Raw genomic sequence first — 232500 nt, forward strand, 5'->3', positions numbered from 1 at the left:
GAAACACTAAACTCCTCTGAGTAGCAAATGAGCTCTGACTGTTTCTTTTTATTTGATCCTATTTAATTCAGTAGCATCCCTGTCTATCTGTCTGCGCCAATAACCTGGCATTTAAAGAGATATCTTTAAGGGCTGCAAAAGTCACTTCCAGAAATTCTTGCTCCACAGCCTAAGTTGAAGAGAATACTTAGAATGAAATCAGCTTTATAGTGGAGATCCAAAGCGGAAGGCACGCATCCGTTGAGGATATTTTCAGAGTTAGCTGCAAATTCTACAGTCGGTTCAGGTCTTGGTGGCGTCTCACTCGTCCCTCTCCCCCCGAGAGGAGCACAGACAGAGGTCATCACCCTCTCCCCAAACAGGAAGCCTCATCTAAGGCGGATCATGTTTCAGCACAAGCCAGGGAAGAAGAGTTCAGCCAAGCGGTTCCTGAGCATCACCGACCAACGTCCAGGAACATAAAGCCACAACTCATGTGGAGAAGTATTAAATACGGTGTTACATGTGAAGCAGATGAGGTTTCTATTGAAACCATGTAGTGTAACAGGTCCAGTGGTTGCAGAGAAGACTTTGAAAAAGCTCATTAAAGCTCTACTTATTTGATATTGAATCCTCACAGCCATTAACAATATATTTTAATGTAGAAATACTCAGAATTCTACGAGAAATGTATGATCATTCTATCACCCACCTGAAGTACAAAGTGAGACAAGAGTGTACAGAGCTCTACCACCAGGGAGTCCAATTAACTGCAACATATTTTTTTTGACCAACCGGGATATGACTTATCTTCTTTCTACTTCATTTTGTGTCATGTGATGAGTCAGGTCAGGTGATCACGATTACGTCACAGACGTGGAAATGTGTCAACATGAAAGATCATTTCCAGAATTGGACAAGTTATTCTGATCATAATATGAAACAGCCAAATGTCATCCGCGTTATAAAATGTAAATAGTTTATTGAAAATTCCACTGTGATCTCTGAGTTGTAAAGCCCACGGTGACCTGAGGCTTGGATTTGTTGAAACTGCAGTTCTTTCATTTAAATTTAAGGTTTGTCAAATGTTGTAAAGGGATAGTTAATTAAATGTGAACTACTTAACGACACATTGATACTTTGTTGCACTAAAACACAAACAGAACTTTTGTTATTTATAGTTATTGATCTAAACCCATCCAGCAAACCACACCTTGAAAACCAGAATAGAAACTCCTTTTAACACACATGAAAGTTACGTATTTGAATAGGATTTGCTTATTGTATATGATAAAAGCATTTACATGGATTACATTACTCTGATATTTCCTTTATTTATTGATGAGTGCATGTCATGTATGTGAGTGGGCTGTCAGAGCCTTTAAGGCAGGAGAACAGGAGTCGGCGGACCGCCTCCACCTCGGGATCAGGTGAGGAGACGCGTGATCCCGTGTTGGCTTCTGGGTGTCAGACAGTGTGGATGGAAATGATCTGTGTTAGCTTTATAATTAGGACCACTTGCTTTCTTTAGGCTGGTTTATAATAGCCCGGCATAAATATTTATTCTCGGCGGCTGGAGAGGATAAAAATGGTGGGAGTCATAGGTGGAGCCAACCAAACATCCACAATCAGACGCTCGCCCTGTGATGCTAATCCCCCCGAGGACTACTGTGCCAGACTGCGCCGCAGCAGAGATCAAATACGAGGGCCCTTTGCGTTGCATTTATTGTCTTCAGGTCTTCCATTTTTCCTAATAAATGAGTGACAGCTTGAGGTGGGTCTGGGTACTTTAGCAGACTCTTTGTATTTCTCCCTCAGGTCAGAGAGGAGAGGGCTTTAACAGCAATCCGAAAGACGTAAGGGAGAGCTGTGGAGCATATCTAATTGCTTTCATATGCCGTATTATTGGTTGATTTAAATAACCACAGACACCAGGGGGACTGGGGGGCATCGCCTTTAACCCCCGTGTGGCCCTGGCCAAGACTAACAGGCTGGCTGGCTGGCTCGATTACTGAGCGTCTCGGCGCCCAAGACGTTCCGAGCACCCAACATCAAAAGTGTTTCGGTTTATTGATCTCCAAATCGTCGTTCCTCCACGACGTGGAAATCTTTTCTCGGGGGATGCTGATGCTGCGCGACAGTGAAATGACGACGCTTCTAAAGCCTCAGACGTCGGTCCTGAAACAGGAGAGGCTGCGGTGTTATGATGACGCGGTTGTTAAGATACAAAAGTCTGGAAACTGGGAAAAGCTCCCTCGGGCCATTCCAGGTCCTGAACACACCCACAGAAATCTCCGCGCGGAGGGCAGGACGAGTCCACGGGATGTACGTTCACGTCCAAACTGCTCTGCTGAAAGACGGTAATGTACACAAATTACGCTGAGTGATTTACAATGAAACGAAGACGAGCTGAGCAGCGAGATTCCATGTGGTGCGATCACCGCAGTGAAGACAAATCGGTTTAACAGAGGAAACCCACCGGTCAGATCTCTCTTCAGTTTTCTGATGCCTTTGGCGAGGTCATCGAACTTGACCTGACCGGCCTGCAGGAAATCTTGTGGCTCCGGGAGAGGGAACACACTCTTTTCTGTGCCCGCATGCTGAAAAAGAGAAAGAAAGGTTACTTTAAATGGTTTCCCTCAGTTAGGATGCTGTAATAATGTGCACTCGGTTTACTGTGAGCGCACACATGTTATTTTGTTCTGTTTGAGTTCATCACTCATTATTTCAATCCAGTATATTTACAAATGTATACTTCTCCCTACGTCATCTAATCAGAGGGCCACATACGTTTTTGAGCAGTAGAGAAAAGCACATTTATTAGTCAAAAAATTTGTTTTTACTTGGAATATTGCATAATAATAGAAAATTGTTGATTTTATCTGCATTCCTTAAACATCTAATTGAAGCCATTCATTAAACCAGGGGTGTCAAATGTAGAGCCCGTGGGCCAGAACCAGTATATTTATTCAACCACCATTGTAGTTTGTATTATGTGCTCAATCAGTTCAGGTGATCAAGATTACTACACAGATGTAGACAGATGTGTCTACATTAAAGATAATTTCTAGTATTTGACAAGCTATTCTGCTCTTCATGTGACCAAATGTTGTATGGCTTTTAAGATGCAAGTAGTGTCATAAAACTCGATCTGTAACTTTAAAGCATATGGTGATATTGTTAAAATTGCAGTGCTTCAAGTGTTGTAAAAGCATGGTTCATTAAACCTGAACTTCTTAATGACATATGCATAATTTGTTGCACTCAAATAAAGACAGAGATTTAGAATTCTAGTTATTTATATATTCATAATGCTCTAATTTACTCATCCGGCTCACTAAAGATCCAATCGCTCCTCTACTTTAAAACTTGGAATATTCCAAAAGGGGGTATTATGCTACCATTTAATGGTTTGGCCTCCTCAAGATCAAATGAGGGACAATGTCAGGGGTGTCAAACATAAGGCCCGCAAGAGGCTCCAGTCTGGTCCTCCAAGACACCAAGCAAATTGTAAACATTTCAAAGAAAACAATGATTTTTAAACAAATTTCTCAAGAGGAGTAACACAATACAACATTGAAACCCGAGCGGAGACGTCAGTGACGCGGCCATGAAAGCTTGAAACTTTGACGTTTCCATCACATTTATTCTGCTCTACAACAAAGAAAAACTCTAAAGTTTAAACTTCAAGGTTTTTATCGTACTAATTTACAGGTCCAGCCCACTCAACATGAAATTAGGATGTATGTTGCCTGTCAAGTCAAATGTACTTGGCAGCCCCTGCATTAAACTTTAATTTAATTTAATTAATTGGAAATCTCTTCTGGTCGTATACAAGACAGCATGACTTTTCTTCATAATCAACCTCCCAAAAAGAGGGACGCACATCAGCTTTTGACCACATGGGTTTTAAAACATCTGCTTCTTCTTCCACGAAAACGACTTTCCTTTATTCTTCTGTTGATTGTTTTTGTGCAAAGATGACATTTTGAAAAACAATTGTCTTTCATTATTTGAATTACACACTCGGACACGTTTCATGTTACTATCAGGAGGGATGAGTTAGTTCAGCATGAGTCAGCACATGTGTGCAACGCTGTCAATATTTCAACAGATTGTAATCTGGTGCTGGTGTCACAGTGACAGGACACATTATAACAGGAGCAGATCTTTAAATCTGTTCACTCACCTCATCAAAATTACGCAAATAATACGAAACCACATAATCCATCAGGTTGATCCGATTGTCCTGAAAGATAAAAAACAATCAGGACGGAAACTAATGAAACATTCGCCAGAAGGCCTTTTTGGAACAGCTTATAATTTTTTTTCTGTGTTACCCTGCTCTTGACATCTTTCAGCTTGGGGAGGATCTCCAGTCCGAAGCCATCAGCCTGACCTCTTGTCCTGTTCCCTCCATTCATATAGTTCCCAAATGCCAGGATGACACCCATGAGGTCCTTCAGGCTGGTGCACTCCAGCAGATCCTGACACACACACACGCACACACACAGTTTCATGAGATGAGGAAGCCTTCATGAAGCCACCTGACGCTCCTGAGGCCGTGTTTGTTGCTGTTGTCATCTTACTTTGGACACATTGGAGATAATCTCCACCTTGCGATGTATGGAGGAGATGGTGTCGAGGAACACCGACTGGAAGATGATGCAGTGCGCCCGGTCGGCAAAGTTAGGAATCTGGGAAAGCTCATAGAGAAACCTGGGAAACAAAAAGAGGAGGAGGAGGAGGAGGGGGAAGGTGGAAGAGAATGAGGTGTTATGACAGAATTAAACAAAATGTCTAACAGGAAGAACTATTTTGGGTTGGCCTGAGTCGATGTTGCTGATAGTCATGAGCGGCGCTGCTCGACTGGGTTTGAGAGGTCCACGGGGTCGGGTGGAGGGAAGGCAGCGAGCGGCGCACGGACACTGATCAAAGGGAGCTCCGGCCTGATGCGGGACGACTTCTATAAACAGTGCCGTGTCGGAGGGGAGCGGAGCGGGAACATCCTGTGTGATTAGGCCGCGGTGATGGAGGCAGACTCTGAGTGGGGATGACTCAGGCGGTTATAGTGACAGCTCTGGTCAAACATGGAAATAGGAAGGCCAGGCTGAGCGGCACCGCTGGCTTCGAGACTCGTTAACTGGCCCGGACTACTTAACCCTGACAGGAACTACCCGGCAGGGTCCATGAACGCATATGTCTGCACACACAAAGTCTCAGAGGGCTGCAGGAAGAAACACTGACCCTGAATTAAGTCTACATGTTATAATGTCTTTATTTCATATTGGTAAAAAAACACACAAATTGCTGCATAGCAAATGGTTTCCTATAATTTAAACAAATTTACACATATGATTGATTAATTGCAAAAAAAGTAAAATATTTGAGCACTTTAGTTGTTTTTTTCCGTATAATTTTAGCTATTTAGCCATCTCAAAAAAGAATATTAAATTTAATTCTTTAACATTTGACTTTTTACATGTTTAAATCAATCATTTGTCATCTGAAAAGTCGTAGTCTTGGAAAAACACAATAAAGATCTATAATTCTAAGCTGTAACATTTGTCTTTATATTGAAAAGTGCTTAAAAAGAGGAAAGGTGAGGTAAAATCCTCTTACTGTTCCGGTTTGTCCAGGAGTTTGACTTCATCTTCTTTGGAGGTCTCGTAATGCTTTGTTATCCTCTCCATCTCATCACTGGTGGCTCTCTGAGCAGAGGCAAAACACACAGTCCATCAGAAAAAGACCCCAACATCGACATCGGTGCATTCACACTTTCACAAACCTGCATATTAGAGGAAATATGAAGTGCTATGATAGGAACTGTGGAAGAAATCTGTTCCCACTTGGATCAATAAAGTATTTGTATTCTATTCTAACTCACACCATTAATTCATATTAGTTCCTGCCTTCTCATAATTAGTATTCTTCTTCTTATTATTATTATTATTATCATTATAAATTCCAGAATGCTTTTTCCTTGGTACTTTTTAAGAAGTAATCATAAAAAATGGGGAATACGTGGGATTTTAAACCTTTTCTTTATGTCAAATTTTTTTCTCGTAAAAGTATATGTAATCTTTTTATGATATAAGCTCCCTGCAATCTTTTTCATGTTTAGAAAAACTTTTTTGAGTACAAAATACATTTAGCTAAATTATATTACTTAAACTAAAGCAAGTCTGTGCGTCTGTGTGTGTAGGATTAGAGCTAACCGCAGAACTTTTACGAGAAAAAGACTGCATGGCTTCGTGCAGCAGCTTTAATTCCCACACATTTTGGTCCCCCAAATGCTTAATAATCATCTAGCAGAAGATACTTGTTGATGTATCCCTCCTCATTCCGATCAGTAAATTGCACCTCGATTATCCTGCACAAACTACTACTTACGTTCTCATACAAAGCTTCAACGGTCTCCAAATCCACCACAGAGTTGTCCACATTAAGAACAGCTGGTAAAGACAAGAGGAAACATATTCAGTTAATAGATCCATTCAGTGTATCGGCATTGTGTCATTTAAAGGTAGAGTACGTAAATTGTGTTTAAGACTTGAAAAAAATCAATGAAAAACAATAAAACAGTTCACTGTGTCCTCATTTCAATCAGAAATGTAATAGATTGAATATTAGACACACAAAAAATGGAGCCCTTAGTAACAGTAAGCGAAAAAAACAACATTCAAAAGAAAACTTGACACTACAGTGACTCACTGCTGCCCCCAATGCACAAATTGGTATTGCCTACATTTACCGACTGCACCTTTAAATGCTGCCAGTGCTTATTGAGACATAAACTCATCGTCACCCTGGAAGTTTGAATAAACGCCACACATTTCCACCGAACAGCCAAAAGGCATAATCCAATTGCTACAAAGCTTCACTCCACTCCCTATTTCAAATATTAAGTTGATGCGGAGAGGCTGAGCGCGGGCCAGATTGACTCAGAGACTACAGATGATGGATCTGTATTGGAGCTCCTCAGCTAATTCTGTGGAGAGAAAAAAAAAAAAAAAGCCTGAAAGTGCTTAACCTCCGAACACAGAGCCAGAAACAACACGGCTAACTAACGATTTAACTGCGCAGCAGCAGAAGGTGATAAACAAGCCAGTGAAAAACTGAGGTGTAGACAAAGGGGTGTGGGAGGAGATCAAAATAAGAATAGAAACCATGTGAAAACGAAGGGTGCTGCACATTTTTCGCTTGGACTAAATAGAAACGTGTGCGCGGACAAAGGGACTTATTCAACGGCACAAAAAGAGAAAGTGACTCCTGTGTTGTGTCTGAGAGGTGTCGCAAGTTTATGGCTTGGTAATGTGGAGGAGGTTATTCGGGCGGCTCCACTGCTCCCGTGTCAGCTGACAGTTGTCTGGTTGGTGTCAGCCAAGGCGGTCCGCTAACCACTTACTGCTCTGAAGTCAGTTAGGTACCTTTCATTAACACGGATCACCGTTTTCAAATGCAACCATAAAACCGACTGGCACGGCTCCAGCAGGAAAATTTAACTTTAGACCACAATATAATCTACATTTGACTATGGTTGATGATAAAATGATCAGTCCTTTATAATACCAATAAATACTAATCGATCATGAAAAGGTTGGTAGATTGAAACCCTAAGAAAAGTAATTTCAATTTTATTAAAATTGCACTTTTGACTCCGAACTAGAAGGTCAAATGATTAGAGCTTTTTTTTTTTTTTTTTAAACTTTCAGCTTGCCAAACGTCAAGTATAAATCCTTTCCCCCCCTTTTCTATATGTCTATTGTTATTATCTTCACACAAAAAAAGTCCAAAACATTAAAAATCGAGATCAGTGACTTTCCATAACCCCATGAAATCACAAAAAGAAAATAATATATTATGTCCCTTATGTGAGCTACTGTTGTAATTTTTGGCCCCGGCAGATGTTTCATGTTTCACATTGGCAGAAGTTGATGTTAACAGCTCCTCCGACGCTGCCCCGACTTTCCAATCGCGCTCTGCCTCCAGCGAAAACGTCGCACTCTGGTTCCCAGCTGTTCTGTGGCAAGAGAACCTGTCAATGTGGTCCCAGCGTCTGGATCAGAGAAAACGCTGGAGGTCCACTTCCTACGTCTTATTAGAGTGGATTATTCAGTCCCTCAGCCATGCAGCCGTCAATCACACACCAAAGGGGGGCCTGCTCCAGTGTGCACAGGAGCACTCTGATCCGAGGGGAGCCGGATATCTCTCCACACTGACAGATCAAAGCCTGCCTGCCAACGGCCTCACACCCTCTCCTTCCACTTTTCACTCCAGTGTGTGTGTGTGTGTGTGTGTGTGTGTGTGTGCGTGCGTGCGGTGAGGTGGTGAGTGTGGGGTGGGGGGCGAGCCTCCCGTTGCCCTTGAACCATGGTGGCCTTACGCCCCCCCCCCCCCCCCTCCCTCCCCGTCGCTCCGACGGGTGCAGTTGACCCCTCTCCCCTAACCAGAGTGCTGCCGACTCCCCTCGTACCCTGCCGCTCCCTCCCCAGTGGATGTAATTACATTACATGTACCATGTCCTTTTAATTTGGCAACAAAGGGGAGGCAAGCAGGCGAGGCAAGGGACTCGAGTCCTTAGAAGTACTTATTAAGGTGCTGTCCTTCGTTGTCAGATTCAAATTGTCCATTTCACATACACCTCCCATTAAGGCTGAAGGAAGCAGCCTCACGCTGGGTGTGAGCAGGCCTCTTTGACCAAGCCACCTCTGCAAACTGACACTGGAGTGCGGCGAGAAAGGGCGAGAAGGAGAGAGAGAGGAAGAGAGAGAGAGAGAGAGTGAGAGAGCGAGAGAGAGAGAAGGGGAAAAAATCTAAACAAGATGGTCGTCCTGCTGCATGTGCTTTTTGGCTTGTGTTTGAGGTGGTTTTATGTGGTAGCACAGTGTCTGCTAACTTTGGAAGGTGGTTTTGTACATGCTTAGATCATTAGTGGGGTGTCAGTCCCATTAGGCTTGTGGAAACCGTCACTGGCTACAATAAACAGATCTGCTGGCCGCATGCTCAGACTAGCAGGCGGCAGGCACTCTCCGCCACAGTCCCAGGACAGGACTAATTCCTGGCCCATCTACGATGTCCCCAACACACATACTGTGTGTTTACACACACGCACATGCACACACATGTGCACGCACAGACGCACACACACACATGCTTGCATTTTCCACTGAATAACCAAGCATGCAATCAATCGTTGCAGCTCTTTAACTGAAATAGCTGTTAATTTGGTTTTTCACCAGTTCGAGAAAAAAGTGAAAGATTGTTTTTATCCAGCTGGTGCCATCTCGCTTTTTTTTTCTTTTTTGACAAATAGAGGCAACTTCTTTCCACAAAACTGACTGGAAAAATCACCCATGTTCCACTTGAAACGCAGATTAATCCCTCTGAAAAAAGAAAAGTGTCTCGAGTTACAAACTCGTGGCTGTCAAGAGGTAGGAAAGTATTCTGTGCTGCAGGGCGCCCTATCTCATCTTCTAAAATAAGTCCATATGCAATTCAGGAGGAGAGGTTTATCATGGCTGGATCCATACGAGGAAAACATACTGTAAGAATGCGAGCGTCTCAAAAGATCAGAGCGAGAGTCTCACCTTGCTGAATGTCCTTCATCTCGAGGTGGAGGCTGGACAGGAGGATGCCGACGGCCTGCGAACGCTTCCCATCCAGCAGCTTGATGATCTACAAGAACAGAAAATGATTCATACAGTTAGAGTTGGTGATAAATGGTGCAGGATACACAGTCCCCAGCATCTTGTGACCCTGAAAAGGATTGGGATGGATGGATGGATGGATGGATGGATGGATGGATGGATGGATTCAGCAGTAGCAGCTTGGGGGTAAATTTCTTAGGTGGGGCTCTCCGTTATTCTTGAATTTCAGCCAATGTTAAGTCATTTAAATACACTGCATTTACAAACCACATTGCAGCAATCTTTTTTTGATCGAGAGAGGCCCCCGGGAATTAAAAAAATCTGTTTTTTTTTTTAAAACAGCGAGTGCATAGAGAGCACTTATTCGGATTACTCTTTTATGAACATACTTGTAAACAAATATAAGCAGATGCTTAATTGGTTCCTTTTAGAAATTGAATGTGTTTTGGGTCTGGTTTACTTGAAACGACAGTTGGTCTGAGTTTAGAAAAAAACTAAAGTCAGCCTCAGGTATATTTTCACCAATACATTAATCCATCTTTGAAAGCATTTTAGAGTTGTGCCTCACACTTGCAATATAGTCTGTGCTTTTTTTAAGCTTTTAGACTTTCTGCCTAAATATTTATAAACCGGCAACAAACCTGTACACACTTGGAAAATTCTGAACACATTTCTGTTTGTGTGCGTTCAAAAATAACTATAATTGAGAAAGTTGAACCTGACGGCAGCTTTTCAGCCAAATTTGTCATTTGAAACGGGTAAATTAGAAAAGATTTAACAGAGTTAATAATCAGAGACTCACTGCCCATTGTCTCCATTGCCACATCTCAACATTTTGTAGAAACACGCCAGAACAAACCAGAACTGACTTTATCAAATTGACGAGCAAGACAGGCAATGGGCGATTTGAAAAGTGCCTCAAGTCTCGGACATCAAATAATGCTGATTGGTTTAACTTAAACTGCTGATCAGTAATTGGTGAAAATGCAATTAAACCCCGCCTCCTCAGGGTGATTTCTGAAGCACCCCAGGCTCCACATGCACACAAGGGAGAGAGAAATCAAGTAATCCTCTCTTTTATTGAAGATTATCTATCAAAAATGAAGCGTATACAGCTCAAGGCTCATTGTTAGTTTGCTAGCACAAACATATAGGACATTATCACAGTCTTCCAATTTAGTTATTCTTTTTTGGGGGTTTGGGTGGCACCCTAGCACCCTCTATTGGTCAGCTGCCACTGGCAGTCAGGTACTAAGACAAGACATTTAATATATAAATTGGTAATAACAAAATGCAGGGTGTGATCTGTGAAGGAAACAGACTGTTTTGGATGAACTGGGTCAAGGGGAATCACATAAAAATTTAAAAATCAATAGTGTCAGCTTCAGTAAAAAGTAAAAAAGGTACCACATCTGGTTGCATGTCTTAGGCAGAGAAATTCCTAAGATTTACGATTTAAATCAAACATGTCCAGCTCCCACCTGTCATTGAATGACATTTAAAGAATCTTTAAAAGGAAAGACGGCAAGGGACTTCCGCAAGATGGCGGCAGGAGTTTTTTCTATCGATACTTCGCTTAAAAGCTCTCCACAATCTATAAAAGAACACTCATCAGTCGGAGTAGGGAAGTTTAAAAAAACAACAAGAAGAAAAGTAACATTAAAGAAGGACCCAATCCAAACACAATGGATAAAAATGATGAGGACCGTGAGCATCTTGCTAATCCTAACTCGCTGAATGAGATGACGCGGTCGGGGCTGGATTCAATCAGTGAAGAGATGCACGACTTCAAAACCGAGATGAAGAAAAGAATAAGGGCGCCACACAGCATAAAATCCATTAATCCAAACAAAACTAACACTGAGCAAACGAATGACCAAATACTTGATGCGTGATTTCAAGATCCTCAGATTATGATCTAATCCTTTTTGATATACCTGTGATAACAAATAACCTTTAACATTAAAATGACCCCAATAATCTATACCTTTGAGTTCTTTGCAGCTTGTTATTATCAAAAAGGGCAACAGAGAGTGAATAATAGACAGAAAAGTTAATTTCATAGATAAATATGAGGGTAAAAAATTCCCCCTCCTGTCTGTGGATGCTGACGGATGCGGACAGAGACAGAATCAGTCTAAGAAGCCTCCGGATCAGCTTGATTGACCCAAATGACCGAACTAATCAACACTCATTGTGGTAACCCATCACCGTGACGCAGGGGACCTGTGACCGTGGAGCGCGCACGCATAGCTGAGACCCACTTTGTCAGGTTACATCAATGAGAGAGCAAAGTTAAACGGGAACAAAAAAAAAGAGAGAGAGAGAGAGAAAAAAAACACCTCCTCGAGTTTACCCAGGAACATGTGTGAGGTATAATCAAAAAATATCAAGTCGCAGTGAAAGTACAAAGGCAACAGTGGCGACATAAAAGGACAGTCTAGAAGAGCAAGGCGAAGAGAAGCAGGGCTTTTATAACAAACTATAAATTCACAGGATTTTTATTTGTACCTACACATGGTCACAATTACTTATGACTGAATTAGCCGTAAAGCTAGAGAAAGTTTTGGCAAGGTAAAGCCCCGCTCTAAAAGTTAATGTGTCAGGCTTCTTCATTAGGTATTATGGCGTTGTCGGCTACTGGGCTGTCCAGTGGGAGCTGGAGAGCAGAAGCCTTAGAAGTAGGTATTGCATTACAGGGCGTTAGTGGGTGCCATGCTGCTTCCAGCTCTATTACCTGGATCACTAGGGATCTCCCACTCTGGGGACTTGAGACGGCTGAGTACCAGGCTTTCCCAACACCTCTAATTAACCACTTTGGACGGGCCACACTAAAAGCAGCCCAGAAACCTTTCCCGCTCGCCGTGGCTGTAGAACTCGCCAATTAGCCTAAACAGTTAAGTTAATGAGAAAAGACAACTGATGCTGGATGCTTGTTTTCACACACAAACAGGCCGGGGGTTAATGGTGGAGGCTGGATGCTGATGCTGAGACAGGTAGACACCAATAGCTAATGGCGCCCTCCTGTGGATGCCAACCGAACTGGGGGGGATTTGTCACGGGAACTCGTAACAAAACGGAGAAGAGGGGAAGAAAGGGAGCGGGCAAAGAAAATAAAGTGAATGATGGAGGGAGTGGGGAGTGTCGGGGGCTTTGAGCTGAAGCAGGTGGCTGATGTGAGGCGATGCGGGCCGGCCGCATTCAGAGCCGGAGCCCAGCGGATAGTTTACACAGCCACGGCTGAGCAGCCGGCCTGCTCCGTGGTGACTCTCTGTCTGATTATCTGTCTGGAATCGCATATTAAAAATAACAGCTGGTTCAAGTCTTTCCATCAAGAGTAAAACCCCCGGGCTCCGGCAGCAGTGTCCGTCTCACGCCCACTCTTTTCACGTCATAGCTTCAAAAAAAATGTCTATAATAAACACATTCATGATTGCTCACAAGTTATTCCCATAAACATGCTTTTTGTTTGAGGGGATCCACTTTGTGTAAACTTGGTATAACTCTGTCCTCTGTGATGTCCTGCAGGATCTCTGCAGGAGCAGGACGCTTGTGAACCGTCAAGTCTTGCAGAGTGTTGATTTTCTTGTATCTGATATTTGTTGCTCTGTCCTTTCACTTGCTCTCGTCATAGCCCCAAGCCACAGGTGTCCTACTTCTACCCAACACCTCAGCATCCCTGCATATCCACACACCGGAACCCAACGTCACATACATGCTGAAATGACTTTTTCCACACCTTCGTCCATCTTTCTTTAACTTCCTCTTGGCCAACGTGCCCATCCTCCGCTCCCCTGCTTCTATAGGTGCCCTCTCTTCATCGCCTTCTCCAGTCCGGTGAAATGAAGCCACATGCATGCAATTACAGCCCCGGTCCAGCCTGGTCCGGTCAGCTCTGGTGGGAGAGCTCTCCTCCGTGTCATCTCCCCGAGCTTTGATATGCTAATCAGCCGAGGAGAGTCGGGGCTCCAGCGTAAACAAGAGCTTTGATTTTTTTTTCTATGGCAACACATGATAAAGATTAACTCACTCATGTAGGCATCGGCTGCATCCCCCGAGTTTTTAACTTCTCGGAGCGCGCAGTCGTTGGAAGAGCGGGGAAGTGGCTCATATGCATAATGTACACACACATTCCTTTCCCACACACTCATCTCCTCTTGCCACGCAGAGCCCCCCCCCCGCCATGCCGGGGGGGTCTGTGGCGTTTTGCATGATCTGGCAACACTTTCTGAGCAAGTGCATAATGACTCGTGAGGATGTGCTGTCATGGCACTCGTGCACGGGTGCACGCCAACAGACACATGCACGTGAAAGATCGGACACACACAACGGGAAACCGCGCTGCGCGATGACAGGCATCAGGCAGGTCGTCTGCATGTGTGCTGGCTGGTGGTGGAACACACACGGGGGGGGGGGGGGGGGGGGCTCACAACACCGCCTGGTTGGATTCTGCAGTTACACAGTCACATCAAGGCCATATTGTTTGGTTAGCTTGGGCCACGATCACAAATACACCAGGAAGCATTTCATGGAGAGAATAAGGAAGACTTTTTTTTTTATATATATACAGACGATTAAGATAAACAACAAAAGCTTTCTATGTGTCCATCTCCCAGGGTTTACTTATTTTATCAGTATAGGAAGTTAGAGGTGCACTTCCTGCTTCCATGACGGCACTCTTAACTATCTCGTACCTTCTCATTCTATTTCCATGAAGTCATGTATAATCATGTGTCCCTAATCATGGCATGATTAAAAAAAAAAAAAGAAAAAAAAAAGTAAATACAACTCAAATCTGAAAGTGATGTGAGCAGGACATATAGGATCACGCTTATATCCTTGATTTCTGCATATTTTTTCCCTTGTAGGACTGAAATAAATGTTACACTATGTGACACACTGGTGAAATTGGGTTTATTTTGTTTTGTACGTCTTATGGAGCTTAGAATATTGTTGAATAGCTCATTAACTGAAGAGGACATGTCCAAATTGACATTAATGTTCCCTTAATTTAGCCAAAAATGCAATATTAAGAAATAAATATTGTCGCTAAACAATTAAATTGCTTATTTCTCATAGGAATGTCAGTGGTCAGGTTTTTTTTCCCATTCAGTTTTGTCACTTTTGGCAACATACCCCTTATGCTTCCTGTCCTCCAATCTTAAAGTTTCACATGAATCTCCAGAATTGTCTTCAATTGCGTTCTGTGTCAAGTTTGTGATCAGATATAAGGCCTGGTTAACAATCCACTACTGTCTGAGCTGTTTATCTTCGACTCTTCAATCCCACTTGAATCTCCCCTCATCCTTTCCTCTAATGATTTTGTTAGTGTTCGCTCAGCTGAACTTCTTGGAAATCATCCCTAACCAATGATTCACTGAATTCTTCATCCTTTCACGACACAGCATAAACATTAAGGGATGAAAAATTATTCAATAAACACATTTCTATCATTTTGATAACCTTCAAACAATTCAAACAAGCTCCAAGTGACCATGCCTTCACATATTCTCTTCTTTTTTTTTATCTAGAAGTTGAAGTTCTCTGCCTGACTATAAAAGCAGACCTTTAAATTGAATTTGAATGATGACGATATAATGATAGTACTAGAAACAAATGGTCTAAACATCGATGAACGCCCTGTTCGCTGCAGAAAATGCTGCAGTGTTCAACCTGAAGGTTTTTTTGGGGGGATTGATATGAATTTCTTTCAGCAGCGTCGTTTCCACTGGTGGGGTCAAACCTCCAGCAGGCTGACGTCAGCAGAGCCAGGAGACAGTTGGCAAGATTTGTGTCTGGATGTGGCTGTCTGAGTTGGATCAAATGTTGGACAGTTTGAGTGACCAGACTGAATGGAGAGACGTGGGGATGGAAACACACACACACACACACACACACACACACACACACACACACACACACACACACACACACACACACACACACACACACACACACACACACACACACACACACACACACACACACACACACACACACACACACACACACACACACACACACACACACACACACACACACACACACACACACACACACACACACGGAGCGGCCCTCTGGAGCCTTAAATTGATCAGAATAGGGGATGTGTATAGATTTAGCGGGGAAAGTCTGGAGCAGTGGCCGGTCTCGAAGCGCTCGGACGCCACGGTGAGGACCGCGGGGCGGCCGGGGTGCTGACGCGGCACAAGAAGTGCAGAGTTGCATCATCTGACAGGACATCAACAAGTGAGTCTTCGGTGGGTAGAGGTAGAGGAGGATCAATCAGTGTTTCTATCACGAAGAACTTCTCGATCCCTATATACTCTACCACGCCGCACGGTTAGGGAAACTTCTCCAAACACTGGACAGCATGTGATGGACCAGTGAAGCACCACAAGGAGAAGATGTAGCTTTACACGTCCAATGAGAACGGCTAGTATCATAAGGGAAACTTGAGGATTTCTCACATGGTTGGCACAGAACTGTCAAGCTTTAATTCAGGGGCCACATACAGCCTTGGTCCGGCCTGGTAAAATAATGCCATAATAACCTTTAAATGTATACTTTAAAGATTTTGTTTGTTGTGGTGCAGAGTATACATGATGGAAATGTCTAACAGAAATAGAAAATGACTACCATCTCAACATAAAGCCAATTCTAATGAAATCTTTTGCAGCAAAATACAGAAAAATTTCTAAAAAAACTTATATAGCGGTCACCTTGACAGCGTGACTTTGAGGCGCCTAGTAGTTTGCTATCTTTTATGGCAGCATCACCAATATTTCAGTTTCTCAGTCTCAGTGTTGTATTTTGTCCACAAATAAAGAAATTTGATTAAAAAAAGGTTTTTTTAATTTTCACATTTTGCTTGGTGATTTCCTGAATTAGAGCCTCTTTCGGTCTGGTTTTGGCCCACAGGCCTTATGTTTGACACCCCTGACATTAGAGCCTAAGTTGATCTTGACTGAGCCAAAGCATTGAAATAACAGCACAATATCCACTTTGAACTGTTCCACATTTTAATGCAAAGAGTTATAAGTCCATTTGAACTATTTGTGTCAATTCGATCAGACATGGGATAATGTTTGCATTTATCCTTGCCACTTTCTAAAAAATATAACATTATGTAGTTTTACAGATAAGAAGAAGAGGAGTCATTTTAACCACATCTGAACATAATTTCAGATGCAAATACTCCATCCATCCATTGATACTGCTTAATCCCATTCAGGGTCACAGGGTGCTGGAGCCGAACCCAGCTGACTATAGGCAGGACAGGATCTACCCTGGACAGCTCACCGGTCCATCAGAGGACAAAGACACACGCTTGCATTCACACCCAGGGGCAATGTAGGGTCACTAATTAATCTCATATGGAAGGAAACTGACATAAGAAGAACATTGCAAACTCCACACACAAAGGCCCAGGGCGGTTTTTAACCCGGACATTCTCACTGTGAGGCGAGAGTGCGAACCGCTGTTCCACCTTTTGGCCTGATGTAAATACTCACAGTTCTAAAATAAAATAAAATAATAATAAAAGTATTGATATAATAAAATTAAACGAAAATCTTCATGAAGTAGCCATGAATAGAAATCAATACTTGTAGTGCTCAGCCATAATTTGGCCTCCTGGTACTGATTTCTGGTCCTCACAATCATGGAAGCTACTCATTCCCGGGTTAGATGGTCATCACTTTGCTGTACTTACAATAACAGGCTGATCCCCAGTGAATAAAGTTGGAACAGCAGTTATTTCCGATGAAAAAGAAGTAAAGTTCATGTTTTCCTTTGCAATCCTTTAGCCGCTCTAAATGTCAGCATTAACGGTGTGTTAATGTTGTCCTGAGAGCAGGTAGAAGATCTATTATGTTCAGATCTATTAATGTGATTTTTATTGTCCCGACTTGGAATTCAGGTAAGTTAAAAAGTAGCATTATCGGGGGTTCATGCTGGGAACTCACAAGACAACCAAACGGGAACGAGTTGTTCCCCAGTTGGTAGTGTTCCCATGACAACACAAAATGGCCAACAGGTTCACTCCATTAAAATCCTCAGATTAGAGACCATCACGGTCACCCGCTGAGAGCAACGCCAAGATGAAATCATGCGTCTTCTGGAGACGTCCCCTCTGAATGTGTGGAAATGCTGCCGTTTGATAGCCAGTTAAACTTTGCTCAGCAAAGTCTGGTTATTCTGACTTTATATGATGCCTCATTAGGAATTTATCATGTCGACACGCAGAAAGATGTCCCAGCTGGAAACACTTTAGATGAAACAAACTTTAAAACTCAACTATAAACTTACCTTCCCATTACAGAAAAAGTGGCAGACAGCCATTGACAAAAACAACATGCAAACATTATAAAGACGACAGTGCATCTACCTTCTTAGGTTTGGCTTTCTTCTCGAAGGTGTCCGACAGCGGCTTCTTCTTCGGCTGCAGCGTGGCTTTGGAGAAAAGGTCCTCAAACTCATTGGGGTCGACTATATTTGGCTCCTCCAGAGAACCCCACAGTGTGTTGTTGCTAGAATAAAGTGAAGTAAAATGTATAGTATTACACTTTTGATTGCACTGAATCCGAGGTGAGAGGGTGCAAAACATTTGATCACATTTACAGCAACAACCCCCCCCCCCCCCCCCCCGCAGAGCGGGTTACTGGATCAGACTGACGGCTCTATTTGTGGAAGCTTGTTTGATGTTTATTCAACCTTTTCTGACGGCACCTTGGCAGGAGCGCCTGCAATCTTGCCTTTAAAAAGCACTGTTTATGAGCTCGGCGAGGAAAATAACAAAAAGGTTAAGGCGTGCTTGTTTCTGTAATAAAGAACACGAGGAGGCGATGCTGTGTTGCAGAAGTTGCCGAGTAACGGTGGAAAACAAACAGGAGGCTGAACGTCAGGTGGATGCTCGGCACGAACATTGTTATACGGCCGCGCTCTCCCTCTCCATATCTCTTAGTCCCACTGACTTTTATAGCACCCTCAAGTAAATCCATTCAAAGTATAGACGCTATAACTATCATCAATGGATATGTTAGCGATTTAGCAGCTTTAACAAGCTAATCGGTCATGTTCACATCCTCATTGATAATGATGGCTGCTGAAATAGTAACTTGTTGATACTTCCACACATGGACTGGGCGAGATGGAGGATTGAACTGGAAACCAAGAAGAGCCAGTGTCCGCAAATCACTCCCCACTTACCAAACAAAACAAAGCTAAAACACAGGAGCACAAATGCTGTAAGGCTCATCGAGGCTTAAAGGTCCCATATTATGCAAATTCATGATGTCATGCAGAGAAATAACCACTCCGTCTGGTAGTGGAGCTCTGCCTTACTGATGTACTGAATAAATTCACTATAAATGGAAAGACTGTATCAGTTACCCTTATAGTTAACAAGAGCTAGTGTTAGCTACTCGGCAGTAACTGTGAGAGTACATACGAACAAACCGAGTAACGTTTTCAGACTCGCAATATTTTGAAATCGCCATTTTCAGGAGTCTCTCCTTCCAAGTCTGATTCTGGTTCAATCTTGTTGAATCACACAATTTATACGAGTCATCTCAATAAATCCATTGCAAACATTTGCCCATTGTACCTGTGTTTTGGATTAACTGGTTTCCCTGTTAAACAGTGACCGACTTCCTTGAGCATCCATCGCCGCTGCTAGTAACAGCATATATTAAAATAAGACTCACAAAAGGTACGGCACTTCCGTTATTAGCAGCAACAAGGGTCACGTCACCAGTTAACAGGGAAACCATTTAATCTGTATCACCGGGAAGCTCTTCTACCCAAGCGGAGTGTGGAGTAGGCGTGGACACAGACGCAGAAGCAGCCAGGGCTGGATTTGTTGAAATAAACTGTGAACACAATCTCGTTGGACCTCTAACACTTGGAATTGTTTAAACCTGTCTAATATGGGCTTTTTAAAATAGAATTAACATGCCGCTGTGATGTGATTAGCTGTGTGGAGTTTGCTCTTGGACATATAATGATACTGTCTGATGAAAATGATCTTTTTTCTTCAGCCAGAAGACTGTCCTACAACTGTGCAGGAAACCAGCTTGGAAAATAAAATTACACTCAAACCCAGTGACAAACTTTCCACCAAAGACAACTTCTTTCTTTAGGGACTGGATTACAACTATGAGTGATTAAAAAGAAAGAAGAAAAAAAACTAAACGGTCCTACTTTCTGCCAAACAGACATTGAGTTTCAGCTCACAATCAGATGCTTGGCGTCACTTCAAACCGTACGCAGCTCCAGTTTCACAACTTAGACACTCACAGCAAGACCAGCGAATAGCACAGCTGATCCAGCTTTAGTGAAACAACTGACCCATTTAATACACCTTTAACTGGGTCTTTTATAGTGAGATTTACAGCTGACATGAAACCGCAGCGGAGCGGTCTATATGTCCTCCACCGCTGGACAGGATCGGCAAGACAGCGCAAACCGCAACTTTGCTTCCATCTCACTAATCCATCCATGGAAATACGAGGCCATAAATCCGGAAAGCTGGCGCTCAAAGGAAACAACCACAGTTACTGTAAATGGTCTGGATAATCCACTTACTATTACAGAGCATCTGAATCGAGCCTTCAGACCGTGGAGTGTGGCTGGATCACCGATATCTGTCTGAGACTGAGACCCTGTTAGACCCGGGCCGGTGAGACAGGCATCTTCAGTTTGCTCTATTTCCACTGTGGTTTTAACTATTCCTCACTACAAATTGATATTAATGATGAAGATCAACCAGCTTGTATATAGAAAAAAAATCACAAGTAACGAGGTAAAAGTAAAGTAAAGAGTGCAGATGAAGAAACTAAAGATATTTGCTATATTACCTACTACTTATACTGTTATATACTGCAATTTACTATGTGGTGAGAATGTGTGTTAAAAGATTAAGTGGAGCAGTCTGTTGACTTTTTTGTTTTTGGTCGTCTTTCTTAGAATTCTATGCTTTGTTTCTTCTAACTTCTGCCCTGTTGCCACCAGGTATAGAACAATAGTCAGATTTTTCTCTGTAATAATGCCTTCAAAGTACCATGTCGTATTTGGTGCTATAAAGATAAAATTGAATTGATTTGAACAATTGGGGCCGTCAATCAATTCAAGTTTTTGGGATGGTTTATCATACATTACTTGTAATAAATTACCCTTTTCCATCATGTTTAAAAATCTGTTTGAATGTTGACAGTGCATGGAAACATAGTTTAATGCAGCTTAGACTTTTTTTGTGCAGCATTAGTATGTACATATTTCGATAACCATAAATGTGCAATATATTGTGCATCATTAATGGAAATATTTCAAAATCATCTACATAATTTTCACACGGAACCTGACCATGCCGTTGCATGTATTAACATTACTAATTCAGTAGGAGGAGGAATACATTCACAAAAGACGGCACATCCCTCCCATCCACCTAAGAATTCAGACCCTGATTATACTTTCCAAAGATCTCAACCATTATTTTTATACTTTTTTAAATGCATTTTCTGTTAAACTGTCAAAAACCTATTTTTTAGGCCAATACAAACCGACATTATCAAGTTATTAAGGTGACTTGGAAAAACTATAAACTATGTGGTTGTGACTAATTTCTGTTGTTTTTAATCAGTTTTACAAGGAGGAATAAAAACAAGTCTTTTTAGTACTCTGTAATTAATACACCAATACCAAATATTCACTTCATTAATTTCTAATGTCCTGCAGAACTACAATAAACAGCAATTATCCCGTGGCTAATTTCATCGTGTTGCTCTAATGAAGCCACATGTCAGCTTCAGATTGAATGATTAAAAAACTGTTCCAGTGCCTGTTCAGGTGAATCATAACTTAGTTTTGTTATTTCTGAGATTTCTAAGAAAACATCAGCACTTCAAGCTCTGGCAGGGCTGAAAGTGAAGTGGCGACACCAAACCACTCGCATAAATGTAAGATTCAAACTGCAATTCATGGAAACTGATGCTCCACTGCATGGAAACAAGAGTAACAACACCACAAAAGTAAATCATGCTGTGATGTTTTCATACAAGTTTGTACTGATCTATAGAAATGACTGACTATAAATGAAATTAAATAACTGTTTATGTGTTTAAGTATAAAACATGTAAGTAGACAAGGCTCCTATAGTCCTGCTTAATGATATGATATCAGGCTGCACGACATCAGACAAAGAAGATTTGTGATAAACATAAACACTGAACAAAACAGTGTTCTTTCTCTTGCCCCTCATTCACTGTGACTGGACTTGTTTTTCTTTGGAGGCTTTTCCATCACGTGAGCCTGCAGCGTTTTTAAGTTTCACTTCAGCAATGTGCTGATTGTTTTGTTTCTGGTTATTCATCCTTGATTTTTGTGCTTTTGTGCCTCTGCTTCCATCAGTTATGAAACAATGAAGACTGTCGGTCCAATATAATGAGTTAATCACGCGATTATCTTTTTATTTTTAGAAATTAATCGTGATTAATCACATTTACGTGCACAGAAATGTGATTTATCTCGAGTTCAGTCGGTCTTTGTCGTGTGTATTATGCAGGTGGCTCGATGTGCGATGCAGTGTGCAGCCTGAATGCATATTTTCACAGTTACTCAATGGAAAGCACCGTCTTTTTGGACGTTTCAGTGCCATACTCACTTATTATCTCCTATCTGTATCCTGCTCCAGTACAGGGGCTTCATGGGGCAGGCGGGCTCCACAGCAGGTTTCCGTGGGGCCTTCTCCACCGTCGAGAAAGAACTAAAGCCCCCCATCGGGGGAGGAGGTGGAGGGCCACAGCCGGGTGGAGGGGGAGGGGGAGGTGGACCACCTCCAGGTAGGCCAGGAGGAGGAGGAGGAGGCGGCGGGGGCGGTGGGCCGCCTCCAGGGAGGGGAGGAGGTGGTGGCGGAGGTGGAGGGCCTCCGGTGCTGCCTGGCAGTGGGGGAGGAGGAGGTGGGGGGGGAGGAGGAGGCGGCGGTCCTGAGAAGCCTGGTAGAGGAGGTGGAGGTGGAGGTGGAGGTGGCGGCGGCGGCGGTGGTCCAGGAGCCCCCGGGGCAGTTTGAGGTTTGAGGGCCAATCCCACAGAGTCCAAGTTGAGTTTTTTCGGTGCGGCCTGGCTCGGGCTCTGAGTAAGACCGCCTCCCTCGCCGTCCGGCGTCTTAACGAAGGTCTCCCTGTCCGTCTGGATGGCCACGGTGCGGGAGGTCTTCACCTCCATGTCGTCCGCAGTGGACACGGCCACGTTGCGCACTTCGCAGGGCTGCTGGCCCGGATTGTACGACCGGTCTCTCTGCAGCCGGGTGATTTCGTCCTGCAGCGTCGAGATGGAGACGGCGTGTTCACCGCGCAGCTGGAAGATCTGCAGCTCAAAGTCAGCCTGAACAGAAAGCAAAACAATCAGAGAAAAACTAGAACATTATGAAAAATGTAATTGTTTCATAGATTAGATATAGATATTTAGAGCATGGAACCAAATATTTTATGATAATTAGGCCTTCCATAAAAACTCCAAAACAAAGAAAAAAACAGTGACAAACAATATTTAATCTTATGCAACATTCTTTGTTTTTTTAATTTTCATAATTTAGAATGATGAGGAATATAACATAAAAAAACATATCTGTTCCACTGAACATTTACTTTTTGGTATTCTAATTGCTCAAGATGCACGAGAAGTCTATTAAAATGTGTACTTTATTTATTCCAGGAAATAACCGTGTATAATGATGATATTGTGGGAACAACACAAACATATCTAACTTCTAATTCCCAATACGTGCATCTCTAATCTGACTTTGATATCCAACATTTACTAAATCATCTGGCATTTCAAAACAACACAATCCAACAATCCAACCAAAGCAAAGTATTGATTCGAGCCTTGGAGGAAATTGTTTTTCAACAGATCGACACACATGTTCCTTGTTAAGTCGTGTCAGTTAAGAAACAGAATTAGGCACGTTCATGGCCTTTGTTGTGGGCCGACTGCCGTTACATGTTTCCCTGTGTCAGCATCAGTCCGCTGAAGGTTGACAATAATTTAAAGCCTTTCAGCGGACTGGCTGGGAAACAAATTCTGAGGTCAGACTTTTCAAAGAAGTGGTCCGTGAAGCAATTTATCGGTTGGTACAAATTATAAAAGAGGCCCGGGGACAGGGGAGCATTTCCTTTTTGGTTTTTCAAGGGTAAATTCTTTGATTAAGTTGGTAAACAACACCTGCGAATCACAAAAAAGACATCCATGAACAATGTGTGACTGTGGGAGGAAACCGGAGAAACATGCAAACTCCACTCAGAAAAGCCTGGATTGGAAATGGGAATATTTTCAGTGTGAGAGTGCAAACCAGTAACCATAGTGACAACGTTCTGGTGAAACCTCTCCATTAACATGTGTATTTAGACAAGTGAAGAAAAATATATCCCTAATGTGATTCCTGAGAATGTAAATGAAAACAAATGACGGAAATGGTACATTTGAAAAGAAGCTGTGAGTAAAAGTGACAATGAAACAGCTTCAGTGAACATATATGAAATCTAATCATGAAAAGAACATATAGAATTAATACAATATTAAGCTCTCACCCATCAAGTTCCTATAACCAAATAATAATGAGCATTATTGTGCCTGTCTGTCTACCCTCTTCTGGTTTTGTTTCTCTTGTTGATGATATGGCTATTACTGAAAAAAATCACATAAAACTTCCCAAGATGTTTCCCAGAAGTGATTCGGGGAGAATTACTAAAGTTCATCTTGACATTTGGCACCAGAATATAATCATGTCTGATCAACGCCTTAATGGAGACCAAGACGCCACCGTGTGGCAGAAATCCGAGAAACCGATACACATGTATGACCCACATAATAACATAACAGTTCAAACAAATCTTGGCTTTCACTTATGAATATGTTGAATATCAAGAGTGACATGCCATTATGTTTCATTATATTATATAGACCAGAATGCAACAGTTTGGCCCAATATGACCACTTCTCCTCAAAAGAAACATTTTTGTGCCTCATTCTTGCTCAATACAAATCTCACACGAGATTAATGGTACCCATGAAAAACTTCAACATTTGTAAGCGTTTTTTAACAGTTTACGCCTTCAACTGCAGCCGCTGCACAATTCCTATTTACTTGGCGCCATCTTGTGGTCATTACAGAAAACTGCAACTCTCAAAGGCACAAGACATACGGATATATTAATAATAATCAAGTCATTAATCAATAACTTGATATATAGCTCATGGTGGCATTTTTTTTGTTTACTTCTTGCTTCTATGGTGATCTCTGATCTCTTATATTAGGATCCGTGTAATAATTCAAGGTGATGAGAAAAATCCAATCTATTTCTGTAATTAATTTGCCCTTTCATTCATATTTGCTTTATGCATAGGTAAAGAATAACTGTTCTGCCAAGACTCTTGATCCAATATTCTCTGATGCTTTTCATTCAGTGTCTCTTGAGGTTATTATTACTTACATGCATCTTCTCCAGATCTTCTTTTCGCTCCCTCTTCAGCTGGAAGAGAGCCGCCTGGTGCTCTGAAAACAGGCACATCAAGGAAACAGAAACAGAAACTCAAATACACATTTAAAAACACACTGGCCTGTTGAATCAGAGTCCCCCCCCCCCCAACATGCCTTCTTTTCTAATCTGCATTTCGGGGAAGGATACTTCTCAATAAGGAAAAAAAAAAATTAGAAACTGAACAGGTCCAACAAAGGCCTCATGAATATTGTCATCAAATACTTGCACAAGGATCACAAAATTAAAGAAATTCAATCAGGAAAGCTCATATCGATGCTAACCGTGTCATGGAGCTACAACACTGAGCAGGGAGCGTCTCCGTGGCAACAGGCACTGATCAAGTTTGATCTCCTCGATGAGGCGCCTCTCCCATCTGCTTTGTATGGGACATTTTTTACACAGTTTTTAAAATGTATTTATTCGGAAACGATTAGCTGTTAACGTCGCAAAACCGAATCGATGGGTCCTTCATTCATGACAAATCATCAATGAAAGTTTCATGTAATTTGGGTGAGAAGTTGGTAAAATATATACATACAAACCAATAAATAAATAAATACACACCGAAGAACACAAAACATTCTTGCAACTTTCGTTGGTGAAAGTAAAAAGATAAAAGAAAATAAAGTAATATGCATTATAAATAAAGTAATAGGGATTTAAGGGAAATATATGCATTTCTATATTTGATGCATGTATTGCGATGTAAAGCAGATTTAGGAAATGTTCTATATTAATAAAATGTATTTTTGTTATTACTACTCTTATACCCGAAACTCTGAGGCTGAAATCACTCATTTACTTCCATAACTGCATTTGCGGTACTGATCTGGAGTCTTAAAGTCAATATTGGAGTGTGCATTCAATGAAATAGTAGGGGGGGTTTCTGTGCAAGGGAATTTATTCTAACCACTTTACACAATGTTGCTTTGCCAATGTTATAAATAAAACTACCATTTCACTCTGATGTGAAGCACGACTCCGAGCTTCATTCAGCTCTCTTTCTGGAACCCATAACTCAAGAGTTTCCCACATTACAGGGCCAACATGCCTCAAGTTTTCACAAAACCCACTTTCTGGAATATCCCCCAGGACACGTGCATTACCAACAACAACAAGAACAATACCAACAACAGCAATGTTGTCATTCTGGAGCAGGGTGGGTCGATCTAATAGAAAGGCACGTATTCATAACTCGACCAACCAGTTTTAAAAAGCAGCCATCAGCCGAACGAAAGCTCCAACCAAACAACACAACTTAAAAATCTGTTTCATTTACACAATATTTCCCAATAAATACGGTCCCCTTTGGAAGTAACTTCAAAATATAACAGAAACACAGTCCAGTACATTAATGCTGACGGAGATTTGGAATAGTTTTAGATTGATTTAAATAGTTTTACCTCAAAGATTCAAACTGTGAACTCGAGATCAAAGTCATTTTAAAATCAATTTCCACAAACCTGAAGTGAAGAAAGAGTGTTGAAAATGTGTGTAAAACTACTACAGTGCTTAAGCTTTACTCATAGAAAGCAGTTACATAAGTCAACCAGCACAGTCATTATATTTCCAAATAAATGCAACATAGTCCAGAGCAACTTATGTGTTGTTTTCATCTTCATGACACATTTTGTGATGCATTAGAGCATGTAACGTTGCTCTCTGCCCTGCAAACCCGGGGTGTCGGGTGTCCGACAGTTTAAGGAGCACCTGAACGCATCACTCAAAGCTGTCATTTTTTAAGCAGCGTTTTAACTTTACGGCTTTTTTTGCTTTCAGAAATACAACTGTTAATGTTTACCATTCATCCAAGGCCACTGAAATGTTACAAATCATTCACTTAACAACATGCCTTTATTTATTTATTTATTTTGCTTCCCTGCTGCATTTTTAAACCAAGATTAAAATGTAAAAGACCCACGGAATCAGTGCGTTGTGTGCACATTGGCTGTAGAAGACACGCACGTCACCTGTGCAGGAGGTGAATCCGTCGCCCGAACGCAGCGAAAGTTTCTCATGCACGAAAAGTGCTATGGCGTGTCTGCGTGCTCCAAATCCGTACGGCGGCGGTACTCGCCCTGTATTGATCCCCAAAGTTTGCTCACGTTTTTGCAGGGAGCCAGCGCCCACTTGCAAGTATGGTGGGTTGTGACCATCGCTTAAAGCAGCTATATTCAAAGCATATTTGTCATACATTTTTTTTTACTTCATACAGAAATATAGTATCTGCTGCAAACAGGGTTTGTTTTAACATTGCTACAAAGTAAAAATAAAGGACTATTCTATTCTACTCTACTAGTTTGTTTATGTGAAGACATACAACAAAGACTCTCTTTGCTAAAATGCATGAAATGGTTTGAAGTTGTATTAAAATTGCAGTTTTAAAAGTAAGGAATAAGATTTTATGATGTATAGCTTTTGTACAAGTAAATGTACAGATTCTATCTCACCCTAACTCCAACCTCACTTTGTCCAATATATCCATTAGCTCTCCTCAGCACAAGTTCAAACCCTTTCAACCATAAGTATGCTAAACTAAACTAAACTAAACTAATCTACTTCTATATTGCTCAATTGTAACTTTATGGCAAATGATAAATCAAAAAACTGTAAAAGTAACAAGAACCTTTGTGAAAACAATTCAAAAGATCAGTTACTGTTTAAACATAAGCAAGAGGGATTTGATTCAATAAAGTTGTGCAAACATCAAAGTTTATAGCACATTTTCCAGGAAATATATTTATACGTGTAACTTATTGACTACTAAAACGCAGATCAAAAGGTTTGAATCAAAATGTGGTATAACTCAGTGACTTATGATTTTAAAAATGGAGGTAATTGCACTAAAGTATAAAGAAAATTATATGTTTAAATAAACAGACAATGTCATCTTGAGTGGGCCGGACTGGAAATATACTGCCATAATACCCTTTAAATTTAAAGTTTTTCTTTGTTGTGACAGAGGATAAGTGATTAAAGTGTCAATATTATTGCAAAACCAAACAAATATCATGAAAGTGATTACAATCTCATCATAAAGCCAATTTTAATGAAACTATCCAATGCAAAATACGATGAAATGAAAAAAAAAACAACTTCTCCTATAGCTGTTGCATTATGGAGGTTTACAAGCTCACCCTAACAGCATGGCTTGAAGGCTCGTTTGACAGCAATGAGATCACTCTCTATCACTAATATCTCAGTCAATTTGTTTAAAAAAAAATTTTTTTTCTTTGAATTTCTTACAATTTTCAGTTTTTTGGGCAGATTGGAGCCTCTTTGGCCGGTTGTGGCCCACCAGCCTTATGTTTGACACCTCTGTACTGAGGTGACGTGCAATAATGAATAAGTTTTAGAGATAACACACTCTAGCACATGTTAGTTTATCTGCATGGCTCGCGCTCTGGACTTTAGCTCTGCTTCTCACATTCCACACTGCTCTTTGCAAATGTGAAACGCGGAGTACAGATCGGAGCAATAATCCACATTAACCTTTAATCTATTCTCATTTAGCAGCTGTTGCACCAGTGAAGCATGATCAGAGAGCAAAAGCTTCTCACTTTGTAATTCAATCAGCCCTGTTTTAACCCGTTTGTTGCTGTCGCTTAAAAAGGAGAACAGGAGCTCAAGGTGAACTCAAATCCATTAAATGCTTTACCCCGCTAACATATTTACATGCTACTGTTTGCTGTCTGGGACACCGCAACCGCAAAAACCCAGCATGGTTTAAGGTGGAGACGCAGCCTCTTAAGCCTGTGTTTTTAAATGGATGCAAATCTTGCCTCATCTGCTGACGATGACTTTGCATGATTTCCCTCTTTGAGCATTAAGTGTGTCTGTGCAAGGATATAACGAATAAATAAAATACAGTATGTCCAATCATAATTTATAACTGCAGGCCAGTCATATTGGACAAAACTTGCCAAATACCGTATTTTCTGCCCTATAAGGCGCACCGGGTTATAAGGCGCACCTACATTGATTGACATAATTTACAACTTCATTCATATATAAGGCGCACCGCCCTATAAGGCACATGAAATAGACCAGTGGTCAGCAACATTTATAGCTCAAAGCCATTAGGTTACATTTTCCACTGATTCTAACACCCAGAGAGGTGCACACGCTTTATTTTAATAGTCTACCTGCAGCCTATGCCAGGACGACACTACACACAAAACCTTCTTCACTACTGGTTGACAACTTACAACTACCGGTAATAATAATAATAATAATAAACTAAACTACATGAACTAAGCAACAAAAACACAACACAACACAATTATTACCGACACCACAAACCAAATATAACCCCCAATAATTGCATTTAAAACACCACAAACAGCTGCAATGAATTATGGGAGTTTCTATCGGCTGCACTGAGGAGCTCAGGTTGAATTTGTCGCTGCAAGGCATGATGTCCCATCATGCCTTGCAGCGACAAATTCATGTTTTGTGTTGTTGGAGGTTATTGTGGGTTTTTGTTGGGCTTGTGTGTGTGTTGATTGTGTTTATGTGTTTTTGTTCCCCAGTTTAGGGAGTAATTATTTCATCTAGTTTATTTTGGTTTGTTAGAATGTTGGTGTGCAACCATGAGTGATTAAGGTGTTGTGCGGAGTGTGGTCCGCTCTGAAGATCCGGTTGCGAAGTTAGAGTTGTCAAAATAAAAGCTTCTGGTTGTTCAGCTGTCAAATAGCAGTCTTGAGTAGAACAATCATCCATATATAAGGCGCACCGGGCTATAAGGCGCACTGGCAGCTTTTGAGAAAATTTGAGGTATTTAGGTGCGCCTTATAGGGCGGAAAATACGGTATATACATTTTTTTGAGATCCTTGTGAATCTACCTTCACAGAATTTGACCTCTAATGTGCCTAGCAAAGAAAAAAAGACATTTATTGAGAACCAACCACAAAGCTAATCAGCGTAAGCGATCCTCACTCAGCATACCTGGTGTCAGATGCAAGATGTGCGAACTGATGACGCCAAGCTTCTTACCTGCCTCGGTGTATTTGAGTCCCACCTTCTCTTCCTCATCTTTAGTTTTGGGCGGCGGCCAGACGGCGTGCAGACGCCCTGGAGTGCGGTCCTCGCTGTCTGCAGGGGATATGACCTCCGTCTGTGGGGAGAAAACACATCAGCATGAACCAACTTGGACGATCAAGTTGAAACAAGATCGGATGAAGTTGTGTTTACATACACAAGCCTCAGCGGGACTCTTGTGCTCCCTGACAGGAGATTTGGAGGATCTGTCAAAAATCAATCTCAGGCTTTCCTTGTCGCTCTTCATTTTCTTCTTCACTGCCTCCAGATCCACGTTGTCTGCCTTTGTGCCGACGTGCTTTGGGCCAAATGCGTTTCTGAAGGTTTCATAGGCGAGGTCTGAGGTCTTCTTCTGCTGAACGGGAGAATTGGGACATTGTGCGTTTGGACTTTTCTTCTCCACGACCCTTTCTCCACTCTTGGGCTCCTTCTTGCTTCGCGCATTGACCTCCTGCTCAGTGCTTGACTTCCTGGGGCTCTCGTTGTTGAGCAGGTGGCTGAGTTGTCCCATCACGATGCTTTTCGTGCCCGAGACCGATTTCGGCTCTGGGTGTCTCTTGACTGGAGAGGTGGTCTTCTGCTCAGGGAGCTGTTTGGCTTTGTTCACGGTCTTCTTGAGGCTGAGCAGGGCCAGGTCTGCATCCTTCTCTTTCTGCTTTATCTCTGAAACCACCTCTCTCTCGTCTCCCACCGCTCCTTTCTTCAACACCCGCAAGCCACTGAAGAGGGCCGGCATCTGGAAGGAGGGAGGGGAGGAGAGGGGCGAGCCTCTGGATGGAGAGGAGGTGGAGGAGGAAGCAGAGGAAGTTGCTGATGGTGTGCTTCTTTCCTTTGTCTTTGAGTTTGTGTGCTTTACGACGGGACTGCCTAAGCTCTGCTTGTCTCCCGGGGACTTCCCTGGTGAAGGAATTGGGGATGCAGGTTTTTGTGAGCCTGAACTTTTCAAGTTGTCTGGTTTCTCCTCTTCATTCGAGGAAGCCTTCACTGAGCTTTCTGGATTGAGAGTGTGAGGGCTGGAAGGAACCGAAGAGAAATGCTCATCTACGTTGTGCTCATCATCAGATTTGCACTCGCTTGTCTCATCCTTGGGTGTTTGCTTTGATGGAGAGGTGGCGTCACCTTTAGGTCCTGCATCTTCCAAAGAGGGCTGCTGCGAGATGATGGAGGGAACCGGCTGAGAGCAGTCTATCTCAGAATACTCATCTGTCACAACATCCTGCGTGCTTTTCTCTGCTGCTACAGACACCGCTGCAGGGCTCGGCTTGGTCGGGCTCAGCTTGGTCGGGCTCGGCTTGGTCGGGCTCGGCTTGGTCGGGCTCGGCTTGGTCGGGCTCGGCTTGGTCGGGCTCGGCTTGGTCGGGCTCGGCTTGGTCGGGCTCGGCTTGGTCGGGCTGTCAGCTTCCTGCTTGGAAACTGAAGACAGTTTAATCGTCTTTGACTTAGATTTGCTGGAAAACCTGTCAGAATACAACATGTCTTCTACGAGGGAACGTGTTGAGGCCACCGTGTGCGTTCTGAACATCGGCACTTGCTTTTCTCCGCTGGCCTCTTTTTTCTCATCCCCATTCCTGTGGTCGTCTTGGTCTTTCTCGTCGTCTGGTGGGGCAGACTTCATGATCTGGGCCAGCTTCTTAGACAGACTCATGCTGCTGTGGTCAGCCTCCTCATCCTCATTTTCTGTGTCACTGTGTGTTTCCACCCTTGTGACCTGCACCAGGTCAGAGTCTACCGAGACTCCGGCTCCAACGCCTCCTTGTTTGTCTGAGTCATTAATGGACGATTCGACACTTTGTCCTCCGCTCTCATCAAGCGTGTTCTGACTATCCGTGGTTTGATCTTCGCCTTCTTGAGTCTGTCCTTCTGACAGCTCCTTATAGCCAGTCAGCACGGGCGCCTTCACATCTGAAGACGCCGCTCGATCCCACGTGAAGAGGCTGCTGAAGACATTCATGAAGGAACCCGGAGGCTGCTTGTCCTGCTCATCGGGGTTTTTACTTGCATCCATTGTTGTTCAAAGCGTCGCTCGAGCTAAGTCCAAACAGGTAGGAGTCGACTGAAAGTGTCCTAATGCTGCATCTCCCAGCCTCCAGTTATCCAGTCTGCTATTCCACCTTCACCGTTGGTCAGGAACAAAAGGCCTTTTGTATGGACAAATCTCCACAGCTCCTCTTACCTTCTCCTGAAGGCTGCCAAATGTAACAAATCTGTCAAGTAATCCTGTTTGTGACACGCAAACCTGTTGCAAATCGTCGACTTTCATAATATCACATAACAACTACTTCTGACTGGACGTTGTCAGGCGCGCCGTTTCATCTCTGTCCAGCGAGCGAGATTCCCATGACACTGCCAGTTGAAGTCAAGCTGTTCAGTGGCTTGGAAGCATGCCTTGCTGTAATCTCCCTGAGACAGCAAGAGAACCGAGTTCACCTGTGTTTCACACACGCATTTCCAACTGCTGGGAGCAAGAAGCTTCTGCGAAGAGTCTGAAATCCATGACTGAACCTTGCTTTGGAGTCGGTCTCGGTTTACAGGAAAAGCCTTGTGTGTGGGAAAACCTTTCTCAGGTTCAAGAAGGGAAAAAAAAAAAAGAAAAAAAAAAGAAAAGCATTTCACTGGTTTGCCCAGTCTGGGGACGCCTCCCTCCAGGTCCCGCCTTTCCAAGGGAGGGAACCAGCAGAGCCAGGCACTACAGGTGTCTGATTACCTCTGCTCACTTCCGTATCATGGCTGTAAACACGGAGGAGGAGCCGAGGAGGGTAGTAAACCAGCACTGCAGCTTTAAGCTACTGCAATAGAGGGCTTAGGACGGGGTAATTAGTCAGCCTGGGTATTAGCAGCAGGTCAGACAGAAGAGGATTGAATACAGTGGGTGAGAAATGACACTCTGATTCATTCATTATGCATGTTGACATAGTCTAGAAAATTAACTAGTTAACTAGTTTTCTGGACAAAAAGTCAAGAAAACCTTCCAGGTTGCAATGACCTCATGTGAATGTAAAGATCAGCAAAAAGGTACAAATGAAAGTGAAAAGTCCGAAATCAGGAAAATTGAGATTTGGAACTACAGGTTATTCTTTACTCACTACAATTTAGGACAATTTTACAGCTATAAAATCAAAATCGGTCCTTTATATTATCCAGTACCAAAGAGCTCACTTTGTTTTGAATCCTGCTTTCTGCTATGCAAGAGAGTTTTAGGCACATGTGGCTTTATGACATTGGCTGAGGGTTTGGCTTCTTTGTCCTCCCTTGTAGCCTTCCTGATTGTCTTACTTAATTGCATAAGTTTAATTTACACTCCACATGTACGGTTTACAGTATTATATTCCCCATGCTGGTTATTGTGGGGCAATGCAGTGATTTAATAATGTATTTTGGATCAAAACTCCAAAATCAAGAATTACTTTCAATTGTGTATTACATAGAGAGCCACAAATAGAAAAAAAGGGGCTTCTATGAAGAGGAATTAGGTTATGTAAGAGCACTGCGATGTCATACACACGCAGGAAATCCCCCCTGACACTGTGCTAGAAAGAAGCACCATTGATGAAGAAGGCAGTGACATAAACTGATATTGACATATCAGCCTAGTTCACAGTTGTGAACATTACACATTTAAAAAATCTCACTGATACACAGTATTGGGCAAACGGTTTAGGCAAGTGGACCGTAATGCTGCTTATCCATCATGTAATACCAGCAAGGAAGTTCTGCAACAGAGGAAAACAATCCAAGATATTCAGCCAGTTTGTATGAAAGAGGAACAATGGAGCCCTGATCTTAACACAATTATGAAAAACAAAAAAAAGCAACAACTGAATTTACAGAAAATCTGTGCTTCCAAGATGGTCTTTCAAAAAGTGAGCTGAGGAGAAATTAAATTGCTGATAGTGACCCCCCCCTCCACCCCCCTGCTAATTCACTTTGCATTAGTTTATTTATAAAAAAAAAAAAACTATTTGCACATCAATTTTTGGAAGCAGTCTTGCAGCCTCCCCACACCAGCCTAAAACTTTTGCACAGTACTAAACTTGTATGGTGCGGCACTCCTCCCTCTAATGGTGGTGGCTCATCTGCAGAAAATACCAATAAAATATCAAAAGTATTCCTTTTTTTTGGCTTTGCATCTTTTTAATATTCCTGGCATGAAGGAGACCATTGAAACTATCTCACAGGTCACAATGGAATAACTCCCTCTCTTGTTTTAGTAAAGCTTTTATGCTAATGGTTCTCTTTAACTGAGCCTCTGACTTTCAGTTTGGCTTTATCATTAGAAAATGGCATCATATGTGAAGAAAAATAAAACATTTTGTTAAGGATTTTATCCCTTCCAATCACACTGAAATATTTGAAACAATCATTCATTTAACAATTTTCCAGATTCAGAAACGGCTTACAAATTGAGCCACTTTCCACAGACAAGCCACAGAAACGGCTTACAAATTGAGCCACTTTCTCTAAATTATGATGCATCAACATCATATCTGTACCTTTTATCATATCTTAGACGTTCCTGCTATTTTAGATATTATATTTGAAGTCATTCAAATGATCAATAACAATCTTCCTCTGTATAAAACATCCCTTCTTTGTTTTTTTTAGTTAAATATTGAGATGTCACTATGTGGAATAAACATATTAAGTTAATTCTGTTACTAATTATGTGGAAAAGAGACTCATTCATTCCTTTGTCTTTCAAGTTTTTATTTCAATTCAAAATTGCATGAACACTCTGACATTCACTTTACCAACTTAAATAAAACCTGTCGTGTCTTACATAAGTTTTGTGGGTGTGGTTTTTATTTACGTCATTTACATTCTGCTGCGTGCTTTTATATGAACATATGAGATTCTCTTTTAACTGGATTCAATGTGTAAATTGAGTAAATAAATATGAGCCAGCTGGTTGTGAAAACATAGTCCAGTTGCAGCCAAAACATTAGACATGGCCGTCAGAACCTATTTGTGTGCCAGCACACCCTTTGTACCGGTATGTCAAGTGATTATCCTCACAGTCATTGCAGGGTTAGTGCATTCGGGGAACAATGCATAACTTGCACTGCACACTACCCGCCTACATCCACACCCATGTAATCCACCTCGCTGGCCAAAAGAAGGAACGTCTGACAGCGTGAAGGAATCTGGATAGATGGGAGCATTTTTTTTTTATATCATCTGCAGTTTTTTGTTTTTTTTAATATCTTCCAGTTAAAGTTCCAATTAAAGCATAAATAGCCTGGAAACATCTGCATTGTTTTTACTTGAATAGCCACGTTTGGTAGAGCGGGGTTACATAAATAAATCACATGTGTGAAAGACCTTGCAACATCTGCTCAACAAGAAAAACAATGAAATGAATGTGAGTGGATTCTTCGAGTGCAATTCGCAGATTTAAATCCAAGACCTGCTAATCCATTTCAAAGAATTCATGATCAGGTGGTTAAATGGCTGAGTGGAGAGAAATCCCCATGAGTGCCACGAGGGGAGAAAAAAAAAGTCTGATGCCAACAGTTCTGGAGGCAAAAATAACTGCATTGATGGTGCTAGTGCTAACTCACCGTACACTCCAGTTTAGGGTAGTAGGGCGTGTCCCCGATGATGTCGTCCTCGGGTGGGGTGATCCGCAGGAAGTCCAGGTGATCTGGGCGTGCCACCCTCGACAGATGCTCCTGAGTGTCGTCGCCATCCAGCATCCAGATGTCATCCTGACGCAGGAGGGAGTCTTCTGCAGAAACACAAATACAGAGCAATTCAAGTGAGACAGTGGTTTTCCTGTGTCACCTGCACCGGGCACGATGACGGGGAGAGGTAGAAAGAGCACGCATCCGAACCTCTTAGCATCAAACGGGCATCGAGGGAGTTTAGCTGCAGGCTCGAGGATACACCACCATTTTTATCTGTACTTCGCAGGCCGTCGCTCCCATCCCAGCAGAACGCCACTGATCCAATGAGGAAACAGGCTCGTGAAACTACCGGACGTTTTAGGTTAATGAGGGTCTCCAAGAGTGCTTTCAAAAAGGATTTGTTCATGTTTTGTTTTAATCCAAGTTGCAAAGTGAATCAGCAGGAGAGAAATCCGCAATGGACACGTGGCTCATCATTGCACTGAAAGCAGCATCAGTTTCACTGCAAACTCAATGCGTAAGTTTGCAGTGAATTGGTTTTTAATCAACCTGCACAGATTTAATTACGTAAAGCTCTGGACTCTTCTTTTTTTCTGCCTATGGCTCATACACGAGCTGTATGTTTGTGGTTATTTTCCTCTTCTCCAGAGTAAAGTCTGAGCTGATCAGACGTTGCAATGCTGGTAATAAATTATGGATAACCAGCATTATATTACACTGGCCTCAAAGTTGTGCACACTGCTGTATATCTGCAACATAACCTCAGTAAAAAAATAAAATAAAAAAAAGCCATGAAACTCCAATGCACTAAAGTAAAGTAGATGTGTGGTTAGTGTACGCTTGCGTGTTTACTTATTCATTTGCAGGTGGAGTGTGGACGCCTCACTTGACCCCAGTTTACACTGGGAGAGGCTGCCCTCTTCTGACCAGGCACCATTATGAGTCAAGTGTGATCACAAAGACTGCTGGCAAGACAAAAAGGTAAAGCAGCTGTAAAAATGCGCTTCAAAATTTCAACAGGAGGCACTCCGTTCTATTTCTGAAGTCCTCGTGTGCATACCCGAGCACCTGGCCTTTAATATTTACTGCTTAGAGACACACTGCAGATGCAGCATGAGCCTGCATGCAGAGATTTAAAAAAAGAAAAGAAAAGAAAAACTTGGCTTGGACTGGCTCATCCAGGATACTGCTGCAAGTGATAATAAGGAAATCATCAGGCATTTAAAATGTATTCAAGTTTGAGTCAAGGTAAGAGAAGGCAAATATAATTTAGGAGGATTAATGAAGTTAAACCTTCAATAGTTCACAGTCAACTTTCAGCACAGCTGTAAAATACAGAATAGCTTAGACAAAGAGAGACAATTAATACTATTAATCATGTTATTCTTATGTTATGGTTTTCTGATTTTTCCCTGTTGTTGTTGGTTTTGAGTTGTTGTTTGTAAGTTGTACTTGTTCTATATATTATTGGTTATTCATAGAATTTATACAGTCAGCATGAAAACTGGCTTATTCCTTTTATTGGTCAGTTTAAATGAACTCTGTGGGTGTTTAGATTGTCTGTGTTGAATTATGACCAGATTCACTTTGTTTGTTTGTTCATTCTTTCAAATAACAATTATGATAATAACTTTATTTGAATAGCACTTTTTAAAACTGGGTTACTGGGTTAAGTGTATGACATTAAAAGCACAATAAAGTAAAGAACATGCACTCAAAAAATAGAGATGGGAAAATATAAAAACTGAAAAAACAAGAGAACACAAGTTTAGAAAAGCAAACCAATAAAATATGTTTATATAAGACATTAAGGAGGATAATGACTTTGCTTGTCTGAGACAGGCAAGAAACTGAATAATTGTTAATATTTGCATGCTGTATGATTTCAATAATTTCAAAGGTTTGTCATCAAAATGATCAAATCTTCCCTGAGATTGTGCAGACGAGGCTGACACTTTCATTATACGTTCTCACTATTCAAAGAATGCGTAATGTATTTCAAATGAATCAAAACATGTAATCTTTCTGATTCCACATTAAAAAGATTGAAAAAAGCTGTCAAGGCAATCAGTGCTGCTTCACACTGGATTTTCCTCATTTACAAGTAAAAGGAAAACCACACATGGATATACTTTCATGTGTTGCGAGTGTGTGCAGTGGAACAGAATGATAGATTTACTCCAATAAGAAGTAGAGAAATTAGAAAGAGTCCATGTCTAACCTGCCGTGAACCTCACCACATGTCATGAATTCCAAACATTTCTGGATTTGCTGCATCAAAAGAATCGGCCATGGCTGAAACTGGGAGGAGAGGTCCGGCGACAAGAACAAAAGGAAGTGGAAGACATGGCGCTCGGGGGGGGAGGGTAAAACACCCCGCTGACCTTGATTTCCTCCAGCTGTAAGACAACACCTTAACCTGCTCGGGCCGAGTTATGAGGAGAAATATACATTACTTCCTCCACAATAACACGCCAAAATATCCCGTGACCCACGGCTGTAATGAGTATCCTTGCAGAGGACGGTGTTGCTTGACTATTTTCCCAGCAGCCACTTCTGAGGCGGTAGAAGTCCCCTTGAACACTCCTTTTGCAGTTCTAAAGCACAGCCTGATGCTTTAAATTCAGATATGGGAGCACGCCTGCACGCACGCACACAAGAAAGGGGAGGTTTTACTGTTAAACGGAAGCGTTAAAATTCAGCCTCGGTATTCCAACACAATCAGTCATTATGAGACGGTACCGATGCCTGCAGTCCCCCCCCCCCCCCAGTTATCTGGGACTTTGACAGCAGGGGCCGGGGTGGTGGTAGGATTAGATTAATAAGTTTTCATTATTATAATGCGGCGCTGCATGGGCCCGCAGTGGGAACTGCTGACTGGTAGCTGGGATGGATCCAAGCGCAGAGTTAAGCTCAAGCCGGGCCAAGGAACAAAACTATACACCAGAATGAGCTTTGTCTGCTACATGTGGAGGAGAGAGGCCTGTGGTCAGAGGCACAAACACATTTTGCAATAAGGAATCTGAGCATGCATGAATAATTAGTTACCTGCTGGTGCATGAGTAGCTGAGCTTCACCTATAAATTGAATATCTCAAGATGGCACAAAACTGCTACCGTCAGGGCAGGGAAAGAGAACAAACCTGTTTCCCCGCCGCAGTGAAGCTTTTATATGTATATTACTGTTGTGTGCAAGAAATAAAGTATGGCACGTGTGCACAGTAACATGATAACTGCAGACCAAGATGGGGTAATGACGGCGCTGCACTCGATTACGTGCCTGTTGATTTATCTCTCTCTCTGATAGGCAAGGGTGCACTGCGCACAGTGAGCTTAAAATCACTGGCTCTCGGGAGAAATGGCCACTCATTGGCATTTAATCTCCCTCCCTTCAGCTTTAAAAGCCTTGACTCAATCACAAAGTCTATAACTGAGATAGCCACGGGCTCATCCCAGCATGAGGTGGACATCAGTCCACCAAATAATGTTTAGAGCCAGAGTTTATGTGGGTTGAATGCAAAAGGTAAATATAGATGCTACACTGTTCAGCGCCAGGGTTTCCAGATCTGACTCACTATTTCCAGCATAAACGCGCCCACCTCAATGAAAACCAGCCCAAATCTCAACCTTGCAGTTTGAACCATGTTTGAACCTTCTCGCTGTGAGGCAAGAGTGCTCGCCCGGGTTCAAGGCCTGGGTCTGGTGTGCAAAAATTAGAATTGCAACATTCACACAGTCACAAACCAAATTGTAGATGGGTCACAATAATCAGAACTGGATTGTGTTTACGTGCAGTGTGAACGTAACCTCTGTTAACCTCCTATAATGGACGAGTGATCTGTCTGTAGTCTACGTTCACACAATGTTGAACTTGCCCCTGCCTGTTTACCCCGGCAATGCAAGTCGACACCACAAGATGGTGTAACACACCTAAAGCTATACACAACCACTGTGACCCACCTGAACGCAGAGAAGCAAAGGCTCACCTGGTTAGCTATGGACAAGTCACAAAGGAGACATGTTTATAAATATAAGCCACGACTGAATTATGAACCAGTCATTTTCAGTCACTAGTCTCTCTTTTCCCACACGGTTCAACTATTACATCACAGATAATTATGTCTCAAGCGTGCACATGCTAAATATCTGGAGCAGATGTAGCAGCCTGACAGAAAGAACAATAAAGAAAAATGACAAGTTTTGCACTATTTTTATGGTAATAGATATTTTCAAATTAACTTTATCTTAAAAAAAAAAAAAGATTGTGTATACATACATATATATATTTTTTTTCTCTTTTTTTCTTTTCCCCCCACATACATGGAGCAGTTTGTGTAAACTACGGTAATAGTGAACAATTTATCTGCTCAAAATCTGCCCAGAATTTTGGTTTAACACACAAAAACCCTTCACTGTCTTCAAGTGAAACTGGAGGGAAACAGTGAAGCTTAATTAATTGTGTTGCACTGAGGCCACGCTTACACGTACCTGGGTATTTGAAAAAAAACCAAAAACCAAAAACAGGGATATTTCTCTGTACATTGTTTTCCGTGTTTATGCCACTTCCGTGTAAAAGGACATCCTTCTCAAAAGGTTGAAGTCGAGCCAACAAGCGTGTTCCCCAGGAGCGAACTGCAACAAACCGACAGTGAAAATCAGAAAGCGCGAGAGAGCAGCTGCCAGACGGGATTGCTGTTTCTGTAGGAGTGTGTGTCTTGTTACGTTTGCCGTAAATCTAAGTTTGGCATGCCTCAAGGGTCATCTGGTGTCTGAACCTGACAGGTGGGTGTCGCTGTCGGAGGTGATGGAGTTATCTGCCACTCAGTCCCATCAGCTGGTCGACACAGACGCATATTGAGCACAGCGATCTGAGACCCGACTCTCCCCATCTTCACTGTGTTGGAAGATTAGACTTTAAATCAAAATTGCCACACAGGGCTTGCAAAGAAATGCAAGCCTAAATTATTGATACTGCAGGCTAAAAAAGCACAAGTGTCTATATAACAAATAAATTATGCATCCATGTGAACACAGAACAAGACTGCCCTATTTATCCACTGAAATCTATAAACTCATCTAAAGAAAGTGGGCCATGTGGCATCAGGCAGCCTACACACTCCTCAATCACTTTCACCCAAGAAGGGAAATTATAGACTTTTATATATATCATTTTTAAATCACCCAGCCTCCGTTCTTCTTGTCATCAGCATATTTCTCTTGAGAGGTTTGATTTCTGCAAGTGCACTGTGGTGGCAAATACTAAATAAAATGACACAATCACATTACTGAAATCAGGTATTATTGAGTAGCAACCAAAAACAACCAATGATGTAATGGTTTAAACCTTTTTGAATATTATCAAACAGATTTAACATTTTATTACAATACTGACTGGTGATTACATTATAAAATGAGCTTTGTTAAAAAAGTTAAATGGAAACCATTAAACATTGTAATGACTGCAGCCAATAACAAGAGATAAATGTGGTAGCAGTTCTTGTGTTTTTTCTTTTCTTTTGCAGTCTTTACACTGTTTGTCCATAAAAAAATTTAAATAATGAATGTAAAATCGTCATGTTACTTCAATATTCATTTCTTAAACTGAATGTGTGAAAACTGAACACAATCAACATGCTTCTAAGCACATTTTCTTTGATATCAGTAAATAATATACATGGTATCTGACCGACTCGTTTTCTCATTATATGTGAATACATGTCTGGGTAGTTTACTTATTTCATTTAAATTCATGTGTCATTCCATTTGAATGTAGGAATGGGGCCGATCCGATCCACCTGCAGAGATTTCTGATCCATGTCTATATGATTTTACAGTTTTTATGGTACAACTCTATTACTTTTTCTATGAATGAGTTATATACTGTATTGACATTATTTACATATACTGCATCCCAGTTCTATTTTTTAAGACCTTCATTTAGAGCCTCCAGGGCTTTTAATGATATGGGGCCTCATTTATAATATAATGATGCATAAATATACGCACAAAACGGGTCCTGAAAGATGCGTACGCCACTTCCCACGCAAAGATTGTGATTTAAAAAAATAAACTTTGTGCGAGAATGTGTGTAATATTAATCCCATAATTTTCCAGCTATGCGTAAAATGGAAGGATTAATTGCATCAAATGCTTTTTTAAGATGAATAAAGACACCACAATCGCATATTTATTCTGATCAAGTGCATTAGTGATTTCTTCAATTACTTCAATTATGGCCATTGAGGCTGTTCTTTTGGTTCTAAAACCATATTGACATTCAGGATTTGATGTTTCTCAAGAAACCTTTTAAGATGAGATTTGAAAAGCTTCTCTTGAACCTTTGAAAATTGAGATAATAAAGATATTAGCCTGTAATTGGTAAAACAGTGTTTGTTGCCATTTTTGAAGAGTGGAATAACTTTTGCTATTTTCATTTAATATGGAAAACAACCAGTCTGGAATGATAAGTTGCAGATATAAACTGAGGGCTTTATGATATATGGTATAACTTTTTCAACCAATGTCATGTCGATATCATGGCGGTCAGTATATCATTTCCTTTTGTACTTTAGCACAACGTCTCACACTTCCACAACCACTATTGTGACAGAGTAGCTAAAGAATTCCCATTTTCTTTGGCATACGTCGATTCATCTATCGAGTACTTGAGTACAGGGGCCGGATTTGAGCATCTTGAATTTTGGGCCATTGACTTTATTTTGGACACTCCTGCTCTACATGACACTCGCTGATTATTATTGCTCATTTGAAATGCAGTTTTTCCAGCCTAATGAAATATCCATAGCTAAAAGGTTTTCATTCTGCCTGGCAATAAGGGGGGATCTGTTTAACTTCAACTGGTGCAGGTTTAGAATAATTGGGACGCTGACGAGACGTCACTTGAAGCTATTCAAGCTTCTAAAAACAAGAGATGCTACATTGCTGACATTTTCCAAGAAGCTTGTGCAGCAAGGTGATTTTTTTTTTAAGAGAAAAACGGGTTATAAGTCACAAGAAGAAGACCTTTGTGCCGTGGATTCTGGACTGCAGCTCGGAGAGGAGCGCTTTCAGTCTGCACGGACACACACTTCATTATCTGGACAGAGCTGGCCTCTGTGCTCACGGACTGAAACAATGCTGCACGGCGCTGCACTTTGTGTTGAATGACAGCGAGCCAGGATGGCAGGGCGATGCTCTCCTGCTCCACACTGATCAGTTTCATATGACCTTGCAGGGACATATTGGGTAATCTGATTATGGTATTGGCTGCCATATGTTAGATAATAATAAGCAGGGAGTTAAAGAAGGGAGGGGCCAGCACTGAAAATAACTGAATGGGCCCGATCACTGGGGCAGCTACGGTCGATATTGTTGTAATGGCAACTTTATTGAGGGACATCGAAACACATTTCAGCTTATTGTTTTTCTTTACTCATGTACTCTGGCCAAATGTTATAAAGTTATAACAGTTACGAAGCTCTAAAATCTCACTGAATCCTCCACCTTTAATGTAGGACAGGTGTCTGCAACCTTGATGACCGAAAGAGACGTTTTTGTCACTTTCAATCGAATAATTTAACTGGAGCCGCAAAACACATTTCACCTTTAAAATGAGGCTAACACAGGTCTTAAAGTTTCCGATATAGTGTTGACATATGAACATAAACTGTGTCTTATGATGTATTGATTTAAGTTTCAAATATAATTTAGGATAGGATTGTGTACCTGATTTTAGTGCTTCCAACCATTTTTGGGGTATTTTTATTTAAAAAAATGTAAAAAACAAATTTTTTTTAATGAATAACTACTAGATAAATAAATGGATGTATTCATAATAAAAATACAATTTATTTTGCTGCCCTATGACAACCAATAAAGTACTAATGGCCAATCACATAATGTTAACGAATAATATAAGAACTTTGAGCATTTTAAAAGCAATTATGTAATAATAACTTGCCAATAATAATACACGGAGAAGCATTTTTTAACTTTATGTAATAAATGCTGTCAATATTGTAATAATTTGTAATTTTTTAGAAATAAATATTTTTTCGCAGGTTTTGTACAGTTTGCGTATCAAAAATAGAAGTAGTAGTCGTAGATGGTACAGCCGCTCTACCCATTCATTAAAAGAGAATTCAGTTGTTTGTTTTAGGTAAAGATTAAAGGAAAAGTAAACAAAATGCAACCTAAAGGCAAATCAACAGAGACGAGCACCCACAAATGGATTCTGCAGAGCAAATGAAGGAAACCAGGAGAATCGTTACTTTTAGAATTGCCACTGCCGGCTCCATGATTGAGCTTATTAATAACCGCAGAGCTCCAGTGAGGGAGCCCAGATTAAAGAGCCTGCATCATAATGGGCTCGACATGAAGCTCCACACTGACCCACTTCGGCCCCTCGGCTCGGCCCTCTGATGTTCATTTATCTCGATTAACATCTGAAGTGTAATTAATTATCAAAGGGCGAGATCGTGAACGGCAAAGACCCGACTATATTGACGGGCAGACTTTGTTCTGGATTAAAGGGTGGAACATGGTGTATGAGAAAAGACAAAATGTGAAGAGCCTTTTTCAGTTGGAGATGCACACAGACAGCTTGAGGGTAAGAACATCTGGAGTCAGTGAGATTTAATGCACATTGTGTGTGCGCTCACACCGAGTAATTTCAGTGTCATTGCAGTGCGGATGGATCCAAATCATCTCTACAGGATAAATCCAGGCTATTTACGATTCCATGTACCAGTTAGCTTAGCTCTGCACTATTCAGCTCTCACTCTCCCCTCGGCTGATGCTCAGTGGGATTACTGCGGGCTGTGTCGGTTAGATAGTACATGTTGGCCTGTGATGTAACGACTGTAATACTCCAGCTTCCTCAGAAATGCTGCATTGTTCTTCAGTGAAGGAACAGTCGAGAGTGAAATATGCCCAACCATTAGACACTCTATTAGCAAAATAATCAATGGAGAAACATCAGTCTGCGGCTGCAGATTAGAACAATGAGCTGGGATGGAGTAAATAATCATATTATAGAATTACCTAATGCAACACTAACGAGGGCATTCGTATGGAAATAGTTGGATTCTTATTAGGTTTCAGGAGAATATGGACTTGGAATTACGACACACTGGAGGCAAACATTATTACTGTCCAGCTATTTACTGAAGTATTTCCGAAAAGTGGCATTTCCGCCCATTTTCAGTGGCTCTAAGCACAACGCCCCAAATCGTAACAAAAGGTTTCAATTTCACTTGAAAACATTGTCATGTAAACGGAGCGTCAGTGTTGAGTTATGACCCTGACTCTTATGGAAACAGTACAGGCCCCAGTGGAAAACATTGGGAACAGCACTTCCTTCAATTCAAAAACTGCATATAAAGGAGCACGATAGAGTTCAAGTCATGCCACTGTTGTTGGTTAAGTCACTTTTGCGCAAACAAGTCCTCTTTTTGGTTAATACTTGCAGTGCAACCTGCACCCCCAGATTAAGGCTTGTACTAGTTTTGGAATCTCAAAACTACAACTTCACACATGCCGAACTATTTACTACGGCCGTGGTGCGCTCAGTTTCTGACGTAGTGGGGAGCGCTTTTAAAAGTTTGCGTTTTCAGAGGCTCCGGGCACCAGTGTCTTGTAAACGGACATCAAAACGCAACGAAAGTTTTCAGTTTTCAGTAAATGCGGCCTTAACCAGCAATGATCTCACATCATCGGTGGAAACGCTGAGCTTCAACGCACAACGTCAGAGATGCTGACTTCCAAGTATTGCGTGGAGCAAAAAAAACCCCAGAAGAAGATAAAATACAACATGATTGTTTAAGACCTGTTTTTTTAATGCTTAACTTATTTGCCTGCAACTTCACTCAACAGACACTAAAGGAAACTAAACACTTCTATCTAGCAGGAAGACACCTTTTAATTTACTGATTATTGACCTCAACTCACCTGACAAATTATTTCTTATAATGTGAAAAACATTGCCACTTGCCATGAGACCAGGTAAATATAAAAAAAAAAAAAAAGAAAAGAAAAGAAAGAAAGCCAAGCCAGTGATCACACTACAGTTGTATTCGGTCATGGTGAAGTTAACACGAAATAGACCAAATTGTGCCAAAAGGTAATGTGATGTACTTAAGCTCCTGTGCTGGCTGGGTGTGCGACGCTTAGTCAGGTAACTGTGATGTGTTTTTTGGGGGAAGCAGGTCATTATCGGTCCTAATCGGCAATGCTTCAGTTCCCGCTGCGCTCACGAGAACGCTGATCAGGCTGAACTTGGTGTCAACTTTAAGCCTTTGATCCGGGACACTCCCACTAATCTCTGCCTCTCCTGTGGAGCCGAGAGAGTTAAAAAGGACCATCAGTGAAACTATTCTCAGGACCTGGTGGCCTCTTGTACGACTCTGTTGTCGAGGCGTGGGGGGGGGCTTCATTTGTAGGTCACACGTCAAAAGCAAATCCAGGACACGGCATTACACAAAGTAACAGCAAAGGAAAACTCTTTCTTTGTTCAGAACAAAACACGCTCCCAACGCTCTCCTCTTTGAAGGCGTCTTTCATTTTTGATCAATTTTTTCCCCCCAGCATCCCGCAGTGCCACATGAACGTTCTGATAAAAGCTCCACACTTCAGAAATGATTAAAGCAAAGATATTAACGTTCACACCGGGGCCAAGCCGTGTCTGAGCGGCGATTCCTCACCTGTTGTTGTGGAGTTGCTGGAGGAGTTCCACTTGGAGCTGCTCGGCCGCCGGCTGAGGTTCAGATCCAGACGTGTCAGGGTGCGCTTGTTGCCATTCCGGTCGATGACCTCGGTGAACATTTTGGGCTCGTCTGTGTTGCTGGAGCTGTCCTGATCGGGGTCCACGTCCTTGTCCGACAGCATCACGATTCGATGGTTGAGCTGTGGACTCGGTTGCTTGGAGGACAAAGGGGACAAGACGGGGGACATGCTCTGGAGGCTGTTTGAAGCGGGGAATGACGTGTTGAAGACCCCGGCGAGAGAAGGTGACGTGGGGCTTTTTGCATGGAACCTGGCTGGCGGCGAGGGTTCAGTGGTGGTGTGTGACAGGGGCAGCCGGAGCCCAAAGGCTTTGTTACATATTTCTTTACCGACTCCAAGCAGCTGATCTCTGTTTGACACCCTCCACTCGTCACACTCCTGCTGGCTTCTACTGGTTCCTGGACGAGCCCCGGATGACCCAGCCCCGTCTGGACTGGTGGGGTTTACGTGCTGGACTTTCCCCTCCACATCCTGCACCTTAGCAACAACTCGGATCCCTGTGTTTCTCTGGTTAATTTCACCGTAAAGCTGTTGGGCCGACTTAGCTTCTGATACATCCTCCACCAACGTGTCGATTTGAGAGTCGAACCGTTTGACCGGCCGGAGGTTGCTTCCGCTGTCTCGTCGGGTCAGACCCTCCAACAGGGTGCAGGAGGACGACTCGTAGCCCAGCTCACCGTCACACTCCGAGAAGTCATTACAGAAATCTACGTCGGGGTCAAATGTCCGGCTGTCCTCCATGAAGTCCCAGGGTTCACGAGTGATCTGGAAGGGTTCCTCCATCGGCAGGATGGTATTACTGACTGGGATGTCAGACACTCGCACGGAGGCTGTAGGACCTGGAGTCTGGTCTACATCTGAAACTGCACATATGGTCGTAGTTTTCTCAGTTGGAAGCTCCAAGTATGAATTCTTCCTGGAAACTTTCTTTTTGATCTTACTGTGGAGAAAATCCTCCGCACTGTCCAGCTTCTTGCCTCCCAGCTTCTTCAGCTTTTTGCTTTTGGACACACTCTTCTTATTCTCTGGAGGCACGGCGAGGGGGCAGTTGCTGCTGCTGAGAACTTGACCTCCTGGGTTATCCTCCTGACCTTCTGCATAATCCTGGAGTTTCCCATCCTGGTTACCCATCCTGACTCTGCTGGCACAATCCCTACACAACGATAAGAGGTCCGCAAGCAACTGGTGATGCTCAGCCGCCAGCCAGCAGAGCTCTGCGACTGCCTCCTTTGTTGCCCGCCGGGAGGAGAGGAGTCGGCCTGAAGAGTGGAAAGACTGGCCTCTTTGTTTGGAGTCTGCGAGATCCTCCTTAACCCGGTCATGGTCATTACCGATGCCTTCTGGATGAGGGGCGCGGCTCTTGTACTTGAAGCTCCGGGCCGGCCTCTTGGGAAAATACAAGCTGATGGTGCTGAGTTCTTGAATGGGTGCGTACAGGAGCAAGACTGAGTGCGTCCCCTCCATGATGGGCGCCATGGTAATCAGTCCAGCACTGTGTAAGTGGTCAGCCTCCAGACAAGAGTGAGTGGACTCGGACTGTGCAGGAGGATCTTGGAATATTCATCACCTGGCCTGGTCTGATCTGATGCTGTCAGAGAGAAAGCAGCAGCTTGAAATGAGTCAAGTTCAACAGAAATGAACTTTATATTCATGAGAAATCTAAGATACTAGATACTATTATTGAGAAACATAGTGTTAAATCTATTGCCACACAACATGAATTAATACACAACCATCAGAATAATACAACCCCATCTCGGTCTCCTCTCCAGCATCACTCTGACAGGAAGAAGGCATTTCATCAACATTTCACAAGCTGCGGCACAGAAAGCTGCCAGTGTCACACAAGGTGACGACACATGCTGGGATGATCCCAGAAAGATGTTTGCAAGCAAAACATGCGCACATTTCTGGTCCAAATGTCAACCCAACTGTTTTTATTATGACGTAAATCCCCTGGGTTGCTGTCACCTTGCAACAGAGATTAATGCATGTGTCGGAGATAAAATAGCAGCAGAATTACACAGCGCTTCAGTTTTGTGGCGACTAATGCTCTACCACAATAAATGGTACATTTATAAATTTTAAAATGCCATCTGAACAAATTGCGAATTTCCAGTTATTCTGGGGAGGAAGTGCGCTGCATTGAGGTGAACCTGCAGAAAGAAAAGCGCAGTAGCAGTAGCGGGTGAAAGATAAAGTCTTACTTACCGGATTTGCAGGCAAGCCAAATATTTCTTCTTCCCATCCCAGTGCTGCTGAGGCCAGCTCACCGCTGCTTCACTGCGCCCGCCCCGCTGACTGACAGGCCGTCGGACCAATGGGAGAGCGCGCAGCTTGCGTCCGGCTCTGTGATTGGTGCGCTGCTCCGCGTGGCTGTGAGTCGGTGCAGCTGCAGCTTGCAGGTAGGACATGTGATGGAAATGTGCTGAGCCGCAGGCTGATGTCAAGCTTTAAACACATCGGGTTTGACTGCTGTAAAGTTATGTCCGCTCTTCTAGGAAATTACGCCGATTGCCAAGATGTCACTAAAGTGTTTGCGGCCCGGCAGAGTCCGTTTTAAAGGTATGAAAGCATTGTACTCGTTGGAGGAAACGAACTGACGCTGGTCAGCTATTTCTTACGAAGCAGTGACACCTAGTGGGCAGTTTGTGTGTTTTATTATGTTTTTAATAACCTAGTATCGAGATAAAACAGAAACAATATTGCTGGTTGAAAATCCAATTTGTTTATCCTAATAAAAATAAATAATAATAATACAATAAACCAATTCACTATAAATTAATACATTTGAAGAAATCCAATCATTTCATATAATTACATAGCTATCTATCTATCTATCTATCTATCTATCTATCTATCTATCTATCTATCTACCTATCTATCTATCTATCTATCTATCTATCTGTCTATCAAAAATATAAATGCAACACTTTTGCCTTTGCTCCCATTTTTCACGAGTTGAACTCTGAAGATCTGATGTTTTTCTTCCCCAGAAAATGCCTTTCCCTGGCAAATATTGCTGTAAAATTAAATGCATTGTTTGTATGCTCAATCAATAGTTTGCCTATCAGACTGGCAAGGGTGTCGACAATGCCAAACTATTCTGGACAAAGTTCATAAGCACCTGGAGAAAACAAGGTCCCATGCAAAGGTTTTATTCACCGACTTCTCTTCGGCTTTTAACAAGATGCAGCCTCACACTTGAATTGACCACCTTGCATCATATTTTAATCTACCTGCTCAGTTTTTAGTTTTAGTTTTATACTTTTTAACAAACAGAATCCAGCAAGTGAACAGACACGTGTCCAGCAGAAGGCTTTCAAACACGGGCTCACCTCAGGGTTAGGGTTTGATAATTGTGCTACAAACCAGGGATCTAATCAGTGACTTTAGGCACAACGATGATTTGCCACAAGAAAGCACCATTCACAACCAAAAGGTTGAAATTGTGTTTGACTCGCAGCTTAAATTAAATATAAACTCACAGCTTATCGCCAAATGGGGTTGACAAACAGTCCATTTAATGAGGAGGCAAATTCTTTTGATGTTTGTGACACAATTTAAACAAATATTTCTTATTGGAAGCCTTTTAACCTTTTCCTTTACGTGCTGGTACAATAGGCCGCCTGTGAAAGACAAAAACAGCTTCAATAACATCATCAAAGTTGCTCCAAAATGATTGGAACTCCTCAGAGGGACTTGGGCTCAATCTGGGAGGAAGAAGTCGCTCGAAAAGCAAAAACAATCAGCAGCCAACCAGATCACGTTCTGTCTAAAGAATTATCTGAAGAATTTTAATTAATAGAATTAAATAACTAAGCTTAAGTATAAAAAGGAAAAAACGAACATAAATAACCCTGGGGATATACACACAGAAAGCATATCAAACGGCATTTCACAAAAGGAGATCTGTATGTACGTATTGTACCTCTGTTTTTAGTTGATGCTCCTTATATAACTGACAGTGTAGATAAGGAATGATTGATTATGGATTGTGATTAATAAGTGTTGGAACAGGTCAGCAATTCACTGAGCTGACGATAGGGGGCAGCATCGCACCATGATTAAACATTAGGTATGCTGAGGCTTTGGGCAATGTGGACCATCTTTAGATAAATAGTAGTTAGAACAGATTGATTAATCTACTCACACAAGAAAAAAAAAGTCTTTTGCATCTATTAATGTTTAACAGAGTTTTATCTCCTTTGATGAATAATTCAATGGTGAGTCATCCAAATCAAAATGTTTTAAATACTTAAAAGAGACGTGCCAGTATGGTCGGATAATAAGTTCCATTTATGAAGTAAAGAACACAGGAATGTGCTGGATTCCAATTTATTACCTAAAATGTATTAGCTTTTCCCCCCTACTTGGTTCCTTCACAGCACACTCTTCACAGCCGTGTTGAATAGATGTTGGAAATGTCTCCAGCAGTGGTGATAACACATTATCTGCACTTCAATGGGCTCAGTCATCCAGGAGATTTCCATGCATGTTTGATACTGTCTTATCGAGCTTTCTGGGTAACAAAAGGTAAATGCACACAGGGTTAGGCAGAGACTTTAAACAGCATGATATGAAGTGTGTCTGGAGAAAACCATACAAACATACAAACATCACATAATCAATCCGGGAAATACTCACATTACCGTAATAATGTAGATATTTTGATTGTACTTTTATGATTTTTTTTTTTTTTTTAAAGTGTGTATTTGTATTAACAATTTACACCATGGAAGTGGATGTTTTGGGTTCGAATCCGGGCTGTCCTTTTTCGTGTGAGGTTTGCATGTTCTCCCTCTGCGTGCATGACTTTCCTCCGATGGTCCAAAAACATGCATGTGACAGAGTGAATGTGAAACGTCTGTCTCTGTGGTTGTGATGGCTTAACGTGCTGGTGTGCAGTGGTGGCCTAGATTTTAAGGAAGCCAACTTGTGCACGCAGGTTCGAGTCCCAGTGCTGACAGGTTACAGCTGTGGTTCCCAGAGCAAACCACTTCACCACTGCAGCAGCCCACTTCTCTGCGTAATATAGCAACACAGGTTAACTGGGATCAGGAGATCAATACATTATTGTTAATAAGGTAGTTTGAAAAGAGAGGTTTGTGACTGTGTGTGTGTGTGTGTGTGCGTGTGTGTGTGTGTGTGTGTGTGTGTGTGTGTGTGTGTGTGTGTGTGCGTGTGCGTGTGCGTGTGTGTCTGTCCATGGTGCTGATCTGTGCTCCGCGCTGCAGACCAGCCGCTTCCTGTCCGCGTGCTGCTCGGATCTCGGGTGTTGCTCGAGGATCGACGACTCGGAGGGATTCAGACAGACTCCGGGGGATGGAAGGAGGCAAGGAAACCATCTCTGCAGAGCCGCGTGCGACGCGCGGATCGTTTGAATATTCGCGCGGTAGCGGCCGCGTTAATAACCGGTGACGTGAAAGATAAAGACCCCGCTTCCCTATCCTGGGTATAGGACTCGGCTTCTCCCGGTTTCAACCCCCGCCCTCCCCCCTCCTCACTCTGCTCCAGCCCACCGATGCTGCTGCTGCTGCTGACACACACTCCTCCTCCTCCTCCTCTTCCTCCTCCTCTTCCTCTTCCTCATCCTTCTCCAGGCGGCGAGCGGGGCGTGAGCGCGGCGGCTTGAGTGACACATGCTGCGGTAGTCTCTCTGTCTCTCTCTCTCTATCTCTCTCTCTCTCTCTCTCTGGATTGAGCTCTATGCTAATAACGACAGGGGAGAGGAGCCAGCGGAGTCTGAACGGGCTCCTTCGCAGCCATGGCTGAAGGTGGAGAAGGAGAGGATGAGATCCAGTTCCTCAGGACTGTGAGTACATGAAGCGCAGCGCCGCTATGTGAACTCCTCTCTCTCTCTTTCTCTTTCGCTCTCTCTCTCTCTCTCGCTCTGGCTCTCTGCATGGTGCCTGCTGTGTGAGGTGCGTTCTGTCGATCACTTTTGCCCTGCTGACAGATGTTATTTCAGCCCGGTTGCAGATCACACAGGCGGTGATAGTGCCCCATTGTTTTGCGCATCGCTCTCTGACAGCTATTGTCTCTTCTGCAGTCTCCGTCGCAAGAAGTTGACAGCGAGCGTTTTACAACTTGCTTCAGCGCACGAATTCACTCGGACTCCGTCCACAAATGTGACTGTGCAAGCAGTGGTATTTAAGCTATTTTGCAGAAGCAATCCATGTGGGTGAAGGAGTGATTGAGGATCTGTGGAGTGTCTTTGAGGAGAAGGCGAGTCATGAGGTTATGCACATGCTATGTAATGTATTCAAGTGTTGTAGCTGGCAGGGTGAAGCTGCCTGTCCAGACAGTCGCCCCAGGGTTCCTGTGCAGCAGCAAAAGGTCTACGCAAATCCCCATTCTCGACTGCACTGTAGCACTCTTACTTGTTGGATGCAAAGATTTTTATTTTTTTTTCTTTCTTAAGCATGCACTAGCTCTTATCGACTATCGCTACAGTGCAGATATTTGCATTCAAGCACAGGAGGGGGAAGACTTTCTGCAGCTGACAGAGATAGATGATGGCATGATCTGCTCATCTCTGCCTCGAGAGTCTGGAAAGGCACATTCATCTCGGGCAGATGAAGGAACGGAGCGCTGGAGGTCTTCCAGAAAGACCCCGAGACAGTAGGAGGTGTTGGGTTGCACATTTCACCGGCACTGCTGCTGCTTGTGGCTTCCCTTTATTAAGCGACTCCCTGATGCACACCCTGCTGCACTTTGAGGCAAAACCCAGCAGGGGTGTTCTTGTTTTATGCAAATTAAAGCAGCCCAAATCATTATTCTGTTGCAAATGTCTCTCCAGACTTAAAAAATCGAGACGTTTTCAAGGGGGGGGGGTTATGAAAATTTGAAGTGCAAACAAGTTGACTGTTGTGAGTAGAAATCACAGAATGAACAGGGGATCACAGACAATTTAAACTATATTAAATGCCGGACAGACATGGATTTTTTTTTGGGGGGGGGCGATTCCATTACTGAGAAATATAAAATTCCGATATATTATAAATTCCATGATGTGTCACATCAAAAAATGGCGATGTCCGGTCAATGTGGCAGCAGCGATAAAAGCATTGATGGAGAACGAGCTGATTAAAAAATAAAAGCTTGTCTTTGTCTGTAAACAATTCCACTTATTTTCATTGCCAGTCAGGGTTTCGAGCCTCTGAGCGCCAAAGTTACAATTTTGCGACAGGGTACTCTTCTTGATAAAACCACCCGGAACGCTATACCGACCGCCACACCTTGTTACTTCTAGATGGTTAACATACAGGCTTTCTGTATATCTGGCAACACTTTAAACTATTATTAGTTTATTATTTAAACTAGGTTATCCTAACTTTCGCTTGCTAACATATCAGTCAAGTGTCGATGACACAATGAGGCACATCATGGGAAATAGGAAACTTATTGAGTTGTTGTTTGTTTACCACAGAGGTGAAGGGCTCGGTTCAATAATTATTCTGTCGACTTTTCACTCTTCATGACTTCAGTCTGCTTTCGGGTCACATGACAGCAGTCAGAGCATCCTCTAAAGGTTTTGTAAGACAAGGACATCAGAAAATACCATATTACATGTAATTTAATTGTAAAAAATAAGTGTGAACGTCATCGTCAATCTACACTTTTGGTTGATTATCAATTATTCTCTAATGGCCTTAATCGGCCAATTAAATGGACTGTCAGGTTAATTAGTCAGCCTCTAAACTATATAGTCATGATGACGGTAAGCACTTGTTCTACTACTGTTAGCCAACAGTCTTAGTAATCTGTTGGTCCATTGCTCTCGAGAAATGCTACCATTATGTGCCATTCTTGCTCTTGGACGTTGCCTGTAGGGTTCCCACGAGGTAAGCAAACATGCAATGGAATCTAAATCATGTGCAGTGAGTTTCCTCCTTTCACTCGGAGAAAGCTGATACCTCCTGCCCCTCCAACCTTTCAAACCACAACACGCAGAGGTCACCGCATCAGCATGGCTGCCACTTCAAAAGAGAGCTGACATTTCAGCAGCGTTTCTGGCCTCAGACCGAAATGCCACCGATCCAGACGTCAAGACTTTCACAAACAATCCTCCCTGGAAGTCGCAGATTTAGTAGAACTCGCTTGTATGATGGATTTTGTTCAATTTGTTGAACATCATTTTCTCCTGTAACCCTGGAAGAAGAAGTGAGAAGGCGTTGACTAACAGGGAATTGCTCTTGCTTATAAAAAAAAAAAAAAGAGAGGGGGGGGGGGGGGATTAGCAGCTTGTTGCATCCCTCCACACAGGGAAGCAACTGACAGGCACAATGGAGGAGGCTGGGATGGAGGAGCTTGTTGTTCATGAGTGTAAAAGTGTGTGTGTGTGTGTGTGTGCGCGTGTGTGTGTGTGTGTCGAATGCAAATGCATAGCAGTAGCTGTGTGGTGCAGTCAGGCTGCGCCAGACGTGCCACAGCAGAGCACAGTGCAGAAATTATTCATCAGTCCAAGCAAAGACACAGCTGAAGTACTCAGTGTAGGAGCGCAGAGCAGATATACGCTCCGGCATGCATGCGCACGACACGCTTATGTACCCAGACACACACGCATCCATAGTGCATGACTACACGCAGTCCTGCAGAAAGGAATTCTCATTGAGATGCACATAAGCAGAGTACAATCTGTGAATAAACCAAATGAAGGTAGGGAGTGTGCTCTTTCTTTTCCAAGCATGCTAAAGCACAATAAATAGAGAAATAAATAAGATTTTAAAGCTATTAAAATATATCCATCAATGGTTGAATGGTTGACTCTCAATCAGATAGCTGCAGGTTTGATTCCCAGTCTCCCATGTCTATATGTCAATGTCCTTGAGCAAGACACTGACACTCCAAACTGCTGCCACTGCTAGATAGTTGGAGTGCCTTGCATTGCAAACACATCTATTGGTTTGAATAATTTCCCTCTTGGATTGATAAAGTACTTCGATTCTGTTTATTCTTTTGTTTTGGTTGAAGCTTCTCTGAGCTGACAGCGTGAAAGCACATTAGAAACTAGACAGTAAAACTAATAGCTTTTATTAATAGACACATTTTTGGTGTAGTGTAAAGATAATTGTGACAAATTAAAATGCTAGGTAGTAGTGTAACAGGTATGATATTTGCAGGACTATACAGCATATAATAACCTAGCTACTCCCCCCTTCCAAGTGAAAACATTCAATCCTTTTTTTAAGTATTGTTGAATCCCAACTATTTTAATGCAACATTTCCAGATTTTGCTATATACATCTTACAATACTTGGATGTTCGAATATATTTATCTCAGGTGTGTCAAATGTATGCCCCGTTGGACAAAACAGCCTGACAAATGACATTGATTTAAAAAAAACATACATATTGCAATAGTTATAGTACAATTTTTGGGGTTATTTTTTTACATTTCATTGTGTTTTGCACCAGAAGGTTTCATTCAATTTGCCTCTATGTTGAGATTGTAATAATTTGGTTTTGCAAAAATATAGACATTTTCATCCTGCATGCTCCGCTCCGCTACAAAAAAAAGAGCTTCAAAGTTTAAATTCTAAGGTTATTTAGTCACTATATTACTAGTCCGTCCCACTCAAGATGAACCTGTGCTGTATGTGGCCCCCGGACTAAATGTGTCTGACACTTATCTGATGTGATTAGTGTGCTGGTCTACTGTTGCAAAGCTTCAATCATCACTGTGACCAGAGAGTCGGAGGAGGTTAGAGCTCCCTCATCCCTCCAGGCCAATCACAGCTCACACATATGTCTATTCAAACCTGCATGCACAGCCTTGCTATTAGTTTGTGTGTGGATACATCGAGGCTATCGTTCTTGCTGGCGTCTGAATGTTGCGTTAGTGGCGTGGAGGAGCTTGATAAAGCAGTTCACAAACTGCCTTTTCTCTAACAACACAAAGTAATTTCCCTGGAGTGGTGGCAGAAATTACCCCTGCCGGACTGCTGCCTATAAAGCCAACTCAGTGGGAGGAAAAGAGAGGAAACGAGTGTGGATATCTCAGCTATGGGTAGTTTGATGTTACAGGAAGAGGAACGGTTCTGATTGTGAGCTGGGAGACTCGGCGAGAAGCTTCCCCCACAAACTGCTGTTTAATGTCAGAAGGGGGCAAAAGGGGCTGCGCGCAGGGTTTAATAAGGCTGCATATTCGACAAGTACTTTCTTCGTCCTGTTTGCACATGTCCTCAGACGCACCGATTCCATCAGCGGCAGCTTCATAATAAGAAGTATAGTGAATAAAATATCAGCTTCTAGTTACATTGCTCAGGCTGCTCATTATGCAAGGGTGGTTTTCTAAATGAATTGCTTGCCTTCTGCTTGTTGTGTCTTTAGAGTCAGAGCCGAGAGGAAAAGGAAAAGAGGAAGGCAACTTCTCCTCTTTGTCTCAGTCATCTTCTTTTGTGGTGATTCTTGAAGTCGTCCAGACAGAGGGCCACTTATTAGTGAATACAAGGTGCAGCGTGCGACGCTCTCCTCCACGCTCAATCACACGCGCTCACAGCTCCTCTGAGGCGAGGATCCCTGCCAGGCAAATATCAAATTCTGGGGATCTATTAGCAGTTTGAGTGGGAGTAGCGACTTTGAAAAGGCCAGACTAGGTCTGTGACTAATGCACTCTGGCGGCGCTGGGCTTGTTTGTGTGAAGGCACAGGCCTCACTTTGCATCCAGGCGATGACTGTCGATGCAGCAACACAGAAGAAGTGATGCAATGAGCCCAAGTGAGCCACTTCTAAAGAAAAACATCCAAGACTGTAGTTGGCGATGAGATTTTTAATTTCGGTCGCGCCGCTCAGCCTCAGTGCCGAAGCTCACGTCCTCCTCACTCACAGATGTTTGATGTAAACAGAGAGGATGACAGAACCGACTGAAGGACCCGATGTTTTGTCAGTTTTATAGAAATCTGCTCAGAGGAGCCCAGCGGCATCGACACAAACCCCAACGATTAAACCAAGCCTAAAAGAGCAGTTATTGTTGTCACACAAGTGAACCAGGAAGGAGGAACCACAGCTCTTTGTATTTAAATAAATAAGAAATAGAGAGGAAGGGGAGGAACATTTTTTTTTTAATAAATGAAATAAAAATATGAATCAAGTATATAAGCACTCAGCCCAACATTAGATCATAGTTATGTAGATCTGCTGTCATTTTGGTCACAATGTGTGTGTTTTATATGCGTTAGCGGGAAATAAGCAGGAAGTCTACAGCGTTCCAAGTTACACCGCCTCCTTGAAAGAAAAGTTTTGTGTTTACAGGACAGCAGCAGACACACTGACAATGATGAACAGACTTTGCCGGGCCACGGGTGAGCGCTGTTGTTTGTTTTTGTGATGATCACACATACGTGCGCACAGAGAACAATACGCACATTTTCTTTGTCACCCAATTGAGAGTTTGTATCGACAGATGATGAATTGGATGCTGTTGGAGGAGAATCTGAACTATAAAACTACCAATATCAACTTTAGAACTAGACTACAGACTGGTGAGTTGTTCCCGTACGGAGGCCGCCATGTTTGTTACTCGAGCATAAGCAGAAGAAGTACACGGTGCGCATGCACAGTGACAGCGTTATGTAGCCTTCGGTCGTCTCTGCGAGGGGGGCTGGGGGGATTGCAAGCGTCAAAGAAAAAAGTTAAACAGACCCTCCCTGAATGCAATGAAAGTTTTACGTTTTGTGCAAACGGGGCCTTAACCTTGCAATTAAGGCCCATGTTTACTTGACAACATTTTGAAATGAAACGGCAAAACTTCCATTGCGTTGCGGGGGTTCGTTTATACGACAACCGTGCGCTGAGCCACTGAAATTGCTACTTTTTAAAATTGCTCTGACTCAGTCTCCGTCTCCATAGAAACGCAGCGTCTTGAAACATCGTTTGAGGGCAAATCGTCTGCAAAATGTTGCAGTGTAAATGTGCAACCTATAGGCTGCTCCTGTTAGATGTGCACAAGTGTGATCAAGGGTGGTGAGAATATTCAGAGCTCATCTCACTGAGAGAATACCAGACAGTCGTTCTGTGTTGAATTTGGATGTTTTCACTGTTTGTGCGTAGCTTTTCTTCTCCGAAAACATGTCTGCGTTCAGGGGTGTCAAACATATTGTCGTTCAGGGGCCACATACAAAACAATTCCCTTTTGATTGGGCTGTACGGGTATAATAACGCCATAATAACATTTACATTTAAACTGGGTGGCCACTGTAATGACTTGTATATGATCATAAATCTGTACTTCTCTGCTTTCCTGTAGTTTTTGAAATCATAAGTGAATATGGGAAGTATGGATTCTAAAGCAACAGTATAGGAATTTATCAATTGAATCTATTTAACATATCATGTTCCCTAAAGCTAATTAAGTAGCTTCTACTTAAAAATCTAATCAGACAGTAACTGGATGGCGACGTTATTGATATGTATTACGCTGTCAATTTGTGAATTTTAATTACAAGAGCCATTTTGTTCCATCTTTGCTTTGCGCCCGCTTCTATCCCAACATATTTCCCTGCTTCTTTACTTTTTGCTTTGGTCCCCCCCCCCCCATCAATCTCATCCCTCGCAGATGGTGGCTTTGTTTGGTATTGACATGTTTTCTGGAGGATGTTTCCTGCAACCTGAGATAATGATATGAGAGATCCTCTCCAGGGAGGGGGGGTATTATCTTACCACTCCTCGTTGTGACCTAAAGACAAACCAAAGGTGCCCTTGATCTGCAGCCTGCAGATCTGCATGGAGGCTCCTTCTGTTAAGGCCAAATTATTTCGGTGTCAGACACTTGTATCACACTTCGCTCCTGTTTGTGCAGAACTTCGCGGCTACAAGTACACTCGCTCCTGCTTTATATCTGGCTCGTCCTGTTGCTGTGTCACTTGCCCTGTGTATAATTATTAGAGATCACCATGAAATTATTCCCACGGATGAGAAGTTCGGCTCAGCACATCGTTGCATTCTACTTGACACTAAGAAGAGGAGCTTTAATGTTATTATGATGAGGTCTGCTGTCATTTCATGGTTGAATTAAAAAAAGTAATAGCTCGGATTCATTAGCAACCCAAAGGCATTTTGCGCATAATGGTGCTGATTCCAGAGCTGAGATTCAAACTGAAATAGCTTTTGTGAGCGCGTGATTCCAGGAAAGTCTTCCTCTCGAGATGCAAACTGTCACAGGGTATGTTGCCTCGCCTTGTGTTTGCGGCATATGTTTTTGCCAGCTGTTACATTCGCCGGGAAGGTGCAGAGAAGTGATGCTGAGTGTGAAAGCTTGACTTTCCACATCTATATTTAGCTGTTTTTGACATTCAGTTTTTGTGTAGCGTTATTCACAACAGTGCTTAGGTGTGCTTTATATGTAATGTTGCATGCATTAGGCTCTATAATGATGAGGGATGTCAACGACGTAAGCCTGCAAGAATGCTCAGTGTGATCATACAAAGTGCAGCTGTAACCTTAAAGGTGCAATAAGAAGTTTTTGTTAAATGTAAAGCAATCAGCTCTATAAGAACAGTCATGTCCTCAATTTTTGTGATGTACTGCTGGTACACCAACAAAAGTCAGCAAGTTATCCAAGTTGACCCTAACCATTGAGCCTTGCAGTGCAAGTTTCCACCACAAGATGGTGTATCGAGTCACTCAAGGAGGCAGCAGGAGCAAACAGCAATGGATGCGACACAGTTATTGTAATCTGCTAAGTGCATATATGCTATTGACTCATCAAACTTTGCTCAAGGTGTAAAATCACAAAAATGTGAAAATGTGCACTAAGGTCTAATCATTTTGGTGTGAGGTTGTAGTTCTGAGATAAAAAAAAAAAAAGAATGTTCAAGCCTTAACCTGGGGGTGCAGGTTGCACTGCAACTATTCACCAAAAAGAGGACTGGTCGGCACAAAAGTGACTAAACCAGTCCTCTTTTTCATTCACTCCCTTTGTTAATGTGTATACTGTATGTGTTTGTGTTTTCATTACATAAACAACCGGGTGTGCTCACTGCATCGTTTTCAGCGTTTCTGCCGTTTTCGTGTAAACGGAGCCTGGGACGCAGAACTGCAGCAGTGACACCACAGTCAAAGTTATAATACTTGTGAGCTGATTAGTATTAGCATCAAAGCAATACCATGAACCCTCTTTGAACAGTTGTCATTATTTCTAGATTATTATGCTACACTTTCGTTGCTCTGGCTCCGTTGTGATGAAACTGGTGTACATGGCACCTGAAGTAGAATCAGTTTGACTCTCCTGATATAGATATTTTTCTGGGTGCTGTCCATGAACATTTACTCGCAGCTCTCCGGCAGTATTGATATATCTCTCATTAGCTTCACCCTCAAACCCTCCCGCTGTTCTCAGTGTGGCACTTTGGGAAACTCAACCTACACAAAAAGTAAGTTGGTGTACGTTTTAGAGGGGAAGTGTTGTTCAGCAGAAGGCTGTTTGTCTGTGCGATGAAGATGGACAGATCAGATAGGTCTGTGAGGTGATGTGGAGGGAATTAAGCCAGCAGGCCTGCCCAGTGTAAAGCTGCTGTAATGAGCTATTGATCGAGCCACCAAATTAAGAAATTTCCTCAGTAATGTCAGTGGCATGCAGTAAGCAGGCCTGATTGATCGGCTCTTTCGGAGAATGAATATTTAATGAGACAGCGTCGGAAGCGTCCTCCGATAGAAGATCTTTTCTCTTTGGTTGAAGACCTCCAGCACATCTGCAGTTTATCTTTTGAGTTTCAGTATCAAAAAACCTTGACATGACAATTCTGACTAATACACCAAGTATGTATTTGTTTGGAACATTTCACTGCAACATTATTTTCCATTACAGGAGTGTTGGATTAGTAGTAATAGTAGAGAGCTTTATTCCTCCCAAGGGGGAAACACAAACTTAAAACAGATCAAGGTAAAAAGGTGCAGAACTTATAGTGTTAATAATTTTTTTTTGTATATTAACTTAAAAGTATTAATAAATCAAAAGTTTCTTCTTGGATTTACATAAACACTTTCACAATTTTTGACCAAATCCAAGCAAAATTTTAAACCCTACAGCATTTCACTTCATATGAATGTTGGCAAATCTTTTTTTTCTTAACAACACATGATGTCTACATCCTTTAACACCCGTTATGTTGATAGTGATCGACGGAAAAATCGTGAAGGAAGCTGGCTGCAGTAGATTGTCTGCCATTAAAGGAAACATTGTCAATAATCCCATTGATATACAGAGCAGGTTTCTCCTCATGTCACAATTGATTGAAGATTTTTGCAAAAGATTAATGAACAGATTTATGGTGTTATTATTGTAGGTCTCGCTCTGGGTTGAAAGAGGTGTCCTGAATTTACTGGTTACCATATTATGTGATGGCCACCTCATGACGGTATCAGTACTTGATATTTGTAGGAGCAGATATTTAAAAGAAGAAAAAAAAACATGTACGTTTTCATACACTCAGCCACACGGTATAAGTTTGATGCTCATCTTATTTTTCTGGCAATCAGGTAGCTAATTCCTGCTACTGCGTCACAGATCTCAGTTATGAGCATCGTTCGCTCGCCTGTTATTGAGGTTGAGTCTCAGTTTTTTGTTGCTACTTTTACTCATTCTGAAACAGTACGACACCTAGTGGACAAATTAGGAAATGCAGTTTGTTTAGTTGACAACTGGATCTTCTGGTGGGCCGTGGCCACTTTGATTTGAAAAATCAGTGATTCTTTGCACAATTTTTCAAATATTTAAATTACCTTTATATCCCAATATTACCAATCGTCATAGAGTGCAACTAAGCATAAAAGCCAACTATTGCGTATTATGGAAAACTTTCGTTGCGTTGTAGGGGTCTGTTTACACAACAACAATGCTCAGAGCCACTGAGAATGCAACATTTTGAAAATGGCTCTGACTCTGCCTCCTTGGAAACGGAGGGAAACACCACTGTTTTTAAATTTTGCAACTGTGCATGCTCACCATGCCCATAAATAATAGTTCTCCTGCACATGTGTGACTCGATGGACAATAATGTTTGTGTCCAGAGTGTCATAACTTCCAGTCCATATTCTCCTGGGACTTAGTAGGTTTACTGTTGTCTGGTCAACTCATGGCCAGGCATTCTAACTCTATTGTTTTTAGCGTTTCTGTGAAAACAGACATTGTTTTCAAAATGTTGCTGTGTAGATGCCAAAGATTTCTGAAATGTAAAAGCAAAAACCATGCATTTTCATTTGAAACATTTTCAGTTTATTGTGGGAAGACATTCCTTCTCTATAGTATCATAAACATGTTTGATTCATACTTGTCAAAAAAATTTATTTTTACCAAAAAAAAACAAACAGTTTGAACTTTCAAAAAGAAGCAGAAGACCGACCGAAGTGCAAAAGATTACATTCATTCCAAAACAAAATGATTTTTCCTTTTTATCCTCTCAGAAAGCCGTGATGTAAGGGCACCATTGCCTGGTTGGTGTTCATATTCTCTGCTTTTGGCCGTGATATCCATGCCTTGGATCAACAACAATGCTCTGCAGTACAAACCGTGAGCGCCTTCCACACCATAAGGAAACGTGTATCCTTGCCCCCGAAGCTTCAGCACCTCCAGCCACTGTTAGCCCGTTGTGAGCTGCTGCCTCCTCCACAGCTCGCGGGGCCGTCTCTCATCTCTCGTCTCTCCGTCTGCGTCGCTGCTCCTCTTCGCCACTCGCTTCTTGGCAGATAATGCTGGCTCACACATACAAGACCGTCCTTCCTGCTCTGCTTTTGTCCAAAAAGCTGGAGCCACCCATTAGTCTATTAGAGGAAAATCTGTGCGCTCCGCAATGATTTTAATGGCGTCTTGGTTTTGTGCTTTTGTCCACACAAATATTATTACCTTTTTTTTTTTTTTTTTATTAATTTATTTGCAACTGTGCGTCTCCAAGATTAACAAAGCTTGACCGCATTAGGTGAAAAAAGGGCCTAGTTAACTGTTGATAACAGTTGATTCCAGTCGTTACGATGTCTTTAGCTACTGAAAAAGAGATGTTGGCAGTGTTGGGAAAATTCAGTTTCTATATGAATGAGTTCAAAGTTCAGTTCACAAATGTGAAAATGAACTACTTCAGTTCATAGTTCATAATTCAGTTCCAAAAAGGAACTTGTTCGTCGTTCTTTTTTTCCAATATGTTGCTGCAATCTATTACCCTCAGAATACTTGCATTTCCCTATTGTTGCCACCCATTCAGTCACACTAGTATCCAGCTGCAGCTTCCCATCCCTACAGTATTATTCTCCAAAACATGAGGAAAAACTTGCTGCTTGAATGGTCTTTTTTAATGAGGAATTATTAAAAGAAGAAAAACTGACAGTAGTCCTTAAGGTGCAAAGGAATATATACCAGGCAGGTTCTACAAACAAATTACAACTTAAAATAGTAAAACCCTGAAGGAGACCATAGTGAACCGCAGTATACTGTTAACAACAAAGTCCAGAAGATGTGTCCACATAATTCTTGTACTGACACAAACACAATCTGAGGTCGGAACCAGGCTGAGGTAAGAAACTTGAGAGGTACCTCAAAGTGCAACATTCAAGGTGCAAAACATTTGAACATTATTTATCTGTGTCACTTTTCAGTTTTTAAGTGAATCGATCGTTTCCCGACTTGTTTGCCCAAAGAAAATTTCAAGAACTTGGGTTATAAAAGTGCAATATTCAGCCCATTATTGCCTCGCCGTTGCCTTGACTTTAGATTTTTTTTAGTTACTCGCACATACCTTGAAAGGCTCGCTGGCTGCTTTAGTTCATGTTGTTGATGTATGGAGTTGCTTCTTGAAACCCGCCGGGCAAAGTGGATCATCGCTGACCTTTTCATAAAATTCTTTTCAGTAATCATACGAAGATGAAGTATTAATCGTGGAGGGAGAGTCTGAGGTAGTAGCTGCTGTCTTCTATTTGTTTTTGCGCTCGCAGTAACGTTCATCAGGCAGAAATATAGTACGTTCAGTTCACGTTCGCCTGGAACCCGGAAACTAATTGGGAAGGTCCCATTTTACACTTTACGGCATTGACAAGACAACAACAACCAACGGTGTCACTTTGGTGTTGTTGGTGCACCCGAACAATGTCCAGAAATATTCCAGAAAAGTGACAAACAAGCCAATCATCACACATATTAGACATGCTAGGGGTAGAAATAAGTATCATTATAAACATCACTACAACGCTTTCTAATTTGCACAGAAGTAGCAGGAAAGAGTGTCATATTTACTATGTATATTTGTAGGTGAGTGCAATGAAAATGTGATAAATTCCACCTTAACTTATCAGTTTCAGCAAAATTGCTTTGATTTCCAGAACCCCTAATTTAGTCATGGAAAACTCTCAGTTTGACCCTGTTCAGGTGATTTATTCATAGTATACATTTATTCAAAGACGAATCGAGTTTGAGATGTAGGACTTACTAACACTGCTCAAACTGTGAATTAGAAAGTCTCTGAAGCTCCTCTGGTGATTGTTAGCTTTGGAAAATTAGCAACAAAATGTATTTTGACTAAGGCTGGAACTTTAACAGTTTTTGATAAATTGCATTGAACCGTGCCTTATAGTCACACTGCCTTATGATCATACTGTAGCGACCCTGTAATGGTCATTGTTTAGGGTCTTATCCTGTTAATAATTGACGTAAAATGTAGACTTTACTCCGGTCTTCTGGGGGAAACAGACTGATTAAGTAGAAGAAAGTTAGCAGCTTGGCTACTTTTTGTATCAATGGTTTACCTTAAAAACGTGGCAGTTTGGAGTAAAGCTTTGTAATAGATCTCACATTTATTGCAATATCAACATGCACTGTATACAAAAGACTGACTGAGTAAACTGCAATGAATTATGGTTCCATGCACCGAGCTTTCGTTCTCTGGTCTATTGGTTGCCACAGGGCAGACGCATGAAGCACAAAAATCAAGAAAATAAAAAAAATAACAAAATTGGAGCATTGTTTGTATGTATTGGACATCACATCAATATCCTGATACTGTGCAACATTTTCAAATATGTCCAGCTAATATCGTGCATCCCGAGCTTGGAGGCCAGTTGGACTAATGGAAAGTTTCGGTTTGAGAAAAAAAAGTTGACCTGTGGAACTGTGTGCAAATTATGCAACAAAGAATTTGTTGCATAAGAAGTCTTTGTTTTGTGTTTAAACGGCAACGTACTTTTCATGTTGGGCCACTCGTTGGTACTGTTGTTTTTTTTTCTAATGAAACCACACATGTGCAGAAAACAATACGCTTCAAAGATTAATAACAGCAAGTATACAGACGTTCGGCCTTCAACTATAAAGCTACCAAGTCCCTGGAGAATATGGCGTGAGAGTCATGACACTCTGGAGGCAAACATCATTCTTCTGTTTTGCGTTTTCACGTGGAAGCCTTGTTGTGCGAACGCCGCCTTAATCGTGTACCCAGAATGCAGTCGCTGCTTTGTGTGGCTCCACTTCAAATTACAGCACTGTGAAGACAGGAAGTGAAATTTACTGGGTCAAACCCCACTCAGCAAACTGTATCATGATCACGAGTCACACAAACTAAAGTCTCAACACAAACGAATTGATGTAAAATAGAAACTATCGTAAAATTCACATTTTTTTGTAATATTAGTGCATACAGCTCTGAAAGAAAACAACATATAATTGTAGATTTCATCTTTTTTTTTGCTTTAGAATGCCAATATTCTTATTCAGACTCGAAGTTGTAATGGGTTACTTTATACTGTTATTTATTATATATTATCCATATCTCTGTTTGCGGCCTCCTTTCTTCTGCATGTGGTAACATGTTTGTTAATAACCCTTCTTAAAATTGTCCAAATGACCCCTTTAACAAAACAATGCAACAAGTTTCTACATCATATCAAGAAAACCAAATAGGTGCTGTAGACGCAGAGCGATGTCTTATTCATAAGCGGGAATGTGGTTGACAGGTTTTGTGAGGGAATCTTTTCAGTGTTGTCAGGCTTTCTCAGTTTTATCTTTGTTTTCTCACTCATTCAACAATTTGAGTCACTACGCAGCGCGATATGCTGCACTGCATCAATTATATCCTCCTCCAAGGTGTCACTGTTTACTGCCGTTTTACCCAAAACAAACCCAAGAATCACCCCGTCGGTTCTAATTAGCCGCGGAGACGACACCAAAATCCATCCGGCAGGAGAAAGTTGGGCTCGTTTCAAACTTTTTTCTTCTTGGTTTTGTGAGATGAAGCAGACGTCCATCGGAATCTGTGGCCGTGATCAAACACTGTTCAGGGAGGAGACACAAGTTAAGTGACTTTTTGAGGATATTCAAAGGGGTTTTCCTCCCTGTGCAACTGACACTATAGCGCAGAAACAAATGCCAGTGATTTAACATCAGTGAAAGTCATTAAAACTCAGAGTACTTTGTGAATCATCCTCCTCCTACGTCAAGCAGCTTTGGTATCTGCTGCAATTATGTCCAACGTTCTGTCCCCCCACTGTGCCTCTAATAAGCCATTCCGACGAGTGTTTACTGCTGCAATCTGCTGCCGCCGGGGCTCGATTTATATGGGAGAGTTGAGACTTTCTCTGCATTTACTGACATTTTTAAGCAATCCTTGACTATGTCTGCTGGATTGTGGGTAAACTCGCCTCAGCTGCATGTCAACGATGCATCTTATTGACCTGGCTAATTCGCGGGATCTTCATTCAGAGGTGCATCCGGCACTGCATCAATTTGCTGCGTCTCGATAATCCTGAGTTGTTCCCCACCCCCAAAATCTTGGCCTTTTCATCTGATATCCACTCATAAAAGATTCATTCGTCTTTTAACGGGCTCCACGTCTCACCACAGCAACACAGACAAGGAGACATCGAGCCTCTTTATTGGGGGCTTGTTGCTGCAGAGTCAACAGTGCCAGTTATAAAAAAAAAAAAAACCCAAAACAAAAACTGTCCTGCTATGCCAGCAAGCAGTGCAGCAGGTTTGCGCATCTGCAGCAAGAATCCTCCTGCTCATCTGTGCCTCTTTCGCTTTCAAATCGGCGGCTTCACACTGTAGCTTTCCTCTCCCCTCAGAGACTCTGCAGTGCTTCTGTAGCGGTAACTTTTATAACTGTGTGTAGCCCTGCAGGTGAGGAAATAGATGCATAGAGGTGGTGGAAGGATTTAAAAAAAAAAAAAAAAAAATCTAAGTTCCTTCTGCAGCACCGCTCTGATTCCCCCTCAGCCCCCACCCGCTTATAAAAGTGTTACTGTGGCGGTATAGCCGAGGAGCTGACACTTCAAAAGTCCCTCGCCGCACTCTTCACGGCCTCGTCCTTAAACGTGTGACAAATCCGAGCGCTGCGGGTTGATTCCTGATGCAGAACAAGGATTGTCTGTCTTCCAACTCTTGGCTCGGGTGAGGTGAGACGTCTCGTTTCTTCTGCTCCGCCACCCGACCCCCCCGCCCCCCCCGTCCCCCGTCTCTCACGACTGTGTGCTGAAATCGCCGCCGAGTCAGACTATCTTTTTAATCCAGTTTCTTTTCTCCTCCTCCTCCGGGCTTCAGCTGCGCTTTAGCTCTGATGCCAGAGCTCTGCAGCTGGGCATCGTCTCCAGTCCCCGAACAAATCGAGTTTGACACGGCGGTGCTTCACCTGTAGTTCAATATCAGCTCCCCTCGTGTGCCGGGGGCCCCAACACAGTTCTCTCACGAGCGTGTGGATAAGAACTCAAGTCAGGCCTGAAACCACAGAGGAGATTTATTTTTTTTATCTTACACTGTGATCATATTTCATTCAGAAAAAAATGTGAAATGCTCGTAATTTTTACAGATCTGTAACATTTATTCCTCTCTTTTGCAAGATGAGATCACATATTCTATTATTTGTTACACAATGGGGAACTTTGCATCGTTACAGCAGCCAGTGGACGTTAGATAAATAGAAGAGGGGCAAAAGAATATGAGCATTAAATAAAAAGTGCATTAAACAATGACAGTAAATCACACATTGAATGTGACATCATTTACATTTTTATAACATAAAAATGCATTGTGTGTGTGAATTGTCCATGTTTTAGGGGATTATCCGTTTAGATTATCAGTGGGGTCAAAAGCTTCAGGAAAGTCAGGGGGATGCCTTTTCCCAGCATAGATTTATTATTCATTTCTGAGAAGAAATCATAATAAATAAAACGATAAATTATTTAATAAAACAGTAAAAAAGTACATATGTAGGAAGACTCGGACAGATATTTCAAATGGATTTAATCTCGCTGGAGAGGAGTGATGTTTTTTTATTGCCACTGGATCCCGACAGCCCTCGACAATAATATCTTATGATGCGAAAAACACAAAGAAGTCCAGCTTTCAATAAGAAATTACCACTTAGTGCGAGATACATCATGAGTTGTGGGATTTGTGCACAAAGTTTGTCTCTCGCTTTAATATCAGAAGTTCCCTCTTGCCGATGATGGTCATGAAACATGATTGCTAAACTTAATGCTTTGGATTACTTGGTTATAGGATTATGCTAATTAGTTTTTTTATCTTCAGAAGATCCGTAGCATGGCAATGTGATGCATTTCTAACAGTCTAGCAAACGTGTCTGAGGTTCACTGAGGACTCTGGAGTGTGTGTGGTCATCTTTCTCTGTGTGTTTCGTCAAACTGTTCAGGATGCATCCTGCATTTTACCAGCTGGGTCAGGCAGCGTGTTTGATTTATACAGGTGTAAAGTCTCCACAAGTGAAATTAATATTTCATAACGCTTATGTAATATCAATTGGCACCATCCTAGTGTTCATTTGTCAACATGATTCATCAATAAATATTTCTATGATCTCCTGATTTCTGGCCTTTTGTTAGTTCAAACACACAATCCTCACGACTGCCAAGCACTGTGTGGACAAAGCCTTTCAATAAAGCAGCACCAGGTGAAAATTCAGTCAAATGAAGTGGTAGTGAACTCATGCTTATCCAAATTCTGTAAGTGCAAGATCTCATGGCAGCTTGATAAATAAATCTAATGGCATTTTTCACACTCCTCAGCAGCCTCAGCAGTTACTGCGGCTCCTTAAGGACATTAACGCCCTCTGCAGCTTCTCGGTAGAGGAATTAACATTCTTGGCGCTAATTGAACTCTTTGTGCAAAGTATACTGTTTCCATTGAGTTACATTAATCATGTGTTTGCTGCAGTATCATACTTATCAGAGGCAAGTGGGTGATAATAATCCAAAGTGATGAATTGAGTTTCTCATTCAGTAATAAGATGTAGACATCCATTTTGCCCGCAGGATGTGGAATCGCTGAAAAACCCACAGTCACAGCTTTCTTTGATATTCTAGGTCACACATAGAGAACTTCCACTGCCTTGACCTGAAAGCAAAGTGTAATTTCTATCCGAGCACCACATGGGAGTTTCTCTGGCGTCACGCAGCAGAAAAAGTGAGCACCCCCCCCAAAAAAAAAAAAAAAATCATGCTCGACTCCCCGGACTGTGAAAAGTTACAAATGCATTTTGTTAGCACTCCTCTCTCTCCTCGGACCTCTGGGAAGGCTCTTCCCCTAAAAATACAACACATCACAGGTCAGAATGTAGAAATAGCCTGTTTTTTATTCCCCTTTATGCTGAGCTGGGCCACAGAGGACAGCACTCCCTCCATGAATGAGGCCACTTTATGAAGGGGAGGACGAGGGAGTAAAAGTAGTTTGTTTCTTTTGTTTTCTGGAGCAAAGAGGTGAACAAGAGGTCAAAGTAACAAAATCTGAATATCTTTTAGGTGCTTATTATTTGAAATCTACTTTTTGAATCACTTTCTCCGTGGAAACGTGAGAAGACACAACTTTTCTGAAATGCTGCTACTGCCCACGAGCTGTAATAAATAGTTGTTCTACACACGCTCAGTAGATAGACAATAACAACAACAATGAAATATTAATGTTTATAGCATAGTATTCTCTGAGCCCATGTGTGTGCGGTTTCATTACAATAACAAACACCACCCACTCGTAGCCCAACAGGAAAACTGTATCTTTTTCAGCATTTCTGTCGTTTCCCATGTAAATGGACATCATTTTCAAAATGTTGACTTGTAACTGCGAAACTTTTTAGAAACGAAATTGCAACATCGAAGCAAGGCGCGAGATAGAGTTTTGATGCATTAATGGATGTGTTTTCACTAGAAATGTTTAAATGGGGGTTTAATATTAAACCTTTTTTTTAGTCAGTTTTAATCCATTTTTATGACGACAATGAATTACACAATGTACTTTTTTATTGTGTCCAATTATAAACTTTATTGTTTGTTTTGGAAATGTGCTTTGAACAAAGATTTTTTCCCCCCCAATAGCAAAAAAGTAGCTAAAACTTTGACTTGTTTTTGAGAAAATGAATTTCTTTTATTTGAAAAAAAAAAAAACTATTTCTTCACTGCAATGGAGGAAAATTCAAGCATTGTTTGAGCATTTAAGTATATTTTCATATATATGAAAATATGCTTCAATATTCTGTCCAACTCACATTTTGTTGTGCCTGATCTTCTCCAGTGAGATTCTGTAATTAGGAAAAATGGCTTAACATGTCTTCTATACTGTATTTTAAGTCCAAACATATAGAGACGATACAACTTTTCTTTTAAATAGCTGCAAGATTGAAATGCAGTCAGAAGCGAGAAACAGTTTTGATGCGTTCATGGATAACGAGGAAGTGAGAAAGGCATTTGAATGCAGTCAAACCTGATCTTCTTTCCTTCTTGGTTCATGCGTGTGAAGATTGCTCGTCTCTTCTTTGCAGTCGCACACAGAATCGGTGAGGCGGCACTGCTGCTTGTTTGTTATTGTCACGTGAATGCTGTAAAGCGGGAAATGGGCCCTTCCCAACTGGGAACTCTCCCAATTCCCAGCAGGATGAATGCACAGCTACCCCAGGGAGGCGAAGCGGTGCTGCAAGGTGCAGTTAAAACCTCCACAGCCTGATAGCCTTGTTCCTTCAGTCCTGACACAGCTGCGAGGGGTTTGATCTGCCTACAAGCCTCATCTATATGTTGTATAAACTCTTGAAATAACCCGTGGCAGCTCTTAATTTCTCACAGCGCTTTCAGTCGGATCTCCAGCAGAGGATGTCCTCTTATATTGCAAAGCCAAGAGCAGTCACAAACACAGCGTGCCTTTTAAGGTGCGGCCATTTTTCAACCTGCAGCTATTTGGTTCACTGTGATGGCCGTACCTGTCTAATCTGTGAGATGGATTGCCTCGGTCCATATGGCTGCTGTTGTTCACAGCTGTATAGTGTGAGTGTATAGTGATGGGGTAATTAGATTGCAGGCAGTGATTAGACAGGCCAGGTCTACACACACACACACACACACACACACACACACACACACACACACACACACACACACACACACACACACACACACCATCAAATATAGATGGGACTATTGGACATCAGATGAGGATCTTCCTCTGCTGTGCTGGTATGTTTTCCTTTATTGGTTCAGTGTACAGCAGAGGTAGCAAATACTTTGTTACTTTAATTAAACAGATTAAATTTTTTCTGTACTTTACTCGAGTATCACATCTTCATGACAGCTTTTTCTTTCCCTCCCTACATTTGAAAATAAATATCTATTTTATGCTGATTGTATTTGTCATTTGGTTTGTTACTTGTTTAAACCTCTTAAGAACGAACAGTTCACATGATTTGCCAAATAGAAAAAAGTGGTCGTGGTCATTGTCGCCTGCGATCAAATTCTGACAGTGTCCGAAGTTCTGGGCTGATCGTCTCCCAGTGTGACTGCTGCATGCAACTTGCATCAAGTAACTAACCAATTGAAATGCAGTATGAAATGACTGGTGCTCAACCATATAGATGCATTGTGGCTTCGATGGCAAATGCGTCAAAGAAGTATGTAGGATGCAAGCAAAAACTTTTTTAGGGGATTTCTCTCCAAACACATAAATGCCACCAGGGCGAGGGCTCCGTTCATGATTCGTTAGTGTGTTCTTTGTAGAAGGAAGGTGTAGGCTTATGAGGTTTGATACTTGCACAGTCACATACATCATTGATGCAGCTTGTATTTTCATCGTGCAATCTGCACACTGCATGTTGTGCCAAAAGTCATTAGACTCATGTGGTACATTGTCGCTAGATGTACGACATAACAGGCTTTTTGCATCTTTATCTATCCAGGAAGTGACTGCAAATGTTTTTGTTTTTTTAATTGATTAAAAACTTTGGGTTGAGGGGTGTGTGGTAGGAAGGAGAAAAGTTGGAATGAAGCAGGTCATTTGATTTCCACCACACTGTGAGTGTTGCTTTAATTATGACATTGTTTTGGTAACAAGTCGGGGATTTTCATGGATTTATCTATGAAAGGGAGGCCCTGGAGCCATAGCTGAAGTTATTATAACAGACTTGCAGTGTTGTACCCTATTTAGGTCATGCAATTTTTTTTCTCAGGAATTTCTTCTGTTACTATTGTTTTTTGTTTTTTTTCCCCACTGCCACAAACAAGGAAACATCACCGTTTCCAGCAGATTGTTCTTGTGTAAACATTCGGGTTGAAACTTTCAAACAACCAATGTGAGAACTAGTCTGAAACGTAGATGTGTTTCGGTCAGGGGGGTTCAGCTATGGAACGGTCTGGATGAAGCTTTGAAATGTTCCATTTCTATATACACATTTAAAAAATCCTAAATCCTAAAACCAATACGATGGGAAATATGCTACTCTACAATAAACACCAGGAATATTAATAATATGATAAATTTTAGTAATAATAACAAAAACTAAATAGTAAGAGTAGTATTATAATAATAGTAATAATAGTATATACATACTAATGGGGAATATAAGTGTAATTGTTGGTGATAAACTGTATATATACTTGTACAGCTATAATATGATATGATATGTATACATGTGTATTTATAATATATTGTGTATACTTGTATAAATGAAATGTATTATGTTTTTCACTTTATATGTGAAGCTTAGTTCAGAGTCTGACGTTTTGCGGTCTTGCTCCATCTTGTATTTTGATTTGTTCATAGTGTTAGGCGAAATAAGTGTCTCACTTCAGCCTAAGCTCTTTCGGTTTGTAAAATTGGCAGTCTTTGAAAGAAAAATTGATTTAGCTTATTTTATTTTGTTGAACACTGACCGAAGAAATAATGGGAAAAAAAGAAAGAAAAAAGAATACTCCAATTGCACATGATTTAACTCATTGTGTTATTCTTAGTTGAAATGCATGCAATCTGAAAGTGTCATCTATTTGCATTCAATTCAGGACACTTTGTGCAGCGTCTCACTAAATGAAATGGTCCATCATAAACATGTATTCATTACCTCTCTTCAGCCTGCAGCACGGTGCTGTCCAGGCTGCAGCTGCATGCACCTTCAGCCAGGAACTGACCATTGAAAGTGTCCAATGATGAGCTGCAAGGCTGTTTTCTTTAGCGAGGCCTTTCAAGGGAGACAAGCATTTTAGCGGCGGTGGAGATTATTTCATGTTGTCACCATGGCCTGGGTATTTTAATGTGTGTGTGTGTGCGAGGTCTTTGTGTTGTGGGCAGCTCCGCTTGCCTGGCTGAATCTCTCCCTCTCGCTTTCCCTCTCGCTGATTCTGTGCACCGAGGGCAGCATGTTCGGCAGTTTGCCTCAAGATGAGCATTAGCGCTCCCATTCACACACTGAGTCACGAGAACAAAGCTTCACTCCTCTGGTCCAAAGTTCTTCTCTCTCTCTCTCTCTCTCTCTCTCTCTCTCTCTCTCTCTCTCTCTCTCTCTCTCGCTTTCACTTTCCATCTCTACTAGTGCCGCACGGCAGAGTGAGGGAGCATCACATGTCTGTGAGTCACTCCAACCGTCAACCAGCGTCAATCTCCACCACAATGTTCTACATCAACGGTTCCCGAATCGTAGAACGGAGTGAACCTCATCTGGGGGCCACCAGATAACGTTTGACAACTTTTTAACTTATGAGAATAAATATTTAAGAATATCTGTAATAATCTTATCAAACAAACATATAAGATCCCATTTATGCAGCAACAAAGTGAAAATGCGTCGTTTTTGCATTTTCAGAAAAGTTGCACGTTTACACTCAAAAAGTGGCATTTTCAGTGTTTCGTTGTGTAAACGGACACACAAAACACAACATGAATCTTCTGTATCCACCTGAAAATGTTGTGTAAACACGGCCTCGGTGTAACAATTACATATAACATCTGGCATGAGATAAGGTTTATGTTTTTTTTAATTCTCTACTTTCAAAAAAACTGTTGGAAGTCCAGCAGCCAATCGAAATCTGTTAATTGTTGTGAGAGCAAGCATGCTTGTAACAATTGCGCACATAATGTGAATCAGGCTTTGTGGTTGAGTGAAAACACCTGATTTGAAGTAAAGTTTTCTGACATGTTATACTATTATAAGAAAATGGCTTGCATTGTTTCAAATCACTTTACAAAGACCTAATTGATTTTTTGTATTCAAATGAGCATACACAGATCTGTCTTATAACTCTGAGTACATTCTCACGTATTTACTTTGATTATATACAAATGCCTTGTAATACGTGATCAGGATATTTGTATAATCCTTTTGATCAACAACGAGGAACCAGGTCTGAAGCTGGTTTCGATTCTGATGATTCAGGCAGTTGTCCCTGGTACAGTAAGAGGACTATGAAGGTTCTCCTGAATCTCCAATGTTTTTTTTAAGAGTGCGTCATTAAAGACTGCAGTCCTCTCCTCTCCTCTCCTCTCCTCTCCTCTCCTCTCCTCTCATGTTTCAACTGTGAAGAGTTTACTAATAGGTCTGGAAAGACCAGATTTTGTACTTACACTGTGTGTGTGTGTGTGTGTGTGTGTGTGTGTGTGTGTGCGTGCGTGCGTGCGTGCGTGCGTGCGTGCGTGCGTGCGTGCGTGCGTGCGTGCGTGCGTGCGTGCGCGCGTGCGTGTGTGTGTGCTGCTGTAGTGAAATAAGACAGGTGAGCGAGCAGAGTGCACTTGTAGGGGGTCCAGCCGTTGCCCAGCTGCATTTTGTTCTGCAGTGTTCGACCAGCTGTATCAATCTGTCCAGAACAAAGTCTCCGTGAGAGCCGGTCAGTGTGAACTGGTCAGTGTGAGCCGGTCTCTGTGAACCAGGTTCTGTGAGTCGGCCGCTGGCCTGTTGACTGGCCGCGGGCCTCTGATGGAAGCTCATTACCTGCCACATGTTTCTGTGGTGTCACATGGGGACAAAGGCAAGTGGAGGCAAGCGCCCGGGTTTGCTGTGTGGTGCTGTACATGGCTTTGTTTGCACCAGGGCTTCCGTTTCTATTCTTTCCTTTCCTTTCCTTTCCTTTCTTTTCCTTTCCTTTCCTTTCCTTTCTTGTCTATTACCTCTCTTCATTGCCTTTCCTTTGCCATCCCTTCATTTCATATTCCGTTGTCATTTCCTTTTATCGAAGGAAAGAAGATCCTTCCTTCCTTCCTTCCTTCCTTCCTTCCTTCAGTTTAGTTTCTTTCCCTTTTTCCCTACACTCTTTTCTTATGCCCTCTCCTCTGGTTTCTCGTCTCCTCTCCTCATCTCTTCTCCTCTCCTCCTCTCCTCCTCCCCTCTCCTTCTTTCCTTCTCCTCCCTTTCCTTAACTCTCCTCCTTGCCTCCTGTCCTCTGGCTCATGTGTTCTACCCTTCAAGTCCCTCCGGGGGGGGGGGGCGCTCGGTTCCTCCCCCGGATCAATGTGCTGTTGGTTCACCAGACCCTTTGGCTCATGATCAAGAGGAAAACAGAGCAAATCTGACCTCAAAGAGCAGAAAGCACAGTCTGGATTTTATCACCACCAGTCTTTACTTTGATGGGAGATACTTTGCCATAGCAATCTCCTCTTAACGGCAGGTGTAATTGACTTCGTCTTTATGGAGTCCCTTTGATATTTACACACCTTCTTGCACGAGTGAATTTCATTTTACGTCTGCATACGAACATGCAGTGAAAACATCCAGTGTAAAATGTGTCATTGTGACTCAGCACATGATTCGTGTGACCTTGCTGTGACCACCATCGGAGAATACTAACTAAGATCTTTCTGGATTTATTAACGATCATCAGTCACTGAACAAGTTATAAATATTCTGATTTAAACATTAATTTGTCACTTCTATCCTCTATTCTATGTAGTGCTTTGTAATGTTTGAATATATATTCATGCTAATCTGATGCAGCTTGTTTTAAACACCTGTTCTCTGGGACATTATTGATTTGTACTTGATTACAATTAAAACCTATACAATTGTAATTTTCTCTTAAAATACAGACTGTACAAAAAAGCACATTGAAATATTTGAATGTTAAATTAAATAGTGGATGGTTCAGCAGTGACTTGTGACTGTAAATAAGTGAAATAGATTCAATTCAGTGGATTCTACTTCTATTTGAACAAAAGTGAATACTTTAAAATACCAGTAAAGGTCCAACTGATCAAAAATACCCTTCAATCAACTGCTTCTTCAGCCAAGCATTGCTCTCCATGTTCAATGCTAGAGCTTTTAATCTTTGTTTGATTGATCATTCATGACACCTTTTGAATCGTACAGTTCCTTTTCAGACTATTAAATTCTATTATTTTATTAGTGCTTTTCGCTCCCTGAAACATTCATGCCGAGTGTCTCACATGGATGGAGATGGTGCCCTTCACGCGGCGTGCTGGGTGTAATCTAGTGCAAGCAGTGGAAATACAAGCCTCACGGGAGGCATCGGAGCAACTTATGAAATACTGGAGTAATTCGGTGACCGCTGCACTGGAGTTCACAGAGCTCGCAAACAGCCCAACGAGCCTGCCTCTCTCTCTCTCTCTCTCTCTCTCTCTCTCTCTCTCTCTCTCTCTCTCTCTCTCTCTCTCTCTCTCTCTCTCTCTCTCTCTCTCTCTCTCTCTCTCTCTCTCTCTCTCTCTCTGCAAGGTACAGCAAATCAAACAGTAAGATATTATTACATGTAATGAAGCAAATGTCCCTTTCTTCGCCCTCCCTAACATCGTCCTCTCACCACACAGGTTTCTATACTAAAAAGTGTTAGAACAATATAAATAAGATGAAAATATTGCACAACAACAACAATGTGGTCTGCACAGATATAATATGAGGAATGTGTAATTTAGAAAGACATTTAAAGTCAATGTAATGCTTTCTTTGACATAAATAAGTGACGCTTTTGTTTCCAAATTTTAATTGGCTGTAAATGTCACAATTGCCCAACGTAGTATGTGGGTATTTATCTTGTCTTTATTATGCATGATGAATATCCATGCATCTTAAACTGCTTTCAGAACTCACATAGCATATATTTTATTAACTTTATATGTTTTAATTAAAATAGCATAATCCCTGTTATTTATTTATTTTTCAGTACCACTGAAACAAAATAAAGAAGCAACACATATAAAGAATTTTTATTTTAACCATGTTTATAGATATATAATTATTTGTGGAGATTTAAAAATAAACATTTTAAGGGAGTTTTTCCATAATAGTTGATTTTGAATTTCTTGAAAAAAACCATGCTTGCAGATTTTTAATTAACTGAAGTATTCTCTTACAGATAAAACAGATAGAAAAACACTGCCCAACCCTAACATATACAGCAGTGTGCAAATATGTTTAATAATTTAATGCTCATGACACAAAGACCCTGAGTATTCTAGACAGTATGTACATGCCCACATTTGTATTTCTAATCTATTCCGTATCCATTTCCAATCTGTCTTGACATACATACACATAGAAGCACGCATATTTAAAATGTTCTTTCCTCTCCAGATGTATAGCATAATATATGGCGAACATCTCAAACGTCAATGTATATTAAGTGCAAATAAAGAAACCGACAACAATCAATGATTTAATGTTAATCTATTGTTTTCAGATAAACATGTAGAACTCAAATGGGCCTGAAATATATTTTTTAATGTGCAGCAGTGATTTTAAATTAGCGCACACTTAAAAGGGCCCTAATGCAAGGATTACTTTTTTATTTATTCTTATTTTAAAGCCATAGAGACCCATTACCTGCCCTGTAAACACTGTAATCACCTCCGGCTATCATATCATTTATTCAGGAGCAGTACTGTTAGCACAAGCCTGAATTCTCGCTGCAGTCCGGGAGACGGAGGGTAAGACGACAGTGTGCATCTTCACTCCCCCTGTGGATCACAACTGGTTGAAATGGGGAAGCTGGAGCCACCGGAGCCGCCTCATTGATATGCTCTGCCCACAGCAGCCTCACCAGAGCAAGGTGGAGTTTTTATGCTGTCATGGTGCATAAACACACTTATTCACAGCGGGGATGACAAATGCACATGTTTGTTTGGAGAAAAGGAATAAGAATATAAGGGAGTGTGACAGAGGGAGCATTACAGTCAATTCCAAGGTGCCCTTGACGACTCGGATCACTTTTCATGTTGTCAAATTAAAGTTCTTCTTAACCTTCATCGATAAAAGAAGCGGGAGCTTTGCAGTCAAAATATCTTTTACTGTCATACTTTTTAGCTTTGCTGGATTTATGACCTGAGGAATGTTTTTGGTCAAGGCTGTAACATCTGCAGCATATACTTGATTTCCAGACATTTCCATCCTCGTATTATCTGTGATGTCTACATTTAAAAATGGTGTAACTCTTCTGAAATGTAGATTTCTTTATTTAGGCTTGTTTTCTGGGAATAATCAAGGCCTTTTTTTTGTCATCAGTGTTGATATTATCAGGCTTTAAAACAACTTGTTGCTGTAACACAGATGTGGGCAACTAATTAAAATGATCTCTTGATAAAAAAGCAGTTTCTTTACACAATTTTCACGAGCTACTGTTGCTCTGCGTCACTTTATCTGAGTCTTTGTCTGGAAATCATGATGGCATTTTTTGAGATTTTGACTTAAATAAATAAGTAAATAAATAATAAAGGGTTTTTTCCCCCCCCCCCAATTGTGAAACACCAGTTTTCTGAGGTAACCACTGAGGTTTCTACTATTCATATTTTTCATTTTTAGTTACATCTCTTTTCTGTCATAGTTTTATAGTTTGAAATACACGAACAATGGTGCTTTTTCTGTGGCGCTGTAGCAGCATTCTGTTCAAATACAGTGACATCTACTGGTCCAACATGGTATATACCAGTGTATTTCAATACATAAGTAAAAAAAAAAAAAAAAAAAAAAAAACTACTTCAGAGCTACTGTCTCTTTCTTTAGCATAGCCAAAGCTTTTGTCTGAACAGTTAAAGCTCCTTTTTACCTTCAAACTAACCGTTTTAGGAAATAACAATCACAATAATATTTAAAACAAAATTGGTAGGTGTCAGAATAAGGAAAGTTGTTGTTGAGGAGTAGTCAGATTTGACAGTTTACTGTTTAGTTTTAGGGTTGTATGTGTGAAATATGTGATAAGACATGTTTTTCTTCGGAAACAAGTGCTTTAAAATCTTGCAATTAAGAATTAAGAATTAAATTATTAATGTCAGGCTGGGTGTTTTGAGGCGATATCTAGTGATCAAGTCCTACATCTCAAAAACCTGCAGAATTCCTGATTGAAGACAGTACAGGTGGCTGTATTTGAGTCGTTTTTGCCTCGGTCTGCCTTTTTATGAAGCTCTCAGGCTTGACCTTATCAAGCGTTTCCGCTGAGATCTGACAGAGACATTTGTTTACAGACAGCCGAGAGCATGATATTCCCTTAAAAGCATTTTTTTTAACGTTACAGACACTGACCCGCCCCGAATTAAGGAGAGCATCTTTTTACCTTCCAGCCTGACTTAGTGCTTCTCTTTATAAGTGATTGATGGCAGTGGCTGCCCCCAACAGGCCATAAGATAGAGCCTGTTGTATATGAGTTCAGGGTGAGACGAGGGCAGAGGGGCGAGACGCAGGCGGAGAGATGAAAGTTACCCCCTTTGATTAAAGAGCTGATTTTCCACATGAGTGCGTGTGTGTGTGTGTGTGTGTTGCCAGTCTTGGCACTGAAACAAGCTGTGATATGATGCACCGATCGATGCTGTCCTTATGTAGCCCAAATTGCCCCCACCCCACCTTACCACAGCCAGACCGATCCCTTGTTCCCACCCAGCCAAGTGTTGGTTTGCCACCAAGAGCGATTCAATTCAATCTGCATCTGCGTTTAGTAACATTTTCATATCGATCCCGGTCTGTTAGCATCAGCCTCAGTCTTTCTCAGAACGGTCCCCTGAATAGCACGATCAATCGGAGCTGTCAGTGTGAGCTTGAGCATGCCTGATCTCCATTCTATTCACTCCGTGTATTGGTATCTGTGCAAAACTGTGAGATCAAGGTCTGTAACAGTAGTCTGACATTTTCAGGCTGAATACAGCCCATGTTTGTCTCTTCCTCCCTTCTCTTGGCTGATTTTAGGTGTTTTGTTTTTACATTTTCATTTCAGAAAAGTTTTACGTTCACACAGCAACATTTTGAAAATTGTGTCCATATCCACGGAAATGTGCAAACGTACTGTGGCTAGCATGTTAGGCCATGAGTTGGCACTGTTGGGTGCTTCTGTAATGAAACCACGCACACATCAGCACTGAGAATAAACATTAACAATGAGAGTACACAGACATTCGCAATGGGCAGACGATGAAGTCGAATCATTGTCGGGTGACTTTCAACTATAAAGTCCAAGTCCCAGGAGAATGTGGACTGGAAGTCATGAAACTCTGGAAGCCGTCACTGTTGTTGTAGTGCATCTACTTGCGCATGTGCAGAAGAACTGCTTACTACAGCCTTGGTGCACAAGTCATCAAGTTGCATTTTCAGTTTTCATTTTCAGAGCAATTTCAATAAGTGGCATTTTCGGTTCTCCAGAGCCCCGTTGTCATGGAAACAGACACCCAAAACACAATGAAAGTTTTGCGTTTTCACTCAAAAACATTGTCATGTTAGCGCAGCTTCTGTTGCTTTAGCAGTTTTAGCCCATTTAGCTGTTTTGATACTGACATTCTTCATTGTTTTCTAAGTTCTCTCCACATAGCTAACATAAAATTAAAGCAGCATTATTGGTAGCAAGTCACTAGTGGACTATGAAACACATTTTAGTTGACCAAACATCGAAGCATTCGTTGATTTAAGTGTCATTTGTGCATTAAAACAAGCTGTCCAAAGATGAAAATACCCTGAAATGAAAAAACATGAATCTTTTCCAAAATATTTTTTACCCAAACATAACATAAATGTCACACACGTGCATAATGCTTTAATAATAGTAGCATCCTCATGACTTTTTTTTTCACGGTGAGGTGAAAGTCTGAACGTACAGCTGCTCAGGATGTGCTCACAAACGCAGTCTCTCCTTGAACCGCATCTGAGGCGCACGTGAGCGTCGCCACAAAAATAAACGTGTCACGCGTGCTTTTGAGCGGCCCAGAGGCTTGTCATATCGATTTCCACGCAGCGCATCTGCACACATGAGTGAGCAAAAGCAAATCTCTGTGTTGTGCACATGCAGCCAGAGATGTGCAGATACAATTGGAAGCCAGCTGCTGGATAGCATCCCCCTCTCTCTCTCTCTCTCTCTCTCTCTCTCTCTCTCTCTCTCTCTCTCTCTCTCTCTCTCTCTGTGCATCGTGCTGCACTGTAACCGAGCACTTTACTGTTACTGCTAATACTGCTGCACTCCGGTCTCAGCACAATCCCCTCCTCACATTAAATGATGCAGCTGGCAATTGTGCAGAAGCCTCCACAACCCCCCCCCCCCCCATTCCATCCCATAGCGGCCAATATCAGCAAATTTCCACTCGTTCTGCTGTTGTGAGGAGAAACTATGTCCAATTCAGCATTTACGGGGCCAACACTATAAACACAGTCAAGCCATTTACACAATAGTTTCCGAAGATTATACAAGCGGCTTTGGTCCACATCAGTGACATATAAAACTCATATATACAAAGATCGAAAAAAAATTCAGGAGCCACGATTCTTTATTTATGCTAATATTAACACAGAGCAGAGCTGCTGAGTGTCGTGTTCTGAATTATAGACATTGATCGATGACTATTTGAAACTTGAACTATGTTTATATACCTGTTTATCAATTTTGGTAGTACATTCACAGTTCTTTGAAAAGAGTGGAATTAGGCCCCGTGTACGAGGCAATGGAAAGTGAAAACAAAAATCTCTTGTTGCTTTTTGGGGATCCGTCTCTGTGTAAATGGCGGAAAACGGAAACACTTGGGGTCAGTTTCGGTTTACGCTGCTACTGGTGATCTGCTATTGGTCATGTGCACCATGGCCGTTGTAAATAGTCTTTCAACACAAGCACAAGTAGATGGACAATAACAACATTGACGGCGTCCAGAGTGTCATGACTCACAGTCCATATTCTCCTCGGACTTGGTAGTTTTACAGCAATTCAACCAAATCATCTGTCCATGCGAATGTCCGTGCACTCTGCATAGTTAATGTTTATAGCATATTGTTCTTTGTGCGCATGTGCGGTTTCATAACAAAAATAACCACCAATACCAATGTGTGGTATGGCATACTTCAGTGTTTCTGTCGGACATTGTTTTAAAAAACATTGGCATGTAAATGGGAAACCTTCTGACAGGAAAATGCAAAAACCATACTTAATGCTTATTCCCAACAGTATGTAATATATATTTAATGTAAATCTTTGATGCAAAACCAAGCATATACAGTAGCAGCCATAAAACTGCATGCATACATAGTCAATATTGGCCTGAATTCATGATAATATGCACATGTAATTAAGAATGCAGCATCAAAACCATGCGTTGCCATTATTTTACATACATGAATGCAAATCATTTACTGAGGCCATTATTTCATCTTGGAGCGTGAAACGTTTAAGCCAATCGAGTCAACCTCATTTGTACCATGTAAACAGTTTAACTGCCGAGGGGAGATCGGGTGGACTCAAAGGGATCAGCTGGGGATAGTCTCTATTGGATCATCGCATTTAGTCGGAACAACCCCTTCAATTAGCGATGCAGAGGCAGAGCGAAATGATTAAGTTGTAGGGGCGGAGAAGTGTGTGGAGCATTCAGCACTGTCTTTTATTCCAGTGATTTTTAGGCATTGTGAATACACTGCGAAGACTTTTCATACATGTAGTTATTTATAATGAAAACACTTATTAAACAGTATTTTTCACTAACATGCCAGCTGGCAAGGATGAATCTTTGGTTGTTCGGCAAGATATTATAGACCCAGAAGATCAACAAAGAAGTAGTAATAACAGTATTTAGATAAACGTGCATGCTTTAGAACATGTTTACATGAAGAAAAAGACACTGCTACAAATGGTAACGATCAAAGTAGGAAATTAACCGTGATACTATACAGTGGGACATGTTGGTGGAAGAACCGCGCAACAGGCGAGTTACAGCAAATGCATCTGAATTTAAAATAAAAACACGTGATGCAAGATGATTGGCCACAAAGCCAAAGTTGAAGGACATCGTCTGCTAGAGACTGGCTGGGTTGTAGCTGACAGGATCTATTTTCATATAGAGTATTAGAAGATTAGAAAATGTATAAAATGTGTTTTCCTTGCAGTTCTGTCATGTCAGTGCAGCTTACATGCCGACAGTGTCTAGACTCGCATGTGTAGACCCGCAGATTGAAGTGTGTTTTGTCCTGACAGGATGATGAAGTGGTGCTCCAGTGCGTGGCCTGCATCCAGAAGGAGAATCGAAAGTTCTGCCTGGCTGCAGAGGGACTTGGCAATCGGCTGTGCTACCTGGAGCCCACATCCGAAGCCAAGGTAGGAACACACACTTTGCAGTTACATAATCACCTTTATCTTTGCGCGCGTGCGCGCACACACACACACACAGATGCACATCGATACGCTAACATGATCAAGAAATGCCACATGAAGCCGAGTGGATGAAAAGATTCATTCATGCAGGAGTGAGCTCCAAGAAAACCAAACATCCATTTAGTTCCTGCTTGTTCGGGTCCAAGAAACAATTGGGGAATCTGAGCAGAGAGCGAGAAACACACAGCTCAGTGCATCATCAAAGTGGGAACAACCGCTCGCATCCACCGCAGTCTCCTTGATGAGCTTTTCTTCCAGCGGGTTCAGGGACAGCGTCACATCTCCCCGGGCCCGCCGTCAGATGATAATTCCCTGAAATTACGCCTCTGGATGTGTTTGATGGATTGTTTCATAAGCAGCGCTGTTGTTGGCTGTAATTGCCTACAGCTTTATTTCAGCTGAGCAGCACAGTTGTTGCTACAGATGCATTTACTGGTTTGCGTGACAAAGTGCAAAGTTTTAATAAGTTAAATTGAATTGTTTTCCTTTTGGAGGCAGTGGGTTGCCTCGCTAATGCACTTTTGTGTAATGAATCCATATTATAGAGCAGATCCTCAATATTTCGTGTTGAATTGATCCACTTACTGTATCAAACAAAAATGTCTGAATGATGATTAGTTGGAGAAAATGCCATTAATCCGAACTGTGTCAGTGTGTGTGTCTACAAAGACAAACACAGACAGATGTGAGATAATAATCAAACAAAAAAACTGTGTCAAAACTAACCTAAGTGGGAAACCAGCAGGGAACAGAAAGAGATGAAAGCAGGCACATATCAGGGTTTCCAGACAAGTAGGCAAATACTCAAACTGACAACAAAACAGAGACAGTCACCTGAAGAGAGTGAGTACACATATGGTGTCATTTTGAACCACCCAGATGAAAGATGAAGAATCGTAAGAATTAGGGATGCATCAATACTGATACCACCATTAGGTATAAGGTCAGATACTGCATGGAGTACCTGGACTCATATCCGTGAAGCTCCCTGATGCAACTTGTAGAGTACTACGTGACATCATCCGTCAGACACATCAGACAAGAGAGGTGGAGCAATTTGGAGATTCTGTAATGAGAATAAAGAAGGTAAGACAGACTGTAAACAATGTTCTGGCAAACTATCAAGAGGAGGTGCAAGCTAATTTGTATAACAGCAGCAACTTAGTCGCAGGCATTTGGACAAGCAGATTTAGCGCGATGTTGCTCATTAGTTTAACTGCTCAGCATGTGACTCTGAGCCGTGCTACATGCTCCATGCTCAAGAGTTTTGAGGCTGAAATACCAGTGATGCGGCATGTTAAACATGATTAAGGTATGACTTATACAGTCATTAACAGTGAGCCGGAGTGTGTGGTGGTACACAGCGAACTCGGTCTACAGTACACAAAGTGCAGTGCTTAGATGAATGCTACGCACTGCGCTATGCATGCTGTAGACTCAATAGTACACTGGAACCTTGAAGGATGTTGGAGGTGTGCGTAGTGTCGACACAGAGGCTGTGAGCAACGCAGAGCGTTGGCCTATTGTTTGCGTATGTATAAAGACGCTTTTTGATGCAGGTAGCTAAAGGTTAGTACTCATACTTGTACTTGTACTTGTGCTTTAAAAAGTGGTATCGGTGCGTCACTGGTGACAATCAATACTTTTGTTGTGTCTTAAAAATTGTCGTACTGTGAACAATTACACAACTAATTAGAAGTCTGCCACCTTGCTCCTCCTCAAAGTGTGACTGCTACTGTCACTACAGATATTTACAATAAATAAAAACACTGCCAAAACATGTCGTTACTATCGAAGGAACAACATACATAAAGAATCACAACAACAAAAGCTCCATTCTTGGTTTGAGCCATTAATTTCCTGAGATGAGGAATGTGTTATGTTATTTGACGTGTAAGCATGTTGTGGTTGCCGCTGATTCCGTTGGCGTTTACATTCATGTTGTCCAACTTATAAATAACTCACAAAAAAAACCCGTACATTTTAATAATCTATGGTAGTAGAACCATAATTTATATTCGTGCAGTCACTTAAAGTCTATTTAAAGAATTTTAAACCTTTAAATGGTGAAATATCTGATTTGCCGCAGTTTTATGCCACCTTGCAAGACAGTTCATTAAATTATTAGTGTAAAGGCATTAATGTATCTTCATACTGAATGACTACAATAGTAGGACATGAAGGGCATTGTCAGACAGTAATTAACACAGGACAGGAAGACAAGACACAACAAACTAGGACAACTCCAAACCCATGTCAGGACTTGGACTAAAGCAAACAGGACAGAGATGAACTAAGATCAATTGAATGAAGTCAGGAAGGACAAGACAAACATGAGGGAATCAATCAGTATGGGAATAATCCTGAGAAACATAAAGACACAAAACAAGACAAAATCAAAGTGGTAGCAGGTCTTATGATTGATATTCATCGTGTGTTAATTGTGATTTATGAGTAGTGTTTGAGAAAGATCTTGAGTTCTTGAGAGGGGCAAGATGAGAAGGTTGAAATCGGAAGAGCAAATAATGCTTATCAGAATTAGTCAGCACATGTGAGCAGAGATCAATGCATCTCCTCTTTGCTCTCACAAACAGCGTGTTTGCTTGTTGGAGGTGGAGCTTCGGCCCCCATATTGGACGGTAATTATACCTGACAGGGTTGATGGATGTTCCTCCTATCGGGCACTTTGTCTTCATTGAGTGCCGTTTTTATGAAAAGGCATCACCCTACCTTTGGGATCAACGACGGCAGAGTAAAAAAAAAAAAAAGAGAGAGAAAGAAATGGTGGCAATTTCAGCTGAATGAGATGCCTCCTTTCCTTTGTGACATGGTCTAGTGAAGTGGAAGTCAACCAAAAATGCTAGAATGATGTTGGTTTAATTCGTGCACAGTTTAAAAGGCAACATCAATCAGACTGAAAATCTAGTTGGTAGTGGAATATAGGATCGATATGAGCTTTCACCTGTCAAAATCTTAACAAGAGAACTGAAGGGATGTCCATGCACCATCATGAAAGCCAGTAATAGTTCTTCCATGGTATCCTCTACTTTTACACCGTCAGTCTATACTGGAGTACAACGTCACTTTTTCAACCAAATCAGCTCCACCTCTCAACTGTCTCTGGACACAGAAACAAAGATGTGTGATCCATCAGTTACCACCACCCTGCGCTGCATATTTTCCCTCGTCACATGACTGGTCATAAAGCAAATCTCGGGGGCAATGCCAGGCTGCTGTAAAGCTGTCGCTCTGCTCTGGCTCGCGAGAGGACATCCTGACAGAGCTGGAAACTCATCATCCCCTCCAGTGCTCTCAGACTTGCATTTCACTTCCATGGTCCGTCATGACAATCGACTCCCCACCAACTGTTATGGGCCTGTACTGTGGAGAGAGCAAAGGTCAGCCATTATTCTCCAAGAGAAATGAGGGTACAGGCTTGATGGCTTCTCACCAGGCCCTTTAATATGATTCCTTGACAATGACTGCGGGAGAGATGGCTGGCTCAGCAAGATGTATCTCTGACCCAAGCAGCATATCGTACAGATATTCTACCGCAAGAAGTCGGAGAGAGCAGGAACCTCATTTATAAAACATTGTGTAGGATTCTTTATTTAAAATGTGCGTGCGCCCAAAAGCCGAAAATGATGTGCCCCTAAAAAAATTTGGATCCGTGAAACTGTGCGTACGCACATCTGCAAGCACTTTCCTTTTATAGCTCACAGTCCATCAGCCTGTTGATCGCCGGCATTTGACGCTAAATCCTGAAGAGAAAGAATCTTAAGGGATAACAAAATAGTCATGGAGGAGGTGGAGGTCAGGAAAATGATATTATTTGGTGTATCCATCCATCCATCCATCCATCCATCCATCCATCATCCATCCATCCATCCATCCACCCACCTCGTGACTGCCCTCCATCTTTATGCTGAAACTAATCTGTGAGAAGTTTTTAAAAGAGGTTAGACATTTCCATGCAAATGAAGCACTTTCATGCGGAGTAGAGAAACGATAAGGAGGCCACGGGAGGTGAGGAGCTTGGTCTCATTTATCTTATAGCCACAATATCTCCATTACCACTTTCCTCATTCTGTCAGAGAATGGCCTGTCCCATCGACCCCTGCCCTGCTTTGGGATGAGACTTGGCATCTTCTCCGGTTTTTCTAACAGTGCACGTTCCAAAACGCAGCCTGTAAAGAATGAACACTCGCCGGCTGACTGGCTCGAGCATAAACTGACCTGAGAACGCTTGATCTGTTTTTAAAGTACCTTTTAATGAATATCACCCACTCAATTAAGACAAACTCTGTTCAAGAGGAGTAAAAAAAATCAGTAGTCAGCGCAGATTTTCCGGGTGGGCATCCAAACAGTATCTTCTTGTGTGTTGAAGGAGCAACTTTCAATTTTCTGGCAATGTGATTATGTTTTGCTGATGAGGCAAAAAGTTCAGAAAGCCACTCAATCAGAATCAGTGTTGAAAGATGGCGCGATGAGTTTGGTGTGGCAATATTTTCATCAATGATGACTTCATGATTTAGTGTGGGCCAGGACAGTATGGAGGATACTGCGGCAGGAATTTCTCTAATTTAACTGCTTTCATTATGGTACACATGTATTGTATGTTCTGGAATCAACTTTCAGTAATGTAAGAAATCTATATCATTGAGACTTCCCTGCCTCGTGATTTTGCAAAGTATTTCGATGCTCTGTGAACGAGACATTTAGAGTCAAGCAAAAGGCGTTGTGATGTAGAAGCAGCGTGTCGACATGACGTTTGCAAAATATGTACTTTGGTTTCTCGGCCATGTGTTAATACCACCAAATGGTGATGTGACTCACGTTTATGTTCAGACTGAGTGGGATATATCAGGCAGCGAAGTGAACATTTGGTCCTCAAAACTGATGTGCTGGAAATGGAAAAATGGGGAAGGATGAGACTTTTAATTTGAGTCGCATTGAGACGATTGTATCAGAGCGTCTCCCAAATTGCAGCTGTGGTGGAGTGTTCCCAGTCTGCAGAGGTAATTATCTACCTGAAGTGGTCCAAAGAAAGAAAGACAGTGAGCAGGGTCAAAAAGCAGTGATGCTTATCGATGTTCAGTGCTTTGGTGGCTGGATTGTGAGATCTGAGCCAACAGTCGCTCAAACTGCTGCAGAAGTTAATACTCGTTCTGATTAAAAGCGACTGGAGATGAAACACGGGCCTTGGATGATACAACACTTCAAAACTTCGGCAACACATGGCACTAAGAGGTGCGGTCGTAAGATTGCAAGCAGATGGAGGGAATGTGATGTTCGGTCATTGTCTGGCTGGGAAACCTTCGCTCTCGTCGTCAGTGTCGCTGTTACATCACCATGTAGACCCGACCTAATCATTGTTGCAGACATTGAACACCTTGTCATGGAAACAGTATTCCCTAATGGGAGTGGTTTCTTTCAGCAGGACGATCAACCTTTGTTGAAATGGTTAAGGAACTCAACAATCCGTTCCAGCTGGTGAATTGCCCTCCAAATCCTTTCAGTCCTATCAAACATCTGTGGGTTGTGCTGTGCTGTAAGTCACACCCATGAAGGATCATGTCGATGTCTCATAAATATTCTCCTTTCTTTTGTTCAAGCAGGTAGGTTGTTGTTTCACCTTAGCTTTTTGACATGTTTTGACATGATTCGACAAAAAACATCTGTATTCTATTGGATGTAAAAAATAAAAATGAAAAATCTGCTTCAGTGTGCCTATTTAGGAAAAGAAAAATATCTTCTAAATAACAGAAAATAATGATATAAATAATGATTTAAGACCATTTTTCCACACGCAATTTGAGAAATACATAAAAATCCCCTTGTGCATACATAGATGATAAAATTGCACTGTAATATTCCATCTGTCTTCAGTTTTTTACCTGAAACCTTTTTTTTTTCGTTCTTGCAGTATGTTCCTCCGGACTTGTGCATCTGTACCTTTGTGCTGGAGCAGTCTCTGTCAGTGCGAGCTCTGCAGGAGATGCTGGCGAAGAGCGGACAGAACAGCGAAGGGGTGAGTGCACAGATACCTACACACACACAGATGAGAAACTCTCAGTCGACACTTCAACTTCTTATAATCCACTCCTTGTGTCATGTGATGAATGTCCCACTTTGTTATGACATTTAAAAGAAACAGTTGTAATAAGCCTTGTCAGCTGAGTTGAACGTTCTTAACTTGTTCAGTCACTGTAAGGAGATTAATGGAGAGAATAGGGCGTCCGGAGTGGCCTGGGGGCCCTCGCTGCGGCGAGGTCCAGGCCTACATGAATATTGATGAGGATGAAGGGGATGCCCTGGCATTACTGCGGCTTTTTCTCAAGTACTGTGCGCACATTTTCCCATTTGATTAACACCAAGCTTCAATGAAAACAGCATGAATAAGCCATTCCAGTTAGATATTTTTTTGTATTGGAAGATAAGCATCTTTAAATCCTACAGGCTAGGTGTGCACGATTAGTGAAGAAGAATGCAGAGTGACTAACATCAGGATCCATTCATCACTAGTGTTTCCCTTGTTCATTTGCTGTCAGTGTGTTTCCTTCTCGTCCTGTTACAGACGTGTAATTCTTCCATATTTATCTCCTATTTTCTGTGATAAATAATCACCATCTTCCTCATGATAGACCCGGGGTCCGGATCGATGGGTATGTTCACCACTCATATCATCCCCCTTCCATCCTTTATGCATGAGTAGATACATTCAGGATGCGATTTGCTGGGTGGGATCGACCCCTCTCCGGTCGACCGAGCCCTCGTTCACAGAGTTAACTTATCATGGAGGGGATTGGAAACGTACACACTTTTTATTGTTGAGAAAAAGTGGTGGTATGTCAGGTTTCACACAAACGTCCAAAGAAATTAGGAAGTCATTTTCATTCTTTATTGCACTCACACATTATATCTTAAGTTTACATTTCAGTGTGTAGACAATCTTTTACAGAAATCCAGTAAGAAATTCATGGCTTTTCCTACCTGAAAATGCTAATATGTGTGTGAGATTCTGGTAATTGTTACACATTCCAATTGATTTTTGTGTGTAAACAATGCTTTTAATTGATGTAAAAAGCTAAACATGCTGAAACGAGTATTGCAACGGTTGTTCTGTAAAGAGTTAAATCTACTTCCACGTTTATGTGGACAATATGCCACAAATAACTGTACTTGAAATCTAAATAAAGTAAGTAAGCTTACTATTGCATATCAAAAGTGAAAGTAATGCTATAAAAATGGAGTTATACTTTGATAACCAAATTTTTGTTGATTTTCAAAGAAATTTCACAATAAACAAGTTTGTTAGGCAATAAAAACATTTTTAACGGCGGGCTGGTTGGTCTTTGGATGTCGGCCTGCAACCATGATACCTGTTACATGTATTGTTGTTCACTTCATCATGTGTATCATTTGTTTTCACTACATTAAGATTTCATTCACTACTAACTCATGTCTGCAGCTATGAGACGTGTTGGGGAAGGAAACACACCCCACCCAGCACCCTGTTCCCTCACAAATCGCACCCTGGATACGTTAGAATCCACATTTAGCTTTTCTGTTCCCTTTGCATTAGGCCTTGTTCACACGAGAGCATTTCAACTGAAAACACAAAATCTTTGTGTTTTTGTTTCAGAAAAGTTTTACGTTCACACGGCATACTTTTACAAACACTATCCGTTTACACCAAAATGGCAGAAATGCTGATAACAATGTAGTTAGCATGCCAGGCCAAGTTGGCGCTGCTGTTTGGTTTTGGAATGAAACCACACACACACATGGGAGCAGGGAACACGGATATTCTTATGGACAGACGACAGGGTCGGACTGCTATTCCAGGTGACTCTCAACAATAACACTACCAAGTCCCAGGAGAATATATATGGACTGGGAGTCATGACACTCCAGAGATCGCCATTTTTATTATTGTCTGTCTACTTGCACTTGTGCCGTGTAACAATTTATTCCGGCCATGGTATGCATGGGCAGTAGCAATAAACATTTTTGAAAAGTTGAAAAAGTTGCATTTTCAGTGGCTCCAAGCACCATTGTTGTGTAAATACCCAAAATGCAGAGAAAGTCTTCCATTTTCACTTGAAAACGTCGTCATGTAAACCGGGCTTTCGTCTTCTCTGGTTTGTCCTCTACATGTCACCACGTACCATTAGAAATCTTTAGAAATAATACAACGGAATCAATGCTTTTAAATAACCAATGGTCATATAGATTTTTTTTTTGTGCATGCTGTATGACAGCTTCAGTCGAGCTGACAAAGACCAACAGGGCTGTATATATTGTAGATTTCCAACCCTCAGCTCACTTTCCACTGCTGGAGAACTGGAGCGGCACCAATGCTGGATTAGCGTCAGATTAACATTTGCCTTCTCCTCAGGGGATTCAGATGGATGTTCATCGCAGTGTCATTTGTTTTGCGAAACCCTCCACGTAGTATAAGCTCTTCTGTGTTACAGCATCTTCTTCTAATCCCAGTGCCTGTGCACCGTGAGATGCTCTGAGATGATGCAAACAGCTGCGCTGACGCAGACGTTTCAGCAGGAAATAATTGGAAGTCATTTAGATATAAAAATTCCCAGCATGTCTCGGAGCTGTGTCAGCTTTAGCCCGTTTATACTTTAATGCCACATGGCTAATGATGGTGAGAATTTCTAGAAATCCACAGTTGGTAAGGTTGGGGACGGAGCATTGGGGACGGTGTGTTGGGGCTCGAGAGGACTGCGTGAGCAGCAGAAGGACGGAAGTCAGGACCATTTGTTCCACTGCTGCTTTGTGGAGTGTTAACGCAGCCTGGCAGGAAAATGTGAGTTGAGATGAAAAAAAAAAAACTTGATTAGAGCTGAAATGACCATGTTTAAGGGTGGGTTCAGTCCTATTCTGCTTGAAGCAGCACCTTTGTAAAGTCTCATATTAATCCAGATTGTCCTGATTAGACAGTTTCAATTCACCATCTATTACCCATAATGGAAAAGCTTTTACGGTGTTTTGTATTTGTATAGCTGGAGGCCTTTTTCGGACTTTCATGTTCTCCCTGCACCTCCTTGGCTTTTTTTAGGGTATTTTCTCACAGTCTGAAGACACGCTTGTAGATTGAGGTTAAGTTGTACCTATGTGAGAATGTAGGAAGCCATTTTTAAAACTGTCCTGAGTCTGATTATCTGGCTATTTTTTTTTTTTTTTTTTTATAATTTCAGCTGAACTTTTTCAATTCAGGTCAATTTTATTTTTATAGTGCCAAATACAATGCAGTCATTTCAAGACACTTTTACAAACGATGACAAATTCATATTATCTTGAATGCCATGTTTTGCATGTAGTTCTTGTAGTCTTTTCTTTGTCACTTACCACACAGCAAAATCAGAACTACTCACGTTGAACTACATTTGCATAAAGAAACAACACCTTTCTAAAATGGACAAGCACACTGACTAACGTACCAGTCAGACAGCAACTTGACCTGCACATTTGAAGCAGATATTCTCAAGTGCTATAATTTCCACTGGAGAGAGGTGCCCTAATACCACCAGTCTGCTCCAACTGCTTTCCTGGTTGGCTGCAGCATGAAAAAAGCAAAGAAACGGTGCAAATATGTACCTGCAGATGTCACTTATGGTAGGTCGATTTAGATGCTGGTGTGGTCTTTTCCATTCAGTAAAGCTGCCAGCAAACACTGCCTGCCCTTGTTAGCTCAACCCGGCGTCAGTCAGACACGGGAACAAAACACCTCTGCAGCCGGAGAAGATCAACACAGACATTTGTTCCAAACAATAAAAACTCACACTATATTTAGAATACACATTAAAGTGAGGATATCAGACAGCAAAAGTGATTTAATATCAAATGGTGTGTGTGTGTGTGTGTGTGTGTGTGTGTGTGTGTGTGTGTGTGTGTGTGTGTGTGTGTGTGTGTGTGTGTGTGTGTGTGTGTGTGTGTGTGTGTGTGTGTGTGTGTGTGTGTGTGTGTGTGTGTGTGTGTGTGTGTGTAACTATATCTCCACCTAAATTTGAATTAGCTCGAAGTTGATCTTTTTCTTTTTGTATATATATATATATATATATATTTTTTTTTTTTTTTGATTAACAATAATAAAAACAACACATCAATGAATTACAAAATGAGTACAAATAAAACAATTAAATTAAAAGCGGGGCACACCTGAAAACTTAGAAACTCTTTGAAAACCCTTTTTTTTTAATATCCATACGTAATACCCCAGAGACCTTTAAACTCCATAGGGTTTGAATTGGTCATTTTCACTGTGTTACTTCAGTCCATTCTCTCGCTCACGTTTATCCGTTTTCGATATCGTCTACCTATTCATCATTCTTCTCCCGCGCCAAAATGTCACTGGAGGAAGTGCCATTAAAGGAGAAATGGAGGTTGAATATGTCTCGGCTGACGCGCTGAAATCAATACGTCTTTGAACAGATGAGCTTATCAATACAGAGCCGCTGGACCAAATGGGCAGTTCGGGCTGCTGCAGCTGAGCAGCACAGAGGTGGAAGGAGAGTCATGGAAGACATGTAAAGAAAGCGCAAAACAACTTGTGTAAATGCCAGCCCTCTTATTAAACTCAATGTTCACCAACCACCGTTCTGTGGAAAGCTGCTTTTACTCGGCCTGAAGTATCCTCGCACTGTTTGAGGTTCGCCAGGCGAAAAGGCCATGGATAAGTCACCGACACAGAATTGCCCTGTCTTCTTTTTACTCATTTACTGCCTCCTTCACAATTGGGAAAGTGAGCGTCTCTCATGGAATTTGAACCACACTGTTCCCCTCCAAACTCTCATTTGTCTCACATCAAGTATTAATTTTAGGTTGAATGTCAGACAAGAATTTACATAAACTCTTGAGACCCATTGACAACAGTTACACTCTTTGGTTCTATTTACATAACAATCTTTACATTTACATATTCTCCTCCGACTTGGTTGTTCAATAGTTGACACTTATCATGAATTACAATCTAGCTTGGTCGTCTGTCCATACGAATGTCCGTGTACTCGCCATTGTTAATGCTTATAGTGTATTATTGTCTGTGTGTGTGGTTTCATTCCTAAAACAGCCAGTGGCGTTAACTTGTGAGCTTCATGCTAACGACATCGTTTCCAGCATTTCTTTCCACTATCGTTTTCAAAACGTTGCGGTGCAAACGCATAGTGTTTCTGAAACGTTAAGTCTTAATATATAATCTCTCATAAGTTTGCTACTGTTTGGTTATCATATTGTGCGATTTGTTTCAAACAAAGAATTGCGTTTCTACAGGTGTGTTCTATTGAAAGGATCATTAGTTGTACCTTCAAACATGGTTTCCCAAAAATTCAACCAAAAATGAAAATGGTGGGACAAGGTATTTACCTGAACGTCATATTTGTCCTGCTGTGGCGTCTCCAGGCTACACACACACACACACACACACACACACACACACACACACACACACACACACACACACACACACACCCACACACACACACACACACACACACACTCACACACACACCCACGCCTGTGTAACATATCGACTGAAGGATGCCACTTGTGAGTCAAAAGCCTCCTTTACAGTTCATTACTTATTTCACTGGCTCTCATTTTCCACAATGTCTTTCCACATTTTGAAGGTTCCTTTTTATTTTTCTCCTCCGGCGAAAACATGCTGCTCGGCACTAGGATAAAGAAAGCAGTGTGAGGCTCTGGTTTATTGGGTTGTGGTGATTGCAGCTCGGCGTGCTTCGCCGCATTAAGCTCAGTACCTCAGCCAGCACATAACAGTAGCCAGCAAGTACAGAAGAAGCCTGGAAGCCAGTGCTGCAGTCTGCAGAACACAACTGCTTCAAATCACAGGCCTGCTATTGTCCCTGAAGCCAATGATAGGGAATAAAGAGGGAGAGAGAGAGAGAAAAGAGACACAATGGAATAAAAACAGGGAGAGATTGTTAATAATACAAGGTTTTCATGAAGCATTACCCTGATTCATATACCTCTTAGATGTAATTTTGGAGGAAACGACAAAATAAACAGCCTTTGTTGAGACACATCATTAGCTCCTAGCTATGCTCGTGATTAAACGTTTTTGTTTGGCGTTGTTTCAGCAGTAGATTCCTAATACCAACAGTTACGCTTGAAAAATGCCCCCCAAACCCAGAGCCAGCTTCTTATCCTTCATCCTTTTACATAACCTTTGAGCAATCATTTGTTCCCCCGGGACTTAAATCATTTGTCTGAAAGATTAAGAAAGTCTTGGGAGAGCAATAGTTCTTTCTGAATAATGACACTCTTTCTTACCTTAATGCTTCCTAGAGGCTCATAAGGAAGGTGAGTAACCTGGCAGGTGCTTGCTGAAGAGGAAAATACTCTTCTTTATCCCCTCTGCATCTCTCTGAGTGGAGAGATCATTCGTTCCCTGCTCCTGCATCTCAACCCGACCCCCTGAAACGACGGAATCATTCCCCCCCGCTAACACCGACATCACATCAGAGACTGACAGTCGCTGTGCATCCTTCCCTCATCCCTGCCGTGGGAGTGCAGGAAAGATGATCCTGTATCCAGTTTTCTTCCTCACGGATACAGGAGGCAGAAACACCATCTCGCAGATTGCATGTCTTCATTGGTGAGGTGGGGTGGCAAACCGTCCCGAGGAGATATGTGCCCCCCCCCCCTCCCCTCCCGCCACCGCCCTCCTCGAGGTCACCACTTCCTGGTGAGGAGGTCCTCGCCGAGGTCAGCTGTGGTTGTCAGAGGTCGGGTGTAGTTTGTTGCAGTTGGACGGAGATCGCAGAGCTTGTGCTGACGTGTAACTATGTGTCTGTCTGTGCTTGTTGTGCATGTTTTTATGTCTCTAGGCGGCGCAGAGCGGAGGACACAAGACCCTGCTGTATGGACATGCCATCCTCCTGCGGCATTCCTTCAGCTCCATGGTGAGACGTCACTCCAGCGTCATTCTGATCTCCTCATCTGAGAACATAACTCAGTTTGATTGAGTCGCATAGTTGTACGCCGTCGACTTGAGTGTGTCCAACAGAAATCAAAATATCAGACAGAAAGGATCATTTAACCTTAATTATCACACCTGGACAAAATACAGCTAACATACGGGCCCCTTGGTTCACCCTTGTGGGATCAGTGCACCGTAAAACCTGAGGAGTTTTGGGCTTTGAGGCTAGTTTGATAGCAACGAGGGAGCGATCTTTCATGGCAGCATCACCAATATCTTACAAAGAAATCTTACAATCTTTGCTGCTAGTTACAACAGATGCTGAACACGGGTTAAAAAGCAAATCAGATTTAATGTTTGCGGTGTTATTTAAATAGCTGCAAACTGAACAAAAAAAACATGGATGAAAATGTAATTAAAAATACACCAAGCCTTTAATCCGAATAAGCGTGACCATATCTCCACATTGTGTACCTGCTGCTCACTTCATCGTTTGACATCACTTGACTCCCAGCGCAGCTTAACAGACCGACTCTTTACACATCAGTGCTACACAAAGGCAAACAGCCTGTGGATGTCTTGTGGAAATCGTTCAGTTTTCTTTACAATCTCTGTGTACGTTATCTTTGAAGTGAGGATTAATAATAAGGTGAAGGTGCTATGTGAAGCCATAGATATCTGCGAGATGCAATATTTCTTCAGCATCTGTATTGTTACCATAGGTTATGAAACTGAACACCAACAGAACCAAATATATTCTGTCGTGTTTCTGTGCTGCTCAGCCACACTTTTCTTACGTTGAGTGTTCATAGTATATGAATTTACCTTTTCTTATATTTGGGATTTTCAGCACTTTTTAGCTCTTTTTAAATTACATACTCACACACCACACAGATCAACTTGGAGCTTAGGGTATTTGACACATGGGCAGGACTAGTTAAGACTCAAACTGACTGGAGGTTTAACACACTTTACCATCTGAGCCACAACCTGCTGAGATGTGAAGTTTTCTGTGTATGAAGGTTTTAAAGAAAATCCATCATTGATTTGACAGCATCAACAGAAAAACATACAGAATGACACATATTAAAGGAATGTATAAAAAATATACTGTGATCACTATTTCCCAGCTTTAATTACCAGTTTGAGCTTATGAGCCAACACCATCGCCCACAGAGCAGTGGGTGGATGTGTGTGTGTCACAGCACTGGCTTTTGTAGTCTGATGTGTGTGTGTGTGTGTGTGTGTGTGTGTGTGTGTGTGTGTGTGTGTGTGTGTGTGTGTGTGTGTGTGTGTGTGTGTGTGTGTGTGTGTGTGTGTGTGTGTGTGTGTGTGTGTGTGTGTGTGTGTGTGTGTGTGTTGACCACAGTACCTGGCCTGTTTGAAGACATCACGGTCACAGACAGATAAGCTGTCCTTTGATGTCGGCCTGCAGGAGGACTCAACAGGTAAATGAAAAGCTCTGCTTCGTCTTTCACAGTTGTCTCCCTCCGTCTTTGTTCCATTGCTGTCTGCTCTTCTCTCTCTCTCTCTCTCTCTCTCTCTCTCTCTCTCGCTCCTCAGTTAATATTCTCTGCAGTAAACTGTGCACATGCAGTGTGTTTCTGTTGTTACTGATAATTACATCAGAGTAGCATATTTGATAATCTGGTTGTGATATCATCAGGGCGTGAATTGTTTGGAGGGGATACTATCTGATCTACTGATCACCCTCTTCTGTTCATTTGTGTCATACTTGGTGGTTAAATAGAATTCACCACCATTGTGTTTACTCACATTAGCTTTTACACTTGATTCCACTGGTTAAACACTTGGGTTTGTACAAGAAGTTAGTTTTTCTTCATTGCATTTCCATTTCATCATGCATACAGATTTTGTTTCGACTTTGCATGCATCTTGCAGGTCATTTCAGGAGAATAATACCATAAGTGACATCATACACAAACAGGGGTTTTGAAATTAGGGTTTTGGATGCATTAGACTCTCATGGTTATTTCCTTGTTTGTTCTTTACTTTCTTTACTTTACTTTTCTTACTTTTTTTTTTTTTTTACACACTTTAGTCTCCACAACCATATCATCCAATGCTACAATAAATTACACTGGATTTGGCAAAAAGAAGGAAAAAAGCACAATATGGACATTTAAAATCTGCAGTGCATCACTGAAAACATCTTATAATAAAGTCCACTGTTAAAAGTTGGTGGGTAGCCAGCTGTGAAAATGTGTTCCAAATAATGAATTGAGAGATGCAGCGATAGCACTTTTTTTCAAGGTACAAGTGCTAACCTTTATGTACTTGTATCAATTCGAGTTCTTATTAAATGTCATTCATTTTATCTGGGAGATATGCAAGATATTCCATATTCATAAAGACACTGAAAAGGTATTGGTGCCAGATTTACTGTATTTCACATAATATACATAATAACATGATTTCACCCAATTTTTTCATGTTGCCATTGGATGAGTCACAGGAAGTGAATGACATGTGAAAGTAAAAAGCTATTGCACATTCAGCCTGCAGTCGTTGGACCTGCCACTCTCATGCTCTTTCATCAAAATTAATTTCATAATTTTCACTTCTCCACATTGTAGTCATTAATTTTGACTGCTTTTATGACAAATCACACCCCAGATCGCCAAACTCAAACCCTTCCCTGCTAGTGTTATTCATTTGGTACAGAGCAGTGTTTTGATCAAGTGGTCATCTCCTCGCGGCGTAAAAACCAATGTTACCATGACGAATCCACACATTATCCAGTCCCTCACTTCCTCCAGCTGTGGCCTTGTTACGTGATTAGTGGCGACATCCTTGCGCTTGCAGAGGCGAAATGCTCTGTTCTCAGGCTTGTCACTGGATGGGTTTGTTCACATGAAGGCATGTATTTCCGTGTGTGTGTGTTGTGTGGCAGGTGAGGCCTGTTGGTGGACGATCCACCCCGCCTCCAAACAGAGATCGGAAGGAGAGAAAGTGCGCATCGGTGACGACCTGATCCTCGTGAGCGTGTCCTCAGAGCGATACCTTGTAAGTCTGTTGTCTGTCAGTTGATCCTCGAAGCTGTCATTTGTTTGTGTGTGTGTGTGTGTGTGTGTGTGTGTGTGTGTGTGTGTGTGTGTGTGTGTGTGTGTGTCCCCTTAGTCGGGGAGCAGCCACTCTGCTCTCCCTGATGTGACAAAATTTCAGATTATTCCAATCCTGTTACCACACGCTGCACCCTGCCTGTGACCTCTCTGTAGCTGGACCCGTTACACTCAAAGCAACAAATATTTCCTTCTCAATGCCCGACTGCTCGCAATTACATTAAGGAAATTTTGATCTTCACTAGAAATGTCTAGTTTGGTGGATTAGGATTTTTTTTTTTAACTGCTGTCAGCGCAATTCCTGATGAGTGTCCTCACATTGTTCCTCTTAAAATAATGATTAGGTCCCCATTGCACTTCTGAGCATCAAATCAATCTCACCCCTGAGATCATCATGGCAACGAGCAGAGCAAATGATTAAATATCTCTTGTTGAAAGTAAAATAGTTCCTTTACAAGTTTACAAGTAGAAGTCCTTTCTTGAAAAGTAACTAATTTGAACCTTAACTGTCTTTCTAATGAAACATACTTTGTCCAAATCATTGTATTGTTAAATAAGCTGGAATTGTGAAGTCAATAAACATGAACCATTCATTTGCAGTTCTTGACATATTAAGACTCATTGAAGTCACATTTTGTTTCTCTGACAACAATATTTCTCTCTCCGACAGTCCCCATCACAATTGCATTCAAATTCTATTGGACTTAAGAACAACAGATAGCTCCTTCATTTACTGTGGAGTAGCACCGAAACAGCTGAGATAAATTACCAGCCAGTGTATTGCAGAAAACTGGGCTTTTAAAGGTGTGCTGTTGTTCTTTAAGGGACACAAATACATCACAGCAAAAACGTTTCGACTGTTGGTATGTATTTCCAACACCGATTCATCCCGGGGAATATGTTCCTTTTGATCTGTGGAGTTGGTGACAGCAGCCAGGCGGTGTTTACCCCACCGAGTCCGCAGGGCCACAGACAGATGACCACTATCGCCTCTCAGCCACGGATGTCAATCGGGTCGTCTGTCCCAGCTGTCACCCACTGTGGGATGTAGGGACACGCTGCACCTCGGGGCTGAAGAGAGACGCTCCGGAAAGGGAGGATGATCGGGACACAGCTGCCACAAAATGTGTTTTATGGATGCATAAACACTGTGGAAAACACACCAGAGTACTCAGACAGCATCACCCCCCCGCCCCCACACAGTTCAAAGACATCTGTCATTCAGCTTTATGCTTCCCTCAAACTGAGCTCTTCTTCTGGATCAACAATTCCCAGAAGCTCCAAACTCGAGCTGGTGACGTCATCAGCGTGTCCACAGAGCTCACGTTTTACTGTCAGCACACATATTAGAGCACATTCTTTATCCTCCAACCTGTGGAATTCAAATTCACATACAATGCCGCAAGTGAAGGTGCAGATTTTTGAGATCATTTTGTTGTTTCTGTCCTCAGCATCTGTCCATCTCCAACGGAAACATCCAGGTGGATGCGTCTTTCATGCAGACCCTGTGGAACGTCCACCCCTTCTGCTCCGGAAGCAACATCGAAGAAGGTACAGACTTCACACCATCCACTGGTTTCAGATAAACGATTCATGCAAGAATATAGCAGGACTGTGGATTAGCATATCTTTTGTTGCAAGTATTCATTGGACCAGATTTGACCTTATAAGTTTTAGGTTTTCTGCAATGTATTGTGATTTTGTGTCAAAAGACTCAAAATGTGAGTGATTCTGCTCCTTTCAATATCTTCCAGTTCTCCTAGAAAACTGTGTAGTTGACAGGACAGAGAAACTCGTGTTACAAATGTTTGACACTATGATTTGATGTTTGTGCCTTATTAATGATGAGTTAAGGGCTTTAGAAATCAATAACCTGCCAATAACATAAAAACTTGGGTGGCTTTAAACAACACAATAACTTGCCAATATTGTTATAAATTAGTAAAAATAATAATTGCACTAATTGAGACAACAGTTACAGCTACAGCTGTCAGCTACAGCTTAGTATGTATCCACAATGAATGAATATAATAACTGTGTTTTCCACTATGCTACATTTTGATGAGCAAACTGCACAAAAACCCACATAATTCCAAGAAATTCATTCTCATTCATCTGTTATTACATTATTGGCTAGAGTTAGTTTGGTGTCAAAGGATTAGATGGCTGTAATTATTCATTGGATAACAATGGAATAGCTCAGTAAATTAATGGCAAAAGGTTGGTATTAGTTTGAAATAGTTTATTAACTTCTTGGCCAATAATTATGTTGTTGGATTCTATTACATTTAAAACAGTCATTATTTTGGACATGATGTATAATGGTTGAGATGAAGATCTATTTCTCTGCTTTCTGATAGTTAATAGAACATTTCAAGATATCATGAATTGAAGAATGCATGCCAAATTCTATCAGCAGCTACACTGTGGGAACAAAAGGATATAGTGATGAAGGTTTCTTTTTTAAATGAATTACCGTAATTTCCAGACTACAAGCCGCTTCTTTTTTAACAAGCTTTGAAGCCTGCGGCTTATAAAATGGCACAGCTAATTTATGGGTTTTTACGGGTTAACTGGCTTCATGTAACTAGATTCTACTTCCGCATGTAGATACTTGCTCTGCAAGCATCTACATACAAGTGTGGCCTATATATGTAGTTTTTTCTTCTTCTTTTTTTTTCCTTTTGAAATTTTGCGGATGCAGCTAATATCCAGGTGCTGTATAGTCTGGAAAATACGGTAATATAGAATAATGGATCAGATGAAAGTTTTCAGTTTATGTGGCTGTGAATGGCTATCTCATCGAACTAGGGGTCACATCGTCCTTCACCTAGTCCATCATAAACACTGCCATGTTGCTTCTGTAGGTTAAAATTCCATTCGAATCCTGTTGCCTCAGAACTGGAAATTCCTCACCCAGATTATCACTTCTTAGGGAAAAACAAGTGTTCCATGAATCTTACATTCGCAAGTCAGAAAACTGTCTCGATACTTCTAATAAAGCTGTTGCTACATTAACTCTTTAGACTGCAAATTTAGACAAATTCATTGGGCAACTTTTTCTCCGCACAAGCGGATTAACTCCATTCACACATTTCTTTTAATCAACTTCAAAAGCAGCTCGGATTTCCGACTCCTGAGGCAAATGGAGATCAGCTTTGCACAGTGGGGCCTTATGGCTTATTAGTTAAGAAAGCCTATTGAGCTAAATAGAAAATAATGTTGCTGTATCCTTTCTCAGATCTAATCTCTGAATGAACTAACCTGTAGCCCGTGTTGCAAGGTGAAGGCGTATTCAAACTTTCTGTCCTCCTTTCTCCGACAGGCTACCTGTTGGGTGGTCATGTGATGCGGTTGTTTCACGGACATGACGAGGTTGTGACCATCCCAGGATCAGACCAGAGTGAGGAGCAGCAGAGGTGTGTTATTCAGCATTGGAGTATGAGACGCACACTTTGTCTCACTCTATTCTCAGGGATGTTAGACCGAATCCTTCTTGATTTCTTTTACATTTCAAGACATTATTTTTAATGGTGTTAGGATTTATAGGAAATGAAAATGTTAAAATATTTCCCCCCTGGGAGCATTAAAGTATTCTGTTTCTGATTAAAAATGCTTCTCATGCTTGTTATGTTAGAGGCTGTTTAGGGGGAGGTGGAGTAACACTGGCTGATGCATCTTTGCCTGCTCTACAGCGAGTCGGGCATCTTTCGTTTTACAGTGGTGTATAGATTTGTGAAATGCTTTGACAAGTTACTCATTGAGTGCACTGCAGTTAACTTAGCGTATACTTCACAGATGTATTTATGTTCTTATGACATATAGATTCAAAATAATGTGAGAATCATCACTGACCAAAGCCTCCAGGCTCTTGCTTCATTTCTCTTTCTCTTATCAGATGACCGGCTGCTTAATTACGTAGTGTACATACGTAACGTGTCATTGCATGCATGCGCCATGACTTAGCGTTCGGAAACAAAAGGCGTGAGTAATGTAAAAAAATTGCATTCCTAGAACCAAGTAAAGTAGTGTAGTTTAAGTAATACACTACATTACTTTGTTACCTGTAAAAGTAATGCAATTACAGAAATCCGTTATTGTTACCCCAAAACACTGCATGTTACTTGGATGCTTTAATTTGTCATGACTGCTTTGGTTTTGTGCTTATTTTTCAGTTATTACTCCTACAATAAATTTTGCTCATAAATTTAAATCTGTGAAAAAGCTGTGAAAAGGCATCCCCCCCCCCCAGGGGAGGGCCTGCTTCACACTTTAAACCACCCAGCTGCTATACCTAAAATCCTCAGAGAGGTGCACTTTAGAGATGACACATAAGTGACTTAACTGCACCGTGAGTCAACAGCGACGCCTCTGCCTCCACCGTGCTTCATGGAAATGTCTCTGACCGACGTAACACTCGGCCCTCCGGGGAGCCAAAATGGCTGCCGTGTTATTTTTAACTCGTGTGTAGCTGCTTGGTGCCAACACACATCAAGGTAGGCCGAAGCAGAATGACACACTGGACTTGAAGTGGGTCAAAACAGCGGGCAGAGCCGGCCACACACTCAACCAGGTGCCATGAGGATGTGTGTCTTCTTCATTCACAACACACACACACACACACACACACACACACACACACACACACACACACACACACACACACACACACACACACACACACACACACACACACACACACAGCGTCTATTTTTAGAACAGTGTCTGGCAAATATAGAGGGGGGCGGGACTAGATATTAATTCCTAGCTTTGGCTGCTCTCCTCGTTTTGTCCTTGAAATTCAACAGCCGCTTCTTCCGTGGGTCTTTCATTTATCTGTGCAGATGAAACATCCTGCGAGCTGTCACCTGCAGGCTGATGTGCAGATTATTTTATCTCGGGGACCCAGTCACCCATATCACCGATAGACACTGTAGCTGTGGGTTATCGGGGCACACGCGTCTCTGTTTGAAGGATGTAGTTGGCTGAGTGAATAAAACCCCGACGTGCACGCGCTTGTTTATGTGTCTGATTCAAACGTCTTGTCAGCGACGACCAGCGTGACAAATGAGAGGAAGAAAGGTAGCACTCCTCCAAACCAGGACGAATGACCTTGACGGTGTCGGCGTTGGCTAGACAGTGAAAGCATCCACAGACCGACCCCCCCCACTCATGATTCTCTCACGTCCCCCAGGATAGTCAACTACGAGATGGGTAAAGCTGGTGCCAAGGCGAGGTCCTTGTGGAGGCTGGAGCCTCTCCGAATCAGGTGGGCTGCGGTTCACTTCGTCTCGTTCCTTAACCATCCCACTTTCCTTCCATCGTTTCCTCCCCTCTCTCCTCCACCCACCTGTGACTTAATGCTGCACTGTGACCACCCCTCCCTCCCTCCCTCTTTCTCCGTATCTGTGGCCATTTTACAGCCACTGAGGGATGCAGCCACTCCTGTTCCATTTTATGTTTCTTTCAAAGAAATGTTTTCAGCTAAAAATGAATGTTTCTATCACATTGACATTAGATAATTAACAGCTGGCTGTGATGTTTACATCAACTAATTAGCAGCCATTTCAAGACATATTTTTTTTCCTTGTTTGCGTGTGTAATTTGAATGTGTGTGTGTGTGTGTGTGTGGGATATTGACAGCTGGAGCGGGAGCCATATTCGCTGGGGCCAGCCTTTCCGACTACGGCACCTGACCACCGGTCACTACGTGGCACTGACTGAAGACAGGGGGCTGGTGCTGCAGGACCGGGAGAGGTCTGACACCGTGGCCACTGCCTTCTGCTTTAGAGCCTCCAAGGCAAGGATGGCACCTTTACACACGCACGCTCGCACGCACACACACACACGTTCCCCAAGGTGACCTTCATCAAGCTTCCTCATTAAACACCGATGAGGATGCGTTGCGAAAGATCACCCCTAAAACCTTTACAAATGGACCTCCCACTGTCCCCGCGCTGGAAAAAAAAATCATCATTTCTTTTTCAAGGACAATGAAAATTACTGGAATTACTGGAGCAGTGCGAACCACACCGTCGAGGTTAATTTAGTTGAACTCTTGAATGCACATTCATCTGTACTGCTCGTAGTGGAGTTTCTAGATCGGACCGGTCAGGTAATTAGTGACCCTTCTGGAACATGTATCATAGAATGAAAGTGATCACATCATGCTACCACTAATAAAATTATCTCAGGCCCCGTTTAGATGGCAATGCTTCAAGTGAAAACATATCGTTTTTAACGTTTTCATCTGAGGAGCAACTTTTTGAAAACGATGCCCATTTACACAGTTTTCTGTTTTCACCTGAAAATGCGACATAAATGGGGCTTCATTGTGATCTGCTGATGTCTAAACCAGAGATCTCCTCTGCATTTTATTAATATCGTACCTGCATGCACGTGCACGCTCATGTGTGACGCCCTGACAGCTCTGACATGTTCATCCTCTCCTCTTTCATGCAGGAGAAGCTGGAGCAGAGCCCCAAGCGCGACATCGAGGGCATGGGGGTGGCAGAGATTAAATACGGAGACTCGCTCTGCTTCATCATGCACGTGGCCACGGGACTCTGGCTCTCCTACCAAGCACCTGATGTCAAATCTGCTCGTCTGGGTCCCCTCAAGAGAAGAGTGAGCGATGACGACCAAGCAAAACACAAAAGCTGCTCTGCCTCCTGATTTGGAGCGCCTACCAAAAGAAAAAACAAAGTTATTTAACAGACGAGTATCCTCGGAGCAGAAAATTATTTTGTGGATGATGAGATGATTGAGTTTAGATGATTGTCTATTAGCTATCTGCCTCGACTAAATATAAACCTTGTCCCCTGGCTACTGTGGCAGCAGTGATAGAAAATGTGCGAGTGATAATGTTTGTGACAGCGTGTCCTCCGTGTAAACACAGCCAGATTGCCTGTAGTGTCAGCACCTGTGTTCCAGACATTGTAGCTCAGTGGATGGCTGAGGAGACAGACTCTCCATTAAATGGCTTCCTCTTCATTTTATGATCCTGGTTTTTAATTCCCTCTGTGATAACAGTGACGATAGCTTTTTTCAAAGCATATTTCAAAGTAAGTAGTGGCATTGTAGGCGTTGTGGGCGGGCAACTAAACATTCCAGTCACAACAAATTGTATTGGTTAATCCTATTTTATTTAGACATCATTATAGAACATGTTAATTAAGACTAGTCAGCAAGTTGTAATTTTGCTAAATTTATAGTTGATTTTGAAGAAAGCCCTCATAAACCGGCTCTATTAAGAGGCCCTTGATAGCTTATCCAGCTCAGCTTCAGTGAATTGCTCCAGTGAAGGGTTAATGAGCCAGTTTTTTACTCATGATATTTTTTCCAACGTCACATTATCTTGTCCCTTCTCTTGCTAGATTAACTTTCTGGTAAACTGTGCTGATTTTATGGCTTAAAAACGTGTAGTCTGATGGCTAGTGGCAAGGTGCTGCATGACAGTTAAAGGTATACAGGAGGATTTTCCCGAATTTTAGGAAAGAACCGCCCTCTCCACCTTTTGAAAAAAATGCGCATGCGCAACGCTGTACCTGCTCCCGAGACGGAACGCCTACTAAAACGCGTGCGCGAGACATGCACGACCCCAGTTCTCCTCGTGCACGCTCTGTTTACAAGTCACAAGTCGGCATCGCTCATATAAGCTCACTTTACTAGAAGATTTACACCAGAGGGGGGTGAAACTGTATAAAAATGTCGGAGAATAATGCGTCGGGTCGGCCACCGGCATGATGACAACCGTGTGGAGTGAGCTGCGCGCAGGGACGAGCACGTACGACGGGCTTACGTCATATATCACCAGAATGATTGACAATTGGGAGGACCAGTTATTTTGATGATCCACCCGGAAGAAGAAAATCCTCTACTATACCTTTAACTAATTGAAAATGTAATATTATTGACTGAAACAAAAGCAAGTTCCAGCAGGATTCATGTGAAGCATTTATTAATAGAAAAAAAAGTGCCAATCAAATAAAAATACAGGGTAAATATTTCATGAATTATATGTAAGTTTCCTTCAAACTGATGCCTCAAGCTTTTCTCCTGTCATCCTTTCTGAAGGCGTGCCTGCACTCTGAAGGTCACATGGACGACGGGTTGACCCTCCAGCGTTGTCAACACGAAGAGTCCCGCGCTGCACGAATCATTCGCAACACCACGCTGCTCTTCAAGCGATTCATCAGGTATGCTACACATTGGAAATAAAAAAGATGCATCATTGTCCTCTAGACAGCGTGACACGATCGAGCAAAGTACCCAATTAACACAAATTACTGTCCACATTTGTCTTGAGCGTCTTTATGAGAGTAATCTGCAAAAGGTCCTGCCATTGGTGCACATTACATAATCACCACGGTGATGATGAGCATAATGAATAAAGATAATAAAACTGAGTCCTCCAAAGCGACCACACTGTATAACCAGTGGAAATCAAAAATCTTAAAGCCCACCCCCCCCTGAGACTCCGTTCCACTCAGCAGTGACAAAACATCCCTCTTGATTGCGAATGCACCCGGCAGAGAGGTAAGCTCTGAACCTGTGAGATTTTAGAGAGGTGCCAAAAGCCCCCGACATCTCACTCAGACGAGCAGCCATGCATCCCCGAACGGCAAATATTGAAGCAGCGTCACGGCTACGCACGGCCAACTATGAAACGAGGGCGCCAGCGTAAGTGGATGCTTCAGCTACCTTTATTTGTCATCAAAGGACCCGCCGTCCCCCGGGCCGGGCACTCATGGCGGCAACATGTGAGTGTGTGTCAGCCTCTCCTGCGGCTGTGACACACACACATTCCCCTTCCACGCATACGGCAGGAGGCTATTTTTAGCCGTCCAGCGGAAATCAGCATTTCAGCATGAATGAACCTGTGGGCACAACACTGTGTTAGTCATCTTTGCCTCTCGTCAAGTATGTGCAGCCTCCCAATTATGCCTCATCAGCGCTTGTGATGCATGAGACAGTTTTAGAAAATCCATTCAGTACCATCTGATTGAGTGTTTCCTTTTTCGTCTCTTTCTGCCTCCTTCCCAGAGACCTGGATTGTCTGGGACTTAAGAATAGGGTGCTAGTCGCCCTGCCTGTGGAGGAGGTGCTCCAAACCCTCAATGACCTCATCACCTATTTCCAGCTCCCAGATGCCGAGCTGGAGCACGAAGAGAGGCAGATCAAGCTGCGTTCCCTCAAGAACCGGCAGAACCTCTTCAAACAAGAAGTGAGTCCCACCCATTTCCCTGCTCAGTCTGGGAGGTGTGTGTGTGTGTGTGTGTGTGTATAAGAAAAGTTAAGTTAGGGTGCGAAAAAATGCCCCAATAATGAATAACCAGGTCAGCAACAAAACAATCTTTTTACAGTAGTCAGCTTCCATCAGAAGCAAGCACTTTGCACATTTCAGGGGGAAAAAAGTGATTATCACACTGACCTGTATTTAAATGAGCCAGGTAGCCCCGTTCACACTGCAACATTTTCAACGGAAAACCTCATTGCATTTTATTGTTCACATTCATGGTGCACCACAGTCCTTGAAGGAAAAATGCAACTTTTTGGAAAACACTGACTCTGCCCTGAGCTGATAGGAAGCCCCCTGACATGAGTCCACTGTAACGGAGACACCGTCTGCTGCAATGACAATATGTCCAGAACCCCCCTGACAGCCCACTACGAGGAGACCTCCCAGAGATGCTTGACATTTGATCCATAACATTGATACCGCATGACACAACTTGACACCCCCTTAGACTCCAACGACAGGTTGGGAATCTCTGTGAACGGGCCGCCGTGGAAGCCGTACACCTGTTTGAAAAATGGAGTGAACCTGTCCTTCAGGGCCTGAAAAGTTAGAAAAACTAAACAAAAACATTGATGGCCTGTGTTGCCTTGGTGATAGGAGCTTCTTTTTTTTTTAGCCTCTAAGATTAAAGAATATTTGAGGTAATTTTTGTGCCAGAAGAGGAACTGATTTCAACTGATTGTGATGTTTGAAGGGCTTTAGATATGGAAGATATCATTTTCAGGGCCCTATTGGTATTTCGACCCCTATTGGCCCAGACTGGTAAAATATTGTCATAACAACCTTCAAATTTAAACCTTGAAGTTGATTTTCTTCATGGTGCAGAGTATACCTGATGAAAATGTTGGTAGTTTCACAAAACCAAACAATTACTAAAGAAAATGACTGCATTCTCAACATGAAGCCAATTTAAAAATAAATTAAAAAAACAAATTGCAATGATAAAGAAGACACACTCCGGCAGATCAGAACTGCTGCTTTGTCACTGATTGCATGAATGAATGAGCCGAGTGCCGCGCCACAGTTCCAGAAGTTTGCGGACGGCTGAAGAAACGCATTGTGGTGTCTCTCATTGCCATCTTGTATTTGGAGTCGGTGCATATGGAGGTGTCAGCAGTTCTGCTCTTATAATTTTCCCGAGGCTGGCATGAGTGCACTGGAGCTTTCTGCTAAGCCTCTAGGCTCTAAATTGCTTTCATCAATTACAAAATGTCAGCTGCCTTACTGAAGCGGCCTCCGATGTCAACTATTCAAACTGCGTTTTACTTCTGCATTCTGCAATTTATTCTCAGAGAAACTGAAGCGCTTTAATGCAATAGATGTTACCTTAAAACATTTTGCTTATAATAACACACATATCATTTCGTCTTATTCGCTTGTCTTTTCATATCGGCGTGACACACCACGCCTCTCTGCCTCCTCTGATATACTACATATAGAAGGTCAATTTGTCTCTCTGGACAGCTGACTCAGGATTTTTCCTGGCATTATAAATCATCAGCAATTTCCATTTTGTCTTCTGAGCCCCTCTATTTAGCATATCTGATCACTGTAGATATTTCACCGTTCGATAAATCAAAATGACGTGACGTAGCGGGGAGCCACGGAGATGGTCAACATAATTAAAAGCGGGACACAGATTCCCGAAGAGGAAGCTCTTCTACTAATGAAGTTTTGTCAATACGAGTTGTATTTTAATGAGTAAAGTATGCTCCATTACCCTCAAATGAGGTTAAGTACAGTATATTATTTATTACAGATGATGTTAATGTAAATAAATCTTTGCATACTGGTTTGCAGTTGTTTATTTGATATACATAATGCAAGAAGAAACTGCTTTAGTGCCTTTTGGTGAAACTGTGATAGCAATTCAATAAAACCTCATGGTACAATGTGACACAATGTGCAAAATGGCTGTACAGTCACATGTGCTGCTTTTTAACTCTCTGACTGTACCACTTAAACGGGGGGGGGGGGGGGGGGGGGGGGCAATAGAATTGTATTGGAGCAATAGTTTTTATTGTAACATTCACTTTAACCTCTAAGCATGTAGGTATTTGTCCAGTGAGGTTTTAATAGTTAATTTAGTTGATTTGAGGCACATTTTAGAGCTTTATTTGGTGAAAACTCCTCTGCAGTAATAGTCTCTACCCACTTGCTTTAAATTGGTCTAGTCTGTGTTAGAAGGTGCCAAATAAAGAGTCAAATTTAGATGCACTTTTTTTGATAATAATAAAGTAATATGCAGTAGATAGATGGAAGTCATATTTTTTTTAATGCGTCTGTATTAGTTTTCACATGTCTGGAACAAATTAATAATAAACAATCATGTGGCACGTTTTCATACCATCATTGACTGTGTGTGCGTGTTTGTGTGTGTTGACATTTTTCTTCACGTGTCGTGTCTCTCAGGGCATGTTGACTCTGGTGTCCAACTGCATCGACCGTCTGAACGTTTACAACAGCGCGGCTCATTTCGGGGAGTGTGCCGGCTCGGAGGCTGGCGCAGCCTGGAAGGACATCCTCAACCTGCTGTATGAGCTGCTGGGTAAGACTCCGGTTCACCACACACACACACACACACGTGCCACGTGCACACGCACACGCACTCACACATGCTCGGATACACAAGGACAAGCACACATTTAGATTCCTGATTGTAATCAGTCGCATGAAGGTCAAGTAGCTGTAAAAGTGGGAATTAGCGGGTGGTGACGACGTGTTTCAGCCTTTTATTTAACCATCTAATGCTAACTAACTAATGCTTCAAGCTCCCGGGGAAGGTTTGGCTTTACATAGAGAAAGCAGGTGCATGCACACTGATGAGCCATAACATTAGAATCACTGAAAGGTGAAGTGTTAAGATCCATTTCAAACACTTTATGTGTTGTGGCCACACATAAAACGTGAAAGCGAAACATTGTGCACAAGTTACGGGAGCGGGTACAGTGCAATGATGTAAGTTTGAATACAAAATTGTAATGGTGCACTCCAGAAGAGCAATGCCAAGACCAGACTGAAGAAGTGGCTGAGCCATGTTTGTGAAGCATTATGTACCGTATAGCAGGGGTGTCAAACACACAAACAGCCCAATTTCATCTTGAGTTAGCCGGACTGGTAAAATAGTGTCATAATAACGTTTAAATTTAAACTTTTGATAAAGTTGTTGTGTCGCAGAGTATAGATGATGAAAATGTTTATATTTAAAAGTTTCAAATCTGAGGATTCAATGTGTGCTGCAGACCTCTTGGCCAGGTCACCCTTGTAAAAGAGATCTCGATCTCAATGCTTTTCTTTTCATAGTTACATATAGGGGAAATTTAAGAAAAAATATTGAAAAAGTTTCCAAAACCAAACAAATCGTACAGTAAATAACTACCATATAAACATAAAAACAATTTTAATGCCGGATGACTTTCTAGCGCAAAGGTGAAATGTACGAAAAACCTCTCGTTTTGCTGTTGCATTATGCATGTATTTACAAACTCGCCTTGACAGCACGGCTCTGAGACGAGTCGGGTAGAATGAGGCAGCATCACTGATGTCTCAGCTTGGGTCTCTGTGTTGTGTTGTGTTGTGTCCTCTCCTCTTTAAGAAATGTGTTAGATAATCAATGTTTTGTCGGGCCTGATTGTCGTCTCTTGAAAAGCTGGCTTTGACCCATGGCCCTTAAGTTTGACGGTTTTGATGTATAGTTAAACATGTTGACGTTAAATGCCAAACTCAGATTTGATGCGTTATTGCTTCTGATAACTTCAATGATATGTATTTATTAAAACTTTAGAGAATTGGGGGTTATGTGGATATTCTGTGTCTTCAGGCTCAGGAGTCACTGCTGTATGAAGAAAAATACTTCATACAGGGGTTTGAGCTCCACTTAGGTACATTGAGGATCACCAGCCACAGACATGGCAACATGCTTGTGCAGAACTTTATGTTTTGTTCTGCAACAAATGTCTATCCTGGTCTGCAGTAAAAGCTGTGAAGTCAATGTTAATTGTCGAAACAACAGGTGGAGCGACACAATGTTATACTATACAGGTGGTCATAATAATATGGCTGATCATTCTACATGCATACAACACAAGTATCAAATACCTATATAGACATGCATTAATTAGAGGACAGATTTATAAGACATAAACTCTTTCCATGGTGTTTGATTTGCGTCTAAACCATCAGCTCAACAAGATTCTAAACATAAAGCTCTGTGTCCTTTGGTGGCTTAATTGTTTTTTAACTATTGTCAATGTTTCATCAGTTTTGAATCCTTCTTTAAAAATGTATTTACTTTTGTGTAAATACTCCATTGCTCAATGTCACCAAGCCCTTCTTTGTAAAAAAGGAAAAGCTTCATGACCTCTTGTACCACCGACATATGCTCTGTCAGATACAGACATATCTCACTAAATTGACACAGTATTTCTTTTTCTTTTTTTGTCTGTGCCGTCTTCCATTCAGTTCGATGTTTCTCTCGCCGACGATATAAAAGATGCATTTGCAAGCATAAAGGATTGTATTGATATCATTGTTCGTTCTTAAGAAGCCCAATAGCACAGATGTCACGTTTATCTTTCATCCTCTTCCAGTGAAGCCCCTCTGCCCTCTAAGGATGTCCTTCACGCTCTTATTTACACTGATTTCACCTCTGAGCTCCTATTAGTGTTCCAGCCACGTCTCTCTCTCTCTCTCTCTCTCTCTCTCTCTCTCTCTCTCTCTCTCCCTCCCCCCCCCCCGCTCCCGTTCCTTCCTCTACACACCTGGTTGTGCACGGCACTAAGTGGATTTGGGATGCCTCTCCTCTTTCCTCTGTCTCTTTGCATTGGTTGACCCTGTCTTATTTTGCGAGGGCATACCTTGTTGTGCCGTCTCATCCTTCTACCTTAATTAATATGGATAAGAGTGCCAAAGCAGAACCTCCTCTTTAACTGGCTCCGGGCATTTAAGGTTTTCAAACTTCAGTTTGTGTTGCTCTGCTGTTCTAAGACATTGAACACTGAATCCTCTTGTCTGAAATTTGACTCGTACCCACTTTCCCTCATGCTCCGCAGCGGCACTAATCCGGGGGAACAGGAACAATTGCACGCAGTTCTCCAACAACTTGGACTGGCTGGTGAGCAAGCTGGAAAGACTGGAGTCATCTTCAGGTACGCTCATTAACAGTCTCGCACATGCTGAGCCTCCAGAGAAAAGTGAAGCACTGACAGGTGCACAAAGTTTCTTTTGTGGCAATCAAATGCTTCTGAACAGAGACAAAAGATGAGAAGACATGAGAGGTATATAGGTACCTGCACTCCTCAATAGCAAAGGATGTAACTACAGCACTCCACCAGTGTCCGCTGGTGTGTCTTTCTCTTCTGAAGGTGTTAACTAATTGATGAATTTTGCGGCTGTGCAGGCATCCTGGAGGTTCTGCACTGCATCCTAATTGAGAGCCCTGAGGCGCTCAACATCATCCAGAGAGGACACATCAAGTCCATCATATCACTGCTGTACAAGCACGGACGCAACCACAAGGTGAGCGGCGAGGGCACGGCACTGCTGGTTTCTGAGCGTTATCGCAGTAAAAACTGTGTAATATTTATTAAATAAGAAATTCATTAACACAGTGGGGATTAGTGCAGAGAAAAAAGTGTGGTTAAGACTTGATCCTTGATAAAAATCCAGCATATAATATGACATCCATTCAAAGCGAACAAATGACATCCATAAAAGTGGATTTAAGAAGCTCAGTAATTGGACCAGGCAAGTTTAAATAGAGAAATCATGGAGGGTAGATGAGGTAAAGGAGAGAGTCAATGAGACGAGGCCATGACCTGAAATACGTTTAAAATTGGTTACTAGCTGGATGCTGGAACTCAAGAATAGGTCTGGATTTGGAGATTGAAGCAATCTGTTGGGTCGATACGATTGAAGCAGTTCAGGCTGTTCAGAAGGTTCTATTCTCTAGTTGTAAATACATTTGAACAGACATTTGAGGTTTTGCTGAAAAGAAGCAAGATGATGGATCTTTCCTTTCTGTTTATTCAGGAAATAGAGAGACTAACTATTCTTAGTTTTCCCCTCTGCAGCATCACTTCGCTCGAAACAAAAACCCCAAATACTGAGTTTACCTAAGGTGCACCGTCCTATTGCCAATCTATACTGAACAAGTCTTCAAACCTGTTACTCTGTCTGCTCTGCATAACACAAAAATATGCTCACTTGATCCCGCGCTGTCATGGGCTTTGAAAGAGCCCTGGTCTGCTTTAAGACCTTCTGTACCATCTCTTGTGCACATGTCATTCTCCTCTGTAGTTTTTCTGGCTTGCTTAAATCACTGCTAATGAAACATTACCTGATTACAAGCCTGTTTCACATTTTTTTCTTCCCGTTAAGTGTTTGAGAAGGTGATCAAAGTTGGTTGTCGATTATCAAGGGATCGCTAAGCTTCTGCATTTTTCCAGGTAAATGATGCCACAGAAACGGCCTTTATCAAGATGGTGAATGGTTTGCTGCTGATTATGAATTTGGGTGTCATTTGTTGGCTTTAAGAGCAGTTTTTAATTCAGTTTTCAACTGCATTTTAAACAGATTGAATCATTATTTTGATATCTACTTAGAAAGACCCTCAATTTCCTGTGTTATTAAGAATGGAGTTCCTCGAGGTTCTGTATTGGAACCTCTAATGTTGTTCCGGTTGGCATCTGTGGGCCATATCTTTATTTTTATTTCATTTTCTTTTTTACTTTTTCCATTGTTATGCTGATGATTTACAATTGTGTATGATTGTCTTTGAAAGGAAGTAAGAATGTGAAGCCTATTTGGCTTTTAAAAGTGACTCTTTGACTGATTTTTAATCAATTACATAGATGAAGTAAGAACCTTGATAAGACTCAATGTTCATATAAAGAAGCTACTTAAAGTTGCCATCTTTTGATGGTTTTGTCATGTAAAGATGCTGTGAACTTTGTCTATGCTTTCATTCCTCTCTCATATGGACTACTGCAATATTCTCTTGTCAGGTTTGCCTAAAAAGGCTTTCTAAGGTCTGCAGACGGCCCAGAGGCAGCAGACCGTGTTATGACTGGAGTTGGTAAATATGAGCACATTACCCGACTGCTGGCTTCTCTCCATTGGCTACCTGTTCAGGCGAAAGCAGATTTTAAAGTGCTTTAGCTCACTTTGAAAATATTAAATGGCATTGCACCAACTTGTCCGGTTGATATTTTAAACCTTTATGTTCCCACATGTTCTTCATATTCTTAGGATAGTGTCCTTTTGTGTGTTTTTGTACAAGTATGCAGAGTAGTTGCATTAAAAGTAATTTCTATAGTGTTGTGATTAATTTGGACCTATTTCCCAATTCAATTTAGTTCTGCTCCTACACAAAGTGTGGTTTGGTTTCTACCTCAAGTTTGGACCTTTTTCTTCACCGGGTTTGGTCTGTCTCTCCACTAAGTTCGGACTGTTTCTATGCTAAGTTTGGTTCTGTTTCTATACTAAATTTGGACCTGTTTCTAAACTAAAATTTCACTTATATTAAGGACACTGGTTTCTTTAGTCTATCTGATCCTCATGACAAGAGTCTGTCACATTACTCTTGAGTTTAACAGTAAATTGCTATTTCTATGCTCTTGATTTTTATCAGGTAAAAAAACTTTCCAAGGACTTTATGAAGTTCGCAGCTGATTGCTGCTTTTCCAGTCTCCATGCTAAGCTAAAAGAAGTAGCTCCTGGCTAAGGTTATGTATTCACTGTACAGACGTGCGAGTGGTATCGATCTTTCATCTGACTCCCGGCGAGAACGCCGCATGCTCATGTATCGCCAGTGACGTGTGCGTTGCCAGAATTTTTTAGTCGAGCAAGAAAGCGTACAGCAACCACCGAGAGTGCATCATGCCTGTTTATCTCCAGTTCTCTCCTCATTGGACTCACCAAAAAGGGTTCACTGGATGCACATTTGTTTCCATAACAGTTCCCGCTGGGCCTCTTTGTCACCTCTTCTTCTCTTCAGCTACTAATTGATTGTGCTTACCCTGCACCAGCATGCAAACTTCCATCCCTGACAACAGCCTTCCTGAGGGTTTGCTAGTATTTGTCCCCAACATGAATCAATCTGTTTAAAAGCAAAATCAGATCAGGAGCAGACAGTTGGCTGGCCGGGGTCATAAATCAGCCTGAATGCAGCGTTTTGTTATAGATGGAGGAGGCGAGAAAAGGTCAGTGATTAAGTGTGGGCGCTCTGGCCTGTCACCCATCGCTGAGCTTACCGGCCAATTTAATTCTACATCTTTGTTAAACTACTATCAGAGGCATATTATTGGTGATTGGTGATATTATTTAGCTCCTAATCAGGTTTTCAGGGTAATTATGCAGTGGTTGCACAAAAGGAGTTGGTCCAAGGAGCAACAGTGATTAGGGACGATGGTAATTTGTCATTTCCAGTGTTGGAAATTACGAGTTCAGTAAAATGTTGCTGTAACAATGGCAGTGGAAACAGCGAAGTAATGGTTCCTCTCTGGAAGCTTTAGCATTAGTCTCTCCACAAGGGTGTCAAACTTATTTTAGTTGTCATACGTATAGCCCAATTTCATCTTGAGTGCGCCGGTCCATTTGATTAGTGTCATAAATGAAAATGTCTATAATTTTAATCAAACCTTCTGGTGCAAAATACAATGAAATGTCCAAAACACACTTTTCCTTTCGCTGTTGCATTATGGATGATGTTACAAACTCACCCTGACAGCATGGCTTTGAGGAAAATGCTAGTTTGCTTTTATGGCAGCATCACCGCTATCTCAGCTCAGGTGTCAATGTTACGTTGTGTTTGCTACTCTTAGGAAAATTCAATGATTCCTTTAAATTCTTTACAATTAGCTTGGTGGTTTGGCCACGTTGACCCCCAGGCTGTTTGTTTGACAGCCCTGCTCTATATTCTCTGAAATATTCTTCACATAAGGGTTAACTACCTTCACTATCTGCTCTGTCTCGTTGTAATTAATCTGTAGGTTCATTTCGTTGAAGTACAGATAGTTTGTCTCGTTTGCCATTATGCCAAAGACGTCATCCACATTGCAAGAAGGCATGCAGTTTTAAATGTATTAAGGATTTATTGTTGTGTACTGCTATTTGATTTTCAACCAACTCCAGCCGAACTTAAGTGAATCAGCATCAGAGTGTCATCAATCACAGGTTTTAAATGTTATTAAGCTATAATTAATTTACAAGTCCGGCCCAGTGAAGATCAAACTGGGCTGTGTTCCGAGACCAAAATGAGTTTGGTGCTTCTGCTTTAAGCTGGAGTGCATAAAGTCGGTTTGTTCACTCATTTTGGACCACAAGATGTGCTCACGTTAATCCTTGCTTTATGAATGTAAAATCATCCAGTAAAGAAGGTTTTTCCCTAATAATTCCACAGTGACACACATTTAAAAAAAAAAATCTTAATTAGAAGGGACAATAAGAAAAGTTATTTTTCAATTAACAGTTTTGTGTTCATGAGATGTTCTCCCATATGTTTTGTCCTCTCGTCGTTTCTGAATGATGTTTTCAAATGAGTTTGTCAAAGTGCAGGACAGATCCCCAAAACATCACAACACCTGATTGATATATTTCATCTGCAAATATAAAGAAAAATAACCCCCCCAAAAAATGTGCTTGGGGAATACATTGCACACAGCAAAGTTATTTACATTTTCAAACATATGTCCAATGCTGCATACGTGTAACCAGAAATCCAGTAAAAGAAAGTACCCATTTTAGAGACTTTTCATACTAAAGATTCTGCAATTTGTTTGCCAAATTCCAACTGTAAATATAGCTTGTAAGGATGATTATATATACTTTTCTCTGGGTTGTGATCTCTCATTTTGAATTTTGGATGACGTCCCCGGACTGCTTATTTTGTGCCTCTACTGATCAGACTGAATCTGCTTGTATTGATCTTTGACTTGACGACTTAAACTGGCTAAACCAAGTCTGTCTGCTGTGTCACGCCACTGTCTTTCATATCGGAGTAAATCAACTTGGTCACTCAGAGCTATTGAGTCATTAATTATGTCAACCCCACTTGTCTTTTTCAGATTCTGGATGTGCTCTGCTCACTGTGTGTGTGTAACGGCGTAGCTGTGCGAACCAATCAGAACCTCATCTGCGATCACCTGCTGCCCAAGAGAGACCTTCTGCTCCAAACTCAGCTGGTCAACGATGTCCAGAGGTCAGAAAACTACGTCAGGATCCTCTGGTGCTCCAAATCACAGGGAGGGGTTTCATTTTCTAAAATCACACAACAGGTTGAATCTCTTGAATAAAATGCACTTGGTTATAAGAAGTGGAAGGATTGCTGAAGCTGAAAAGTGCAGCTTGGCTGTTGTGTTGCTTAAATTGTACTCGATTACAAGGACAACTTACAAATCTAAAGTGCTCTTTTCAGAAATTATTAATATCAACTGCTTTTTGACCATGAGAAATTCAATAGCAGGCCTTCAACTCACTTTACTTGTATACATAATATATCTCTATTTAAGGCACATTTCATCAGGTAATAAAGTGATAATGTAAAATTCCTGCTATGGAACACAAGTTATTGATAAAGCAGAGTTTTTCTTGACCTTCATGACCAGAAAACGTTATTCAGTAGTGGCTATTCAGAAAGTAGCAAAGCAGATCATGTGTTTTACATTTTACATATTTGCAAGAAATACTCAAACATACCCAACATAATTAAAGCAATGAGTATTTCTAATTCATTACTTCCTGGTTTTCAAGTACATATAACAGTCAATGGTTGTTTTTCTTTTTTTCTTTCTTTCTTTCTTTCTTTCTTTCGTTCTTTTTAACCAGTTTAATTATCCCATGCCTTTGTAGTCTCCATTCACTGCTGTATTTAAAGTCACATATACTGTACATATATTATGCTGGAATATTCAGACATTACTGGTAATTCACGGTAACCGGTGGAAATAAGTATTTTCTACCGAACAGATTAATATGAGTTGTGCAACCTGTTTTATTTTTTTATTATTCTTTCCGTCTGTTTCACAAACATGGTGCATCACACTGAGGTTGAATTTTGATTTGCAAAGAGCAGATTGAACTGACTATAACAGATTTCTTGTTTGTTCTTCCACTTTCCTTTGCTCTGCTATAAATCAGAGGGTTTTCAAAGTGTCTGAAGTTCATCTTCAACTTAATTGCTTTCACATTGTGAAAGCTTTATCTCCTACTCAGTAGTAACATTTGTTTGAATGCCAGGTTTATCACATTATAAGCTCTTACTTTTAACGGCTGTTGGCATCGACAAGTAATAAAAACACTACGTTTAGAAGCTTTGATTCAGATATGCAGATAAACCTTTTTGTGGAATCTGTTGATTCCTTACGGCATTGAAATACATGAGATCGATATTCTTTCTTTTGCTTTTATTTGTTTGAAATTAAATCAGCCGAATATGACAAGGTCAAACATTTAGTGATTCTCATCTCATGGCTTTGTTGGCAGTATGAGACCGAACATCTTCCTGGGGGTGAGCGAAGGCTCGGCGCAGTACAAAAAGTGGTACTATGAACTGATGATCGACCAGGTGGACCACTTTGTGACCAGCGAGCCCTCCCACCTGAGGGTGGGCTGGGCCAACGCCAAGGGTTACGCCCCCTACCCTGGGGGAGGAGAGGGCTGGGGGGGCAACGGTGTTGGCGACGATCTCTACTCGTTCGGTTTTGATGGGCTTCACCTCTGGTCAGGTGGGTGGAGAGAAAGAAACGTGTGTGTGTGTGAGTGTGTGTGTGTGTGTGTGTGTGTGTGTGTGTGTGTGTGTGTGTGTGTGTGTGTGTGCGTGTGCCTGTAGTTTATGTCCAGACGGATTTGTTATCCTACAGGAATTATTTTTTTCTGACTATTTCTCTACATGTTGAATCTCAGCGAAGTGATCTGTGCCACTAGGATGCTATTAACATTTTGTGTGTGTGTGTGTGTGTGTGTGTGTGTGTGTGTGTGTGTGTGTGTGTGTGTGTGTGTGTGTGTGTGTGTGTGTGTGTGTGTATGTGCTTGTGCTTGTGCTTGTGCGTGTGCGTGTGCGTGTGCGTGCGTGTGCAGGTCGTATCCCTCGAGCAGTGGCCTCCATGAACCAGCACATCCTGACATCGGATGACGTGGTGAGCTGCTGCCTGGACCTGGGAGCGCCCAGCATCTCCTTCAGGATCAACGGTCAACCCGTGCAGGGCATGTTTGAGAACTTCAACACAGACGGACTCTTCTTCCCGGTGGTCAGCTTCTCTGCGGGGGTCAAGTGAGTGTTCCCTCTGCTCCATCCTCACATTCGCATAAGAACCCAGCAGATGAGAGACATTTATACACACATGCAACACACCTACACTCGACGAACACATCCATGTAACCCACCTACTCAGTCTGCTTCAAATGCATTAATCCTCAAGGCTTTTATTGGAGACAGGTTAGAAAAAAAACAAAAAAAAAGCTCAAAGACTAGCTTTAGTTTCCTCTCTGTTACCATGGCGACTAGAGATAGTGTGATTGACAAGACTTTAAAATGAAATTTCATGCTCCAGCAGTTTTTCTATGAATCAGTGATTGACTTTGAGGAGCACAGCAGCCTTTTGCAGCTCCCAATTGAAGATGCTTGACACCAGAAGACTCGTCAGAGACGACTTCATAACCAAATGTCAAAGTGTCCTGCAAGAAATTAATTTTCAAAGACGGTGTGGGAAGACAGTGCATGCAGTTCAAGCAACATGTAGAATTCTGTCCCTGTCCAATGTTTTTAAACATTTGTCCTCATTTTACGGCCATAAAAGTTATGAACAGAACCAGTGAGAAAGGTCACCGTGCACTGGGAACAGGTCCGACTTACTGACGGCAACGCGAACCAAACCCCTGCTCCTGGGCGTACAGGGACCAGAGCACTTTGTTGTAATATCCATTTGTATCTGATACATTAAATCAACTGAAATCAATATATTAGTGCAATATATGCCTTTCTAACAAATGACCTATACATGTATACAATGTAAACATGTATAATAGAGTTCATTATTTACCAGTTGTGGGTTGTGGTTTTCAGGTCTGAGTTTTCCAACAAAGTGACACTGTTAGAAGACGTCTGAGTGCGTGAGACGCGTCCGGGCTCGTACTCGAAGCTGACCCAGTGAACCGGGCGAACATCCCCACGGGTGTAAACGTGCCAAAAACTGACAGCCTGCTCCTCTCACACACACCGTGCTCAATAATTGAGGGCTCCAGTCGGAGCGGGCTGGATTGCGTCACTACTACGACTTGTGCAGCTATTTTGGGCGTCCTCAGGAGAGCCTCTTCACAGTGATAGCCACAGACGTGTTTCAAGCTAAACTTGTCGCGGTTCCCGAGGCGGGGACTGATTGAAGGGGATTAAGAGGAGGAAAAGTGGTTCCGTTTAGCCGCCTGCTTGATTTTAGTTTGCCTCTTTCATTAATTGCCGTCTGGTTAAAATTGTCTGCAAAGGCTGATTTCTATTTAGACACAGTTTTACCGAGATTAATTGTTTACAGTCTATTGGTTTTGACTGTTTTTTTGTAGGGAGAATATTAGTTCAAATTTGGAAAAAAACAGGACCAAAAAAATGGTTTACAACAGTGGTGTACTTCAGGGGCCACAATTTCATCTTGAGTGAGCCAGACCGGTAAAATAGTGCCATAATAAACTTTAAATTTCAACTTTAAAAGTGTTTTTTTTGTCGTGGTATAGAGCAGCGGACCCCACGGACCGGTTTAATGTCAGACAATATTTTCACGGTCCGGCCTTAAGTTGTGGTGGATGAATACAACAAAATAAAATGATACGACCGACACAAAAACTATGGTATTTTGTAAATATAATAATAAAAGTGAATTCACTGTGTACTTTACTTACCCTAACCCTAACCTTTTCCTCTTTGCAAAAAAACTTTCCAAAGACGTCTGTTTTTTACTCATTTTGCTGCTTGTGGGTTTAATATCGGTGCTAATGTATGACGTGACCGAGACAAGCGTGAGTCATCGACGGATGTACCGGAGAGAATTCGGTAATTTTTCTAATTAAAAGATTGTTCAGACTCGGATAATAAATAAAACGTAAATAATGTAAGTTATTTATTCTTTCTGTGCAACCCGGTACCAAACGACCCACGGACTGGTACCGGGCCGCTGGTATAGAGCATACGAGAAGAAAATGTCTTTGAATGTTGAATATCTTGAAAATCAACATAAAGCCAATTTTAAGGGAACCTTCTGGTCCAAAACACAGTGAAATGTCCAAAAAACTCTTCTAGCTGTTGCATTAAGCATGTTTTTTTTTTTTAACCTGGTTTTGAGGCTAGTTTGATACGAGGTAGTTCATGGCAGCACAACAGATATCTCAAGCTAAAGTCTTAATTCTGTGTTGTGTCCGCTACTCTTAAATTAGTTACAAAATCTATGTGTTCTTTGAAATATTAACAATAATCGTGGTTTGTCTGGGGCAGATTTGAGCTATCTTGCGGGCTGGCTTTAGCCGACGGACCTTATGTTTGACAACGCTGATCTAACAGTTTATTTTATGTTAAACATAAGCTAAATTCACTGCCGATGGAAAATGAACAAAGCTACTAGAAAAAACAGTAGTATACATTTCCATTAATTAAAACTATTTCCTTTAACATACATTTGAACTGATTTTAATGTAAATGTATTTTAAGACAAGGCAGGCCTATAAATAAGAAATTCTCCTTCTACTTTACTCTGTAACATGTGTAACTTATTTGCTTATACTGTAGACTCTAACAGTCAGTAACAGAGATTTTTGTTGTGAAATCTCTAACAAAATCTGATCAGAAACCAGTTCCTTAGCATTGGACTCAGTATGTGCTGTGTTGTCTTAGGCCCTGTTTACACGACAACATTTCACGTGACAACACCTAATCCGTTAAAAAAAAGAAAGGAGTGTGTTTACACTGCAGCAGCTGGCACAGGGACAATGATGTAGTTAGTATGCCGGGCCATGGGAGGGCTCTGTTGATTGATTTTGTGATGAAACCGCACAGACGTGTGCAGAGAGGAATAAGCTATAAACATGGAGAAAATGGAGAGCACCCGACATCCGCATGGACTGATGATGCATCAGATGCTATCAGGGGTGAGTCTCAACTATAAAATTACTGATATGGACGATAAAACTAGAATACTGACCGCCAGTCATACCACTGCAGGTCTCCATGTTTGTTTACTAGGGATGGAAGGGGACGGGATTAAAAACTTTGCGGATACAGTGCATCCGCACACTGAATTACATGTTAAATTAACAAAAAAAGAAGCATAAAAACTATTAGGATTAGAATAGTTCGTTGTTAGGGTTTGTTTAAGTCACTGCAGCTTCAAACACCTGATTTCTCTGTACAAGTGACCATGAAAGAAGACAAGGAGGGGGGCAGGTATATCCCCAATAGCTCTTTTCATCATGCACAATCGACCACACACGCCATCAATTGCTTTAAAAAGAAAGGCTCCTAAACATTTGTTACACATTTCCTGTCTTCAGGGTCCGTTTCCTGCTGGGCGGCCGACACGGTGACTTCAAGTTCCTGCCTCCGTCGAGCTACGCTCCATGTTACGAAGCCTTGCTGCCCAAAGAGAAGATGAAGGTGGAGCCGGTGAAGGAGTACAAGAGAGACGTGGAGGGGGTCCGAGACCTGCTGGGTACCACGCAGTTCATGTCCCAGGCCTCCTTCATCCCCACGCCTGTGGAAACGAGCCAGGTAAAATCTTTACTGACAGCTCTGCCATGTGTCACTCACACCCTGGCTCCCCTCAGTGTTGATGTATAATGGCGAGTGACAGCAATGTTTGGTGAGGAAAACAATGTGCAGGGACACTCGACACGACAAACACCATGTATAGTTCAATTCGCCTCATTTTGCCTTTAGTTTGTATTTTCTCTTTTCTTCAGTTCAGGCAAGTAGGTCTTTTTTTTCCAACCGTGTTTTCTCTCGTCTTCGTCAGAAGTGTCATCCAGCGGTGGTGGATGATGTGTCTTTATATCAGCTGATGTTACAGAGGCGTGACCCACCTGTCACTTTTGACAGATAGGCCACACCCCCTCTACTCGATCAGGGCGCTGCTCCAGGTGTGGCAAATGTTGGGAGAAAAAAAAAAAGCTTACTTGCCTGAAGACAAATGAAAAAGTACATGCAACATGGGCGTTTATAAACCTGCAGAAACACATTGACCAGTGTCAAATTGATTTTAACCGCTGAAACTTAAAAAAAAAATCTGGACAGTGCTGTTTACAATGAGAACGTTTAAGCTGTGTCACGCGACTCGGACAGCCGTGTGAAATGTGTCCTTACATCAACACAGCTGACAGCAATTAGTGGCTCATTATCCAGCTTTCTGCAGAGCCTCATCATGAGAACCCGCGTGTCTTTGAGCAGGGAAACATCTAAAACATGCAGGGCTGCGGCCGAAGTATGACGGTGCCGCACTGCCGAAACTTCGGCATTGCCGTGTGCGACGCATGCATGTTCCAGCTCACTGATGGCTTTATCAGTCATATTTTAATCAACTTTAGCAAGTAGCCTCGCTACTGTATGAGTCCTGCAGCTCGTTAACATGTTGGAGTACAGAGTACCGTGATGCCCCGAAACCCATCATGCAAAGCTGTCAGCTCCTGCAGTTAAAACCTGACCAACATTGCAGCCTGGACACAAACCTTCTGTTTTATTATTGAAACGGTCCAGGGAAATGTATTTCTGAAAACATTGGAAGTGAGAAATAAGCTGTGCAGTTGAGAAGTTAAAATGCCCGCTTCACAGAACTGTCTGCTCTGAGGGGGCGTGGCCTGCGGGGTTCATGGCTTCTTCTCGGAGTATGAACTCTCCTGCCGGGCAAGCATTTTTTTTTTGCAGCTGACGTCACAGCCGAACATTTCTTCTTGTTCTTATGGGTTCTTTTGGGAGTATGCAAATGCCTTAACGCATGCACACAAACCAGCATGCAGTCATGAATGTGGGAAATGAGATAACCACCCCGACTGATCAAAAGGCGGGAACGTGGCGACCGCTCGCAGTTTCTACACACTGCAGTCTCTTCAGGCCACAACCCAAAAAAAACCTCCGAAACGAAGAGCAGGTTCCAGGAGTCAAATGTCCAATGTTAATATTTCTTCGGACGATTTTCTCTACACTGGGGATAACAAAATGACTGCATGTTAAGCCTGATAAGGGAAGACCGCTCACTCTGCAATATGACACCCCGCTGTCTGTGTCGCTTTACCCTCCCATAAATATCTCCCCATTTTCCGATCGCATTTGTGTCTCACTGTTCAGATTGTCATGCCACCTCATTTGGAGAAGGTTCGGGACAAGCTGGCCGAGAACATCCACGAGCTGTGGGGTATGAATAAGATTGAGCTGGGCTGGTCGTACGGCAAGGTGAGAAACGAATTGTTCCTCTGCCTCTCTAATCCTCTTACAACACGATCATCACTCGGTGCCAATAATTACAAGCATAATCCATACATTTTGCCATAACTGTGGAGAAATAAACATTGCAATGACACAATTTTTCCCCAATAACTTTGAGTTAAAAGTCAGCTTTGAGTGCATTAGCCTTTAGTCGTACCAGAACTGAACCATCACAAAAAGCCTGTACGTCATCTTGCTTTCTCTTTTATAATTTGCGGTTCACACCAAAAAGAGGGTAAGTGGAAAGAAATGCTCTCATTCTCCCATTTGGAGTGCTTTTCATGTCACTCATGTAGATAACTCATTCCAGTTTGTTTGTAAGTAGCAGTTTCATTGTGTCTGTGTTTTAGTGGAACTCATGAATTCCAAACTTGTGTTTCACCCAAGGGCAGAACAGGAGGCTTTGGCACTTTTACCAACACAATAAACGAAAAGGAAATTCAGTCTTTTAAATGACAAGCATTTAGTTTCCCTCTTAAAAAAAAAAATAAATAAATAAATAATGGACTGTCTAATTGATTTTTTTAGTTGTTTTTTTTTTGGAAAAATCATGATCCAGATGTATGCTTGAGGGTTGCTATGCCATTTAAAGAACAGCATTAAAACCTGCTGTGAATCCAAACTACATTGCCTTTTGCATGTAAGAGTCAGCTGACAAAAACACTACTTGGTTAAAAATACCGATGTTTTCTGTTGGCAACAGACTCATTATTCATTCTCCGGTTTATTGTGCCCTCAGGATAATGCCAAAGTGTTTTGTTTTGTGCTTAAAGTAACAAAACCCACAAGCAGGAACAATAGGAAGCACAGCTCTTATGTCTATAGCACAATACAAGAATCATCCCTCCATTTCTGATACGGCTCGTTTGGATTAAATCCACTCGTTTCGAAATCTAATCTCCATTCGAGGTGATTGACAGGGAACTGTAGGGGCAGAGGAAGCCAGAAAAATAAATTTTTTTAGCGTAAAAGAAAGCAAAATAATATTTAGAGCAACATCCTGAATGTAACAGTTGCAGCATTTGCTAACTGAACATGAGCAACAAACTTGCAAAAGAGGTTTTGATTTCCATTAACAACCACGTCTCATATGTGAACCATGAAGAACTCTTGGATTCAATCTAAAATTACTACTTTAAGTGAGACTAAGGCCCTGCTGATGTAAGTTTCAGGTAAAAATCGTTTTTGCGTTTTCCATTCCAGAAAAGTTTCGCTTTTACACGGAAACATTTTGAAATCAATGAAAATGCAGTATTCGTGTTGGGTCACGAGTGGGGATTGTTTGTTTTTGCAATGAATCAACACACGCATCCGCACAGGGAACAATAAGCTAGGAACATTAACAATGGCGAGTACACGGACATTCGTGTGGACGGATGACCAAGTTGGATTGTTATTACGGTGACTTTCAAAGTTGCATTTGCAGCTCTTTCCAAAAGTTGTTGTGTGTCTCAGTTGTGTCAACATACACCTAAAACCCAGACCAAGTTTTGCGTTTTCACTTGAAAATTCAAATTGTCACATGAACTGGCCCTGATCTGATTAAACTTATCCCACAGCAGCTCCACATGTTAAAAGAATTATGAGGATGATGATATTCAAGAAAATGTATTGAAATATTATGGCTATTTTATAATAAGTAGACACTGATAATGCATTTGCAATATATGATACAGGCCAGTGTTTACAAAACGTTGAAAGACAACAAGTGTGTGAGGATTTGAGGGTCACAATAGAGTTGAAGCACCCCCATCTAAAACAAAAAACAATTTAGATTGAGGATATTTAACAGAAATTACTTAATTGGCTTGAATGTAACTCGGTTTTGTGGGTATAGATCATTGGCGGCAAGCTCATTTCAGTTCGGAGGCTACATGCAGCCCGGTTTCATATTGAATGAGCCACACGAGTAAACAAGAGCCATAAAACCTTAAAATTTAACTTTAAAGATCGACTTTGTTGTGGCGTAGAGTTTACATGATGAAAATGACGACAACCTCAACATAAAGTCAACTTTAATGAGACCTTCTGGTGAAAAATACAGTGAAATGTCCACAAAACCTCTCCTATTGCTGTTTTATAATCTCACCCTGAGCAACCAGCATGTCGACATCAATTAGTTGTGTAGCTGTTTGCATTCCTCTTTAGAAATCCTGCAGCAAAGGTAATGATCAATATGTAACAGCAACACATTTTTAAATGTCCTCTTTTGTTTGTGCAGCGAGTATAATCCTGTAGCCACTCTCAAAGACTTGCCGTACTTCTTGTACTGTTCACAAAAGAGCTGTCTGGTGTTCATTGAACCCGCACACACAGCTGCATATCTGTGCACAGCCCTGCATGTTTTCTTGGTAAACATCCAGCATTGCCATGCCGCCTCCGCCGCGCGGCATCGCCACAGGGATTATTTGGCATAAAGCGCAGCCTCGAGAGACACGTTTCCACCTCTCGCTTGGTATTCCAGCTGCACACCTTCCCGTCTCCCCCAAGAAAACATGCTCCTTCTTCCTCCTCCATAACATGCTCACTAGAGTAGACTGTCTTATCACTGCAACCAGTAGCGCTCTGTACTGAAACCACATATCCGCCCCCCCCCCTCTTGTTAGTTCACATTGACTTACAGGGCTGTGTAACTCATATGCATAAATTTAGCAAATGTTTCCACGTGATGTGCATAAATATGAAGCTTTAGATGAGCAGCGATGAAGACAAGAACCAAGGGTTGATTGTTTTGTTTTTTTCTTTCTCTTTTTGTTCTTTCTCGACAGATAAGGGACGATAATAAGCGGCAGCATCCATGCCTGGTGGATTTCTCCAAGCTGCCAGAAACTGAAAAGAACTACAATCTGCAGATGTCCACCGAGACTCTGAAGTATGTTGAGCACAATGGATGGATTTCCTTTAATGTTTTTTTTTATAATTTTTTTTTTGTGGAGAGGAAAATGGTGAAACACAAACATGGAACCAGCGACAATTTACATAAGGCAGAATAGGAAGTCTTTGAGGGAGATGTTTTATTTAAGGAAAGAGAAACATTCTAGTATTTAGCCCTTATAAAGTATATTATATTGCCAAAAGTATCCACTCACCTCCTTTAGCACACAGTCGCATCCCATTCGTAAACCATAGGAGGGTGTTGTTCCAGCCTTTGCAGCTATAACAGCTCCCTGAAGTTCTCTACATACTGTTGTGGAGCTAATCTAAAGATCACAATTTAGGTCGTCTCTCGCTATTGACTCTGTACACTATGTACCTCAGTATCCAATGACCTTGCTCTGATTTTCCGTGGCTGAGTTCGTGTTTTTACTACATTTCTCCTATAATACTACTAACAGTTTATTGTAGAATATTTAGTCATTTCTGAACTTATTGCACCGGCAGCATCCTATCACTGTACGGATTTGTGAATTCACTGAGCTACTGAAAGAAACACAATCTTTCACAGATGTTTGTATACCCAGGTGCTTGCATTTATACACCTGTGGCCATGGAAATGATTGGAACACATTAAATCTTTAAAAAGCTGAGCAAATACTTTTGCCAATAAAGTGTAGCTACATTTCTTGCACGTACAGAGCTGTGTGTATATGTCTCAATTCATCTGCATTATGTGTTATTGTACAGGAAATTCAGTTGGTATGTGTGCATGATAACAGGAACCTTTAAATGTTTTAGTTTTATCTCTTGTCTATGGCAGAAATGCTATTTGTTTCTTGCAGTTTTGCAGATTCCTGCTTAACATAATACATTTCCTTTGCTCTCATTATTTGCAGGCTCACACTAGTTCCTCTTAAACTGCATTGCATCATTTTAGATATATTTCTTTCATATCACTCGGTAACAATGTCGTACTTCGCTGTGATTTCAAATATAGCAGTACAGGAAGTGGCTTAAATAAAATGAGGTTGCAACTGGAGACTGAGGGCAAATAATTTAGGATGATGTATTTGTCATAGTAGACATTTACAGGCGCAACCAAATCTACATTAAACATTTAAAATTCACAAAATTGAATACATTTTTCTGATTTTGACACACATCTGTGCGTGCTCACATTTGAGTACTGGCAAATGCATCAGTATGCATACACAGATTCAGCTCCATACAACTCTCCACATGCATGCAGAAGACAATTCCCTCTCACGAGACACTAATTGCCTGTTGCCAGGCAGATTTCACAAATCTTCACGTTCATTGGTGCTCATCGAGAGTCATTTCCTTGTGGACTCCTCAGTGCTCCACCTAACATTCGATTGTGCTCATAGGGGTCAGAATGTGGTTCGTCACACTGGCTTTACATGTTTTCCTTTTTTTTTTTAAGAATACAGAATTGTGCTGTAATTAATTTTGTTGGCAAAGACACAGCTGGGTGACACTGATGGTTTTCAGACTCACATAAAACTCATTTTTACAGTCTTTGTCCTCCCACAGTGTGTGAAGAAAATGTGTCATATACCCTTCACACCCAGTTCAGTCCCATGTGGATTGTTGCCTTTTCTCTCCGAGCAGATGAGGATACGCTCAATTTAATCCGTCACTGCTCCATTTGAACACCTCTAAACCCTGCAATGCTATCGGTGCATCTGCATATTAAGGGAAGGAGATAAGAAAACAATGCGTTGTGTTTATTACATTATATTTAACTATGGAGCCACATAATGCCACAGGGTGGAGATGATTTGCAGAAATAAGAAAAGGTCATACCAAGTACATTGGAGGGGAGATGTACTGAAGCACACCGAGTAACAAAGAAATACTTGAAATTTCCTTTTGTTTACATGGAAAGTTGCATCCAGATCAGACTGTGTGGTCGGCCTTTGTCACTGTGCAGAGGAAACTTGAAGGAAATGTCTATTACCACAAACCCAAACAATTATTATGACATGGGTATAATAGGGAGCTATCTTTCATGGGAGCATAACTTGGATGTTAGTGTTGTGTTGTGTCCAAAACGCTTAAGACATTTTGTTTAAGAAAATCAATATTTTCTTTGAAATTTTTACAATTTACTTGGTGGTTTGTCAGATTGGAGCCTCCTGGGGTTCGGTTTTGACCTACAGGCTTTATGTTTAACACTTCAACTGGACTGTCTTTGGGCTCCTCTTAATGACAAGTTCTGACTCAAATCAAGAAAAACACTTTAATGATGGGGGTGTAGATATTGGAATATTCCCTTTAAAGCTGAAATAGCTTGAATTTAAACCAAATTCTTCCCTTCGGTAACTTCAGACCTTGTTTTTACAGACACGTTTTCATGCAGATATTGGAAATGCTGCTTCAATGTTGAATGCTGTGTCCTTTTCATATTCGCCACTGTCTTCAATGTTTTCAAATTCATCTCATAAACTGTGTCGTACCATGCCTAATTAGCCTAGTAGGCAAACATTTTTGGTCTTCTTTTCCAGTTTATAATAGTTGTCAATCGCCTTAAAAGGCATGAGTGCCACTTGATTTTTATTACATTTATTGCCCCAATAAAAGCCTATGGCCCACTATAAACAGGCCTGTATTTGAGGTTTTTTATTTTTAAGTATATTAATTAATAACCGTAGCATTAAACTGTATAAGATACAATCCTCCTACAAATAATATGTGGGTATAAAATATCAGGGATTTTCCAAATGGAGAAAAATACATATTCATTCCTCATCTTTACTGCATGGTGGGCTCCCGTTAGGCTTCCGTTTATACAGTGAGGTTTGTTGATGTATTTTTTTTTACATTTTCTATTGTGTTATGTAACATTTCTTTCTGCATTCAGCTGAGGTTTACAACCTGGGGTCCACAACCAGCCTGCAAATGGATCCAATCTGGCCCACCAAACCACCAAGCAAATTGTGAAACAGTTAAAGAAAATAACACAAACATACATAGCTGCACAACTTTTTTTTTTTTTTACGTTTCTTGTTTCCAACATAATAAGTGTTTGAAAAGCTTCCTAACACTTTACCTTACAGTGGTTTTAATGTTATGGCTGGTTAGCGTATATGCACCTGCTTTGTTCATCGAATGTTTCCTCAACAGGCTGACACCCCTGCCCTATATTGACTTTTTATTGAAAATGATGACAAGAGAGAATGGAGCTCATAAAAAAACATGCTAGGAACAGAAAGGAGTTGTGTTTGGTGCGAATTAAAACCAACATACAGACAAATCTATTCAAATGTTCTTCTAATAAGTTGTTTTTTTGTTCCCCACAGGACCCTACTTGCGTTGGGCTGTCGGGTAGTTCACATGAATCCCAACGCTGAAGACTCCCTCAAAAAGATCAAACTCCCAAAGAAGTACGTGCTGTTAGAACTCAATTTGTTTTTCCTTATTTATATTCAGAAATTAACAGCATGGGAGCAAATGTTGAGTGAAATGCATAAAAACAGTCCTAATTTTGGTAAATATATGAATTTATAGGATGATAAATCCAGTATCACACTGGCTTTCCTGTGTCACTATGGATACCACGGCATTGCTGTTCAGCCATGGGTGAAATAAAATGAATTCTTATCTTTCTTTGCTTCAGCTACATGATGTCCAATGGATACAAGCCGACCCCTCTGGACCTCTCGGACATAAAACTGACTCCGGGTCAGGAGCTGCTGGTGGATAAACTGGCTGAGAACGCGCACAACGTTTGGGCCAAAGACCGCATCAAACAGGGGTGGACGTACGGCATTCAGCAGGTAGTCTGCAGCTACTCAATAAATAGAAACACAAGACATGTCATCCCAGTTCTTTACGGCTTCTGCCTCTGTGCTCGTCTGACTAAACAGTGACATTTTCCAACTGTGAATAAGTCGTAACTACACACCAAGACATTGTTCAAATCTTAAAAAGCAAACACTGACAGAGCAGGTATAACACGCAGAAGTGTTTCTGAAACTCACCTCTGAGCCACGTCTGCCTGAATTTGCAGAAAGGTTGTAGTGACCCTGTCTGAAGTGAAATTGAAAATGTCAGGGTATTCGTTTGTGTATGTTTAGGGAAAGGGTAGGAAAGGTAGGGGGGGGGGGTTGGAAAGTGAGGCTGTGTTAGCGAATCGCTGCCCTGCAAAAATATTTAGTTTTCAGGAAGGATTAAGAAACTTGTTTTGCTTCTATACACTTACATATATTTTTTGTTTTGCTTGAATATTGTTTACTACAGCATAATGTATACTGCATGAAAAGACTGAGCATTAAGACATTTTCTTATTTTCTTTAATAATAATAAAATTATGAAGTTGATGATGACGTAAGGCTTCTTTTGCTGAAAGGCAAATGGTCATGTGAATGGTTAGACATATTGCCTTATAACTGGGGCTGGAGTGTAGAAGCCATTCTTGGATTTATCAGTTCTTTTGCTATGATAATTCAACATGATTAGATTTTGGTTTATCAAATGAAAACAGTTGAAATTCAAACTCAGAGTATTTTCATGGACGGGTTTTGTATCGAAAGAGAATTTCGATTTTGGCCATTTATTTTGTTTCTTAACTAATATTGTTGATGGGTGGAGAAACAAATTATGTAGAGCAGGATGCACAGGTGGAGTGATTTTGTCGTTTGCGGAGGAGTCGGGGGCAGCGGCACTTTTTCACCGTGTTTAAAAGAAATTAAGTTGTTCGGATTGTTACATTTTTTGAACCATTGAGTTTGTTAAAAGGAGAACAAGATCAACGGATGATGGGTTATTTGATTCATTGTGAACACGGATCAAAATCAAAACACAGACCTGCTGATTAAGTTCCATTTTATCTTGTATATGAAGTTGACACTACAAAACATAGGGAACATGCTGTCAGGTAAACGTCCACAGAGCTTAACAAGCATGGATGTGATACGTTGATGACTCTGCCTTGGCCTCCAGTGGGAGAGATTATGAAAAAATAACACAGAAAAACAATGAAAGTGATGAGTAGCAGTAGCTCGATAGCAATAAATGGACAATTAACTTCTCAATTAGTGGGAGCGACAGCACTATTGAAGCAGACATCAGTTGTGAGACTGAGCCGGCTCCCTCGAGCCTCGGCCACGACTGATGAGACGAGCGCGGATGGTTTGAAAGAAGTTCTCAGCATAAAAATCTCCTCTGACTGCGTGCAGGATTTGAAGAGTAAGCGTAATCCTCGCCTGGTTCCTTATATCCTGCTGGATGAGCGCACCAAGAAGTCGAACAGGGACAGCCTGCGGGAGGCTATTCGCACCCTGATTGGCTACGGATACAACATCGAGCCCTCGGACCAGGAAGGCGGTGAGTTCCACCCGGAGAGATACGCCTATCAGAATGCACACAATTTGAAATTATACAGAACACGATAACGTGCTCCTAACAAAGAATATAGATAAAACATTTTATCCTGACTTAATGTTCCAGTTGATATGGTGCTCTGACTCTCTCTTTCAGTTTAAAGCGAGAGAGAATAAGGATGTGTCACAGCTGCCTTTCACGTCTCCCACAGGGTTCTTATTGCAATTAATATTCCAATGATTCGCTTTTGTGTTCTGCTCCGCATTGTGACTGTGCCTCCCACCAAGCAGGACAAGTGGTTGAGCGGCTCAGCATCGATAAGGTCCGCTTCTTCAGAGCAGAGAGGACGTACGCAGTGAAGACCGGGAAATGGTACTTTGAGTTTGAGGCCGTCACGGGAGGAGACATGAGGGTGGGCTGGGCCCGGCCAGGATGCAAGCCAGATGTGGAGCTCGGCACGGATGAGCTGGCTTTCGTCTTTGATGGACATCGGGTGAGCTTGTCAACCAGATGGAGTGTCTGTGGTGGACTGTTATTCAGGAGTTTTCAAAGTGTGGGAGGATGACTTCAGTTCACAAGCAGAACTCCTACATGGAGGTACAGAGGAAAACATAGGCCACTGAGCACGGACAACAATGTTGCCATTGGATTAAAGCTGTGTATAAGATCAATGTAATGGTGACATGTGAATTTATGAAGAGAACCTTAGCGAAGGTCACCCAGCCTTACAAACCTATAACAGCAACACTAGAAAATGGTTCAGACTGACTTGATCCCATCCAAACAACAACCTGCCTCAAATTGGACTGTTTTAAGACCGATCCTAAAAGTAGAGATGTTTAAAGTAAAATCGCATAATTTTTGTGTTTTCATTTTCAGAGAAGTTTTGCGATTGCATAGCAACATTTTGTAAACAATGTCTGTTTACATGGAAATGGCATAAATGTTGAACTACAGTAACAGTGATTAATCCTGGTTTTCAAGAGCTTTGAACATCAACAATTTTACTATAGGTCTTCCAAGAAGCCAATGAAGAGAAATCAAGTTTATGGTAGAATTCTGGACTTCGAAGTGGTTTGTTTTACATGGTACAATATGATGGTTAGCAGCTGTTGGCGTTAATTTGCAAGAAAATTCTAGCTTTTGTAATTACAACTGTTAAATTTGACATGGTAAGTTAGTTCTTATACAAAGTGTCCAATTGTAACTTACACTCCTCTATTATATATGAATAATAAATTCAAAAAATGATTTGTTTTGCTCAATTTTACCCTTGACTTGTACATCGTTATTTTCAATCATGCTTTCAAAAGGCATTTTCCTGACCCGTTTCCCTGTTGTACGCAGGGCCACTGTCTCAACATGGGCAGTCGATTGTTCGGGCGCTGCTGGCACGCTGGAGACGTGGTGGGCTGCATGATCAACATGGAGGACAAGTCCATGATCTTCACTCTGAATGGAGAGATCCTGATCACCACGAAGGGCTCTGAGCTCTGCTTCACAGACTTCGAGACCAAGGATGGTGAGAAAGAGCTTGTCGAATTGTGCATGTGGAGACGGAGTTACGTAGATGTGGCTGTTGGATATGTTTCACCAGCTCCAGACTGATGGCTAGGTTCATGAAAAAGATTTATTGCAGCTTGAAAAGGATATGAGAAACTGAAAAGGATATGAGAAACAATAAGGCACTGGAGCCAGTTTGGATTGTGTCATTTAGATTCTATTAAACCTTCACAGTGAATAAAAGAAACATCTTTCTTTATAAGGTAATAATCCAAGCAAATGCTTGAACAAGTGCCAATATTCAGTTCCTGCAAGGTTTCACAAAATACAAAAACACAGAAGAAATTATCCCCAAATTATATATTCGGGGTTCCATTGGTTTGAGATGCCCAAGTTCAATTAGTTATTTGTTTTTATTTACTGTGTTGTCATGGTCATGTCAAAAATGCACTCATTTGTTAAGTCTCCTGGATGAGTTGGGTTTTGCACTCCTACCACCCTGTATTTTTACATTACCATTAGCCTATGCGAACATGATGTTTTAATGAGGCAAGACTATGGTAACAGTCAAAAAATTCCCACCACACACGTGCATTGTAGTTTTTGCCAATGTACCTGTTTTTTGTTTTTTTTATATTCCTGTGCTGTTTTTCTTCCATTGTTCCCCTTCTTGCCTCTGGAGAGTCTCCACTTCCAAATCTGACCCAGAGCAGGTTTTATTAACATAATTGCAATTGGGGATGAAAACAAACCACTTTACTTTTTTTAAATGTTTATAAGGTTTTGTGTATGTTCTGAAATACTTTTCTCTTGTTGAAGTCAGATATACCTTCCATTTCCTTGAAAATTGTGTCAACATTTTAATTTAGAAGTCCAAGTCTAGTAACCACATTGTTCCTGAAAAGAGTCATTTGTTTGATAATGCTAAAAATCGTCAAGAAGAAAAACAGCAGCAAAGACAATGTCGGAGAGTCATAATGCTCACATGCAAAGGAAAATAAATGCAAGCTGATCAAATTAAAGGGTTTCTGCAAAACTTCAGCTGAATTCATGAGAAAAAGCATCCTTTATCACAGACAACAGAGTCCAGAGTCAACCTTATGATACCTGATGGTCTGATGAAGGATATCATTGGTGAGATTACAAGCCTCTGCAGATGTGCAACTCATTTATGATCATCTTCCAGAATTCTCCACGCCCGAGCACAGAATCTGTCCATGTCAAACTGTAGAGAGAGCTTCAAAGTTTCTCGTATCCAGAGCTTTAAGCCAGTTTAATGGGAAGATTCAAGAAGAAGTGCCAAATTGGCCAGAATTTGGTCTCGTTTATCCAAAACCCAAATCGGGTTTTGCTTCCTCTACCCTGAAAAGCTGTTCTGAAAATGTTAGAAGAAAATATGGAGCTAAAGCTAAAAGGAAGACAGTTGATCAGTCATGAGGCAGCAGCTATGCGACATTGTTTGGAACGTGAAGCAGAAGAAGTGAGGGGAGGAATCGAGAGAGAGAAGGAAGAAGCTAAGCCGAAAGTTCATTTTGAAGAATAACATGGAGCACTTCAAAAGGCTGGAGCAAAAACGTCAAAGGATACAGCATATGGAGCCTGTGAAAGATATCTCAACGCTGCACAAGCTCGGATGTTGGTGTATGATCAAATTAAAGTCATGGAAGAAGACGTATCAAACCATGACATGGTGACAGGTAACCAAGAGCGAGCTCTCGTCTGATCTCCACCTCCACTAGTTCCTTCCACACAAGTGACAACAGACTCCAGTGAAACTACAGCAGAGCTCATTAAAATGCTTCCAGGTGCTTTACGTACTAACAGAATTCCAATTCCCAAACACCTATTGTTAAGAGGGAATCCACTGAAATACAGGCTCCGAAAACCTTCTTTTAAGACATTGACTGACCAAAGGAGCAGACAAGACAAAGATTTACTTGCTCCATAGACAGGGAGCGGACAAGCAAAGCAAACACTCAATAGTTATTTCCTACTTGGAACCAAATCTGCCTATTAGGGCTACGCAGGAGCTTTTGGAAGAAAGATACGGGAATTCAATTGCAGTTGCTAAAGCATACAAGGACAATCTAACTTTGGCCTCAACTGGGTTCTGTGGCCAGCCTTGAACATGGAGTTCTTGAATTTTCTGCATAACTGTAAGAGTGCCATGGTTTACATGAGGGCATTGGAAATCCTGGATGATGGTAATGAAAACCGTGATGATGTGCAGCCAAATGAAATGGCTACCTTGCCATTATAGCCAACCAATGAATTTGTCAACGCATTAAGAACTCATAACCATAAAGAGGAATGTTGGTCAACTATAACCAAGGAAACAATTCTGTTGGTGCCAGGAGATTTTTCAGAACTCATGAAAGGAATGAAGACGGGGTAAAGGCTGGGTGTGAGTTTCTTATGAACCCCCCATGAACAAGTCATGTGGGTGGTATTTGAGAGAGACGTAAGAACCATTGGAAGTGTTCTTACAGCTATTCTGGGCAACACAAAGGCTTAACGGTTCCTATTTAAGAACCTTCCTTTGTGAGGTTATGGCTATCATTAGGAGCAGACCACTTACCGCTGAATATGACTCATCTGGTCTTTTATTTCCAAATCCCTTTTAAGCAATGAGGTTCACAATTCTTCTACCTCTACCGAGATCAGAGACAATCTTTATCTTTGAAAATTATGGTTCAATGTGTGGGATTTGGCAAACATGTTTTGGTCACGATGGAGGAAAGAATACCAGGCTCAGATGGTCAAGTGAGAAAACTGGAGTCACAAGTTTGTGATCTTAGTTTTGGACACAAAGAGGAAATAATTAAACAGTTTCTTTAAAGAACAATACAAAAAGCTGTCACTGCTTGAGGCGATTGAAATGTTTACCTTTCTAAGAAGTGCCATATTGAAAAGTTGAGCCTCTATTAATAACAGATGTTGTGTTAAAGGAAGTCTCATAAGGTTTGACTGATTTGGAAGTAGGCTAACTGCTATTATCATTACCCTGGTTGATTGATTATTTGTTTACCTAACCTCAGAGTTGTACTCTGTTGCTTGGACCCACAGTGGACCAAATGACAATCTCCCCTTTTATCAAGCATCCAGGTATATGACTTATATGTATTTTGCTCCAGTAGACTGTTTCTTTTAATGTTTCTCTTGGTTTCTAATAATGTATTATGTTTTTATGTGTTTAGTTTTCACAGTAAGTTTGGACAATTGACGAAAGAAGTGAAATAAACATGTTTAATCAAAACCCCCTGCTTGTGCTATGGGGGAATTAAACAGTTCAATTCATGTTAGACATGCATTATATTAATAGACCCGGTCCTCTGTTCGGCTAAGCAAAGCAGGCAGCCTTGACCTAGAATGACCATGCTGAGGTTATAAGTGAAAAATAAGTGGCTCCTTCTGAAGAAACAACCCTTATTTAATGTGACACTTGTAAATTGCCTTTTTGCAAAAGCTGGATTGATTTATTTTTTTTTCCTTCCCGTCTTGCTGCGTTTCTTCTCTGAGACTTAATTGTCTCCTGCCTCTGACTCTACACCGCAGGGTTCATTCCAGTCTGCAGCCTCGGGTTGGCTCAGGTGGGCCGTATGAATCTGGGGAAGAACGCCAGCACCTTCAAGTACTACACCATGTGTGGCCTGCAGGAAGGCTTCGAACCCTTTGCTGTCAACATGAACCGAGAGGTCACCATGTGGTTCAGCAAGCGGCTGCCGACATTTGTCAACGTGCCAAAGGATCACAACCACATTGCTGTGAGGAACAAAATACATTTTCCTTGTGAAAATGTAAACGTTGGTTAAATGATGGATGGAAATCTATGTTTGTGTGTTTGCAGGTAACCAGGATTGACGGCACCGTTGACAGTCCTCCATGTCTTAAAGTCACCCACAAGACTTTTGGCACCCAGAACAGTAATGCTGACATGGTGTTTTGTCGTCTCAGCATGCCTGTGGAGTTTCACTCCACTTTCAAGGCCAGTCCTGTGGTCGACATGAATGGTGTGCATGAGGAGGATATGCTCAAAGTTAAACACAGGTGACCTCAGTAAAAATGCATCAAAAGTCTATGTTACAGTGCGTACGTTTTGTCACGTTAATATCTCATTAAGCTCTTGTACATTATACAACAATAGTACTAAAAAGGTGTAAAATGTGCTATACAAAACCATTTTTTTCAGAAATCCAGTAATGTTTTCTGATTTAAAGAACATTTTATCTATAAATTCTGAAATGGCATTTTGTTCAGTTTAACAATGGAAATGTATCATGATATCTCTGCTATCCTCCAAACATTTCTCATGGTTTTTTTTATTTCTTTAAGAATGTCCATTTAAAAAGACCTAAAATACCTCTCTATAAAATATCTCTAAGTGATTCTACAAATAAAGGTTTAAGCCAAAAATGTCCAAATCATTTTGATTCAGGGGCCACTTTGGTATCAGTGGGGCCAGAGAAAAGCGCTCAACAATAACCTATAAAGAGCAGAAACTCTAAATTGTCTTTTTTTTTAATGCATTTCTCTTAATTAAATTTGTATAACCCATAGGACCAACCAGACCTTAATCATGTATACAAGGGAGGACTAATTCCTCAGAAATGAGATAGCCAACTTTCATTGCTGCCATCTGTGGAATCCCAAATGGAAATTCAGTCACTTTTATTAATAAAATGACAGGTTAATAGTCTGAAAAAGGTTGATTAATACATTGATTTTCTGAATAAAACTATACTTTTTCATTTGAGAACTCAAAAAAACACAAATACCAGAGAGCCATGACGCACCAATAATTCATTGAATTTGGTTTCCAATAGGTACCCATTGAGATCAGTGAGGCACAGTGAGGAAAGCAGGCGCGTGGACTACAGCAGCATCACTATGGTACTGACCCGGCTTCTCTTTGGTGAGCCCTTCTCGTGACACAAACGCCTGCAGAGTTGACTGATGCTACTTGGTTTTGTGGCAGTACCACCACTCGGTGAGGATCTTTGCTGGTCAAGATCCTGCCTGCGTTTGGGTCGGATGGGTTACACCTGACTACCACTACTACAGCAACAATTTCAACCTCAGCAAAAACCGAACGGTGACCGTGACGCTGGGCGATGAACGGGGACGAGTCCACGAGAGGTGGGACCGCTTGTCTTTGGCTCACACGTTAAACTATGTTGCGTACAGCAACTGTATTCTCACCAATCTGTCTCCATGTTCTTCCGCCAGCGTGAAGAGGAGTAACTGCTACATGGTGTGGGGGGGTGACGTCACCAGTGCGGCTCATGCGTCCAGTCGCACTAACGTAGATCTGGAGATTGGCTGTCTGATAGACCTGGCCACCGGCCTGGTGACCTTCACTGGCAATGGAAAAGAGATCTCCACTTCGTATCAGGTATCCAATCAGAGCTTTTCCCAGTGGGACTTCCTTCTCATAAGGTTTTTATCATCATCAAAAAGCTATATGTGGAGGATCTCAACTGACAGGGCCAGTAAATAGAATCATCCACCTGTTAATATTTCAGTTTGCACTCAATTTGCTGTAGCATGCTGTATCAGGCTACAAAATGCTACTTAAATTATGCTTATTCCTTGTTGGTGGAAATTAATGCGCAGTGTGATGATGCCATAATGATTTTCAACCTGTCAATCAGAAGCAGCCCCTTTAAACCAGGATAGGATCACATCTGACTCTGATGAAAGAGGCTTTTTGCAAGATAGCGACTTCAAGTACACCGTGTGTTTTTGAGGGTTATTAAAACGAGAAACACTTCTTTACATGACAACGTATCAAGTGAAAACACACCTTTGTTTTCAGAAAGGTTTTCGGTTTAGACTGCAACGTTTTGAAAATGACGGGTTTACACGGAAACTGCTCAAAAACTGAAAACAACTGAAAAGTTGTTTACATGTTAGGCCACTAGTATGCTGCACATACATGAAAACAGATAATACGCTAAATACGTCAACGACGGCGAGTACATAGACATTCATATGGACAGATGATGCAGTTGGATTGTTATTAAGGGTGAGTCTTAACGTTTTCCAAATGATGTGTTTTCCCCACATAGAGACTGAGGGGAACTGTTTTGTAAAAGTTCTACCTTGGAAGCACTTTTCAAAGACGAGCATTTTCAGTGGCTCCGAGCACCATTGTCATTTAAATACTCAAAAAGCAAAGAAAGTTTTACATTTTCACTTGAAAATCATGCAAATGGTGCCTTAGGCTCAATGTTCATGCTCAAAGTAGAAACACTGTTTAAACAGTAGTGACAGGTTGAACATTCAGTTACAAGTAGCCAGATAAAGCAAGATTTGTAAAAACTGTCAAGTCGACAGCAGCAGACGCATGTTCTTCATTATACATAAAAAGTTTATTATTAAGAGGATTTTCAAGGGTCTTTTGCACAAAGTCTGCAAACTTTCCTTATTTAATTATGCACATTGTCCACTTTGCAATCAGAATCTGTCAACCACATGTGTCCACTTCATCTGCAGTTCCCCCCATTAGTTTGAGAGTATTTGTATTGATGTCTCTGCATTCTTAATGAAAACAGCCGTCACCACTGAACTGTGAAGATTTTCGACTTAGAGTTTTGCTTGTTTGGACTGAGAGCGAAATCTTAAAGACCCTTTTGAAGGGTTTTAATCTTCTTATGTACCCCCTCACTGAAAATCTGTGACGCTGACTCATCCCGCCGGCCGACGCTGGTGAATGATACGAACTCGTGCTCACTGGCGCACATCCAGACAAACACACGCACTAAGTAGCAGGGTTTTCACGATGCGTCATTAAGCTGCTTTCGGCAAGTCGTGCTCTCCTTCAAGTTTTTAATTCCTGTTGGGACCCATTAATAGCTCACTGCTCTTTTCTCCGGTTCAGGTGGAGCCCAACACCAAGCTGTTCCCTGCCGTGTTCGTGCGGCCCACCAGCCCGAACCTGTTCCAGTTTGAACTGGCTAAGATAAAGGTAGAGCAATGCCATAAAGATGTACAATAATGCTTTTATGTCCAAGTCATGTACTTGAAGTCACATCACGCATCTCCTGTCCTCTGCAGAATGCTATGCCTCTGTCGTCGGCCATCTTTAAGAGTGAACACAAGAACCCGGTGCCCCAGTGTCCGCCCAGACTGGACGTGCAGACTATTAACACCGTGCTGTGGAGCCGCATGCCCAACATCTTCCTCAAAGTGGAAACAGCCAGAGCGAACGAGCGGCACGGCTGGGTGGTTCAGTGCGTGGAGCCCCTGCAGATGTTGGCCGTGCACATACCAGAGGAGAACAGGTGCAGCGCTTTGTATCTGGAGTCGACGAAGCAATATGTTTTTCATGTAACTTACACGTTTAATCTCGAGATCTAATTATTTAGCGGTGACAGATGGTGTGAGAAGTCAAACTTGTGTGTGAACCTGCATGATATGTAGGTGATTTACAAGGTGATAACATAAAAGACGACAAAAGGGTAAATACTAGAGGAATAATGGAGGAAAAATGCTGTTACAATTTAAGTGATGAGGCAAAGGTAAAATGGATGTCTAACGCAAAACAGGATTTCATTATATTTTGAGTTATTTTATTAATACACTAATGCACTGTTGTATGCTCTAATTTAATGAGTCTGTTCAGGTTGTTGGTGTAAATTCTGCCAAAATTATTCATTCTCAATTTATTGTTTAATATCAAAATGACTAATATTTTTTCACTTTTAAAGAAAACAATGGTTGCGATCACAAGGCAATAGAGACTATCATTCTGCTTCAGCTGAATCTGCTTATTTATAATCTGCCAATGTTACAGTCATGCTTTTGCATAAAAATTCATTTTAAAATTGGGACTTGTCAAATACACCAGCATCCCCACATCTTTATTACTACCTTTAAAAATTATTAGAAACTTGACTGTGGATTTATGATTCTAATTGCTAAGCAGTAGGAGAATCTTGGAGGGAAATGCCTGTTTATGTTTTCAAGTAAAAACACCAAACATTTTTGGTGTATAGTATATAGCGGCCTCCACAGTTGCATTACTCTCAGTCCATATTCTCCTAGGACTTGGTAGTTTTATAGTTGACAGTCACCCGGAATAGCAATCCCTCGTCTGTCCATACAAATGTCTGTGTACTCGCCATTGTTGATGTTTATGGCGTATTGTTATCTGTGCGTATGTGTGTGTGGTTTCATCACAAAAGCAAAGAGGACCCACGAGTGACACTACATGAAAACACTTTTTTGTGTGTGTAAACAGACATCTTTTTTTAAAACATTCCCTTGAAACTTTTCTGAAATGAAACCTCAAAAATGATGCATCTTCACTTGAAACACTGTTGTCTGAATGGACCTATAGTCTCATTGTTACATACAGGTGCATTGTTAGATATAGGCAGATTGTTTTGCAGTAGCTACGATTAGTTTTTTTGTCCTTTTTGCTAACAACACCCAAATTCATGTTTTAATATAAATTAATGGCTAATTTGCAGTCAAAAACAGTCAAACAACTGAGTGAATGTTAGGAAATTGCTTTATTTATTCAAAGTTGCATCGGAATGGCCAAAAGGAATTGTGCCATGCCTGAAATAGACCGAGGCATCGTTTACACTACAATACTTTAAAGTGAAACCTGAACATTTTTGTTGCCTTTTGGGATTTGGAGCCACAGGAAAAGCAACTTTTTGAAAAAGCTCCAACTGTCTCCGTGTGTTTTTAAAACGTGCTGTGTGAAACTTCTGTCAGGCCCGAAGCCAGCCATAAAAAAAATGGTTGGTTTATTTAGCATTTCATAACAGCATGACATCTCCAGAAACCTTTGACATTCCCCCCCCTCGCCATTGACGTGTATCATCCCCTTTTCCTTCAACAACTGTTGGTGTTTTGTTGACTTTAGTGGAAACCAGCTCTCTTCTATTTGAAGGTGTGTTGACATCATGGAGTTGTCGGAGCAGGAGGACCTGAGGAAGTTTCACTACCACACTTTGAAGTTGTACTGCGCCCTCTGCGCTCTGGGAAACACCCGCGTGGCCCACGCCCTCTGCAGCCACTTGGACCAGTCACAGCTGCTGTACACCATCGACAACCAGTACCTGTCAGGCGTGCTGCGCGAGGGCTTCTACAACCTCCTCATCAGCATCCACCTGGAAACGGCCAAAGGGGCGCGGCTCATGATGAAAGACGAGTTCATCATTCCCGTGACGGCGGAGACTCGCTCCATCCGGCTGTTTTCCGACGCCTCCAAGAAGCACCTCCCTCCGGGAGTGGGGCTCAGCACGTCACTCAAACCGCGCCTCAATTTCACGCCGCCCTGCTTCATCAGCACCAAGCGAGAGCATCTCTACAGTCCTCAGATTCCACTGGACGCACTGAAGGAGACGTCCATCTTAATGCTGACGGAGGCCGTTCAGGGTGGGGGGCACCACATTCGGGACCCCGTTGGCGGAGGGGTGGAATACCAGTTCGTACCCATCTTGAAGCTCATCAGCACCTTGCTGACGATGGGTGTTTTAGGCAGCGAGGACGTTCATAAGATTTTACTGCTCATTGACCCCAATGTGTTCAGAGAGACTCATGAGGAGGGGGCTTCAGGGGCCACGGATAAAGAGGGGCTGACCGGGACCGAAGAGAAGGCTGTGGAAGCTGGAGAGGAGGAGGCGGCCAAGGAGGCTAAACAGCCAATGAAAGGACTGCTGGAGACGAGGCTGCCGGAGCCCGTCAAACGACAGGTAATTATGCCCAGTTTGGTGAAAGGGCTTCAATATAGAATCACTAAAACAAAGCCGAAGCAATGAGCACTTTAACTGCTTCACAGCAACATCCCCAATCACAGATCAGCCAAACATGAAATGGCTCTGCCTCAGACTAATGGCTATAAATGTCCCGTTAATGAATGGGCTGATGTGAAGTCGTCATCCGGCAACGCAACACTGATGCAACACGCGTGTGTGGAAATGTTCCTCTCCTCCCCTCTGTCTGTCCTCCAGATGTGTGAGCTTCTCCATTATTTCTGCGACTGCGAGCTGAAGCACCGGATCGAGGCCATCGTGTCCTTCTCCGACAGCTTCGTCTCCAAGCTACAGTTCAACCAGAAGTTCCGCTACAACGAGCTGATGCTGGCCCTCAACATGTCGGCCGCCGTGACGGCCAAGAAGACCAAAGAGTTCAGGTCGCCCCCACAAGAGCAGGTGAGACAAAGTCTGATGGAAACGCTGGAAATCGAAACCAGCTGTTATGTGCCCGCCAAGGCCTCGTTTACACGGCAAGCTTTCAAGCGAGAACGTATCGTCTTTTGAGTTTTCGTTTCAGAAATTTCTTGCGTTTACACGACAGCGTTTTAAAAATGATGTCCGTTTACACAGCAATGGCAGAAATGCTGAAAATAATGTCGTTTTCAAGTGCACTATAAACATTGACAATGGGCATACTTGTTTGTATGAGCAGACAACCGAGTTGTGTTGTTATTCTGGGTGACTCTCAACAATAAAACTACCAGGTCCCAGGAGAGATCCTCCATTTACACGACAACAGAGTTGGAGCAAAAACTTCCACTGTGGGAAAGTTATGTTTTCAGTCGCTCTGAGCAGCGTTGTCATTTAAACTGACCCTCAAAACAATATAAGTTTTGCTTTTTGCGTTGTGTAAACAGGTTTTCAGAAATCTTTAATGGCTTTCATTAAAATTAATTGAAAGGAAACCTCCTTCAGGCGTTCTAGCTAATCCACAAAGTGATCCTAAACACCTCAAAGCAGTTCAAAAAACCCTCATAGATAGTACATTACTCTAAATCAGAGGTGTTAAACATAAGGCCCATGTGTGGGGTAAAATCACCAAACAAGAGGCTACAATCTGGCCAAACCACTAAGAAAATGGTAAAAATTTCAAAGAAAACATTGATTTAAATTTTCTTTTACAAAATTCTTGTTATAACAGTAGTGGACACAACACAACACTGGGACCCAAAGCAAGTTACCTCGTTGCTATCAAACTAGCCTCAAAGCCATGTTGTCAGGGTGAATTTGTAAAAACATGCATTATACAACAGCTAAAGGAGAATTTTTTTTGGACTTTTCACTGTATTTTATACCAGAAGGTTTCTTTAAAATGTACTTTATGTTGACATTGTAGTCATTTTCCATAGCAGTTGTTTGGTTTTGTGAAAATATCAGCATTTTCATCAGGTACACTCTGCGCCACAACAAAGAAAAACTTTCAAGTTTAAATATAAAGGTTATTATGACACTATTTCCCCGGTCTGGCAAGACGAAACTGAGCTGGATGTGGCCTCTGAACTAAAATGTTTGACACCCCTGCGCCAAACACACGATAATAGAAAGACGTCGTTTTACCCACAGCCCAGCCAAAAAAAGAGCGAAAGAAAATACCAGAATAGTCGAGCAGCATCAATAATACTGACAAGTTAAAGACATAGGCAGGCTGTTTTATATGGAAATAAAAAAAAGTCCTGAAGCAGCAGAGGGACGTGATAGATCTCTGAGAAGTGGGGAGATTATTCCAGTCACATGAAGGTTTATATATAAAAGCTCTTATTTCTTTGGGAATTCTTGGCAACTGGAAAAAAAGGGGGGCATAGCTCTCATTTAAGTGGATGTGAAGATCTGGGCAGTAAAAAGAATTGCACTAGGTCGGTGATTAATTAAAATAAATCTGAAGATGGGCTGAAGCAATATCAGCATAATATCAGCATAATTAATAGTAACTGGGATATTTAATGTTTTGTAATCAGAAAGAAAAAAGCAGTTAAATCAGACGACTGAATGTTTTCTTGGTAATAAAAACCATTCATGGCTTAAACATGATTTCCAGGAGTTAACAGTTTATGTTAACCAGGTAGCATTAGCTTTTTAACCAAAAACAGGATACTGCCGGTAATTAAGTGAGAAGGAAACAAAAACAGGCAAGCTGATTATCATCTGATTTACTGGGATTACCAGTAAAGACACAGTGGATCCAGATGTTTGCAGGAACAGGCCACATTTGTGTCTCATGCAATGAAATCTGGGCAAAACCAACAAGCCTGAAATGTTTCTTTGCTTTTTAAGGGTTGGGCTGTTATTTATATCTCCCTCTATGTAGATAATTATTTTATACTTAGATCAAAAAATCTTTTTGTTTGGTACACTACATTACTGCCCCGTATGCAACAAACTGTGCTGCAGTATGTATTTAAATATGTCTTTATCTGAACCAGCAATAACATGAAGCAGTTTGAGCTACAGTGGTTCATCTGAAGAGATAATTTGCCTTGTTCACCTGCCAGTGACATGTGGTCGTAATGTTATGGCTGATTGTTGTACATTAGAGCTGCAGGATATTATGTCAACATAGGATGTGCAATAATGTTTTGTGTCGATGTGATTTCTAATCACTACAAACACTTAAGTAGATTATTGTTTTTGTGCTTTGTCAACCTGGTTTGTAGCAGTTTTTTTTCCTCCTAAATTTTTGTGAATCTATTTTCAGCCGTGAGGCGACAAGGTTTGAAAGCATAAGGGCTGTTAAAATATTGTAGTTAATTGTGCATCCGGATTAATCATACTTAAATTTCACAATACAAGAGAAGATAATTCCTGCTCAGTGAGTATTGCACATTTTGATACCACGGTAACAATAAATTTGGGATTCATTGAGCAACAAGAGCGTATGTTTTATAGAGTGTACTAAGTTATGAAAGGCACAGTTATGTAGTTCTGTGACTAGGTTCTTAGTCTCTAACACCTGCCCACTGCTCGACTGTGACCTCTTTACCCTGGCAGTCCACTTCGATTCACGGCCATGATGATGCTCATGTGATGCAAAGGTGCAAATGAGCCCCAGAGGCTCAATGCAGATCACTTTGCATCAGAAAAGGTTAAGAATTAAAATCTGTTTCAAATGACGCCTCCAGCTTTATAATTGAGGGAGAGTTGTTGCATAACTACAGTCATTTTCCACATACATGGCTAATTTCTTCCCCCGCCCTTCAGTTCCATTTTTTTTTTTTTTAAATCATTGAATTCCCTCATTTTGGCGCCGGGGCCCAGAGAGAATGAGAGCTTCTCCTCGCTCCAAATGTTCCTGAAAGCAATCGTCTCTGCGTGGTGAGCATAAAGCTTCAAGGCGAATTCATCCCTCTGGATCTGGGATGTCATTGGTCCAATGAGAGGGCGCACATGCATGCGCACACACACACACACACACACACACACACACACACACACACACACACACACACACACACACACACACACACACACACACACACACACAATATCCCTTTAAGGTCACAGCTGGAGGCACAGTTCAGCTTCACAGCGACTTTAATGACTTGTCATGGTGTCCTTCAGTCTGGGAGTGCAACGGGAGAATTACCCTCTTAAGCTGTTTTTTTTCTTTCTTCTTCTTCCTTTTGAATCCTACATACAGTGTGATTAAATTAGAATACTGACATAGATTGAATTGATTTATAGACAGAGACACGTCTTCTCTAAGTTGGTATGAAGAGGTGCTTTGTGTCATATTTCAGATCAACATGCTGCTGACCTTCAGTTCGGGTGAGGACTGTCCGTGTCCCTCGGACATCCAGGAGGAACTGTACGATTTCCACAACCAGCTGCAACTTCACTGTGGTGAGATGCCCATCCCGCAATCATAAGAGATTCTAGTAATTGTACTTTGTTGTTGTTGCTTTTTTTTTTTTTTTTACCATACAATTAATAACCTTGTTATTTTGATTAAAAAAAGAAAAATCACCTTACTATGGGCGAGTGATGGTATGTTTATCCATTCTGCTAAATTATTGGTAGATTTATCTTCCCTTAATAGTGATTAAAGACACTTCATAGTCAAGATGGTATGATAATATGTTTCTTAATACGTGTTGGGATCCAAAAAAAAAGCCTCAATGTGAAAATCAGATACATCTTTACATGAAGCCGTAAGATCCGTTTCCAGATTACATTTTAGCTAAAGTTTGTTTGGTAATTGTTGTTTGAAGTTTTAACATGGTAGCATATCACGTTGAGTGCAGAAAAATAAATAGACATTTACATTGTATTTACATCAGAAATGTGTTATGAAAAACTATATATTAGTTTTATAGTATTCCCTTTTTAATATGATTTCTTCCTATGATAAGACATGGTGCAAAAGTATTTCTCTCTAGCTTTGTCTGTCACAAGCGACATCCTTTCTTTTATTATCATTAATTAGTTTCTGACATGTTGGAATAGACACAGAATGCAGATACATACAAAACATATTTACACTATGAATGAAAACAAGGAAATATCTAGTACATGAAAGTGTAAAATAAACCTTTGCGTTTCTTCAAATGGTCAATAAAATCAAGAAAACCTATTATAAGTGAATCTTTTTGAATAAGTACATCTATATTTTGTGAGTATGTAATATCTATCTGTCTGTCTATCTATCTAGTAATGAAGAATGTCATTAAAGCACATTTATGAACAAATTTATATAACATTATAAATTAACTGTAGAAAGATTTAAATATTAACAAGTACCTAAACTTATATATAAATGAAATTATATATTATTTTTACTGCTTTCATTTGCATGCTGCCAATGATCCTGCATCAGCGGAACTGCATCTGTGCGTCATAAAATGCTTCATCCTGCTTTTCTCCCGCGCTGCTCTGTCCATCTCTGCAGAGAATTTGCAGTTCACTGCCTCCATGATTGCTGTGACATCTTGATGTTTTGATAAATAATTGAATTGCCCAACCTTCCATGGGAGTACCGATCCGGAGGCAGTCTCAGCCGAGCCGCAGAGCAGCGACCTGTCATGGCAGCCTCCACACAGAAAACAATAAAGTTGAATTTCACCAAGCCCTAAAGAAGAGAGATACACACTGTCATGCCATGCTATGCAGCATATATGAGATCTTTGTTCACTCTGCCTGAATCCCATGTTTTTTTTGCATTATGCATTATGAATAGAGTGCCTCTGTGTGCTCGTGCAGGAATCCCTATGGAGGAAGACGAAGATGAGCAAGATACATCCATTAAAGGTCGCCTCCTTACGCTGGTGAACAAGATCAAGGGCCAGGCGCACAAAGCAGAGGCGCCCACGGAGAAAGAGCAAGCAGCGCCATGTGAGCAAATAACTACTTTTGTTATTTCAGATGCTGTGGATTTTCTGACGATGAGCACTCATAATCAATTAGTCTGGTTAATATAGATTTAATCCAATGGCAATGTTTGGTCGTACAAGTGGTTATAACTGGTTGATTTGTGATGATTCACCTCACATGTGAGTCTTTCGTCTCTGTTGGCAGAGCAGAGGGAGAGGAGGATTAGCAGGAAGTGCTCCTGTATTTTATTTCGAGCGGCCTCATTCTTGCCTCTATTTGCCTGTCAGTGTTATGTGGACCGAGGCAGTCATTTCCATTTCAATTTCTTTTCAATTTCATCATGGTAATGTGGCGCCCGGTGGAAGAGAGAGGCTCCCTAGTGAAGAGCCGCCTGTGCCAGCCGCTCTGGGAGACGAGAGAGGAGACTCGAGGAGGAAAAACCTGATAAAATGAAATCCTTTACCTGATTAGACTAATACACTTGTGTTAGATGTGGACATGATGGAAGAGGGGAGGATCAGTGCGCACGTCATTTTGATGACAGTTCTCAACAACGGTGTTAATGTAGAAGAATTGGTATCACATTTTTTTCCCGACTCAATTACCTCTCTGGTTGAAGGAGCACTAATCAAATGACTGATTTAAAACTACTTCCTCATATAAAAAGGTTTTCTTCATGAGCAAACCAGAAATGACTAAGTGATCAACGGTGTAGTGTGTGAATGAATGGGTGAAGGAATAGAGAACGGAAAATAATTTTTAAGGAAAGGAGAACTGAAACTATAACCTTTGTATCAGGTCTGAATAGGGACTCGGTGAACCTGGTTCAGATGCATGTCTTCAGACCGCTAGTGTTTTAGTGAAGACCACCGAACCTGAGACAGTCCAAGTCTAGACCAAGACCAGAACATCCTGAGGAAAAGAGAAGATCAACACTTTAAGGGGCCAAGGCTGAGTCAAGGCCAACAGTACTGCAACACCAAGGACCAGACGACCGTATAGTGGACAGAACACAAGATCTCACAGAGGGATCATCACGAGTCCAGAGGCTTTCCAAGGATTTAGAGGATTTCACTATCTATGATAGTAACCAGTATATTTTGATTAAATGCAGTAAAATTCACTTCCTGACATTTCGGTCACCTCGATGGCACAAAAAGCAACAAACACAGATTTGCCATGTTAGCTGAATCCAATGGATTTGCTTCTTCATACAAATGAAATAATCTTTTATCTTTAATCTTTTAATTTTTCACACTGGTTTGTTAGAAGTGAGAGAAACATGATCACTACATAGTAGGTTATTTAGTTTAAATTGTGCCCCAACAGTTAGATGTAATTCTCACAAGGTGTAAATTACCAGGTGGTTTGGTTTACTGCGACGTAAAGCACTCTGGGAATGCTGATGCAGCAAAGAATCTATTCAATATCTTTACATTTAGCTCAAATATTTTTACTAAAACTGTAAGTTCTTAATCATTTTATTTGAATACAGCTCCCCGTTGCTTCCTCCAGCCCTTTTTCTGCTGTCACGTTGAATCACTCTGTACATATTTGACCTTTAATACAAATTGCACTCATCTTTGCTGTGTAACAAGGCCTGCGTCTCTGGCTTTCATCCCCTCACTGCACACTATCTGTTGTTATATATGGTGTCTTTTATTGCTCCTGAAAACCTCGCTGCAAATCTGCTCACAATCTTTCCATTTCAGGGCCTTTTTGAACACGGTGCCGACCACAAGAGGTGACCAAATTGCACTCGGGTGAATTTTGGGCCGAAATTCTCCGTCGCCAACTGCAGACGATGAAAGGCAATCTCCCCTCGGAGATTTGGCGTGACCCTGACAGGGCACATCTCTCGCAGTGAGAAATGGGGCGGGACGAAGCTCGAGGAGTGTTTCTTTTCTCAAACGATTGCTTTGGGTCACAGCGGTCTTGGCGGCGGCCCTCCGCGAGAAGTCGTGCGAGGCTTGGTGGATCAGAAGACGAGTTTTTAGCTGCCATCTGTTGCTCGAGCTCGTTAAATCTACTTCTGTGTCAGCAGAAAGCATCACAAAGCAGAATAATAAAGTCTGGAACTGATTTGAGGCTTGAATAGTTTGGTGAGTTCATATATTTGCTAGTGTGAACCTTCGACTTGGAAGCATATGTGTCTTTTGCTTTTATAAGCATCAAAGCATACAATCTATTAAAAAAAAGAAATTATTCCAAGTTTGAAAAACTACACAGCAAATCTAAGCTGCGTTTTATAAAACGAAAAAAATCGTGTTACTATTAAAGTTGGGAATATTGTTTGTGAAGTTTCTCATTACTTTCATGTGGGGTTATAATGGTGGTAGGGCTGCTGTCTCTCTGCTCGTTTTGTACTTTTTTTAAGGAATTAATGCCGGTAGTATCGGATACATCGTCTATGGAAAATAGACAAACAGGAAATGCCACACCAACGTGGATCTGATCATTTTCAATGTAACATTTGTTACGTTGACGATCATAGAGTCCATTACACATCTAATCATACGTTGCCACAACAAGTCAGAACTCAAATTCATAGTTTAAATGTGTGTGTGTTTAAGTCTTGTTTGAGGAAAACAGTGAAGTTTCAGATGTCATTCATAAAAAGCTATTATTCAATGAATATCGAAGTTCTTATGTCACTGTTGATTTCAGCAAATATAAGTACTCATACTTGGTCTGTAAAAATGTTTTTGATGCATCCCAACGTCTTACACACACTCCTAATAGAGGAGGAGCGCCTCATTACTCATCAACTCCTTGACACACAAAAATAAAACTCCCAAGTTTACATTTGAAAGTTTTTATATCACTATTTTACTGGTCCAACCCATTTCAGATGAAATTGGACTGCATGGCCTCTGAACTAAATATGTTTGACACTCTGGTTAAAGATGTTTTAAGTCATAATACTTTTTATTAGAAAAAAAAAGTATTAAGAAATCTGCAGCATATGTGCAGTGCTGTTCTTTCAGGCACTATAATAGCCGTAGGTTAAAATGGCTTTTGCAGTTGCATTGCGATTTTTGCTGCTATTCTTTTTGCTGTTGTGAGTTTTGCTCTTTTGTTGTCACTTTTGCATTTGCGTTAACCATCCTGGTCCACGATAGTCGACCCTGAAAATGCAGCTGACGCTATTTCCATGCTCAATAGTTTATATAGATAAAGAAAAAGCAGCACAGAAGTCAATTTCTTGCTTGAATGTGGAAGCAGTTACAGCAGTGACACATGCTTTGTATTTTTGAAGACTACAAACGCCAGCGTCCATCATCGCTCTCAGCCAGACGGATAGTTGTTGTTGTTGGGGTGTCGTCGGGGGGGATCGTGGCGGAGAGCGATGGAGCCGATGAGTTTGATAGTGTGATTCTCGCTGCCGGAGTCTGGTGTTGTGAAGCGTGTTGGCTGAGAGGAAGACGTGTCTCTTCTCATTTAGGCTCGAACTGGTGCCGTCGCCGCTCCCCTGACAGCCGCTCACTTTTGGGCTGCAGGATCTGTTACCGCTGGCTTCCAGACCCGTCTCACACACACATACTCAAGTACACACACACTGACTGACATCCTGTTGTCAAACAGTTTTTATCACCGACAGATGCAATCAAGCAAAATGCAATCACCTAATTGCAGCCCCTTTTACCGAAATCGCTTGTGCGTCAACGTCCATCTTTTATGGTTCTGAATTCATTCATTCTCTTGTGTTTGAAACAAACACTTGGTTATAATGAAGCCTTTAGGGTCGCCCATAAAGGAGCTGTCTAAACAAATGGCTCCTCTTTAACCACAGAAGAATCAGGACTAATATATAATTGTCTTTCCTTTTCTCATTCTTTACATAACAGATTATTGCTTCTGCTTCAATGAAAATGTTTTTGTGAATGAGCTTTCAAACCGTTTCCTGCCTCACAGATTAAACAAAGAAGGTTGTTGAACTTCCACCTGATAACCTCGGGTTTGTAGCCAGAGCTTCTCGTGGTGGCGGCTGACGTGTAGCTCTTTTCACTCGAATGAAGTACTTTGAGGGAAAACTCAAGGTCTTATTTTCTCAGTTCAAGTATTGGTTGTTCAGATCAGAGCATGCTGAGTCAAGTGGAGACCATTTTTAGCCTTTGTGCTTTTTTTTTTATGCTCATGGAAGAAGTGCCTCAAGGGTTTTTATGTTTGGACGTCAATTTATGGGATGAATAGCAGCGTGTTGTCCTCTTAAAGCTAATGATGTACAGTGAGGTTAACCGAAAGGTTCACCGAGCTTTTTTCTGCCCGGTCATATGTGAAGACTTTTTTACATTACGATTATGGTGTACAATGTAATAATCACAGATGACTTGAGATGTGGGTAGCTTTACACAACAGCGTTTCAAGTGAAAACGCATTGTTTTTGTTTCGCAAACGTTTCATGTTCACACGACAACAATTCGAAAACGACATCCGTTGGTCTTATTTCAGACCAAAACAAGGCGTCTGAGGCTTTTCCTCATGATTGTCAAATTTTAATTACATCTGTTAAAAAAAGACCTTAATAGGACTTTAAAACCTCACAGCATCTTGCTTCTTGCTTCAATGTAATGTTTTGGGAAATCAGAGATGAGGGGATGTGGTGGACTGCCTTAGTCTTAGTGGTATAATGGGGAGTTTCTACAATAACAGCTGGTTTAGGTCACGTTTTATTCAGCCCATGTTACTAGTAAGATATTTTTTTCTACCAACTTTCTTTTACTGAACTGATAAAGATAATGTGCCCCACCCCCACCCCCTACTTCCAGCCAACCTGAAGGAGCTCATCTCTCAGACCATGGTGAGCTGGGCTCAGGAGTGTCACATCCAGGACCCCCAGCTGGTCCGCAAGATGTTCAGCCTGCTCAGGAGGCAGTACGACAGCATCGGAGAGCTGCTCCGCGCCATGAGGAAGACGTACACCATCAGCGGCGTCTCGGTCCAGGACACCATCAACCTGCTGGCCTCGCTCGGTCAGATCAGGTCGCTTCTGTCTGTGCGGATGGGGAAGGAGGAGGAGAAACTCATGATTGATGGACTTGGGTATGTTTTTCACAACCTTTTGACATCAATCATCAAGGGTAATTGGAATACATGCATATTTTGTACACTTCCTTTCTACTGTGGTGATACATTTTCCTTGTTTTCCAGTGACATCATGAACAATAAGGTTTTCTACCAGCACCCAAACCTGATGAGAATACTGGGCATGCATGAGACGGTCATGGAAGTCATGGTCAATGTCCTCGGAGGAGACAAGTCCCAGGTTTAACAGCTTCTACCTATAAACGCTGTGTCTGATCCTCCGCCGGCTGTGAAAGTGGCAACGACAGAGTTTCTCTCACAGGAAACGATGTTCTTCGCTGACAGAAACCTGTGTTTTCTCTCCAGTATTCCCTTCTTTTTTTTTTCTTTTTTTTACCATTGGTGTGTATGAAGCTTGGTGCTCATTATTGAAGACGTGGTCCAGACTTCAGCAAAAGGGCAGAATGTAGCTGACTGACAGAGTGCGAAGATGCCAGGCCGTTTCTCACGTTAATTAAAAGACTAAGACAGTTCAGGGAAGATTCAGGACCGTCGGGTTTATCTCTCTCCAAAATCTCTTCTTATCAATTTATTGTTTGAGTGACTGCTGCTCTGCGGCATCGACACGTTATTAGATTTTAGTGCAGCCTTCATAACGCCATGAGACCACCGCCAGAGAACAATCTTCCTCTTGTTTTTGAAATCAAAGTTATTTGACCCTGCTCAGTCTGTATGTCCCATCCCACAGGAAATTGCCTTCCCCAAGATGGTGGCCAGCTGCTGTCGCTTCCTGTGCTACTTCTGCCGGATCAGCCGCCAGAACCAGAAGGCCATGTTCGACCACCTCAGCTACCTGCTGGAGAACAGCAGCGTCGGCCTCGGTGAGCGCAGATCGGTTTTACCGTTCATCGTGATGCTGCACACCTACTCAACTTTACAGGTTGAAACTCAAGAAACCCAGAGGATATACTTTAAAATGATTGCTTGGATGATTGCTTCAAGTTTATCTGGATCCTGTAACAGCCCATCATAATTGTGTCTATTTTGATGTAATTAAAGTCAATAACTTACTGTTTTCTAATCAAATAACAAAAGTTTTTGCTGCATGGTGTGAAACTATAAAATGTGTTACATTAGCAAATTGCACAAATGCACGAAATGCATTCTTCTTCCAAGAAATGCAGTTTGATTTATGTATTATTACATTATTGGCTGTTTATATTGTTTTCATGCTACTTTAAACATTTTGTAACATATTGGTAAATTATGACAATGATGAGGTATACTGAGTATATTTATATTGAGATAGACTGCTGTATATTTAGATATACAGCAGCAAGTTTCCATTTAAAAAGTAAAATTAACATCACTTGTTTTAGCGTTAGAGACTCAAATTTTCAATCAGTTGATGTCACATTTCTTATAAACAGAAACAAACATACTCAGCAATTGTACAAATTAGCAACAATCAAGACCAGGACCAGGCCGTTATTTGATATTATGCCACATTCTTGGTTGAAATCAACTTTTTAACAATGATATTAGCAAAGCTAATTGTGTGTGACAGAGAGATCGAACAAACTCTAAGTGTTTCAATAATTATTGATGCTGCATGTGATCACTTTCCAGTCCCTGGATTTTCTGTGCAGTATTTGTGTTTCCAACACACTCATGTTGATGAACCCTACTTGACATAATGCAGATAACTCTATCGTGTGACAATTATTGTTTGTATATAATGTTTCCATATTAAACCCAGTGGACCATGTCTAAGTATCTGGTTTTAATTGGTGGGAAACCTGATAATAATCTGATGATGCTTAGCAGTGGTTGGTAGATGGTGTGCTCCTGAGAGGAAACACCACCCCCTGCTGTTTGTTCGCTTGGTTGTAAATTATCTGAATAAAAGTAGAAGTATCTGAGGCGACTTGTTTGCTTTGGGTTGCAGCTTCACCAGCGATGAGGGGCTCCACCCCTCTGGATGTAGCTGCGTCTTCAGTGATGGACAACAACGGTCTGGCTCTGGCTTTGGAGGAACCGGATCTGGACAAGGTACAACTTTATTCTACTGCAGTCATGCACCTTCATCCAGAAGGATGAATTTAGTCAAAACTGGGAAATCTACATCTTTACGTTTGTTTCCTGTTGAAGAAAATGAAGAGTAGTTGTAATTTAAACTTGTCACTGTGTCATATGAGCTGTTTATATGAGATGATGTGTTTGCAGGTGGTCACCTACCTGGCCGGCTGCGGCCTGCAAAGTTGTCCAATACTTCTCGCCAAAGGGTATCCAGACATCGGGTGGAACCCCATCGAAGGGGAGCGTTACCTGTCTTTCCTGCGATTTGCTGTATTTGTCAACGGTATGATTACATCCATCCCAGTCTGAGGCGTCGTGCAGCATGAGGTCAATGTTAAGACGAGGATCAAATTAAACATTTTGAAGGTGGCCATTTCATTGTGTCATAAACCGTTTTCTCCGAGTCCCTATCTGTTTCTTCTCGTCTTGTATCTCTATGTAAACATGCAGGAAAGGATGTGATAGATACGAAAAGACTCCATTGAGTTGCTTCAAGCAGCGTCTACGTGGGCTTTTGCCTCGGGCTCAGAAATAGTGATGTGTATGTGTCATGCTGCAGGGCTTGTATGGGCTGGATCTTCCTGCTCAGATCAATTATACATTTTCTTGTAACGTTTGCGTTCCAGGAGAGAGCGTGGAGGAGAACTCTAGCGTCGTGGTTAAACTCCTCATCCGTCGTCCCGAGTGTTTCGGACCGGCCCTGAGGGGGGAGGGGGGCAACGGCCTGCTGGCCGCCATGAAGGAAGCCATCAAGATCTCGGAGACGCCGGCTTTAGACCTGCCAGGCTCTGTGCAGGGGGTCAGCTCTGATGTGTAAGCCACAAGCAAAATCAATGCTGCAGAATGAGCCCTTCATAGCGCCTTCATTTGGTACCTTTACCGTTTGAAAGTGTCGCTATTTCTCTTTCTTAGCTCTGCCGATGGGGATGATGAGGAGGAGGTGGTCCACATGGGAAACGCCATCATGTCCTTCTACTCTGCTCTCATCGACCTGTTGGGACGTTGCGCCCCGGAGATGCACGTATGTAACATGTGCCTAACAGAGCTGCCAGCTTTCACGTATCGAGAAAAATACTCATATATGTGTGGCTTAAACCAGGGCTGTCATATCCTGAATAAATGGATTATCTCTTGATTTTTCTGGATAAATAATCCAGTGGCTTTATGTCTCTGCAGCTCATCAACAAAGGGAAAGGCGAAGCGCTGCGTATCCGAGCCATCCTGCGCTCCCTCGTGCCCACCGAGGACCTCGTGGGAATCATCAGCATCCCCCTCAAAATGCCCGTCGTCAACAAAGGTGCTCCACACGGTCAACCCCGTCAGGGGACGCTTTCTTTTCACCTGCATGCACCAACATGGAGGTACAGCAGGCGAGAAAACGTCGCACATTCGAAGCAGTGCTGAAAGTTATCGATTTCATTTCACCGCTCATGCCTTTTTAATCAGCACAACACTTTACCGCACACTCCCATAGCTCTGAGTAAGCCAGATCATTTCTATAGCCAGCTGCCTTGCTCTATTGATTGATCTGCATAAGCATGGCGAGGCTTGCCTCTTAAATTTGCTGCTGTGAGCACCGCCACACAAGCTTTGTCAGCAGGCCAAGAATGAAGACGGCGAGCGGAGGCTTCGGAAAACTGCTGCATGTTACCTAATGAATACACATGGCCCTCCTAATCAAAGAAGACTTGCCATTATGTACTGCACATTCCTCCCTGGATGCTACACTGCTTCACGCACGTGCGTGTGTGTGTGTGTGTGTGTGTGTGTGTGTGTGTGTGTGTGTGTGTGTGTGTGTGTGTGTGTGTGTGTGTGTGTGTGTGTGTGTGTGTGTGTGTGTGTGCGCGCCTTCATTCACTTGTTTCTCTTCTTTGCCCCAGATGGCTCGGTGACGGAGCCGGACATGTCTGCCAGCTTCTGTCCGGACCACAAGGCCCCCATGGTGCTGTTTCTAGACCGAGTGTACGGTATCGAAGATCAGAGCTTCATGCTCCACCTGCTCGAGGTGGGATTCCTCTCGGACCTGAGGGCCGCCACATCCTTAGACACGGTAAGCAGAGCCGCCGACGGTAATGGATTGCCGGCCGTTGGAACACGAACTCAGTTAGTTCCTGTGGCTGCAATGTTGGGAATCCTTTTTATACCGAAACACAGATCCTCATTAAGCCTCAGCTTATAGTTTCATTTGATCAATTTAAATGTTTTTTTCCCCTCCGTTTCGAATCTCAATTAGATGAATAAAATCACTGAAACAAAGAGTTCACCTGTTTTACTCCAAAGGCTCCGATCCATATGCTGCATTCTTGCACAAAAGAGTGCATCTAAAGCACCGGATCACAAAGGGAATTAAACACTTTATAGCAATGTAACTAAATATTGATCAATATTGTAGTGTGTATATTGGTGAATGAATCCTAGTAAATACGAAAAAGAAACTGAGATAACCAAAGCCAAAATCCGTTGAGCCAGGAAGAGTGAGAGAGAGAGAGAGAGAGAGAGAGAGAGAGCCAGCAGAGATCCAAGCATCCAGCTCTTTTTATCAGGTTAGTGGAACTTGTTTCAGGTGCCAGCTGCTCCTCCACAACTACACCTCCTACTCAGGAAGAGAAATAAAGACAGGAGTGGGCTGAACACCAGACGTCTGAGTCTGAGCGATCACCACAACCTGAAGCCAAAGGACTTAGTCTCCGTGTGTGTTTGGTAGTGTTTTAGGAATGACTGAGTTTCCAGTGAGTCCAGTGTTAATTATTCATCACAAGATGTGATTGTCTTCACGCTATAAATTCATCTTCTATCCCACTTTATCCATCACAGGGTTGCAACTATATGGACTAATCCAAGAATACCTGGAACATAACACAGAAATTATGCAGACCTTGCACAAAAACAAGGAATCGATCCATGAAAGGGAGTGCAAAACACTTCTCCTCCTCATTGGATTCATTCATTCACAAGTGTTTCAATCTTGCTAATGTAGCCTTTCATGCGGCAACCTAGTGAGCAGCCCTTCTTTGTGATAATACCCATCATTAGCCGCTGATAGTGTTCCGAAAAAGGTCTCCCAGCATCTCTTCCTTTCACCGTGTTTATTAACATTTTAATTGTTTTCCGTGCAGTTTGACCGAAGAGGTGACATGCGCCATGTGCGACTTGTGTCTTGCTGCTCACACAGGAGGGTCTGTGCACCACAGAGACGGCCCTGGCCATGAACCGCTACATCGGCTCGGCCTTGCTGCCCCTCCTCACCCGCTGCGCCCCCCTGTTCGCCGGCACCGAACACTACGCCGCCCTCATCGACTCCACGCTGCACACCATCTACCGCCTCTCCAAGGGACGCTCGCTGACCAAAGCGCAGAGGGACGCCATCGAGGAGTGCCTGCTGTCCGTCTGCAAGTGAGGAGCAAAAAATAAAAAATAAAAACCTGCTGAGTGTTCTTGGCTGTTAATGATACAAAAAAAAAAACATCTCTCACTTTGCAGGAATAGTGCAGGAACAGCACATTTTACCAGCTTTCCTGGAACATTTTTTACTGTTACTTTCGGCGCATGTTTTCTTTTTTGTCCCCTGAATATCTTTTCAAGTCGGTGCGACGAAGTTTGACAAAGTCTGCTGTTTTGAAGGCGGCCCGGCTCAGGGCAGCCGCTCTCTTATCTCTCTCCCTCACCCTGTTCTGCAGGCACCTCCGTCCCTCCATGCTGCAGCAGCTCCTGCGTCGCCTCGTCTTTGATGTGCCCTTGCTGACTGATTACTGCAAGATGCCCCTGAGGGTGGGCACCACTTTTTTTTTTTCTTTTCTTCTTTGTTCCCCACTCTTTTCCAATGTCTTCTCGTAGCTCGTATTCCCTGCATGCCTCTGTCGAATTGTTTCCCGTCTGCTTTAATATAAACTGGAATTTTTCAGGATTCTATTTACCCTTCGTCCACCGAACCTCACCACTCACTTTTTCTCTCACTGTGGTCTCTGCATTGTCACACACATGGTCGGGTTACTAGATTGTATTTCCTCCGGCTCTTGTGAAGGTGTGCGTTGAATCTAATGTTGCTGCTGTTTGCGTTCCTCGTACACACACACACATACACACACACATGTGCGCGCACGCTGCACAGAGTTGTGCAGCTGCAACACACCTGTGGTGTTAATCATTTGGCTTTTCACGAAGTGGGCAGCTCGAGGAGGGAAAACAAGGGGATGAAGTACTGGACTGTGTGATTTCAGGCTTGTTGGCTCCACTTCTCCACTCCATCTGTCAGGCCACAGGAGAGAAATACTGGAGATGTAATAGACTGTGACTGGCCTGTGAGATGCTGGACAGTTTTTTGTTTTTTTTAAGTTTTTTATTTAATTTGTGCCTACAGTTGGATGATTCCTCTGAGGTGTTATTTACCATGCACACATGGTTAAGAGCACCTGTTTTGATTACATGCTCATGCACCGTGCTCGCGAACACCACTGTTTGTTTGTTTCTTCTCCGCAGCTGCTCACCAACCACTACGAGCAGAACTGGAAGTACTACTGCCTCCCGTCAGGCTGGGGCAGCTTTGGCACGGCGTCCGAGGACGAGCTGCTCCTCACCAAGAAGATCTTCTGGGGAGTTTTTGACTCTCTGTCACAGAGGGTGAGTTATGGTCATCAGCCAGTACCACATTGCCCCACAAGATGGTGTTGCGAGTCAACCTTCCTGCATTCAGTACATAAATAGAGATAAATAAAAATGGGAAATTGGATGAGCAATACAATTATTAGCAACCATTAACAGCAATCGCCTCAAAACTCTGAACACTGACTCAATACTGCCACCCAAAGCATAGATGCAGTACTACTTGTACCTGAACTCTGTGGCTCTGAGGGTAAGGAGCTGGAGGAGCAAGGTAGACTTGCACGTGTCCACGAATGAGTTTTTTTGGATCTTGACCACATTTTTATTTTGTAAGTTCCTGCATGCAAGAAATTATACCAAAAAGGAAATAAGATATAATTGTCTCATATTTTGTTAAAATATTTTTTTTAAGTGTTTAGTTTTCATACTAAATGTGCAACATTTACAACCATTGTAGACTGTATGTGAAAATATTTGCACTTTTTACTGCTTGGATATCAACAGTTGTTAACAAAAATATCTTATAATATGAAGTTTGGCATCGCTTCAAAAATGTGTATTTTAGATTGAAATACTGAGACAAAGCATGTGCAGTTGAAGATTGAATGTGAATAGTCATGCATCGCCACTTCTTAAAAGCTGAAATGATTAAATAGTGGATCCAGGAAAAAGGTGCACTTACCAGCAGAGGAAAGTGGAAGTGAAGCTGCAGCAATGAGCACATGGACAGACTCTATCTTATTGAACTCGTGAATATTCGTTATTTACATGTATTTTCTGACATCTGATGAAGATGATTTTCTGACAATGTACAAGCACAAATAAGAGCCATCGAATTCATCACGGGCTCAATTAACATGCATGATTGTAAGGGGCTCACTGCTACAAATACTGTGATGCATGTAGCTGGAGTCAGCACATCTCTCTCTGAATGAGCACTCCTGAAAACAACTGGCCTGCAAACGTCAATATCTGGACGGGGCTATCATTGATCTGAAGCCTCCAGCCTGCTGGTTCCTCAGCTTTTTAGAATAATTCTTCATTACAGGTCTCTTCCACCAGGTCTTCCACTGTTTCTGACTGCACAGCTTTATTAGGTTAAATAAAAAACAAACACTGCGTGCACTGGTCAGATAAAATGTCTGCCTTGTTTTATTTTTGCAGAAGTATGACCCGGAGCTCTTCAAGATGGCCATGCCTTGCCTCAGTGCCATCGCTGGAGCTCTGCCGCCAGACTACGTGGACGCTTCCATCAGCACCACTGTGGAAAAGCCAGTTTCTGTTGATGCCCAAGGCAATTTTGACCCCAAACCCATCAACACTGCTAAGTAAGCCACTGTGGACCCCCACCATCATCCGCCCATAATATGCATTTGCACTCAATTAGAGGCTAATTGTCACACTCATTTCTAGCATTGCTCTTCCGGAGAAACTCGAGCACTTTGCCAACAAATACGCGGAGCACTCCCACGAGAAATGGTCCGCAGAGAAGGTAAGGCGAGAGATAAGAGCCCTCTCCTTCCAAGGGAATGGGTACTAAATGAAGCAGCATTGCGTGTCGTGATTGTTGTACGAACAGAATGGGACACTAAAAATGTCTCACCTTGAAGACATAGTGCACAGAATAGTTCATAGGCATCAGTGCCCCCTTTAGGCGACGCCCTATTTAGTCTGCATTGTTGCATCTGTCAAAGAGTTGAACAAGCTGAGACCAGCAAGAGCTGAACATACCATCACTCCTGAATGTGTACTTCTCTGAGGAAGTCTTTTAAGTTGTAAATCTGATGCTCAGGAAGAAGCAGTGAGGATCACTTTCATTCTCCTGGTGTCCTCAGGTGCTGCTGGGCTGGAAATACGGCGACTGTGTGGATGAGAAGGCAAAGACTCACCCGCAGCTCAGGACCTACAAAGGCCTGACAGAAAAGGTAGGTTAAATGTCAAATGTGTATATATTGGAGAGGTCTCCTGACCCAAAAGTGCCAGTGACGTTAATTTTGGTCTGTCAGTTAGTCCAATCTGTGGCATAACATGATGAAGAAACATTCACTTAAGGCACAGGGATTAAACTCATTTTAGTTCACAGGTCACAAATACACCAATCTGATCTTGAGTTGAATTTAAACTATAACGTTTTTCTTTGCTGTGATACTGCAGACTTTATGTTTGTAAAAAGTCGATATTGTTTCAACACCTGAACAAAAATGACTGCAATCTCAACATAAAGCTGATTTTATTAAGGCAAAATACAGTAAAATGTCGACAAAACTTCACTTCATGCTGTTGCTTTTGCATGTTTTTACAAATTCACCCTGACAGCATGGCTCGAAGGCGAGTTTGATCACTTTCATGGCAGCATCACTGATACCTCAGCTCAGCTTTGTAAATAAAATCCAATGATTTCTTTGCCATTTTTACATTTTGCTTGGTGAGTTCGTGTGATTACAGCCTCTTGCAGGCAAATTCTGGCTCAAGGATCTTATGTTTGACCCCCTTGGTTCAAGTGTGTGTAAATCCAGAAGAAAGGTGATTTAATGCTGAAAGAAGAAATCAAATTGAGAAACAAATGTATTTCCCAGTATGGCGACTTCTTTAGAAGAAATCACAGTAAATTAAAAAAAACTGTTTAAAATGCACAAGGAGAATGAATGTTTTTCACATTATTTTAAATACTATTTTGAATCTCGGCATTTTTGGTTACATATATATGATGACTGTATTTAGAAAATATGTAAAACCATTCATCTAATTGGCTGTACACATTGAATACAAAATCAGTTAAGAAATCACTTGTTGCTCATATTAAAATTAAATGACATGAATGTTTTCTCATCTGCAGAAAGTATGATAAAACTTTAGAGATGTTATTTATTAGTTATTACAACAAGTTGATATCGTTGTGACTGTAACTAATGCATTTTAACGCCGTGTCCCAAACATCAATACCTTGTTGTTCATCGTCCAGGAGAAGGAGATCTACCGGTGGCCAATCAGAGAGTCCCTGAAGAGCATTCTGGCGATGGGCTGGACCGTCGACCGGACCAAGGACGGAGAGAGCATGTCTCTGCAGAGGGACAGTGAGAAGATGAGGAAGATATCTCAGACCTCGCAGGTGTGTACTCAGTAGTGATTTGTAAATTACACAAAAAGTATTCAAAAATACTCAATATTTCGCTCAAATATTTATATTATGTATATCTTGTTTCTGTCGATCGTCGTATTGCTTAAATTAGCAAAAGGTTACAGGTTTTCCGCCCTCTCTCTAACTTATAAAGGAACTGTTTTTTCATTCAAACTATTAAATTAGATTCATATTGACATAATTTTTTCAGAATTATCATCTTTATATACATATCAACAGTTATACAGACACACAGTGAAAACAAATCCCTGATGTTAAAGATGCGATGAGAAACTATTCATAATTGAATTTTCTAATATTCTCGATTTTTTTCCACTTCTACTTCCTTTTATATTATTGTGTCTGTTTTAAGTCTCTCGTCCTGTCTGCTGTTTTAAAGACAGATCAGACACTTGTTTACTGAGCACACAAACGGCTTTGTTACTACTCTAGCTCCAGTCCAAAAGAACTGACTAATCCTTTAACAGATGCAATTATAGCAGTGTCATTGTTCCATCAGAGCGCGGTTTCACGGCGAGCAGCACATACTTTATATGTGCATCTGTTTACAGGCCAACGGCTTCAATCCCAGCCCAATAGACACGAGCAGCGTGGTTCTATCCAGAGAATTGCAGGTGAGTGACCCCACGTTTGTTTTGGTTGTACTTCATATCGCACAATCTCTCAGACTGAATGCGAGATCAAAAGCGATGTTTCCTGAATGCCTGATGAGCAAACGTGGGCGCGATGCTGAGTTTGTCATGTTTATTGTCTTTGGTCCAAGGGGATGGTGGAGGTGGTGGCGGAAAATTACCATAACATCTGGGCCAAGAAGAAGAAAAGTGACCTTGGGAGCCGAGGTGATTCCTTAATGAAGTCAATCAGGAATGCATGCGGCACAAACAGATGTGTTAAGTTGAAAGAAAGAAATTAATACATCCCAAAAATGAATATATCCTATTGTGAATGTGTGTATTAATGTGTTTTTTTTGCAGAATTACTAAAAATGATTACAATAGCTAAAACTACTCAAAAAACAAAAACACAAAAAGAAACAGGAATTTTTTTTAGGATAAAATCACTAATAACAGTTTAAAAAAGAAAAATACATATAAATTGGTTATACAGCTAAAACTGTTCAAACCACCAAAAAAAAGGAAAATGGCTAAAAAGCTAAGATTGTTCAGATTTATAAAATGGCCTACGTGACAAAAATCCAGGAAAAATTCCAACAAAAAAAATCAGTAAATGTGCTTAAAGAAGCAAAAAGCAAAAAGTTTACTTTAATTGTCATTTTTAAAATCTATTTTTTTTCTTCATTTCAGATCATTAGCATGTTTTGCAGCGCCAGACAAATTTTATTGTGTGAAAAATTGCAAAAACAACTCTTTTGGTCATAAAGATTACATGGGACAGTCAACTTATGATATAAAACACAACTATTGAGACTATTTTCTTACACCAATAAATGCTACTGCGAATAATTGACCCTGTTATGCGTTTCACTTCACGCAGCGGTGACACGTCGCTAATCACGTCGCTAATCACGTCTGAACCCGGGGTTGTGTTTTTGTCCTCAGGCGGCGGGACGCACCCTCTCCTGGTGCCCTACGACACGCTGACAGCGAAGGAGAAAGCACGTGATCGAGAAAAGGCCCAGGACCTTTTCCGCTTCCTGCAGATAAACGGCTACAGCATCACAAGGTCGACACACACCGACGTATCGTTGGGGTCTTTGCACCACATCATAACTTAACAGTAGAGTCATCAATCAAAGGGTAGAGTCAGGAAAACATGATTTCCTGTTACGTTGCAGAGGTCTGAAGGACTTGGAGCAGGATTCCTCCTCCATGGAGAAAAGGTTTGCCTATAAATTCCTGAAGAAGCTGCTCAAGTACGTTGACTCTGCGCAGGAATTCATTGCCCACTTAGGTATGCTAATGTTACACCGGTAATAACGCCAAGAGATTTGCTCTTTCTCATTAAACGTGCATATATTCTCTGTCCAGAGGCCATGGCTGCCAATGGGAAAACCGATAGGTCACCTCACGAGCAAGAAATCAAGTTTTTTGCCAAAGTAAGAAAGTTGTACGAAGGCTGGTGCCGAACTCGTCCCACTGATGTTTGCATTAATGTAATTCTGTGTCTCTGCCAGGTTCTTCTCCCTCTCATCGATCAGTACTTCAAGAACCACACGCTCTACTTCCTCTCCTCCCCCAATAAGAACCTCAGCAGCAGCGGCTACGCCTCCAACAAGGAGAAGGAAATGGTCACAAAGTCAGTTATCACACATTGAAAACAACACGTCTTTAGCTCCAATCTCCTTTTCAAATATCTTCTACCTTTTACACTCTTAATCGCTGATACTCTAACCAGCCACTCACTCTGTATTTTCTCTTTTCTTTCCTGTTTCATGCCTCCAGCCTGTTTTGTAAACTGGCAGCTCTTGTCAGACATAGGATTTCACTGTTTGGTAAGCTGAATGAGTCGCAGCAATCTCAGGAAATTTGTGGTTGGTTGAAATCAGAAATATCCCTAACAGGTAGACTGTATCACCTTGTGGTTGCAAAGAGCTTCAGTCTTTGTTTTTCCTTCTCATCCTGCTGCTTCTTTGAGTGACCCAATGTACCATCTGGTGGTATAAAATTGTATTGCAGGGCAAGGAGAGGCAAATGTATTTATATGGCACCATTCAGACACAAGACAATTCACAGTACTTTGCGGAAGGCGATTAGGAATCTTCGGTGATTAAGATCATGAAATACATTGAAACAAAGCCATTAAGAAAGGCATATAAAGGGGACTACTTTGTACCCTGGACTTCCATTCACTGACCTTATAAATCAACATACTCTTGAGACATACAGTGTTAACCTTGAGAGTTGATGTTGTAATGTTTGTGGTGTTTTGCAGGGAGCGACTCCACCACCATGGTCAGCTGTCTGCACATACTGGCTCATACTCTGGACACCAGGTGAGATCTGACACAGGCAGAAAAAGGAGCTTGGACCAGCCCTCGGCTGAATGATCATGCTGCCCAAGCATGTGCTGGTTAGAAAGACATTTACAATTTTTCCACAGAAAGCAAATCTAACCTTTGCGGGAACCTCAAGAGGAACTTATTTACCAGGAACATTTTTCTTTGAGACAGTATTAATTCTGGCGTCTTACGGGAGGCGCTGGCATTAGAGTTGAGCTGGCATTTAAATACGCAGCAGAAATTTCATGCGGCACATGTTGCCCGGGGCTCCCAGTGTTCTACAGAGACAATGTACTGTTTGTTAATGCAGCTCACACATAATCAGGCTAAATTGGCTCTGCGTTATTGTGTCTTGTTTTTGTGCCGAAGAACCCAAAGACCGTCTTTCACGTCTCCTTCCTTCTGGGACACATCAGGGCTTTACAATGGGTAATTCATTTACAAATGTTATAAACTGTGAAATGCTGAAAATGGACAGACTAATCATATTAATGCTATTTCTGAGTGTCACATGGAGCTTTTTCTTTTCTTTTCTTTTTCTTTTTTTCCCCAGCTCCAGCACAGGCAAGCTCACCTTGGATTTAAATAATCTTCTAATTCATTAAATAAATCATTTATTTTTCATCCTGAGGGCAGTCAGGTCGATATTCATGTCTCATAATTCATGAGTCAGTCCGTCACAGACCGTGAGAGAAGTAATGGCATGTGTGAGCGTGTCCCGCTGTGAGTAAACAGCGCCGTCCTTTGCATACCGAGAGGGTGTCCAGAGGTTTTATTATAGCACTGCCCTTGCATATCTCCTCGTCCATCACGCTCTCGTTTGGCTCCAACAGGACAGTGATGAAGTCGGGCTCGGAGGCGGTGAGGGTGGGCCTGAGGACGTTCTTTGAGAATGCGGCGGAGGACCTGGAGAAGACGTTCGAGAACCTGAAGCTGGGGAAGTTCACTCACTCGCGCTCGCAGATGAAAGGAGTGTCGCAGAATATCAACTACACCACCGTGGCACTGCTCCCCATCCTAACGGCTCTGTTTGAACACATCACTCAGCACCACTTTGGCGTCGACCTGCTCTGTGAGTCCTGACAGCAAAGCGAAGGATCAAACAAGTCTGAGACGCTCCAGTTTACAGTAACACATGATTAGAAGCTTCGGGATCTCTGATTTTTTTTTGGGGGGGGGTTATTTATAATGTGAACCAGTGACAAGGAGGCATAGCAGGCCCGCGAAGAGGGTCGATTTAGGTTGAGTTTGTTTATGCTTTTTAGTGGAGAGAATGTGAACACATGAAATATATGAGCTGCAGTGTTTTCCTGCCGTCTTCATAAAGTCAAATAGAATTTAAATATTCGAAAAACATGTGAGGAGCAAAGGTAAGGACATATAATGGATGTGTTGACAAGTAATTAAAAAAAGACTAAACTCAAACCAGAGCTCAGTTTGCCTGATTCCTCCCTTTTTGACCAGGACATATGCATATTTGCTGATTTATATTCAAAAATCTAAAATGCAGTTTGTAGCACACATAATCCTCATGTCCCTGTTGTATGTGTATCAGTCCAGCTTCTTTGCAATCGTAGTGTTGGAGTAAATTCGACTCATTCTGTCCGACACATCCTGGTTAGGCCGGGCGGTTTGTGTGTCTTCTCCGCATTGGTTATGCTCGTCATGGAGGATTGAGGATATAATGGCAGGAGAGATGTTAACAGGGGTTAATCATGTATTCCACTGGATTTACAAAGGTCAAACAATTTGCAACAGTCACTTTTGTGGGGAGAAATCCCTGCCTCTGAAAATCAGGCCTAATCATGGTGCAAATGGGATTTGCGTCAGTCACACGGAGGATTTTAGTGGGAAAAGCGCAGGACTGTAATGAAATGTCAGTAACTGTAAACGCAGAGTAAAATCTGCAGAGAGTTATAGCTGTGGCAAAATCTGATTATCAGAAAGATAAACACAACATGATCTCTAATTTCTGCTTCATTTAAATTTTGTTTTCCAAGTGGATGATGTCCAGGTGTCCTGTTACCGAATCCTCACCAGCCTCTATGCACTGGGCACTGGGAAGAACATCTATGTAGAAAGGTATTCTAAGTTTAAATAGAACGATCTCGTTCAGCGAAGCAACAGCGTAACATTAGATTTGTCTCTCAGGCAGCTTCCTGCTCTCGGTCAGTGTCTGGCAACTCTGGCTGGAGCCATTCCTGTTGCCTTCCTGGAGCCGCTGCTCAACATGTACAACCCCTGCTCCATCTTCAATACCAAGAGTGCCAGAGAGCGGGCCGGTGAGTCTCCTGTACTCCAACATTTATTCATGATCAGGATCGTATATCACACCTCTTTCCTGTTTCAGTCTTAGGAATACAAGAGTTGGTGGAGGAGATGTGTCCCGGGATGCCCCGACTGGACGGCCTGATGAAGGACATCAACGACATGGCCGAGTCCGGAGCGCGATACACCGAGATGCCTCACGTGATCGAGGTGGTGCTGCCCATGTTGTGTAACTATCTGTCCTACTGGTGGGAGAGGGGTCCCGAAAACCAGCCCGCCAGCGGTGGGAGTATCTGCTGCACCACGGTCACGTCGGAGCACCTCAGCCTCATTCTGGGAAACATCCTGAAGATCCTCAACAACAACCTGGGCATCGACGAGGCCTCCTGGATGAAGAGGATAGCTGGTGGGTATTACGATCTTCGTACAGGAGTGTAAAACTTGGTATCTTAACGAAACAATAAAGCCAAAGTTAAACTCACATTTTTAGTCTAAAACCTCCCGAAGCAAACTAAAATGAATAATAACAATGTTTCAACGAGAGTATTAAAACTAACCAGCGAGTTGCAGCTCAGTTAATACCACTTTTTTACCACAAGATGGTGTTGTGAGTCAATCTCCCTGCAGTCAGTTCATAAACAGACATAAATAAGAACAGGAAATTGGTTAAGCAATAAAATTAATTGTGGCCACTATCAGCTGAAAACTAAACATTGACTAAAGTTTACATACTGTCCCTTTAAATTAGGGGTGTCAAACATAAGGTCTGTGGGCCAAAACCTGCCCACAAGAGGCACAAATCCAGCCTACCAAGGTAACAAGCAAATTATAAAGTTTTTTTTGGTTTGTTTGTTGTTGTTTTTTTACACATTTCTCAAGAGTAGTAGACGCAACACAACACTGAGACCCGAGCTGCAATCTCGGTGATGCTGCTATGAAAGAAAGCAAACATTAGCCACAAGGCCATGTTTTCAGGGTGAGTTTGTTTTTCTTTCTCCTGCTTTGAATAGAGACCTATTAAAAGCACAGACAAATTCAAATAAAAAATGTGCCCAAACTTGAAACACCTTAAGTGTATTTTCAATAAACTTCCTGCAGGGACAGTGAAATGTCCTCACCTTTCATTAAGATTTTCTCTTTCCATTTTATTGCAACTGGAAATGCACAATTTACTCGGTGCATCATTTTGCAAATCTGTAGAAAGAACAAAACTTTGCCATTAATGTTTTTGACAGATTCACAATCACCGTATGGCTTTGTTGCTGATGTTATTTTGCATCACTCATCCTTCACCCACCGTCAATGCGTCGATCTGCTGTGGAGTTCTGGATCTGTGTTATTAAAACAGTGCAACCCCAAGTGGACAAAGTTTTTAGTTATTTGTCCTTTTACACTTTGCAAGGTCATCCCACTGACCAGATTGGACCCATTAGTGCGCTGATTTTCTCTCTAGCTTATTAAAGATGAACACAAATGATTATAATATGAAAAGAACCTCTTTCTCGTGTTTTTTTTCAGTTTATGTGCAACCGATCATCAGTAAAGCTCGTGCCGACCTGCTGAAGAGCCACTTCCTCCCCACACTGGAGAAGCTGAAGAAGAAGACGGTGAAGGTCGTGGCTGAGGAGGAGCTTCTTAAGGCAGACAATAAAGGAGACACCCAGGAGGCCGAGCTGCTCATCCTGGACGAGTTCGCCGTTCTCTGCAGGGACCTGTACGCCTTTTACCCCATGCTTATCCGCTATGTGGACAACAACAGGTGAGCACGTTACTGATGGAGCTGTTTTAGAGGAGAGTTTAGAGGGAGACGGGGGAACTGTTAGTGTCTGCAGAACAGGCAGAGTGGATGCATTAATCTCTCTCCCGCCACAGGTCCAGGTGGCTGAAAGAACCAGACTCCAACTCCAATGAGCTCTTCCGAATGGTCGCGGAGATATTCATCCTCTGGTGCAAGTCGCATGTAAATACTCTCCTCTCATAGCACAGAGAGCCGCCAGGTGTAGCTCTGTTTGACGGATTTAATTCACATTTCTTATCGGTTTCAGAATTTCAAAAGAGAAGAGCAGAACTTTGTAGTTCAGAACGAAATCAACAATCTTTCCTTTTTAACGGGCGATAGTAAAACAAAGATGGCGAAGGTAAGTTTTACAAACGCCGCCTCTTCTATCACTTTTATTTTCCACTGCAGCAGACACACTTTCACTTGACCCTCTAAACCATGACGGCAAGACACAAGCTTATTCTGTCTGTGTTTCTAAGACACTGGTTCCCAACTTAGTCCAGGTCCAGGACCCCGTCAGGGAGTCACCAATGATCATTGGGGGGGAATGAGTTGGTCTTGCGTTTTCATTTCAGAGAAATATTGAGTTTACACAGCAATGTTGGCGGTGGGGCTGTTTTCACAAAAGTTGCATTTTCAGTGCCTTCGTGCACCGTTGTCGTGGAAACAGACACCCAAAATTAAATTCATATGTTGCGTTTTTCACTTGAAAACATTGTTGTGTAAACTAGGCCTCAAATTATGCCATATTTCTACAAAACCTGTAGTCGGTCACAACGCTGCTTGAGAACTAGAGAAACACACTATGTTTAAAGACATAAAACATGCACATTAAACCCACAATCAGTGGCAGTTAAGGAGGTACGAGCTGGAAAAGAGTCATTTACGTGGACTGATGATGAAGAAGAACTGAATTTTAAAACTTAGAAATCACAAGAACGTTTGTTAGATGTCAAACTCCGTAGCAGGGTCGCGACATGTGAATAATGCTTTTTTAGATTAATTCTGTGGGAGTCTGTTTCAAAAATGGCCGGTTTCACCCATGGAAGACAGAACTGATGAACATATGGTGATATAGATTAATCCGTCTTGATTCGAGAGCGGACCTGGGAAGATGTCAATAGCTTCATAGTGAGAGTGTCAGAGGCTTAATTTACAGGCCATCTGAGGAAAACAAAGGTTGGGAACCACTGTTAAAAATACACATAATAACATATTGAGCACCAGTAGGATGTCACATGTTAACATTGATTCTGCCATGTTAGCAATCAGTATTTGCGTACATGTGCTTCTATGTTAACATGTTAAAAGGTTGCATAGATACACACCTGTGACAAAACAAGACTTTCTATATACTGTAAGCCCTCCTGTTTAAAGGGAGTTTATTATTAAAACACAAATTTAACCGCTTCAGGTTACGTGTGTGTATACTCTGCGCATGATTACACATGCATGCCTGTTCTGGCTGACCAGAGAGACTAACAGTCATCCCTCAGCAGGCAGATATTCCTCCATGGTTTCAGCTCTCGTCAGTGTTTTTTCTTTTCTTTTCCACCTGGTTTAGCTGTTTAAAGGCAAAGTAATGGTTTTCATTGCAGTGCACGTCCACCTGAGGACCGTGCGCCTCCATTAATGGCCCTCTCATCCTTTCCCTCTATCTACCTTTCTCTTTCTGCCTGTCTCTCTGCCTCTCTGTCTCACACAGTCCTTTAAGGAGAAGGTAGAGTGATGCAGTGCATGAGCCGTTCACCTGCCAGCTGATTGGCTTCTGTGCTCCGGTCGCCAAGCAGAAAAGCCGATAGCTTGTGCCGCTGTGCTCTAGTGTAGTTACATATCATGTTACCTGATTATTTGTGGCTTTCATTCATCACCATGCGTGACACGAACCCTTTGGTCGTTCCTCATTGCCTTGTGGGTTGAACACGTTTCATCTGGAGTAATTGAAGTCCAGACCCCTCCCGTAGTAAATCATGTGATCACATGTCAGCGGTGTGTTTGCAGTTGATGGATTGTGATATTCTGGTGTGTGTTGAGCTAAAATTTACCTCAAGCTGTTTGTATGTTGTGGTATTTATGGTGTAACCAGGCTGTGTGTGTGTGTGTGTGTGTGTTTATATATGTGTCAGTGTAAATGTAAAGTGCATCAATGTGAAGATTTGAGCTTTCTTGAAGCCAGCAGGTTTGGTTTTTTTGGTTACATCTTGCAGCTCTAACAGCAGCAGTCTGTTTTTCTAGCTGAGGTGTGAGACTCGATGCTGAATGCTTCACTCGCACTCGCAGATTTTGCCAAAGCTGACAAAGAGGCGCCTTAGTTGCCTCTGGCTTTTGTTCAAACACAACACAAGAGAGACAAAATACTTCATGGCAGGGGTTTGTAAAGTGTGGGGCAGCTCTCCGCTGGGTGGCACCAGAGATCTGGGATTATCTGTGGGTCAGGGGATGCCTTTTCCTCGCAGGGATTTTTATCATTTTCCTTTGTAACGATAATTATATTGACTATTTTATCATAATTAAGCATAATATTGACATTACATAATGTGTCATAAGCGTTACAGTAAGACATTTAGGTCCCGTTTATGTTAAGTTTCAAATGAAAATGCATTGTTTTTGTTTCAAGGAAATGGCAGAAATCCACACTGCACAGAAATGCTAGAAAGCAATGTCATTTTCATGTTGGGCCACTCGTGGTCGCTATTTGTTTTTGTAATGAAACCACACACATGCCCAAAGAGTACAGTACACTATAAATATTGGCGAGTACACGGGCATTCGTATGGAGAGATGACAGAGTTGGATTACGCTGGAAGCAAATATCATTGTGATTGTCCATTGACTAAGCGTGCTCAAAAGAACTATTAATTTAATTAAATTTACTGCAGACACAGTGGCAGCATTTCAGAAAAGTGGCATTTTCCCCTATAGTCAGTCTTTTGAAAAGTTTGATCTTGACAACAATTTTTAAGAAATTACATTGCCATTTGCACCGTTGTCATTTAAATGGACAGCCAAAGCACAACGGACGTTTTCCGTTATCGCTTGAAAACGTCCTAAAACTGCCTACCCGAGCACGTTCTCCAGCTGCACTCTCACTCCACATCTCGTTTCCTGCAGGGTTGTTCCAACTCTCTGGAGTAAATGTGTTGACCACACTTAGGTAATTTCATCTGGCCAGAGACAGGAAAGATAAACGAATGGATAACTTCTGAGGAAGTCTGACATTCAACAAAACACTTACTATGTGAGTTCGGATTGGAGGAAATGACGCTCGTCTGTCCACACTTTGAAAACCTCTGCCTCAGCTTTGATTTGGCCCAAAATTCCTCCCAGCAAGCTTAAAAGAAATTTTTTATTGGCTAAACCTCTTTGGCTTTTGTTGCCAGTGTGTCTTGTCTGACATGTATGAATTTTCAGTCTGGAGGACAAGACCAGGAGAGGAAACACAAAAAAAGGCGCGGCGAGTTCTACTCCATCCAGACGTCGCTGATCGTCGCCGCACTGAAAAAGATGCTGCCGATCGGCCTCAACATGTGCACCCCGGGGGACCAGGAGCTCATCTCTCTGTCCAAAACACGCTACCTCCTGGTGAGGAAACCTCTGCTGCATGAATGAGGAGACAGTTTTACATACATCGTCGGTGTTTGGCATAGTGACTGTTCTAGATGTGAAAAAGCCAATATGTCACTGTCAATTGCTACTTATTACATGCTGCTGTTTTTTGTTGTTTTTTTTCCCCACAGAGAGATACAGATGACGAAGTTAAAGATCATATCCGTCAGAATCTGCACCTTCGAGAAAAAGTAAGCAAATCCAAATCAGTATTTGACAGCAGGTTTAATTGAACTACTTTTCTGTCTCTAACATTGTTTTTTTCCATGTTTTTCAGTCGGAGGACCCTGCAGTGAGGTGGCAGCTCAACCTGTACAAGGACATCGTGATGAGGACAGAAGGGCCTCTTGATCCTGATCGAGTGATCGACCGTATTCAGAGGATCTCCGCTGCCGTCTTCAACCTGGAGCAGGTCGAGCTCAAACACTTTGACAGCCACAAATCAAGCAGTTTGTATCATTATGGCACCAGAGTGCATGTTGAAAAACCTGCAACAACAAAACCTACTTTTACCTCAGAAATTGGAAATTCGTGGAGTTTGTAGGTTCTTCCTGTGTGTGATTTCTCAGGGGACTGCAGAAAGCCTTGGATTGAAAAAATATAATGTACATTTGTTCAAATGTATTTATTAATAGTTATATGCTTTGGTCCAATGCATTAAATATTTGAGCTTTCTATTGTTATTTTGTTTATATTTTCAAACATTTCAGTAAAAGACCTCCCTTGCTCGTCAATGATGCCTCTCACCACTCACCTCTCTTCCCGTCATTAGGTGGAGCAGCCGCTGAGGTCCAAAAAGTGTGTGTGGCAGAAGCTGCTGTCCAAGCAGAGGAAGCGAGCGGTCGTCGCCTGCTTCCGGATGGCTCCGCTTTACAACCTGCCCAGGTACACGCCGCCTCCTACTCCTGTGTTTACACCTCTCCTTTTATGCTACGAGCTTCAAAATTATGAAATCACGTTGACAATCGAGTGTAAAACTACCAGACGGGGGTCACCTTGCGGCTTCACCTTTTCAGCGCGACTCCCCGCTCTTGTTCCTCTCTCCCCGCGTTGTGACCCTGCGTTAATGCACAGCCCTCCTCCGGTTGTAGGACAAATGTCTGGCCTACAGCTGTTATCAAAGTGTAGACCAAAAGAAAAAAAAGGGGTACACAGCAATTTCATGCCCCGCTGCATTGTAACTCAATCACAGGAAGCCGGGCAGAGTGCTACAGTCGGGAGGAAAACAATTATGAGGCTCAACCTCAGGGTGGCCATCCTCAATATGTGCTCAGATGGTTCAGCCCGCCTGCATGACAGCAGGACTCATTTATTCAGAGGCGATGACAGTGAAATATGACACAGCAGAGCTGGTAATTATTCCTTCATATTTACAGTGCAGTTTCTGTTTTGTATTCAGAGTAGCAGATTTGTGTTAAAGGGAAGGATGTGAAACGGTTTTGTCTTCTTTTTTTTAATTTTTTTTATTGTGTCTCTCCTCTGTGTCACATTCTATTGTACCACATTCTCCTCAGGCACAAAAATAATAATTACTTCCTGAATGCCTACCGACACATTTGGCTGGAGATAATGCATGAGAACACAGACTATGACAGTCTGCTCTCCATGCTGACGGTAACGTAGCGCTGACCCGGACGTCGCTGCTCTGTGACTTGCACTCCTCTCTTTACCCCCCCTCCCTCCTTCAGGCACGGTTCCTCCCGCAGCTTTCAACTGTTATTTACTCCACTGGTCCTTTCATTACATTAATCTCTCTTAGTTTATCAGCATATAGCTGAAAATGATGAAAATGTCCAAGCAATTACTACGGAAAATGACTCCAATCTCAGCGTAAAGCCAATTTTAATGAAACCTTCTGGTGCAAAATACAGTGAAATATCTGAAAAACTTCTCCAATAGCTGTTGCATTTTGCATGTTTTTACAAACTCACTCTGACAGCATGACTTGTTTGGTAGTTTTGCCGGATGAGAGCTTCTTGGAGTTCATTTTACATTTTGACACCCTTGATATAGCTTCTTAATTACACACAAAACAGTACAATATCTTCCAGGCTGCTACTCAAAGCATCATAGGGGGGGGTTTTAATGCCAAAAAGTAATACATTTGAGTTTTGTATTTACTATATAGATAAACAGAAAAACCAGAGGTTTCAGGTGTATGTTACTTACTTGAATATATCTGTGTCAGTTTCCTATAAGACAACCACTTGGATGTACCAGCATGTTAGACTAACCCGGGGGTCTGCGACATGTGGCTCTTCAGTTCCTTTGTATTGGCTCTGTAAAATTACCTGTTAAACAATTTTCACTCCATTTTTCTTCTTTGCACACCTGACCTATTTTCAAAAAGACTGTCCTGACTGAAATGGTCAAATAAAATGCTGTAAAATGCTATAATTACAAAAATAAACATTTAAAAAAGTGATTTGAGGATTGGCTAATTAAAAAAAAGATTTAATATGTTTGAAACTGTTAGGAGTGGAGCAAAAACAGGTGAAATTGTTAAAATGGCCAAAAAAAACCCAAACTTGCTGAATCAGTTAAATAAGGTTAAAACTGCTAAAAACGGCTGCTAAAGCTGAAATTAGATTGTAGTCATGAAACCTCATGAGTGTACGTTTAGCAAAACTACATAAATAACCTTATAAGCTGTGTGATCATTTATGATTAAACATGTTTTGTGGCTCCACAACAATTTTATTTGGTGGAAAGAGACAAGAACGTCTCTTTTGATGGGAAAGGTTGCAGACCTCTGGACTAACCTCTATTAACCCCTCCCCAGGAGACCCTCCACCCCCCCCTCCTTCTCTTTTAGCCCTGCTCCTTTCTAACCCAGCCTAATCTCCTCTCACCCTCCCCAGGCATCGCTCTATTAACCTCTTCCTCCTGGCCTATCAGAGAATATGGATAGAAACAGAGGAGTACTCCTTTGAGGAGAAGCTAGTGCAGGACCTGGCAGTAAGTACTGATGTGGTTCCCCGTGTGCTGTGAGGAGCTGAGCGTCTGACCGCACCCCACTTGTACTGTCCCAGTGTCCCGCAGGGTCACTCTCAGTCATTCATATACTGTTTTTATTTGTATTTTATTTATCTTTTTTACCATATGTAGTAAAACATGACATCACTGCTGATGTCGTGTGAGGTAAGAGAGCGCCTGGTGCCGGTGCTTCATCTTACTGATGAAATTTATGAAAGTTCGGTGTCTTTCCTAAATTTTTACGGCCATAAACCATCACAGTCACGACTGATCTGCCTTCACAGAGGTGCTTTTGGAAAATTTCTCAGCCGTGATGATCCTGCTATTGTTTATTAGTCGGTACTTGTTCAATTTATGGATAATAAACTGCTCTAAATCAGATGTGCAGTGGGAACATTTGAGGACACATTGGTAAAAAAAAAAAAACTACTGGGAAAAATGGTTTATTTTAATGATGTAAAGAGAAAAAGAAAATTTCAGTCAGATTTTTGCATTTTCGTACAGCAACCTGCTCGCCCTAAACACTGGCAGAACCCAAATGCAGACTCACACACCAAGGTAGAGTTCACAGGTTTTATTTGAAACACAGTGCAGGCAGGTTTATTTGTATTGCAGCATTCAGACACAAGGCAATGCAAGAAATAAAATAAATAGCGCTGGAGATTGAAGCTGGTTGGACCACTGAAAACGTGGAGTTTCACAGTTTTAGTGTGAATGTGGAAAAGGAGAGTTGCTCGGGCCAGAGCTACAAAATTAGGATTCACAAACTCGTCACAACACCATATTAGTTTCACTCTGAATCTTCAGCCTTATTTGTACAAGCGTGTGAATAAAGAATGAAGCAGACGCAAGTATCCGCGGCACTCGCACAGTTCCAATGTGTCCTCATTTATCTCAGGAATAAACATGATATCGGGTAAAGGCTCGTGGAGAGTCATGCCTAACTCCATTCACCCTTAACCCTGCCGAGGGCCACTGTTCGTGTGAGTGTGTCGCCCGTGTAAATGTGGCTGTCATCCTGTCAATACATGTGAATGCGTTACCTTTTCTGCATGGTATTTACTGCCCCTCTTGTTTCTTTTTTTTTTTTTTTTTTTTTAAGTCTTGTGATACACCTTTATTATTTTAGTGCTTCGCATAACTTGATTTTGAGAGTGCATGCCTCTGGTGCCTCGTGTGCAGAAAACACAGCCCAAAGTGGAAGACGAGGAAGAGGAGGAGGTCAGGAAGCAGCCAGACCCTCTTCACCAGCTCATTCTGCATTTCAGCCACAATGCTCTGACTGAATGCAGGTAAACACACACACTCTCTCTCTCTCTCTCTCTCTCACACTCTCTCTCTCTCTCTCTCACACACACACACACACACACACACACACAGACCTGGCCTCCTGGCACGCACGCCGGCAGCTCCATCTGTGCTGCATAATTGTTTTGGCCTGCTTTTCAGCTAATAAAGAGAACATTAGGCTAAATCATAGCCACAGGAATTAAACCATGCTTCAGGATTTTTCTGTATTTGTGAAGCTTTACCCTGAAACTTAATATTTACAGATGAGATGTGGAAATGATTCATTTAACACTTTTTTCTTGCGTCTTTCAGCTCTCTGGAGGAGGATCCCTTGTATATTGCCTATGCAGATATGATGGCAAAGGTACGTTATATGTGTTATACATTTCTCGTGTGCTTTCCAGTAAGAACACAGTATTTACCTTGATTTTCCTCTTTCAGAGTTGTACTGAAGAGGAAGAAGAGGAAGGAAAAGATAAAACCTTTGAGGTATGTGTGTGTGTGTGTTCTTTCTTTTTTTTTTATTCCAGGAACATTTCTCAGCATTTCACCTCGTCTGGATTATATTATTAATATATTCTATATGTCTGTATATTATGACCTCCAGGAAAAGGAAACGGAGAAGCAGAAGATGCTGTATCAGCAGGCCAGACTGCACGATCGCGGCGCTGCAGAGATGGTGCTTCAAATGATCAGTGCCAGCAAAGGTATGAAAACCACTCTCACCTGTATAAAGCTTCTCGCAATATCGCTGCTCGGGAGCATCGAGGCTGTTTATTAGTCCTTCTGTTGAAGTTTTAGACAGTCTGATTGTCCTTTCAGAGGTCAGCAGAGGACTGACTTTAATATGAACTGCCTGTCGCTGCAATAACGGCCATCTTTGATTTCATCAGGTCGACTTGGGGTTGTCGTGACTTTCACCCTCAAACTGGGAATCTCCGTCCTGAATGGAGGAAATATTCTGGTCCAGCAGGTACTGAGATCTCATCATAACACAGCGGTACCACCTGTGCTTCAATATGAATTCTTCGTTGGTTACTTTTTTGATGGTTTCAGAAAATGCTGGACTACCTGAAGGAAAAAAGAGACGTTGGCTTTTTCAAAAGTTTGTCTGGACTCATGATGTCATGCAGGTAATTTGATTTTTAGTTTGTACTGTTTTTTAAAGAGGCCGTCTAGAGATGTAAAGCTCAAGAATTCAGAAACCGTAAAAGTCCAACTGTGAATTAGAAACATCCTGGTTTAACATTACATTTTATTAACAGCATCATAGATCACTCAAAAATGAAACACTTGTATATCAACTTTGAGACTATTTTTTAATATATCATGATTTTATCAGTATTTCTTGATGCACAATGATTTAAAATAGTGTCCCACGAGAATATAGTTTATTAAATACATAAACCTAAGTTAGGATTAAGGTACTTTTCTGTGATTAGATGTTACAGCAGTGGAATATCATGTGCAGAGATGTTTTCACATAAATCCAGTGAGGAATTGATATAATTTGGAGATTAATTTAATGTAGAAATGGTTTTTGTTCGTTTTTAATGTTTGTCAAAAGATCTGGCACTCGCTAGTGAACAGCATCTCGACTGCGTCGACCGACAAATAGATTACATCCAAAACATTATTACATCCAAGTGGGAGAATTTTTTTTCTTTTTTTCATGTACAGTATGTACATATAAACACCCTCCTGTCACTCTGCTTGTGTCTTGTGTTAAACATTACCATCAACAGCCAGAGCTGCATTCAAATGTGCAGTGATATTATTGACCATATTGTGGTTTATTATAATTTTATGCATTGTGCTTTGTTTTCTTTTTTGCTGTTGTGATCTGAAAGCCCTCATTTCCATCGCAGGACTCACCAATCATTAGTTGTGTGAACACATTGTGAATAATTCATTGTTGATATACACATGTGTGTGTGAAGATAATATCTGTGCCTAACGAGATTTGGATCTGATCACTGAACCACGCTGGAATTCTTTCACAGACGTTTGTAGAAATAGTCCGCATGCTGAGGTGCTTGGTTTTATACACCTGTGGCCATGGAACTGATTGGAACACCTGAATTCATTGATTTGGAGGGCTGAGCCAACACTTTCGGCAATATAGTGTTTCTCATCATGCAAAGATGGCAAAATCTACTTGTGAGAAGAAAGCTAGAGGCCAGTCTGTGGAGGAGGTCAAGAGGCATTTCCAGATACAAATTCTTCTACAGACGTACATTCTTTTTAATTAATTTAACTCTTGCACACACACACACTCGTACTCAAAGTGATCAACCTATAAAAACTGTCCAAATGCGACTATGTTGTCGTATTACATGGGGTTTAACGGGCTTCATCCATTCATTTTGATGTGAAATGCTGCTGTCTCTGATCTGTGTCTTTCCTTTTCACCAGCGTCCTGGACTTGAACGCTTTCGAGAGGCAAAACAAAGCTGAAGGTTTGGGGATGGTAACCGAAGAGGGATCAAGTGAGTGCGGATAATGCACATTGGTAAAGTGTGCGAGACGAGTTGTTTCTTCACAATGTGAGCGATTGATTTGTCCCCTGCCCGGAGACTCTTAATCATGTTGATATAAAGAGCAATAAACGGCACGTCGGACAGTTTAATGTGACGTAGGACCAAATGAATTGCAAATCGATATATACTTTGTATCATGGCTGAAAAATGGCAGTATAGACAGAACCTCGATATCCAGAGTTCAGCAGTTCTTTGCTCCACGTCGGCACTAAATGCCGACGTGGAGCAGATCTGAGAATATTTTTGTAAACTCGCAATAAAACAAGAGATTACAGCTTTATTTTGTTTTTTGTTTTTTTTACAAAACTTCAAAGGAGACACTGTTAGTCAAATCATTTGCTTGGTAGTCTGTTGGTGTGCGAGTTCATCTCCATGTCATGTCTGGTGTCGTCACGTCATCCTGCAGGTAAACCTGTGCTACTGTATGTCTAAGTCCTGTCTGGGCGTCGTCTGCCACTTCAAAGCACCCACAGTCACAAGATGCTGAGAAACTCACTTCTTAATCAGTGTTGAAACGGATGGGTTGCATACAGTATATAAATAGGTTTTTTTAATCATACATGATCATTTTCACCTCATAAGCTCAGGCATAAGTGATGGTGACGCAACACTTAGTTTCAACCTTAAAACAACCTGCCCAGTGAGCAGAGTGTAACGTTTTGAACTGTTATGTATCGCGTGTGAGTCTGTAAAGGTCTATTTAATAGTCCTCTCACTCTCTCCTGTTCGTACTCCTTTCTGATTGAATATCAATGTCTTCTCCTTTGCTTATGTCTGCTTTTGTTTTGTTTGTTTTTTCTTCTGATCATGTTTTTTATGTCATCGGTCGCAGTCAACGTGAGTGAGCGGGGTAAATACATGGTTCAGATTCTACTCATTCTAATGCAATGCTGACATCTTGATTGCACCTGGTTCAACTCCTTCCTCCCTTGCCCCCCTCCCCCTCCCCTCCCCTGTCCTGTCCTGAATGCTATATAACCACCTTCTCTGTGCCCTGGACTGAAGGAACGCATGCATGCCCCCTTTGACATCTGGATAGATTGTTCAGTCCACGGTCAGGTGCCGCAAACTGACTCAAATCTCTCCACTTTACCCTCGTTTTGAAAGAAGTCAGTGCTTGTTATTTTGAGGATACTAACCAAGAGTGTAGCAAAACGTATATCTCCAAAGCTTTGTTTTGCACAAAACAACAGCTTTGCTGGAATTAACAGAAGTCGAGATTCATTTTACCTTCCTAATATGGACACATTTTGTGAGATGATGCACTATAAGCTCGTGTTTGGGCTCCGAACACTCAATATAGTGCACATGATTTGATGAGCAGACCGCAGCTTTACGAGGTACTGAAAGCTATGCAAGCTGTGATGCCCGTAGAAACATAAAACTGATGGTTTTCTGACCTTTTTTATTAGCAAACTGGACGGTTAATCTGATCTCCTGTCCTCAGGTTCCAAGGTACTGCAGAATGATGAGTTCACTAAGGATCTTTTTAGGTTTCTGCAGCTTCTCTGTGAGGGTCACAACAATGGTATGTACTTATATATTCATACACACCGAGCTCAGGGGTCTGCAACATTTTCCGTCTGTCTTTCACCAAATAAAATTTGCCTGCAGGCTTGATACATCATTTCAAAAAGAAGTTCAGTTTTGTCAATGAAGAAATTAAATTTTTCATGCAGTTGTACAGTAAAATGTGTCTTCAATGCTTAACGTTGGGTTTTTCTCCAAGTTGAGTTGAATTGAATTGAATTGAATTGAATTGAATTAACCTATCCCTATGGGGTGTTGTGCAGACAGTTAGATTTTAATTCTTTACTCTCCAATCAGAAACCCACATTTATACCATAATTTGTCTAGTATTCAATCCAATCCAATTTTATTTTTCTAGTGTCAAATACAACATGGTCATTTCAAGGCACTTTTACAGAGAAAAACACAACCATTCCAATATTTAGCTCCAATTTACCTAAATCTTGCTTCTTGTTACATTGATAACATTAACGGTGTCCAGTTCAAAAATCTGTTAAAAGCTGCTCAGCTCTGCAACCACTAATTTGGTCCGTAGACTTCTTTTTGTGTGTGTGGGTGTGGGCGTGGGTGGGATGAGGGAGGTGGGGGGAGTTGCACGCAGACGTGTGTAGCCACGTTGTTGTGGTGTTTTATCCCTGTATATTGTTTAATCTGTCTTGTTACTGTGTTGTATTTTTGTGACCTGCCAAGGGACTACAGATGCAAATTAGCTTAAAGCTACAATCTGGTATAGTGCATCAAATGGCAACATTTATGTTTTAACTGTACATTGTCCCTTTTAAATAAATTTTATATTCATTCAGTTCAGAACTACTTACATTTTATTATTGCCTTTGTATTTGTATTTAAACTATATTTCACTATATTGCTTTTCCCCCCCCTCTTAATATTATCTGCGGGTTACAAAATAGGAACATGTGAGGCATTTTTTTAGTTTTATGTTATCACGTAAGACTGTTGTAAATAATTAATTTGAGAGAATCTATGCTCTCGATTAAAATTGAAAATAAATGTTCAGAGACATGTTTCATGTAATGATGTGCCAAGAGAGGCCATATAGCAGACATGGGCCCCCACGTTGGTCTCCAACTGATCTTTTTGTGGCCAATTTCCAATAATAGTGATGCAGAGAAGAAAGTCAAAAACAAAATTCGAACCTAACATCAATTGTAATAATCAAAATGAAACTGAGTGCATTTGCTGACAGAAATGATAAAATACCTACATTTCTATTAAATAAGCTTAATTTACAGCTACTAAGTTAGCTATTATATCCAATTAGTGGCTCTAATCACCATTATAGTTTGGCTCTGTGGTAGGTTAAATGAGTTTTGTGGCACTGATCATGATGAAATTTGCTCATCCCTGCCGTAAAGCCACAGGTTGCAGACCCTTGCTCCAGCTGCTTTCCTTTTAAATAACACCCATCACAATATTTAATATGTGGATTTGCTGCAAATCTGTAAATGTTTTAGATTTCCAGAACTTCCTGAGAACTCAGACAGGAAACACGACGACAGTTAATATCATCATCAGCACTGTGGACTACCTGCTGAGACTCCAGGTATTACTCTTCTGCTGGTCGATCCCCCACTTTCATCAGACGTGTACCGGTAGATTAAAAATCATTCCTCTGTCAGGAATCCATCAGTGATTTCTACTGGTACTACTCTGGGAAGGAGATCATCGATGAGGCCGGTCAGAGGAACTTCTCCAAAGCTCTTGCTGTGGCCAAACAAGTGTTCAACTCCTTAACGGAGTACATACAGGTAAATTACGACAGGACACCGCTGAACCATCGGTAACTTTTTCAATATCCCCATGTATTTGTAAAATGTCTCTTTAAACTGTGTACTACAGGGTCCATGCATAGGGAATCAGCAGAGTCTGGCTCACAGCAGGCTGTGGGATGCAGTGGTGGGATTTCTGCACGTCTTCGCCAACATGCAGATGAAATTATCTCAGGTTTGTACTTTACATCCACAAGTGGATCAACAGGCAATGAAATGCATAGATATTCTCATGTTTTGCTTTCAATGTACACTGACAGTATAGTTTTACATTAAAACTTATTTTATGTTTTAGTAAAATATTTTTCAGATTTACACTCATCTAAAATATCTCTTCAATATCTGTTTCTCAGCAATAAGTGTCATGTCTTTGATGGAGTCCATATCATTTTACAACATGATATTGGTTTTGTTGTTTAGATGTGATTATTTCTTAACTTGTTCAGTGATTAGTACTATCATGTCACAGTCAAAATATGATTGCGGATGGTTGGTTTATCTAATGGAGGGTTGTCAAACATTTTAGTTCAGGGGCGACACACTTCAAATTGACATTTTTTAAATGATTTTCTTTGTTGTGCTGCTGTGAAGACCTTTAAAAAAATGTTTTTGCAAAGCCAAACAATTAGGACTGAAAATTGCTACAATTTATACAAATTGACAATTTCAATGACTCCAAGCAAAGTATTTTTACATCATTTATGTAGCATATTTCAGTATAAATAATAGTTTACATCCCGACAATAAACCATATAAATCTCATGTCGATTTATAATCTGAGCACTTCATCACCTCTACTCTTCCCTCTGTCACCACTAGAGGTCTCTGCAGGCTGAGGGATGAACTCGGGCTGCTGCACTACAGTTACAGATGTCATACATACACAGCTCTGTGATAGATTACTCCATCTCTGATGTGCCCAATAAGCCAGCTGTGGGAATAGATCCAGCCACCCAACATTATCTCACGGTCATCACAAAGGGCTGAGTGATAGTCGGAGCCAGAATGAAGGCGGGCTGAGGTGGAGGGCTTTGAATTTAGTGTCGGAGTGCACCTCAGATTTATGGCATGTTGAATACAGGCTCCACGGAGACCCTAAATTAGTCCGACCGACCTTGCCGTCTGCTACGAGACAGTACAATAACACCAGCCCTGGTGCTGATGGATGGGTGTTGCCTAAAAGGACCTTCGGGGCCCCATCAGGGCTGCCGCTGGGCGCCACAATGAGACACACCCTTGATCTTTTCATGTTCAACTCTGGGATATTACAAAAAGTGACAGCACTCTTACAAGCAGGCCATCTGAGGTCTATGTGATGTAAAGTAATGGCTCACAAAGTTTCTCTTGCTTCTCTGCTAACAGGACTCCAGTCAGATTGAATTATTGAAGGAGCTACTGGACCTGCAGCAGGACATGATCGTCATGATGCTCTCTCTACTCGAAGGTCTCATTTTGACATCATCCACAGTTATTGAAATGTGCCTCTTGAGACTTCCATCCAAGAGTTTGTGTTGTTTGCTTGGTGTTTACACGACAACCCTTTGAAGCGATAATGGAAAACTTTTGATGGTTTTTTGGGGGGGGTTCTCTGTGCACGTGTGTGTGGGTTCATTACAAAGACAAACAGCTGCAACTTGTGGCCTTTCATGCTAACTCCATCGTTTTCAGTGTTTTTACCATTTCCCTGTAAACAGACATTGTTTTCAAAACATTGTCACGTAAACGTGACACTTTCCTGAAACGGCAACACAAGAAAGATGTGTTTTGACTTGAAACGTCACGTAAACGACGCCTCAATCTGCTTCTGACAAGTTGTGTTGCTTTGCAGGCAATGTTGTCAATGGAACAATCGGAAAACAGATGGTGGACACTCTGGTGGAATCTTCCAGCAATGTGGAGATGATCTTGAAGTTTTTCGACATGTTCCTGAAGTTGAAGGACTTGACGACTTCAGACAGCTTCAGGGAGTATGACCACGAGACCAAAGGGGTCATCTCGAAGAAGGATTTCCAAAAATCTATGGAGAACCAGAAGCAGTACTCTCAGTCTGAGATCGAGTTTCTCCTCTCGTGTGCCGAGGCCGATGAGAACGACATGTTCAGCTACGAGCAGTTCGTGGAGAGATTTCACGAACCGGCAAAAGACATCGGCTTCAACGTAGCCGTGTTGCTAACCAATCTCTCGGAGCACATGCCTCACGACGCTCGCCTCTCCACGTTCCTCGATCTGGCTGAGAGCGTTCTGAGCTACTTCGAACCCTTTTTGGGTCGAATCGAGATCATGGGCGGAGCCAAACGCATCGAGAGGGTTTACTTCGAGATCAGCGAGTCGAGTCGCACGCAGTGGGAAAAGCCTCAGGTGAAGGAGTCCAAGCGGCAGTTCATCTTCGACGTGGTCAACGAGGGCGGGGAGAGCGAGAAGATGGAATTGTTCGTCAACTTCTGCGAGGACACCATCTTCGAGATGCAGCTGGCCTCGCAGATTTCGGAACCGGACCCGGTCGAGCGTCCCGAGGAGGAGGACGACAGCCAGAGCGTGGCGGAGAACCAAGAAGAGGAAGACGAGGAGAGCGTGATGATGGAGTCGTCCTCTGCATTTACAATCGCCTGCATCTCCATGAGAAAGAGCCTCTGTCACTTCCGCCAGATGCTCACACTGAAGAGCATGAGGCGACAGTACCGGAAGTTCAGGAAGATGAGCGTGAGGGAGTTGGTGCGAGGCTTCTTCTCCTTCTTTTGGATGATCATCACAGGTCTCTTCCACTTCGTCTACAGCCTTGTGTGGGGTTTCTTTCACATCTTGTGGACCACGATGTTTGGGGGGGGCCTCGTGGAAGGCGCCAAGAATATGAAAGTGACAGACATCTTGGGAAACATGCCCGATCCAACGCAGTTCGGGATTCACGGCGACGTGTTGGAAACGGAGAAGATGGAGGCCAGCGAGGCGTCTGCGTTGGCGGAGATGGGTCAGATGGCTCAGGGGGAGGCAGCGGAAGCGGACCTGATGGCCGAGCTGCTCAACATACAGCCCAAGAAGGAGGGCAAGCATGGGAGTGAGCCCGGCTTGGGGGATGTTTCCGAGGTGGTGGTGGGCGACGCTCCATCCATCGCCAGCGCAGTCAAACAGAAAAAGGCACAGGTCAGTAACCGTTCAAGTAGATTAATCACCTGTACTGTGTTGATTGTCTGTCAATAGTAAAAGATTTCTTTTGTGTTTAGATGGCTGCGAAGAAAAGGGCGGTAAACGGAGACTATAAATCTGATTCAGAGAAAGGAGAGTAAGTGCTATTGTCAAACATTATTGGTTGTAGTACATCAGGTACAATGCTCCTGATAGATTTATATTATAGTTTTTTTCAATACTCTCTCTTTGAGTGTATGCAAATGGCAATTAACTTTAAGAATTGTAGGATATACATCTAAAAGTGGGATCAATAAGTACGCTGATGTGCAGTATGTGTCTGTGAACAATGTGTATGATTCAGACCTTACGTTTGCAGTTCAGAAGATGGTGAGAAGAAGGACCATGACAAAGCCAAAGATGAAGCCCCACCAGACCCCCCAGTGAAGGAGAAGAGAGTCCCAAAGAAGCGGCTCGGTCCGAGGAAAGAACCACCAGAGGCCTTCATGGCCAGTTTCTTCGCTGGCTTGGAAATATATCAGACTAAGATGCTGGTCGGTAGTCTTCACATGCAAACCAATAAATCTACTTATAGACACATGTAAACCCTTCATTAACAGTTATTAATGTTTCACAGAACTACCTGGCCAGAAACTTCTACAACCTCCGCTTCTTGGCTCTTTTTGTTGCCTTTGCTATCAACTTCATTCTCCTCTTCTATAAAGTAGGTTTGCAGCCGAACGGTTAGAATTTATTCATATGATGCTAATTATGACATAGACTTCACATGCAATCTACATAAAAAGCCAACACAGCTGCATACGAAAGTATATGCTACTAGTTGAAGTTAAAGGACAGTAGATGAGAAAAAGAAAGGACAGAAACCAACAGAGATGTTGACATCAGATGGCAAAGAAAATGCCCAGTTTGCTACGTGCCAGTCGTGGAAGGTTCATCTTTAAGATGAACTTCTAGTTTGACAAGTTAATGACCAAAGTGGAACCTTTCTGATAAATATAATTGAAACCAAACTTGTTTAACCCCAAGGAAATGTTCCAGTCTCTGTCGTAGGATATTATGATCAATAGTATTGAATTAACTCAACTGTAAACTTCACAACGTTGCGTGGATCTGATAATAATCAGTCCAGTATAGAAATCCTTTTAGCATTTTCCCGCTGAATGAGACCTGCTTCATTATTGGTGCTATTATGTTTGTGGGTCAGTTCTTATTTAGATTTTAAAGACAGTTTTTGGTTGTTCAGGTGACGGGTGATTATTCAGACGACGAAGACCCCTGGAATGGTCGAGGCAGAGTTGGGGAGGAGGAAGATGAAGGAGCCCTTGAGTACTTTGTCCTGCAGGAAAGCACAGGTTACATGGCTCCAACTCTTCGCTGCCTGGCGATACTGCACACCATCATATCCTTCCTGTGTGTTGTGGGATATTACTACCTGAAGGTACAGTAACATCCACTGGTAATTATACAGTTGGGCCTTCATTATTTCTATTAATAGCTCTTTGACATCAAAAAAACATCAAATAGTAGCCACATGCAAATATTATTTAGATATTGGCTTTAACTCTGTTGACGTAAGATGCACAAGTTATCTGTTAGTGTGAATGATGTCATTCACCCAATGTTGGCTAGAAACGATAATGTATGTACTGACGATGGGTGCTGACATCTCCTACGATGTCACACTGACACGAAAAGTGAGGATTATTGTGAAAACTGATAATAGCAACATACATTAGAACAAACCGTATTTGTTTCCTGATTTGTGTTAAGATATGATAAATTAATATATATTTTCCAATAATTTTAATGATTTTATCACATTTTTCAATACTAATCCAACATATATTTATTTCATATATAACGTATTTAGTTGTGTGAATTTGACATTAAATCTCATTTAAAAAGAAAGCAGATAATCAGTACCTGAGCTTTACTGTAGGGGGAAATGTTGAGCACACTTTTCCAAAAACATTAAGACCATACTGCATCTTGTTTATACTGCTTCCGAGAAAGACTATCAAAAAATATGTATTCTATGTTATCCGGTAATTTAGTCAAAGATAACTAAGTAATGTCAACTTCATTGTAAACACAATATGCTTAATGTTTAATGTATTTGTGATTCTGTTCTTTTAGAATCAATTAAATAAAAATCGCTACAACAGATTAAAAAACCGAAAAGATGGGTTTGATCCAATAATGCTTAGTTACCTCCACAAATGTTGCCTTTTTTAGCTGAATATTGACCTTGTATGTCTAAAGTTGACCTTCAATATGTGATATTGTTGTTCAATATTGCTGTTCTCTCGTTTTTTTTTCTACTGATACAACTTCAATGGGATTTGTTTTGTATCACATGTAGTTTATTCCAGCAACGTTTTACAAATTAATCGTTTTGTTGAGTGTTGTTTTTAGTTATTTGATTGAGTGATTTGTAAGCTTCTGCCCCAAGAGTCAAAATAATGTTGAAATAATGAAGTGAGGTATGATCTATGAACACTATGTAGGGCTGTGATGCTTCACCTTATTGGACTAGTATGTTGACATGCAAAGAAGGAATGCATAGAAACATCATTTATTGTAAATATTGATATTGCAGTGGCTGTAATTTAGCAATTTCACCTGCAGACATCAAGCTAAACAATAGTGTGTGTGTATAAACTGGAAATTGAATTAGTAGTATTCGTAGTTCTGACTGATTAGAAGCAGCAGATCGTCATCCATGTTGAATCTATTCCTCTTTGCAAAAGGTGCCGCTTGTGGTCTTCAAACGTGAGAAGGAGATAGCCAGGAAGCTGGAGTTTGCGGGCCTCTACATCACCGAGCAGCCGTCGGATGACGACATTAAAGGACAGTGGGACCGGCTGGTCATCAACACCCCGTGAGTCAGCAAAACACAAACCTGTCTTAGTCTTCGACAAACAAAACGTTTCATCTGCTATCCGTGCTGTTTTTTGTTGTTTTTTTTCTTATCAGCTCCTTTCCCAACAATTACTGGGACAAATTTGTCAAGCGCAAAGTAAGTGGCTTAAAAAAAAAAAAAAAAAGGTTTAATCTGTAACGCAAACAGATTGTGTATTAAATCTGCTCGCTCTTGACTAAATGTCATCCTCTTCCTGCTGTTTGCAGGTGATAAAAAAGTATGGAGACCTCTACGGAGCGGAGAGGATAGCAGAGCTGCTCGGGTTGGACAAGAGCGCGCTGGATTTCAACCCCACTGAGGAAACTGTTGCCAAGGAGGCCTCGCTGGTGTCGTGGTGAGCGACGAAAGAGCGATTAAGAGCAAAAGATGGCGTTCAAGTGTAGAAAATCTGAGTCAACGTTTCTGTTTCCAGGTTGGGTTCAATTGACACGAAGTACCACGTTTGGAAATTGGGGGTGGTCTTCACAGACAATGTAAGTTTGATGATGATTTAAGGTTTGTGGTTTCACATGGTGACGGCTGATGTTGGCTCTGCTTCTTCTCCAGTCCTTCCTGTACCTGGTCTGGTACACCACCATGTCCATCCTGGGCCACTACAACAATTTCTTCTTCGCTGCCCACCTGCTGGACATCGCCATGGGCTTCAAGACCCTCCGGACCATCCTCTCCTCTGTCACACACAACGGCAAACAGGTCGGTGGTGGAGGATGCAGGTCTTCTTCCAAACAGTAGGGGTCATCAGTGTGGAGTTAAAAGTTCCACATCATGTCTGTTGATTCCGTGTTGAAATGTCATCAGTGCAGCGCAGACGTGCAGGAACTGTCAATCAAAGTCCCGCGTGGCTCTCTCCCTGTTGTCAAGTCTATTTTCAGCATTATCACATTGAGATGTTGGGAAAGTAAATCAAATTTCAATCAGCTGTAAATGTCAGCTCAAATGCTAATTGTGATCGATCTGTGGTTCCAGCTGATTATCGCAGGAGAAGAAACAAAAAGAAAACTCCATCATGATGCTGTGACCTGCAGCTTTCCTGTATATTAATGTCGATTTATAATTACAAGGAAGCTCATGGCTTTAATTGGATTTTTCTGACCTAATCATTACCATTGATGTACTTATTAATAAAGTGTGATTTGAGCCTCCATGCATCTAAAGCAGGGGTGTCAAACATAAGGCTCATGGGCCAAAACAGGCCGACAAGAGGACTTAATCTGGGCCACTCAACCACCAAGCAGATGGTAAATATTTCAGAGTGACATGAACACGAGGTACATCATTGCTATCAAACTAGCCTCAAAGTCATTCTGTCAGGGTGAGTTTGTAAAAATATGGATAATACAACAGCTATGGGAGAAGTTTCTTGGACACTTCAGTGCATTTTGCACCAAAGGATTTCATTAATATTGTTTTTATGTTGAGATTGAACTAGTTTTCTGCAGTGATGGTTTTGCTTTTGTGAAAATATTGACATTTTTATCACGTATATACTGCACCACAACAAGGAAAAGCTTCAAATTTTAAATTTCAAGGTTATTATGGCACCTTTTTTTTACCGGTTTGGCCTACTCAGGATGACATTGTTCTGTATGTGATCCCTGAACTGAAATGTCTTTGATACCACTGATCCAAACAGTATCACACATTCAATGTCTAATAAGGTCATTACAGTTAAAGTTATTACAGCATTAAAGTTATTACTGTAACATTTACTCAGGATGCTTTTTGTAAAATGGATATTTATCATTAAGTTGTATAAAAACTTGAACTGTCCACTTTATATACATTTTTACATACATATTTATCTCAAAATGTGGGGTTTTTGATTAAATGAATATTGTTTTTGATCCTACTTATTGTATTTCTATCGTGATTTACAATCATTAATTTCATTATAAATTGCACCCTGCATGTAACCCTGTTTGTGTAGTGTGAGAAGTTTAAAATCACAACTTAACCAAGTGATTGACACAGAGAATAGGTACTTATTTTTCTTCCTTTAAGAACGGATCTCTAGAAATAGATGGTTATTAACAATTATGACAAGGAGCGATGATGAAGAGGCTAAAATAAGTTTGAATGTCTCAGATTGAGTAGAAATACAGTCTTAAAACTTCAGTAAAATCAGACAGTATACAAAACTAAATTAAATGGAGCAGCAGGAAGTTATTCAGACAGTAAGCCGTTACATGTGCTGCCAGAGATCTTCAGAATAGAGACCTTAAATTCTGACTTGTACATGAAATGATTCACTTTTAATGTCTTTTATATTTTATTCCAGCTTGTGGGTTCACACTTGCCTCATTGTTAACTGTCTTGGGAGGCGGTCTGTGTGGAGTTTTCATGTTCTCCCTATCAAATGGCTTTTGTGAGGGGAAAACCAGCTCACACAGTCCAAAAACATGTATCCGAGGTTATTTCTTGACTCTGACGGCCTGTCCAGGCCTTCCTCTGCCATCACTCAGACAGCCCAGCCTCCCACCAACGTAAGTTGGATAAAGCTGTCTAAAGATGAACAGATGGACACAAACTATCCCCAAGAATCAATAACAAGTGACAATCCTCAGGAGATGTGGCGATCGACTCGTGTTAAATCACAGCCCAGGGTTAGCTGAGGCCGGTCCTCCAGGTAGCTCACTGAAAGCTCCTCCAATCAGAGCCGAGGCCGAGGCCGGCGACGCACCCAGACACCCGCAGCGTGACGGCGGCACGGGAAAATATGCAAAAAGAAAAGGAACATTGGAGTAACAGACCAGAGACCCCAGCATTCATCTCCTGTGTGACAAGCAAGAGTGCCCTCTATTAAATATGGTTTTGATTACGAGTCTCGGCGCCTCTGAAGCAAGAGGGAAGGATTGGAGATGTGAGGGGGAGCGCACGTACAGAAATGGAGCTGAAATGCCTGAAATGTCCTTTGACATTTGAGTTCAAAAGGCTGAAATGAGTGCAGCGCTTGTCGTGTCGACCTGCTGGAGGCACAAATCAGAACAATAAGGTCACCTCAGTCTCTGAGGGAGGATTTAGCGCAGGGAACCGCGGACTCCTCCCGCAATCGTTCTGTTCGTTTGGAACCACATTAGGCTTCACCTGGAAATTAGCTTCTCAGTGGAGGTCTGTTTAATTCATGTTTTTTTTTTATTTATTGCAACAATAATAATAATCTTTCATTCGTCGCACGCATTTGAACTTTTCCGTTGCCAGAAGCAATCCAGTTGCTTTGCCAGGGGAGAGTTTTGCCTTGTGTAGAAAACAAATGAGGCCCAGCAGCTCTGCTCCTGCTGTTTCCATCCAGAACATAAAGATCTGAGAAGGTTGTTTTTTTTTTTTTTTTCTTTCTGCCTTTCTCTGCAGCTGGTGTTGACGGTGGGCCTGCTGGCAGTCGTGGTCTATCTGTACACGGTGGTGGCCTTCAACTTCTTCAGGAAGTTCTACAACAAGAGCGAGGACGACGACGAGCCAGACATGAAGTGTGACGACATGATGACGGTAAAAAAGCCCGAAGAGGCCGTTTGTTGACACAAAGTTGGACTCTGGGCTTCTGGTGAACGGAGCCGCGGTGTTTCCACAGTGTTACCTGTTCCACATGTACGTGGGAGTGAGAGCGGGAGGAGGCATCGGGGATGAGATCGAGGACCCGGCCGGCGACCCCTACGAGCTCTACCGCATCCTGTTTGACATCACCTTCTTCTTCTTTGTCATCGTCATCCTGCTGGCCATCATCCAGGGTGAGTTGACGGTTCGATTTTCGACAGCAGTGCATGCTGAAGCCTGCAGAATTCCTGGAGGCTTTGGCCAAAATCAGCATGATTGTCTATTTCTATTGTTAAAAAAATAAATACAGCATTGAATTATAATCCCGATTGCACTCTGGGATTAATAAGTATTTCTGTTCTATTGTAAGAGAAACACTGCGGCCAGATTTGACATCTTTCAGCGGATTTGCTTAAACAAAATACAAAGTCAAGTCATTTATGGCCATTTTAATTATTATGTTATTTTAAGTGTATTCATCATGAATGCCTTCCAGACATGTCAAAACATAAGACATAAAAAATAATGATAATCAATTGGAAAAAAAAAAAAAAAAAAAAAAAAAAAAAAAAAAAAAAATATATATATATATATATATATATATATATATATATATATATATATATATATATATATATATATATATATATATATATATATATATATATATATATATATAACACAGACACCAAAGGAGACATACACACATATCACACCTATATCTCGTTTAACATGTCTGAAAAGATGAAGGAAGAAGTAAAACTTATTTACCGGTAATCGTACCACTGCCCAGATGTTTAAACATTTTATAATCCTCCTGCTTTCTATGTCATATGCATTCCTCACAATGTAGGGAGAATACAAGCCATGAATATAAAAGAAAAATATTAATTTGAGCATTTTAATGCATTTTGCATCAGCCAAAATGTTAATAAATGGCACATTAATCAATTTGGAGACAATTTTCTTTCAAATTTGAACGTGAATAGGTTGTAAGTTGAGACTTTCCTAATTTATTCATATTTTAAATGTTTAAAAGGGTCATGTCTAACACACTCCTTGCTCGATCTTCAGGGAGTTGGTTTACAGTTGGATACAGTACGTGTGCTCTGATGACAGTAACTCCCTGTGGTTGCAGGCTTGATCATTGATGCCTTTGGGGAACTGCGAGACCAGCAGGAGCAAGTCAAAGAGGACATGGAGGTGAGAGGCTCTTTCATTCTCACCCGCGCTCCCCGTGGGGAGGCAGGAACCGGTTCAGGCTGCAGCAGTGATGAAATGAAGAGGGGAAGTTTTATCAGCGACTGGGAAATCAAATGATTGGAGGAAGCGACTGAATGCACTGTGGTGACTGTTATGTGTATACATGATGAGGGCAAACCATGAGGAGTCATCCGTCGCCTACAGCGGCTCAGTGTCGGATCAAAAACTCATGAGTGATGAAATACACGTGGGGGAAAAAGGTGAAAATACATAATATCCAAGTCTCAGGAGAATCTCACAAGTGGTCCAATCCTAAAAATACTAACGTAATCTTATGAGGTGGTGTCATTGAGATGCTGCCTTTTATGTAAAGATCAGAAGTCACCTGTGTTTAAGAGATTACACTGACATGATAAGATTTAGTCTCGAATTGAACTAGTTTTGTAAGAAAATAAATGACAGTAATACAACTGGTATTAAGTGTCACCTAGGTAATGTAACACGTCAAATTATATTGACATGTTTGTACTTAAATACCTGATACATTTTTTTCCTACTGTTTGTGTCAGAAGTGTCATTCACTCGAATCAATCAGCGCAGTTTGATGTCTGTGATTTTGGGTTGGATTAAATGTTTAAATCACCCACCAGCAGACTTGCTTTGTCATTGAATAAAATCAGCTGTGGTTTGTTCTTGCATGTTTCCATGAGGTGTAGCGATGGCAATAGCATGCAGCAAGTGAACTCTGTAACAACTCTTCTAATTTACCTGTTTGAAAGGAAGGAATGTTTAGAGAAACGCTGCAGGTCAGGTTCAACTTTCTTCAATATAGTTAAAAATTATAAGTTTTAAATGCACAAACAAACAGGAATGTGTTCAGAATTTGTTCAGTCCCAAATCCCCTGAGTTCCCTTTGCATTGCACATGTGGAAATGCTTTTACTTTCACAATTAAACGCAGCCCTGAGTTCAACTGTTGTTTTTCTGCAATTTGATTCCACAGTTAGGATTGTTTTTCTGACCACATTGCCTCCTCGAAGATGATATTTCCCCACCATCTTTCCAGTTTTTAATAATGCGTTGGACAGTACTTCTACGGGATGTGTCTTCCGACATAGTGAGAAGTTACTCATTGCATCAGTTGTAGTTAAATAATTTGTTTCCAGCTGAAAGATAATCGTCCATCCAGTAATTAACCAACAGGAGGCTCTTATCTATTTGATTAGTTTAATGCTTTCTTCAAATAATGGGAATGAATTGACTTTTCTATTACTTCTGAAAAAAAAGAAAAAGCAAACTCTTGATTACTGCAGTTTCACAAAAAAAAAAAAATCAATGCGCTTTAAACTGGTGTTCACTTTCCTTCCTCAGACCAAGTGTTTCATTTGTGGGATTGGGAACGATTACTTCGACACGACGCCCCACGGCTTCGAGACCCACACCTTACAAGAGCACAATTTGGCCAACTACCTGTGAGTATGTGGCCCCGAGGCCTTTCTGGTCCGCTATCTCATGTTCCCATCACAGACAGGTCCGTGATTATTACTGCCACCAACACACATCCACTCCTCATCGGGCAGAATTCGGAGCAAAGATCCCTTCAGGAATTGTTTCCATCTCCCTCTGTATGTTTATTCCCTCACTTTTTCGCTGTTTCTGAAGAACGACCAGCAACAATGGGAAGTCTGAGTCTATTTCGTCTCACAGTGAGCTGGCCGGAGGACACCAGAGCGCCCTCATTATGTAGCTTCATTACCATTTAATGCCATGAACTTTATAGAAAAAGGGGTTTGCGATAGTGTGTTCTCATACAGTATTCATGGTAGCTTGACATGCTGGGATGCCTGTAGAGATACAGCGGCCCGCTGCCGTTCACAATGGATTGTTAGGGAACAACAGGTGATTTGGGGATGTGGACGGTGAAGCTTGTGTATCGCAGAATGACATTTCTGATAATATAGTTGCAGAAATTGAGAATGCGTCATCCCCCCCCCAAAAAAATCTTGTTTTCCTGTGACCTTTTTTCCTTTTTATCTCACCGGTTTGACTTTTTCTTAAAGGTTCTTCCTGATGTACCTTATCAACAAGGATGAGACGGAGCACACCGGCCAGGTGGAGTATCGTTTCCATAAAGCCTCATTTACACAACAACATTTGAAGGATAATGTTTGTTGGGGTTTTTTTTGTCTGGATGCTGTCATTGTTGTTGCATGAGCAGAAGAAGTACTTACTGCAGCCACTGTGCAACATCTCCTGTGTGTTTTCAAAAAGTTGCGTTTTCCTCCCGTTTCCAGGGAGATGGTGCCGGAGTATTTCCGAAAAGTTCCACTTTTGGAGCTTTTTTTTTCCCCCCCAAACTTCCGTTTTCAATGGCTCTGACCTCCGTTGTCAGTAAACAAACGTCCAAAACACAACGACAGTTTTCCCATTTCATACTTGAAATCGTTGTTAAAGATGCTGCATTGAAGTTTGTTGCTGAACAAAGAACTCTTTGTTGCATTTAAGCGATTGTCATGGATAGAGAGTCTGCTCGTCACAAAGTCACTGATATTTGAGAAGACGACTTTGTACTTTGACTTATTATTGAGTACAAGCACAGTAAGAATGGCTGCATTTCACTACGTCTGAAGTAGAGCCGTTTGTGGGTTTTAATTATAATTCTTCTTGACTTTCTCCAGGAGTCTTATGTATGGAAGATGTATCAGGAGCGCTGCTGGGATTTCTTCCCAGCCGGAGACTGCTTCCGCAAACAATACGAAGATCAGCTGGGATAATGCCGACGGGTCATCTTTACCTCCTCAATGAGCTGCTGGAGCATGTAGTCCTACATGCAGCTGCTGGACGACAACACACGCACATGCACACACACACACACGCGCACACACACACACACACACACACACACACACACACACACACACACACGCACACACATCCCAGCATTGCTATGAACTGGTCTGTGTACGAACTGTTTTTTCTATGTCGTACCCGCGTCAGTACAGTACCGGTCTACGAAGAAATGACCCGTGACGTGCTCGGACATTTTGGTTTCTTCTTTGACAGCGTGTCGCCTTTTCCTCCACGTAACCCTCATTCATTGCACAATTTTTTTCTCTTTTCTTTTTTGGTCTTTTTCTGAGAAACACGGGGTTACGTGGGGTAATAGGACAACACGACAGTCTTATTATGCACAATGTATGAATGTTGTACTTGAGACTTAATGCCAAAAGACAAGCAGAGGAGTGTAGTAGTGTAGTGTGCAGAAATGTGGTTGAAGAAGTTTTTTTCCAGATGTTGTAACATTGCATATTGAGATGACGTTTATAGAAAGAAGTGGCAAAAAAGTTTATTATGTAGGGTTTAAAAAGAAAAATGCCTAAATTTCTTCATGAAGTGCCTTACAGTACTGTAACTACATTACAATCGAGCTATGCAAAACAGATTTTTGTTTTCTTTATTGTATGTAAGTACAGTAGTTTTCCCGGAGCAGTGACGCGTCGCTGTCCAGATCTGTAGTTTGTGGCTGAATGTTTTCCCCGGAACATGGACGAACAAAGAGCATCGGTATGATTTCTTTTGTTGCTGAATGCAGCATAACTGCAAATGTTCGACAAACAGTGTAAAAATGACACAACAGAATTTACTAAACACCTTCAAACCAGAACAACAACAACAAAAACAACAACAAAAAATTGCTATTGTATGGCCATTTGTATGTAATAGCTTTGCTGATCTGTGCATTTCTTTTGATGGAAAAAAAAATAAAATAAAAGGAATCATGCAAGAAATGTGGAATGTTTGCACTCTTCTGTCCAGTCTGTTCACCTTTCATTCTGTGCCCTCTAAATACTGGGTGTGTTGTTTTCATGGTGACAGAAGGTGGAGGCGAGGCTTGCATTGAAGAGGTGGAGGTTCCATGGTAAGATGATGGAGCTTCTCCTTGAGCATCATTATCCAAATCATTTCAACTTGAAGCCTCACATCACATCAAATGGGAGCATCACATGATTGAATGATCAATTAACTATTTTGTCATTGACTCTACATGAAGCCGCTTGTAGGATTTGAGTCATTTTATCTTTCATTTAACCATTTGTTTAGTGTGTATTTCATGGTAAAAATGCAAATATGTGGAACAAGAGGGAAATCAGAGTTTGAGAGAAATTCTCATTAGCTTGGATGACAAAAGTAAGATGAGAAAATAAACACAGACTGAGCAATCAATTAACCCTGACAGTCGGATCCAGTAAAGGTCATTAAATGGACACAAACTACCAAACGGGATGACATGAGTATGTGTTTCACAGACATCACCTCTGTTTTCATGAATATGTAATATCAATGCTACAATAACAATGGACGCCATACTCTCTTTGATTGATTGCACTGATTAAATCTCCTTTGACTCTGTGACAAATCTTCTCCCATTCTGTGATTTTTTTACCTTTCATTTCAGTTATTCTTCAGCAGATGTATTTACCACATCTGACTATTTGACTTTTGACAGATCTACTGAACTCACAACACTTTGAATCTGAATTTGACTTGACATTATGCCCTTGACTGAAACTAGCTGAACTGATAAAACCTGGAACTTAAAGGAACAATTAAATGAACATTTAAAAGAAACATTTGGAAGAAAATACCACCACAGCTTGAACTTTTATTTTGTTTTGCAACTTATGATTTGGGATTGAATGGTCTTCATGTGTTGAACAGTTGAAAAATGTGAACTAAACATTTCATGCACTGAACTTTAATGTATAGCTTATTGTAGGTTGGGGGGGGGGGGTTCTCTGCAGCTGGGTGGGCTTATTAAGTCAGCTGTCTGTTGCTGGGCTGGGTCCTGTCTCAGGCTCTGCTCCCTCCCCCTTTGGTCTTCCTCTTTCTCTTCATCTTCCTCTGGCGGTCCTCAGAAGCTGGAGGGCTCCTCGCCTGTTCTGCAGAGTTGCAGAAGTCGTTGCTCTTTGCCATCTTCTTCTTCTTCTTCTTTGGTGCCCAGCTTTATGAAACAAGCAGAAAATACATAGTCATGCGGTTTGTTTTTAAAGGTGTCATCCCACTCCCGAAATCCTCGAGAAGCAACATCTGCCGCTGCAGCTAATCCACACCTTTTCAAAAAAGAGATGCCCACTGCGTGCACAGTGCCCTTGGCTTTACTTCTAAGTCCATTTCAGTCACGCCAAACCTCTAAGCTGTATCATAACTGTGGCACGTCCTGCAGCTTTTAATTACAGCGTAGTAATGAATGAACCGAGGCCGAGTGGGAATGTGCTCTCGTCCTTGGTCGGAGAGGGTGGAACAGGGGCCTCAGCATGCTGCATGATGGGAGTTTTAGCCCCGTAACCCGCGGTGCCACCTGTCAACTCGCGTCACGTCACCACACCTCAGGCACCACACAGCGCCGCTGCCTGCTGCTGGGAGCAAATCTAACTCCACAACTCCTCAACTTGTCCCTGGTACCACTCCCGGCATGCTGATTGGTGTTAATGGCCTCAGCTTTACTGAGTGACCAATAGTTTGTTTTGTTTGTCAGTTAAAGAGTAACATATTCGTGACATATTGACTGACATATTCTTCTTCGGCGCAGATAGTAACGACACCAATACAAAGTGTCATTCAACACTTAGTAATTCAGAACTGGATGGCTTCGATAATGCATTTTCCATTTCTTTAAGAATCTGTTTACACTGTTTGCATCCATGTGAAATGCATTTCTGAAATGCTGAAAATGTTTATGTTGGGCCACTAGTGGGTGATTTTGTATGTTTTTGTCATGAAATTACACACACATGCACAGGGAACAAAATGTTATAGTTGAGTTTCCTGTCCATACGGGTGTCTGTGTACTCACCATTGTTATTGTTTATAACACTATCAAGTCCCAGGAGAATATGAACTGGGAGTCATGACTTTTTTTCTTCTTTTTTTTTCCATGTGAACAAAGGACTTGCTATCGCTATGATTAACATTTCCTGCAGCCAATCAATGCACGCCTAACATTAGTGCGAGTCAATATCTTATATACAGTCTCGTGAGAGAAAGTTGTGGTATGAAAAAGGGTCAGAATGAGCTCAATATTTGAATTATTTCCTAATAAATAAAAAGAGACAATTTAAGGGAGACAGGATACGTGACAATACGAGGTGTAACTTTTAAATTCTTCAAATTGTCAAGGGTCACCCAAAATGGGGCCTAAAAGTAGCTACAAATTACACTTAGATATGGAAAACCAATAATGCATGGCTGTTATTTATGGAATCATGTCACAAAAATCATATTTCTCATAATAACACTGCTCTGTTTTCACCTTTTGGCCAAGCTTCCATTTTTCACTGAATCACTGCACCTGGTTGACTTGTTGCAGAGGTTTGGATTCTCCCTTCAGAGTGAGAATAAATGAGGTTTAAATCAGGTCTATCTGTGTGAAGGCGCATGCATGGGTTTTATAAAAGTACTTTTGTTTCCTTCAGCAGTCCAAAAATATGTTTGAGGTCGATACTTGACTGCATTTACTTATAGTCTGCTGTGATTGGCTCCAGCTCGGAAACTTTGAATTGGATAAGAAGCCATACAAAACAATGAAAATATAGAATTTTTAAACAACATTTGATAATATACACTGTGTAAAGGAAGGAAAAATATGGTTGCTTTGCCTACAGAAATCATATGATAGATTTATCCCTTTTAAAGCCATTCAAGTCCATTTCAGGGTTTCAAACACATTTTATTACATAAAATATAGCAGTTACACTGACTGTAGTGCATTATGTAGAGCTAATATTAAGGTAAAAATCCATTTAAAATGCTATGCATTGATGTTCTTTGCTTGAATAAGTAAATGGACTGCAATATTTAGCATATTATGCGCCTCATAACGACACCCGACCCAGAGACAATGATGTGCACTATCAGTGACATGAGTACATCAGTAATTTGGCATAATGAAAGCTGTGGGAAGCCATTCTCGACATGAAAGGGAAAGTCATTCTGCAACTATTAAACTCTGGTTGGTGAAGTCTGGTGGCAGCACAAAGAGATTACGCCTTTAATTGATTTCTTTTTAATAGCTCCTTGAGAAGAATTTTGCGTTATGCTTCCTCTTGAAATACCTTTAGTTTTGAACGCAACATTTTTAATTTGTTTAACCAACAACTCAACTTTACAAAATAGTCTTGCTGTCATATATGTGGCTTTACATTGAAACATATATTTTCCATATTAACTTTCTGGCAGCAGTGTGATGGGAAACTCAACAATCACAGTCTACTAAAGATATGTTGTGTTTTTGCATGAAAGGAAATGACGGAAAGCAACATTTGCACGAGGATGTGTTGCTGTTGGTGTTTACCTTCATTCTCTTTGGTTCTGAGCTGTGATACACTAATGCTCTACAGTATTCTTGTTCCATGAACAGCTAAATGATGGCAGAGTGGGATGGGAACCTTTCATTTCACCTTTCATTGTAAAAGATCAGAAACAAAAAATAACTAACATTTAACTCTACATCATTTGAAATTAGTTCATCCAAATGGACACATTTTGCCTGTTTACTGTTCAGAATAGTGAAATGTTGCCAGATTTGAGCTTTACCTGATGAGCCCACTGTTTGCATTACTATGTTTGGAGAAACTTCTATTACATGTTATTTCCGTTTAAATGAATACATATAACACAGTCATAACATTATACTCGAATGAAAAACAGCTCAGAATCATTGATTCATTGTATTAAAAAAGTGTAGAAATAAAAGGAAATACAACTTAAAAACGTTCTCTGTGTTTTAAATTCAATTTCCTTTCCAAATCTAAATATTAAGAGACTGAAACTAAAGAAAAATGACTTGGCCTACCAAAATTAATACGGATTATTCTATCATCATGATGCTTCTGATTAAAAAACTTTAACACAATTAACAAACATTCCTGGAATGTCTCTGACAATTCATTTCGGACAGTTTATCCAAGTAGACTTTATGTTGCTCCTGCAAACAGTCAGTTGATCCGTTATTGACAGAACTATCTCAGTACGGAAAACGGTAAACAAGCAACAAAGCACTTCAAATATGACATCAATGCGATTCAGTCAGAGATTCTGCTGATGGCTCTCAGTTGCGGCAACATTGCAAACGAGAAGCAGTTGGCTCTCCTATGGGACAATGTCAACAAGTTATTTTGTCTTTGCAGCTGCTGGAAAATCAGTAACAGGAACACATTAATGTTGATGAATGTTTGTTTTAAAAAAGAGATTAAGCTTTTTGCTAACATGAACTGTGAAAGGTGTTTAATAAACACATTAAGTGCAAATATATTCCCTTCATTCTTGGGTCTGTTTGCTCATGCAAAATTAAACGTGATTAATACAGATTAAAAATCTATGTTATGTTATGTTATGTTATGTTATGTTATGTTGTGTTGTGTTGTGTTGTGTTGTGTTGTGTTGTGTTGTGTTGTGTTGTGTTGTGTTGTGTTGTGTTGTGTTGTGTTGTGTTGTGTTGTGTTATGTTGTGTTATGTTATGTTATGTTATTTACCTTTTTCCCACCTTTTCTCTTTCCAACTGTACACATTTGTACACTTTGAAATGCATTATTGCTGAAATGTGCTGCACATATAAAGCTTACTCGCTTTAGTTTGGTTTCCTCCCACAGTCCAAAACAATGCATGTGCGGTTTATTGTTGACTGTGTCTCTCTGTGTTTGCTCTGTGATGGACTGGTGACCTGTGTAGGACGTAGCCCACCATAACCCAGCGTTGGGATCAGCTTGAGCGCCCTCCAGACAGTGTGTGTGAATGGGTGGGATTTAAACTGCTAATCTTAGGATTGGGAGATGATATGCTCCACCGACTGAGCCACAGCTTCCCTGCAAGTCATCAAAACCAAGTGCAGGTTGATGGGGTGAAGATGACGAAGTCCAAAAACGTTTTGTTTTTTTTCTTCAGTATTTTGTCTCCTCTTTGGGAAGAAGGTTAAAAGGAGCAAGGTGGCTTAGCTTGCTGCTGAGGACTGGAGGGAAGCTGCTGTCCGACAAAATGCTGGCTGGAGGCCCGGGGAAGACTCTAAAACAACCTCAGGACATGTCACACATCACTGTCTTCACATCCAAATACAAAGCTCTCTAATTTTCCTGTGTGTGCGTCTGTTTCAGAAACCACAGATCAGCATGAAATCTGTCTCCGATCTTTGTTGTGACAATGGAATGGCCTCCGTAACGCCTGAGCGCTGTTTCTCCTCCCGCTATGATCCCTGCAAATGGCCCGTTCTTGATGTAATGTGACTGAAAATTGTATCCACCTGTCATCCCGGGCCCACTGCTCGGTGGACAGCAGCTGTGGTGAAGTGACAGATCGCCTGAGAGAAAGACAGAAAAAAGAAAAGTGAGCAGCTTGCCTCTCGGTCCGTGCTGAGATGTCACCTGCACCTGGACACCTGCAGTGGGTCCTGCACACTAAAACGCACCAGCCTTTCATGCAACATCGCACTACAAATAACAACAACCTGGCCGCAACGCCAGGCTGTGTTGAAGGAAATAAGGAGCATGTTTTGTATTTTTAATACAAATTAATCACACTAATTGACAGCAGATGTTCACATATAAACAGCTGTTTTTCTTTCTTTTTTTAGGAGATTTCAAATGAAAAGAGTAATACTAAGGCAAAAACCACAACGACAGAGTTAGATCCAGAGATTTTCTAGGCAGAGGAAACTGTCGGTACAAATAGTGTAGCCTTGTTCTGGAGGTACCGAAATGTAAAAACAATGAAAACCCACATGGAAAGAACCTATATAAACATATATGTTTTAATATAGGTTTTGATATAGGTTTGGCATATATGTGACATATATAAAATTGGCCATTTTCCTATATGTTATGTACATATATGTACATATATGTGTGCATACATGCGCATATATGCAGCATATATATTGTCATATATGTGCATATATGCAGCATATATGTGCATATATGCAGCATATATTGTCATATATGTGCATATATGCAGCATATATTGTCATATATGTGCATAAATGCAGCCCATATATTGTCATATATGTGCATATATGCAGCATTTATGTGCATATATGCAGCATATATGTGCATATATGTGCATATATGCAGCATATATATGGTCATATATGCAGCATATATATTGTCATATATGTGCATATATGTGCATATATACAGCATATATATTGTCATATATGTGCATATATGCTGCATATAGGTTTCATATATGTGCATATATCCTCATATAGGTTCTTTCCATGTGGGAAGACCCCTCGACCCTCGACTCTACTAACTGAGCCACAGTCGCACAGTCTTTCTCTCTGACCACACACAACACTGTTAGAGGTTTTTAACAGGTTAATGTATAATGTGATTTACTATAAGTCTGAATGTTTGGGATCGCATGTGTTTTTAACAAGCCTGACACGGAGATGCCGATCGACTCAGCATTCAGCGGTCACTCTGCTCCACACCACTTTTCCTGGAAGACTTTATCACTACACATTTTCTTTGGTGTATTCATGTTTGGTTGTCGTGATCTTTTTTCCCCGCAGCTTGGACTTTGTGAGCCGTAATGTCACCTGTTTATGAACTCATGACGGCTGTCGTCATACAGGAAGTAGCAACAGATCTAATGAAGCTAATATTTGTTCAGGGACACAGATGCATTAGTATGCAACATTATTATGCAACATTAGTTACAGTCAGACTTCAGTCACTTAGGAATAAACTTTCTGGGCTTGTGTCAGTCAGATAATTAGAAAATCCCAAAAGACTTGGATCCAAGTTGTTACAGATATGATGAGGAAGCGGCCATCCAGTCAGATGGCTCTCATCCTCAATTTAAGCTTCTGGCTACTAAAACTATTAATATTCTTATCTATGAAAAGTGGCTGAAAGGGTAGAGACCACAACCAAAACATGAACTGCTTTCAATACTTTATAATTTTTTTCATTCTATTCTCTTCAGCCCATGACAGCAGTGGGCACAGGGTTGGACAATGAAAATCAGCAGCTTCTACAACATGGAAACATCACACATTGACTGTCACCGCAGTTTATTGATTTCACGTTAATTTATATTGTTGCAGCACTGAAATCCGTCTCTTTGACAGATGTGCTTTTCCCTCTAAAACCTTCCACATCTGTAACGCTAAACCGTGAATCTGTGTGACCTGAAGCAGGATGAGAATAAAAGCACTACAGTGAATTAGAAAAAGCCACCAGGAGGTGTTTATTTGTTGATGACGTTTTCACTGAGTGGGATCAATCAGTGGCAGTGACATTTACTGGAGGGCTTGAGACTTGGTTTGATTGAGCTTTTGTATGGAAAAAATCTATTATTTCCACAGGATATTTAAATTACACATAAACCACTGTTTTCCACAAATCACTGTTTTCTCAAATATATAAATAATTGGTGTGAAGCATGTGACCCAATTCAGTTTGAATAGTGAGAATTACAAAGAATTATTAATCCCCAGATGTTTGCTCAGTTTCATGAAGAATTGTTGGACTAATAGAACATCGAGGCCCAGAACTGGACAGTCAGTGACAGCAGTCACAATATTGTGGCATTGAAAACTATTTTGATGGATAGTTAATTTTAAGAAGGTTGTTTTAAATTTTTTTTTTTTTTTTTTTTTTTAAGGTTACACAACTGTTTTCATACAACTGGTTCAGCTACATTACCCAGGTTAAAGTTTTGCATTTTATTTCTTTAGCATGAAAACAGATAGATTGTCATAGTGGACTTGGTTCTCTAGAAAAGTCCGTGTTATTTTGATGTTTTTCTCATTTCAGGATCTGACTGCATTTATAGAATGTATGATTAAGATTGAAACTGAACCGTTTGTGCCCCTTAACTTTCATCAACACAAAGTTTTGCCATTTTTCTTTTAGACAAGTCTAACCTGTGCCATCTTCAACACTCCTGATCTCAGTGTTTGTCATTGCTGCTGTCAAGGATTTGAGAGATTTGGGTTCTTTAAACAAACAATCTTGTGTTGTTTTTCTGGGACGTGCTCGCTGCTTTCATAAAGTATGGGAGGGAATCCTTTCACTCGCTATCGTCCCAGAGAGAAAAGAGCTTCTATCGTCTCGTGTTTAATTCATCTTCTGAAGACTGACTCGCGCAGCCCCAACGACAATCAAAAGAAATCTTTTTATGTGAGTGTAGATCACTTTGAAAGCTGTCCTACAGGAAACAACCACGAGCGCCGCTGCCTTACTGAATTCCAGACAGATTAAAAAAGACAAACTAAAATATGTTCAGCACCTCATCTGAATAACATCCCTGATTTAATGGACTGTCCCGTCCTTGGATTCCTGCAGAGGTCCAGGTCTGCGTCCAGGGATCCGTTACATATCCAAGGTCAGACAGCGAGGCACTTCAGTCCACGGCCGCGAAGTAACCGAATGCTGCAGCATTGTGAGGTGAGCGGTGCTGAGCGAGGTGGTTGAAGTGAGCTGAACAGGCTGCTTCGTACTCCACGGGTGTTCTATTGCGCTGATACGACAGGGGACGAGTCAAGTACAGTCCCAGCAGCTCTGACACCAGGCCAAACATCCCCGGGGAGGACGGACGAGAACTGGGTGGTTTGTGCAACGGAATTGTCTTTTCAGGCTTGTATATTATGTGTAGGGATCAACCTTTGATTATAGAATGTGTTCAGGAACGGAACGATCTCTATATACAAATAACACATAATCCAGTTTTGGGGAATATATTCTGTAGAGGAATGTAAAGAGATTTCTCCATTTGTGTTAACCAAGACTCTAATACCAGGGCAATTTAAAAATCTCACATTGCTATTTAATCATGCCACGTATAGGCCTCGCATATGTACTACATCATATTTTTAAAATCAGTTTTCATGGTGTCGCGTGGACGCAGATAGGGCCGACATATCTAAAGCCCCATTTAAATGGCAATATTTTCAAGTGAAAAGGGAAAATTGTTAAGGGTTAAGGTTAGTGGTAAATTAAATTTGTAGCATTTTTTGAGAGGGTAAGGGTGACGGCATGGTGATGGCTTGCAAGGTGCAACTTTTTGAAAACATTTCGGTCTCCGTGTAGGAGAAAACCAAAACTTAAATGATGTAAAAATGATGTAATGTAAGCCTTCACTTATTGAAAGTCATACACTTTCAAATATGATCCCAGATTTTAAACATAGTATGTATTTGTTTGCCAGACATTCTCACGTGTTGGATCTTTTGTTCAACATGTCATATATGTTCAACTATGATCACAAAATGTGATTTATCGATAGATCTAACAGTTGCGAGCACCACAGAGATGAAATATGAGAAATTAAAAGAATTGCGAGGCTAGAAAATGTGCTGGAGTTTGAAAGATCTTGAACCTAACACCGCCAAGCTTCAGTTTCACCTTGAGCCGGAGGAAGTTGTGTTCAGCGTCGTGCAGCAGGCCAAAGGAGAAAAGATGACTTACCACTTGGCTCAGACTCAGTTGGATGGCTCCAATCAAGGTAATCGTCTTGGAGGTTGTAGTCGGTGGGTAAAACCTCGTTCAGTAATTAGGCATTTGTTTGTAATCACCAGGTTGTCATTCAAAACACTTCAGGCTTCCTGAATACGCCTTTTCAAAGCAGGATGCAATCTACTGAGCAAGATGAAAGTAATTATACTTGATGTTAGAGAATAGAAACTCGCAGGGAAAATTTGTGATATGACTGAAGGTGCTGATAAATGCAGTGATTGGATAATTTAATCTGGAGTTGCTCCACCTATCACTGAATAATACATGGTATTATCTGCATGACGTGTGAATGGGGTCAACACTGATGCTGAGTAATGCAGTAAAGAGGAGGAAGGGTGTGGGAGGCCAAGTGTCTGAAAAGCTTCTCAACACGTCCGTTCATTCTTCTGAGAAGTTTCCGATTTATACTTCACGCCCAATTTACTCCAATGCCGGACTCAGCGGGCGTCACTTCCGACGTCAGAGCAGAGCCGAGGAGGAGAGGAACGGGAAGTCCCGGTGGACTTTCTGTGCATGACAGCTGATAACAGCGATGCTGTGTGACTGCTGGCTCCGACACGGTGCTGCAGGTCACAGACAGAGCAGGGAAAGTTTGGAGGTTGCATAATTAAAAGAACAGAATGAGTTTGGGTGACTTTTTGCTGAGTCATGTACAGGCCTCACATGGAAGTTACTAAATCGATGTTAAAATGTTTTATCTTTAATGGAATTTGCTCAAATACAAAGTCTGTGCACCATTGCTCGTATCTCATGGCCTGGGATGTCAGTCCTAACCTGTGAGACGATATTCCATTAGTTGGTGGCCTTTTGTTTATGCCACATTTCAGCTCCTTGTCTTTCTTCTTCACAAGGGCCTGCTCAATATCTTATGTATTTAAGAAATGTGTCTCCACGTATGCAGATGATGGTGTAGTAAACTTCAGCATGTTTATCTTGAGGCAGAAATGCTGTTAAACACTCTGGAAACTGCAATTGTTATTGGTGTAAATCTGCCGCACATACACAGATAAATGTGCATGTGCATTAGTAAATACATCAGAAAAGTTGTGTTTTCCCTGTTGCATGGAGCCGATTCCAACTTTGTGCAATTGTGATAGACTCCATGACGTCATGAACAGCCAACACACAAAGAAAGTTTACAGTTTTCATTTGAAAATGTATACTTGAACCATTTTTAGCAGGGTGGGTGTACATTCATTTCTTATTGTCATAGTGATAAAACATTACATTGAATCTAAACTCACATTATTTTAGGTGAAATGAGGGAAGTCCCCACATATTTTCCTCAAATATATTGGTGTCAATGGCACCTATTCTTTTTTAATCGTGATTTCTTAATAAAGAAACTACAGAAGAAGACATGCTGAGAAAAAAAAAAACTTCACACCCTCACTTGCAAGCGTTCCCTTAGCTTATGCTCCTGCATGAGTCACACCAGCATATGCCGACTTCGCTAAATGAATTTTTACAAAAAGTTGCAAAATGACTGTATGGTAAATGCAGCTGTGTGCTCACTCTGAGCTCCACAGGTGAAAGATGCCTATAGAGATGCTGCAATCTGATCAGAGATTAGAGCAGCTACAACAAATGGCATAGATGCCACTCGATAACTCTTCCCTGTCCCGCGGTTTAAACGGGGTTCAATTACATAATTTAGCTCTTGACATTGGAAATGGGAAAATAGATACACTATAGTGCCATTTGATCTAGTGTGGAAGCCTTTAGTGTGTTCCACGGGTGATTTCTCCGTGGCACCAGCTTATAAAAAAAATTTACTGTTGTTTTTCAGTGCAGCCTTATGAAATTTTCTTTCCCAGGACTCCACAGTTAGCTTAGACAGCTTGAGGTTATTGTGTTCATAAAGCAGTGCAGTCACTGGTGACCAACACCCGTAGTGACGCTTGTTCCCTGAAATGGGTTTCATGTTGTGACATTTAATCATGCGCTCTGTTTGCAACCCATGATTATTGCAATCGATCTGCATGATAAGTCACCTGATCTCTACAGATAATGAACCACCAGTAGTGAATTAGTTTGTATTTCGCTCGGATGCTTCAGACGTCCCACACATGCAGCATGAGACTGAAGAAGGTCGATTCTGACAAGTCCTGACAAGGCAATAGTCTTCACCTTGTGAACAGGTCACAGACTTGTTGTGGCTTTCTGTCCCCAGAGTGCATCTTGAAATGGGTGAGAAGTTGCTCCTGCAGCCTGGAACCTGTTACAGAAATATTTGAGTTTCAGGAAGCTGCAGTTTTAAAGGGATTTAAAGATACATCAGGCTGGGGATATTTGGCTCAACTCTGGAGTTAATCATTGTTGCATGCATGTGTGTAACTGTTGATATTGATCAGAACACACTATTATTATATAGTTTTATTGTCAATGAGATTTTTCTTGCTAAATTAACCTTGAACGTGAAAAAAGTTACAAAACAATACTACATATTTCAAATAAAGGTGATTTTCATTACAGTCAATATTGCAGGTATTCAATATAATTCACAATATTATAAAATATGTAGGTCTGAAGCACATTTCTCCAAACAAACCACAATATGGCACAATTTTTTTTCAAAAGGTTTAATATCAAATTTAAATTGCAAGCCTACTCAGTACAATTTACATTTTTAAATGTAGTGAAGCATATTACATTATCTGCATAGTTACATTATTGAAATAAAATGACTTTTCCCTTAAAATACTACTTCAGTAAAGTAATGAAAGCTCATTCTGAAGCAGTTTGAGTAAGTTGTCGGTGCAAACATTGTGCACGGCCTTCAGCAACACGGCCTGCGTCCAGAGCTGATACCTCGTCCTCCGATCACTCAGTTCGAGTGTTCAGTGCAACTTTAGCCAATTAGCACCGAGCGCCACAGGAAAGTGAGGCTCATCAATAAACCATAAGCACATTATTTAGGATGGGAATTAAAGATTCATGCTGAAGAGTTCTTAAAAAGACAAGTGCTGCACTTCAAGCCATCAGCGTGCACTTTATGAATTATCCTCGGTTCCTCCTCAAACTTCTGGGTGATGTCACTCATATTTGCAGGGTGGTCCGGCTGCACGAGGCCATACCTCAGACAGCCGATGCATCGGAGCTCTCAGCAGTCAGGGAAACCATCTGTGTTTATTTTCCATTAAGAGGAGCTCTTGCTCTCATCTCTCTTCATACACTTACAATATATGCATCAATTAATTATTCAAAGATATTGACAAGGGCTTATCTTGCCAATGGACAGCAAAGAACCTCTTTTACTGTAATTACCGGCACATCTTTTGTTAGCATGCCACTACATATTCACCACAAAGTTGCAGAACGTTGCGTCGAAGTCATCCACATGGGACTCGGAACGGTGCACAATATGGAAAGCGTGGCTTGAGGCAAACCCAGCGTGGTGCATCCAAACAGGCGATCAGTGGAGCTTGTGTGATTTAATGCTAAAGTTACGCAGCAGCGGCGTGTCTGGGGGGATGTCATTTGTTCGGCGAGTAGGTGGGAACCTAAATTGTCCGTGTGGAGCATGGGTGACCACGTGAAGGGCGCTGGTCGTGTGCCCAAAATAAAGACCTCAGCGGAGAGTCGGGGTGGTGCTGGGTAAACAGCCCGCAGGTATCGGCCCTCTGAGGAATCCTGACAGACATCTCACCCAATTAGCATTCAGCACCATGTCTCCTGCTTTGGGCCTAAAACACAGTTTTGACGTAGCGCAATTCTTTGTCGAGAACAAGCAGGGTGACTGTCGGCTGTGCTAAGTATAGAGGAGAAGTTCAGCCAGTCCAGGCATGCCCTCAACACACACTGACACACTGTGTCCACCAAGATTGCAGTCATCTCTCATTACCCATGTGTGTAGTCAGGATGGAAGGCTAAATGTGGAATAACAGTGGATTAAACCAATGTTTGCCCTCTCTTTTAAAAGAAGCGTCTATATATATCTTAGGTTTGCCACACAATTGTGTTTGAATGAAAAAAAAAAAAAAAACTCAAGGAGCCAACAAACTTCTTTACTATGCAAAAACAGCTCGACTATCGCCCAATTTATGAGACATCGTTTGCACTGTGTGCCTCTGGGAGGAACCTGGGGGTTATTTTTGACCAAGTATGCATTACTTAGTTGTTTCACCTGTAATATCTGACTGCTAGGAAATTATGGCATGCTATTATTACTATTTCCTATTATCAGGATGTCTGAATAACTGGGTAAGAATAATTCAAGTATCGCATCCCCCTGACCCTCAGTTTTCTTCATAAAAACAGAGCAGGGAGACGGTATTTTGTTAGCATCTGTAGAATCTACCATCCAGTTCTATAAACTATATGAGCATCGCAGCATTGGCACAAATGATAACCTGCTTTTCCTTGTTCCTCATAACGAGATGATTATTTCACTCCATTTGTCGCTTCATTAATTTAATCTTTTACCATCCTCCCATTATAAAGAAAAGTAATAAGTAAGTTGTTAACAGGGTATACAAATTTAGGGAAAGATATATGAGGGAGGCTTTGAATTGAAATAAAATCTCATTTGTGGCAGCTTTTGTTTGAATTCTCCATATGACAGCGGGTTAATTAAGATGTCAGTGTACAAAGCTGGAGAAAACAACTTTCTTACAAGTGCAATCTGATATTCACATATTAAAAATTCGTCCAGATTTGAAAAAGGTCAATTAAATTAATCGAAGTAAAGCTGAGGAATAGCGCAATGTTGTTAATTTGAATGTAACAGACTGTGAAGCATATTAATTTGATTCTGCTGATGATATTTCCAGCCCTGCTGGGCCATGCTGTTTTTAAGCCATCCCCCTGGTGAAATTAAAATTCGGCCACAGTCTTGGCTTGACTGGAGCAGCAAACTGTGCCGGCAAATGAGTGCCAAACAAAATGAGAGAAAAGTCACAACAGAGGCTGTTCTGAGAGGAAAGACCGCTGACTTTTGTGTCACAACTTGCTGAATATTTCCCCCTCGGTTGATGTCTCAAATTCATCTCAAAGTTCCGCGGTAATGTAAGTGACAAAGGAGCTGCCCATTAAGGTAGTTTTGACCAAACATATGTGTGTGTGTGTACAATTCTGTGTCCCCTGGGTGCCATTAGAAAGGGTGACTAGGTGGGACCGTGTTCCCAGTGAGGGGCTAAGCTTCGGTAATTTGTGGCTTCAGAACAGTGAGACGCGGCGGTCCCACCATGTGGCTGTGTCAGTGCCTCGCGGAGCCGCGATAATGAGGCAGGTTGCCTCATTAAAAGCCATGAGGCTTGCACACAAAAGAAGCCTGACATCAAAAGCCTCCGCCGTGCCTGTAGTGCGCTTCTGCAGACATGCCTGGGACCGACCGCACTAAAGCCACAATATTAAAGTCACACAAAAGGAGTGTTGCTGCTGCTGCTGCTGCTGCTTCTGCTGCACCCACTAACTGTGGCTGTTGTCTGACACCAAAGGCAATTATGTGTGGAAATAATTAATCATCTTTTATGTTTTTTGTTTGAAAAAAAAAAAAAGTGGGAAAGAAACACAAAAGCAAAAATGAGCTGTTATGTCAGAGAAACAGAGGTGGCGTAATGTCATTTAACTCTTTCTGGGGGATGCAGCAGGTCATACATGGCAACAAACATGCCATAAGCTCTCCATTTAAACCTTTGGGAGGATACGTCTGAGAGATAAGTGGCTCGACTGACATATTAGAAAGTAACCTGTTCCTGCGGCACCACTTCTGCAGTGACTGATTACTTTTATAAAAAGACTGAAAGCAGTTTCACTCAGTGAACTTTCTGTGCGCTTGTTACTTTTCCCGTACATGAAAAAGTGTTGGAGAGCTGCTTTGTCCTGCTCCCTGATTGCTGAAGCTCTATGGTTATTTTTGTAAAACCTTGTGTGTACTGATGAAGGAGCGGCACCTCATTACTTCTGATCTAACTCAGTCCTCCTGACAGCGACATGAAATACTGTCAGTAGCATTAGTTAGCATGTCTCCTCAGTCGCTGTGCTGTTTGTTGCAGCCAAGAATAAACAGCTTTATCAGCTCAGATGTCTTCTTGCTGCTTTGTCTTATTCATTATTTTGTTTCTCTGTTATGAGTTTTGTGCAACTGACACATAGTTCATCCTTGGTCCTGGAGAGCGCCAATGATGATGACCAACTGACAACAGATTGTTTTTGTGTTTTTCATTTCAGGATGTTTCACGTTTAGATGACAACATTTAGAAAACACAGACAGAACAGTGAGATCGACATAGTTATCATGTTGGGAGATGGGTGGGAGCTGTTGCTTGTTGTTGTCGTGAAACCACACACACACACACACACACACACACACACACACACACACACACACACACACACACACACACACACACACACACACACACACACACACACACACACACACACACACACACACATCTACAAACTGTAGCCATGGTGTGCATGTGCAGTAGCAGTATTTTAAATAAGTTGTGTACTTTTCTCCCATGTCCAAACATTTTCGAAAAGTTGTGTTTCAATGGTGACGGAGTAGAAGCATTTCCAAAAACTTTCACCTTGGGAGCTGTTTTCAAAAAGTTGTGTTTTCAGTGGCTCAGAGCACCGTTGTTGTGTACACTAACAAACAGAACAACGAAAGTTTTCTGTTTTCACTTGAGAACCTAAATGGGGCCTAATTAGTCTCCTTATCATAAAATAAGAACCAGGTTTGGATACCTCCAGTTACAAACATGTATAAATTACTTCACTACGTAACCGCTATTGTTTTCTTTTTCAGCACTTATTAACTCAACTTTTTTCTTTAAAATGTAAAAATATTAATAAACTAGTCAGAGTAACCAAATAATCCTTGTCAGTAATTTCCATTCACAATATCTGTGATGACATCATACCCACTTTAAAAGAATATACTCACAGCGTAGTAAACATCAAAATCCCTTAAAAAAAATGTTGAAACTTGTGACTGAAATGTTATGCAATGTAGCGGCTAAATTACTTGATTTAAATTATGGAAGCACATTTTTTTCTGTCTTTTCAAAGACTTTCAAGTAACATTGTTTTTCAAGACATTGAAAGGAGCGTCAGCTTGCAGGGTTTCTCAATGCAGGGAAAAGTCCAGAGCAGGTGGGGAGTGAGGAGCTGAACTTTTTAAGTGGTAGTTGAGCTCAAATGTAATGTCTAATCCAATTTTCACCAACACGGGTAATGCTCACGTGCTTTAGCCTCTTATTTTTTCATAAGACTTACGTCTTGTAATTGATTTTTGTCTGCTCTGACATGCAGCATGTTTCTATATTCTCACTAATTGGATTGGAACTGAGGTTGAAATGACCCAACATGCTTCTTATTAAGCAGGAGAATAATTCTGGCTCTTGACTGAAGTAGTTAAAAATGTTTGGCGTTTCTTCACATATCACAGTTACAAAGACTCAAGGCCAATCACATAATTTCCCTCGTATAAAAAGAAGCAAGATAGAGCTGGTGCTGCATTCCTATTACATCAGAAAAGTTTTCACAATGGCCGTCAGTTCCTCACTTTAAAGCTTCTTGCACTGAAGCCAACATTAAACATCTGACAAAACTTTTCTTAACAAAGCAAGAGAAATGAAATGTATAAATTCCATGACATTTGCTTTTCCTTCTTTGAATTTTCTTTTGCACAAACTGTGTGTTCAGGCTGAAAAAAATATCTTGCAGAACTTGGGAGGTTTGATGTTGAGATGAAGACAAAACTGAACATTTCTACAAATTAAGATATGAACAAAGTAAAAGGTACTTTTGAAATTACCGTTAATTCTAAACCACATTTGAGTGCATTGTCAGTCACATACATTTTATTTACTTAGTAATTTCTCGAACATATAATGATGCTGTCGTCAACAAAAGTAGATACAAAGCACAACATTTCACTGTTTAATGCTAAACTCAGTCATTTCCAACAGGAATTGGGATCAAGTGTCACTTATAATTTTAACTAGAAGTTAAATAGCCAAATTAATTTCTACTCAACAATAAGCTACAAATGCCTTCAAATACCACTTTCTTAATGCAGTGATGTGAGTATATGTTACTTATACCTCTGGTAGGCTGGATAAGCATATTTGTTTCTACCAGCTGTATAATTCATATAGGTGAATAAGAGCCAAGTTCAAAACTCAAATCAACTTTTTAGATTAAATAGTTTTCATTATTCTCAAATACGACAAATGCAGAGCAAATGAACCTTTCACAGGCTTGTCTGTGATTTGTAGACGTCTGACTCCCTTGAATGAATCAAATAAATGCGTATGTTTCCTGGTGTCAGGGACATTTTTTTTTAATCAATCCATTATACAGTGTGCTATGTGGCTGAAATTCCTCTCTTGAAGCTTGAAGCTGAGCTTCTCACCGCTGTGACTGAGCCATTAAACGACGACTCCACTTGTCCTTCCTCCTCGGGCATTTTGTCATTGAGCTGTAGAAAATCACGGTGTGGGACCGGGGTTGGGGGTGGGGGGGGTCTGACGCTGTGCAAGTGTGACAGGAAGCAGACGAGATGCGCTCTGACAGCGACACTCCAGCAATTCTGGACGGCAAATGTCAGGCGTCAGACATTATGTGTACGGACAAGAGTGTGAGGGACGAGTCGGGACCGAGTTTTACAGAGTGTGTGTTTCTCTGTCTGTCATCCGTCCGTGTTTGTTTAACTATGCGAAAACCAAGTGGCAGGTAACTAAAACCTTTGGGGTTTTACGGGGAGAAATCCATTAACGTTTTGCCGTATATTTCTGTTGATGCTCGAAGTAATGGAATCAGGTCAACTGGACTGAGAAGACATCCCGCTCAGTTTACGCGACAGCGTTTTCAAGTGAAAAGGCAAAACTTTCATTGCGTTTTGATGTGTCTCTCTAAACAATAGGGCTCAGAGCCATTGAAAACACAACTTTGACAAAACAGCTCCCAAGGCTCAACTTTTCGAAAACACAACTCTCTCTCCATGGAAATGGGGGGGGGGGGGGGACTTTTTGAAAACCCAGCTACTTCACATATGCACCACAGCTGTGGTAAATAGTTCTTCTGCACATGCACAAGTAGACACAAGTGGACACAAGTAGCAACATTTCAGAAAAGTTGCATTTCCCCTCTGTTTCCATGGAGACAGAGTCGGAGCGTTTACAAAAAGTTGTGTTTTTATTTCCTCCAAGCACCACTGCTGTTTAAATGGACCCCCAGGTCGCAACTAAAGGTTTCTATTTTCACTTGAAAACAGCTGATGCAGCAATTCCACTATTGGTTGGTTGACGACGATGACAGATGGGTTCTTTATTTAATCATGTGTTTCGTCTCATGTGAACTTATTCATGAAATTGTAATCCACGTTGAACTAAAGAAAATGAAAATACTGATGTCATTTGTAACAAGTTAGTGAGCCAGAGTCAATAACAATGTTAGAAACTCTGTGAAGTGTCTCATTCTATAAAAACAATGTTTTGCCTGCAATTTCAGTTTCAAATGATATTTCATGGTTTTACTCATCAAATCCACTTCCTGGTGGCTCAATATTTGTTCCATAGAGGAGCTTTAAATGCACCGGCGTCATTACGCCCGTCTCCTCGGGGTGAGGTGAGGTAAACCTCGGTCTGTCAGTGGAAATATTCAAAGCTGCTCCGAGATCCTCGGGCCACGAGGAGGGCAGCGAGGTATGGACGGAGATGAGCAGATGCACTTTGCTCAGGCATGAAATGCTTTCCAAGGAATGTGAACCGAGCTACAGACGGAGCGACAAAGATAAAGAACAAAACTGACAGAAAGAGGAAGAAGAGGAAGAGGAGGCGGATAAAATTGAGTGAGTCACCACGCAGGACACAAAACATCTTCTTCCCCTTCTCATGGAGATGAGTCACAGTGGATTAATGTTGCTTTCTGAAAAGAAGAGAGATAAAAGATCTTTCGGTCATGTGTAGCTACTGAGGCTGGTCAAATGTTACACAATCAGACTTTGACTAAATCTCTTAATATTTGTAAATCAACCAGGATTTGATGTGACAAAGACCCTGCAGAGCAGTGAGTGTGACGGTGGTCCCGGTGGGATCATTGTCATGATTTATTGCCTCATTTTAGCATGTTGGACTCTTCCACACGCTTCTGCTGTAACTTGTTATTGGACTCCTCAAGATTTGTATCGGCAGAGTACATCATGCATTCTTAACAGTCTCCCTTCTTTCTTACAGCTGCACTGTATGAGAGAAAACCAAATGTACACAGAGTGGAAATGTATGTTCCCGTGATAATACACCGAGCGTTGAGACGCACCGAATGAGAATATTGCTTTTCATGTGAAACAGCCTCTTAGAGAGTGATCTGGCTGTCAGGTTTGAAACAAATGGGAGTTCCTGAAAGCTTCACGGCAGAGAGCAATCCTGGCTGGAATCCACTGTGGTTGTTTCATGTGAAAGTTTTCAGTTTCCTGGCAAATTCCATTTGAAACGGCTTCATCAGCCGCACCTAATGTGTCTCACTCTTATGGGAGTTACAACACTGATGGAAACATAAATGTACACCTGGAATCAGCCCTGTGTGTCGTGGTGATGATGAAGCCTCTGAACTCCAAAACCTATTGATCTGTCTTTTTGCTGCGATTGCAAATAATTTTTTTATTCCTACTCAGTCACATTTCTTGCGGGGTGAAGATCCTGTATATATATGTTTTTAATGTAAGTGTGGTGGTGATTTTGTCTCTGCAGAGGGTTTTGTGGTTGGATGATGATTTAAGACTTTACTGGACTGAGCAAATCACACCATACTATATTGAAGAAAAAAAAAACCCCCAGGTATTAACACCTTGTTACTATTAAAAATCACAAAACCATTTAAATGAATGGCTGCATTTGAACTACAAAAATGCAGTAATCATGAATCCCTTCACCAACTTCAGAGGGTCTATTGTTTCAGTCTATTTCTTCACGTATTTTCTATGAATAAAGTCATTAAATGTTCGCCAGCAAGAAAAGAAAACTGCATAGAGAGCTCTAAAGTTTGTAGTGTAATTGTGAAGTAGGTTGAATCCAAATGATTGAAATCGTCCAAAATGAAAATTGCTGAACATATATGAGGATGTCACTTCGTACAAATCTTCACCCGTGTCTTCCTCGCTCTAATAAAACCATCAGTCCTCTTTCGTTGGGACGTCTGTGCGTCATGCACTTCCTGCCTGCTCTTCGTCGGCCTCGTCACTGTGACTGCCGCCGCCGTGGCGGCTCGTCGGCGCTGCCCAACAGGTAAGCGATGACCTTCTGAGCGTCGCTCTTTCATGTCCGAGCAGGCGTGTCAGAACAAGAATAATCACGGGCTAAATTGAGAGGCTTCACTCATCCATTAAACGGAGCTGTGAACCTCACCTACGCAGAGTCTACCTCAGTCCTGATGCAAGCAGATGTTTTTTTACCCCCCAGCGAAGGAGCATCCATGTGGCTTTAAATGGCTTCGTACTGAAATAGACGCACAGGTCAACGGGCGCTCTCGTCGCTGCAGGCAGAAGACTCTGTGTCAGTCGTTCGAACCCACATTCTTAACTGGGTCATGCTGTTTTTGGTAGCCAGATCTAATAGTGGCTTTTAGGCCACATACACAAGTTTAATGTGCGCGAGAGCAGCGGCTGCTTCGTGCAAAGTTCCCTCTTTGTTGAACAAAGGATTTTGATTTGCTAAGAAGTGAGCAGCAGAGGCACTTTGATGTGACTTGGGTCCCCTTACTTCAGCGCTCCTACTTTGAAGCAATAATTTATATAATTTCAATCAAACATTGGTGGAACATTTCTTTTCAGTGCAGTGTGTCTTTGAAGCAAACATATACTGTAATGGGGTGAAAATGTGTAAATACAAAACAGGGTGAAACGAGCTCAAATGCCCAAAACATAGGCAGAAAGCTCTGTTTCCATTGGAGTTTTTCTTAATCTAAGCAGAAAGGATTACAGCACAGTCCCAGTAGTACAAAACAACAATGGGTTATAAGTCATTCAGTGCTTTCAGGTCTTATACAACTGTCATACTACATTAAATAATACCAGTAAGTAGGATTCATCTTTCTCATAATTTCATTCAAACCATGTATTTTAGATTTACTGCAAAACATTTTCATGAATTTTATTACAGCAGCAATAACAACATAGTCATCTCAAGGCACTTGATGCACTTTGAAAGCCAACAATTCCTCATGAGCAAGCATAAAGGAAGATGGAGAAGAAAATATTTTTTTTGTAACAGGAAGAAACCTGCAGAACCAGAATTTTAAATTATATAATCCAGCTTCAACAGGAAGTCAATGAAGAGAAGCTGATAATGGAGTGACGCGATCGCTCCTGCTGATTCCTGTTAGGAGTCTCGCTGCAGCATTTTCAATCAAATACATTTTTAGCAGTGATTCAGACATCGTGACAATAGGGAATTACAATAATCTACTCTGGAAATAACAAATGCGTGGATTTATTTTTCAACATCTTTCTGAATCAATATGTTCTTAATCTTAGAGACATTACAGGAGAAAAAAAAGCAGTCTTGCAGACTTTTAATGTGGGGGGGTGAAGGATAAGCCCTGGTTGTACCTCTGATCTTCCTCACAGTGCTCAAAGTAATACCATACGGTGTTATGGATGGTTTTTCTCTCCCAGATGCTTTGGCCCACAGACTGTATGTTGGATGTGTTTTGTTGGATATGTTATGTTGGATATGCTGTTTATGTTTAGATAAAGCCACAATTGAGAAGAACTCAGAGAAATCTATGATGTAAAAACTGTATAACTGTAAATTAGGTTGCGAGGTCTGACAGCTTTTGGCAGTATGTGTTTAAATGTTTCTCTAATAGTTAAAATTGTTGTTGCAGTGTGACTTTTTGTCAGCGTGAAGAAAAACCAGGGGCTGTTCTTCTTTTCTTTTATGATGGGGGAATAAAGCAATCATGTATCTATGGGCTGATAAATCGCAGAAACCTCATAGACACTAAAGGAAAAAGGATAAGAATGGTGCATGATGACCCTGACATTCAAAGTTTGACAGTGTGTGTGCGTCACCTGTCGTCCTCCCACCTGCCCTTCATCCTGGCCTGCTGTTAACCGTCTGATGTCTCTGGGTCGGGCGGACCTCCTCAGTCTTCTGAGACAGCAGCCTGCTGCTGAACCGGCTTCTCCGGCAGTGTTTCAGACGACGACTGCTGTTGTCCTTGAACTCCAGGAGCTTGTTCATTGTTCACTTTCTCGGCCGCTGCAGCCTCCACTGAGTAGTGCCTCTTGTCCAAACAGCCTCCGGATCACGCTGCAGCGGATAGAGCAAACTGAGGAGCACAAAACAAACCTGAGAGAAGACGCACTCAAGATATTCTTCCTACACAGACTTAAATGAAATGATTGATATTACTGTTGTGGATCAAATGACAGCCAGGAGACGGTTTACTGAGCACAAAGATCATAAAAAGCTGCCCTTGCTTTCTCACACCGAGCTGGGTTAAGAGGACCAGGCATTTTCTCTGGACGAGCACCATCTTTAGGTATTATTGAAAAAATAAATGAGTGTGTGGGTGTGTGTGTATTGGATGACCAACTTGAGTTTGATTGAATCAATCAAATACATATTGTGTGTTTACATTTATTTAATGACTCAGTCTCTTATTTCAAGTCTGTCCTGATGTTTTGGGTGCCCATTCACACAATATTTCTCGGAGCTGCTGAAAATGGAGCTTTTTGAAAATTCTCTGACTCCGTTTCCATGTGAAAGAAGGAAAATGCAGCTGTTGAAACGCTGCTACAGCACATGATGAGTACATGGACAATAACAACAATTGTGGTCTCCAGGGTGTCATGATTCCCAGTCCATACTCTCCAGTGATTTAGAAGTTTTATAGTCTTTTATGGTCTCAACAAATATCCATTTACTCCCATTGTTATTGTTTATTACATATTGATCTCTGTTCGCATGTGAAATGAACACGCAAAAACAGTGTTTTTTTACTGATTGTGAACAGGGCCCCAATGTCTAAAAATGTTTTAATAGATATAAGCAGAAGAAATGCTCTATTAACTCTTCGTCAAGCAAGTGTCTGATATTAACATTACAGTATTGTGTTTTGCCTCTTTTGCAGCATATTTGATTACATGCACTACGCATGTAAAACTAATGCAGGTCCGGCATGTGTCCATACAGATGCCTAATAGTTCTACAAAGTCTTATTCACCTCCCCCCCTTTTAAATATCACATCATAATGTAATGCAGTTAGAAGAATATCGCATCCAAACAAAGAAGATGTTATTTTCTTCCCTATATAGAGACATTTTGAAGACATCATGAATGGAATAGGTTTAATTATGAAGTTCATTATCACATACAAATGCCTTATGATATATTTATTTTTTCCTACCTTAAACAAACACTAAAGATTGAGATTTTTGTTAATTGTTTTTTTTTTTTAGTTTGCAAGCATGAGTAAAGGGTTAGATGAATTCTACAATAATTTTTGAGTCAGAAAACTTTGAGTCAAAAAACATGAAAAGAAGGACTGATATTGACGAGTGTTTTAGACTATGAAAAGATGTACGATACAACTACATTATGATATTGCCATATTGCAGAGATCAGGGTAAAGATTTAGGATCACAAAAGCAATAATATACACCACAGTTATTTCATTGCAAGCCCCAAGTGTTATTGGCTGCAGCATATGAAGGTATGTCCATGTGGATCAATAAGGTTTCATGAAATGATTGTGATCATCTACATTTTCAGTCTCCAGATGGTATTTGTATCACATCTCTGTGTTTCACCGCTGAAATAACAGAGAGCAGGATTGCACAAAAAAGAAACACCAGCTCTCATAAGCAACATAAGCTGAAACTCTGGCTGGTGGCTTATAGACTTTTCACGTTCACATGCACACGCTGGCTTCATCCAGCATAGCGTGAAAGATACGATACCTCGAGGTATTGCATGAGTTATCATGCCTCCTTTTCATGGGTTAACATTGCATGTGAATTCAGAGCATTAGGACAACATCCTGGGGATGAACACAAGAAATCATCTTACTCGGGGAAACAGTTCCGTTGTAATCTCACTGTTACTACATTGCAGATTTAAAGACTCCCAAGAGGAGATTCTTTCAGTTTGAACCACATTAAGCTCTCATAAACCCCCCACTTTTCATGAGACATGTTTTGTCTTTTGCCAAATAGTAATTTTTGAATGAAGGCCAGAATGTCATTATTCAGTTCAATTCTCTTACCTGCCTTCTTGAAAAACAAGCCCACACCATGACCCCCCCCTTTGAAGTTTAGGAATCTGTAGCTATTGACTCTGCAGAAAGTTGACCTCTGACCTCTGCACATCTCAGTATGCTCAGACGCCGCTCTGTGATTTTTCATTACTGAGGCCCTGTCCACACAACAACGTTGTTTCACGTAAACGTACTGTTTTTGGCCAATCATACACACAGCGTTTCACACTGTTTTAGTAGGACAAACAAGAGAGACCCAGAGTGAGAGAATTCTAAAATGCCGGCTCAGCAAATATGTCCTCTTCGTCGTGTTCTTTGACAGCACACTCTAGTTCTTCACCAATAACAGGCTTCCAAAAGGTGCACATGCGGAAATACTTCCATGTCAACAGAGACATGTGTAATTTTAGGATTGATTCTTTTTGTTTATTTCATGCATTGTAGAAAGAGATTAAACATGTAGGACATGTATGAAGTTAAAGAATCAACAGGAAACAGGAAGGTGCATCTGCAACATCATCATCATCATCGACCATGCAGGAACCTGAAGCAGAGGACCGTGGGGAGGACCGTGGGGAGGACAGTGAGGGCGACGGTGAGGGCGACGGTGAGGAAGACTGCACTTATTGAGACCATGCTACATATGGGGTGAGTTCAGGCTGGGCCATTTGGCCTAGAAAAAATGTCGATGTCTTTCTCAATGCACTCAAAAATGGCTGCAGACATCATTTACATTGTCCAAAGTGCAACTTTATTGCTGCAAATGTTGTCAGTCATAGGCATAGAAACAATCAAGTGTTTTCTCCTGGATTTTTTGAAGTACCGGGTTCATCTTCGGGATGGGACCTTAAATGGTGCATTCTAAAACAATTGTAATGGAATTCAATTGTACTTGTCCTTTAAAGAAGTGGCATGGATGCATTCCTTCTCAATATTAATATCTTTACAGTTTATGGATTTAGCATGTTGACTCTAACATATTATTTGTCGCTGGTTAAAAGCGAACTGGATGTCAGAGTGCGCATGTGTCACATGTTAATTTGTGTTTCCACACAGATGTAAACACGGATTGTTAGTGGGTATATTTACACTCAAGCACAGCTGGATTCCTCTATTTTTTTTTTTTCGCCTGCTTTGCTCCCTCCTCCGCCTCATTGACTCGTCATTGTCCTTGTATGTGCAGGTGAGTGTGATGTGTGTATGCACTCATACTGACGCAGATGCTGTTTGGGACATTGTGTACAGGATGTCTCACTCTCTCTGAACTATCAGGCCGCCCAGTCACCATTCCAGTTATCGCTCGCCAAAAAGAAAAAAAAAGAAAAAACGAGTGTCAAGGTTTTAAACGCACTCAACGGCCAACACCACGGAGAATCTTATCAGCCCTGGCCAAATTTCCAACGTGTGATGGGAGAAAATCAACATCTTTTCAGACAGTCCACCTCCTGACCTCTGAGAGAGAAGTTGAAGAAGCGAGTGAGCGAGAAAGAGAAAAGAAAAAAAAGGAGAAGGATGATAATTGATTAACGGTGTTCAATATGTGATCTCCGTGGCACTGCCTGTCTGTCCGGGCACGGCCTCGCTCTGGGATTTGGCAGGCTTCGCAGGGCTGTCTGTGTCTTTTTAATTACTGTAATTCAGGACCACCTGCTGAATGCCTCCATCTGCCCCTCTGAGGTGACAAATGAGAAATCCTCTAAAAGAGAAGCGCCGCATCTGACCTTTCCAACACCAATGAAACGAAGCCGGCATGCTAATAGTCGTGAAGAATCAAATCACGAGGCATCGTGCAAAGTGTTGAGTGGGGGTGGGGGCAAATGGACAATAGATGGATAATAAGATTGTCCATTTGCATGCTTTTTCTATCTGATCGACTAAGAAATAGGCCCCGTTTACACAACAACATTTCAAATGACAATGCTTCGTCTTTGCTTTTTGGTTCCAGAAAACGTTTGTGTTTATGCAGCAACATTTTGAAAATTATGTCAATGAACTGTTTTGTTTTGTTTTGAAACCACACACATACTCACAGGGAACTATACGCCAGAAATCATTAACAATGGCGAGAACACGGGACATTCATGTGGAGAAGTCCCAGGAGAATATGGACTGGGAGTCATGACACTCTGGAGGCAAACGTTGTTGTTGTTGTTGTTGTTGTCCATCTACGTACTTGTGCAGAAGAATTATTTACGACGGCCGTGGTGCACATGTGCATGAGCAGCATTTCAGAAAACTTTTCCCATGTTTCCATAGCCATGGAGTCGCAGCCTTTTCGAAAAGTACCATGAGAGTACCATTGTTATATAAATCTAAACCCAAAACACAACAGAAGTTTTTGGTTTTCACTTGAAATTGTTGTGTAAACAAGGGCCTGATTCTCCATATGCATAGTGTTATTTTGCGACACGATCCTCAGATTAGTTCCTACCAAACTTTTAGCAAACAAAGTTTGCACCAGTTTTTACATGTACAAACTTTTAATAGCTCGGTCCCTCAGTAATTTAAAGCTCTCCACCCTTCTCATTCTGTATGCACGGGGCTGAGAGATCTATTAGAACATTAAACAAAACATCAATGATTGCATTGTAATTAGTTGGCTGTAACTTCAATCTTTATTCACAGAGGCAGCAGTTATTCTTTACAAAACTCACACTCACTCAAAGCATACTAAACACCTACACAAGTTATACCAGGTCACGTTCACAAGGTCATTGTTGTTGACACACGAGAGTCTGAAGAGTCGGTGTTGGATGTCTTAAAAGAAGTAGAAGCTGCAGGTTCACAGTGACAGCTCCATCATGGTTACCCACCACCTAATCTCCTCTGTCAAGGCAGCATTAAAGTTGCATCGCAAAGAAGAAGAAGAGCTCATTTGCCACAAAGCCCCAGCAGAAGAAGAAGGGCACAGAGCAAGTGGGTGACACGCTTCCTTTTGTCAAAGCCTTGGATCCTGCCTTTGTATGACCTGTAGCTAATAATGCATAGAGTTACATTTGTGCAGCTAATTGTCAAAATAGAAAAACAATATCTGTTGATTAATCACAAACACAGTGCGACAGAAAAATTGGTGATTCGCCCCTGCCAGGTTGTTTTAAATGCTTTAATATTTCCTGTTACAACAGAATTATTTTTTTTGGCATTTTCTTTGTCATTCCTTAACAGAAGCATGCAAACAAGTAGACAAGGATACTTGTTTCCTGCACCCTCAAATGTTCAAATCAGCCGTGTGAAAACCCACAATGATAAAAGTTGATGTCTGAAGCCTTGTTGAAAACACAAAACTTTTGTTTCATTTTGGGTGTCAGTTTGCTGAAAATGCAACTTTCTGAAAATAACTCCGAAGTTGGAACCTGCTCAAAAGACCCCAAACTTCATCTCTGTGGAAACGGGGGAAAATGCATCTTTTCTGACATGTGCACCATGGCTGTAGTAAACTGTTCTTCTGCATGTGCAAATAGATGAAGATGCAAGTTTGTTTATTCATGTCATCACTCCCATCGCCATCACAGAAAACAGCACCGCCATTGTGCTAATGCCACATAATTTGTCCAAATTCAGTTAAGTGAGTGAAACACAATATGTGGATCTTCATATTATGTACTACTCCTGTAGTAAAGACAGTCCGTGATCTAAGATCTAAAATGATGACATGAATTAACACGCATGCTAATAACATTTTTTTGGTTTTTTAAAATCTAAATGGACAATGTCCAAATACACAGTTATGGATTTCCAATTTTAAAATTGTTGACAGCAATTTGAATCAATACAGAAATAGGTTTGCACGTCTTGCTATCATAGCTACAGGGTTTGGATCAACTCTGCTCTGATAACCCACAGGTGAAGTGGGTAACACTTTCTTGAGGTAGAACTATTTTCACAAGTTTTCCTGTCATTAAAAAAAAACCCATTGAAAAACAAACATCAAAATCTTGAAGAAGGAGAACTTTGTCCATCTCATCATCTTTCTTTTCCACTCAGGGATCAGAGTGGGCTCCTTGGCAGGGGAACTCGTAAATCCAGTGAACAAGTCAAATATATTGGCAAATCAGTTTGTCTAAAAGGAGTTGTTGCTCGGGGGCCGAGGGGAAGCAGGAGAACCGACAGGCAGGCCGGCGGCAGATAAAAAATTTGCTGCACTTCAAAGCCTCGCAGAGAGAAGGACATCAGAAGAGTCAATTCTCTCAGCCAGCGTGGCGAGACACACATATAAGGGATCAGCTAGATTAAAGGGGGCTCCAAAGTGACCTATAACTCGTTTCGAGTTATTCCACCGGATCTTTATCGTTTCTAGCGAGAGAGGCTAATCTCTCATTTGGATATGAACAAATCAACATGGGCCGATTTCAACGGTTGGATTCAGGGGCTACAACAAAGACTTTCACATTGTGCGTGGTCAGAAAGAAAGAAAAAAAAAGATATTAGAAAATACACCATGTAGAGGCTGATCTTTTTTTATTTTTTTTGCCAGCATATGGGTGCACAATTGGGTCAGGAGATAAGCGAGCCCCTGTGGACCGTGGACAGATGCAATCCATCTCCGGCTCTGTTGATGTCCTCCCCCATCTCGCCTCTCTCATTGGCACACAGGGATCAGACAGTGACCTGTGGGGGAAAAAAAAAAAAGAGTAGAAAAGCATTCCTGGCTTTAGGATGCAGATGAGTAGCGAGGAGGGTGCCTGAATGGCAGTGGGCGTCGCTGCTTTCCTGGCATCTGCTGTCATTAGTTTTCATTAGAAGGCTTGTGGATATGATTTCGCTGAGAGGGTCGAGGCGGATCAAAATCAAAAAGCTATCTCGGCTCGGCCGAGTAAATTGGAACCCTCTCCTGTTTTGGTTTGAGTGTTAAAGGTCATACACCTATGAGGGGGTTCTTAATCTCATATAATGAAATGTGATTAAAAAGTTAATTAGGATTTGGCTCATAGTTTTTTTCTTTTCTTCAATCAATTCCTCTGGGTTGATCAATGAGGAACTCAAATATGAGAAAAGGTGATGCTACATGCACACCCGCACTTTTGTGCATGCATGCTGATGTGTGAATGTGATGCTGTAAACTTTGTGCAGGTCAGCAATTCAGCGATAATGATGAGCCAGGTGTCTGTCCTCTGGCCAGCTGCCTGGAAATGGCATTAGATTAGACTTTCAGGGCAGGGTGGGGTGTGGTGGGGGTAGGGGTGTGTACGTGTGTGTGTTTGTGTGTGTGTGTGTGTGTGTGTGTGTGTGTATACAGCGCTCTCTGCGACAGACGTGGTGGAATTTTCATGAAACACATCAATCCCGCCAGAGGAGAGTGCGGCTCTGACCTGGTAGCGAAATCATTTCAGCATGAGAGCTGCATTATAACAAACGTCAATATGAAGTATAGTGCAGAGTGTCGTCTGTCTATAATCACACTACAACCAGCCGCCGCGCTTC

The 232500-nt window shown here is 41.6% G+C and overlaps 2 protein-coding genes across 2 annotated transcripts in view; one reads left to right on the plus strand and one right to left on the minus strand.

Annotated features, from left to right (window-relative positions):
- The window catches only part of LOC308142311 (formin-1), a gene marked incomplete at its 5' end in the record, with an annotated part of 66224 nt that extends 18137 nt beyond the window's left edge, over window positions 1-48087 (minus strand). The window contains 13 exons of the mRNA XM_080512659.1: window positions 2459-2579; window positions 4169-4228; window positions 4320-4466; window positions 4569-4698; window positions 5602-5690; window positions 6373-6434; window positions 9570-9657; window positions 18019-18160; window positions 22291-23009; window positions 25118-25179; window positions 30162-30282; window positions 35765-35931; window positions 46530-48087. Of these exons, the coding sequence (XP_080368785.1) occupies window positions 2459-2579; window positions 4169-4228; window positions 4320-4466; window positions 4569-4698; window positions 5602-5690; window positions 6373-6434; window positions 9570-9657; window positions 18019-18160; window positions 22291-23009; window positions 25118-25179; window positions 30162-30282; window positions 35765-35931; window positions 46530-48087 (3466 nt within the window). The remainder of the gene's footprint in view (window positions 1-2458; window positions 2580-4168; window positions 4229-4319; window positions 4467-4568; window positions 4699-5601; window positions 5691-6372; window positions 6435-9569; window positions 9658-18018; window positions 18161-22290; window positions 23010-25117; window positions 25180-30161; window positions 30283-35764; window positions 35932-46529) is intronic.
- A 4250-nt stretch (window positions 48088-52337) lies between these two features.
- Window positions 52338-202075, plus strand: LOC308142661 (ryanodine receptor 3). The gene is given in 102 exon segments (XM_080513175.1): window positions 52338-52426; window positions 84208-84327; window positions 90311-90415; window positions 97251-97325; window positions 98712-98790; window positions 100257-100369; window positions 101877-101976; window positions 103751-103844; window positions 105620-105694; window positions 106069-106234; window positions 106888-107052; window positions 108502-108623; window positions 109471-109651; window positions 112139-112274; window positions 114778-114873; window positions 115125-115243; window positions 119791-119924; window positions 121208-121449; window positions 121802-121994; window positions 125252-125468; window positions 127038-127142; window positions 129944-130047; window positions 133376-133459; window positions 133693-133852; window positions 135254-135401; window positions 135689-135891; window positions 136746-136920; window positions 140457-140665; window positions 140749-140944; window positions 140947-140957; window positions 141877-142037; window positions 142128-142293; window positions 143782-143868; window positions 143958-144184; window positions 145807-146611; window positions 146870-147070; window positions 150409-150511; window positions 151868-151999; window positions 156748-157021; window positions 157130-157244; window positions 157755-157884; window positions 158952-159055; window positions 159230-159365; window positions 159709-159895; window positions 159995-160103; window positions 160259-160379; window positions 160963-161132; window positions 162255-162475; window positions 162760-162850; window positions 163559-163699; window positions 164846-165009; window positions 165095-165173; window positions 165517-165606; window positions 166644-166790; window positions 167372-167434; window positions 167584-167659; window positions 168380-168503; window positions 168616-168731; window positions 168809-168876; window positions 168955-169076; window positions 169223-169272; window positions 169713-169773; window positions 170613-170851; window positions 171780-171861; window positions 171931-172061; window positions 172130-172453; window positions 173566-173806; window positions 173920-174007; window positions 174093-174185; window positions 177239-177409; window positions 177565-177624; window positions 177711-177845; window positions 178206-178318; window positions 180295-180391; window positions 181592-181701; window positions 182012-182063; window positions 182141-182188; window positions 182307-182406; window positions 182593-182672; window positions 182756-182832; window positions 184115-184188; window positions 185687-185767; window positions 187245-187333; window positions 187410-187538; window positions 187630-187734; window positions 188922-189003; window positions 189388-190697; window positions 190778-190836; window positions 191059-191233; window positions 191317-191403; window positions 191944-192138; window positions 193451-193581; window positions 193677-193719; window positions 193830-193957; window positions 194036-194096; window positions 194170-194316; window positions 196972-197106; window positions 197189-197345; window positions 198290-198354; window positions 199725-199825; window positions 200414-200465; window positions 201032-202075. Coding segments are annotated over 102 exon segments (14559 nt in total). The 5' UTR covers window positions 52338-52378; the 3' UTR covers window positions 201128-202075.
- Window positions 202076-232500: the final 30425 nt, after the last annotated feature.

Source organism: Blennius ocellaris (genome assembly GCF_963422515.1).
Source record: "Blennius ocellaris genome assembly, chromosome: 17".
In the NCBI taxonomy this organism is placed as follows: Eukaryota; Metazoa; Chordata; class Actinopteri; order Blenniiformes; family Blenniidae; genus Blennius; species Blennius ocellaris.